At 51.1% G+C, this 283,134-nt stretch overlaps 8 protein-coding genes across 29 annotated transcripts in view; 1 reads left to right on the forward strand and 7 right to left on the reverse strand.

The window, feature by feature from the left end:
- Positions 1–6,333: 6,333 nt before the first annotated feature.
- NAV1 (neuron navigator 1) lies at positions 6,334–63,802 on the reverse strand. Of its 16 annotated transcripts, none has more exons than XM_050715354.1 (30): positions 63,368–63,802; positions 62,921–63,006; positions 58,970–59,749; positions 36,604–36,706; positions 33,189–33,554; positions 21,878–22,016; positions 21,401–21,698; positions 20,417–21,110; positions 19,853–20,305; positions 19,602–19,643; positions 19,257–19,405; positions 18,370–18,540; positions 17,872–17,924; positions 17,482–17,559; positions 17,158–17,241; positions 16,903–17,014; positions 16,252–16,373; positions 14,291–14,487; positions 14,043–14,205; positions 13,739–13,913; positions 13,441–13,538; positions 13,234–13,329; positions 12,930–13,089; positions 12,584–12,819; positions 12,339–12,508; positions 12,062–12,133; positions 11,576–11,772; positions 10,938–11,056; positions 10,525–10,722; positions 6,334–9,956 (listed from the first exon to the last, which is right to left on the reverse strand). In XM_050715354.1, the coding sequence occupies exons 1-30, from the start codon at positions 63,499–63,501 to the stop codon at positions 9,861–9,863; spliced, it is 5,841 nt and encodes a 1,946-aa protein (XP_050571311.1). In that variant the 5' UTR covers positions 63,502–63,802; the 3' UTR covers positions 6,334–9,860. The 16 variants fall into 16 exon arrangements, with proteins under 16 accessions (XP_050571311.1, XP_050571310.1, XP_035417359.1 ...); XM_050715353.1 differs by having other exon boundaries at positions 58,970–59,752; XM_035561466.2 differs by having other exon boundaries at positions 12,339–12,493; positions 58,970–59,755.
- A 7,679-nt stretch (positions 63,803–71,481) lies between these two features.
- RNPEP (arginyl aminopeptidase) lies at positions 71,482–80,142 on the forward strand. Its single transcript, XM_035561357.2, is given in 20 exon segments — positions 71,482–71,527; positions 73,946–73,989; positions 73,992–74,037; positions 74,040–74,179; positions 74,181–74,261; positions 74,263–74,358; positions 74,541–74,639; positions 74,641–74,682; positions 76,158–76,193; positions 76,195–76,307; positions 76,952–77,068; positions 77,180–77,207; positions 77,209–77,416; positions 77,919–78,032; positions 78,178–78,290; positions 78,552–78,660; positions 79,023–79,253; positions 79,611–79,664; positions 79,667–79,744; positions 79,867–80,142. Coding segments are annotated over 20 exon segments (1,962 nt in total). The 3' UTR covers positions 80,034–80,142.
- A 3,332-nt stretch (positions 80,143–83,474) lies between these two features.
- LZTR1 (leucine zipper like transcription regulator 1) lies at positions 83,475–121,463 on the reverse strand. The gene is made up of 20 exons (XM_050715351.1): positions 121,187–121,463; positions 121,020–121,082; positions 120,493–120,549; positions 119,756–119,835; positions 119,273–119,381; positions 117,838–117,921; positions 116,285–116,342; positions 115,546–115,685; positions 114,349–114,550; positions 97,922–98,032; positions 97,038–97,130; positions 95,958–96,053; positions 94,694–94,877; positions 92,709–92,878; positions 90,600–90,756; positions 89,689–89,815; positions 88,431–88,580; positions 88,121–88,226; positions 86,857–86,939; positions 83,475–83,910 (listed from the first exon to the last, which is right to left on the reverse strand). Exons 1-20 carry the CDS (start codon positions 121,360–121,362, stop codon positions 83,796–83,798), a joined length of 2,361 nt encoding a protein of 786 aa, XP_050571308.1. The 5' UTR covers positions 121,363–121,463; the 3' UTR covers positions 83,475–83,795.
- Positions 121,464–123,554: 2,091 nt separating this feature from the next.
- IPO9 (importin 9) lies at positions 123,555–157,594 on the reverse strand. The gene is made up of 24 exons (XM_035561645.1): positions 157,389–157,594; positions 151,326–151,387; positions 150,590–150,676; positions 149,422–149,623; positions 149,141–149,229; positions 148,771–148,857; positions 146,960–147,079; positions 142,438–142,538; positions 140,860–140,918; positions 140,203–140,354; positions 139,410–139,508; positions 139,164–139,270; positions 137,840–137,979; positions 137,396–137,555; positions 136,268–136,494; positions 135,895–136,043; positions 134,845–134,973; positions 133,265–133,540; positions 131,328–131,494; positions 129,107–129,240; positions 127,499–127,618; positions 126,904–127,005; positions 126,004–126,080; positions 123,555–125,422 (listed from the first exon to the last, which is right to left on the reverse strand). The coding sequence occupies exons 1-24, from the start codon at positions 157,591–157,593 to the stop codon at positions 125,312–125,314; spliced, it is 3,162 nt and encodes a 1,053-aa protein (XP_035417538.1). The 5' UTR covers position 157,594; the 3' UTR covers positions 123,555–125,311.
- Positions 157,595–162,788: 5,194 nt separating this feature from the next.
- On the reverse strand, positions 162,789–219,134 carry KDM5B (lysine demethylase 5B). Of its 3 annotated transcripts, none has more exons than XM_035561389.2 (27): positions 218,790–219,134; positions 205,523–205,600; positions 204,303–204,425; positions 203,264–203,434; positions 198,161–198,295; positions 194,270–194,363; positions 192,443–192,546; positions 190,792–190,950; positions 190,071–190,190; positions 189,640–189,798; positions 189,030–189,211; positions 186,030–186,192; positions 184,913–185,032; positions 183,079–183,273; positions 182,485–182,666; positions 181,760–181,884; positions 181,261–181,411; positions 178,505–178,619; positions 177,217–177,572; positions 176,725–176,863; positions 173,996–174,175; positions 172,990–173,148; positions 170,723–171,208; positions 168,334–168,445; positions 166,761–166,915; positions 165,845–166,171; positions 162,789–165,168 (listed from the first exon to the last, which is right to left on the reverse strand). In XM_035561389.2, exons 1-27 carry the CDS (start codon positions 218,925–218,927, stop codon positions 165,031–165,033), a joined length of 4,566 nt encoding a protein of 1,521 aa, XP_035417282.1. In that variant the 5' UTR covers positions 218,928–219,134; the 3' UTR covers positions 162,789–165,030. The 3 variants fall into 3 exon arrangements, with proteins under 3 accessions (XP_035417282.1, XP_035417283.1, XP_050571368.1); XM_035561390.2 differs by lacking the exon at positions 218,790–219,134 and adding an exon at positions 209,540–209,681 and having other exon boundaries at positions 164,297–165,168; XM_050715411.1 differs by lacking the exon at positions 190,792–190,950 and having other exon boundaries at positions 164,297–165,168.
- Positions 219,135–233,463: 14,329 nt separating this feature from the next.
- LOC118255434 (tubulin alpha-8 chain) lies at positions 233,464–243,571 on the reverse strand. 2 transcript variants are annotated; one of them, XM_035561611.1, is made up of 5 exons: positions 243,461–243,571; positions 239,436–239,658; positions 236,123–236,271; positions 234,066–234,746; positions 233,464–233,857 (listed from the first exon to the last, which is right to left on the reverse strand). In XM_035561611.1, the coding sequence occupies exons 1-5, from the start codon at positions 243,461–243,463 to the stop codon at positions 233,564–233,566; spliced, it is 1,350 nt and encodes a 449-aa protein (XP_035417504.1). In that variant the 5' UTR covers positions 243,464–243,571; the 3' UTR covers positions 233,464–233,563. The 2 variants fall into 2 exon arrangements, with proteins under 2 accessions (XP_035417504.1, XP_035417505.1); XM_035561612.2 differs by lacking the exon at positions 243,461–243,571 and adding an exon at positions 242,326–242,346.
- A 13,203-nt stretch (positions 243,572–256,774) lies between these two features.
- Positions 256,775–258,623, reverse strand: RABIF (RAB interacting factor). Its single transcript, XM_035561533.2, has 2 exons — positions 258,334–258,623; positions 256,775–257,797 (listed from the first exon to the last, which is right to left on the reverse strand). The coding sequence occupies exons 1-2, from the start codon at positions 258,562–258,564 to the stop codon at positions 257,558–257,560; spliced, it is 471 nt and encodes a 156-aa protein (XP_035417426.1). The 5' UTR covers positions 258,565–258,623; the 3' UTR covers positions 256,775–257,557.
- Positions 258,624–262,039: 3,416 nt separating this feature from the next.
- The window catches only part of KLHL12 (kelch like family member 12), a 23,722-nt gene continuing 2,627 nt past the window's right edge, over positions 262,040–283,134 (reverse strand). The window contains exons 3-12 of one of the 4 annotated variants that reach the window (XM_035561584.2): positions 279,554–279,707; positions 278,570–278,787; positions 275,474–275,623; positions 273,559–273,673; positions 271,079–271,185; positions 269,918–270,113; positions 268,564–268,722; positions 267,248–267,346; positions 263,955–264,141; positions 262,040–263,647 (exon numbers count right to left, since the gene is read on the reverse strand). In XM_035561584.2, the coding sequence (XP_035417477.2) occupies positions 263,521–263,647; positions 263,955–264,141; positions 267,248–267,346; positions 268,564–268,722; positions 269,918–270,113; positions 271,079–271,185; positions 273,559–273,673; positions 275,474–275,623; positions 278,570–278,787; positions 279,554–279,707 (1,512 nt within the window). In that variant the 3' untranslated portion in view covers positions 262,040–263,520. The remainder of the gene's footprint in view (positions 263,648–263,954; positions 264,142–267,247; positions 267,347–268,563; positions 268,723–269,917; positions 270,114–271,078; positions 271,186–273,558; positions 273,674–275,473; positions 275,624–278,569; positions 278,788–279,553; positions 279,708–283,134) is intronic. The other 3 variants (XM_050715412.1, XM_035561585.2, XM_035561586.2) reach the window with 3 other exon arrangements.

A 283,134-nucleotide genomic window follows, 5' to 3' on the forward strand; every position in this document is an offset into this window, starting at 1 on the left:
GGCATCATTTGCAGCCCCCGTGGGGTGAGGGCAGAGAGGTGATGATGACGGCATCGGTGGGGACACAGCACTGCAGCCCTGTGCAAGCCCACAGGGGTTTAATCGCAGCACAAAGCACCTCCAAGGCCAGGACACCAGGAACTCCCCCAGATAAACCCTGTTGTGCAGATGGACAAAAGCCACCGGGACAGCCAAGAGGCTCTGGGCAGCCAGCACAGCCCCATAAAGCACAGCCCCATAAAGCATGGCCCCCCAGATCCTCTTCTCCCCCCCAGACCTGCATCCCTGCGATGCCCGGGGTTATCTGGGGAACAAGAACCACGCCACGTGCTTTAGGGCTCACGACTGCACATCCCAGCAGAGGATATTCCCCTGGGATCCCCAGCTCCCGCTGTCCAGCACCCGCTGGCCCCCAGCACTGCTCCAGGCTCTCCAGCAGCACGAACCAGCAGCTGCGCCTGGCACGGCCGCACCACAGAGCTGCTTGCGGCACAGGGCAGCGGCTGGGTCAGGCTGCCCACAGCAAGGCAGGTTTCCATGCGGGGGAAGCAGCGGGCTCACGCCTGCACCCCAGGCACCAGCACAGTTCTCCCCGGGCTCCAGAAAGCCCCGGAGCACCCCTGGGGACGGAGCAGAGCCCCGCAGGGCAGCCGTGCGCTTGCGATTCCATGCACGGCGTTGAAATCCTATTCCCCCCCCCTTGAACTGTCCGCTCGAGGCCGATGGGAGCAGCGGCACAAGGACAGGGCCACCTGGGGGGTGCCCTGCCCCAGCAGCCTTGGGTCACGGCCGGGTCCCCAGGGACACCCCGTGTCCCACAGGGGGACGCCTGCCCCCCCCCCCCATGACCACATCTCGACCTCAGCAGACGCCGCCGTAGCTGGACCAGGTCCTGCAGCCCCAAGCCAGCCCAGCACACTGCGGCCACCCCTGCAGTCACCCACCTGCCCCACGGCTCCAGAGAGGCCCCAGAGCAGCCCCCCTGGCCCCCAGCAGCAGGACAACCTCCCCAACCGCCTCCATCTGCCCCAGCCCAGCACCAGGACTGCCCCAGCGCCTTCCTGCACCTCCTGCCACCGGCACCCAGGCTTCCTCCTGCCTCCTTTTAGCGATGCACCAGCCCAGAGCCCTTCTCTGCTGCGCCCTTACAGCACCACGAAGAGCAGAAGAGCAAGGAACACCTCGAATTACGCCTTCAAGCAAAGCACTCGAGCTTTTCTTAAGACGCACCAGGTGCAGAACACCCCAAAGGCACCAGGAGCCCCCTCCACGCAAGGCTGCAGATGCTGAACCACCTGCAGTCAGCAGTGACGGGTTTGGTGCAGAGCAGACGGCCAAGCACACGCAGGCTTCGGGGGCAGACCGCAGCAATCCGACACAGCCCAGCACAGCACCCTTGGCGCTGCTCCGCTCCCTCCGAGCAAGCCCAGCACAGGGGCTGCAGCGGGGGCAATGTGCCGGCAGAGCCACCCCGGGGGAATGGGGTCTCTGCCAGCCCCACCAGGACCCCGCAGCCAGACCCCAGTGGTGGTGATGCCCAGGGGTTCCCCCTCCAGGCACCGACACGGAGCAGTCGGCTCGGGGGGATTCGGATCCCGTGCCCCTGGAGCTGGGATGGGGGAGCTCAGGCATGGGGCCAGCGCCGTCCCCAGGCTGTCGGATTACGCCAGTGTAGGGCATCTCAGATTCCAGCCGCATGCTGCCTAATTTATGGTTTAATTAATAAATGAGGAATTATGCTGAGTTTATCCAATACTTCTGGACGTGCGATGTTATCAAAATCCCATTACAGATGAAGGAAGGCATGAAGAGCAAAATTAGCTTTGGCATCTGAAACATTTCAGTCGATGCGATAACACAATTATTAGGGCTAATAATCAAAGAGCACTTAGGGGAACGCCAGCTCCTGCGGGAGCTGAGCGCAGGGCAGCCGCAGCCCCAGCCTGGGGCGAGCTAGGGAACAGCAGGGTTTTCACCCGGGCGGGCAAATCCATCGGCAGCCAAGGGCAAAAGCACTTGGCCAGACTCCACTGAGCGGCGGCCAGCGGCTCTGGGCACGGGGACGAGGCGCAGCATCACCGCGCACAGCGGGCAGCACCGCGCTCCACTGCCGGCATTAGGGACAGCAAAAAAAAATTAAAGAGTTGAAAAACAGCAGGCACTCGGCTCCGTCTATTTGCTTTGGGCACTGATCCTGCTCGAGGACATCCCGCCTCCCGGCTCGCAGCTTCCCTGCGCAGCCAAGAGAAGGAGAAACTCGAGTAATAATTAGGAGCTGCAGTCATCAGGCTCCCGGGGCTGGGCCCTTGCCAGCAGCACCGCCAGCCCGCGGAGCGCCCGCTCCCACCCTGCTGGGGTGGGCAGGAGCCTGCCGCGCTCCGGTGGCCCTCGGTGACCGTCCTGCAGGGCTCCGTTAGCAGGGGAGCCACTCCCAGCAGCGGGCTGGTGGCCCTCAGTATTTTTACGTCCCCCCTCGTGCCGTGGCTCTGTGCGGTGCCGGGCGCCGCGGGGCAGAGGGGCGCAGAGCCAGGGCTGCCCCAGGAGATGCAGCGCAGCAGACACCAGCTCGCCGCCGCTGAGCACCGAGGGACCTGACCCTGCCCCGCGGGAGCTGGGGGCTTGGAGCTCCCCGCGAGGGGACCCCAACGCTTGCCCCAGGGGCCGTGGTGGGGCAAGGTCAGCCCCGCTCCTGTGCTTCGCCGCTTGTGAGGAGGGGACAGCGCGCGGCTCCCAGGGGGTTTGGGGGGTTTTATGGGATCGTGCCTTTCCTGAGCAGCACGGGTGATGTCCCGCTGCCACTGCCGGGCTCAATGACCTTGGGTGCATCACCTCTCTCAGCGCCCCACGCTCCCCCAGCACCGCAACCCAGCGAGCAACTCTGCTTCCCTCCAACACCTTCCGGCCACAAGCACTGACGTGCCGCCGAGGCGAGGACCCCGGCCACCCTGAGGGGGCCCGAGGGCCCCAGCAGCCCACGGCAGCGCGGCCGAGGCGCTGCGCTAGCGAGGAATAATGCAGCAGGCAGGAGACGACGCCTGCCGGTCGCCGCGCCGCCGTGCAGCATGCACAGGAGTGAAATATCTGCAGCAGCACCTGGGCGCACGAGCAGCCAGAGCCCTCGCGCGAGGCCTGAAGTTTGGCTGCTGCAGAGGGGCAGGGGGGAGCCTGGCAGCGCCCTGAGGCCGCCCTGCAGCGGGTGGCACCCTGCAGAGGGTGGCACCCCAGAGCGGGTGACATCCCAGAGCGGGTGACATCCCGGAGAGGGTGACATCCAGCAGCGGGTGACATCCCGCAGCAGCACCTGCCCAGCTCACCCGGAGGCCAGGCCAGTGCTGCACCACGCTGCACGCAGTGCAGAGGGGACCCGCAGAGGTGCCAAAGCCCCGGGGCACGGCTGAGGACCACGAGGCGACGCGTGACACAGGCGCGTCCCCCGCGCCACAGTCACCTTGCAAAACTGCCTTTCCCCTGCGCAATTGGCAGAGCTCTTTTGGGATCGCGCCCGGCCCTCTGAAAGTAGGCTGCAGGGGGGCACCAGAGGCAGGACGCGGGCGCAAAGGCTCGGTTCGGGTACCCCTGAGCTGGTGCCCCGGCACCGCTGCACCCCACCGGTGCGGGGGAACGCAGGAGATGCCCGGAGGCTGCTGCAGCCCCGGGAAGGGACCCGCTGGTGCTGGCTGCGGGCCAGGACGCGGTGCAGAGCCCCCCCCGGAGCGGCCGGCCCAGCACCGCACCGCGGCTGCAGCCCCCGGGGCGGCTCCGGGGTCGGGACCGGGAGCGGGACCCCCGAGGGCACCCGTGGGGACGCGGGGCTGGAGCATCGCGGGTGGCACCTCGGAGTCCTGGGGCACCCTGACCCAGCGCCGCGGCACCGAAACTCGGGGGGGGGATCCCGCACCTCCGGGGGTGTCCCGCATCCCGGGTGCGGGTCCCACATGCCGGGGGAGGGTGGTCCGCGTCCCAGGTGGGGGTCCCGCATCCCGAGGGGGGGCGTCCCGCATCCCCGGGTGGGGATCCCGCATCCCGGAGGGGGGTCTCGCATGCCGGGGGGGGTCCTTCACCCCGGGGGGGGGTTCCCGCATCCCCAGGGTCGTTCCCGCACCCCGGGGGTGGGGGGGGGGCCCTCCATCCACTCCCCCCCCCAGGCGGCACAGCCGGGCGCGCAGCACCCCAAGGGCAGCCCCGGGCACCGGGCAGCTCCCAGCCTCCTCCGTGTCCCCGGGGTGGTCCCGCCGCCCCCCCCCACCCCGCCATCACCGTGCGGCCAGCCCGGCCCCGACCCCCGCACCGCACCGCACCGCAGCCGTCCCGCACAGCCGCTGCGGCACCGGGGGCACCGGGGAGAAACTCGGGCGGGAGAGCACTTACCGGGGGCGGGGGGCGCGGGGCCGGCGGGTGCGGGGCCGGCGGGTGCGGGGCCGGCGGGTGCGGGCCGGGGGCGGTGGGTGCGGGACGGGCGCTGCGGCAGCCCCGGCCCCTCCGGGCTCGCGTGCGCTGGCTCCGCGTAGCCCCGCCCCCTGCCCGTTCGCCCCGCCCACTGTCTCTTTCGCCCCGCCCACTGCCCGCAGAAGCCCCCGCCCCCCTCGTCGCTAAGCCCCGCCCCTTTTCCGCTCACCCCCGCGCTCCGCAGGGGGCGGCTCCGCCCGGGTGGCGCCGGCGCTGGGAGTCCCCTATGGGGGGGGGTGCCTATGGGGGTGCCTATAGGGGGCTGGGCCTATATGGGGTGTGCTGGGCCTGTAGGGGTGGTGCTGTGCCTATGGGGGGTGCTGTGCCTATGGGGGGTGCTGTGCCTATGGGGGGTGCTGTGCCTATAGGGGGTGCTGTGCCTATGGGGGGTGCTGTGCCTATGGGGGGTGCTGTGCCTGTAGGGGGTGCTGTGCCTATAGGGGTGGTGCAGTGCCTATAGGGGTGGTGCTGTGCCTATGGGGGGTGCTGTGCCTATGGGGGGTGCTGTGCCTATAGGGGTGGTGCAGTGCCTATAGGGGTGGTGCTGTGCCTATGGGGGGTGCTGTGCCTATGGGGGGTGCTGTGCCTATAGGGGTGATGCTGTGCCTATAGGGGGTGCTGTGCCTATGGGGGAGGTGCTGTGCCTATAGGGGGTGCTGTGCCTGTAGGGGGTGCTGTGCCTATAGGGGTGGTGCTGTGCCTATGGGGGAGGTGCTGTGCCTGTAGGGGGTGCTGTGCCTATAGGGGGTGCTGTGCCTATAGGGGAGGTGCTGTGCCTATAGGGGGTGCTGTGCCTGTAGGGGGTGCTGTGCCTGTAGGGGTGGTGCTGTGCCTATGGGGGAGGTGCTGTGCCTATGGGGGAGGTGCTGTGCCTATAGGGGTGGTGCTGTGCCTATGGGGGGTGCTGTGCCTAGAGGGGGTGCTGTGCCTATGGGGGGTGCTGTGCCTATAGGGGGTGCTGTGCCTGTAGGGGGTGCTGTGCCTATGGGGGGTGCTGTGCCTGTAGGGGGTGCTGTGCCTATAGGGGGTGCTGTGCCTGTAGGGGTGGTGCAGTGCCCAGCTCTCTGGGCTGGGGTCAGGATCGCACCCAGCGGGGTCAGGATCGCACCCAGCGGGGTCAGGATCGCACCCAGCCGTTACCTCCCCTGCAGTCGCCCTCCCCTAACGAGCTCCGGCCCGTGGGAAGCGCCCTCTAACTCATCACCGGCCTGGGATGAACGGAGGGCTCCTGGAGCTGCTGTCCCTGCTCCAGCATCGCTCTCCGGGGTGGAAAACGGCTCTGAGCCGCCCCGGGGAGGACCGGGCCTCCTTTCCCCGCAGCTGGGGCTGTGCAGCCTCCCCTGGGGGGGCCGAGCACCGTGCTGCTGCTGGGGGGGACACCATCCCCCCCCCCCGTCCCCCTGTGCTGGTGATGGGTGGCCGGAATCCATGGCAGGAGCATCCGTCCCCATCGTGTCCCCATCGCGTCCCCATCGCGTCCCCTCGGATGGGGAGCTGGGGACCAGTCCCAGCAGGGTGGAAGGGGCCCAGCACAGACGCCCGCCTGCCGCGAGCCCCCTGCACACCCTGGCTAAGGTCTGCCTGTCCCCCCCCCCCCCCACCCAGGGGGATGCATCCCCCCCCCAGCATCCTGCAAATCTGCGAGGATTTTCCCCCCCAGGAGCATTTCTGCACACCCCAGGACTTCACAGGAGCGCAATCTTCTTCTGAAAGGGGTCCCCCTCCGACAAAACCGCTCCCAGCACCCGTCAAACCTGCCACGATTTCAAACCAGGGGCGTTTTTACAAAGCCCCCCCGGGGGGTTTTGCGGGGACAGGGGTAACCGTGCGGCGGTACGAATGGGCCCGTCCTTCCCACCCCGCGCAGGGACACAGGACGAGCAGCCAGGCGGTACAGGAGATAACTTTATTGAATCCAATGGTGTTAGACAGACGACCGAGAAGAGACATGCCGGTTGGTGCGGGCAGCGTGGGCAGCAGGAGCTGACTTGGTGCAGGGCTGGATTTGTTTCTGTCCTTCGTAACATCCTCAAGCCTTTTCCTGGCTTCCTTTTGGACTTGAAAATTTCTTTAAGTAAAAACAACGAATTGTGGAAAGAGTCCAGATAGTGTTTGTTCCCTCTGATTGTTCCCGCAGCTATGTACAACGTAGGGTTGGGTTCCAACATCAGGTATAAAATGGAGCGAGTTTACAAACTTCGAAGAGGCAAGGAAAAAGCAAAGACAGACAGGCGAGAGCAGTAGAAATCCGGACCAAAATCTTAAAGAGAAATTTAAAAAGTGCTATAAAACCCCTCGGCAGGAATACCATGCAGTTAAGAAACACAAAACCCAGTCAGTTACACAGATCATCTAAAACAGGAATTTGTCCATTTTCGTCTTTTATTTAATTAAAAAAAGGTCGTTGTTTTGTTTTTCTTTTTTAATAGAAAAAAGCTAAAATTGTAAGGTTCAGGCCACCGGGCAGCAGCAGCTCGAGGGGGCAGGAGGGGGAGGCGCCGGCAGCCGCCAGCTCCAGCCCCTCGGGAGGGCTCCTGGCGCTCCGAGGGGCCGCGGGTACCTTTGGGGTGACGACCACCCTCGGCACGGTGGGCTCCCTTAGGGACAACAGGCACCTTTGGGGGTGACGGGCACCCCTGGGGCTCCGGGGGATGCCTCAGTGCAATGGTCGGCCCCGTTGGGCCAGGCACCGGCAGCCCTGGGGGACGCTCGGTCCCCAGCGCCCCCGATGGCTGCCACGCTTGGGGACGGGGGGTGCGCGGTGTAAGCCAGGAGGAGCCATCGGGGCCTGTCCCCCTCAGCTGGGGAGCCCCAGGGAGAGCCCCCCACACACACACACCATCCTCGGGGCATCGCCCATCCCACAGCGCTGAGACGGGCTGATGCAGGGCTTGGGATTCCTCCTGGTGTACACCAAGGTTTGTCCCGCACCCCAGCACACAGCGGCTGAGGTTATGGGGCAGTGCCAGGCGGGGAAGGATGGGGCAAACCCACGGGAAAGGGGCTGGGGGCACCCAGGTGCATGGCCCCGGGTGAGCCGGTGATGGGGACGGTTGGTTTGATGGTTTGGTGGCTCCGTGGGGGTCAGGAAAGACAGCCCGACCCCGGACACCGTGCAAAGCAGGGGGGATGCATCGACCCCTTACACCACGGGGCTCCTCAAGGCACCCAGGAGGGCACCCAAAGGTGCTTCGTGCCCTGTCCTGCATCAGGCACCAGAGCCCCGAGGAGGGTGAGTGGGGCTGGAGGGGAGCGCGGGTCCCCAGCGCCGGCCTCGAGCGACTGCTGAGCCGGTGTCTTGTACAATCAGAAAAGAAGTCAGCACAGCACAGTTATCACAGAGTACAAAAAAACGGAAAGACGCGCAGGGCCGGGCCCCACCAACTCACGCAGGGCGTTCGACTACAGATCTATTTACAGCGAGAGTCCTTAGCCGACGGCGGCAACACAAGAGAAGGCAAACGAAAAGCCCTAGCGTCCAAGCCAGCGTGAGGAGGGACAGCCCTGTGCGGAGGGGCCGGGCTGGCCGGCCCCGGGGGGGGCCGGGGGGCTGCGAGGTGGCGGTGGGGAGGCTGTCGGACAGACGGAGAAGTGAGCACCATGGGGCGCGTGCGCCGCGGCCCGGATGCGCGGGGCGGCAAGGCGAGGCGCGCCGGGCGAGAGAGCACCAAGGGCAGCGGTGGTGGCCGCCGGCGAGCGGCACCGGGGGGGCCAGGCAGGGCCTGGGAGGAGATGGCCGCCTCGCAGGGTGGCGAGGTGTCCCCAAAGGCCACGCACGAGGAGGGGGTGGGAGCAGGACAGGGTGGACAGCGCGGCCCTAGGGCCACCTCTCCCCGAAAGGGGTCCGAGGAGGGGGGGTCCCAGGCGTCGTGCTCCCCTCGGCCCGGTGGTGGGACCATGGGGAGAGGGAGGGGGCTGCGGAGCCCAGCGGGGCCAGAGGCAGCAGCCCTGGAGCATCCTCAGGGATGTGCAAGTAAAGGGCATGAAGCCAGCGGCCCCGGCTGGACTGGGCTCACCCCAGTGCCGCCGTCCTGTCCCAGCCCGGCTGGCTTTAGGGACACAGTGAGAGGACACCGCCCCTGGGGCAGGCTGTGACGGTGCCAGCCCCAGCCCCGCGTGCCCCCTTCCCACACGGCGCAGGGATTAAGGCAGTGCGGCGGGAGCAGCGCCTGCGACATTGCACCTTGGGGCCAAGAGGACGCGTGGCCCCAGCTGGGTGTCCCCAGAGCACCGGTGCGGGGTACGGCGAGCCCACGCTGAGCAGGCGCTGCCAGGCCCGAGGGTGCAGGCTGACACCTGGGGGCCACCAAACCCCAACAGAGCCTGGGGGGGGATCTGGGGGCACGGGGACAACCCTGGGCACAGCCTGTCACCCTGTGCCACCCCACCAGGCAGCAGGGAGGGGACGGGGGGCAGTCTGTGCCCCCCAGCACAGCGGGGACAGGGCAGCAGCACCCTGCGTGCAGGGGTGGGGATGTCCCTTAGCATCCCGGCCGGGTGGGACACCTCGTCCCCAGGGCCGGACTCTGCCTTGTGCTTTTGGGGAGGGGGGCTGCCAGGCAAGGGGGTGCTCCGGGAGCATCCCGCTGCCACCGGCTGCCAGGTCCCGTCCCAGCCCAGGTGCGAGGCTGCAGGAGGTGGATTCAGGGACTGGAGGTTGTCCAGTGAGCACCAGTTTTGTAACGGAGGTGGTTGGAGTGGTGGAACCGACGGCTGCAAAAGAAAGCAAAAGGAAGGGGAGCTGCTCGCGGGGAAGTGAGGGGCACCGGGCCACGGGCAGGGAGAGAAAAGAAGAACAAGAACAAAAAAGGGACCAAAGCAAAGTCTGGACTCGGCCAAAGAAAAGGGAAGGAAGGGGTTGGGGGGGAATAAAATAAAATAACCAAAGCAGGGTTTATTGGGCTGTCCGGGTCACAGCGGCTGCCATGCAGGTTAAACAGGGAACGTACAAAGATAGCGGCGGAGCCGCGCTGCTCCTCGCTCAGAGCGAGGCGGGCGCTTCCCCCCGGCAGCGGTCCCTCGGCCGCGCGCTGGCCGGACAGAGGGACGCAGCCCAACTCCGGCCCAGGTGGCTCCCGCGGGGTCCCTGCCCCACGCAGGGGCCTTCCTGCGGCTCCGCGGAGCGGGGGCTTGGTCCCAGCGGGTCAGCCCGGCCCCGAAGCCCGAGCGTTTGCAACAGACAGAAAAACCAAGAAGAGAAACCAGGATCCTCCTACCCCCGGCCTGGGGAGGGGAAACGGCACCTCGCGCTCTCCCGCGGGTGAGCCGAGCTTCCCCACGCTCCGCGAAGGACGCGCGGAGCCCCAGTCCTCTCCGCTCGCTCACCAGCCCCAGCCCCGCGCTCCAGGCTACCAGAGGAGAAGGAGAGCAGCCCGGCGGCGGCTCCCCTGCGCCTGGGCCGGCATGTCCGTGCCTCACAGAGTCGACTGCAGGTCGGGATCCACCATGGTCTCGCGGTCCGGAGACTCGATGTAGTTGGCGGCTTCCTGGAGCTTCAGCAGCATGGCCATCTGCGGGGAGAGGCGCGTGGCACCCAGCCCGACGGGGACAGGGGGTCCTTGGCAAGGACCTCCAGCCCTCCTTGCCCTCCCAAACCGACCACACCCTAAGAAACTCTCCTAGAGGGGAGAGGAATGCCCAGAGATGTTGCAAATCCTTCCCCGTCACCAGGATCTGGACTCAAGGGATGCTTAAAGCTCTGCGTGCCGAAGCACCGGGGCCTGTCCCCCTGCACTGCAGCAGCTGGCAGCACCTGGGGCTGCCCGCTGGCCTCTGGCAGCCTCTCCCCATGACACACACGTGTGTGAGCCCCCTTCGTGTGTGCCTGCGTGGGGCTGGGATGGCTCCTGGAGCACGGGGCCATGCCTGCTCGCCGGCACTGCGGTGTGCCTCGCGGCGCAGCATTCCCCCTGGGGCCACCACCCGAGGCCCGCTGCTCCTTCCAGGAGCACAGAACGTTTCTGCCTCACAAGTTGGGGTTTTTACACCAAAAAGTAACCGGGAAAGCAATGCACAGCCCCGTCCTGTTCTCCTCCAACCAGCGCCACCCGGCCCCTTCCCGGCGCAGCGCGGCCATACCAGGGGGTCCGCGTCCAGGGAGCTGGGCGTCGTGTCCTTGACGGTGCGCTCCTCGGGAGGGGACACGGTGCTGTGGGGCCCGATGGTGGGCGGGGGCAGGTGGTACAGCTTGGACTGGTCCTGCTGCGCTGACGGCCAGGGCAGGGTGTCCCGCACCCACTCCACGGGGTCCTCCCAGGCCGCCTTCTGCCCGTGGACCTGCGGGCAGGGAGCGAGCGTCAGCCGCGGCTTCAGCACGCGCCAAAACTGGCAGCGATCAGGGTAGGGAGCAACAGGGGCGTCACCTGCACCCCAAACCCCTGCGCCTCCCCTCTCCCCACCCTGTTGTCTGCTGAGACAGGGCGTCCCCAAGTGCCACCAGTTCCAGGCCGAGCCCTGCTTTGTGTCCCCGTCTGCCAGGCAGCGCTGGGTACCTTGAGCCCATCTTTCGCTCCCTCCTGCAGGTAGGGGATGATGGAGTTGTTCCACAGGTCGATGAACCAAGTCCGGAAATCCTCAATTCCAATGGGGCAGGACAGGAAGAAGCAGGGACCTGCAGAGGAAGGCAGAGAGCAAAGATGGGTACTGGGTGCCCCAGCTCCCGCCCCCAGCCCCACGCCAGCCCAGTGGGGAGGCCGCACAGGAGACCCCCGTGCGCTTCACCCATCCTGGGAGCAGCGCCTGGGCAGTACCTGCCCAACAAACACGGGCAACAAGTAAGATCCCAGGCCAGGAATGGGGCTGCAAAGGTCAACCCAGCCCCAAAAGCGTGTGAGGCAATGCTACACCTGCCTGGGAAAACACAGCAAAACCGCACCCGAGGAAGGGCGCCAATAAGACCGGCAACCTTGGTCTAAACCACAGTGACAGCTCCCACAGGGCAGGGGGACAAACGCCACCCAAATGAGCAACGTTTGTGCCCATCACCTCCCAGCTTCTGTTTGTGTGGGGCTGGGGGACACGAGGCAGCGTCTTGGCTCCTCAGGCTCCTTTGGGACAGTTTTGCCCCAGTCCCATGGGGGCTCCCGCGGCTCCCGGCAGCGCGAGGCAGAAGAGGGAGGCCAGGCCGTACCGATGAGGAAGTCGGAGGTGCTGTGTTTCTCCAGGAAGGTGTGCAAGTGGTACCAGAGCTTGGGCACCCAGTCCAGCACGCGCAGCAGCTCCTCCTTGTTGGCGTTGACGTCCGTGTCCGACTCCAGCAGCTTCCGCCGCAGGTAGCGCACCAGGAAGCCGTTGGCTGGCTCCACGTTGTTGGAGAAGGTCAGCATCCTGGGGGGGGACCCGAGCGCTCAGGGCTGGGTCTCTCCACAAGAAGCCCAACTCCCCGGCACCCTCCCCAGGGTCCCTGCACCTTTAGGGGACCTCCTAGCACCCCTACGCTGCCTGTGCCCAGGGCTGGGGACTTCAGACCCTTGTGGGATGGCAGGGACAGGCCCGGGGCTCGGTCCTCGTCAGGGTCCCCAGTCACAGCATGCGTCCCTGGGACTGCCCGGGGGCAAGAGCGATGCCCCCTGGCCTCCCCAGCCCCACAGGGACGCTTGCCAGAGATGATCCATACCTAAAGCTGAGGTGGAGGCCGTGGTTTGGAGTCATCTTCACGGGCTGGTTGGTGGTCCCAATGATGTAGGGGCTGAGGGAGAGATGGAGAGAGACAGGAACCATGAGGAAAAGCACCCTGCATCGCTCCCACCCGCAGCAGAGCCGGTCTGAGCACAGCGAACACACAGGGCCGTGCAGCCAACTCTCCAGGAGCCCCAGGGATCGTGCTGAGAGCAGCGGGGAGCGTGCGCGTGCCCAGGAGGCCGTGCCGGAGGGGGACACCACGGGGCTCTCACCATTTGTGGTACTTGCAGGTGAGCGCGCCGTTGACGAGCTCGCTGATGGAGCCCGCCTCGCTGAGGTCGTCCAGGAGGATCACCAGCGGCACGTCCGCCGTGCCCGTCTCCCGGTCGATCTGGTTGGCCAGGTTGGAGAGGTACAGCTGCAGGTCCTGCAACCAACGGAGCTGGGCGTCACGCGTGGGACCACGGCGTCAGCACCAGTACCACCGGGGACGGTCTCAGCTGCTGCGCGCCCTCACCTTGCAGGACTGCTGGTGCATGTTGAAGGTGCTGACGATGCCCTCGGTGACGTCCCGGCCCGAGCGCTCCACCAGGTACTCGGCCAGGCGGTTGGTCAGGTAAGTCTTGCCCGTGCCGCTGGGTCCCGAGAGGATGAGCCGCCGGTGCTTCAGCAGGAGGCTGATGTAATGCTGCATCATGGGCTTGGGGATGAGCGTCTCGAACACCAGGCTGTCCACGCACTTCTCCTTCAAGCCTGCAGGCAGGGGGAGGGCTGAGGGTCCCGCTCGTGCCCTGTGCCACCATGAGACAGAGGGAGGACAGGACAGCAACGGAGCCCAGCCGGCGGCCTCTCTGCCCACTGACCTTTGAGCGTCACCACGATGCTGGTCATGCCCCGGCGGCACAGCGGCAGCTCCGGCGGCTCCGTGTCCAGGACCCGCTTGATGTGGCTGATGCTGTAGCCATAGACAGACTCGGTGCTGAGCCCCAGCGTGGAGGCAGGATCCATCTTGGTGATGTAATCCTGCGGGGACAAGGAGTGGGCTGTCAGGAGGCAAACAGTGCTCAGCAGCCGCATGAGCTCCTGGTAAGGACCAGGCCAGGGAGCGTCAGGAAGAGGGGAACAGTGACAAAGATGTTCTCAAAAGAGATGTCGGGATGCTCCTACCTTGAAGACCTGGCAGACAGCCTCATCCAGCATCTTCCAGTCCACCTTCCCGCTCACCTTGGTCCAGCCCAGGAAAAACTCCTGTTGTTTGAGGTCCTAGGAGCAGAGGTGTGCAGAGTGGGAGCACTGCATCCAGCCCCAGAGACACATCCCCTGCCCCTCATCCAGGACCACGGTGCTGGGGCACGTCGGGCTCCCCACGCTTACCCCCTTGATGATGTGCTGGGGCGGCATGCGCACCACGATCCTCAGCGTCAGCTCGTCTTTCTGGGTGCCGGCACTGACAGCATCCATGGGGGACACATCTGGGGACGGAGCAGAGTCAGGCTGTGCCAGCAGGGCGAGCAGAGCCACGGGGCCTGACCATGCCCAGTCTGAGCTGATCAGGACACAGGCAGCACAGCAGGTCCCCGTGCACAGCCGTCTCCCAGTGCAGGGCAGCACGCTCCCACCGTCTGTGCTGGGCACCCCCACACACGTCCATGTCCCTCCCTGTCACCCCTACCTGTGTCCGCCAGGCTGGGGCTGAAGGCATGGCCGAGGGCAAGGCCCAGCGAGCGCCGCGGCGAAGAGGAGGCCGAAGTGCTCGTGACGTGGCCGGGAAGGGATCCCGGCACTGCCGAGGGCCCCGGAGCCACTTTGAGCCGGTCGTTCTCGGCCTTCAGGAGATCCACCTCCAGCTGGGGGAGAACCGCGGGGCGGCCCAGGGTGAGCAGCTGGATGCCAGCAGCATCCCAGCACCAGCCTGGGGCTGTGGCACGGCTCCGGGGACACGAGGACCACAGGCCCCAAGGTGCAGCTGCCCTCACCTGCATGTTGTGCATGGTCTCCCGCAGCTGCTCCAGCTGGTGGGCCGAGTTGAGGGCCTCCAAGCGGATGTCCGTCAGCTTCATCTCCTTCTCCCACAGCTCTGACCGCAGCTCCGACACCTCCTTCTTCTCCGGCTCGCCCTCGCTGTGGGCCTGGAAGAGCCTGTGCCGGGGAGAGAGCGCGGCGTGCTCAGGGCTGGGGCAGACACCCCGAGACCCCTGCACCCAACCTTCCCTGCCCCACGTACTCAGCCGTGTCGATGCCCACGGAGGAGGACGTGGAGGACTTGATGGAGGGCGAGGCGGTCTCCGTGGAGCCGTGCTGCAGCTTGGGGGAGGACGGGGCAGACGAGTCCGGCGTGGCAATCTCCTCGATGTCCGAGTAGGACGAGGCCGACTTGGGCCCCTTCTTGATGCTGAAGGCCTTGTTGAAGGAGCTTCGCAGCTACAGGAGACAAAAATGCTTGTTACGGACGGCCAGACAGCGCAGCCTCGCAAATACAGGCCTGGCCCAGGCCCCACAGACAGTCTGAGCCGGGACCAGCAGCACCATAACCATCGCTGAGGCACCCGTGGCCCCCCACCACCACCCCAGGAGACACTGCTGTGACCAAACACCAAATGGCCCCACTAAGCAGGACCCGTGTCCTGGCCAGGCTCCCCCCCGACCTGCTCCCAAGCCAGCACCCACACGGGGCACTGGGGACCGCACCAGCACCCTGCTCCATCGGGAAGGGGCGACTCCATCCTCGCGGTCACCCCACCGCAACCACCCCAGCGAGCAGGGCTTTGGGAACAGAGCTGGGGCCTGGGGACGCACCCCAAGGCTCTCCTCTCCGTCCTTCTGGAGGGGTAGGGGGCCAAACGGCCTGCTGGAAGGGTGCGGGGGCTTGGCAGGCGTCCCGGCCGGGCATGCAGCATGCACACAGCGCACAGCACACACACAGCAGCAGGCGGGCGAGCGCGACGCCGGGGAGAGCTGACGGACACCGCACAGGGGCCAAACAGGGCCTGGGTCCTGCTTACGCAGCCCCACTGCCAGGACTCTGGAGCTCACGGCACGTCCCCTGGAGCGCCCAGGTCTGCTCCAAGTGGAGGCGGGGGGAAAAGAGGATGGAGAGCAGGCAGGATCTGGCCCATCTCCCATAGGCACTGCTGGGCAGGCTGGGCTGGGGCGTCCCCCAAAAGTGAAAATACCGCATTTCAGTTAAGATAAAAATAAATGATAAAAAAAAAGAACAAGCTGAGCATCTGGCTCTGCTGACAGCAGGAGAGCAGGGGAGCATTGGGACCTGCATGGGTCCCAAAGGGGACAGTGACTCAGCCCCATCGGCAGCTCTGGGGCCACCCCAGATGGGTGCCCAGCGTGGCAGCATCGCGCCATGGTGCCACAGGCCAGGCTGCAGCGGGGTCCCTGTCCCCTGTGTGGGGCTGCCCTCAGATCTGGCTACGAGTCAGGAAAACACCTGCTTGCCCTAGGCAAGAATGGGGGAAAAATCCATTCATGGGACCAGTCCCCATCCATGGGTCCGGTCCCCATCAGAGCCCTCTCTGCTGCCCAGGTGGTTCAGCCCCTCCGCATGGGTGCGTGTTTTGACCCTAACACCAAAAGGAAGCAGCCAAGGCGTGCGTGGCACAGGGCCCCGGGGCGGCCGTGCTAGGGATCAGTGCCAGTGGGACGGATGGGATGGTTTGGGTCACGAGCGCCGTGCCGTGAAATGGAGCAAGCGCCCTGGGCGGGCACGGCATGGGGTGGAGAGGACGGTGTAGGACTTACCTCATACACCTGGAAAAAAAGGGTTGAGGTCAGCATAGGGGGAAGAGAAACAGAACAAAGCAAGACTTAATCACGCGTCCAGCTCGGGGCTGCCTGGCCGGGTGTTTGCAGAGCCCCAGGCCCGCACCCCGTGCTGCCAGCGCCTGCGGGGGCTGAAGGGAGACGCGTGGGAGACACCACAAGGGAGCAGGCGTGCGGGACAAGGGCTGGAAAACTCCCAGGGGAGCTGGGGAAGTCCTGGCCCCAGTCAGCACAAGACAAATCCAGGGTGGCTGCACACTCCTCGGCAGTGCTGTCCCCAGGGGACAGAGGGAACCAAGACCGTGAGGCCAAGACGGACCAAGCAGGGCTGGCTCATGGAGCTGAGCCCGGCCAGACCCTGCCAGCGGCTCCCCACGCCCCCTCCTCCTGCCAACGGCCTGCCCAACCCACCCAGCTCTTCTTCTTCTTCTTCTTGGCGTCTGCGTCCTTGCTGCTGCCGATGCTGGAGTGGCTGGTGATGCTGTTGAGGCTGGAGATGCTGTCGGAGGAGTTCTGCCGCTTGATGCGCAGCTCTGGGGCCGGCGAGAGAAGCCAGGGAGTGGGGAGAGACCGGGAACGGAGCGATCAGCAAACTGTGCCCGTCCCAGTGCCACAGCCCCCCGCGAGCTCCTCCCAGCCCACCCTGCGATCCCTCCCTTCTCCCCTGGGCCCAGCCGAACCCCGCAGCTGTCAGAGCCTCCTGGTAAGGAGGATCCCGGGGGAACGAAGCCAAGATCAGCAGCCAGAAACACAGAAGTGGCAAAGAGCCCGACAAGGAGATGCCTGGGGGAGGACAAACATCCCATCCCCTACGCACCAGCACCGAGACGTGCCGTGCTGACAGCCCTGGCTGTGTGCAACCCAGGTTTCGGATGCTCAGGGGTCCCAGGCAGGGAAGGGCTGCGGCCCCAAACCCCAAACCCCTTGCAAGAGCCAGGGATGCCCCAGGGCCCTGTGTCAGCCCCGAGCAGGATTCAGGCAGGGCTGCAAACCCCGCAGCGGGGACTGATGAGTTCGTTGCTCCCCGGGGCCCGGCAGAAGGGCTGCAGCACCGTGCCGTACCTTTGGGCGCGACTTCGGTGCCATTCAGAGCGCCCTGGATCACGGCTTGGGCCTCCGAGTTCTTCTTCTTGAGGAAGTCGATGGTCTCCCGCAGGTCCAGCAACTCCGTGTCCTGCAGGAGCAGAGCCGGGAGCCGTGGAGCGTGTCCCGATGGTGCGGGGGACGCACCAAGAGCTCCCGGGGGCACCCTCGGGTCCACCCCACGTATCCCCCAGCCCCGCGAGCACTCTCCCGGTGCCTCCCCAAGGCACCCACCTTCTCCTCAGCAGTCTCAGCCAGGTGCCGCAGGCGGGACGTCATGCTCACCAGGCTCTGCTCAAAAGCTGCCACCAGGTTGGCCTGGGAGAGACGGAGAGATGGGTGAGCACCCGCGGCCCCGAGCCCGTCAGCATGGGACGCAGAGCTTGGAGAGGGGATTTCTCCTGGGGCCGGGGAGCCAGCGCCAGGGAGAGAGGTGGAGCCCAGAGCAGGGACCACCGCAGGCTGGCCTCGGGGTGCTCCCGAGGGAACCTGACTCTCCTGCGGGTGCGGGTGAGCACCAGCCCCACGCGTCCCCCGCGGGATCCCGCAGGGACTCACGTTAGCAGACAGCTGGGACGTCAGGGTGGCCACCTTCTCCTGCGAGGACTCCAGCTCGCGGCGCAGCTTGCGGATTTGCTGCGGGAAGAGAACAAAGGGGGTGAGAGGGGTCGGGCGCTCGCCCCGGCTGCGGCGGCAAGGTGGGGACCAGGCGGCAGCGATGGGCACGGGCTCACCTCGGACTGCATCTTCTCCTCAGCCTGGCAGCGCGAGGGCAGAGAGAGACAGACAGGCGGGCAGTCAGGAGGGTAGCGAGGCACGGCCAGGCTCAGCGCGGGGCGGAGGACATGCACAGAGCCCCCCCCGCACAGCTCAGCGCCCCCGTTCCCACCCGGGCCCCCCCAGCCCGCAGCCATGCACGAGGCGGTGCAGCCCGGCGGCGGCTCTTACGGAGGAGTAGGTGGAGGACGCGCTGGAGGCCAGGGACAGCACCGATCCGTGAACTGCAACAGAATAAAACCCGTCAGGAAGCTGAGCGCTCCTGGGGCCACAGGGGCTCTGCGGGGACCCGGGGGAGGCGGACACAGGGACGGTGGCTGTAGGGCACTGCTCGCTCCTCGACACTCAGCCGGCAGCCTCCGCGTCCTGGCAGGGCTGCGTGGGGAGCACCCTCGGCTCTGCCCGAGCCTGGGGCTCTGCCGCCCTGCCTGGGTCCCCTGCCCTGGTGCCAAGGACACCGGGCACCACTGGACACCCACCACGGCTCAAACCTGCCCACCAGCACCTGTGCGGGTCAGGAGGTCCACACGGGGCCGATGCCAGCGCAAAGGAGGTTGCCCCCCACAGCACTGATGTTGAGCCCCTCCAGCAGTGCCCAGAAATAGGGACGAGGATCCGGGGAGCCTCGCCGCCCCCCAGGGAGCCCCCTCAGCCCGGGCACGCTCTCACCGTCGTCCACAGGGTCCCGGAAAGAGCCCGAGCGGATCATGCCCTTGGGTTTGTCTGCCAGGGAGAGGGTGCTGCCCATCTGGGAGGTGCTGTACAGCTCAAAGGTGGAGTCGTGGGTGGGGATGCTGTTGGAGCGGGTGATCCGCGGGGTGGTGGCGGCAGTGGGGCTCACTGCAAGGAGAAGGAGGGGGAGAGGCAGGGTCAGAGCGGCACCGGCACGCAGCCGGGCCTGGGGACCGGGGTGGGGGGAAGAGGGGCTGGGAGTGGTCCGTGGAAGGCAGGATGGGGAAAGGAAGCAGGGATCGCGGTCCCAAAGCAGAGGCACGGGAGGAAAGCTAAAAAGCAGGTTTACACAGGGACCTGGACACCTGCACCCGAGGCAATGTCTTCTGGTGAGCACAGAGCTGAGAAAGAAATCCGTCACCCTGGGGCAAAGCTTGTGCCACCGTGCAGGAGCCCATCACCTCCGGGAGCAAGGGGGAAGCACCCCATCACCTTCTGCCAGCCCCAACCCCTCTGCCTGAGTCCCCAAACCCTCCAGGAACGTGTAGGACCCAGGAAGAACAGGGCAGGGCTTCACTTTGCTCTCTGGGCACCCCCAGAGGAGAGGAGAACTGCGGGCAGAGACCCAGTGGTGGGTTGGAGGCCCTGAAGCAGAGGTGATGTGCGTCCCTGGTCCCCCAGCCACGACCCAGAACCTTGGTGGGGCCAAAGGCACCGGATGCTGGGAACTGGGGCTGCTGGGGGTGTCGAGGAGAAAACCATCGACCCAGAGGCAGCCAGAGCCTCTGGAACAGAGCGATGGCCCAGCAGAGAGCCCAGGTGCTGGGGGACTGGGGGACCCAGGCTGGGACAAGCGGGACGGGGCCGGGGAGGGGGGCACTGACCGATGCTGGTGAGCGGGCCCTTCCCCACCAGCGCCATGGGCAGGGCAGGGGGCGAGGGCAGCTCCGTCTGGTCGTCCGACTCGGGGAGCCCGCCGATGGTGTGCGAGTGGCGCCGCTCCTTGGCCTCCTCCTGGGAGTGGAGCTGGTACCTGGAGCGGAGCAGAGAGCAGCACGGTGAGGTGGCGTGGGCACCGGCCCCCATCCTGCCCGCCCGCCCCGCGGCACGGCCCGGTGGGGGCTCAGCACCCCCAGCACAGGGGGCGCTGCCAGCCCCACGCCCCAGGTGCCCCCCCACACCCGTCCTCCCTCCCCAGCAACGTTCAAAAGCCATTTGGGCCTTTTTACCTCAGCCCTTTCTTGGGCAGCGTGTTCCTGTCGCGGTTGGAGCTGGAAGGGAAGGGAAGGGAAGATCAGCCACCTCCTGCACGGAGGGGAGGTGCCACAGCGCACCTAGGGGCTGAGCGACGGGATGGGGACGAGGCAGATTTTCCCCAGATATGAGCCCCCGAAGCAGGCAAAGGCCACGGTAGGATGGCGAGGAGGGGGCTCAGCCCATGGAGGTGCCCAGCAGCCCATCGCCCACCCTCAGGCCGTACCTGTCCAGATGTGCGAGCCGGGGGCTGCCGCTCCAGCCCAGCTCACCCGCCTCCTCCTCCTCCTCCTCCGCGCTGGCAGGGGGGACAGCAGCAGGGGTGGGGGCGGCGGTGCTGCCCCCCGAAAAGGCACTGGGCAGGCTCATGGGCATCTGCAGGGACTCCATGCTGCGGTGCAGGCCTGAGAGCTTGGGGTACATCCTGCCTTCCTTGGGGACGCTGAAGCCGCCCATGAGCTCCAGGCCCTGGGAGAAGCTGGCCGAGTTGATGTTGAGGATGGGGGCAGGACTGGGGCTGAAGCAGGGCGTCAGGTGCCCGCCGGTTGGGTGCAGGTCCTGGAGCTTGGCAGCGTGCGGGGGGTGCAGCTCGCTGGAGGAGGGCAAGTCCAGGCTGTTTGAGTTGACCTTGTCCAAGTTGGCCAGCGAGGGAGGCTTCACGTACGTCTTGGCAGCCGCTCTGGGGGAGAAAACGGATGAGGATGGCGGTGAGACCGCGCGCCGGGCACGGCTCGGTGCTGGGCACGGCCACACCAGGCTCCTGCTGCCTTCGGAGCAGGGAGGTTCATACCTGAGAGGCGTGGGGGGCAGCTCGGCCACCTTGGCCGCCGGCGGGAGGTTGGCCTGGGCTTTCGGGGTGCTCTCGGGCGAGCCGATGCTCTTCAGCGTCACGCACTCGGAGTCCAGCGCTACCGCCTTGGCCTTGGCCTTCTCCTTCTCCCGGTCCGTCTGGTTCACGGGGGCCGGCGCGCCACGGCCGGCGCCGATCTTGGACGGCTCCTTGAGCCGCGACACCGAGATGCTGCCCTGCTTGGTGCTGAGCAGGCTGGGATCGATGCTGCTGCTGACGGGCCGGTTGGCGCCGCGGCCGCCCGTCACGCTCATGGAGCTGGACTTGGCCGGCCGGGGAAGGCTGCGGTACTGGATGTTGGAGCGAGCCCCTGGGGCCAGGAAGCCGGGCTCGGCCGCGTTGGAGACATCCAGGCTTGTTTTCCTCCCGCTGACCGGCTTGACGGGGATGCCGGAGCTCTTCTGGATCTTGCCGAGCGTGGCCGAGCCCCCAGCTTGCATGACGGTGGCGGTGCCAGTGGCAGGAGCCGGCTTCTTATAGCCGAAGGAGCTGGAGGCCGAGGGGCGCGTGAGGCCTGACGGGGGCTTCTTGGCATCACCGATGCGGTCGCGGCCGGCGTCGGAGGAGGAGCGCTGCAGGCCTGTGTTCTTCACGGACAGTTTGCTCTTGTCGGTGGCTTTGGTCTCAGGTTTGCCTGGCAGGGAGGGAAGGAGGGGTTAAGAACCCAGGAGCAGCAGGGAGGGTTTGGGGGACGGGATATTTGGGTGCAGAACAGCTCACATCTGCCAGCAGCTTTGGAGATGAAGAAGCAGAGACGTGATGTAGAGGAAGAGGACAGGACACGCCACCGCCCGTAAGCCAGGATCCCCCCCACCCAGCCAGCCTCCAGCCCCGCGGGGTGTCCCACAGCCAGCCCACGGCTGATGTGCGCAGGGAAGGCACACGAAGATACCCAGAATCAGCCCCTGCCCAAACCGGCCTCACCTGCCACTTTGAGGGTGCTCTGGGCCGTGTGGGTGATAGGAGAGGTCACTGCCACCGGAGGGGTCTTGCCCTTCTTGAGGGAGCCCGGGGTGCCCAGGCTGACCGGCTTCTTCAGCTCGCCGCCCTTGGACCCCTCCTCGCAGCTCTCCGAGGGCTCCCGCCGCCACTTGGAGGAGCCGTGCTCCATCTTGAGGCTGCTGCTGTCGTAGTCCAGCTTCTTCGTCGCCTTGTCCTCGGCCTCGCCGTACCAGCTCAGCCCGCTCTCTGCCAGCGAGCGCTTCTCTGAGTCCGTGCGCAGCTGTGGGACGAGAGGAGTCAGGGGCAAAACCGGCACCCACCCCAGCCCCAGCGAGTGCCAGGGCACCGGACACCCATGGCTGCTCCCAGCCCCACCGAATCGCGGCCCCGTGGCACGTGCCATGCCTCGGGCAACCCCCCCTGCCCACCCTGCCGCGGGGCGGCACCGCGGGCACCTACCGCTATGGCCGAGTTCCTGCGCGAGGCCGTGGGGGTGGAGGGCAGGGAGTTGAGCGAGGAGCTGGCGTTGAACTCCTCCGAGCTGAGGTTGTCAGAGGCATCGCTGAGGCCGCTGCTGATGGAGCTGCTTTCATCCCAGCTGCAACAGCAAAGCCAGCGTGAGGCCCCCTGCCCAGCCATCCCCTGCCACCGCCACGTCTCCCTGCCACCCAAGGACGCCCCCCAGCCCCGTGCCACCCCCAGGGCCAAACCTCAGCTCCCGTTCGCCTGGCGGGGAGCCGACGCTTGGCAGCCGTGGCTGGCTCCAGCCCAGCCTCACTCAGGCTTCAAACCCCCACAATTTCCCCGTTCAGGCCCCCACGGAGGTGTTTTATGGACTGAAGGCACCTGTGCAGCGGGGGGGGACCAGCACCGGCACGGCAGGCAGCACCGCGGCCGGCACCGAGCTCCCCGTGACCAGCCCCACAGAGGGGGTCAGGAGGATTCCTGGAAAGGGCAGGGACCGGCCGGAACAACAAACTCATCCTCCCCACAGCCTCCACCCTTTCTCGGCCAGCTCCCACTCGCTGCTCCAGCGCCCGCGGGGGACATCGGCACCTCCGCAGCGCCCGGGCAGCTGCTCCGTGCCGGGGGCGCAGCGGAGCGTGCACGAGCCCATCTCCGGGGCTGTCACTCAGCGCGGGCAGCACCCGCGAGCACGGCCGCCTTCCAGCAGGATGAGCACGGCCCCTTTCAGGTCAGCGGCTCAGTAGGTCAGGGAGGCCCCCGCAGCCCCACATCGCCTGCCCCGGGCTGGGGGGGGGGGGGAGGGGGGGGACGGGGAGTGGAGCCGAGGGGACGCAGCCAGCCCTGGTCCCCAGCACTGGCACCGGAGCTGCAGCAGCCAGGGGAGCTGTGCAGCAGCGCCCAAGTGACATTAGGGTGACAGGACAGGCAGGGACGGCACCCGCTGAGCACCTCTGGCACCCGGGGTGCAGGGATGATGCCCAAACGCTGGGACGGAGCCACGTGGCAGCAGAGGCAGCACGTCCACAGGGGACCGGTGTCCTCAGCGCCCCGCGGCATCGCCTGGGCTGCTCCAGCACAGCACCGGGTGCCGGGCGGGGGGGCTGCAAACCGCTGCCCACGGCTGGGCCTCGCTGCCCGCTCCGGACAGCAGCAGGGCAGGGGAACCCCGCCAAAAGAGCGGCTCGGGGCTGGGGAAGCCGCACGTCCAAGCGGTGAGCCGTGCCAGGGACTGAGGGTGCTGGGGCTCACCGAGCTGGAAACGACGCAAAGGGTGAGGGAATCGGAACGCGACGGGGAAACGCGGGCAGGGTCCCATCGGGGTGCACGAGCGGGTGCTCGTCCCTCGCTCCTCCACACCCACCAGGCTGGGCACTGCCATGGTCCCTCCGCAGGAGGGGTCAGGATGAGGCTCCCCACCCCACGCAGCCCCGGGGGCAGAGCTGCTGTCAGGAACCAGAGGTTTACGGACGGGCGAGCAGAGCCCGGCCCCAGGGAAGGGGCCCCCATCGCATCTCGTGGGAGCCCAGAGCTGCTGGACACCCCGGCAGGGCGCGGGGAGCTCGTGCACCCCCAGCGTGCGTCTCTCAAACCCAGGGGACTGGCCAGGGACAGACGGACACAGCCCCCTGCATCCCTCCAGCACCGAGCCCTGCTGCCCAGGAAGGGATTTGATTACAACCACGTGCCCAGGAAGCGCCACGGAGCTGCCCGGCTCTGCACATCTCCCACCGCCAGCCCCTGCTGTGGGGATTTCTCACCGGGACAGAAATCCCCAGAGCTCGAGGCAAAGCTCCTCTCCCCTCCCACGTCAGCCCTCGGTGCTGCCCGGAGCCAGGCAGAGCTTTGGGGAGCTGCGCGCCCTGCGGCCACGTGGCTGCGACCAAACGCGGTTGGGTCTTTCCAGCTCGTGCCAGCCCAGCAGGGCTGACCCCAAAAGCTCTCCCAGCCTCGCAATGTGGCCCCAAGGGGCTGACGTACGCAGAGCCCCAGTGACATGGGCACAGGGCTTGGGGCTAACCCGCGGGGAGGTGGCCCCGGACCCTCCTCAGCAGCCCCATGAGGAAGGACCGCCGTGTACCCACGGGGGGGGAGCGCAGCTCGCTGCAGCGAGGGCCAGGAGCTGAAAACAGGCACGGAGCTGCCTCAGGATGGCAGACACGGAACGAATCTGTCCCGACGGGGGGCAGGGAGCGGGGTCGCAGAGCTGCGCGCGCACAGCCTGGTGGGGTGACAAGGGGGAAGGAGGGCACCGGTCCCAGCACCCCACTGCCCCACGGCACGCGGTACCCCCAGAGGTGTCAAGGTCCCCGGGCACCACCTCTCCAAATACCTCCCGGCGCTGCTGCTGCCTCTCTGCAGCATCGGGGACGTGCGGAGCTGAGCTGATGTGGGGCTGAGCCCCTTCTGTAGTAACCCACAGAGCACGAGGAGCCCACCCAGCCCGTCCCACGCGTCCACCCCACCACGAGAACCGCTCAGGGGCTGCCTCTGCTGCCTGCGTGGCCCCGTGCTGGGCTCCTGGTGCCCCTGCCAAGCCCCCAGCACCACCCCAGGACAGCCGGGGGGGGGCACAGGCCACATCCCAAAGGCACTCAGGCCACGGGGTGAGACCTGGGTGCCAGATGCCCACCCTGGGGTGCCTCGAGCTCTCTTGTAGTGTGCGTCGCTGGCACGCAAAGGGGTCCCCAAAACCAAGCACCGTACCTAAATGGGCCCCCACCACCCCCCTGGCAGAACAAGGAACTCAACTTGGGCAAACACAAGCTCCCGGTCCACGGCTGAGCCCAGGCAGCCCCACAGCGGCCCTAACGGGGGTCCTGCTGGCCAAGGTCACCCGAGCACCCCCCGCAAACCCCAAAGGGCGGCAGCCAAGCCCCGGCACCACGCTGAAACCAAACCTGCAAACCCTGCCTGGGGAGCCGGGGGGGGGGGGGGGGGGGGGGCGGATCCTGGGGGGACGCAGCACCGGAGGGAGGGCTGAGCCCCCAGACCCGGCCGGGGGGGGGGGGGGGGGGGGGCAGAGCAGCCAGCTCCACAGCATCTCCCCGTGCCGCAGCTCCGGGGCTGGGCTGCTCGGGACCGGCTGCTGCGGGCACCGCGCTCCCGGGGAGCGAAGCTCGGCCCCGCTTTGTGCTCCCCGCACCCTCCACCTTCCGCAGCCCCCCCCCGCTCCCTGCACCGAGCCCCCCCCCCGGCACCCCGGGGCCCCGCGCCCACCCCGGGGGGCTGCGAGCCGAGCCCGGGGGGGGTGGGGGGGGGCTCCCGAAGGATGCTCGGGGGGATCCCGGCACCGGCTCCGCGCGGCGGAGCCAAACGGGGCCAAACCGCGGGGACCCCCCGGGGCCGGTAACTGGGAGCTGGGGGGGGGGGGAGGGCGGGCGGGGCCGTGGCTCCCTCCCGCCCCCGGCGCGGCGGAGACAAAGCAGCGGCCGCGGTGCGGCCCCGGGGCTCGGGGCCCGGCAGACAAAGCCCCGGCCCCGGCCCCGGCCCCGGCCCCCGGGAGCCGCCCGCCCGCAATGCGCCCGCGGCCGCCCCGCGCCCGTCGGTGCCGGTGGCGGACCCGGTGGCGGACCCGGTGGCGGTGCCGGTCCCTACCTGGCGGCCAGGCGCGGGGCACGGCGCATTCTCCCGGCCCGCAGCATGCTGCCGCCCGGAGCAGCGGCCCCGCGGGAGGGGCGGCGGCAGCGGGCCCGCCCCGCCGCGTTAAAGCGGCAGCGGCCCCGGCCCGGCTCGGTTCGGGGACAAAAGGCACGCCCCCCGCCCCCCCCCCCCCCCCCAAAATAAATAAATAAATAAATAAATACGGGGTTGGGGTCTCACCCCCGCTCCAGCCCGAGCCCCCCGCATCGCTCCCCGCGGTGCCCACCGGCCTGCCCGCCCCCCACCCCCCCGATCCCCTCCCCGCGTCCCCGCATCCCTGCGCCTGGCCCCAGCCACCCCAGGGCCGCTTCTGGTGCCCCCAGCCCAGCCCCGGAGCTGCCCCCAGAGCTCCTGGGCTCTGCCCCGCACAGGGGGCGGCTGCTTCCAGCAGGCCTGGCTCTCGCAGCCCCCCACCCCCCCCACCCCCCCCCCCGCCTTGCACAACGGCTCGGTTCGCATCTTGGTTTTTCGTCGGGCAGCCGAGCGGGAGCTGCACCCCCCAGGCAGGGCGCACCCCGGGGACCCCCTCGGCCGCCCCTCTGCAGCGGCGCGGTGGGCAGAGAGGGTTAAGTGCGGCTCCGGCACAACAGCACCGGTCCCTGCGGGCTCGGAAATAAGTAATTCCTTCCTCGCCAGTCCTCGCACGGCAACGCCTCTTGGCTCCCTCCCGCTGCGCATCCCCGCTCGCTCGGCCGCCTTGTGCCTGCCCTGGCTCGGCGAGGCGAGGGGTTGCGGGGTGCTGCGGTGCCCGTCCCCAGGGGTCACCCCCTGCCGGCACCTGCTGTCCCCACGGTGGCTCTCGGACACGCGGCTGCTGGCCAGGAGGACGGAGGTTGCACCCCAAAACGCTGCAGCATCTCGCCATGGGGTCTGGCCCCGCGGTGAGGACACCGGGATGCGCTGCTGCGGGGCGCGTGCCAGCGGGGGCGGCGGCACGGCATCGGCACGGCATCGGCACGGCATCGGCACGGCATCGGCACGGCATCGGCACGGCCGGCACCGCTCCCCCGCGTCCCTCCAGCCTTGCACAACCGGGGCGCCGTCCCCTCCTGTCCCTCCCTCCTGGCCAGGAGCGTTCGGAGGAGCAGCTCTGGCCCAAATCCGGATTTGGGGCGTGTGGGGAGCCACCCTGGTCAGCCCGGGTACGCAGGACGAGGGGGGAGAATCGCTGCTGGTGGCTCCATGCGGTGCATCCCTGAGCGAGAGCACCACGGCCACGGCAGCATGGTGCTGCCTGCGGTGCCCCCAGAACCACACGGCCAGGCATGGACACAGGTCCTGCCCCTCACCCATCTCGCTCCTGTCACCGCACTGACACCCGTCCGCGTGCCAGCTGGCCCCGCTGCCACCAGCCTTGTGTGTGAGCCAGGGAAGCCACCAGGAGCCGGGTGACCCTGGAAGGACAGAGGGGACGCAGCGTGGCGCACCCCACGTTGTCCCCAGCCACCAGGTTTCGCCCGCCACCTGCCCCAGTTGTCCCCAGACGAGGACATCGAGCCCCTCTCGCTCCGTCCCGGCCCTTCTCCCTTGCTCTGCCACGGTTGTCGCAGTGGGGGAGGCATGGGGCACGCACAGCCCCCCCCCCGTTTCTGTAGGGCCAGGGCTCTGTGGGGTCTCCGTGCCCTACATCCATGGGTCGCTGGCACCAAGGGGGCTCTGAGGACGGCCACCGCTCTCTCCCGTCAGAGCCTCGCCCCTGTGCTCCCCGCTCCCAGCGGGACCGTTGGGAAAAGCAGGGGCAGCCTGGGCTCTTCGCTTCTCATTCACTTAATGGGGCAGAAAAAACAATTAGCTTCTTAACTCACTGGTGGGGGGGGGGTGTAAGGGGGCCCTCGTTACTGCCCAGCAGCTCTGGGCGCTTTCCTGGGAGCACGGCTTCGATGAAGGGTGCCCTTTTGGGTGCAGGGGACACAGCGGGGAACTGGGCCAGCCCTTTACCACCCCTGAAGCACCAGGAACCCCGGAGGCAGCGCGTCCCTACACGGGGATCTCCGGCTGCTTGGGGAGCGGGGAGACTCGAAGCCTTGCTCAGGGCCCGGGGGCGTCACGGCGGCCTCGTGCGGAGGTCGGAGAGTCCCCGCGCAGCACCGGGGTGGGGGAGCTGGCGTGACTCAGCCTGCTTGCGAAACTCCTGTTTTTCCTCTTGTCTGGACAAGCCCACGGCCTCGGACACCTCTCCCTGCAGGGGCCGGGCTCCTCGCACGGGGCAAGGCGGCACGTGGCGAGCGGCAAAGCCAAGGGGCAAAGGCAGCGCTCGCCTTCCCGGTCTGCAACAGATCCCGTCCCTGGTCCCCGGTGTCCCCCATGCGGGGAGGATCTGGCGGCGCCACCGCACACACCGTGTGCCCCATATACTCCCTGCACACCCCAATGCGGGGCAGCAAGAAAGCCAGGGCAGGCCTGAGAGCCCCTCCTCACCCTCTGCTCCTCGGGACTTGAACCAGGGCAGCGCACGGCGCAGCAAGTGCCCCAGCCGTGCCCGGCCCCGTTCCTGGGGTGACAGCCTGCTGGGGACGGGGCTGGAAGCCCCCCAGCCTCCCTGCTCCACTGCAGGGACATCCGCCAGCCCTGGGTTATCCCCGGCGTCCCCTGACACCGCTGGTCCCAGGAGCCCATTCCCAAAGCGCACCCGAGGTGGCTGCTCCCGGGGGGCCCCAGAGCCTGGGGGTCTGCACCGGGCGCCTCGAGCGAACCCGAAATAAGGAGGAAACTCGAACACGGAACCCCCAGCGCGGCACAGGGGAGCGCGCTTCGACGGTGGCAGTGCCCAGCAGGGGGCTGGGGCCCTTTTCTGGGCCTGTCCCCGGCTCGCCCCCATCCCGGCTGGAGGCAGGAACCCCGCGGAGCCCCGGCACGCGGCGCAGCCAATATTTATCCGACACCACTTCCCTGCTGCTCCCCCGCGGCCCGCGCCTCCCCGTCCGGGCCCCGAACACACGCAGGGCCACGTGCGGGGCCACGGCCGTGCCCCGCGGGACGTCCCCGCCGAGCGATGACTTCACGGGGCTCGCCGGGACGGCGGCGAGGGGTCAAGCTGGAGCTTGTGCCGAGCGCAGGCGTTTGAGGGAAGGGAGAAGAGCGCCCACGCCAAGCCCGCTCGGAGCAGGGGAGGAGGGCGGCCGCTCCCCCACCGCTCGCGGGGAGCCGAGCCAAACATCTGCTCCAGCCCCCGGGCTGCGCCGCGCTCAAGTAGCTGCGAGGAAGCCGGAGCCCGGCCAGCGCGGGCAGAGCCTGCTGGAGCGCGGCGGTGTCAGCGCGGGCGCAGCCGTCCCCAGGGATGCCGTGAGCAGCCCCGGCCCCTGCGGCACCCGGCTGCTGAGCGGCGGCATCACGGCGGCACGCGACGGTGCCCGGAGCTGTGCCAGGAGCTGCCCGCGTGTGCCGAGCCCCCCGCGCCGAGCCGCGCGCCGCCCCGCGGCCCCAGCGCCCAGGGTTGCTGCCACAGCTCCCTTCCGTGCCCGCAGCAGTACCCAGCTCGCAGGGAGGGGATGCTCGCACCACGGCAGCAGGATGCACAGCGCCACCTCCCCGCCCCCACAATAAACAAGGGCCAAAAGGACTCCCCCCGATCACAGCTGTCCCACCAGCGCTTCCCCGGGGCCGTGCACGCAGCACTGAAGCCACCAAGCTTTTGGGTGCCCAGTGCCAGAAATGTGCTTCCGCACCGTCGAAGCCCACCGAGCACAGCTCTACGCCAGGAGCCGGGTACACCCAGGGGGGAATAAGGGAAACCGAGGCACGGCCAGAGCCACACAGCAGGTCCCTTCAGCCCCACTCCCAGCGCCTCAGGGGGACGCCCGTACGCCGCTGAGCCCTCGGCAGCAGGCACAGGGCACAGCAGGTATGGCTCCGTGGTGTGGCGGAGCCCCCCGGGGACTTCTGGAGCATCCCAGGGCTCCGCCTTTTTGCTGTGCCAGCGTTGTGGGGAAGCGGTTGGGAACGGGCTGGATGACGAAGGATCTGGCAAAAGGAGGGCAGCGGAAAGCACTACGTCATGCGGGGCGCTCTCCAGCCCCGGAGACGTGACGGGGCGGCTCGGAGCGGGGCAGAGCTGACATGGAGCACGGCCCCGTCCTGCACGGGAGGGAGCCTGAGTCAGAGCCCCACCGCCTCGAAGCCCTGGCATTTTTGCTCCTGCCGTGCCAGGAGCTGCCGGAGGTGCTCAGACCAGGTCGCCGAGCACGCGTGCCGCCGGGGAGCAGCAGTGCAACCACGCAGCCACGCCACAGAGCTGCAGCGCTGGTGCTTGTGGCCACGAGTGGCTCCACGCGGATGGGGCCACGCCGCTTGGATGCAGGCAGGATGAAACCAGGCAGAACCCGACTTGAAAAACCCCGCCTGAGCGATCCGTGCCTCCTCCGCTTCCGCCTGATTCACACGCAGGTCCGCACACGAACGTGCCCAGCGCCGCTGCATCACCGCCCCCAAAATCGCAGGACCGCCACCAAGCTGCGGCACCCCGGGGGGCTCCAGAGCCCAGGAAATGTCCCCAGCCCGGCTGGGGGTGGGGAAAATAAAAGCATCACCTTCGGCGTGGCACCCACCCAGGGTCTCACATCGGGCAGGAGGCAGCCACCAGGCGCGCTGGGCGATGCCGCCTGCGGACGAGAACTGGCCGTGGGAGGGAGCTTTGTGTCTACCTGTGCCGGGGACACGGCCCGGCGGTTTGTGCTGCCCCTGCCTGCGCCTTGCCCAGGCCCCAAGGACCGGCAGGACAGGGCAGGAGAGCGGCACCAGCACACCAAACGCTGCTTTTAACCCGCTGTGCCCGCCGCACGCTCAGGCCCGTGGCCCGCACGGTGCCCGCAGCGGCACAAACACCTCCTCACCCTGCTGCCATCGCGCTTCCCCTTTGCCACCTTCCCCTGCAGCTCCGGCACCGGCGGGGTTCCCCCGGGGCTCTCCCCACCACCACCCTGCCGGGTCCCCACACCGCCCGCCCCGGCCACAGCTCCCCTACCTCGTGCCGCTCTCCCCCCGCCAGCCGCAGCGCCGCGTCTCCGAGGGGCTGTGTCACCGCGTCCCCGTCCCGGGGGATGTGACACGGCGTCCCCCGAGCGGGCTCTGACCTACTGCCCCACGAGGCTCGGTGCGCGCCGGCGCCGTGCGTGGAGGAGCTGCCCCGGCAGCCCGGGCCCGGGGGCTGCTGGCCCCATGTGCAGCGCGCGGCTCCTGCCCCGTGCATTAGCGGCACGGGGAGACGCGGCCCGGGGCAGCGCTGGGTTTCTAGGTCAGGCAGCCGAAGAGGCTGGGTGAGGGCTGCGAGGAGGCTGGGTGAGGGCTGCGCCTCGCTCGGGGACTGCGCCCTGCCGGCAAGGCTGCCCCTCACCCTGCCAGCCAGGGAGGAGGAATCACAGAATCATTTAGGGCGGAGAAGTCCTTCGGGATCACCAAGTCCCACCACCAACCTGACCTGCCGAGTCCCGTCACTAACCCGTGTGCCTCGGTGCCACGTCCACGTCTCTGAAATACCTCCAGGACTCCCCCACCTCCCTGGCAGCCGGTTCCGATGCCTGACCCACCTCTGCGTGAGGAAATTCTTCCCGACATCCAAGCTAATCCTGCCCTGGTGCACCTGAGGCCATCGCCTCGTGTGACCCGAGAACAGAGACCGGACCCCCTCTCTGCAGCCTCCTTTCAGGTGGGGTCTGCCCTCAGCCTCCTCCTCTCCAGCCTGAACACCCCCAGTCCCTCAGCTGCTCCTCACAGCTCTTGTTTTCCAGCCCCTTCACAGCCCGCAGCTCGTTTCTCCAGGAGAATACTGGGCAAAACAGCGTCAAATGCTGCACTGAAACCCAAGAATGCTGTGGAAAACTTAAAACACTACTGAAATCCAGGTAGATGACATCCGCAGCCTTTCCCGTACCGAAGCGGGCCAGGCCCCTGCTCCAACAGCATCAGCACCTGCTGCAGCAGCACCCGGCGTCCCCCAGCACCCGGCGCCCCCCAGCACCCGGCCAGGGACGTCCCCCGGGGACAGAGCCCATGTTCTGCCTCACTGCCCTGCTCCAGAGGACCCCCGAGCCCTGCCGTGGGGCCATGGGGGAAAGGGCACTGAAGGGCTGTGACTCGGTCACCGCACAGCCCCGGATGCCAGCAACATCCCCGTACTGTGACTGATCCCCAGTGGACGTCCCTGCGGGTAATGGGGTCCGGGGCTGCCCCAGAGGGGCTGGCTGCCCTCCTGCACCCCTCCCCGGAGAGGGGCACGCAGCACGGGGCACCCAGCCTGCCCCTGCACCCTGCAGAGGATTCCCTTCGGGGCACGCTCAGAGCATCCCGCTCAGGGCCCCACGCAGGGATGGGGACCGTGATGCAGTCACCTGCCCCGGCCGAGGACACCCTAAGGTTACCCCAAGGACACCCCCAGGTTACCCCCAAGGACACCCCAAGGTTGCACACACAGCTCCAGGACGAGCACGGAGGGTGAAGGGGAGCGGTGGAGCCCTTCACCCCACAGCCAGACCCGCAGCGAAGCCCCGCTTCGGCCCCAGCTACACCAGGCACTGCAAAGCCACCCGTCAGCCCAGCGGGTCCCCCAGCCGGTGACACGCCACCTCTGCCTGCCAGGTGACGGGGCACACGGGGGGGACCGCGCTCAGCCAGCACCGGGCACCGGCGCTCACAAGCACGGGGCAGCCCCCCGAGCCCCCCGAGGAGGGCTCTGACACCCCCAAGCCCACGGTCCCCGCGGCACAGCCAGGGTGACCCCCCCGGCCCCCCGCTCACCGCTGTCACACGCCTCCGAGCCACGTCTGGGCAGCGCTGCCCCAGCCCCAGGACGGGGGTGAAGCCGCGGGCTGCGCTCGGTTCCGCTAGGAGCTGACGTGACTACGGACACCCCACGAGGGCTGGAGCAGCACTGTCAGGAGGCCAAATACCTCCTCCTGCTCTGGGACAACTCAAACGCTGGCGTTATTTATTTTCTCATGCGCTGAAACAGGAAACCTCCAATATGCTGAAGCCCTGGACCCCCGCCAGCGCCAGGGGCACCTCGACAGCTCAGCGGGAGCGGGACGCGCCTGGAAAGAAAATGCAAGCCCTGGGCGTGCTGGGCTGCACTCGGCGGCAGGAGATGCCCCTGGCCCTGCGGGTGGAGGGACGCAGGACTACGGGGGGGCTCAGAGCGAGGGGACCCCGCTCCACGGTGCTCCCGGCCCCAATGACACCCCTTGACAATGACATCTCGGTGCCCTGCTCATGCTGGGGCGCTGAGACCCGAGCCAGCCTGTCCTACCTGTAGCACCACGTGCCACCGGCACTCCCAGCTGGGCACAGGACAGGGACAGCAGCTCAGATCCGCTGGTGTAAACTGGGAGAACCCTTCTGAAGGCAGCAGCATTGGCCTGCAGCCCCTCACCACCTGCTTTTCTCAGCCCCCTGCTCTGGGAACACCCAGGCAAGCCGGACACTTCCCGTACACCAGGAGAGCAGCACATCCCAGGTTGGGACTCGCTGGGGGGGGCTGCAAGGGCCACGCTGCAAGGGCTGCACCACGCTGCGCCAGCGCTGCAAGGGCCACGCACCCTTGATGGAGGAAAAGCACCTCCTGGATGCGGGGACGCGATGCAGCCTGGCAGGGAGCGGCGATCTCCGTGCTCCTCCACCCCAAGCCAAAAGGGAGGTGGCAAAACCTCCAGAAGAGCCCAGCCCGGGCACTTACCCCGTGGTGATGTCGTCGTCCTCCGTCAGGGTCTTCCCCATCAAATCGCTGTCGCTCATGTAGCCCGACTTCAGCTCCACGTCGTCGGTGTCCAGCGCCTCGACCAGCTCCAGGCGGGAGATGTGGCTCAGCTTGCTGGGGCTGCGCATGGGCATGGTGTGCGAGTAGTGCGCCCGCTCGCCGTGCATGTACCAGCTGGGGGTGCCCTCGGAGCGGCAGCTGCCCCCCACCGACGGCGCGTCCCCGGCCTGCAGGCGGGGGCTCGACTGCCCGTAGCGCCAGGAGAGCGGCGAGGAGCGGTTCGACAGGCTGGACACGCTGCGGGGGTTGGCTTCGTCGCTGTCGTAGCACGTCATCTCCAGCGAGCTGTGAGGATGGGGAGCCTGGGTTAGGGTCGGGGTCGGGGTTAGGGTTAGGCTCTGGCAGACCCCTGCCTCCGGGATTTCCCGTTTTGAGACGTGTGGGGTCTCTGCCAGCACCGAGCCTCAGGATCCCCCATGCAAACGGTCCAGAGGGACGGGAGCGACCCAGAGGCTCCATCGCTGCATCCCACCCACCTCTGCACCTCCATCGCCTCGGAGCAGGGGCTGGCAGCAAACACGAGAGGGGCAGCACCTCTGCGTGGCACCAGGGACCAGCCCAGCCTCACGCCAGCCCCCCGAGGGTCCTGCAGAACCCCATTAACAGGGAGCTGTCAGGGAAAGCCCAGCTGCGCTGCCCGTGCCAGCGTGCCTCTCTGCAGCCAGCCCAGAGCCGCGAGCGCAGCGGTGACGGGGAGCTCAGCTACTCCCCGCACCCCTCGGGGTGTATTTCGGGCAAACGGCGTGTCAGGGAGTGATGCTGAGGCTAAATTTAGACACCGAAAATGATTACTTCTTGGAGCAGCTCCTCGGGAACCCACAGCCCTCGACTTGGCTCCGCACGCTGCTCTCAGGGAGCTATTCCCGAGCCGCGACCACGCCGCGTTTGGATTGAGCGCCCCGGCAGGAGCACCGAAAGCCAAAGCCCGGCTGCAGGACGGAATTTAAAAGAGGGAACTGCATAAAAACTAGGAAGTTCGTTACAGCGGAACTGAAAGGGGCTGCTAAAAGGGTGCAGTTTCTGTGGGAAGCACAAAGGCTATTTAAAGATGTTCTGCCGGCAGCTCGCAGCAGCTGCAAACCACGTCTCCGAGCAGGGCGCAGAAAGCCCCGAGGAAGCTCCTGCGGCCCCGCGGCCGGGCGCAAGGGCTGTCAGAAGCACGGTGACGTCTTCCAGGAACAAAGCTGCGTCCTAGCACGGGGACAGGAAAGGGTCAAGGCTCCGCTGGATGAAAGAACCCAGCGAGGAGAAGAGGAGAAATGGCAGGAATATTTGTGGAAGGAATAAAATGGAGCGGCAAACCCTTCCCAGGCACGTGGGAGCAGGCAGAGAGCGTGCACCTAGAGGACACCCAGCTGCCAGAGTGCCCCAGGAAGAAAGCTGCGACAGATGGGGGCACTTTTACATCTGTGCTGGCCGTGGGGAGCTGAAGGGGTCCCCACGCCACGGCCCCAGTCCCCAGAGAACCTGCCTCTGGTGCTCCTGGAGGGAAGCGGTGGACCTCGCACCGCGGCCACATCCGCCCAGCACCACAGAGCCCGAAGCGGCTCCGGTTTTGAGGAGACCCGGGGCGCACCCAGAGGACCACAGGTAGCATCTGTATTGGGCACACTTGTGGAATTTGTTCCCGAGAGCAGAATTAGTGGGTCTGTGTGGTGGTGAAAAGCCGGGGAAGAGCTGGCCCGGCTTTGGGAAGTGCAGCCCGTCGGCGTGGTGGGGCTGCTGGAGGGATGCCTGCAGCACGCAGGTACGGGCTGCTGCAGGTCAGTGAGCTCTCCCACCAAATGTAGCTTCCAGATAAACTCAGCTGCCACGGGCTAAGAGGCAAAGCCCTCACGGGTGTAAGAACTCCTTACGGGACAGAAAGCAGGGGCAGGCTTCCCCGGGCTGCTCCCACCAGTTATCAGTGGTCAGTTTTCTCCGTGGCAGGGATGGGGCTGAGGCCTCAGCCGTGGGATGCATGCACAAATCATCAAGGAAAGGAGGTGACAGCGAAGAGACAAAACCCACCAGCAATACTCATTTAATCGCCCTTAATATCCTTGCCCTATTTCCCTAAGACAGGGGCTGACAGAGGATTTGCTAAGGAGCCGCTGAGCTGAGCAGCGCGCCAAGGAAGCAGCGGATAAAATTTGACACAGATGAATGCAAAGCAAATGCAAAGCAGCCCTGACTCGGCGCGAGCAGCGCCGGGCTGCAAGCGGGCTCTTACACCGAGCGAAGAGATTGCAGAGCTGTAATGGATAATTCCAGGAAATCGCCGGCTCAGGGAATATTGCCACGGCCCCCATGCAAATCCCAGTGCCCGAGCGCTCTGCTCCCTCCAGCTCAGAGATCTGGAAAGTGCGGTGAGGCTGATGAAGGTCTTGGCAAGCTTCTGGGTGACGAAGAGCTGAATAGAGCAGGCTTCTTCAGCCTGGACAAAGCTGGCTGGGGGGGGACGCAGGGGAGCTCTGTAGTTGCCAGTGGTAGGTGAGGGGGGTCAGGAAGCCCCTAGAAGGTCCAGCACGTTCTCGCCCCTTCCAACACAAAATCAAGCATCCAGCGAGGCCACGAGGTGGCAACAAACACCCAGTGAAGGACACACAGCTCCTCGCTTCCCGGCCTCGCCGACACCCGGCGCAGTCTCCCTGCAGAGCCCAGGCTTGTAACTGCGGGGCCGGGGCTGGGAGGGTGCCCTGGGGAGATGCCCCCCACCCCCCCACCCACTGCCAGGCACGGGGCTGGAGCTGCTGGGCAGAACCTGAGCGCATCCAGAGCAAAGCAGCAATCCTGCAGGGACCCCGGGGGGACACCGATGGCCCCAGACACGGGTCGGAGACACGAACGCAGGCGGGAACCCGGCTCCGTTTCGCCAGCCCAGCGGTGTCCCTGCCCACAGCTCCTCCATCCCCAAGCTGCACCCTCGGGGTGCTGTCACCCCAGCCTGGGTGCCAGCCTGGACACGGGAGGGTTCCTGGCACCTCCCCGCGTGCTGCCCAGGTGCTTGGCCAGCTCTATCCTCACCTCTACATACAGCAGGGAAACCGAGTCACAGGTAGGGGCAGGCACAGGAGATACTCTCCCTTCTTCTCGTCCTCACGGGGACAGCCGAGCACCGGGACCAGCCCTCACCTCCTGCTTTGGGGCCGGGGGCGATCGGCTTCCCCTCGGTGCCACCCGCTGCCCCTGTCCCATCCCCGCCGTCCCAGCACCCATGAGCCACGTCAGCCCCGGGGCGCTGCCGGAGCCAGGTGCCCAGGCCATGGGGCACAGCCAGCGCCCTCTCCCACCCGGGACCCCCAAGGGAAGGTGCTGGTTGTGGGGAGGGGGACGCGGGGTGCTGGGGCCTCACCTGTGAGACACCTGGGAGCCCCGCAGGCTGGACATGGTCTCCTCCAGGTTCTGCCGAAGGTCCAGCACATTCTGCACCGTCCTCTTCCTCTGGGACTCGGGGTCTGCGGAGGGACAAGGAGGTGGCTTTAAAGGGATGGAACACCTCTGAGCGTGGCTTTCCCAACCAAGGCCCTCCCCAGGTCCCACTCTGCCACCAGGAGGGGACAGGGCAGGGCTCCCGTGCTGGACCCAGGTGTCGGTGTCACCGCACATCCACTAAACGCCACCGCCCTGGGTGCTGTGGCCAGGAGCAGGGCAGAGGGAGCAGAAGCAGGGACACCGAGGCCTGAGCAGCCCCGGCACCCCCGGGCAGCAGGGCCAGGACCCTGCTGGGACAGGGACTTCTGCTCCAAAAACACCACGCTGGGAGCACGTTCACACGTGCACACACCCGCTAACGGACCTGCAGGTGTGCTCCCATGCCCACAAGTGTGCACACACACCTAGAGCCCCCATGCACGTGAACACACACACCCGTGTGCATGCACACGGACTGGGGGGGGGGGGGGGGGGGGGGGGGGGGCACTGCGCCCCTTCCATGGCAGCTGGTGCAGCCCTGGCAGCGCTGCTGGGCTCGGGGCACGGCTCCAGCCTCCCCGGGTCCCCAGCCCGCTCACGTGCGTCCCCGTCGGGTAACAGCCGTGCCAGCGCGGCTTTGATCCCCGATTTCAAGCCTTTTAGCCGTGGCCACGGCTTGCCATTGAACCGCAGCGACAGCTTAAAGGGCAGCGGGCGCGAGGGACGCTGGAGGCGGCTCCTCCTAACACGCCGTGGCACCCAGCGCTTCGGGATTTGCCACGGCACCGTGAGAGCTGCAGGGAGCTGGGGGACACCCCCAGCACACCCCCCGGCAAGCTCCCCACGACACCAAGGCCGCGCGTCCAGCACGCGAGCAGAGCCCGTGTCCCCTTGTCCCTGTCACACGCCAGCCACCTCCCCGGGCACCGCAGGCAGCGCCCAGGGGCTCGGCAGCGCTGCCCCATGCCGGGCTGCGCCCCCCGCCCCGCTGCGAAGCATCGCTGAGCTTCGTGTGGAAGGTGGTGACGAGCGCCAGCAGCCCCGATGAGACAGGTTAAACGAAGCAGGTTAAAGCCTGCGGCACCGAAGGGTGAGCACCGGCAGAGCTCCTGGCCGGGGCCGGGTACGCGGGGGCACCCAGCACCGCACACACACCTCATGGGAGAGCGGGGACGGGGATGGGGACGTGCGGGCAGCGAGGGCGCAGGGGTGCGGGGCTGGGTTCTGTGCACAGGGCACAGAGGAGGCAGGGCAGAAACCAGGGGGCCAAGGCCGCCAGTGCCAAACGTGCGATCTGTACGGCAATGGAAGATGACGGAGTCCGGTTTCCTTCCACCACGGCCCCGAGCTCAGCACCGCAGCAGCGGACAGGAGCGGCAGCCCCAGCTTTCCATCTGCTGCCCCCACCGCTGGCAGCGCTGCGTCCCCAGGGGCTGGGCAGGCCGGGACGCAGGAGCCACCTCGGTCCCCTGGGGCTCCCACCCCTGCCAGCTCAGCAGCGGCTCCCTCCCGAAAACGCTCGGCCGCCTCCCCCGCGGCCGTTCCCACTGGCCCTAAGCCAGCGTGGGGCTGGCGCTGCCTCCCGAGGAGCAGCCGCGCGAGCACCCGCTGCGTCCCCAGCCGCGCTGCGAGGCCGCGGGGTCCCAGTTTCGGGGTGCTGGCACGGACCCGGCTCCCCAGCTTCTCCCAGCCTGATCCCCGCTGGCTCCGGCCACCCCCCCCCGGCACAGTTCGCTCCCCTGGCCCGAATTTTTGGCCGGCCATCCAGGTCGCTCCAACCTCTGGAGATGCTGCGGGAAAAGCTGCAGCTTTCACCTGGGAGAGGGCCAAACTCCGGGAGCTGCTCCCCCACCTCTGCACACACCCCTGCCGGCACTGAGGTGCCGCAGCCTGTCCCCGCCGTGGCACCACCTGGCAGCGGGGTCCCTTTCCCAGGTGACCGGGGCTGGCCGAGCCGCTGCGTGCCGGAGCCGAGCCGAAACCGGAGCCGCCAGGAGAGGCTGGAGTGTGGGAACGGCGCGAGCGCGCTGGATTCCTCCCCTCATCGATTTAGCAAGCCTGCTGCAGCCAGATGTTTCCAGCTGCCGGCTCACGGAGCAGCGGGTCGGACAGACATCCCACCTCGGCCGGGCTCGCTTCCCCGGCAGTGACGTGTCCCGCCGTGTCCCCTGCTCGGCCGGGGCCGCGTGCTCAGGGCCGTTTCCTCCACCCCAGCTCTGGAGCACAGCCCCGCTGGCAGCCCCCGGCCGCTCTTTCAGGCTCCGTCCCACTGCAGCCCCTGTCTGAGCATCCCCTAAAGCCGCCGCGCCGAGGAGGTGACACCGCCACCGTCCCCAACCGCTGTGTCCTGCAGCCTGCAGCCACGCTTGCTGCAGCTCTCCTCGCCCCGCTGCAGCTCCATCCCTCGCCTGAGCGCCCGCAGCTCCCTCCAACGTCAGCGAGCAAAGTGCGGCTGATTCACAGGAGGGGAAACTGAGGCAGGAAGCCCGGATCCACCCCCCCAGCCGACCCAGCCGCCCTCCCGCCCGGCGTGCCGTGCCCGGCGCGGGGCTGCCGGCTTCCCCGCCCGCCCGACGGGGCGCCGCCGCGTCCTCGCGCTGCAGACGTGGCCAAGTACGTCAGGGGACGAGGAAATCATCAGCTCCCAGCGGCTCGTGACGGCTCCTTTCAAAGGAGCATGTGGCCGACACCTCCCGCTGGGGCCAGGCAGCTCCGCGGCCGTGGGACACGTGCGCCCCATGTGCCTTGGCAGGGAAACCCGGGGGGGGGGGTGCGCGCGCGCTGCCCGAGCGCTCGATCGCATCGTGCGCGCGCTCATGTGGGGGCCAAATGGCAGCGGGAGCCGTGCGGCCGCGGGAAGGTGCGTGTGTGTGTGTGTGTGTGTGTGCACACCCCTGTGACCGTGCAGACGTGCACGCACGAGGACGGCAGCAGCAGATGCAGTCATGCAGCCAGCCACACACAGGGGCAGCGTGCACCAGGGGTGCGCTTGCCGGGCTGGCACGGCACGCTGGTGCCGGCGTGACGCTCGCACGCGTGGATTTTCTTGCCCCCGACCCACCCCGAGCGGTCTCGTTCCAGAACAGACCGGGAACGGACTCCCGGTGACCCGGCGAGGTTTTACACGGCAAGCAGGAATTTCCTATAAAAGGCCTCGCAGCGCTCGTGAGTCATTCCGGTGGGCCCCTATTACACAGGAGCTGTAACAATTTTCCCCAGGCCGCGAAATGTTTTTACCCATTGCTCAATTCCTTCCAGTGCGCTGAAGACAACGCCAATAAACTCGGCAACAAAAGCCGCTCTCCGGGGGCAGCGAGGTGCCTGCAGCGCACCGGAGGCTCCCCGGCTCTGCAAACCCCCGAGCGGACGCGCGCTGCCTCGGGCCGTGCTCCCAGCTGCGCTTCGGGACGGACCGGGGCCGTGGGGAGCCTGCCCGAGCCCTCCTGCCCCTGCCCACGCTGCCTCCGGCCTCCAGCCCAGGCTTTTTTGCTGCGTTTTCCTTGCAAACCCTCTGCTCCGGCACCCAGACCCCGCCGCAGCCGGGGGGAGAGCCCAAGACCGGTGCAAGACCCAAACCTTCCCAGCCTGCAGCGTGCGCGTCGGTTCCCCCGGCACGGCCCGCTGACAGCGGAGGCTTTCCATCTGGAGGCAAATGGCTTTATCTTAGGTTTCTTGCTGCTCTGATTCACGCTCCTGGGCGGCTGGGCAGGGGGATGGTCACAACGTGCAACCCTTCTCCCCATGGTTTAATTAATTCTTCCTTCCCCCCACAGCCACCCAGCGGGCCAAATGAGCGGTGGGGATCGCTAACGGGACTCTGTGGGGTAACTGCCAGGTCCCCGGCGTTCGCATCCCCCACCGGCCTTGTTTTCTGGGCCAGCTCGAGCTCTTCCCACCACAGCCCCGCAGTCTGGTGTGACCTGAGCTCCCTGCGTGCTGTGGGACCCCAAAAACCTCCGGGCCACCCCTCTGCATCGGGACAGAGCGCAAGCCTGCTGCCTCCCCGTGTCAGAGCAGGCCAAGGGGAGGTGTGTGGGTGCTGTCCCCAGAAACCTGGATAAAGGCAGCCGCCCTGGGCTGGCGGAGCCAGGGATGCTCTTTGCTGGGGATGCAGAGGCACGGAGCCACCTGCTGATGGGGACAGCGTGCCCGATGCATGGCCCGAGCCTGCCGGTGAGCGCTGTCCCCTCCTGGGACACTGCGAGAGAAGAAGAGAGGCCAGGACCCCGCTTTGCAGAGCCACCCCGCGTCTCTTGCCAGGCTGGATCCTTCTGCACAAAAACGTGGCTCTCCAAAGGCAGCCGGGAAGGAAGCCCCATCCCCTACAACCACACACCATACCCATAACAGCAGCTGTCCCCATAACCAGGGCCGTCCCCATAACCGTGCCTGTCCCCATACCCACGGCAGCACCCACCACCGCGCCGCGCCGCCCCGCTCCCCCCCCAGAGCGGGCTGGTGCAGCCCCGCAGGGGCCGTCGGCTCCCCGCCGGCAGGCGAGAGCAGAAAATTAGCAGCAGCGCAGCGGTGACAGGCCAGGACTTCAGCCGAATCAGCACTTCTGGGGCGAGGGCTGCTGCTAAGCCTTGCGAATCGCTTCTCCTAATGAGGGCAGGGCTGGGAGACCTGGAGCCTGAACCCGGTCTGGCTCCAGCAAGCCAAGCTTTTAAAAGGGATTCAGACTTTCTCAGGCTAGAGCAGCCATAAATCTAGTTAATTGGGTCTCTCCCATACACTACTTTCCAAGTGAACCCGCTGGAGAGATCCAGTCTGGGCCTCCGGCCCATTTGCGGGTTTCTTTCAATGGATGCTGCGCTCGGCCCCGAAGCACCCCACCTGCGCGTCCAAATTGCAGCTCCTTCTTCTTTAACGACAGCTTCAAGCTGCTCGGCACGTCCCTCCTCCACGCCTCGCTCCGCGCCTCCACACCAGGAGCCAGCCCCCGGGGTGCCCAAAATCCCCCCGCCGGGGCGGGCCCTGCCCCGTGCCACAGCCGCTCTCACCCCGCGGCGGAGGAAGCGGGAGCAGCCCGACGCTCCCATCCCCGGCACTGCGGGTTCCAAAATAACACGGAGGAAACGCCGGCAGCCTGGGAGCAGGGCGGGACGGATGGCAGAGGGCAGGGGCTCGCCCCGATCTGCACGCCCAGGGGTGCCCCGAGGTGCTCGCTGGCTTCTGGAGAGCAAGCACAGGGGCGCGGGGCGCGCGGTGGCACCGTCTGCCCGCCCTGGGACGCAGACGCTGCGAGCGGTGCGTGCAGCTGGGGTCGGTCCCCAGCCCGCTGCCCTGCAGAGCAGGGTTAGTCCAGGCGTGCGTCGCTCCGTGCCTCAGTTTCCCCCCTCCCTGGATTCGCCGTCCCCTTGGGGCACCGCATTATTTCTGCCTGCGAGCGCCGGGCTGCCCCGCGCATCCCCTGGCTGGCAACGCTCAGCCCTGGGATTTGAGGTGCCCCGAGCCCCTCGCCGCTGCGACACGCCGCCTGTAGCAGCCACCAGCAGACGCTCGAGGGGATGCTGCAGACTTAAGCAAAAAGGGAGGAAAAAGGAACAGGACCAGGGGGACAAAAGAAAAGAAGAAAAACCTCGAAGCAGAAGGTGCGGGTGGGCCTGGGGGCCCCAGAGCAGCCGGCGGCAGCAGGTTCAAGCTCCCCACACGTCACGAGCCACGGGTCGGACATTGTGGAAATTCAAAATTCCAGATGGCTCTTTGGGCTTTTTTTTTTTTTTTTTTTTCGGTCTCATTTCCAAGGCAACAAGACTCGCTGTCATCTGCCAGTTGCCATAGCGATTTCACCTGATTCTGCTTCAGCAGCGCAGCGGAAGAGAAAGCCGGGCGAGCTGAGCTCTCTGCTGCCGCGGAGCCGCGAGCTGGTGCGCGTTCAAAGTTCCTGGGGAGAGCAAGAGATAAATGGGGCTTTATCCGCGGAGGCAATGGGCTGATTCACGGGATCAAAGGAAGGAACTGCGGGTTTCTATAGCACAAATCAGCCCTTCACTTAACTGCTTCGACGCCCTCCAGATGTGCCGCACATCTGGGGACGTCGCCGCGCCCCGCGCCGAGCTCTGCCTGGCGGAGGAGGGGGTTTGGTGCCGGGGGTCCCGCGCCCGCTTCTGGCTTGGTCTCATGGACCAAGCTGGGTTCCTGCAGAGATCCGAGAGCGGGGTGGAAGAAAAGTGGCCGAGGGCAGGTCCATTGCCCAGAGCCACCCGCTCTCGCAGCACAGCCCTGCCCCAGCAGCCCAGGCAGCAGCTCTGGGGGGCGCAGAGCACCCCCGGGCAGCCCCAGCAGCGAGCAGAGCCCCCTGAACCAGGATGCAGCACCCTCTGCCGCTGCAAGGACGAAGCCTGGCACCCTTTGGCCTCCCCAAATTCGGGGTTAAGCAGTACGCACCGCCGGGAGCTGCACGCAGCCGGCCACAGAGAGCGCTTGTTCGGCATCGGGCGCGCTCGTCCGCCGGCCACGTGCGCCGTCACCGCCTCAATGGCCCCGTTATCGCTGCGGGTGCTCCAAGACGCGGCCGTGCACCGAGCCTGGCTGCAGCACGGGGCTCGGAGTCGCTCCTCCAGACCCACGCTCACACCGGGGCCCCGCAGAGGCTTTACAAGCACCCACCTCCCTGCCCCAGGTGCCGGCACGGCCGGGCGGGCCCTGCCGCGAGCACCCGTGGAGAGAGCGAAGGACTCGGCAGCTCCCGGTCTGCGGTAGCCGCGCGCTGACTCGCGGTCATATGCCCCGGATCAGCAGATGTGACGATGCTCCAGGAGCCAGCCCGCCCTGCCTGAGGCTCCCTTCTGCCGTTTGCGTCCTCGCCGAGGACAACGAACCCCTTGAGCAGGGGCTGGAGGGCCGAGAGAGGACACTCGGTGCTGGCAGGACGCTCGCGGGTGGCGGCCACCCAGGAGAGCGGCGCTGCTGGCGGGCAGAGCCCCCGTGCCCATTCCTCCTTGCTCTCGCTGCCTGCCACGAGCCCGGGGCTGGCCGAAACGGGGTTTATCACCCCACGGGCCTGTCCCCTTCTCAGCCCACGTCCCCGTACCCAGGACTGAGGGGAAGGGCCCCGGCCGGGCAGCTCCTGGCTTGCGCTGGCTCCAATTCGCAGGGAGCAGCGCTCCAAGCGAGAGCACAGTCATTAGTGCAGCCAAACTCCCCGCTCCCGGCCAGAACACAGCCGTGCTTGGGGAAGCTTTATATTCAGAGACAAACAACTCACATTTGCTTTTTAACTGTTGGAATTGCACCCACTGGGACGGAGCGAACAGGGAGCCTTTTGTCCCCTTCTCCTTGTGACTGAGAGCTTTGTGCAGAGCAATGCGTTGCAAACACAATTCTCCGCGGCCTCAGCTGGGCTCTGCGGCTCTGGTAGACACTTGGTCTGTCCGTCCATCACCCGGCCAGCCAAGGAGCCCTCGTGCGTCTCCAGCAAGAATGCAAAATGTCCTCCCTCGCTCTCCAGCCAGCCGCAACCCGCAGATGTGCCCTGCCCAGCGCGTCTTCTCGCTGAGCTGCTTAGCAGAACCGCCACGACAGACCCAAGACGCAGGCGGCGCTGGGGAAGGCAGCAGCTCAAAAACCAAGCTCAGAAACCCAAACTGCACAGGGCCACGGGCGGCAGAGCTGCTCCTTTGGGTTACGGCCCAGTGGGAGCTAAGGCAAGCAGCCTGCCTTTGCAGGGAGCATCTCCGACCGTGAAAACTCCCAGCACAGCACGGTCGGAAGGACCAGGTCACTGCCGACTTCCAGGGGAGGTCCCAGCCACCGTCACCTCTTGGGGAGGGGGCTCCAGAGACCTCTTGCCACGGCAGAGCTCCTGAATTCAGAGCTCACCAAGTTGTCGCAGCCTCTGGTGCTGCCACCCTGGAGAAGAGGCAAGGGACGGCGTGCCTGGAGCAGGCCACGTCCTTGAGGCACCGGTGACGCCCATCCTGGTGTCCCCGGGACAGCCCCGGGGAGCGAACCCAGCCGACGTTAGCTGCAGGCTGCTTTGTGGCTCTATTGTTGCCACCCCCTCCAGGGGGAGGGAGATAACCCAGGCTATTTTTACTTCCATCTGGGGAATCGCTTCCCTCCGAAGTACGCTGCCACAATGCTAATTTTTAGGCTGATGATTAATTGATGTCAGGCTCATTAGGGGGCCAACGGCTCCCTCTTCCCCGGGAGCGCCAAGGACAAGGGGGACGTGTTTTGACAGATGTTGCTCGAGCCACGTGTGAGTGACGTCCTAACAACGGAGGAAAATAGGAGCCATTACCATGGAAAGCCCTGGAAATGGGAAGGGAAGTGCCTGCACGCGACCCCGCCGCCCTTCCCCGCGCACCCCCTAATCAGCCCTTCACGCTCTGCCCTGCGTTACCAGGGCTTTTCTCCCGGAGATAAACGGCCATTGTGCGCCCGCGGGGGTAACCGAACCCCCTGCCGGCAGCACCGCGGGGAGCGGGGAGCTCTTCTCGCCCCCAGCCTCGCAGGAGGGCCAGGTGCCAAATCCAGCCCGGCACCGGGAGCCGCAGCCTGCGGGCGCGCTGCTCGTGCTCCCCGCGGGGTGCCCGGGGGCCGCTCCTGCCAGGCACGGGGCACGATTCCCCCGCTGGAAATCGTGGCCGAGGACTGCGGCGCTCATCGCACGTTTTGGGGTCCTGCCCCGCGGCCTGGAGCCACTCACCCCGAGGCAAACCCGTGCACACTCCCCCGCGCCCGACGCGGCACAAAGCGGCGGTGGCAGATTTGCTAGAAGGAGGCACCGCGGGCCTGCCCGTGCTGCACCAAACCCCGCGCCCCCCTCCCAGCAGGAGCAGGCAGCCCCGGGGCCCTGCCCAGAGCGGGGCGCAGGCACCCCCGTACGGCAGCAGGGAGCCAGGGACTTGTGCTAATTGCTGCGCAGTGCCTCCAGCACCCCCGCGAAGGGAAGCGCGTGCATAAATTGTCTATTCTTAGCGCTGCCGCTTCCCCGCTGGGAGCGCAGCGGCAGCAGGACCTGCTCCGTCCGTCCTCCCGCTGCCTCCAGGCCTGCCCCACCTCTCGCAGCGCCCTCGGTGCCTCCCCGCTGCTCGGAAAAGCTTTTCTTAAGCAATGGTCGCGTTTTTCCTATCAAAGGGCGTTTGCAGAGAAGGGACAGGTTCTTCTTACCTCTTACAGAAGACCCGCCTTCCTTCTGGTGTGCCCCAAGAGGGAAGGGGGATTCTGTGCCACCGCTGCAGGAGATGCTGCCCGGTCCCTTCACGTCCTGCTCTCCTCCACCGACCCCAAAGCACGCAGAGCCCTGCCCAGGTGCCACGGCAGGGCTGGGGAAGGCATCGAGAAGCGCTCCTCATCTCACCTCCGCCATCTGCACGCAGATCTGTGGCCAGGGCTGCGCATGATGGCGAGGGGAACGACCCCACCATGCTTTAGGACTCAGTGCAAAGGGCAGTTGTTTTGCCACACGCGTCCAAGTTTTGCTGTGAACGGGCGGGGCAGGAAACCTGTTGGAAAAGGTGTCTGCACCGCCCTGAGGGGTTTCAGTCGAGCCGCTCAAGGGGAGGAACCCGGGCTCTGCAGCAGAGCACCAGGTCTGAGCAGCACCCGGGCAGGACGCGTCCCCTCCCAGCCCCCGGCACCACTCGGGGCCGTGCCAGCTCCCCATCGTGCACCGCTGAGTGCCACGCGGTGACGGGCCAGCAGAGGGAAGGTGACAGCACACGGGCTCGCCCAGGCACTCAGACATGGGACAGGAGAGTGGGCGCCCGGCCCGTGCCCCCGCACAAGCAGCAGTTCCCCAGGGGAACGTTCAAGCGTGCCGGGAGCGCCGAGCCACGCACCGCAGCGCGGACACTTTGGGACGCTCCCCGCCGAGCTGGACGGATCCCCACGCCAGCATCGCCCTCCCGGGGACGGCGTGGTGGGGGCTGTGGCCGGGATTTATCCCCATCCCCGCGTCCCACCTCCGCGCGGCAGCTGCCCTCTCCGCCGTGGGAATCGGCGCTGCGATGTGCTTCGAGCTCGGCTCTCCGAATTCGCTCCAGGGGCCTGTCCAAGCGCTGACGACACACAACCCGGAGCCACGGCTGCTGGAGGAAAAGCCGAGCCAGCGCTGCGTCGTGGGGAAAGCAGCAGCCAAAAGTCACTCAAACAAGGAAGTGATTTGTCTTTTTCTGGATACGCTTTCCTCCGACAATGAGCGCGGAGCAGGAAAGTCGCCTGTGATAATGTGCAGCGTGCCAACAAAGCGGCTATTGAATTGGTAAACGAGAGCACTCGCACCGGGAGCCTGACAGATAAAACAGAGCAGGGAAAAAGGATGAAGAAAGGAACGCCGTGTGACCCCCGAGCTCGATCCAAACCAGGCAACACATCCCACGGTTCTGAGGCTGAAATACACACAATGAGCTCCAGCGAGTAATTAATCCCTTCAGGAACACTGTAAGTGGTTGCAGACAGTTTACCAAGAGAAAAAAAAAATTGGAAAGTCATTGAAAAAATTACCGTTAAGTATTTTTTTCTGCTCCAGTATGAAACGCAGTGAGATCCAGAAGATCTCTGCCCAGTGAACCTTACAGGCGATGGATTTCAGCAATTTTTCTAACAACGCCTCACCTACCTGCCAAGCGTACCGCCCTGGGAAGGCAGCCTGAGGCCGGCCCGCTGAGGGCGGCCGCTCACCTCGGGCTCCCCGTGTCGTGGGACGCGGCAGGGGGAGATTTCGGCAGGGGATGAAGCCTGGGGAGGACGAAGCGTGGGCAGAAAGGTGTTACCGATGGCACCTCGCGGCTACCGGCACCGGCGCAAACCCTCCGAGGGCCGTTTGTGGGTCAGGAGCATGGCAGCGGTGCCGGGCAGTGCCAGGCAGCCCGCTGGTTTGTGAAGCAGGACGAGTGCTCCCGGCTGGTGAGGTTTGTGGCGCTCGCCCTGCAAGGCCCCATCGGCCACCTCCTCCTCTGCCTCCACCTCCCCTCTCCACCTGCGCGCCCGCTCTGCCTCCCGCTTCCATCACCGCAGCTTCACGCAGCCCGTCCTCCAGCTGGAGGACTTGGGTTTGGGCTGAATCTGGCCCCTTTCACTCAAAATCCCACCTCTGCCGAGCTCCGAGCTGCGGCACGTCCTCAGCCCTGCGCTGCGGGATCGGCCAGGGAGAGCATCCGCACGCAGCACTTGCCTTTTACTTCCATATTTCTTGGTATTTTTCAACCCAAAGCTTCTACCTGTAAAACCAAGGGTTTGCTGAAAAGAGCCTTAGGAAAGGTATTTTCTCCTCTTGATAAAATGAGGTAGAATTAGCTGGAATCTTACAGACACGCATCAACTTTCACTTCTCCTTGAAATCATTCTGAAAGCAGGCTTTTTTTCCCCACTCCTCTCCCTGTTCCCCTCCTTGTTCTCTCCTCACCATGTTTTAGTTTAAAAATTCTTCAGGCCAGGGAAAAATTCCAGGGCAGGAAAAGGAAAAAAAAAAAAAAAAAAAAAGCATAAAGCAACTGCGGCTTTCGCAGACCCAGCGCTCCAGACTTCCTTTCTTCATCCTGGGGAGTGAGAGACGCTCGGGAGGACGCAGGCGAGCACGGCGCAGGAGCCCAGCCATCTGCTCGGGGCTCGCGCGGCTCCCGGCACCTCGGCCAAGGGAAAACCACGGGGAGCCGAGGAAACCGCCCTGCTGAGACCCCAACGGCTCGAAACGGGGCCCTCACCCCGCCGGCCCCGTGCCGGTGTGTGTCCCAGGGGCGGCACTGAGTTGGGGAAGCAGCGAGCCGTCCCCAGGTGCCGTTACGCGGCTGCAAGGTCGCTCGGCACAGCGGCGCGCTGGGCGCGGCGGCTGCAAGGCTGAAGGCACGGAGCTGTGGAGGGATGGGGACGGATGGGGACGGATGGGGGCTGCACCCCGGCCGAGCCCCCTCGGCAGCACCACGGCCTCGGCTCGGCAGTTTTGGGGCCAGCCGCTGCACAGGGCGCGCGTAATGTCTGCTTACGAGCGAGAACGCTTCGCGAGGGGATGAAAAGCTATATGGAAATGCACGATCATTACCACGATCTCCTTGGAAACATCCCATCAGAGCAAGTTTGCCTTCCTCCTCCTCCTTCTCTCCCTCCCCATGCGCACGAATTCTGGCACCCCGCGCATCGCTTGGCGGTGCCTCAGCGCTGTGGGTCCAAAATGCAGGCGTCTGCTTTCTGAAGCCATTGTCTAGGATGTGCTATTGAGCTGCACACCATGGACGGGTTGGGATGGAAAACAGGCATCTCCCGCTACACAAAAAGGAGCTGGCAACCCAGATTTGACTTGCCTTTGAAGCTATAGAGAATCTAAACCAAACGGAATTTGCTTTATTCCCACAAAGGGAACACGAATCTTAGCAACAAAACAAATCAACGCCTCTGCCCCCTGAACTTAACGAGGAGCAAGCTGAGCGCGGAGCGAGGGGAGCGCTGCTTCACCCGCGGGTCGCGGCTGCGGCTCGGCCCGGCCGGCTTCGGAGAGCAGCAGGCGGCTCTCTGCGCGCTGCCACGCTCCGCCGGGGAATGCGAGGCTGGAAAAGCCGCTTCGCAAATCTCCCTTTGAATCGGAGCTCTGCGTTTGTTTCCTCCCCGGCTGCGTGCCCTCACATCTCGCGAGCGCTCCGGCCGCCTGTTCAAGGCAGGGAGATTTTTCGGGAACCCCCAGAGCTTCCCCACTTTTAGCACAATGACTGTTTGCCCAGGAAATCACCGCGGCAAGTTTATTACCCGCTCCTCGCTTTCCAAAGCGAGCGGGGCTGTGAAGCGCGCAGCAGTGCAAACGGCAGCGGAGCTGAGCCTCGGTCCTGCCTCCAGGTTTCTGTACTGTCCCCACGACTAATAAGCCAGCAGAGGCGACCTCCCACCGCAAGCACCGCCACCGCGCGCGCTCTCCTTGCCGAGGGTTTTCCAGGCGGCCCCGACGACGCGAGCCCCCGGGGCCCGCTCCCCCCGCGGCACTTCGCGGGCTCCGAGAAGATATTCCCTCGCTCATCCCCCACGCTGCTTTATGAGCGGGGCCGTTCCCTTCCCTTCGCAGGAACCGGCCACATGTTCTCCATCTGGGAACAGATGCCCATGAGCCAATAATCTCGACTTGGAAAAAGGACTGAAAATAGCACCAGATTTCTGAGCGCTCCGCAGACCGCGGCCGGATGATGGATATTAGTGCTCGAGCTCCGGCAGCACCGGGACGCTGCTTGGCGAACGCGCAGCAAAAAGGGCTCAGGCACGAAAAAAATGGAAAGGAGCTGGCTGGAGGTGCTGCTGCCCTCTGCCAGATGCTCCTGCCCTCAAGCAAGGAGCGTCGTGCTCCGCTGGTAAACCAGCCCCCAGCTGCTGCCCTCAGCCTGGAGCACCGGAGGACACAGACTCCGCGCCTCCCGCATCCCCAAATCCACCAGGGGACGTTCCGGTCCCTAAGGTGGAAGCCGGCAGCACCGGGTTTTGTTCCGGGTGTTGCTGTTCCCCTTGGGGCCGAGACGCTGCTGGCCTCCAGGTGCCCGAGTGCCACGGGAGCCTTCAGCCCCTCGCAGCAACCGCACTCCTCAGCAGGAGAGGAGGTACAGAAAATGATGCAGCCAGCCTCAAATCACCCCAGTGAGCTACGACAAAGGAATTTGCCAAACGACACAAGGGCTGGCGATCTGTAAGCCCCCAGCTATGCACAGCCCCAGGCGCACGAAGGCTCCAGGTCTGCGTCTGGGCGCCAGGCAAACGCGGGCGCTTCCCCTCCGCCAGCCGTCGCACGACGCGTCCTCCGGGCCCGGCAGGATTTTAACCCCACGCCAAGTCTGCGTGCGCGTTATTCCTGAGAACCCCCCCACCACCAGCAGCCAAATGCCACCACCGGGTCCTGGCACGCCGGCACCAGGCCCCCCACGCCCCTGCCCAGCCTCCACGGCCGCTCCCGCTCCCTGGAGGAGCTGGGGATTTGGGGTTTTACACCACCCCCGGCTCCACGGGAGGCTCGGGGCAGGCGAGGAGCGCAGGGAAGCGGCCTCCTTCCCCCCGGCGCCAGCTGGAGCAGCAGCGGGGAAGTCCCAGCCCGTCCCCGCCGCCTCCCAGCACCGGCTGCCTTCGGCCTCACCGTCACCGAGCCCCTCGCAGCGGGAGGCCGGGACAGGAAGCGAGCGTGCGAGTGCCAGCGGCCGCGAGCCGAGCGGCGGTGAGCTCTCGGGCCGCAGCTGCACAAACCCCAGCGGAGCCGGCGCTGGAGCGGGGCCACCTCCCCGGGAACGGGCACACGCCTCTTCCTGCTCACCGAGGTTAGCGGGGAGGCTTCCAGCAGGCGCTCCTGCTCTCTCCCCCCGGCTAGGATGGGGAGGAAGCTGGACTTCGTTATTTCCCCGCCGTGAGCGGCGGGAGTTTGGGGCTTTCTCGCAGTCGCTGATTTGGGGTGGTGGAAATCGGGAGGCCGCGGGCCAGGCGGCTGCAGAAAGGCAGCGCCGGTTCAGAGCCCCCCGAGCTGGAGAAGGCTCTGGAGGTGGGAGCAGGCGGCCACGAGGCCGGGTGTGCCCCCCCGGCACGGCCCCGGGAACCCGCCGGGAAGGGGCTCGCTCGCCCCGGCCAACGTCTGGCAGGATTTTTCTGCTCGCCTCCGGGAGCTGCTGCCCCACGGCCATCGGTGCGGATCACCCTCTACCTGTTCCTCCCCGTGTTCGCATCCCGCTTGGAAACACAGTGCTAAGCCAGGGATAAAAGGAACTGGAAAACACCCCGACAGCCTCTAACGCTCCCAGCCCGAGGGCTTCATTAAAGAGATGAGTTTTAATCATCCGCATCCCAGCCCGAAGTGCAGGTTCCTTCGCCCCGACCCAGGAGCACATCCCTCGCCGTGGGTGCCCGCGGCTCCCCGCGCACCGGGCTACGCAGAGGAGGGGATTGCTCGCCGGGGGGCCAGACTGTGCCCATGCCCTGGGGGGTCCCCACCATCACCCTGCCAGCACCAGCAGCCACCCCACGACCACCCTGGGTCCCAGGGCACCCGCCCCACTGACTGCAGCGTGCTGACAGCGCTCGATCGGCGCTAGAAAAAAAAAAAAAGCCCACCAGGGCAAAACTCCTCTCCGCCGCGATCTGGGCTGGCACGGGAGCAAGGCGTACCCTACAGCAGCGCGCGGGGAGGCCGGGAAGGCGACGGCGCGCATGGGCAGCAGGCGCGTGATTTTGAGAAGTGTCTAATCAGGGAGTTATTCTCAGCCCTCTGCTAGGCTGCAAGCTCGCACGTCTATAAATAGGCGGCAACGGAGCTGTACCTGAGTCGCTGCTTTGAAGGTGATTCACTGCTGCTCCACGAACCCGGAGAGGCGGGGGCAGCGCTGCCATCGGGGACGCTTGGGTCCTGCACAAAGAGCCCGGCAAAAGCTCGGCCCTACCCTGGCCGCGCTCCCAGCGCAGCCACCACTAAGGGCTGGGTCGGGCCGAGACCGCGCGCTCGGGAAGATGCCTCCTGAAGAAGCTCGTCCGGGTGCCTCCCCGCAGGGCCTCGCTGCCGGCTCTGTCACACCCGGGGACACGACCTGGCACAAGGCGTGCAGAGGTGGGACAGGAGAAAGCCCAGCTCGCAGCCACGTGGGTCGGCGCTCGACAGGGCTGCCCCACCAGGGGCAGCTGGCACTAGAAGTAAAGGTGACTGAGGCTTGCACACCGCGGGCACCGGCACCCGCAGCGCTGCTCTTCCCATCCTCCTGGGCCACCCGGGAAGGCCCACGGCCTCCGGCAGCTTCAGGGCAGGGCCAGCGCTCGGAGCAGAGGCTCCCACCCCATTGCCCAACCTCACCGGCCCACGGCGAGGAGCCCAGCCCCGGGGCCGCTTCCCCAGCGCCGCGAGCCAGGCTTGCAGCCCTCCGAGGGAACCGCGCCGCCACGCGCCGCCCTCCAGCTCCACACCAACAGCCAAGTCCTGGTCTCCTCCCGAAGGTCCCTCCTCTCCGGCTCACCATCACCACCACAAACACTGCCGCCTTCGCTCGCTTGCGCTGCCGCTGGGTGAGACACAGCGTGGGGGAAACTGGAGGTGACGGAGCACCTCCGCGTTCACACCTCCAGAAATTAAGTCCTGGATTTACCACAAATCCCGTAATTTCACGGGAATGCTTCGGGACAGACCCTCACGGGTGTGCTGGCTGCTGGGGGGGCTGAAAAGCGCTCACCTCCCGGTGAGTTGGGATGAGCCAGCGAGACTGACACGAAACCAAAGAGGGATGTGGGATGAGTAAGCATCCCCGGTGCCTACGCCAGGTAGGAGTGGGAAACCCGGCGCTGTCGCAGCTGCCGGGCGCGCTCGCGCGGTGCCGAAGGCAGAGGCACGTGTCCCGGGCACAGGGGACTCGCCCGCGTCTCACCGGGCACCGCTGCAGGCACCGGGCACCGGTGCAGCCCCTGCTCTGCCCGCACGGCACCTCCCGGGAGCCGAGGCACCGCGCTGCCAGCTCCCAGCTCCGAGGAGGAGACCCTGCCCCGCCGTGCTCCCCCGCGCCGCTTCCAGCAGCTCCTTCCAGGGGGAGATGAATCTCGGCCCTTCTCCCGAATTAAGAAAAAACGCGTTACGGCCTCGGTCGGAGAAGACAAACAGCAGCGTGAGGAACGGAAGAAACGCTCGAGCGAAACAAAATGTGGGAGAAGCAGATTAGAGGAAGGGCGAGCGAATCCGAGGGTGTGCCGGGCGCCGCTCTCCAGTGTCACACCCGCTCTGACACCGGCACATCTCCATTTGCACAGCTTCTAATCTCAGCCCTGCAATGCAGCATCCCCTGCCTTCCCAGCTCCCCTCCGCGCTCTGCGCCCGGCTGGGAGCTGCAATGCAGCAGCGTGGGGAAGCCCCCGCTCCCCTTCTCCCGCCCGGCAGCGGCGCCCCCAAGCCCCCCGCCTCCCCCAGGCCCTGTGCTCTGCCCTCCCGGAGCTTCCCTCCCCGCGCTCCCCCAGGAGAGCGCTCCGCGCGCCGGAGGAGGACGTGACTTCGCAGGAGAGGGATCGTGGCAGAACGGGGCCGTATCCGATCGCCCACGACCCCACTAGAGGCGCCCCCAAGACCCGAAGCCTGGCCGGGCTGAGGATGGAGCTGCCCTGACGGACGGAGCCGTCCCCGCTCCACCCAGCGGGGCCAGAGCCAGCGGCTTCGCTGCGGGGCTCTAACGGCAGCTGCCACCTGTGCCAGAAGCTGCACACGCGCACGGCCCGGGGGCCACCGCTGTCACCGTGCACTCCCGTCACCCGGTGCCACACACGCAGCGGCACAAAGCAGGCTGCAGAGGGGACGAGGGAACAATTCGGAGGATGTCACAGACCCAGGCAAGTGGTGTGACTGCAGCCTGGGCTCACGGCCCCAAAAAAACCCGCCTGCGTCCAGCGGGACCGCGGCTCAGCCCGGCACACGCACGCTGGCCTCGGCAGACGGCCGTCACTGGCGGGTCGCTCGCCGCCGAGGGCGCGCGCTCTGGCTCCGCGCGGACCTGGCACCAATCCCCCCGCCCGGGCAGCGGGCACGGGCACCAGCCAAGACCGCGGGCAGGGGAGGACCAGGGAAATTGCTCGCTGGCACCACGAGATGTGAAGCTACGCGGGAAAGGGCAGAGCGGGTGACGCCGAGGGACGGGACAGGGCGGAGGTGAGGGGACTCGTGCTGTCGGCACAGCCGAGTGCTGCAGCGCCAGACGCCAGAACCAGGGCAGGGACACGAAGCTGGGACACGGGACATCGGGAGGGGGCTCTACAGGAGGAGGCAGGGCTGGCAGCGGCTCTCCGAGGCCACCCAGCTGGGAGCACATTGCTCGCACAGCACCTGCACCTGGCAGCAGCCAGCAAACGGTGCCAGGAGCCACCAGCAGTTGCCCTGCGGGGACTGCAAGGCCTCGAGGGGACACGGCCCAGGTCCCAGCGTGGTCACATCCCACCAACAGACCCCAAATGGCCCTTCCTGGACGGGTCCTGCCGATCGATGCCGGGTGGCCGTTGGTCCCTCACACCAACCCCCTGGAACCATGTAAAGCTCTGCACTCATCCACGGATTTTCAGTGGTCAAGTGTCAGATTTGGGGGCAAAATGCAGCTGGTCACAGCCCCACGTGAACAGCATTTTTCAAGTTCTTTAGGGGAAGAATTCGTTTCACGAACATATTTCCAATAGTTCTGCCTTCACGTCCTTGCTCTGCTACTTTTCCATGGGAAACCTTGAAAGACAAATACGGATCTATTTATTTTCTTATAGCAAGGCGGGTGACGCGTGAGTGGAGACAGCGACGCGATGGCGCAGATCCCCCCCTTTCTCCTCACCCTGCCCCCAAACACAGGCAGAAGGAAATCAATTCCCACCCCAACAACCTCGTCACACGGGCGCTGTCCTGCCGGGGCACTAGGAGAGGCATAACGTCAGTGTAATAGCGGGATGAGAACAGCCGCGGTGCTTTACGAGGCAATAACCCACTCCTGGGGCTGTGAAGAGCCACTTGGTCTCTGACCTCCCGGTGTTCCCCCGCCAGCGAGCCAGGCTCGTGCTGCGCAGCGCTGCCATGTGCCCATCAGCGCTTAATTAACAGCGAGGAAAGCCGTGGGGCAGGGGCAGGAGAGCCGTGGGGCTGAGGAATCCCGTAGCATGCGCCTGGCCGGCAGGGACGCTCACCAGCAGGGGATCTACGTGGGAAGGGTCACCTTGGTGAGACCACCTCCACCTGAACGCGCTCGCACGGGACACGTCGGACACGAGCCAGGAGTTTCTGCGCTGCGGGTTTTCCACCGCCCACGTGCGACGTGAAGATCACCCCTTTCCAGGAGCCCATTTGTCTGCACCCCGGCTCTCCTCCTGCCCCACCAGCACGAGGAAGCCAGCCCTGCCCGCGAGTGCGGTCAGAGAGGCACCGCGGGCACGTGCTGCCCAGCGGGGACACCCCAGCGGGGACACCCCAGCGGGGACACCCCAGCGGGGCCGGGCGGCATCGCCCACCCACCTCCCACCCGAGGGCTGCGGGACCGAGATGCGTTACAGCTGCACCAGCCCCTGCAGAGCCTGGCAGGGCTACAAAGGCTCCTTCAGCGAAGCCTTCGGGGAACGCCGTCTCCCCGGGGATCGCACATGTCCATCTGGGCTCTGGCCCGCGCAGCAGCGGCCATTTGGGTACTCACGCCCATTAGTAGCCACTTAAGAGGCACCATATAGAGAGCAGGAGATGGCCAAGGAAATGGCTGCAGAAAGCAGCTGCAGGATCCTGGAGCTGCTCTGGGGACCTCTAGGTATGCGCGGCAATCACGCGGGGTCCCCACACCCCGGGGCGAGCTCACCCACAGCCCACCGTGGGCTCTCACCCGCTGCGCACGCCCGGGCTGGCACGGCGAGCTGCGCACCCCGAGCTGCGCACCCCGAGCTGCGCACCACGCTGGCCACGCTCCCTCCGTGCCCTTCCTCCTGTGGCCGGGCGCTGGTGCAATTAGCAAACCCGGCTACCACTCAGCTTTGATGAGAAGACTCGGCCTCTGCTCGGGATGAAATGTGTAATTTGGATGTTAGAAATAGCCTCTACAAAGCACATGTGGTTGCCGTGTCCCGGTGACCTCTTCCATCTTACGCAGGCTGCTCTGCTCTAAACGTGGTTACATCTCCACCGGCTCTACAAAGGCGCCGGTGCCATCAAACAGATGACACATCTGCAGCAACCAAAGGAGAGGTAGCGCTTGGCCACTGCTAAATAAATTGTATTTTTGGCCAGCGCCACACTTCAGCAGAGGCTGATGAGTGTTTCTGGCAGGATGAACGTGAAATGGAGATGAGAAGTCAGGTGTGGAAACCACGGGCGCAGAAAGGCTCCGCGAGCCGCCGTGTTCGGCGGAGCAGGGAGCTCCGGTTAGTCAGCGGCAGCGCCGGTTCCTCGGCACAGGTCAGCAGTTCAGACGAGATCTGCAGAGGTGGGAAGTCCCCGCGGCTCCCACGCCTTTCTTCCCAGGACAAACCAAGCTCCTGGGTCTTCTCGAGGCACTCCAGCAGGCACGGCAAAATGGCTCAGGCTGACGGCTCTCGTGCCAAAGGAGCCACGCAGAGCGGAGACGCCTTCTCTCCATCCCCGGCACCGCCGGTAGCCACCGAGCCCCCCTCCTGGCCTCGCCCACCAGCCCTCACACCCTGCTCTGAGCCGGGGGGGGGGTGGTCCTGTCCTGCCTGGGTTTGTGCCCACCACCAGGGGTTGGCCTGCAAAAGGAACTGGAGAGGGTTTCGCCCGCCCGGATCGCACCAGCAGACAAGCCAAGGGGTCAGGACCAGAAGCTCAGGGCGTGCCCGGGCTCACGCATCCCCAGCCACAGGTCCACCACTGGCACGTACGAGGTGACGGAGCAACCACCGGCACGCTGCTGGCACGCTGCCCCCCGCGCACCTCCAGCTCCTGTCACCGTGCCCACCCCTCGGGCTGCCAAGGACGGGCCGGGTCACTGGCGGCCGGGTTAAACAGCCGCGATTCAGCGGCACAGCTCCCACGAAGGCAAGAAGCTCAGCCTGCGGCCCCCCGCGAGGACACGGGGTGAAGCTCCTGACCGGTCAGCCCCAAACGCTGCCCCGCCTGGGGGTGGAGAACCAGCCCTCCCCGCTGTAGGAAGCCCAGGGGTCCGTGCGCGCTGATGAATGACCTATATTTCAGCAAACACGCCGAGCAAGGGGGGCACAAGGCAGATTTGGCAGTGTAGGGCCCTCACCAGACAACTGGCCAAGTCTTCAGATGGCAAGCACCGCCCGAGGGATGCTCAGCACCACTAAAATCGGCCCCACCACAGAGGCCGCGAACCACCCCAGGAACTTCCTCACCTTGTGCACAAGGAGTCGTTCCTACACGGGCTAGCCCTGAACCCTCAGGGAAGCTGCAGGAATTTTTCCTGGAGGTGCTGAGGAACCCCCCCCTGCGAGCACAGCACTACAAGAGGGACACCGAGATCCCCCAAGGCGTGCAAACACCAGCGGGTGGAGACCTGTTCAGGACAAATCCTCCTGCAACCCCTCTGCGCTCCCTGCCCCAATGGGACCTGGCGTTACCCCAGCATTAGGGGTGGGACTGAACATCCACGAGCCCAGCGATGGGACCACCACGGGACCCCAGCAGCAGACTGGCCTCATGCATCCCATCTCTGCGATCTGCCTGCCCCGCCTTGGCCTCGCTCCGTGGCTTTCCATGAGCTGCTGGCACAGCCCCAGCAAGCCCTGGCTCACCGGGCAGCGGCCACGGGACATTTTGGCAGCCAGGGCAGACCCCTGCCAGGGAGGGGAGCAGGCAGGGGACATCGGCACGGGAAGCTCCATGCCGGCGCAGCAGCACACGTGTGCCAGAGCCCCGTGCCACAGCTGGGGCCGTGGCATCCCGAGGGCTCCAAGGGAGAAGGAAGGCACTAGACACGCCAGGGCCCCCAGCCTGCCCCCACCAAATGCCGCAGCTCCAAACCCAGCTGGCTCAGGCGCTGTGAGCAGCCTCGCCATGGCCGCATGCAGCTCGTTTGCCATTTTTGCACGCCGGCTCGCCAGACCGAGCTGAGCTCTTCGCAGCTGCAAGTCCTCTGTGGTACGGCCACGGGGGAGAGAAAGCCGGGGGACCAGGACGCTGCCTCGCCTTCCTGGAGATCAGCCCACGTCCCCCGCGAGTAGCGGCCACGACGGGAACGCGAGGGCTGGGCACGCCTGCACCGAGAGCCAACGCAGCCGACGGAGGGGAGACAAGCCCGAGCTCCGACCCGAAGCGGGCGCGTTGGCTGCTCTGATGAAAACCTCATGTGATACCACACAAGGGACGAGCTCTCGACCACGCAGAGCCTTTCCCAGGCTCGGAGATCAAATGCATCGAGCGAGCGAGCCCAACGCAGCCGGGGGCTGAAAGCAGCTCACGCGCACCCCGCAGCAGGAGGACGGGGGGCACAAAGCAGCACCCAGTCCCCGGGGGGCCTCCGACTCGCCCACGGGCTGGGGCTCCCCACGCGTGCTGTCCCCAAGGTCAGCCCCTAGGACGGGGCAGGGGATGTGCAGCGGTGCTGGGAGGGCAACCTCGGGGTCTCGGGGCTGATTTAGAACCGGGATGTGGCCAAAAACACACCGGGGGACCCCAAGGCGGTGGGTGCCCACCTGAAGGCACGGGGCCACCCCACGCTGCACGGCTTCACGGGTGATGGCCGAGCCACGGGGAGAAGACCCCAGAGCCTGCCAGGAGCCAAATTTCCATTCCTTAACCCCACAAAAGCCATGACCGAATCCTCCCAGCCCCGCGTCACCCTGGTTCTGGGTGACCACCTCGGGGTGTGAGGAGCAGCGGGGGCCGGGCAGGGAGAGGGGCGTGAGGGAAGGAAGGAATGAAGGAAAGAAGGGGGTCATCGACGCGGGGCCGCACTCACCCAACATCTGGCTGAAGAGGAGCTGCTCCAGGTCTCCCAGCACCGTCACCACCAGCTCGGGGTCCACCTTCAGGTACGGCTTCTCCTCGGCGCCCGCCGCCGCAGGCCCCTTCCCGCCCAGCAGCTCGTCGTCGCACTTGCCACCGCCGCCGCCACCGCCGCCCGCCTCGGGGGCCTTGCTGAGGGGCTTCACCTCAGCGTAGGGCCCCCGGGGGATGCGGCTGGGCTTGCCGGCGGCCGGCGGCTTGGCGGGGCCGGCGGGGCGCGGCGGCAGCAGGGAGTGCTCGGAGCGGGACAGGCTGCGCGACATGGCGGGCGCCTCGCGGGCACGGGGACCACCGCCGCCACCGCCGCCACCGCCGCCACGGCCTCCTGCCGCCACCGTGGCCGCCGCCTTGGCCATGTCGTCGCTCCAGCGCGGCTCGTAGAGCTGCCGCTTCTTCTCGGCGTCGGTGAGGAAGGCCAGGTTGGTGAGCGACTTCTGCTTGCGCAGGTTGGAGCCGGCCGGCAGCCGCCCCTCGGCGCTGCTCGCCTTGAACACCCGCAGCTCCGCGCCCCGCGGCCCCGCCGCCGCCGCCGCCGCCGTCGTCGTCGTCGCCGCCGCCGCCGCTTTCGCCCGCTTCGGCATCACGGCGCCGCCGTCGGGGCCCCGCCGGTAGCCGCGGAGCTCCGCCGCCCCCTCGTCGCCCAGCTCCACGTCGGGAAGGCTCTTGAGGTTGCTCCCCAGCATCCCCGCGCTGCCACCATTTAACCCGCCGGCGGCTGCTGCTGCTGCTGCTGCTGCTGCTGCGGCACCGTGGACGCGGAGAAAGAGGGGAGGGAGGAGAAGGTGGGGGGAGAGAGAGAGAGAGAGAGAGAGAGAGAAGCGCCCTCAGCTGCCGCCCCACCGGCGGGGCGGGGCCGAACGGGCCGGGAGGAACGGAGCGGAGCGGGGAGGGGGCGGTGGGCGGGACGGGACGGGAGCGGAGCGGAGCCGCCCCACCTCGCCGCTCCGCCGCCCGCGGGCCGCTGCGAACCAGCGGAATGTCAGGGGCAAACAAAAAGGGCCCGCCCTCCTCCGAGCCCGCCTGGCGCGGGCAGGGGGCGGGGCCGCGCCGCGCGCGCGCCCGCGGAGGGGAGGGGAGGGGAGGGGGAGCCGCGGGGGCGCGCGCGGGGTAGGGCGGGGGGAGAGCGTGGGGGGATGGGGGGGGGGAAGGTGGCACCCATGGGTGCTGCGGGGGGGGGGGGGGGTTCCGGCAGCAGGACCCGCCCGCGCGCTCCCGCGGCTCCCCCAATCGGGAGCGCGCACGGGGAAGGGGGGGGGGGGGGCAAGGAGCTGGGGGGTGGGGGCGAGGCCGGGGGGGTCCCAGCACCCTGCGTGCAAAGCGCCCGCACCGCCCACGGCCGCCCCAGAAGGAGCCGAATTTCCCCGTTCCCACCCCAAAACGGGCGCTGGAAGGGCCCAGCGCGGCAGCGGGGCGGCCTCGGGGGTCGCCGCGGCCCCCAGAGCCAGCGCGGCACCGCCAAGGGGGTTGGGGGAACCAAGGGGCAAGAGGCAGCGGGGAGCGGGGTCTGGTTATCGTCATTTTTCATTAATTACCCGTCCCCGGGGAGGGGTGAATTAAGTCTGCGCGGTGACCTCACGCAGGCTGCCATGGCAACCGCCGGCAAATATCGCATTAGAGCGCGGCGCAGATAAGGGGCGGCACGGACGGGGGTGGCTCCCCCCAACCCGGGCACCGCCGCCGGCCTCGGGGGCTTTGGGGTTCAGCCCCGGGCCGCTGAGGGGCCCCGGGATCACCTGGCTGGATGGGAAAGCAAAAATGCCAAAATGGGTGGTTTGTAACCCAAAAAACCGCTGCTGGGATGGGACGGGTCACCCCCAAAGCCGCACTGGGGTTCGGGGGCAGTACAGCCTTTGCCAAGCCCCAGCTGCTGCTGTAGGGCCTGTGGCAGGGGCAAATTTGGGGAATCTGGGTCATTTTTGAGGGCGGGTGACTTGGTGGCCTCCCCCTGCCCTGCGTCCCCCGTGCTGCTTGACCCGCTGGGGCCCCAAAAGGCGCCGGGGACCCCGCAGGCACAGGACAGGGGACAGGATGGGGGGCGCGGCGCCCCTTGCCACGGTGCCGGCCACGCTCAGCCCTGACCCCAAACCTCCCCAGCGCGGGGCGAGCGGGCAGCCCCGCTCAGAGCCACCCACCGCAGCCCGCCCTGACATCCTGCCCTCGGACCCGGGCTCAGCACCAAGCCCCGCAGCCGATGCCCCCCCAGCCCTCCCGTTGCGAAGCCGTGCCGGGAGCGGGCGCCGCGGCTCTGACCGACTTCTGTCGGCTCGGATCAGCCGCAGCGGCTCCCGAGGCGCCTTGCCCCGCTCTCCTTCCCCTTCCCGCACGTCCCCGGAGCATCCCCATCCCGCCGTCCTCCGCTCGCTGCCCTGGCAACCGCCGCCCCAGCATCCCTTCGAGCAGCCACGCCGCACATGGCCGCCCCCCCAAAAACCCACCCCAAAGCAAGCACCGCAGAGCAGCGGGCTGCTCCCGATTTGGGGGGGGGGGGGGGGAGGGAGGGGAACCTCGCATCTGGGCTCAGCCACCACCACCCCAAAAAAAAAAAAAAAAAAAAAAAAAAGGGGGCTCGTGTCCCCCCGCTGCCCCTCTCGCCCCACGCGGCCGGCAAAGCGCAACCGGCGCCGGCGGTGAATGGTTCATTGAAAAACGCCGTGGTGAGCACGGACCCGACCACGCGGCAGGGAGGGTGAGGGTTTGTCCCCAGCGCCGCTCACGGCGGTGTCACCGGCAGCTGGGGACGCTCCGGGTGTTAAATCCCCGCCCGGCGGCCCCGCGGTGCCGGTGGGAGGTTGGCGGCGCGGGGAGCCGCCGGTGCCAGGGCCCCCCCCCCCCGGCCTGCGCGCTGGCTCTCGGCCGCCGCCTCGGAAATGGGTCATTCCTGGAGCTCGGTGGAAAACTAGAAAGAGGAGAGCGAGCCAAGAGGCAGCAGGGCCTTGGGAGGGGACGGCCACACCGAAACACGGGGGATGTGGGCGGCGGGGACAATCCTCGGGGCAGCCGGCTGCTCGGCACGCGGTGCTGGTGCGGGGAAGCGGGGCTCTGTGCTCGGGGGGAGCCTCTGCCCCACGGCAGCCCCACACGCGCGGGTGCAGCTCCACCAACTGGGGAAGGGTCACCCCCATCCCCTGCTTCTCTCCTCGCTTGTGGTTTCTGCCCCCCCCCCCCTCCTTGCAGCCACGAAGCCACCAGCACCCCGTGCTCGCCCCACGCCAGCCTGGCCCCGCAGCCCCAGCCCATGGCCCCCGGACGGTTCCCTCCTCCCCATCCCTCTCCCGTTCGCTCGCTACGTGCGGCGGTTTCGGGATGCTCCTGTGCTCGGCAGAGCCCTGGCCCCACGTCTGCACGTGCATTTCATCCGGCCCCACTCCCAGCCGCCGCCAGCTGCTCCCGGAGGCCCCGCACAAGGCATTAATAACGCAGACGATGGCCCCGGTGTCCCCCCCCCCCGGCCTCCCTGCGCCCCTTCCCCAGCTCCTGGCGGTTCTGGGGCTCCAGTCAGAGCCCGTCAGCACTGGCACACGCTGCCCGTGTCACCGAGGTGGGGTGGCATGAGCGGGGACGGAGGGACCGAGGGGGAAGGGACGGGGTTTGGCAAAGGCTGAGGTCCCCCCTGCCCTGACTTGCCCCCAGCAGCCCCCCAGCAGCCCCGAGCCAGCAAGCGAAGCCAAGCGCCCGCACAAGCAGAAGGGGAGCGGGGGCACCCAGCATCGCCCCCCCCACGAGTCCCAGGCCAGGCCCCATTTTTTGGGAGGGGGGGGACCCCAGCACGGCCCTGTGGTGGATGAGGATGAGCGAGGGACACGGGGCAGTGCTCCCACCCCTCCCCACATATGTGGGACATGCACAGCCCCTGGGCTGGGGGCACACAGGACCTCCCCCCCCCAGGAAACCCCCACAGACTCACTCAAGGCTCCAGGCTTGGGGTCGGGCCCCTTGGCAGGACTGGTGTCACACGGGGACGTGGCCCGCTCCTCCCCGTCCCCCTGCAGCCTGGGGACAGAGCGGGGTTAGGGTGAGCGAGCTGGGGTGCGGCCTCCTAGGGACCCCCGGGAGATGGGGACAGCCGGTGCCTGGGGCTCTCCAGGGACCCTGAGGACACCGGTCCCATGGTGGCGGGGGTCCCCAGGGTGTCACATCCCCTTCAGTTTTACTGAGCCTGCCCCACACCATTCATCAGGCTCCCATGGGTGCCCCCAGCACCCCAACCCAGAGGGAAGCCCCCAGCCCCCACTCACCGGGCCCCAACCCCACCATTCTGGCGAGGTTTCCCCGTAGCCCCCCCCATCCCCGTGCCCGCCTGCCTCCTCCCCATCCCCGTGCCCCCCGCCATGCCCCATCCCCAGGCACTCACCGGTACTGGAAGGGTGCCACGGTGGCCGTCACGGGCCGGCTGTGCGGGGAGGCCGAGGAGAAACTGATGGCCCCCGACCCGAAGACGGGCACCCTGCTCTGCGAGCCGGCGGGGGGCCCGTCCTCCGCCGCCATCTCAGGGGTCCCCCCCGGCCCCCGCACGGAGCAGCTCAGGGGACGGCGGCCCCCGGGTCCCCGCAGGCCGCTCTCCACGCCAGCCCCTCGGCTGCCCGCCACCCCCTTGCCCACCTCCGGCCACTTCCCGGGGGGCACCGGGGGTCTCTGCCCCCCACGGGGGGGGACGCTGGGGCTGGGGCCCTCGGCCGGCTCATGGCCGGCAGCTCTGGGCTTGGGCTTGAGGCTTTTGGGGCCGGAGGCCAGCCGCGGGGATGAGGCCTGGTGGGAGGCGGGAGGCCCCGGGGTGCTCTGGCGGGCCGGGGGGGCCGCAGCGGGCAGCTTGCTGGGGGGCACGGCGCGCGGCACTGGGATGGCGGAGCCGTAGTGGCCACGGCCAGCCGGGGTGAGGTTGGCCGTCCCATTCATCCCGGCGAGCAGGCTCCGGCGAGGTGCTGTGGAGGGAGAGGAGAGGGAGGGGGGTGAGCCATGGCACGGGTGATGTCTCCTCCCCATGTCCCCCCCCCAGGGACCCCGGTCTTTGCCAGCCCCTGTCCCTGCGTCCCCAGGCCCCTATGGCGGGGCCCTGCAGTGAGGCCGCACGGACACAGACCCGCAGGTAGGGGTTCCTCTCTTGGCCACCCAAAACCATCTCCTGGTCCCCCAAACCACTGGAGACCACCTCCCAGTCACCCACGATGACCTCCCAGTCATCCAGGACCACACTCCGGCCACCCGAGACCACCTCGTGGGCACCCGAGACCACCTTCCAGCTGGCACAGGGGCCAGCTCCGCCACACCGTTCCCCAGGCCTTGGACCTGGCCGCACAGCACCGCAACGGACTCACACACACGTGCCCACAGGACCCATCCCACAGCTGCTCCGTGCGGTGTCCGAGCCCCATTCCTGCCCTCCCCAGCCCCAACACCCCCCCACATGGTGCCACCTGCCCCATCCCTCCCTGCCCCTGCTCTCATCCTGCCCCACGGTGACACCCCAGACGCCGCCCCTGGTCTCTGTTCAGCCTGGGCATCTCCCCAGCTTTGCCACCACTGGTGACAGGGACGTTCTCACGGTGGCACCGTGTGGAGGAGCTCATCCCTCCCGCAGGCCTGGGGAGCTGCCGAGATGCCGGACTTCGGGCGCTTTGCGTGGGGAGGCAGAGCGGAGCCCGGGGGCAAAATCAGCCGGGGGCAAAATCAGCCGCGGAGCCAAGCTCCAGCTCCAGCCACCCCCACGGGTCCTGGGCACCCCTCTGCGCTGCAGCTCTCCAGGGAAAAATTATATATATATATATATTTTTTTTTTTTCAGGGATGAAGAGATTGGGAACATCTCTGGAAAGGTGGGGAGACGCTGGGGAGGGCACCCGGGTGCTGCTTGCCCCCGCGAAGGCTGCGTTTTGGGCCGGAGCGGCGAAAACAAGCGGGGCTTTGTGCGGGCGCCGCGCTGGGCGCTGGGTGCGAGCCGACGGAGCCGCTCTCCGTGCACACACAGGCCGCTCTGTTCGCGGCCCGGCCCGCAGCCTGGCTGCCTTTCAAGGCTGAGACGGGCTTCCCCGGAGCGTAAGGACTGCCTGCAGACATTTTGGCAGTCGCACCATCTCCGACACGGCCCTGGATCTGCCCGCGAAGTCCAACCCCAGCCCCGCTGATGGCATCGCTGCGGCTCGGGGCCGGCCGTGCCCTGCTCTGCCCCCCAGGGCTCAGCACCCAGCACCCAGCACCCAGCCTTTTGCAAAATGCCTTTTGCAGTGCCGGTGGGGTCGACCGTCCCTCCCCGGGGCCAGAGCTGGTGGCTCTCCACCCTCGGAGGCACAAGGCAGCCCTACACGAGCGGCTGAGCCACCGGCCCCACTCCATTTTTTGGCAATTTTCTCCCAACTTTGTCAATTTTTTCCCAGCCAGTAGAGTCGGTCCCAGCACAGTGATTTCCCTGAGCTCCTCTTTATCCAAGTCAGAGGCAAAAAGTTCCCCTAGATGTGGACAATCTTATCATCACCGACACCCCTGTGCATCAGCATCACGCAGCTCCACTTTGGAGCCTGGCACACTCCTGCTCTCAGGGCATTTAGCACCAGAGCTATAACCGGTTTTTAGAGATTTTTTTGATCTGTTTGCTCCAGCTGGATTTCCTTCATGTGGACACAGCTTCCACCTCTGTCCTCGGAGCCTGCTGGGAGGGCAGCACGAGGCTGCTTCTGCAGCCGAAGCCAAAGCTGCCGTGTTTGCCACACAAAAATCAATCCTCCTCCTGTTCTCACAGGCTCTGAGGTTTTATAGGGGCAGGCAGTGGCTGCGGGAGGAGGGCTTTGGAGCTGTCCCCTCCCATAGCCCGTGCCTTGGGGTGGGAGGGCACCCATCACTTTGCCCGGCTAACCACGGCGACCCCTTCCAGGCTTCACCCTGGTCCGGAGCTCCCCTGGGGATGGGGAGGGCTGGATGCGGCCCCTCTGCCCCGGGTAGCTCTGGCTGCCAGCCGGACCCCTGGCTGGGGGCAGGGATGTCCTCACCTGCAGAGCTGCCATGGGACAACCCAAAGCAGCCGGTACCCAGCCAGCCTCGGGAGCAGCCTCCTGCTGTAAGCGGCCTGCCGCAACCTCCCATTATTTTATGAGCAAACACAAATTAAAGTCACCCCTAGGAGATTCAGCACTTTCTTATACCAAGCAAATTATCAGCTTCCCTCTGACTTAGTTTCCAGCCGCCCAAGCGGGGCCGTTCGGGGACGCCGAGCCCCCTGTCCCGTGGGGCCGGTCCCCTCCGTGCGCCCCTGCTCCTCCCGCGGCCACGCTGCCCGGCTAAGCAGGTCACAGCCTGACCTAGATAGAGGCGTCTCCCCCCCACGGCAGGTCCTTTGCAATTAGCTGAAAAGGGAAGGGACTTTCTCCTAATGACAAGGAGCCGCCAGCGCTGCAGGCTCAGCCCCGCATTGGGGTTTGCCCCCCTGGGCAGTGATGGAGCACCCGAAATCTCAGGCAGGTTGGGATGCGCTCCCTGGGGGAGGACGCTCGTCCCAGCTACTGCGGGTCCAGAGCTCAGCACAGGGGTGCTGGGCTGGTGCCCACTGCCTCCAGCGCTGAGCTCCAGGTTTCCCGTAATTAGAGACTGTTACACCCAGAGACAATGTGGCTGCTGATCCTTTCGGACGAGGCAGCCCATGGAGAAAGGAGCAAAAAGAAACAGCCCTGGCTGAGCCGTGTCCTTCATCCCAGGACAAACGCGAACCAGCACATCCCCGAAGGCATCTCTTTCAAAGAGGCATCTGTTGTGCTCGGGGCTTGAGCTACTTGCTTGGAGCAGAGTCAAAGCACACCTCACACCTGCGGTTAGGGCAGGCAGGAATGAACACACGGACCCGGAGGCTCAGCCCCATTTCACGTCCCTCGCTTCACACATGTTGTGGGGCACGCGAGCGTCTCAGCCCCCTCGCAGCTGTGCTGGGATCAAACCCTTCCCCATGCCCGGGATGGCTGTGGCAGGGGTCTCAGCACGGGCACTCAGCAATGCAAAGAGACATTAAACCCTTCAGCCTCTGCTGGGCTCTCACTGCCACTCTGTGCCTCAGTTTCCCCACCCTGACACAGCTCCAGAGCAAACCCCACAGCCCTGGGGTGTCCCCAAGTTGTCCTGGCCTGTGCCCCGCGTTCACAGCCATTTGCGTCCACCCACGGCGTCCTCCAGTTTGCTCCCTCCGACGGGAAGCAGCGGCTGCCGCAGCGATTGTGCAGAGTTGCCACAAATCCCCCCAAATCCTCCCCGGTGGGCACGGGGAATCCTCTTGGGAGGACATTTGCAGCCCAGCTCAGACGGGCCAGGCTGCGGAGCCCAGCCGGCCGCGCTGGGGGTGGAGATGCCCCGTGCCCACAGGGCCCAGACCTCAAATCCTACAGCGTGGGAGCGACCGGGACCAGCCCCGTGCAGACCCTCCCGCCACGACGCTGCTGCCCCTCGAAGCCGCTCCCCACAGCCCCGGGCAGGATCCGGCCCCGAGCTGCCTCCGGGGATGGCGCTGCTCCAACGCAGCCTCCTCCCCGGCACGCTCAGGAAGGATGACAAAGAAAAGGCTCCTTGTGACACAAGGGACATAAAACTTTCCTAAGAGAAACAGAGGGGAGCAGGGAGAGAAAGGAGCCTTCAGAGGGGAACAAGCTGCCCATTCAGCCTCCAGCCCCCGCGCCGCGGCCGAGACCTGGCCTGCCCCCGGCCGGGTGTCACCGCGTGGGACATTGCCACCGCCCGCACTGCGGGGACCCGCGCTGCCCGCTCGCTGCCGGGGGTCTCGCTGCGCCGAGGGGCCGTACCCAGGGCTCGGTGCCACGGAGAGGGGGCTTCCGGCTCGAAAGCACGGCAGGGACCGGAGCGAGCAGAGCAGAGCGGTGCAAGCGGAGCCCCAGCAAGGCAGAGCTGGGGGTGGTCGGGGGTCAGCACAGCCCGAGCCCCCCCGGAGCCAGGATCTTGTGTGCAACAGCATCTCAGCGGGCAGCTTGTCTGGCATGGGCTTGGGCACGGGCATGGGCATGGGCACGGGCAGCAGGAGGGTGGGAGGGTGCCCGGGTGGCCCGAGCTCTGCCCGTCCTGGCCTCATCCCCACCCCACAATGCAGGGGGTTTGGGGCGGCTTTGCTGAGCTGGGGGAGCTGCCGAGGGGAGGGAAGAGCAGCGTGCGGGTGCAGGAGGAGGATGAAACCGGCTGGTGTTAGAGCAGAGCCGGCCGGGGAGCCGCAGCACTAAGCTGTCCTTTAGCCACGCCGTGGCAATCCCATTAGGCACTTAACCCACTTTAATAAAACCTTGCTGTTAGCGAAGTTTAGCTCTGCACAGACCGCAGCAGCCTCTGCCGCCGACAACCCGGTGCAGTGAGACCAAGCCCTGCCCAGGCTGGGCACAAATCCTGCGGGTGCTGAGCCCTGCCAGGCGCCCCGATACTGGAGGCCCCCTGTTTATGGCCTCCGGATACCGGAGGCTATTGGGGTCTCTGGGGACGTGTCCCCCGGCTGCTCCAGGCGATGCCAGCCCCTCGCAGGCCTTTAATTGGTGCCATTAACCCCAAAACTGCGACCCGCGGGTGTGACACCCCCCGAGCCCATGGGGGTGCCGGGGGGCGCAGATGTCCCTGTGCAGCCCCCGGCGGGGGGGGGGACACGGGGGCTGCCCCTGGCAGCGTGTCCGTGGGTCGCGATCGGCCTCGTGGGCGGGGGGTGTCGGAGGGGACAGGGGGGTGTCGAGGGGGGACAGGGGTTGGGGGGGTCAGGGGGGCTGCGGGAGCGCGGAGCCGGGAGCGCCGTGCCCGCTGCGCGTCCCCGCGGCCGTTCAGGAGGCGCCGGCGCTGGACAGCTCCGGGCCGGCCCCGCGGCACCGCCCCCCCCCCCCAAAAAAAAAATGGGGCTCCCCCCTCCACTCCCCCCCCCAAAACCACAGGGGGCTCCTCCCGAGAACCTCCCCCCCCCATGGCCACCGGTATCGGGGCTGCCGCTTCGCCAACCTGCGAGAGGCCAGGAGCTGCCCACAGCACCCGCTGCCTCCCCCCGACCCACCGGGTGCCTCAGCATCCAGCACCTCCTGGGGGCTCCGAACCCCCCTCCCCCAAAGAAAAGGTCTCCCTCGTGGTGTCCCCCCCAGGCCGGGGACCCCCACGCCGTGTCCCGGAGCCGTCGTGCAGCCAAGGCACACGCGATGCTCTTGGGGAGGGCCGAAAGCGAACAGCTGAGGATGGGGAGCGCGGCCTGGCCGGGCCGCATCCGGATCACCCTGTCTGGGTCCTGCTCCCCGGGGCCCATCGCAGCGTTTGGCCCCAGCCCCCGGGACCTGACGGGCTGCAGACCGGGCCCGGCTGCAGAGCCAGGAAGCTTCTTGCTCGCTCCTCGGGGTTTTGAGCAAGAGCAGATGTCGCAGCGCCTGCGTGCGTGTCCTCGCCGGGTCCAGCAACGCCGGGCGGAAACGGCCCCCCCCAGCGCTCAGCCCTGAAGCCTGGAGGCACCCGGCGCTTTTTGGCTTTGGGGGACCCGGCCTCGGGAAGCCGCAGCTGTGCGGAGAGCTGCTAAAGGCATCAACTCGGCCGTGCTTGCGTGCGTACGCGTGCGGTGGGACAGCTGCGCTCACCTCCCCGCCCCGGCACGGGCTGCGATTCCCTGGCGCTCGGCTCAGCTCCCCGGGCGCACCGCAGGCTGCGCTGGGCTAAGCCAAAGGTCGTTCGTCCCCCCAAGGCGGGCCAAGGATTTCAGAAGCGCTGCGGGGTGGGCGAGCTGCGTAATGCTGGGGAAGCAGCAGCGCAGGGGTCGGGGTGCCAGGTCCCCGAGGGCAGCTTTAATCCATCAGGGAACAGAGCCGGAGCTGGGCCGCCACCGCTGCGCTCTCCACAAAGCCCCCCCATGCCTTAAAGCTGCCGTTTGCACCCAGCGGCACCGCTCCGGGTGCTGAACAGAGCAAGGGGACGCTGTGCTGGGGCTCTGATTCCCAAATGGCCCCCCGTGAACCCCCTGCTCCCACCGAGCCCCTGGGCGTGCAGCGAGGCTGCGCCCCCTGCATCTCCAAGCACCTGATCCCCTGGGGGCCATTCCCACCGTGCGCAACGCTTATCGGGCTGGTGTTACCTGGGCACGTGGGATGGGATCTCCCACCATAACGCCCCCCTACCATAAACACGCAGCTCTCGCAGCAGGGATTTGCCCTGACCCCCCCCCCCCCATGTGCCCGGCGGCCCCACTGCGCGTTGCTCGGCCCCCAAACCCAGGCAGCCCTCACCCTGCCTGGGACGGGCTCCCCGGGACAGGCGGGCATCTGCAATGGAAAGCAAAAGCCCTGGGGAGCCCTTAATGGGATGAGTGGATTTTCCAGTGAGCTGCAAATCCGCAGGGGCCGCGAGTGCCACGCAAACACCTCATTACCCAGGTATTAACGTGGGTTTTCGCTGCGTTTGCTGTTTGGAGCGCAAGCAGCCAGGCTGCCCCCCCAGCTTCAAACCGATCACCGCGGTTGCTAGACTGTGGGTCCATTGCTCATGGAGGAGGATCAGCTTTCCTGGAGGAGAGCCTGAGCATCCCCTGAGCATCCCCTGAGCATCCTCTGAGCATCCCCCGAGCATCCTGCCTGCCCGCAGCGAGGAGAGCCGTGCTCCAGCTTCCTCCCTTTCCCCGTGGCATAGATGTCTCCCCTGGAAAGAGCCCAGAGAGGGAGAGGGGAGAGAAAAGCAAGGAAAACCGTGGGGAGGGATGGAGGAAGGGGTGGAGGAGAAGCCATGAGTCAATGCCCAGCCCCACGCCGAGGGAGTTTCCGCTGCCCTGCTGCCGGAGGTGACGCGGCCCAGCCGCATCCGCACCGTGGGGCTGTGCCCGGTGACAGCCGAGGATGAGGATGGAGACGACCACAGCCTCGCTGGGCTCTGCACCCCCGTGCCCCCACCCTGACGGCCCAGCCTCCTGCTGAGAGTGGCTGTGCTGGGTGCCCCGGGGTGCCCAGAGCCCCAAAACCCAGCCCCTGTGGCTCCCACGAGGCCACCACGGGGTTGTCCCCGCCTGGGTGGCCGCAGCAGGATGTGGCTTTGGTGGCAGCGCGTGGGAAAGCCCTGCCCAGCACGGCCCACTGCCCACCACCGGGGGCATGGGGGAAAGGCGGCCGGCACCAGGGAAAATCAGGGAATCGGGGAAATCACAGAATGGTTGGGTCAGAAGGGACCTTAAAGCCCACCTGCTTCCAGCCCCCTGCCATGGGCACAACGCCTCCCCCAGCCCCGGCTGCCCCCCAGCCCCATCCAGCTGCCAGCTCACGTCCAGTATTTCTGTCACCAACGTCCCCAAGCCGTTCTCTGCAGGGCCACCCCCAGCCCGTGTGGCATCACCCTGACCCCGGGGACGCCTGCAGCCCGAACCCACACCCAGCTCCCACCCCAAACCCGCCCTCTGCAGCACTGTGCAGACCGGCAGAGCCTCATTCCCACGTCCCAGAGGGAAGAGGATGCCAAGACGCCAGTGCCACCACCCCAGGGGGGCTCCTGGGCAACGAGCATGGTGGCTTGTCCCCACCTGCCCCCTCCTCACGCAATGCCTGGAGGTACCCTAGCCCCAGGTGCCTCCAGGGCAGCATCCAGGGTCCTGGATCCATCCCCTCCACGGCTGAACCCCGCCCTGGGGGCCACGCTGTAAATCACAGAGGGTGAAAGCCCCAATGGGTGCGCAGCATCCCCCCGTGGGGCTGCACCAAGGCTGTGAACCCAGGGGTTAATCCGGCTGTGCCCAAATTTCCATGCCCCTGAAGCCCTCGCTCAGGCAGCACAAAGCTCGTCAGGGGCCACTTGCTAATGAGCAGGGCTCAGGACCCTCCCTCAACCCCGGGGCCACTGGGGTGGGTTTGTGCCCCACCTGGGAGCATGCAAGGAGGACCCACGGGCTTTGCCAAGTTTGCTGCCAACCTGCAAGCTGTGCCTCAGCTTCCCCATGCGATGCCTGCAGAAATGCCGGGGCTGTCAGCCGAGCCACCGCCTGCACCCGCGTCCCACAACAGGTCCTGGCCCCCCAGGAATCATTTCTGAGCACACGCAGGGGCTGGCGCTTCCCAGGCCTGACCCCAGGAGCCTGGGGACTGATGCTGCTCCCCATGTGCCCTGGGTGGGAGGCAGGGGGAGAACGGGGACACCTGGCCCCGGTCCCACTCATCCCCTGCGGAGCCCAGCCCCACTGCAGCCCAGGGCCGGAAACACCTTTTTCCTGTCCGTGGGCAGGAAAAGCTCCCAGCTCAGATATTTATACCTCGCTGCCCCGCGGGGCCGGCCCCACCTCCCCGCAGCAGCCCTGGCCGCACCCCCAGCCCCGCTCCAGGCCCCACCACCCCCCGTCCTCATCCTCGCTCCCATTCCCTTCCTTGTCCCCATTCCTGTCCCCGTTCCCGTTTTTTATGGCTCCCTGCACACCGGGACTCACCTGGACCCCCCCCAGCACAGAGGACGAGGCCTGGATCCCACCCTGGGACCCAAACCACGGGGGGGACCCAGCCCCCAGCCTGCCCCCCCTACACCCCACACCGCAGGGCCATGTCGGATGGGGAGCGATGCCCGGGGGGAAACTGAGGCAGGGGCAGGGCTGGGGGGTGGCGAGCCAGGAGCAGGCTGCGAGCCCAGGGGCCGCATCGAGCCCAGGGCTCAGGAATTGGGGGCGATACCGGGCGAGCGAGGGGGGCAGCGGCGGGACTTCGCCCCCACACGCTGGGAATTTGGGTGCCCACGTCCTGCGTTGCTGCCCCTCTCCAAAACGCCCTGCAGGGGTGCGGGGCTGTTCGGACATCCGCCGGGAAGCCCTCCGAGCCGCAGCAGCGCTTCCCGGCACGCGTGGGCTCCTGGCTTCCCCCCCCAGCTGGGATTTTCCGAGGTGAGACCCCGGAGAGCGGCGAACGCGTGCCGTGGGCGTCCATGCCCAGGACGCTTCGCCTACCCCTGCGCAGGGCTCGCAACCCGTTTCGGAGGTGCGGAGCCGCACTCGGAGCCCGCCCGAACCCTGCGGGCCCCCCGGTGCTGAGCCGGGATCCTCCGGTGCCACCGGGAGCCGTCTGGCCGCAGCGGGGCCGGGGACACCGAGACCCAGCGCCACGAAGTCCCCGCTGCCCTCCGGCTGTCCCGGCCCCGTGCCTCAGTTTCCCCACTCGCTTCCTGCGGCTCCCCCGGGAGACCCCGAGCCGGGGACAGGCGACAGCGTGAGGGGGGCACCGGGACAACGGGAGGAAGGGACCCCCGGCACCGGCCGGGGCCGGGCTGAAGGAACGGGACCCCCGGGGGACCCTGCCCGACAGCCCCGTGTCCCCTGGGTGTTCCCATCCTGGGTTGTCCCCTCGGGGATGTCCCCCCCCGGGGTGTCCCCCCCCGGCCCCCCAGCACTCACCGCCGCCGCCCGGCCCGCTCAGCTCCCGGCTGCCGCCTCCCCAGCGGCAGCGGCGCGGACTCGAAGCGAGCGCGGGCCCGGGAGCGGCGGGGAGGAGCCGCGCAGGCCCCGGCCCCCCCCGGCCCGCCTGCAGGACGGCCCCGAGCACACGGGGGGGGGCGTGTGGGCAACGAGACGGAGGGGGGGCAGCACCACGGCGCGCCCACGAGAGCCCGCAACCCACGGGGTTTCCCCCCGCACGAATCCCCCTCCCACGGGGTCCCCCCCCCCCCCCCCCAACGGGACCCTCCGCTCCCCCAGGACCCCCTCCCCCCCCCCCGGGTCCCCCCCCCATGACCCCCGACCCCGACCCCCGCACCCTCAGAGACCCCCCGCTCCTCCCTCGCACCCCCCCCCTCCGAACTCCCCCCCGCCACCATCCAGACCCCCCGTCCCCCATGCCCTCCCCCCCACGAGTCCCCCCCCCTTTCATCGGAGCCCGCAGCCCCACATGATGCCCCCCCCCCGGGAGCTTCCCTCACCCATGTTCCCACCCCCCGTCCGCCCCCCGCCCCCTCCCGCCCCTCCCCGCCCTCCCCCCCCCGCCCCCCTCCCGCCGCAGCAGCCATGGCGGCGGAGCCGGCCCGGGACACGGCGACGGCAACGGGGGGGGCGCGGCGGCCCCCTTCTCGCTGCTCCACCTGCACCTGGAGCTGGGGTCGCCTTCGGCTCGGGGGGGGGCGCGGGGCGGCTGCGGGGGGCGGCGCGCTTGGAGCTGCGCTGCCTGCGTCCGGGGGGCCGGGCGCTGGTGCTGGACTCGCACCCGACGCTGGAGGTGCGGGGGGCGACCCTGCTGCCCGCCCCCCCCGGGGCCCGAGAGCGAGGCCGATGGCGGCGGAGGCCGGGAGCTGCCCTTCGAGAGCCTCCCGTTCGCCAGCCTACGGCTCGGCGCTGCGCCTCGCCCTGCCCCGGGAGCCGCGGCCCGGGCAGCTGCTGGCCGTGCGCATCGACTACGAGGCGGGCGAGGGGCCCGGGGTGAGCGGGGGGGCGAGGGGCCGGGGAGGGTCCGCAGAGGGGGCTCGGGGGGACGCGGGGACGGCTCCCACCCCGTCCCGAAGGCGCCCGGCGTGGGGCGAGCCGGGGACCGAGGTGGGCTCCGGGTGGCGAGTGGACGCCCGCCGCCCCCTCACCGCCGCGCTGTTCCCCCTGTGCTGCAGATGTCGTGGCTGGCCTCCTCCCAGACCGCCCAGAAGGAGAAGCCTTTCCTCTATACCTCTGGCTTCCCTGTGCTCAACAGGTCCTTCTTCCCCGGCTTCCCACACCCCGGGCACGAAGAGCACCTACTCGGCACGGGTCCAGGTAAAGCCCCGCCGCTCACAGCGCTGTCTCTTGTCTCTCGCCAGGTGTGCTGGCTCACCCCGAGCAGACAGCGGGGAAGCAGAAGCCCTTTATGTACACTCAAGGCCAGGCGTCCTGAATAGATCCTTTTTCCCTGGCTTTGACACTCCAGCAGTTAAATGCACATACTCGGCACGGTGCAGGTAAGCGGCTCCCCGGGAGGGGCGCGGGGCACAAACCCCACCGCCTTCCTGAAGCTCTCCTAGAGCAAAGCCCTCGCCGTGCTCCCGTCCGGAGGTGCTCGAGGGGCAGGAAGCCGCCGGCTTCCCGCAGGATGCCCCGGACGCGTTCGGGTGCTGCAGGACTGCTGCCCGGAGCCCGTTGCGGCCGCAGGTTCGAGACGATTTGGAGCATTACGCTCCAAATCCCCCCTGCAGGCCCCCAGCAGAGAAGGCAGTGACAAAATATTTAGCTTGTACTTTATTTTCCTCTACAAGTACGCCCGGCCCGAGTCGCTCCTCTCGCCTTTCCCCACCCTTCCCCAGCCACCGCTGAGGCCTCTGGTTTGTGCATGACAGCGGCGTGCGTGCCGGGCGATGTGCTGAAAGCTTTTGCCTCCGAGCAGGACGCTGCTAAAATGCTCTGTGCTTGATGCCAAAATGCCAGTGAGCAGCTGGGATTAGCTGGGTGCTTGAACCTCTCGGGTCTCCTCGTGGGGATGCAGCTGCCTGAGTAATTCCTCTGAATTGTTAACGTGGAAAACCCAGCTTGGTCCCCTAGCAGGCGGCAGGTGCCTTCCCCTTTTTGTTTAGCCCCAAACCAAGTCGCTCACACCCAGGTCCGTCCCCTCTCCTGGGGGAGCGCAGCCAGCAGCGGCGCTGCCGGGGGGTGAGGGATGCTGCTGGGGGCTGTAACGCTGATGGTACACCGAGGCCGTGGCATCGGCTGGTGATGCAGGAATTTATTTTTCTCCCCCTTGCTCTAAATTCTTCCCTGAAAGTTGGAGCAAAGCTCCCCTCCTGAAGGGTGAGCACAGGGCTCATGTGTTGGAAAACCCCGGTGCAGAGATCGGTGCCGCAGGAACCGTGCTCTCCCCAGCACCGCCAGGCTCGCCTCCTGCCTGTCCCGCAGCCGCCGGGCTGGCGGAGCCACTGCGGAGCTTACTGGGGCCTGATGAACCGGGATAACGAGCTGTTGTGCAAGGACGGGGAGGAGAGCTGCTTTCTGTAGGGCACGCGCTGATTCCTGCCCTTCCTGTTCTGCTCCCTGCTGCGCCCCTGCACCCTGCAGCAACAGGGCTCACTGTGTGCCTCTGTTGCTGTGTTGCTGTGCTCAGCCGCTTTGTCCCAAATGCTGTGGTGCAGAAGGGATGGTTGCGAGCAGCACGGCTGGCGGGGGTTTGGCGCTGGGGACACGTAGTGGGGTCCCCAGCCGGGCTGGATGACACCCTGCTTCGTGCAGCGCAGATCTGATGGACGTTTTGTCCATGTTTCCAGGTCCCCGAGGGCTTCACGGCGGTGATGAGCGCCACAAACCTGGGAGAAGCAGAAAGACAACACCTTCGTCTTCAAGATGGACCATCCCATCCCCTCCTACCTGATCGCCCTGGCTGTTGGGGACATCGTGTCTGCTGAAGTTGGCCCAAGGTAAGCGCCTGCAGAAGCAACCTGTGCATTAAGTCACGGCCGTGGGAGCCACCGCTTGCTGTGGAGCCCAGGAGGAGTCCCTGGGCAGCGCTTTGTGTCAGCCCTGTGCACGTGGGCAAGGGCAGCGCATGCCCACCGCCAAGCAAAGGTCCCACATCTCTTCCCCAGGCTGGTCGTTTGGAGCTCCCGGCTGCTCCAGCAGCCATATAAAAGCCCTTTGGCATTCGGACTAGGAAGAGATTGCAACAGTTGGACTCTCGTTAGCTTTGTTTACCACCAGGCTTTTATGTTGTCGCAGAATAAACACGTGCAGTTATTGTCTGATGAAGCAACAGGGTGAAAGTCCCCTCATGGTTAACGCTTCCTCTTGTTGGCACTGGCCAAGCACATGACTTGCAGGAGGTCTCCGCCTGCGCGGCGATTGTCCTGCAGGGTCCCCGGTGCTGCTCCTCCTGCTGCAGACACAATTGCACTGATCAAGGCAGGGTGGGGGGATCTCTTTGGGGGCACCTGCTCGGCTCTGGACGAGGCCCCGACTCAGAGGGGTCACTCAGTGGGGCCGAATGCCCCCCGAAGTCCCCGCTCCTCGGCGTCCAGAGGGACCCCCTTCCCTTGCTCGGTCTGAGCTCTGTTGGTCTCTGCAGGAGCCGTGTCTGGGCCGAGCCCTGCCTGATCGAGGCTGCTAAGAAGGAGTACGACGGGGTGATCGAGGAGTTCCTGGCCGTGGGCGAGAAACTCTTTGGACCCTATGTTTGGGGCAGGTAGGAGGGGCCCTGTTCCTTGGGGCAGGGGATGGAGCATCCCCCGGCCCCTGGGCCGCGGCTGCAGGCAGAGGTGTGCTCCGTACTGAGCCGCCGGCTCTTCCCTGCCAGGTACGACGTCCTGTTCATGCCGCCCTCGTTTCCCCTTCGGCGGGATGGAGAACCCCTGCATCACCTTCGTGACGCCCTGCCTGCTGGCCGGGGACCGTTCCCTGGTGGACGTCATCATCCACGAGATCTCCCACAGCTGGTTCGGCAACCTGGTCACCAACGCCACCTGGGGCGAGTTCTGGCTGAACGAGGGCTTCACCATGTACGCCCAGAGGCGCATTTCCACCGAGGTCTACGGTGCGTGGCCGTGCCCGGGGTCTGCAGGCAGCCGGGTTTTGGGGTCTGTGGAGGCTCTGCGCCTGCCTCCGAGAGCTGCACGTGGGACCAAGGCCCGTACCGCGTCCTGCAGGAGACGAGCAGCGCTCTGCCAAGCACCGGGGTTTCTTGTTAACAGCAACCAAACTCGTGTCAGGCGTGGATGGAGCCGCCACATCCCCGTAGCAGGGACGTGGGGCGCTGCCGGGCTGGGAGCAGCGATCTCGCCCAGCCTCACCTTTCCTTTGCCCTCCCAGCTCCTTGGCAGCGTGACCTCTGGCTAACCCAGGGCTGCGCTGCTGCGCTTCCCACCCAAACGCCTCCTTCCCCCAGCGACGGGGCTGGCCCGGCAGCTGCTCCCCCAGCCAGCAAGGCTCACTCCGCTTGCCCCTTGTAGCAGCACCCGTCACCCTCTCACCGCGTGGGGCAGGAACGCGAAGCGTGCGGGTCGGGGTCTCCAAACGCCTCCATTTGTCCCCGCCAGGTTCAGCCTACACCTGCCTGGAGGCCGCCACGGGCAGGGCCCTGCTGCGCCAGCACATGGACAACACCGGGGAGGACCATCCGCTCAACAAGCTCCGGGTGGTGATCGAGCCAGGTCCGTGGGAGCCCCCGTGGGTGGTGCTGGTGGTGCCCGAGGCTGCGCAGGGCTGTGCTCCGTGCGGAAAGCGTGAATCCGCGTGCGCCGCTCGTTTTGCAGAGCAGCAGGTCGGTTGTGAGCCGTTTCCCTTCTCCCCTGCCAGGCGTCAACCCGGACGACACGTACAACGAGACTCCCTACGAGAAGGGGTTCTGCTTCGTCAGCTACCTGGCGCATCTCGTGGGGGACCAGGGCAAGTTCGACGCCTTCCTGCAGGTAGGTGGAGGGACGGCGCGCCCGTGCTGGGGAGCTTGGAGCAAACTGGGGCTGGGCGACGTGAAATGCTGCGGTGGGAGGAAGGAACACGGGGAGCCGAGAAGGAAGGGCTGAGCTGGGTGGGTGAGGAGAGGGGGGAACAGAGGTGGTCCCAGGGGGGTGGCAAGGGTTGAGCGTGGCAGCAGATGGAGGGGGTGTTTGGGGATGTGCCGGGGGGAGGCAGCGAGCACGCATGGCAACCCACCCCGGCTGTCCCCACAGGCCTACGTGGAGCGGTTCAAGTTCCAGAGCATCACAGCAGATGATGCCCTCAATTTCTTCCTGGAATACTTCCCCGAGCTGAAGAAGCAAGGCGTGGACTCGCTCCCAGGTCAGTGGCGGCTGCCAGGCCCTGGGCACTGCTCTGCAGCACAGCCCTCGGCGGTCCCAGAGCCTTCTTCCACCTGAGCATGGAGAGCTGCTGAGCCTGGCTCTGAGGATGATGAGAGCTTGGCAAGAGCACTGCTGTGGTCTACTGCCTCCTCTCCGCTGGGCTTTCCTTCTGGCACTGGTCTCGCTGCAGACCACGTGTTGTGTTAAGTCCTGTGCTCAGCGGGGACGGGGCTCAGCCCTGCCCGGTGCCAAAGCCCGTGCCCGGTGTGAGCTTCGTGGGGCTGCCGCTGCTGAGGTGCAAACTGAGCCCTGCCCAGGTGGGCCCCCCCCCCCCAGCTCTCCCTCCCTGCCTCACCGCAGGCTTGGAGTTCGATCGCTGGCTGAACACGCCGGGCTGGCCGCCCTTCCTGCCCGACCTCTCCCCGGGGCAGCAGCTGATGAAGCCGGCGGACGAGCTGGCGGAGCTGTGGGCAGCCGACAGCTTGAATGTGGAGGCGATCGAAGCCGTGGACATCGCGGCCTGGAAGACGTACCAGCTGGTCTACTTCCTGGACCAGCTCCTGCAGAAGTCGCCCCTACCCGAAGGTGAGGGCCTGGCGCCCAGGGGAAACCCAGGGTGGCATCACACGTGGCCCAGGCTGTTGGCCGGGGATGTGAGGGCATCACCGGGACGTGTTGGTGCACATCAGTTGGGGATGTTCCCTGGGGACACGTGTGTGGTGGCAGCACAGAGCCCAGCCGCCCCCAGGCTGGCTCGGCCGTGGTGTCACCACCTGCGTTCGCCTCTCCTCGCCCCCGCTGCCGAGCGAGTGCTGCACCCGCACGGCCCTCACCCAGCCCTGGGGTGCCGGAGAGCCCGGGGCCGGGAGGATTCGCAGTGGGGCCAGGGCGAGCTCCGGGGCCCCGTGGGAGCAGAGGCGATCGCTCTCTCTCCCAGGCAATGTGGAGAGCTGAGCGCGATGTACCCGAAGATCTCCAAGGCCCAGAACGCCGAGCTGCGGCTGCGTGGTGCCAGATCATCCTCAAGAACAACCACGAGTCCGAGTACAGCAAGGTCAAGGACTTCCTCCACAGCCAGGTTTGTCCCCATCCCTCTGAGGGGACGAGGGTGACACCGGGGGGACGCAGGACCCCCTGGTCAGCCCCAGCCCTCCCCCTGCTGCGGTGGAGGTGGCTGGGGCCCGACCGCGTCTCTCTCCGGCAGGGAAGCAGAAGTACACCCTGCCCCTGTACCGCGCCATGTGGGGCGGCTCGGAGGCGGCCCGGGCGCTGGCCGTGGAAACCTTCTCGCCACGGCCGCCCAGCTCCACGTCAACGTCCAGAAACTACGTCAAGAAGATCCTGGGCTTGGAGGGGGCAGAGAAGGCGTGAGCGGAGAACGGGGTGCTCCTGCCCCTGCCCACCTGGGGCGCTTCCTCTGGGGCAAGCCCTCAGTGAGGTCTCACTGCACATATTTCCTTATTAAATTTTATAATTTTTACCTTTTTGTGCTTTAAGTATTTCCAGCAGTCCCTGTGCAGCTTCAGCATGAGTTTATGCTCCTCCTGGCCAGGACCCATCCCGAGGCCCCGGGGTTTACCTGGAGGGATGGGCCTGGCACAGAGGCCTCTGGTCCTCTGCTGGGGGCCCGGGGGGGTCCCTGCATTACCTTGGGACGCTGCCCCCCGCCCCGGCTTCAGCCCCACCCTGCCCCGTGCCCTGCAGAAAATGAGGTGGGACTTGTTCTCCTGCAGGGCTCCGTGTGGCTGCAGCTGTGAGCCCTGCCTTTCTCCGCCTGTCTCTTCTGGAGCTGGGGTCTGCGTCCCCGTGTAGGCTGTGCCTCCTCTCCCTGGGGGCTCAGTTTGGGGCTGGGGAGGGCAGGATGCGTCCCTGCTGTGCCACCTCTGCCCTGGGCAGAACAGGGCCCTGCCACGGGCCGGCAGCACGACAAACCCCACAGATTTGTGAGCAAACAGGGAACTTAGCGTGGGAGCTGCCATCCAGCCTCGGTGCAGGGATCAGGGATGGAGCCTGGCCCACGGACCTGCGGTGCAGGAGCAGCAGCTGGGTCAAGACCATCCCCTGAGCCTGGCCCTTAGATGCAGGGAGCGACTCTAACAGATTTCTGAGCAGCAGCGTAATGGCTGTGGGGGCTCCAGCCCAGGCGTAGCCTAATGGGCTTTTAGACAGAGGCGTTCCATCAGGAGAAGAACCGTCTGCTCTGGTGAGCAGCCAGGCGCTGACAGCAAACCGCATGGCAAGGGGCAGCGAACCCGAGCTGACACGTACACGGTGCTGCATGGAAGCGGCTCTGGGTGTTTTGCTGGGGTAACTCCCGCAGAGGCTGGACAACAATGATGCAAGTAAAACATGATTTAAGGGCTTTACAGCGCCAATGTGGCCTACATAGGGAGACTGCAGGAATAGGACAAGGAGCAAGCTCGAAAGCGATGTAGATGCTTGTCCCCACCAAGTGCAAGACCAAGAGCACGTTCCCTGAAGCCAAATTCCAACACAAAGCTGCCAAGGGCCACGCCAGCCACCATGAACCCGGGATCCTGCTGGCCACAAAGGCCCCCGAGGCCAGTGGCTGGACAGGGTGCGCTACGGTGGAGCTGGGGGAGCACTCGACTGCCTTAGGAAGCACAAACCCAGCCTTGCTGGAGCCCACCCTGCTCAAGTGCCTCGAGAAGCCAGCTGTTTGCTGCAGCTCCTGCAGGAGCTTCGTGCAGAGGACAGCCAGAGTGCACCCAAGGGGACGGCAGCACCGTTCCCTTTGGGCTGTGCACCCCCTGCTCCTGGGGGGAGGTCAGCCCGCGCCCCACGAGCAGCTCTGGCACCTCCTGGCCTCCTTCCCCCCTGCCCCAGGAGGGCACAGGCTCGGGCTGGGCAGCGCCAGCCTTGCCCGCCAGCAGCCCACGGCTCCTCTTTGTGCTGGCTGCAATTCCCAGCTCCTGCACACCAGCAGCCCAGAGGCAAAGCACAAAACGACAGAGCAGCTCCATTGCCTGCAGTTTTTCAGCCAATATACCCCACTGATGCAAGTCTGACCAAGCACTGAGGTCACTGGAGCATACACCCAGGCTAAGCCAAAACCACCTCTGAAACAAGACGCCTGCAGCGCCCAGCTCTGAGGGTACAGAGCGCACATTTCATCGCTGATGTGCTCAGAAATAAACTCCAAACCCCAAATCGTTGGAGAAAATAGTCAAAGGGGCTGGCTGAAGTTCACGATGAAGTCCACCTTCCTCACCAGGCTGTGCATCTTGGAAAATGGCTGTCCTCTAGTGGATTCAGCATTGCTGAAAATCACTTTTAGTATTATTACTTGTCGCTTATAACCTGCTCCATTAGCAACCCTGCTTTCCCAGGGAAAATGTAGATCATTGGCACAATTAACACAACCCCTGACAAGAGAACTCATTAGCTCTGAGGCATCTGGAAATAATCCCCCAGGCTGAAAAGACTCCTTGGCTCTCAGATATATCTGCCACCTCTGGTCGGACTCACCTGAGCAAAACAAGCCCTCAGCTGGGATCAAGTGGTCCACAAAGCAGTTCCCTTGGGATTAATTAAAAACTACAGCTTCTCCTCTGCACAGAGACCGCAATGCCCTCAGCATACCGGAAACACGTGTGCATGTAGGTGCTACAGGAACGTCGATCAGGAGCTCACACACCTCGCACTGGGCCCAGGAACTGACACCCTGAGTACAGCCACAAAGGGCTGCAGCTCCCAGGTGGGCTCCTCAGCTGCCTCCAGCTGCAGTCAGCTCTTGCCCTTTCAAGAAGCCCAGAAGAGCAGCACTACCTCTGGGCTGCCTTCTGCTTCGCACGCAATTTTTTTTTCTCAGTGCAGCAAGAAAGGGAGCGTAAACCCGCCCCGCGAAGCTCCTCCACCCAACCGCCAGCTACTGCTAACGCAACGTGGCTGGGCTTCGACCTGCTGTGCTGCTTCCTCCCGGTCCCGCTGGGTGGATGGGGATGGGAGTTTGTGGTCCCCAGGACCTCTACATGCTGCTGCGACGTAAGGGGGCAAGACAAGATGTTGATCCTCAGCCTCTGTCCCTCCCTCTTCTGGGCTGTCTCGGTGGCTCTCAGCAGGGCAGGGGAGCAGCTTGGTCCAGCAGACATTTAACCACCCGTTATGATGCCCTCCCAAGCTGCACAACTGAGGTAAAAGCTTCTCTGTCCCCCTCTGCAGTGCGCGAGAAGCGTCCTGCACGGCCGGGAGCTGCAGCAGGGAGGGAAGAGCAGCTGCATCTCTGAACTGGCTGGGAAGGGCGCGCTGCCATCACTCACCTTCCTGCAACGAAGACACTCAGCGTAAAATTAGTAACAAGCTGTAGCACAGACATTTATTTTTAACAAAGTGACCTTCATCAAGCTAAGAGTTCTTGTCGCTTAATTTTCTCCAAAATGAAAGCCCAAGTCAATCGTGTAATGCAGGGGAGATGATGTTAACTCTTTATTAATATACTGATATTGAAAGGCTTAGTGAGACAGGATTAATGGATTTGAGGGTCAGAAAGGAAAACGCTGTAATCTTCTAGTTTGACCTGCAGCAGAGCATAGCCTGGGCTTCCTGCAGCCCACCAATCCAGGCAGTTGCAAAAGGGCTTATCTTTTTAATCCATGCCATGGGGAGTCTCTGGAAAAGTCACTACAGTCTGGTCCAACAGTCAGCTTACACTGCTAACACCACGCTCTCTGTTTCCAGTTTTGTTATATCTGACTTCCACTTACAGCCCCGGGCTGTTTCAACTGAACTTCTTTAAATAGTATATTCTTTAAATACCGTGTTTCAAAATATTAATGACTCTCTATTTGTGGACTGCTTTTACTTTACAGTATATAGGCGCAATAACGGGCTTGATTCGGAACTTAGTTTATCCCCAAACTATGTGGAATTAATTAATTCCTTAATGGTTTCAATTTTACATTTGCGTAACAGAGACCAAAACCCTTCTCCATGAAGGTACAAACCAAGCAAATCCACAGGAGAGTAACTCAGCTGTCCACGCTCCTCTTGGCCGTCTGCTATATTGTTGTAGACACTATGAGCAGCTCAGTACGGAATGGTAAAAAAGAGAGTCAGCTGTAAAGTGTTAGATTTTTGAGAAAAAAATTGAAAAGTCCGATTTACCAAAGCATGTCATATGTCTGAGCCCAGCTCTGCACACTGCTTGTCTGATATGTGGTTAGCTAACGACTCTATGATGTCAAGAAGGAGTGGCTGACTTAGGGAGCGGAGGTTTGGCAACTTGGAGACTTCAAGGAAAGAAAAACAAAACAGAAGAACACAAAGAAATTAAAACCCTCCCCAATCACAGCTGATGTACCATCGTCTTCCCCCTGCCACCCCACATGAACACGCAGGTCAGGCAAGTCACGGCTGGGCGGCGTGCTGCGTGAAATTACAATTGTGGAGCTGGGAAGCAGAAAATGGCCCACGGGAGCTCAACTCGTGACTTCCTGCACTTTCATTCCACTTTCAGACTGCTGCATGGAGGGGGTGGGAATGGAGAACAGCAGAAATGCTGACCCAGCACGCCTCTCCAAGAAAGGAGAAATTACTATTCGTAATGACAATTCCGCTGTTACTGGATGCAGGACGAAGCACTCTCCTAAAAAGCAAACCTGGGCAGCAGCACAGCCTTGACTTCGAAGTCTGTGTGTGTTTCTACCGACCTCCAGATCAATCTGAACTTGACTGAGGACCTGATCTCTTCACTCCTCTGTGCTCCCAAGGAGAGGTGGTACTTAAAGCAGAAGCCCTGTTCAGTATCCACGCTGGTTTTGCTGGTATGCCTCCCACAGTCAGAGCGGGGCCCACTGCAGCACTAGCCAACCAAAACCTTTGCCACATCAAATATATGTGAACCTACAACATGTTGTAGGTTGTAGAGCACATCTTTATGCTCCTAGGCTGCTCAGAAGCTCAACTGCTATCAAAAGGGAGCTCTAGGCTTTCCTGTCCTCCACAACTTTCTAGAACCAAGCCAGCAATCCCTCCTTCTGCAGTTTATTAACACCCCTGTCCAGCCTTGAAAGCAGACTGCCTAAAAGCCTGTCCACTTATCCAACCCGTATTATCTGATCTAATAAAATAAATCACCTCACTTTAAAGGAGCTCATCTGTGATAAAGCATAAAGATATTCTGAGCATCTTCTGAAACCCTGGAAGGAAAACCACTGAGTGCACTTTCAGAAGGAGCTCAGGATAATACCTGCTTGAAATCACGTGCCCAAAATAAATGAGGGCAGGAGGACTGGGAGAGGAAAAAATACCCCGGTGACACTGCTGGGAATCCTGCTCTGTGTCAAGAGGCAACCACACTGCAGAAGAACAGATCAGAGCTGGTGTCGAAACACAAGCAACAATCAAACGCTTCAGAACAGCAGTTTTATTAGGGCTTTTGCACAGTGCTGACACACAAAAGCCTAAATACACAGTGTCCAAACTACTGAACCTCTGAGAACAGCTCTTCAATTGGTGTTCTTACTGCTGGGAAAACTCTTTAATGCTCTGAATCAAGAGCAACATTAACCAAGCTGGAAGAACGGGAGATCACAACGGCCATATACCCAGCCTGTCTAAGCCTTGATGACCCGCCAGCCAGGCTTGCACAGCAAGAACAAATCACCTTTCAGAGTCTGTGGCATGCAAGGGAGCAGAACAGCAAGCATTCCTGCCCAGCCACGCACACACAGTCACACAGCGCTGGGCCAAAAATCACACACTGGAGCCTCTCAGGCCAAGCACAAACATTGCATAAATAAGATTTCTTGCACATCTGCTTGACAGTCTTCCAGCCACATTTTGATGAAAACTGTCCTAACAGTCAACAGTTTAAATATAAAACATTTCCACATATTCTGGCTAGTGAAGATGAGTACAATTGAGTAACACCCTTTAGTTCAGATCTTTTTTTCTGAAATGTTGCAATATTCATTTCCCCCCAGGACATTCTGGTGAGAATCACTCCAACCTGTTTGTCCTCCTGTGGCCTCCACTGGGAAGGACCATGAGATTTCAGCTCGCGGGGACTACAGCACAGTGACCCCAAACCCGAGGAGCTGTCCCAACCACCTGTCTGTCCTGTAGCCTGCAGTGGGGCCATTCCCCACCCCATGCTGAAGTTGGGCCCCTCTGCAGGATCCACGAGGCCAGAAGAAAACGTGCAAGACAAAGCCAGGGGCTGTAACCTCGTGCTGAGGTCCCTCCACCAGGCGTGGGATTCCTGGATGCTGGCTCCACTCTCAAAGCTTCTTATACATTTTTAGTGATTTCTGAGTGTAAAACTCATTAAATTTGGGCAACTTAGGCATTTAATAAAGCACCCGAATACCTCCCTCTGACTATCCAATCTCTAGATACCAGCTGGACCTAGAGCTTTCCTTCCCTGTGGGCAGCAACAGGAGGACCGTGAGATTAAATATACCGAAGATAGAGAGCTCCTTGAATACTAGCTATGGCATTATTACCCGGAAGTATGTAGCATCCAGAAATCCCAATTCACAGTCCCTGTGATATACCTACCAGTTTCAACAATGTTAACAGTTGTGCAACAACTGGTGACATGCTGGGAAACTCTCACGGAGGGATCGTGTGTCATATGAGCAACAGGATGACAATACCCTTAATTCTCTCAAATGAGGACAGGAATATCAGCACATCAGGCTCATGACCTTTTCTATCCCCAGTGCATCATCCTGTGTGGTTTCCATGTTTTGATACATGGAAACCACAAAAAGCCCAGCCAGGACATGGTAATCTGCCTTTTGAGCACACGACAATATAACATCTATGACAGCGAGAATACTTCAACAGAAATACGAACACCACACTTGTAGCTACCAGTGAAAGAGAAAATCATGCATTCGATACATGACAAACTTATCTTGTTATACACACAGGAACCCAACGATGGCGTGGCACAAAATTAACAACTGGAACAAGCGGAAATGGAAGCAATTCTGTGCAACTTCTGTTTTGGAAGGTGTCTGCATTTCCAGACTAGATTGTTCTAGTCTTTTATTTATTTTTAATGTTAAAAGTGTGCCTAGCAGACTTGTCAGAGCCAAGGACATGCAGCCAGCTCTCAGCTGTCTCACATGAGGAAGAATGAAATGGATTCCTACATTAATGTGTCTTTAACCAACGCAGAGACAGAGGACAGCAGCTCTCAAAAGCCCCAGAAAAGATGCAACCAACCTTGGTGAACTGGTGAACAATGATGTGCAGACAGTGCCTCTTCATGTCCAGGGCCTGGGTCTTGTCAGCTGCCTCCAAAATCTACAGCAAAAGCAAAGGTAGGGTTTTCCTTCTGCATTGCTCAGACGTACGGTGCACAAGTACTGTTCTGACTCACAGGAGATAATTCCTCTGAGCTACAGAAACATCAATGTTTTTCATTACAAACCTGAATCTTTTCTAAACTAATCAGAAATAAGCCTTGGATTTAAAATGTGTGGAGTGCTCAGGAGATAATTAGCAGGAAACTGCAGGTCTGTTTCAGAGCCAGGTTCCCTGAAGTGCCCCAGTGAGACTGGCGTGGGCAAGAGCCAAGAGCAGTCAACGCAGGCTTTGATTCTGCTCATGTTGCAGAGGGTTCAGTTTTCTACCAAGCAAATGGCTTGCTTTTTGCCAAGTAAATGGCTTTTTCAAGGAGTATTTTTGTTGCCACTTCATCGCCAGATCCTGTCTAATAGAACAAGACTAACCTCACCTGCACACCACCGTTTGCTCCAGTACAAGTGTCTACTGAAAAAAGGATTTGGAGATGGCTGCTGAGCCTACAGTACATCGTAAAAAGCCCTTTAGAAGCTCTGTGGGATGAGGAGCTCAAAAGGAACACCCTGGTGGCCAGTCGAGCAATACCTCCTAACACTTCAGCACTAATGACCCCAGGAGCAGACAAGGAAACAAAGCTGCTGGAGGCTGCGTTCCTGCATTCACGTCAGTCGTTCAGGGCCGCTGTCCTCAGGAGGGGCTGCGCAGTCTCAGGGGATGCCACTTGGGAAATGACTCAGTGAACCTGGCACTGGGGGTACCAAACCCACAACAAGGGACGTGAATGAACCGACAGCGATTCCTGCAAGAAACTACCTCATGTCTACCGTGTCAGATGACCATACTGGCACAGGGTCCCGTTAACACGCTCGCACACTTGAATCACCTGCAGCGTGGACAGGCAGCAGGCAAGCACGTTATGAAGAAGACAAGCTGTTTATAGTCCTGCAGTGTATTCTGATCTTATATTTCGCACGCTTTCCTACACAAACATGGCCCTTATTCCAATGCATTCAACTCTTCCCTACAAAATCCTACAGTAGCTTTATCTTAAAAGGTACACACCTTTACAGCCTACAGCTTCAAGTAAATTTTTTTTTTTTCAAAAAAAGAATAAATCCTAGGCCCACGAGACCAGGCTCTTTGGCACTCTTGTACCATTAAAGTTAGTTGGGGACAATTACCTGGAGTACGTTCTCCACTGTAACATTCATTTCTAGGTTCTGCTTACAGTACGCTTGCAGTCTGTTGTTGGAGAAGCCGTAATAGTAAGGTGCAGCAAAGAGGTAGCTGTTAATCCCATTAAGGAAAAAAAAAAGGTAAAGCAGAGGTAACAGCACTGATTGTAAACGCAAATGCAATGACAGAAGTTAAAATGGTGTTCCCGCTGCTAATGCAGCCCTGACAATCCTCATCCTGAGCCTGGCAATGCAGAGCTGAGGCACTGTACATGCACTTTAGACAGATACGTAACTACTTCAGATTTAAGGATACAGGGAGTCTTCAGGAGGCATGTTTACTTCTCCATAATAAATATATCTAAGCATAGATTCAAATGCTTGTTTGCTGGGAACCATTTCACCTATAGAAATATTCACTTGCCCATCTTCTGGCATGAAGGAACGGAACATGGCTTCAAAGTAACTGGAAAAGGAAGTAAGACTAATGTAACACATTCTGCAGACAGGCAGTTTAACTCACTACTGTTCAAAGGCAGTTATGAAGCACTGCAGGTTCCAAAGAAGTAAATGCAGGTGATAACCTGGGCAAAAACATTGCTAAATCGTTGTTTCATATATGTCTGCCTGTAAGAGTACTCCAAACATAATCCCCATCATTTCCATCAACACTACCTGAATTTGTCTGTTTCTTGAAAATTAGGACACACAGTCCTTTGATTTTTGTCTAATTTGCATAAAACCCAGCAGAAAGCTTAAAGCATTATGGATTTCCTTGCTATCTCCAGGCTGTAACTGCCACTCATGCATCAGGGTTTCTTTTAAAGAGTTGTGAAATGTTGCTGGTAACATACTACGGTAACTAATACTGAATATTATTACTGGGACTGGAAAAAACTTGCGGCAGTATTTGAAGTAGAAATTTGATGTGAACACCTACTGTCTTGCAGGACATAAAGGTGAAGTTACACAGAACACACAAGGAAGGGACAAACCCACTTCTTCGAAACAATGCGGAGGGAGAACAGAATGCATCTTCAGAAGGGTGAACTACTTGCCTCTGCAGCAAAGTATAGGAACAATCTAGTCTCTGTTATGCACCATTTTTTTTTCTATGCTTATTCATACCCAGTCTTAAATATCAGCAGGTGAGAAAGAGATTCAAGTTTCACATGATTCAAATGGATGTTCACCATCAGAACTCTTTCTGAGCTCACTGGACATCTGTTGCTTTCCACTTCACTAAAACAGCCTTATGCTTTACACCATTTTTCCTTCTCGTGATTTTAAAGATTCTTTGTCCTGCAGTGCAGCTTCTTACACATTCTCTAGAGAGTCTCTACAATTTTAATTTCCTTCTATCTTCCCCTGCTGGGTATCAAATTGAAAAATATTTAATCACTGTTGCTTAAAGGCTTATTACACTTCTTGAGCAAAGCTACGTCTTATACTTGATGTGGATACAAAGTTCCTCCCTGTCTTATACAAAAAGCAAGCTGACCCACAGACTGCACAGCACTGAGTTTTACGCATACAATATTTTTTATAGTTTTAATGAACAGTGACTCACTCACCTGGAACGGGCTGCTAGGATTGCTTTGTGGGCTGGCCGTGGGTGGCCATCCAAGAGGAGGATGATATCACAGAATTCAATCCCAGCTCCTTCAAGGTAAGCCTTCATGTCCTGAATTAAAGAAGTTCCTGAAAGTCAACACAGTGAAATAGTTAAAAACATGATAGTTCCAGCTGACCAGGTGCTGTCAAACTAACATATGGCCAAGTCATAGCTCCAGGCCCTCTTTCCTTTGGGACCCTTGGGGTGAGCAGAACGCAGGCCCTTCCACATCATCTTGGAGCAAAATGAGTTTCATCCTTCCCTACCACAAGCCCTTACCTGCTGCCCATCCCAGAAACATACCCAGCAACTCTGCTTTCAAACTGGTGACAGCAAGCTTCTGCTCTTCTTGTCTTCCACTAACTCTTTTTTTCTTGGTTAATTTTTCCATGCTTTCTTTCTCTCTTTGTCTCTCATGGTAAAATCATCACTGGCTTAGTCCCAAAATCCTCTTCCTCACTCCTGCTTCTTCTTTGGCATAAACCTGTGAGAGGCCAATGCCTCCACTCAGCTCGGTTACCTTCTACTCCACTTAAACTGAAGGTCTACTGCCTTTTCTTTGAATCGTTTTTTTATATCTTTCCAATCCTTCTGCCTCTTCTCTCTCTGCACAGAATCAGGATATGTTAACGCAAGGAGAACAGGACTAAATTTAATATAACCTCCCATGTATTTTAACGGGGATAATGTTCTGATTGAAGCCCAATGGAGAAAGAACTGGCATGTCCTGTCTTAGTCTGGGAGACAGCCTAATATAGTTACACCAACTGAAGAGTCAGTGGTCTACTCCCAGGCCATTTCCTAGATTAAACAAACTGCTAGCAACTCAAAAACACCACAGCTAATAATTTTATAAGGTATAAAAGTTACCAATGTCAAGTGGCTGATCGGAATGTGTTCGAACAGGAGGTTGCTGCTTTCTCCGTACAATCTCCACTATGAGGGATGAAGAAAGATGTTCAAACTCCTTCATCATTATTACCTGATTAAAATGTGATTCTTTCACCACAAAGTTCAGGCAATGTTCCTTTAAAAAAAAAAAAATTACTGTTTTTTGCATTAAGACATCCTACAGCATCACAGAAATGTTACACTGGTAAACAGCCATCTTTTTCTTACAAGCCTCCACATGGATCCTGCAGCTGCAACTATCAAATCTCTTCCTCACTAAGTGACCATCTAGGCTCCCATTTAGAGACAAAATCTGGGACAATTCTAAGTATCTAGAAAAACCTGACTAAGAAATAATGAGGGGAAGATTAATTGAATCCCATCCAGCTGCTCTGAAGATTTCTAAAACAGGAATCTCGGGAGATGCCAAAAACCTCATGAAGCTAACTAAGGTTGGTTGCTATTTCATAATAATACATTATACAATTAGATACCAAAATTTAATTAGAAGACTGAAGAGATCTTAACTCTTAATACTATCCAGTATTAAGAATTACAAAGAGGTGCAAATAGCTTGAAGGATTTCCTTAGGAAATTGTGTAGATTTTGTCTTAACCTTTTCTATAAAGGTTGCAAAGTCTGAAAGAGATCTTGCAAGCTCTTGTATGTCAAACTTGCTAGAAAAAAGTCAATGTGGTAGAAAGAAGACAAATGAACCAGACCTAATGCTGAACAGTTAAAGGGACAAAAAAAAAAATGGTACTCCATTTGCCAGTGTGAACCAACGCTTTCCCTCAGGATATTTTCATAAGCAAAAAATATAATCTACACCAGCTCACCATACGGTGAGCACAAAATTAAGCCAAAGAGTAATTAGTAATTTCCAGTTTTTGCCATGTTATTTCAGCTGGAATCTACAGGGATCTGTCTAGGACCCATCTGTAAAATGTTTTAAATAATGACTAGGGTGCCAGAAAGAGCAGCCTTCTGCAGATGGCAGCTAGCCATGAGGAATAACAAGCGCTTGAGAAGACAGGATGCCAATTCAAGATGATCCTGACAAAGTGGAGCGATGTGGAAGAGCCCCTGCCACCCTGCTGCTAGCTAAGGCAGGTGGAGGTAGCTTGCTGATCTGACGTTATTGGCACCGGGTCCACCGATGCTGAGATACTCAGTTCTTGAGCTTCTGGGCACCTGATGGCACCACGGTCCTATGCACCAAAGGCTGTGCCAGCATCTACATAACTGCTGCTGACTCTGCTGCTGTTCTCCTGGATGCCTTTCCTTTGCCCAAATCCAGTGCAAAAAGAGTGCCTGAGGAAGTCCGGATGCATTCTGGCTTGTCTAGCCCCACTCCAGTTGTAATGGTCAGCTTTATGGCCAAGTGATGGGCACAGGCTGTCCAAATCGGCACTGCATGATCTTGCACTGACCCTTGGACTTCAGTGGAGGAACTTCTTTGCAGCTTTAAGCAGGATTGGCTCTGGCCACTTTTGGTGAGAACCAGACCATCACAGCAAAAGCATGGTCTGAAGCCTTGGGGTATCAACTCTGCCATGTGTTTCAGCAAGTGCCTAAAAGCCCTTGGTCCCACTAGATGGAGGTGGGGAATTGCCCACACTAATTTATTAATTTATTTAATTAATTATTAATTTATTAAGTAATTAAATTGCCCATAAAATACATTGCTTTTCAGAAGAATGTTTTCCAGATAAAAGCGTGAGAGCTGTGTTTAGTTTTTCATCAAACCAGGTGAAAGAACCTGTTAGCAGGCTCTGCATTAAACAGTGGGGCCAGAAAATGCACTGGTTCCATCTTGCTGCAGGGAGAGTGAAGTGAAATGAGCCAAAGTCACCCTGCCCTGTTTATCCTACAGGACAGATATGTAAAAATATCAGACACTTATTGAAAAAACCTACGTAATTGTCACGAGCTCCTGCAGTACAATCCACACTAGCATATACCCAAGCAACTGTAATTATAGGGAAGAACAGAATTTGCAAAGCTGACAGGTTTTGCAAAACATTAATTACATCAAGATTTTTTTTTAATTTCTTATCAGTTACTTTGTATGCAAAATGTGATTACCTTTAGTTGATCCAGCTGAAGCTTGTTAGCATTTTCACACACAATGAGCACATTCTGCAGATCTACAGATGCTTCAATATACTGAAGGCAGAGCTGTTCCAGTCGAGAGAGCTTGAAGTTTAAGGCTAGTTTGTACACATCCATAATAAGTAGCACGTCCTGCACATGACCTGAAATCACAACAGATAAAACGCCCTTTCATAACTCTAGAGAGTTCACAAAACAAAAAGAGACACCTTTCTCAAAGCATTTCTTTTGCATCAACCTGAGCATTCAAAACAGCAGAACAGGCAGCGATTGGTGAAGTATTTTTACAGAGAGAAAAATTCCATTGCTGCTTAGACTAAATCAGAAATTGGTACTAAAAAAAGAAATGAGTGGTCTTTCAAAATGGAGGCATGAAACAGCCACCCTGAAAGATTTTTTGGACAAGGATTTTGTGACAATCGGGAGCACAATTTTTCAAGACCCTCAAAAGTCTCTAAACACGCTGCCAAGCTCCTAAACTAGCAGTCAGTTTTTCCGAAGTGTTCAGTTACTGACAGTTCTGTTGAAGTCCTTGGTATTTATGCAGTGTTAGCAATCAGTTCCCTGATTTCAACAGGCCCTTACCACGGCACGCTGTATTTATGCACGTACAGATCTGAGGTTGCTCTAGAAGAGAGGGCTGAAGGCAGAGGGGCAGCAGGGACCCAAGCTGACCACTGCAACGGGGCCGCTGAGAAACCACCTCCAGGAATAATCCTCCACAGCCTTTGCCTTCCTCACAGGGGATCTCAGGCCATCTGCTGTAACTACTTTTTGATAGAGAAAAGCCTTCTTGCATGTTATTTGGCTTCCCAGTGTCTAATAAGGAAAATCCCATTTGATAGGCGTGCCAAGCGTGATTAGCTCAGCCTCCGAAGCGATCCCCCAAGGCACTAACCTCTGAACTATGGGGAGCAACTAGGAATATGTAAGTCAGGACAGGACCATTGGAGGATCCCAGCAGACCGGTAACACTGCAGAAAGGTAAGCACCAGGGAGAACATGTGATAGGCTGGGGAGAAGGGCAAGAGGCTGCCTAGCCTGTAACAAAGGGAAAAGTTCAGTGTGATAATCCCTTGTTTGGTCTGGTTCTGTCCTGCGATGAGCGTACTGAGGATTAGTGAACCAGCTGAGAGCAGGATCTGGCAATGTCAGCAGAAGCCAGTGAGAAGGTTCCCTCATCCCCATTAATTAGGCTCTGCAGGGAAACCTTTGGGACAATTGCATACAAATTAATATTTTACTGAGAATTACCCTTTCCAGAGTGGATTGAAGCTGAAGCAAAGCTCCAGTGTTAGGGTAGATGCACCTCAGTTTAAATGACTGTGCCACGTGGCTGCAGTTTCCCTAGCCCCTCCAGCTGGAGTTTCCTCTGGGAACTGTGCCACCTCCCAACAGACCTCATCACTAAAACAAGGCCGTGAGTTAGACTTGCTGTGCTGAAGCTGAGATCTCTGGCTATTACTTCCTGGCCTCCAACTGCTTATAACTCAGTGATCTTCAAAGAATGCATCTAATGGGCTTCTTGAGGCATTCCTTTGGGTCGGCATTTTGAAGAAATGATAGGTATTGGCTTGCTCTGCTTTTCAGTGCACCCTCAGTTTGCAATGAGCCAAAACAACAGCAGAGAAAGGAAATAACCACAGGATGCATGGTCCTCCCAGACAGCTTGTGGTAATGTTCAAAACACCATGAATTTGTTTTTTTGTTTTTTTTTTTCTTCCATCTTTTGGAAAGATCACTAACCAAACTTTCCTTGATGTTTGAAGATAATCAGGAAAAAACAGAAGCACTGGTTAGCATGCTTTGATAGAAATTTGCAATATATATATAACTTTTTAGCTCAGGTAGGTCATTAAGTGCTTTCGTTTTATCCACAAATACTTGATTCTGCTCCATATCAAAATGAATGTTCGCTCCTCAGTTGCTAGCATCTTGTTCTTATCCTGCTGTCCTACCTTTGCGAGGGTATTTTATTTTGTCCGTATACAGAAACTGCATGAGCACCTCGAAGGGCTGCGCTTCAGCCTCTCGGATGGGCACTTCCAGCAGTGGCTGCAGGCGACACAATTTGACATTCCCACCAATCCCATCCTTCTGACACGTTGGATGTCCCTCGTCTTCAATATCTTGCTTTGATTTCTAATAAGACAGAAAAAACACTGAAACATGGCAACGGTACTGTGTCAGCCAGCACACTTTACTAGCGAACCAAAGGAAAGATTTTTCTCATCACTGCATAATTTTCAAGACTCAAGACCTCATTATCTTCAAGATTATCTCCAAGATATAAATTAATTCATACACATCAGGGACTTACTGTTTGTTCCATGCCACGTGACAAACACAGATGAGAACAAATGTGAGCTCCTGGATAAAGCTCAAAAGCAGGACCTCGGAAAAACGGAATGAATTGCACTGAGCTCACACCTGCCCCGAGCAGGAACAGCATCTCTCCTTGCAAAGGAAGAAGGAAGATGCAGGACCAAGTTCCTCAGATCCCTGCCTTGCAAAGTCAGAGCTCAAGTGCTGCACAAGAGTATTTTAAGCCAGTCTCTTACTTTTAAGTTTCACTGTGACTACCTTTTCCATTGAAAATGAAGGGCTGTGGGGTGGCTAAGCAATTAACAAAGGGGCAATGAGGCATCCATGTCTTATTGTAGGTAGTGTGCTACCAGTTGCTCAAGAACAACAAAAAGTTTTCTGCTGAGAAGTTGTAAGTAACATTAACAGACAATGCCCCATACACACCAGACCGACTCCAGAAAAATCACAAAGCAGTAAGGTAAAAGAAACAGAGCCACACTCAAAACCTTAATCCTGCCATCCCTCTAATCTGTCTAATCTTGTAGGCCATCTCCAATTCCATGCAACCTTTACCCACCCCAGAATGAGGGGTATGTGTGTCTCCTTAGGCACATCCCACAAGATAAGATCTTAGCTAGGAGAGCTCCCAGGAACCACAGCACCAAATCCAGATAACTGGATTAACTTTGGCTACTCCATGTTATGCTCCTTGCCTACCCTGAAGCACATCCAGTAGCCTACGTTAATACTAATTATCCTCTTTATTTTACTGGCCCAACAGCACCTTAGCATCAGATGCTGCTTTGCTCCTACATCTGTCTCAGCAGGCATTATTTTTTTCCTAATAACCTTATTTCCAAAATTGGGCGGAATAAGTACTACCTCGCCACAAGACGACTGTTCTGAAATACTCACTTGTTTCAACCTCTCCCTCGCCTGTATGATTTTCTTTTTCAACCACTTGCAGCGAGCTGTAACAATTGCAGTATGTCCTCGGACCCGTTCTTCCTTCTGCCAAAGGGAGAGGAAGAACACACATTAAACTTTAATTCCCAAATCCCATGGTGGTGGCAGATGGCAGCAGTAGCAGAAACCTGGGCTGTACTCCAGGTTACCATACATTTAGTTTAGGTTAGAATGAAAGACAACCCTGCATCTGCTCTTCACATCCAGATGAAATTCAACACCTACATTCCCTAAAGGCTAAGCAATGGCAAACACCGCTTGGAAAGAGTCTTTGTTACATTGACTGAGTGGAAGCTGTTGTATAGTTTCAGTGACATGGACCTTTCTTCTTATCATTACATCTGATTTCACTTTAAATTTTTCTTTTCAAAACAACGGTATGCTTGTTTGCTATTGTTCTTCATAATCTATTTAAACTGTTCTTCAGAGTATCTGATCTCTGTAAAGTCTTTTATAACTTTTTACCAAAAAAAATAATGCAGATGAGTTCAGATTTCTCAAGTTTTTCTTTGAAAAACACATTCTTTTTACAATTTAATAATTGTTTTCATTACTAGAGAATGAACAACCTTCCTCTGTGCAGCTTTTTCTCATTCTATTTTATTTCAGTAATTAAAAATGACTCCTGAAGCGATATCTGGATCTGCAAACAACTGCCTTGCTCTTTCCAGGGAATAGTTGTGACCTCAGAGTACAGAGGTCGTTAGTATCACTTTCAGACTGCAATTACATGTAACGTGCTCTGATAAATTCAAGTTATGTCTCAGTGACCCAAGGGTTTTCTTAGTTTAAAGGTTTCTTCTCCTTTGCAGTGTTATAAATTTACCTAGATTAGTGCGATTTACTAAACCAGAAAGACATCACTTACACCAGCGACACTGCTCTTAAAAACTACATCACCAGAGATTTTGGCACAATCATTGCACAATTTGCTTTTTCCCAGCAAACATGCTACACACACAGTCACACCCCTCTTGGGACCCCCTCTTCCTGTCAAATCCAATACCATTTTCACTAAAATCTACTCACCTCTCCCAAAACAAACTCCAAGTCACTGAACTGCCTGTTTTCCCATAGCCTTCCGTAATCTTCATGTAGAGTGCATTTTGGGTAACAGGAAAACTAAAAAACAAAAACACCACAAAATACATTTTTGTCTCTTTCAATTAAATATATCCAGAAAGACTGTGGATGCTTACTACCACTGTATTTTCTTACTAACTTGACCTCAACACAGTATATAAGGCTACAAAATATCAAGCAAACCACATGCAAAGGCTTCCTCTAGGCTGAGAGCAATGAAAGGTAACAGGGTAGCTTACAAGAAATGTGTCTCATCGTGGTTTGCAGATTTCTGGATTTGGGGGGCTAGGAGTCTCACCTGCTTCCAGAACTTGTCTGAGTCCTACGCAAAAAAAAATAAACTTTCTATTGGTGGGGGGCATTGATCTGGTGTGAGTATTGCAAAATGAAAAGTTTTAAATTCCCACATTCACTGGGGTCTGCTGTAACAAGACAAAACTTCAATACCGAATGTTCCGACTTAAGAACCCTGAACCAGGCAGTATGTGGAGAACAGCAGTCAATTTTCAGAAACATCCTCACAAATCCTCTCTGATACTCACTATTTGTCAGAATAAGTTGTCATGACCTAAGACTTTAGAAGGCACTGGAGAGCTTAGCCTTACCAAAAAGTCTGTTCAGAAGATTTTAGAGATACACCTTAATTTTTGACAGCTGATCTGAAAATGCAAAGGCTTCCTGTAGGAAGGATGTGAAAGGGGAGCCAAGAAGCTCGCAGTGAGCCAAACCAGAGACTCCTCTGTGTCGGGAGATGGAAGCAGGACTCACGCAGAAACGATGTGAACATTCGGTCTGTTTACCAGTGAGTTACCTGCAACCTGTACATTTACCTGGAACCTGTACATTTCTCCACTTCTAATGTTGTTGTCCACCGTCCCGCCAAAGATGTACATAGCATCTGAGATAACAGCTGCAGCATGGAAAAGTCGCCCACTGGGTAACTAGGGAAAGAAAAGGACAAAATACGTGAGTGAATAAATAAAAACATCCTTTTTTCTCCCAAGAAAAAGGGCCTGTAAGTGATCAACAGAGAGAAGGGAAAAAAATCTTCGTAGCCTAAAGCAACATGACCGCTTGCATTCTAAGACTGACATTTCTTTTATTTTAAGATCGTTTCCTTGAACACACTTGCCAGTCACATTTAGAAACATCTGTTCATTACACCTTCCAGCAGAACTGTACATATGCAGGGCTCTCCATATCACAACTGTTACGAAATACATCACTTACCAAAAACTATGACTCAAAGCTAAGTTTTACATAGGAAAATCAAACACGCTTCTAGAGACAAACAGATTCGGAAAACGTGTTCTATAGATAAATTTAGAGCTTATTCTGGGCATTGTCTGGAACTGAAAAGGTAAGTGTGCCCCTTCCCTGCAGCCCACCGAGGCAAAGCCACCCAGCGGTGGCCCAGCCTCCCTTCCGCAAGGAGCCTGGCCACCACTAGCCAGACCCCCAGGAAGCAAAGCCACCCCACACTGCCCCAGCTGCTCGTAGGACCGAGGGACTGAGGGATCACACCGCCTCATCCAACACATGCTTCACCCCATAGATTTCTGAAGTGGGAAGGAGTCCCTGCAAGTCAAACCTGCAGTGGTCCTCTTACCATGTTTTTCTTTCCTATTTCTTCTGAGGTTACACAAATGGTACTGGGCGAACCAGCACATCTCACTGAGATATCTATATAAAGTCTTTGAGTGGCGATAGTAACTTTTTTTCCCTAGTTTGATCAGGCTTGTTATGTTTTCCAGGCAGCAAATCTCATTAAATCTTTGCCTACTAAGTAAAAAGCCCTCTGGTATGAGAAATCTTCTCTTCTTGTACATATTTATAGACACCACTCAAGTAAACTCAAACATGAAACAATATTATGTTTATCTGGAGAGGCATATTTTCCATGAAGCCATGCTGACTGGCATTTTTCATTACCACCAAATTATCCCTTTCACCACAGCGTCACACAATGGTCTCATTCAGCTTGCTGCTCACCAGAATTTGCATGACTTTTTCTTTTCTTCAAACTACAGCTTGCAGGGATCCAATCCCCCATACGGCAACTAGAACCTGTATTTTTAATTCTCAGGTGTACAGCCACGGTTTTGCTCGCTTTATGTTTGTCTGCACCAGTTCAGCAAGCCATCTAGATTGCTCTGGATAAACAAGATACCTTCTGTCTCCAGCATATGTCATGGATACATCATTAAAGAACATTTGAACTTAGTGCTAAAAAATACTGCTACGGGAAGATTACTGAATAATATTGGTCTACTGGTAAATTCCTGCTGGGCACCCATTTGATATGTCTCCAGAAGAGGATGGTAGTGCTGCAAATATAGTCTGTTTTCTACAGCCAGCATTCACTCATACTAGTAATCTCATTTTTCAGTCAGTACATCTTATTTAATTAATCAAACATATTATATTAGGTTAAAAAGACATCAGTGAGTTTATCAACCAAAGCTCCAATCTCGTTCCAAAATATGAACTCTGCTTGCCAAGACCTATTTTTACAAAACCAGATGAGCTGCCATGAGTTATATTGTATTATCTTTCTTGAAACTGGCTCTCCAATCAAAAAACAAACAAACAAAAACAACAACAAACAAACGAACAAAAAAAACCCCCCACACAACAAAAATCAACTGTCAGAGATCAAATGCAGGCCACCTGGCTCGTACTTATACAGGTCATTTTCCCTGCCTTTTTTTTTCCTCAAATAAATGATACTTTAGCTTTGTTTTTAATCTAAATAATTCTTTAATACCAAAGGATTTGCTTCTAAAAAGTCAGCCATTACGTTTAAAAACCACTTACTTTTTTTTCCAGACAAAAAAAACACTATAGCATTTTCACAATCGGTACCAGAAAGGAAACATGAATCATTTGAGTATTTAATCAAGTAACACTTCACTTGCTAGTCATATCATATTTAACTCAAACAATCTGTAAGGAACACTATAATGATGACTTTTCTTTTGTAATGGTTGGTACCAGAGCGGTCAAGTAAGCAGAGCCTTGCCATTTACTAATTAACTTAAGCAATCAACACAAGCCTATTTTTTTAATACGCATGTTGCATTTTTAAACCGAGTACTAAGAGAAATGTACATATTGTAGGATAACCCAGAAAAAGGAAGGCCATACACAGTTCATCAAAACATTCTGCAGCCGAGGGGCTCGGGATATTTGCTTTGCTGAATCGGACGAGCAGAATTCGAGCCAGCCCAGAACTTCGCGCTGTGCCTGCAGCCCTGCTGAGCGCCCAATGCCACGGCCACGAACTCCCAGGACCGAGGCTCTGGCCACAGAAAATCAGATGCGGCAGGTAGTTACCTTCCTACATTTCAGTGCGTGTCATCAACAATTTGGAACAACTTAACTGGGGTTATGCTGGACGTTCCATCACGGGGAATTCTCAGATCTAAAAAGCCCGTTTTTCTAAAATCTGAACGTACCTCACCCAGGAATTACTGACGGAGCTCAGATGATGTGCGTGGCACAGCCCAGGTGACTGCATCCTAGTCTCACCTACAAGGAAAGCAGCTCCTACACCAGAGACCTGGCGTTCCCAGTCATCCAGGATGACAGAAAACATCACCTGCCCAACCTCAGAGGTGAGAGGAGGGCTCAGGCACCGCTGGAAAACAGGGGCCATGGAGAAGAATCCTCGGGCTCTGCAGTCTCAGGGCTGGGTGCTCACGTCCTCCTGCACGCAGGGCACTAACCCAACATCCTTCCTTCCATTCCAGGAATGGAAAAGTAGTGAGGAGAAAATATTCAGAACAAAACGAATAAAAGCAGAAAGGTTCAAAGAGCTCAGGAGAGTGAACAGCTGGAGAGAGGCACGCCGGGCTGCATGCTCCCCAGTCCAATGCCAGACGCCAAAACATCCTGCCCTATCTTCAATCTTTTACTGGGAGACCTCCCAAGCTGACAGAATCAGCTGCTGAATGTGTTCAAGCCAAGTACAGTTTAAACAGAACAGGTATGAAATAATAACTGTTTTGCTAGCTGGGATGGCCAGAAAGCCTCCCAGCATGGGACTCTGTGGAGAAAAGAAGATGAGAGAATTTACAATATCTGAAACAGAGCCACAAAAGCTACGTGCCACGTTCGATGCTGGGATCCTGGAGTTGTGTGGCCTTATTTTAAGCAGCAGAGATAACAGCCATCACTCTGCTCACCGTCCACAGACTGTGTTTCACAGACCGTGCACAGGAGAAACCACGCAAGTTGTCCTCCCTGGGGCTGAGAGCCCGGCTGTAATTCAGGTAGTGCGTAACCTACTCAATCTGAGCTTCTTTTATGCAGGTATTTTTATACTTGGGTTTTCCTCAGTACTGAAAGAAGTCTCATCCCTTGTACTAATGCACACAGTCAAATCTGATTTGGTAAAAAAACAACAACAAAAAAAACACCAAGAAGGTCATTTCATGCAAAGGTGGGACGAGAATCAGAGTGTCTAATGGAGGAAACCTGTCTAAGACTGTGAAGGCCAGCACCGAGCATGACAGGGTTGCACCTACCGGACCACAATCCCTTGTCTGAGCCTGAATGAGAGTACAGAATTGCCGATTTTCAACACGCAATCACTCTCCTACAAGTAACTGGGTAGGCAGAAAAAGGTGTATTGTGTTTCTTCCTGTTAAAGCTAGTACTTGTGCTGCATCTTCTTTGCTGTGATTTAAGCATCAATGTCACCAACTCTTGTTCGTCTCACTAGAAACACAGAAAAGAGCTTTCCTCTGCTTTCTGCAGCAACTGTTCATGCATTTCAAAATACGTGCTTCACCTCGCAGCTCTCCCTCACTAGGCGTCTCCAGCTCTTTCAGCTTTTTGCTGGGGTCACGTTCGCTGACTGCTCTTACTGCTTTGCTAGGGATGCTCCTGATGGTCCACATATCTGAACATACATCTGCGCAAATAAAGGTGTGGTGTACTCGAACTGCCTCAGACAACAAAACTATCACTCAAATATATGGTTAGCAACTCCTTGCTCACAACAACATAAGCCAAAGTTACGGTTAGGAATGGCTGCTTTCAGAGGAACTAAGTCAGTGTAAAGAAAATCAGAAGTTAAGCTTTTGTCTTGCAGTGCAACGCATTCATCCTAATCTTCTTTTATGAGTCAACTGTCCCCAAACACGCTTGTGACATAAGAATGTGTTGGTTATTCTCATTTTGGTGTTGGGAAAAAAGCTCAAAAACTTCCCAGTGTCATCCATGCTGGTCTACCCTTTGAACCTTGCCCATCAGCTCCCACCTGGCTCATCACCCGTTCCAAGGCAAAGCTCCAGGCGCTCCCTCGCATGGAGCACAACCCTCTCTCCTCACCTTCCCAGCCCACCGTTCTGGTCGCATGAGCTATCTCACCATGTCCAACGAGGTCTGCAACTGCATGGCCTTTTAATTCCTCCTGTTTCTAAAGCCACGTTTGTGTAAAGGTAGCTGAGATGGGCTGCTTTCACAAGGACAGAGCCAGAACTTTCCCAGTCGTGTTGTCCACCAGATGCTTCCTCACTGTCTCCCATGCCTTCACTTTCATCAGATTATGACAACCCTTCCCTGAGGTAGCTTTGTGTAAATATTCCAGATAACAATGTTGAGAATTGCACTCAGGATTATGATGATAAAAGAGGCACAACACCTTACAGCTAGGCCTGGGTAAGGTATGCTTAATGACAAAGGTACACCAGTACACCCACCGGTAAAGCCCTCCTGGTATGACAACAGCTGCTACCTGAAACCAGCACGCTAAAAATACAACTTGAGTCTGGCAGGCTAGATAATTTATGCAAACTATAGTTTTTATTTGTAGTAACTGTGATTTCAGTACGGGTTTCTTAAGGGAGTTTCAGTAAGGGAGTTGCTGGTGGAACTTGGTTCACACCTGAATCCAGGCGGCTGTCGTCCCTCTTGCTCAGAGCACACACCAGACTGCTAAAACCGCAGGTGCGTTGCCAGTCTGAATATATTTGTCACCTCTAGGTTCCATACTTATCTCTCAATCAGCGTGATCTCCTTACTTTATTAGCAGTGCCTGACAGAAAGAATTTTAGATTCAATCCTGACAGCTCTCAAGATCCGGGCTGGCACCACTCCCCATGACACACTGCCCTGCTTCATCCGTCGAAGTGTTTTCCCTATTTAAGGTTAATGGGATTTGCAATCTGAGGTTCCTTTCAAGCTGGAATCTTTGCTTTCAAGAGCAGATCTCATCAGTCACCCTTTCTTCCCTTCCAGTATACCTCCCCATGCTGCTGCCATGATTTAAACCATCATTTTCAAAATGCAAGTATTTCAGAACTTTTTTTTTTTTTTTGGGGGGGGGGGGGGGGGCATTTCTTGCACTCAGAACTCATTTCAATACCCAGTCTAGACAGCACAAATTGAGAGCTTGTCCTGTGGCACTCCTCGGGGTTCTGATTTGACTTACAAAGCTGTGCATTAGTTCTGCTTCCCTCTGTGCTAGAGCCTAGCAATCATTCAAATAGTTGAGATTAGAGCCCTGAGCATCAACTCTGCTGCTGATTCCACATACTTTAAAATAAACTTAATTAAACCTGTGCAAACCTCTACATAAACTCATTGGTTTCAATTTTAACCTCACCAGGAATACATTCAGCTTTACTTAAAGTCCTTAACGAATTAAGTTGAATCAATGTAAAAGTAGAATTAAATCAAATGAATAGTTTTCACTCAGGGGTCTATAACAGTTTTCTATAAGCAATTTAGAACTCATGTGCAGAGTTGAAGCTTAAGTGGTTCTTAGATTACAGCTTAAGGTGAAAAGTCTCCAGATAAATTCAAGGAGAAAAAAAAAGGAGTGGAGGAGAGAAAGTATATATAAGACCGAAATTTATTTCTCTCTCCTGGAATAGAATTTAATTTGCTTTTTTTTTTTTTTTTCCCCACTTCTGTATGTTTCTTTATTCACCTCTGAGTCTGCTGTGGGTGGCTGCTTAACTGTTGTTATGCTGAAATCTAAACCAAATACATGCCGAGATTTTTTTAAACCACGTTCTTCTGAGGGCAAGGAAGGAGCTTCTGGGGCAGATACTCTCTCAGCCACTTCTGCATGGGAAACCTGGTTATGAGATTTAAAAATGGTAACATGTAAAAGTATAGATGGGAGGCATGAGAGACTGGACACTGAGCAGAAGTCCCCCTGCAGCTGAAGCTCCAAAAGATCATGCCCATATATCCAGAACATCCAGAATCGGTCCAGAGAAGCATCAGAGTCTTGTTTGCAGCCTACCACTGTGACTGAACAATTCGACAGATTAGCCATGTAGTTTGCTTATGCTTTTTGCAACAACAGATGTACACAGCAATTAAAACCTTAAGCATTAATTCCTTTTTGTCTGCCCTCTTCCTCCACTGGCTCTTCGTGAAAAGCTAAGGATTTTCTTTATTGCAATCAGGAAGAATTCAGATCATGAACAAAGATGGCAGAGAGGCAATATCTCAGATATTCCCATAGTCGGAGACCGATTTCCCAAATTTGGCTTGATCAAAAAATGGCACAGACGGAGCACCACAAAGAGACAACCTGGACCTCAAGTCAAAGCTAGCTAACGTGTTGGGAAGAGGACACAGTAAAACTTTTTCTACAGCTAGCAACAGCCAAGCTTGCCTGTTACGCCACACGTTGGCTGCTCCTTGCAGCCAAGCGCTCAGCCGGCCCTACTCGTGGTCCAAACGCAGCTCCTCGGTACTTCTGTCAAGAAATCTGGGTTAGTTACAAAAGTTTCTATGAATCTCTTCCAAACTTTGTCATGGTAAGATTCCTTCTCTTGGCCGTGAAGAGTACATTAGCTATATATACTGTTATTGCAGGCTGGGAGTATCTGTGTTGCTTCCAGTGTTTATCTCGCATCGCCTATTCATTTCTGAAAGCATTTCTAACATTTTCCATCCTTTTTCAGAGTGAAATTTCAACACTATGGGCAATATTAGGAAATAGCTAAAATCAGATCCACTGCAGCCACATTTCAAGGCTCTTCTTTCTCATTCTCTCAGCTTCTCAAACGCCATCCTGTATTTATAGGATGCATTTCTAATTGTGTAACTTCTGTCCTCGCCCCCATATGCGAAAGAGCACTTATTAAACAAGCTGATCGTTGCGCTGAACTCCAAAGCCCACATCTCTTTCGCAGCCTAGGGTCATCGATGAGTATCCAGTACCACTAACAACTCTAAGCCAAAATGAAATAAAAAGACCTAAAGCCATCAACAAGCAAATCTGGTGAACCAACATAAAGATAAAAAAATAAATAAAAATCTTTTTTTCCTCTGAAACTGGAAGAAAACCATAAGCTCCAACAAGTCCAAATAGGAAGTCATTACTAGTAGCTGATTACACTCAAGAGATGCTTCTGCACTATCATACTAGGCAGCAGCATAAAATGCTCAAACAGATGGGCAGACAGAGCTTTGGATGTTTATTAAGTTCAAGGGGATTTCGGGACTAAAAATATTTTCACATGCTGAGTGCAGAAAATCTATAAACTTTCCAGGCAAAACTGGAACAGAACCATTTTATAGTGAATTTCAATAGGTCAGAGCTCTGCAAATGTGCAAGGAAGTAGAATGCAACTGCTGAATTGCTTTGTTGTGCCCTTCCTTAGAAAGTCATTCCTTTCTAAGGAACAGAAGTTATTCCTTTCTAAGAATAAGGCAATGGACTCATCTGTCCTAGACAACGATGGCTTATGGGACTAGACAGTAAACAAAGTGCTGTTTACAATCCACGAAGTACCTATCGCTTTTAAAACCCTTGCAAGATGTTAACCTAGGAACACAGCTTGGGTAAAGGCTTCTTTCGCCTTTAAGCAGGGTCAGTCAGCTAACCACAGGCTGGTCAACCCCAACTTCAGTCCCGAGAAGGTTATGGGGCAAACCCTCCTGGAAGCTACTTCCACCACATGAAGGAGATGACTGGGAACGGTCAGCAAGGATTTACCAAATAACTCTTTCCTAACTAATCTGATTATCTTCTGCAAAATGCTGACTGGCTTGACAGGTTAGAGGAGGGCACCACATTCTCAGCACACCTGTAGCCGACATCAAATTGTCTGCAGTGGTTGAAATGCTCGAGGCTGCTTTTCAGGAGGACTTATCTAGGGTGGAAAAATGGGCTGATGGTTGTCTCATGAAGTTCAACTAAGGCAAATGCAAAGTCCCGTCCCTGGGACAGAATAATTCATTGCAATGATACAGCCTGGGGACTGTCTGGCTGGAAAGCAACTTTGCAGGAAAAACCTGGCAGTCCTGGTACAGAACAAGCTTAACAGGAGTGAGCAGTGTTCTCCTGCAGGGAGGCCAACAGCATCCTCAGCTGTATCAGCAGACATTTAGCCAGCAGGCTGAGGAAAGTCATCTTCCCTCCTGTGTTCAGCAGTTACGAGATGTCATCTGAAGTACTCTGCCCAATTTTGGGCTCTCCAGTACAAAAAAGGCACTGACCTACTGGAACAAGTCTAGTGCAAGGCTAACGAGGTGATGGGGCTGAAGCGCATGATGCGTGAAGGCTTGTTCTCTAAAGAGAAGAAAATTTGAAGGAGATATCTTACTGTCTGAAAGTACTGACAGGAGGAGTGCAGAGGAGACACTCCTCTGCGAGGTGCCCAGTGGAAAGACAGCAGGCAACGGACATAAGTTAGAGCATGGGAAATTCTGACTTGGTATAAAGGGAAGACACCTATTACCATGATGGTGGACAAACACTGCAACAGGAGCAGGAAGAGGCCGTTCTTAGAGCAGGAAGATCGCTGTTCTTAGAAACACACAGAACTCCACTGGGCAAGGTCCCAGGCGACCTGCCCTAAGCGAACGTGCTGGAAACAGGAGGTTAGACTCGAGAACTCCAGAGGTCCCTTCCAACCAACCTGCTTTTGTGATTTTAAGATTCCCTCCCATTCTTTAACATACTCCAGGTATGAAACTCTAGCTAAGCTCCTGTTATGATGGAAATTTAATTTATGTCTAAGATGGAAATTTAGCTTTTCCTTTCCCCTCTTATTTTCCTGACTGTACCATACAAGAACACGAGGAATTAAAACTCTATCACGGATACCTAGAAAGGGCCTCATTAATGGCTGTTTCCATTCCTCTGTCCCAACCAGGGTCAACAATACATATTTCATTCCTCAGAGAGGTTCATTTAACCAGTTCTTAAAGATTTCCAGCAGCAGCTTTCTAAAAACTTCTCATGAAATCTTCAACACTGCAATTCTGTTAGTAAGTTGAAAAATTTTGTCTGCAACCTAAAAGTTGAAGACCATGATGAAGAAACTGAAACACAGGATAAAGCACTAGATACAAAAACAAAGTCATAAATATGAGTAAGCTTGGTGTGATATCAGCTCTTCCAGAGATTTTGTAGTTGTGGTTGTGGTAAGTAATAGGGGACGGGACAGTGCACATGATTTGATATTCCACTCAGCTGAAAATGAGATTTTTTCCACTTGATATTCACTAGAGAATACAGCATGGAAACTGAGAGCTTAGTTCTTTAACAATAACATTCAAACACACACCGCTATCACTGCAAAGGTTGGAATATAAGCCAATCTGTAATTTACTTGAAGATTACTCTACTAATACTAAACTCATTTTCTTTTAAAATAATTTCTATACATACGTTGCAAAATTGAGAAAGTAGTCTTAACGTATAAATCATCAGAGAGGATTAGGCACAGTTTAAAGAGCAAGCGTTGCCGAATCCAATGAACACGTCTCAAAGGCCCGCATACTGCAATCTAGCAGCAGATTACAAAGATCAAGTGACCAAACACTTGCTTCTTTTTGGAACCCTGATGTGTATTCAAAGATCAAATTACTGTAATTGTACTTCTGGGATCTCAGTTTGACTTCTTGTATAAAACAACCTACAAGACTTCCTTGAAGCAGCACTGAAGCCTTTCTTTTAGGAAAACTTTCTCTTTAGAAAATATCACAGCCTGTTTTAGAAGTAGTGAAGAATGTACCAAAGAACTCTGATAAAATGTTCCAACGAATCATTACTCTCATTCTTCGCTGTACCTGTAAACTTTTATTTTCTTCTCTTTTTTTTAGACTGAATATTTCCAGTTTCAACTTGAAGCCACTGGATCTTGCCTTATATTTTACCAATAGATTAAAAAACCTCTAGTTTCCCAAGTAGGCCAGTGAAGAATTAATTTCCTAAACTTTCCCTATAAAGACTATGCTTCACAGCTGTTTTACTATGCTTCCCAGATTGTAATCATTTTCAGATTTCTTCTCTGAACAACCGCCTTGATCTGTAAACACAAGATGGTAAGATATACTGGAAGATTTATCTAAGAAACACAAGAGTAATGTATTTATGTTACTAAATGATGCTACGCTGTGTCAGCTGGTAGAGCCAAGAATATCATTAGCACTTCCAGCCATTTTACATTACAGGGAGCTTGTCTCAGCTACCCACAATGACTAAAGTTTTTAAGTCATTGTTTCCTAGGATACTGTTACAGGAAACAGTTAAGCATAGACCACATATCCTGTTCTTAGATATGTTTCTTTACAGACATACTGAAATATGTCGTTTGTCTGTGCCTACCTTAACAAGAAATCCAAATCACTGGGTGGCCTCTTACTTTAATCATTAAAACTCCAGACAGTTAGAAAATACCAGGGGGAAGCTGTGATTTCCTGTTTTCTTTCAAGGTCATTGACAAAAGTTTTAAATAGTGCGACAACAAGAAGGGGTCTCTAAGGGACCTAAGCAGAATCACATGCAGAGTAACCACTCCTCATCCAAAACCTTAGTTAAAATCTTTCACTTATCCAGCCTTATATCCCTTTAACGTGAGTCATGTTAATACTGCATTGTTCTAGTTTCTTCCTGGGAAGTGAGCTACAGAAGTATATGCCTTCTGCCTATCATCCACATAAGCCTGAATTTTTCTTTCTCTGGGATAATTGTGTAAGAGCATGTCATAAACATCACTCAGAAAGGATATCAATGTAGACTTGACAAAAAGAAATCAAGGTGCATAACCATCTTAACTATAGTCTAATAACCATTTTTTAAAATAAATCACATCTTTTTCTAGATGTCTCTCTAGTTTACTGAGCACAAACTTGAAAAGGTCACTGGTATGACAATTTTGATTTTTAAAAAAGTATTTTCTAAACAGGATGCAGCCCCGAACACTACATTTTATTTACTATCATACAAAGCATCAGTCTTCTCTTGAGACTGTGAAATGCCAAATTTTATCTCTAATAGCAGCATATGATACCCTGGCAACTACGCTCACCACATCTGAAAGCAATGAGATCTTGTCAGGGGCCTCATTGCAGGAATTCAGAGTTTTGTTCACATAATAATGTTTCTTTTGCCTGAAGATACCTCAGCGGGTGTAACTGATCTCTGCACAGGGAGACTGTGGCAGACTCATCCACGGCAGGATGAGTAAGTACTTTTAATCCTTCTTAGCTGCCCACAAACCGTATCACAGTAATCCATCTGAAGAACTCCAGAACTGTGCCTCAAAGTAAGCCAGAGAAGGTTACCAACACATTAACCTCCTTTTTTGTTTATTAAAAAAAAAAAGTAAATCAAATAATAGAGCTTTGAAAGTCAGAACTGTATGGTGCTCTTGGCTTTGAAAGGCCTAATTGTGAAACTAAAATGTTCCACAAGCCAAGCATTAAGAAATTTCTCTTTTAACTTTAGGAAAGGCAGGCTGCTTGCTAGTACCTGCAGTCACTGGGGAGTCAATGGCAATTAGCCTGGTACGAGGGGAGCAACCCATACGCATTTTAACCTCACCTTCCTAACACTTCGTGACGAAGCAGAATTTTCTTCCTGTTCCTACAACAGGACCTTGTCCTCTACAATGCAGGTGGCTGTTTCCAAACACCATTTTTGATTCTGTGTGACTGCACTCACAAAAGTGCCGATGTGCTTCCCTGCCAGACCTCAAGCTCCCTGCCGTTGCCTGCAATATGCTCCTCTGCTCTAGTACGAACCGTGGCTGCTGCGTGCGTGCGTGTGCATCTGTCTGCTGGGAGGCCACTGCCTCTTCCCTCCTGCTGCCTGCCGATTTTTTGTGCTCTTCCAAGCTTCGCTAGAAAGGGAAGGGTATTTTGGGTTCAGTAGAAAAAATCAAGCGCAACAAAGAAATAGGAAAATCTATTTAAATTATTTTTAAATTCTCTGATAGCCCTATATAAAGGAAATCCAGCACCTCAAGAAGCTTGAGCAATGTTATACAGACAAGAAAGGACACAGACCTGATATTCCTCCAGCTGCCTTAGAAAAGAAGAACCACCAACTGTGAAAATCATCTAACAGAGAAAAGATGGAGAATAGCTCTGCATGCTCTGTAAAATACATATGTACATATATTACAGTACCAAGAAAAGGCCTGAGGAAATATGGATTGCAACTGTGCAGCTCAGAAAGCATGTCTTGCCACTCACTATGATTTCCTAAAGCGTAACAGAGGAGTTCCTGGTTTAGTTTTGAACTGCTGATCTCTTTTCAATTTAGGACCCTCTCTTCTGTTTTTTAAGTCATTTTCCAATCCTCCATGCCACAGCAAAGCACTGTCAACAATTCTGGGAGACCTGAGCATAGAACTAAAACAGGTCCACTGCCAGACTCATTTCCAGTCTTTGCTCTACCCGTTTAGAGAAAATGCAGAAAATGCAAGACTGTCTCAGTGCACCTACAGCACCTGATACGTGATAGCTGCCTGTCCTCAAGAACTGCTTCAACGTCCTTCATGGCACTATCCCTGTTAATAGCAAAATTGTGCTGCCTTCGCAAGGGCAAAAGCCTCGAGATTCCTGTCTTATTTTACATGTCACCTTCCACGTTGCCCTTACCAGGGTAGCAGGGACAAATGCCATTTCCACCTGACAGCCAACAGTTCATTTCTGTTATTGGCTTAGGTCTGAAAAGTCCAGATCACCAGGATCAGTCTGAAAAGCTTCTCAGAGCTGGCTCTGCATCTTAGTTCAGAGAACAAAGACAGAAAGGCAGCAGTGTCTGATATTCATGATGAACAAGAGTTAAGATCATTTGCAAACCACTTTAAAAATCACTACTCAATTAATAGATAAATCAATGCCATTCCCTCTTATTTTGAGCTCTGGAGACTTTACCCACTCAGTGCTAAAAGTCCAAAAGAAGAAAGAATAATGGAAATGCATCACATCAATCTACAGAAGAGGTGAAATTCAATTTTTCATATGAAAGTTAACCTGCTTACATACTTGCTCTAGCTGTGGCACTATTAAGCAAAGTTGTAATGCAGCACTTCTAAGACCATGTAACATCTTACAGAAAAAATACATAGAACCACAGAATCATTAAGGTTGGAGAAGTCCTCCAAGATCATCTGGTCCAACCACCCCCTACCACCACTGTCACCCACTGAACCGTGTCCCCAAGCACCACGTCCAACCTCTCCTTGAACACCCCCAGGGACAGGGACTCCACCACCTCCCTGGGCAACCCGTCCCAGCGCCTGACTGCTCTTTCTGAGCAGAAATGTCTCCTCATTTCCCGCCTGAACCTCCCCTGGCACAGCTTGAGGCCATTCCCTCTGGTCCTATCCCTGGTTATGTGTGAGAAGAGGCCGACCCCCAGCTCCCCACACCTTCCTCTCAGGGAGCTGCAGAGAGCAATGAGGTCTGCCCTGAGCCTCCTCTTCCCCAGCCCAAACACCCCCAGTGCCCTCAGCTGCTCCTCACAGGACTTGTGTCCCAGGCCCTTCACCAGCCTCGGAGCCCTTCTCTGGACACGCTGCAGGGCCTCGATGTCCTTCTAGGACTGAGGGGCCCAAAGCTGAACACAGCACTCGAGGTGTGGCCTCACCAGAGCAGAGTACAGGGGGACAATCACCTCCCTGGCGCTGCTGGCTGACTATTCCTGACACAAACGAGGATGCCGTTGGCCTTCTTGGCCACCTGGGCACACTGCTGGATCATGTTCAGCTGAGCATCGACCAGCACCCCCAGATCATTTTCCTCTGCACAGCTTTCCAGCCACCCTGCCACAAGACTGTAGCGCTGCATGGGGTTGTTGTGGCCAAAGTGCACGACCCGACAATTAGCCATGTTAAATTTCATCCCACTGGCCTCTGCCCATTGACAGATCCCGTCAAGGTCTGCACCTTATCTCTTTCCAAAAAAACCCTAAATGTAAAACTAAGGTTAACCCTAATAAGGACCCTAAAAAACACATATGGCGCCAGTTTCTCCCATCAAAAAGTGCTCCCAACGGAAGCCTTCGGGTACACCTCAGCTCCCTTGGGGAGCCTTTACGGTTGGGAGCACTGGCACCTTACGTGTTTTTTAGGGTCCTATGTAGGGTTACTGCAGGGCCTTCCTACCCTCCCGCAGATCGACACTTCCCCTAGCTTGGTGTCACCTGCAAACCTACTGAGGGTGCACTGAATTCCCCCATCCAAGTCATCCATAAAGATATTAAAGAGGATGGACCCCAACACTGTCCCCAATGCCATACAATCCATCCACCAAAAAAAAAATCAACTGTTTCAAAGGCCAAGATAGATTATGCTACTGTACACTAACAGAGGTCACCATCATCTCACATAGAAGCAGAAATAAAGTGTTGGGATAACATTGCATTCATTGTCTTCTATTTAATGGGATCTTTTTCAACGTAATGGGATTCATTCTGTTCACAAATATGGATGAGAAAGGAAATTTCAAGTTCAAAGAGTGTCCTGGGAGTAGTATGGTACGAGAGATTTACTGCCACTGTCAAAAGTCTTTACCAAAAGCCTATATAAACTTCAGGAAAATAATTCCAAGAAGTGATGTACTTATCATTCCAGAATGCATAAAATTATTTAGAACTTATTTAAAATGTCAAAAGTCTCTCAGATCTTGCAGTTAATCAGTCTTTTTAGAAAATTTACAATCACGTTTCAACAGTGCTTCATTGTCACTTCCTACTTCTGTGAAATTAGTCTCTGGACACCGTAGCTGCAGAAGAACCTTCAAAAGGTAACACACAAAACTAGCACAGACACCTGCCTGGGAGTAGAGACAGCCCATGAATAGAGTTTTGAAATACGGAGTGCCATATTCATTTTAGTAGGGCCTAAATCAGGCAATAGTGCCGTTTTACAACACTGCCAGCAGTTCTGCTCCTGAAAGTGATAAGCATGGTACTGTGAGGAACCAATATTTGAGGAAGCCTTGTCTGTCAAATAATAAAGGTGGTAGGCACAGAATGTTATCTACCTTCCCAAAGGTGGTCACATCTTTAAAAAATGGGGATGCCTTTTTACTGATGTCACGTTAAAATAAATCAGCTTCATAAAGCATAAAATAGGCTACCTTGAAATACTTTAGTCAAATAATTTTTCAAAATCAGGCCCACATCCATTGTTAATTTACAAGCGGTGTGTAAATGGGATTTTCCTATTCATGAAATGCTGAATTATGTATCTTTGTAAACAACTAAAATACAGTGCGGCAGTCAAAGATGTAAGCACCTCTGTCATACCAATTCTGGCAAAATTAGTAAATCTGCATTTGGTCCTAATCCATGTAATATTCATCCCTTTACGGTATAACCTTAATCTCCACAGTTCTGTAGAGAGCACACAAGCATCTAGGCATTTCTTCACAACCCATCAGCTAATACAAATACCCTAAACCTACTGCTAAATCAGCTGAAATATTTTAAATTGGCTTAAAGCCAATTGGCTTAAAGCAAATTCTATTAAAATGACCAAATACAGTCAACATAGCCGTTCCAACTCCAGGAAATACGTATATTAGTAGAGGCTTCAAAAAAACTATTTTTCTTTTGCATGCTGGGAAAGAGATGATTAGAGGCCACCCCATTTGCTAATATCACGCACTCAGCACTTCAGCTCTGCAGTGCCAGGTTATCTCAGAGACGAGCATTTATCAGTGTGCTATGAAAAAAGATGGACATTTTATCGCATAATCACTACCAGTCCACAGGGTGAGATTACTCTTAATCTTTGTCAGCCTGACTCACAACTTGAATTACAAGTCTTTTACGGTATTTCTTTAAACAGCAGTAAGCAAAGTTTTTAACATGACTGCAGAGTTAGAGCAAATCTGACTAACTTTCACAGGCTGCTATCCATAATCCTTCAGCTGCTTAACCATTAGTGGGAAGGAACTACTATTATTTAACTAAAAGCCTCTGTGCTTGTCAAAAACATGTCCGTAAACTGTCAGCAAAACCAAATGCCGAACGTTTTACCTCACTGTCTGGGCTGGGTTGGATAACCTCCCAGGTCTGAGAGTCCACGTCATAGCAGTGAAGTTCGTTGGGCAGCGTGTTGTCTGCAGCACCACCAAACACGTAGAGATGCCTGTCAAATGCCACCATTGTGTGGCCGTACCGCCGCTGTGGAGGAGGAGGGGAGCCCCGCAGCAAGTGCTCGGTAGGAATTCGTGTCCAGCTGAAACACCAAACATGAAACAGAGTGCGTCTTTCACATTTCTCTTCAAAGTCAGCTTCTCACTCTCACTCAGATTATACAAATTAAGAAGAGAAGCCCATTAGAGTTGTTACTGAACCCACACAACTACAGGCAACTGCAAACCCCTTAAACTTCTCAGAGACCTGCATCAGCTCCATGTTGCTAAACAGCTGAGAATGTCATAAAGACAACACGTCTCCTTAACCTAGACATGTTTATGTAAACCCCAGCAGCTCGAAGACCACAACTTGGGAAGGAATTAGTGATCTACTGTCACACATTTTAACAGCTAACCCTTCCAAGTAAACGGCAGCATTCTGATTATGTAGCACGTTTCGGCAAGGCATTGCTTATTCATGATGATAGCACTACTTCAGCCAAGGATTTGAGGCAGCTGGCTGTTGTTTCACTTGTGGTTCCTCATCAGCCAGTTCCACTGGTAACCAGACAGACCAGGTTTCCAGAACAGACCCTAAGATCTGCATGCCCACCTTACGGCATTCTTCTCTCACCGGAGGGGTCACATTTTCAGAGCAACAGTCAGCACTCCAAGCAAGTCACACTAAATGTCTCAAACTGAATACTCAAGATGTTAAAAGATACTGTGCTTTCACATTTCCTAACGATTCTAGTGTGAACTGGTATTTTACAGGACCTCTGTCTGTTTTTAATCAAGTATTCATAACAACTTTTAGGAAGAAAATACTTGGCATTTGATTCAGAATAAACTGAGATACATGCTTCTTTCTTAAAGCATATCTACCAAACTTTCTGTTCATTTGCTGAAAAAGCCCTAGCCAAAGCACATGGCAAAATACAAAGTCTCATTAAAACAGACCATATTTTATTTAATCTATCCTTGCTGGTCATAAGATGTAGTATTCCTCCTCAATAGCTTCAAGTACATGCATTCCTCAGCTTAAGTAGTCAAGGATTATGTGGATTTTGTGCAGCTTAACTGCAAAAAAACTTACATTTTTTCCTTGAATTCAAACTGGAAGAGATTATTGGTAATCTTTGCTCCACTCTGGCCAGAGAAAACAAACATCTTGTCTTTGCAAACAGCCACAGGAAAATTACAGCATGAAGGAGGGATCTCACCACTTTGTTCAATCTGAAAGATAATGAAGTACAAAATAAACAAACAGAACATTTTGTAGAGCAAAGCTACACATGTGGAGTACGCTTGTAGGAACGCGCAGGGCATCCGCACATAAGAGTACACGGTAGCAACGTTTGCAGACAATCAAGTCCCCATAAATTTGGCAATAGGTAATCAATTAATGCTGTGTTTACAGGTCTGCACAGACTAATTTTACCACGGATAAAAAAAGATGGGAGGCCGTATTTCTAAAGCCTCTGTCACTGCGAGGATGGGGATTCTCTCTGATCTTGACAGGCACCCAGCAAAGATTCCTGTTGATGGCAGTGGTTAAAGTGGGAAACACAGTCCTTTTTTAGAGGGGACATAGCAAAGCCAGCCCGGGCAGTCGAGGTCCAGCTCACGGATTCACAAGCAGAAATCATACGTTCATACATCGTTGGTGTTTTCCAAATACACAAACAAAATCAAACTTGAACTGCTGTTAAGCTGTGTGACAAATACATTCTGAAGAGAGAGCAATGCAATCTGGTATAGGAAATTTAAATTAATTGTGTGTGAAAACCAAAAAAGAAAAGTTATTTGCGTTATTTCAAATTAAAGCTTCTTACCTCTTCCCAACATGTTAGCTCTCTATCCTGTAGGCCAATTGTCCACATATCATTTAACCTGTGTTACAACACAAAAAAGTCGGACTGGAAACACTTTATGCTTTGCTATTTTTAGCTCATAGAATTGAAAAGACAAAGATTATATTTTATCAGCATTCCTTCTCCTGAACAGGAAGAATCTCCTGCTAGCAGAAAAAAAAATAATACAAACCTAAATTTCTAACTCTATATTTTATACCACCACCAGAGCCTGCTTTAGCATCTTTCTGGTTACATATACACAACAGTTAACACAACAACTCTGCTTGGAGCTTAAGGATTAGAATTTAATCTTCGGGATTTTTACAGAAATACCCGTTATTATCGTGCTTTCTTTCACCCATTCCTGCTAACTCCTGATACTGACCACAGTAATTATTTATGCGGCTGAATCCTACTCCAAACACATAAAAGAGGATGAAGTGAGTAACGTGACACATCAGAGGCTACTACACATCTGACTATGATTTTCCCAGTACAAGTAATTTGCAGACGACTACAAATGCTTCTTTTGTTCAGAGTTGCCTGGAGGCTCATGTTCCACAAAAAGACATTGTTAGCATGATCTTGGTAAATTAGATAGCTCCTCTCACCCAATCTCTCCTTCCAGCTACCCAGGGCCCATGGGGAACTTCCTAAATTGGAACAGAACAATTCCACAGTCATGCATCTTTCTCCAATTCTTCCTCCAGAAACAAAGCAAAGATCCCAGCTGCTTCTTCACATTAATGTCGGTTCCGGTGGAGACTGAGAAGCTTTTTTACAGATTCTCCTCAGAAGAGGCACCCAGCAACTTGAGGCATCTCCTAGTGTGTGCCAATCTATGTGTGTTCTCATGGTGCAGATATCGTGCATCAACATAAAAAACTTCCCATCTTCACCAAGACAAAAAAAAAAATAAAATCACACGTTCAGAACTGACTCTTCCCTGATGGACTGACAGCACATGTGGAGAGCTGGAATCTGGAACAAAGCACCAGGCTCTCCCTAACTTCTCAGTACCACTCCTTTTCAGTCATTTCTCATCTAACATCTCATCTGCCTTCAATCTAAATAATCTTGATATTTCAGCGCAATATCCCACCAAGGGTATCACGTATTTTCAAAGAAAAAGCTCACATAGTTTTCTCGGTTGTGTTATACGACTTCATAGAAAACCCAGGGTTTGTTCTGTCAGTTTTCAGCAACATCAGGAGGCCTGTAGCGGGTATCTTCTAAGAAATGCTCATTTGCCAAATTTCAAAGACCATTTAGCATCTTTGCAACCAAGCAAGCTGTCAAACCATACATCCACAGCCATTCTGAGTCACCAGCTTTTTAGCTTTTAAACATATACTTAATTCAACACGTACTGGTGAACTGCAAAAATCTAACGCTTCAACAACAGTGAGGTTTAGCAAAGCTCCCATTATTGTTAAAAGCACTCGGTATAGGAAAATGTCTCTACAGATGTGAAAAGCCAGTGACTGGGATTTTACACAAGCGACCAAGGAGAGAGCGATCCCTCCACATACCGTGCATTGCCATCGTATCCCGCAAAGATCCACAGCTTATCACTGTACACTGTTGCACCGTGAGCTGACCTCGCAACCGGTAACCTACAATTGAGAAAAAAAAAGGCTTAATTACCTACAGAAGTGCTATAAGAAGGATCTGCATGATAGGCAAAATGCACAGGTAACAAGAATAAAGCCCCCTACACAAACTGCCTCAGCCAGGAAATTGCTTCTGTCATACATCCTCAAAACACAAAGCAAGCTTCTGATGGGTACATTTTAGAACATTATTCTCTCCTTCCATCACTAAACTACCTCAACGCATCCAGGGAAAAAAAATAAACCAACAAATTGCTTGTTATGCTCCAAATACTCTGAAGTATTTTATCTAAGGTAGCAAAGCAGTGGGACGATTAATAGCACTATCATTATAGCAAAGTGGAAAACTACAAATGTTATAAAAATCCCATGCAGGTTTTCATGCACTAAGAGGATGGAACACGTAAGTGAAATCATGGACAGGGTTCAAAAGACTACTGGGGACGGCATAGCGCAGGCATTCCTGAAATACAGAGCCCATGATAAAAGATCAGTCATGTGATTTCTCCTTCCTAATTTGAATTGCTTTTTCTAAATCAGCCAACTTCAGCTGTGGGTAAGCAGAAGGACATTTGAATTCATAAAATATAAATAAGAATTACTCTCTGAAATGTCCGAAGTTGCTAGAAGAACCAGAAAGAGAAATTACTAATGTAGTCTACCTTCTAAAATGTAACATATACTCATGAGCAGTGAGCAACAGTAACTCAAGAACAGAGTGTGTGTGCCTCATCCATTTCTGCAAGTTACACTAGAGCCACGAAACAACCTGAAATGTGCATAGCCAACTTGAAGAAATAACGAGTTACCGTATTTAATTTTCCCTTGGAAAATTGTATCTTGGGAACCTCCATCCACCAGATGCAAACACATATCAACTCATTCATCTGCTTCTGAATTTGTTTGTGTGAACACGCATCACCTTAATGCACTTCAAGTAAGTATGCTCCAAGAAAGTCAAATTTCAATAAGAAAGGAATGTGTACATTTAACTACAAATACGCTTCAATTTGTTTTATGACAAAAACAAATTGAAGCCATATGGAATCAACAAATTTCGTGCTATCCATGAAAAAGAGAATTTAAAAGAAATCGTTTCCTTTGCTCCCATCCCTTCTGACTCAGAAATGAAACGTGAAGAATGGTTTTGTCAAATTTCCAATCTTGTACACTCTGGAATGTAGGCCTTCAGAACAAAAGATAAAGTCTTCAAGAAACTTTAATTAAGAAAGCAAGAAAGAAACAGTCTTATAGCCTTAATACTAACATTGTAACTAATTCTGTGTGCCATTTTAATGGTTGCTGAGTGATGCTCAGAATCTTGAAGCGTAGGATAATAATGTCGCTTCCTTACCTTCCTTCAGTCTTCCACTCCGTCCATTGTCCAGTTGCAAACTTATATTCAAAGAGATCATTTTTATTCTTCAGATTGGAATTGGAATAAATGTCTCCAGTATAGCCACCTGAGCAACAACAATTCCATTAGACTCAAACCCAATACAGCACGTATGCTTAGAGTCAGCATATGAGAAGAAAACTTAAGTTTAGACAACACAGAGAGAAGCTATTTAACTACTGGACTACTGCAGATGGGAGACTTCTCCATCGCTCTTAGCCCTACAGAAACACCATGGCAGTGAGCTTCAAGTTTGCATTGCTTTGGACAAAGAAGCAAAAGTATTTCAAAGCTAAAGCTGAAATCACAGCCAGCCGTGGAAAAATACTAGGTTTTCTACTGAATAAGATTCTTTGAGGCTTCCTAAAAATATATCGTTTTTAAAATACCAACACATTTATCATTCCAAACATGCATAACTGTAATCTGCCACTGTCTTACCAAACACAAACATGCTGCTCCCATAGACCACAGCTGAGTGGTGATACCGTGGTGCTGGCGGGGTCCCCGTGGTAAAAGCCCTGCACAACATTTAGAACAGCAGCAATCAAACACCCTTGTCATGCTTCAAGCACTCAAAGTTATTATGCAGACTCAACGGGAAATATAACTGTTAAAAGTTAATCTACTGTTCTTGACTATTTTCACTGGTTTTGGTTTCTTAAATTATATTACCTAGGATTTCATAACAGGCTAAGCACCGCAAGCAGAGACAGCATAACGAACATGAAATCTGTTTGGCGGAGATATCAAGTAAGGCCCAGGTAAGACAACACAGATCGCACAGTCCAGAACGAGGGAGCAAAGCAAAAGCATCCATGAGCCCCCATCTGCACCTCTCATTGCCCGAGGGGCTGCAGCAGCCCAGTCCCTCTGCCCACGTGCCCTTCTGGCACTCTCAAACTGCACGAACGGTGCCAGCCCACGGCTCCAAGCATCACTGCATTGCCCAGCATCCCCTGGCAGGAGCTGGGTGCATTTGACAGCCTCCCTGAAGGCTGTCACACACCAGACCAAGGGGCTTGTGAAGGCCCAACTGCAACCGCACCGGGGCGGGGGGAAGACGCTTCCTCCTGGATGATCTGTGTAGAGCCCCAGCTTTTTACACCCAGACCAGGGGTGCAGAGAAAGGAAGTCATCTTCCCCACCCCTGCGGGCAGCTGTGCAGGGCGACCCACCTGCACCACGAGCAATCCTTCACGTCGAAGCGCAGCAGGTCGTTCAGCATCGTCTTCCTGTGGGAAGGAACCAGGGAAGAAGGAACTCAGCGGGCTACAGTTCTGCTTAGGGCAGGACCCAGACCCCCAAACCCCTTCCCCTCAAGCCAGGACCCCCCAGACCTCTTCCCCTCAGGCCAGGACCCCTCAAACCTCTTCACCTCAGACCCACGTCCCCCAAACACCTTCCCCTCAAGCCAGGACCCCAAAAGCCCCTTCCCCTCAGGTCAGGACCCCCCAAACCCCTTCCCCTCACGTCAGGACGCCCCAAGCCCTTTCCCCTCAGGTCAGACCCCATCCCCAAGCCCCTTCTCCTCAGGTCAGACCTCACCCCCAAGCCCCTTCCCCTCAGACCCAAGCCCCCCAAGCCCCTTCCCCTCAGACCCAAGCCCCCCAAGCCCTTTCCCCTCAGGTCAGACCCCACCCCCAAGCCCCTTCCCCTCAGACCCAGGCCCCGCCCCTCGGCCCCCCACCCCCCTCGGCCTCACCCGTTGTCCCCGCCGAAGACGTAGATGGCGTCCCGGTAGGCCACCACGGTGTGCTTGCTGCGCCTGCGGGCAGCACACAGCAGCGGTCAGGGGCCGCGGGGACCCGGACCCGGACCCGGACCCCGACCCCGACACCCCCCCCCCGCCCGCCGCCCCCCGCCGCTCACCGGGCCCCCACGAACTCGTCGCAGGGCGGGAGGCGGCGCCAGCGGTGCACGGTCTCGAAGGGCCCGAAGTTGAGGGTGAGGTACTCCACGCTGTCCGAGCAGCTGTGGTCGAAGTCCACGCTCGGAGCCACCTTAGAGCGCCCCGCGACACCCGCCGGGGCCCCCGCCGCCGCCATGGCCCGTAGCAACCGGCGGGGCCTCCCCACCGGACTACAACTCCCGGCGTGCCCCGCGGCTACTACTACTCGCCGCTCGGCTGCAGGATCACCGCCGGACTACAGCCCCCAGCATGCCCCGCTCCGTGGGAGGGGAGGGGGCGGCTCGGCGGCAGCTTGCGGCGCTGCGGCACCGAAGGTCGCGCGTTCGAGTCCCAGGTCCGGCGGCAGCGCAGGGTGCGGGCAGAGGCCCTGCGGACTGCCTGTGGAGGAGCCCCCGCGGCCCCGGGCAGCGGCCACAAGGGAGGGGCCGGGCTCTGGGGCGTCGGGGTCGGGGTCCGGGTCGGGTCCGGGCCCAGCCGCCCCCAGCAGGAGAGCCCCAGGCCCCAGCTGCCCCCTGGTGGCGGGTCCTGCCCCCGCAGCCTGAGGGGAGCCCGGGGCTGGCCCAGGTGCCCGGTGCCCGCTCCCTGTACAAGCAGAAGCGAGGCGCGTTTGTACATTAAAAGCTTTTATTCATTAATACAAAAAAAAAATACCAAGAACAATACTCATGAGTACGCATAAAGTCTCATTCCAGAGTCATACCTGATCTATTAACTATTTAAATTATTTTCTGTGGCTACCAGAGCTTCATGCTACTCTAGCAAAATAAAACCCCAACCAGAGGCTGGCGGCCATGCTGGGGCAGCCACAGTCCCGTCCTTCATTTTACCCAACGCACCTCATAGCACAGCCTTAGTAACCTTTGGTGACTATGGGTTCAGTTTCTTCTCAACAACAGACAACGAATACGATGGGTGTTGCACACCTCGACACCAGGCCTTAGATGCATTTCCACAGCATCCAGCATCTTTCAGCCTGAGCAACCTCCTCGAGGCACACCGGCTCCGATCGGCTTCAAAGCTGACAGCCTCCAGCAAGCACTTTGTGGGTGAAGATACATCGTGTATCAGTCAGTTTTGTTAGGAGGAAGGAGAAAGCAGGACAAAGGCGTGTGGGACCACACAGGGTTCCTTCAAACCCCCTGCCGAGCACTGGGTGCTCTCGCACCCTATTTGGCCTCTCTGTGAAAAGCTCAAGGCAGTACTTCTTGCCAAAAAAAGCATCCTGCACACCACAGTATGCTGTGGAGCTACGCCATCCCTGTGCCCACCATGCACAGATGGGCACAGGACCACCTCCAAGCTTGGTCTCCAGCCCCAGACCTTATCAGAGCTCCTGTACAGTAGCACCGTGCCTGCTCAGGCTGCGGGAAGGGTGCGTGCACGTGAGCCAATGCTACAGGCAGGGGAGTGCACAGCACTAGTCCCCAACACTTATCCCCAGGTCCCTCCCATCTCACTGGATGCACTCATGGAAAAAGCCATCAACATCTGCAAATCAAAGAGCAGCTTCTAACCAACACTCAGGAGCTCTAGCAGGAACTGTACAAGACACTTATTTAACTCTTGGGACCTTGCAATCACCAAGAAATCCTTGGATTCCTCAGTTCAAGTATGAGGAATGGTATCAGTTACACAAGGCTGCTCCCATTTTTCAAACTTACTTAAACCTGCCACCCAACTTAACGTGCCTGAAGGATGACTGAAGCCAGCACCACCAAGGCACGCACCCGTCAACATCACCCGAAAGCACACAAACCCCACCAGCACCTCTCCCCAAGCCTGACCAGACCTGAACAAGACCCATTTACTACTAACATCCTAAGACACACCCCGATGCTTTCAAACATTTGGTATTCACTTACCTCAAAGGATGGATAGATGGATAGATGACTGTTATGATCCCTGCTGTCAACGTATGGGCCAAACTATAGCTTTTTCATTCTATAACTTGAAATGGAGTTTAGATTTTGTCTTTACTTCTGCTCTGCTGACTTACACACAGTTTTGATGCAGCACAGGCTTGTTCTGGTGTGCAGGGGGGAATGTCAACTACTAGATGGTCCCACCTGTTCCCAGGGCTGGGACCAGTCACTCTGAGAACACTCACTTGATCCTTCCCAACAGCTATCAGGATATACCACTGCAGCCATCTACGTCCAGTTGGGTTTCCTCAAGACTGTTTAGTTTAATGTGTTGGCCCCTTTCAGTGAAAGCTACGAGACACACAAACGTCTCAAACAAAATTCCTAATTGACTTTAAATATATATATATATATATATATATATATATATTTAAGTAGAAGACAGAGCCACAACATTCCCAGCAAAGGGAAGGCCATAGCACAAAGTTTAATCGTATATCCTTATACACCAGAGAATCCACAGGGAAGAAAGATACTGCAACACAACTGCTTGGAAACTTTTGATCAGAGCTTACACCTTATTAGACACAGGCTAATCCAGACAAAGCCACACATGCACAAAAACCAGCCTCAGGTTCTGCTTCTCATAGAGCTATTCATACAAAAAAACTATTGAGGACTCAAGGTTGAGCCAGACCTGCAGGTCTACAGCAAACTGTGGCGATTCCCCCTATTTCTGCCTCTTCTCAGGCACAACAAGAGGGATCTGAGTGGGAGAAGGGAGCAATATCCGCTTTACAATTTGGGGTTATTTTGCCACAGATGCTAAACAGGTTGTGCCATCTTTATCTGTTAAGAAGTTAATTTATTATCCCCTCCTGGTAAAAAACGTGAAAAGCTATATTCTAAACTAGATCAGTAAGATACATAATTACTCCATCTCTTTGGATGTTTTCAGATACAACTTCAAAGCATATTATTCCACAAAGGAACAGCAAGTACCTTTCTTAAGAAAGGAAACTCTATAATGGGTCAGCCTTTTTCTTTTAAGGAGAAGAAGATGTATCCATTACAGGACTCCCTTTCTGTTTAGATGACTCCTGTGAAATACCCTAACATCCTCCAGGCGGCACATACAGAAAGTTTCCTAAGGAGAAATATGTCTAAAAAAAGTGACTTCAGGAAACATGTGCAATTTCCTTTTAAATCTGTTTTATAAGAAGGATACCAATGTACATTTTAATAGTTTTATTTTCATTTTCCCCAAGAGGGAACCAAAGGCAGAGAGGTGTTGTGAGATACATCACGCTGTTCTTATGGGTAAATCAATTTGCAAATGTTATTTTACCACTCTATAAAAATACACACAGGAGTGTGAAGGAAGCAAAGTAGTTCAGAGTGGCTGTCATGGAGCAAATATCTTAAATACAATCATTTTTCTTGCCCTAAAAGTCGTGGCTCCTTGTGTTCCATAAAACCGAAGTCTTTAGTAGCCACATGCCACAGGAACAGAAATTTAAGTGGTAGCTTCCTTTGAGCATGTGCACACAAAAGCATTAGTAAAGAACTGCTCCCATGGGACTAGACAGTAGATGTGAGCAACAAAGCCCCATCCACAGCAGGAAAGAAGATATGCATCTAGTTTTATTGTCTCAGCTTCCCATCCAAACTCCTGTAAACTGGTTCCATACCATTCAGGCATCTCTGATAAGAGTCTATAGTTCTATAAAAAGAAGTCGCACTGTAAGATCGAGATATTTACCCTGTATGTGTTATGTGAGCGCGAAGAGGAACAACCTTCCAATTTCTCAAGATACATCCAAGCAATCTGTAAGTGACCCAATTCCTTTCTCTGTCCAGCTGTGCTGTGTGAAACTCAGTTAAGTGCCTCTTCACGGGTAGAGACAGTTTGCTTTTAAAAATATTAAGGACACATTTCTAATTATTTTTTAAGAACTTCCTGGAAAGTTACTGTGGAAAATGAAAGTGCTCCCATGGTGAGACCAACGTGCAAAGCTCTATAGACTTCCATCTTTGCTGCTTTCTTAGTATTCCTTCCCTTAGCAGATTCGTTAAGATGAGGCTCTACACGTCGCAATGAGGCCCATCATCCACCTGTGACAAGCAGGTAGACACTGGAAAATGTTTTATGTTTAATCATAAAACGTGGAATAAGCCAAAAAATATGGTTCAGATATGATCGGTATGGTCTCTTGAGCGGGTTTATATACCAATGGCCTGTAACACTCGCTTTTCGTTCTCATTGAGATGGTCTGAAAACATTGCATAGCAGGGCTGCTGTGCAAACTGACACAGGAAGTCAGTGAGATAGGCCTGAAAGGGAGACAGAAAGATCCAGTTAGCATCACTTCACTTCGGAAATTCTGCTTCTTTCAAGCATCCAAAGATAAACGCGAACACGCACCAAACATGACAAGGAGACTGCAGGGAACAAAGAAGCAATGCAGAAGGGAGCGAGGTGGCAGAGGGGAAAGGCCAACAAACAGCTTCCAGGCGGTGGTAAAAAGCAGGAGCAAAGTATGGCACAGGGCCTGTGACTGGATGGCAGCATCTCCAAGGGGAATATGAAACTCTGTAATATCCAATCTACTTTTGATTTCAGCAAATAGCTGTGATGCTCATGGGTAGAAAAGTCGCACCTCCCTCTATTAAAGAAGTTTTGCTCATTTCCTTTTCCAAGTTATAGGTACAATATGAAAAAATAGCTCCAGGCATTCTTTGGATACTCAGCACTTTCCAAAGTAATCTCAATGAACTGACTACATTTGGGACAACCATCATTAATTGGTGTTTCCACTGGTGTTTTGCAGTTTTGTTAGAGTACAACATAAAAATAAATAAATTCACAAGGAATGACAGGAATCTGATTTAAAAAAAAAAATCTAGAGCATCACCTGGAGATCTATTTGGTAAAGAGGGTCCTTTAACGCATCTGGATCATCCTCTTCATCATCTTCATAGTAATCCTCATCTGTCAGAGGCAAATCAGCAGGTTTTAACAACAAACAGAACAAAATATCTCAGGAAGTGTTCTACTGGACTACTGTTGAAATCCAAAGGTCCACAAAGAAATAGCTTCGGCACTGCTGCATAAACTATTTTGTATCCAGAATATTTGCTCCTTAAGTTCACATGGTTAGAAAAAGAAAATACACCCCAGAACAAGAAGGGTCGCAGTGGGAGTCCCAAGGAATGCAGACGTGAGATGAGCATACACAAGATACTAGACAAGCAAGTTTGTTAGTTACGTGCACTATTAATCTTAAGCCTTGATCTTATGCCAGGGTGACACATTTCCAGTTTTGTGCTAATGCAAGAAGTCTCCCTTATTGTATCAGCCTGTAAGGTTCTCCCCTAAGAGTATATGCAAACTGGGGAAGAGAGGAAAGGAGATACTATACACGCTCTGTCTGCTTTATGCTGCAATTATTTCTCAAGATCACTCCACAGGCAAGTTCGTCCACTGCTACGACACTCTCATTCCATCTCCATCTCCAGCACCAATCCGCTTCTCCATCTTTGAGCACCAATATTCTCTTCAGAAAGAAATACCTGCACGAACCTCACAACAATGCAAAGCCTACACAGCATCCAAACTCCCATGTGAAAAATAAAGTCATATAATCAATGTGTTGTTCAAAGACATGTCCCTCTCCCACAGAAAAAAAAAATCCACCTTTTTCAAAGTCCCGGTGTATTTCCTCCCCCTTGCCTGCTATCAAGGAAAGAAAACTAACTAGAACATCAGCAACTCTATTTTATCTTTGAGTAACAACCTTGAAGTTGTTACTTACCATACTTGTTTGTGGAAAGAATATCTGATAAGAACTGTCCTGCTAAGCTTTCATCTTCATCCTCATCTTCTTCCTGATCCTCCCACATATCATTTGAATCATCTGTTTAAAAATAAAAAAATAAATAAATCTAGAAATAAACAAAATCCAAGGTGCCCAATCTGTAAATCACTATACAGGGACTGTATAGGTTTTAGGCAAACATCCCTGCTTTAGTAGGTGGGCAAAGGGAAAAGGCTGCAACCACTGTCATCTCTTTGGAATGGCTGACTCAAAAATTGGAGCTAAGCAAAAAGCAGCAGCAAGAATGTATCCCCAAACAGGGAGGAAGAAAAGAAAACTGGATATATCAAGCACGGATAATTTTAGTGGGATATGGTCAGATCCCATCTTCCAGATAAAGTGACCCAAAATAATTTCCAGGTGTAAGAATACACAATAGTGACTGATCTTATCTTTTGGATTACTATTTAAACCTTTGTAATTACAGGTATAATATTTACTATTGTCAGCTTCTTATTACTGTAAATGCTTCTGAAGAGATTAAAAAGCAGATTTAAGCCATGCAAAGAGGAAAAACAACCCCATGTTTTACCTTGACTCCAATCTGCAGTTGTCTGTCTTGATGCATTTGCTTCCATCGCGTTAGAAAGTTCATTTATTATTAATTTTAAGATTTTTACTAACAAAGGAATGTTTGTCCAGCGTTCAGGATCTATAAGAGAAGAAAAGTACACATCCTCACTGCTTTTCATAAAAACCAGTTAAAAAAAACAAGCCTTTTTTGGTGATGTTATTGTGTTTTTTGTTGTTGTTTTTAATTTTACCATACATTTAAAATGCTCACAGACAAGCAAAACTTCCAGTTTGTTTTTCCTTTTTGTTTGTTTGTTTTTGAGGAAAACAAGACAGACAAAAGAAACAAAACCCAAACATTCCTTCCCATTCCTTTTGTATACCTTCAGAGGCTTCCAGAAGTCTCAACTGCAATATGAAATCCTGCATATTTTGAACGAAGAAAACGCATGGTTAAAATCTTCACAGTTGAATGAGTTTGTGAAGTCTACTCAATGAAATCATAGTTACAGATGACTTCATTAAGCATTCTTCTCTGAAGTTATTGTTGCGGGGCTAGGAGTGCTTTCAAGTAAATGAGCTGTGCTGCACTCCCGCTTACCCTTTCTGAGAAGCTGCAGGCTCCCACCTTTTCTCACCAGGGTTTCTGCTGGGTTTAATTATGACATAGGGATAGCTAAACAGTATTTTTGTCCTTAATTACAAAAGTAAAGATCCTATCAAATAAAGGAACTGGGAGCACTAATTTTAACTTGGTTCTCAAACACTAGCAATTACCATTCTATCTGATCAGACAATATTTGAGTTTGCTGGTTTGTATTTTTTTTCAAGCAAAGAGTAATAACATAGCAGGTGTTTTGTAACTGCTGCTCACCTCTAAAATGCCTAGTGCTTTCCCTATTCATTTCCCTAGTTGTCAACTTAGTTATTTTGGAAGTATAACTGCATCACCACGTTCGTCCCGAGCGTACGGCAACTGAAGGCTTGAAGAGCACTGACTGCGAGATGGGCTGCCAGTAATGTGTGCGAGCACTACACAGCAAGCTGCAGAACCAAGCTCTCCCTCCCCAGAGAAAACTGCCCAGCACTCTCTCTGATTTAATGTATGCATCTTTCTCTAAACAGTAACCTTTGATCAAAGATCTTAGGCGCAACCAATTAAGTAAGACAAGTCTTATGCAGGAGACTGGTCGAGCTTTCCTTAAAAGTGATCTCTAACTTGCTGACATCATTGCAAGTATTTGTTAGTTTGTCTCATGAAAAAAAATCACTTTTTTTTTTTTTTTAATCTTTACGGTCACTAAACAATTTTTCCTCTGAGAGAAGCTACTAAGCATCATGAAATTATCAGTTTATCTCATTAGATGGAACAGGATGATGCAGAACAGCAGCAAATAACTCTCCAACCCGTAATCACCTCAGCCACTTAGATTAAGTCAGAAACATCAGGAGTCTTCCAGATCAGTCTCTCAAGTAATAGATACATTAAGCACAGGATGTATGGATTAGTTCTAAAAACAAATCTCCCACAGCTCTGTGTGATCTCGAAGATCTATTTTAAGGCCATTCGTAGCCTCCACTAACATTAAAAAAAAAAAATGTTAAGAACAGCAGAGTAATTACTTACTTTTGGCTGATTTTGATCGTGTCCGTATTCCCTCATCCATATTAAATATTTCTTCTCCCTTTACCCTAATGTCCTGAAGTCGCTTGTCATCTGTGTTGATGCCATACTGAAGGAGTTTACACAGTGCTACAGAGCTAGGGAGTAAGGAATAAGAAAATTACGGATCAGAATTTGTCTGAACTGCCTGGCTTACGCAGTGAATTGTCAACAGGAAACAAATCTCCAGAGCAGGCATTCAGCTGCCCCCTTTTCCGTCTTTCACCAAGAACAAGCATTATGTAATTTTCCTATTTGTCCTGCTTTATGTCAGTATCCAAAACTGGACTCACCTCCTGACCTGCACGGCAAGCCAAAACCTAACAAAGCTTTGGATTAAACCCTGCCAACAGTGCGTACACACATACAATTTTTTTTCAGTTCAGAAGGGCCACGAGGTTAAGCACATCCCTGAAACATTGCGTGCACATGAAGAATGAATTACGAGGTAAGCAGTTGGCAACAAGTATTCATTTCACTGATCCACAGCTACAAACATCTCTGTTGCTCTCCTCTAGCGCCAAAGCCCTTTATACTTCTGGTCCTTCGCAGCTCAGCTACTCCCAAACCTCCCAGTTCTGCTCCCTCAGTGCCCTCACATATCCTTTCCACCTCTGCTGCTCAGATTTCTGCTCCTGACCTACAGCTGCTTTCAAACCTTCTCCAGGCCCAGGCTGTTTTCGAGCCATATTGAGGATATTTGACCACAGGCTAAGGCTGTCAATTTATACACCCAGCACTCTCAAACCTCTCTCTTGGCTTCACAAGTCTAACACGGATGTTTCAGAGCTCTACACAACTCGTTCTCTTCATGCTCTCACTTCACACCCTTTTTCTCTCCCCACACCATGGCTCCAACTTCCCACACAGCTGGTTTGGACCCAGACCTTACATGCCACCTCTGACTTGCCCAGTGTTTTCCCATCTTTTTTTTTTTTAATACAAGTTAGAGCAAAGAGCCACTTCTTCAACCCACCACTCTCAGGGATGGAGACTGATGCACCCAGATTTATACAGTGTAAGCTATTCCTATTTTCCTTTCACTAATTTCAATTTGCTTGTGTCCAAATTGCAGGGTTTCCTGCAGGAGGAACTTCTTTTCTTCATTACTCAGAAAACACCTACCATTTTCTAACGCATCAGGAGCTCCACTGTAAATAACCCCAAATCAGGGTTTAATACAGTGCACACACCTGCCAAATCATCTGGACACAAATCGCTCTAACCTCAGACAATACGGAGACAGCATTGTACAACAGAGTTTAACCTTGTTCTCCCTGTCAGCTTCAGCTTTGGCTATTCCCCACGGCCAAAAGCAGCTCCAGAGGACCCTGCAGACAGCCCTGCTCTCCCTCGGAGTGGGGATAAACCACAACTCTTAGGGACGAAACAGACCACACGTGACTGAAAACAGCACGCGATATCCTTCTCATCAGACTGTCTCCTATTCTGCATGATCATTCACACGCTTATATTTTGAAGATGCTTTTTCTTATTGCTTATTCCACAGTCTGTTGGGCTGCCTTATGACAATAACACTCCAGCACATAGCAAGATGTGAGTTAGCAGCTGGTGTGACCCCCTAACAGTGGTCTGTTGGGCTTCTCACTTCCAGAAAGTCAAAGGCATCAGCTGTGGCAAAATTTAAATACCGAGCATTTTGTGCTTTGGAATATTGCACTCAGCCTCCACTGGAACACTAGCGTGCTCCTGCAGGGAAAAGGAGAGAAAACTGTGTTGCGGTTTGTTTCTTTATTGACTTTTTAAGAGCTCATTAAATCACCAGATTATTTTAGGAAACCCTCTACAATACCCTGAGCCTCTACCATGGTCTACAAAAGGGATTTCATGGCCTGAAACTATTCTCATCCCATTCACACAAGTTCAACATTAAAAGCAGTCCTGTGCTTACAATAGACACCCCCTTCCCGTTGGGATCACGCTGTTCCTGTACAGAAACACCAGGCAACGAGAGAAGCACTCAGAGGAAGAGCAGGGATTGCTCCAGTTACCACAGCTCTCCTGAGCCAAACTGACAGGGCAGGAAAAAAATTCCTTCTGCCCAACGCCGACACACTAATCCGAGCCTGCAGCAGCTCCCCTGTCCCTCGCACCCAGAGCATTAATTGCAGTGGGATGATCACTAAGCTAACGTCAGTGCATGGATCCTTACAAAACGCCCTACCTGACTTTGCCTTCGTACTGCCCGTAGAACAAGTGCTGCCGGCTCATCCATTCGGCCATCACAAACTCCAAGGCAGGCTTGCCGGTCGGTCCGGGGAGACTGCACAGGAACTCTAGGAGTGGTTCCAGTTGGGAGTGAACCAAGTGAGCAAACACCATAATTAAGGACTGCAAGGGAAAAGGGGAAACATTAGCTGTACATAATTTAACAGCTGAAAATGTTTTTATCAAATATTCAAGTAACTGAGTGCCCTGCAGGAATGGAGACCGTGCTCACCAGCCCCGAGAGGTAAAGGAAGTACAACCATCTGCGAGGCACCCAGATGTGCTGCAAAGCAGGCAAGAATACTATTACCAGCAACAGCGATATTTAACTCCACAAAACACACTACAGGAATGAATTTACTCACGGCCATGCCCTCAACCAGCAAACCTTCCTAAAGCAAAGACTAAAAACTTAAAAAAAATAAAAAATAAAAAATCAGAGGTTGCAGGCTTCTGACTAGCAAAAATATCACAAGCCAACACGCAGATACTGCAGGTGCCCTGGTCTGCTTGCTGGACCACATGCTGTACACATGGTCCTATACACACAGAGCTCAAAATCTATGCATGTATAACACAAATGTCCCATCATCGAGCTAAGATCCACAGCAAGAACCCATAGGCTCTTTCCCTTTCACCCAGGGTATTCCACCCCCACAGAAGACCACCCTTCTCTCACATCATCACATCAGAATGCAGAAGCACTTCTCCTATTTTGGATGCACTTTGAACACAAATTTTTGGGATAGAACTGCAAGGTTTAGAAAGGTATGACAAGACATAGTTTTACAGTTCATCTCCTAAAGACCAGGAATAGAATTCATATGCTGCATATGTATCTAAATGTCAGTCTCAAAGTCTGACGGCACCTCTACAGGCTTCCTCAGGGAAAAGCTGCCCCACTCCGAAGACCCATCTCAAGATAGGGGAGAGATTTAGCATCATGAGAGGCTTGTTTCTCTTCCCCAGGTACAGGGGCTTCATGTAACTAGTTCAGATTTAAGCTTCTGTATCTTTTAAATCCCAAAATGGACAAAGTGAGAGCCTTTCTGAACAGTTATGAACAAACAATGTTTCCCAGGGGGAAAAAAAAATCAAGGCTTTAAGATAAAACCTGTGCTGACATCTGAATGACCTTCCTGCTTTGCCATGTGCTGGCTTGAAAAATGCACATATAAAAATCAGAGATGCACCCAAGATAAAAGCGTTAGAGCAGATGAGCCTCAGCCAAGTGCTTCACCGAGGGCAAAGGTGGGATCTTGCCAAAAGGCAAGAGCCTGCAACAGGGCCAGCAAAATGCCTTCCCACAGCTGCGGCTTGGAAATCAGGGCAGGCATCACTAGATGTTCCACATTAAGGGCACAGACAAGAAAGACAGGATGAATAATAAAGACTACTGGCATAAAAATGTTCTATAAAACTGTGCGACTAAGAGTAAATCAAGCCTAGAAGTGATCATGAGGCTCCTGTCTGGCCTGATGCAGGCCAACTACACCTTCCATCACCAAAAGTCCACCTTGTCTCAACTCCAAGGTATTCATTCATCCTCGGAAAAAAGCACAGAAACACATGAAAACATGCCTTTGCCACAACATCCCTACTTCAAGTTCTAAAGGTTTCTTCTAAAGGTTCGCTGCTTGCAAGCACAAGGTCATGAGAGACTATTTAAGGTGCATTAAAGTTTACCCAACAAGAACCCAACTTACCAAGTAATCTGGACATCTCTGTATGAATAAAGCAGGCATTTCCCTGACTGCTTCAGGGGATGTGCAGAACCTCCAATTGCACTACCACAAATAATCAGGTACACAATTTAAAAAAAAAAAAACAAAAAACTGATAATTTCTGCTTCCAACACTTCTAATTATTTTCCTGTGTGCCTGGCCTGCTCACCTGCATTACACTGAGCGTCTCCGCTTGTTGCATTTTGCTCAGGATAGCTCTCAGGATCTGGTCCAGGTTCTCTCCCAGCTCACTTCCTGCTTTGGAAATTAAAGTGGAGACCAGCCTGCCCACAAAGGCAGCAGTGAATTCTGACGTCCTTGGATCTAGAAGCTGGCTCACCACCTGCATCACATACCACAATCCGTTGTGGCCTTGCTCATCATGCCACTGCGCAATTTGCTCCAGCGCCACCGAGACGTATGCACGCAGACACTCGCCGCCATTCTAAACAAGAAAGTTATTGTGTTAGGATTTGCCTCTCTAGCTGTGCGGAAGGGGAACATGGGAAGACATCTCCTTTTACCACTCCCCAAAACCCCCTTAGACAAGATGAAAACAATGGGCAAACTGGTGGCACTGTGAAAGATTGTCTCTTGTGTACAATAAAATGACTGCCTGTATCTCAAAATTATTTAAAAATTATTTCAAAATATTTCAGTTCATTATGAAGACAGACATTCTTCATCTACCCAAACATCAAGAGGATCACCTAGCAAATACAAAGTCAACCTGAAATTGTTATATTTTTGTGTTGGTCTTGTTATTCAGAGAAGTTCCAAGAGATTCTAACAAGTGAGAGATGAAGACAGTAAAGTATAGCATGAACAAAACAAACCAGCAGCCAAGCTGCAATTTTAAAAAAATCTTCTCAAAATGAAGATCCAGCACAGCAACCAGTACACTGGTCTCCACCTTCTTCTTGTTGGTCTCTAATCTATTCTTGCTGGTATGTTATTTAGGGAAAGCCATTGCAATGGTCCATGTTCACATGACAAAGGGTATCTTGCACTAAAAAATCCCTGTGTAAGGAAACGAAATTATCTTTGTTATTTAGAAGCCAGCTAGTAGACAGAACGAGAAGGCACTCTGCACTTTTAGCTTCAGAAGTTGTGTGTTTTTTTCTTGCTTGCCTAATCACCAGGTAACAGCAGAGCTGTTACAGCAGAGCCAACAAGCACAGCTCAGGTAAGCACTACCACTGTGAGATGAATCCTTACTCTCCCTCCATTCAATACGTGGCTCAACCAAGAAGAAGTTTGCCCTCTCCTTCCCATCTTTTTCCACCTATGTGAGTACAGGAGAAAACTGCTAGAAGCAAGGTGCAGAAGAAGGTCTTTTGCTTCCCCATGCCTGAGAGTGTTCCTGAAGACTGCCTCTGCCATTCCTAGGTGTCATGAATGTTATTACGGAGGAATGTGAAAAGCAGTAAGTTTTTTAAGTTTTAGGGCTCCTCCAGAGCCCTAAAATAGGAGAAAAAAAAAATCAAGGCTGCTGCTCTACTCACTCTGATCCTCCAAATTAAGGAATGATTGGTAAAAGTCATTGCAAGTACCCAAACAGCAATGCTTTAATAACAAACTGCAGGTGGTGGCCTACAGATAAATTGTAGGCAGCTCCTGAGGAGCTGCCAAAATAGCCATGGGCAAGCAAAGCCTGGGCTCCCTTGAAGGTTTTGCCAACTGTCTTATTTGGTCACCTCTCTTGAACTCGCCTAGCCCTGCTGTTCTTACCACTCCCTGCAGTGTTACCTGCATGGTAGCATTGTCATCTGTGTTCAGGCTGCACTGAGCCACTGCAGGGAATGCTTGGCAGATCAGGAGCTGGGACAGAGGAGGTTTTGTGTTCCTCACAACTGTGGTCAATATATCAATAGAAGTCTGAAAGGAAAACACAAACAAAAGCACTGTTACAACAGAAGCCACAGTATGTGAAGTCAGCATTGGTCAGCACTGCAAGCACCGAAGTCATAAACAGGAGAGATGTGACCCAGTACTACCATCGCAGCCTGACTTGACAAACCAGTTATTTATTTTAAAATCACAGGATCCTGGAGTCATGCACCCACAGTCCCAGTATCTGACACAGACGCATGATGCTATGCACTGTAGAAGTTCTTAAGGCAATTCAAACATTAAAAAGCAGTTTAAAACAACTTAATATGGGAAACAGTTCCACAGGGATGTACAGTATCCTGATATACAGTGATCAGTACAGCCAGAGAACTGTTCTAGCTGACTTGATCAATTTTGCTTATATCGATTTAAATTTAATTACCTACTAGTGATCGTTACAGTAATACCACTCAATAGGCAGATTATAAACATACGATAAAGGTATTTATGGGCTTACTTCCATACAATTATTCTATACAGTCAATGCTTAACCTTTTATAAGTGGACTTTTTACAGAAGTGACAAACCTGTATAGTTTATCTCCAGCAATTTATACAATCAGAAAAGGTCTCAGAAAAAAAAAGGTAAGGAGTAGTTACACATCCTGCTGGAGAACATTCCACCAAAAAGGAAAGACTGTCACTGGTGAAACAAGACTATGGCGAAACAAAACAACTCAGCATATGCTGCAGATTGGAATAAGTCCATAGCAACAGTTTACTTTTGGAAACATCTCCCCCCACCTGCAGTTTGCCTTCTCTCCACAAAGAAACCTCTACCAAGCACTGAAGTCATTGTTCGAAAGCACTTTAAAAGTAGCCTTCCTGCTCTGCAGACCAGCCATCCTGTATGTTAAAGAACAGGGAATCATCTCCAGCTAAGACCATGTACCGCTATAGCACTTACTGCACAAAGCCCTGCTGGGATCTTGTCAGCAGGGGCCTGCATGATGCTGACAAGAGTTGGTATTAGCCTCATCTGCATTGGACCCTGGCAGGCTTCTATCTGAGCTAGCTCCTTAAAGATATCTTGGGCAAGAGAAGCAACAACTGGATCTGGAGAGAGAAAGCACCATTTACTAAAACATACTAACAAAGACATCTCAATTTTTGCTACTGCTATTTCAAATCTGCATAGCAGAAAGTTTCTCTTCTAGCTTTACAATATAAATCATAATTGAATGAACGTTGATTCATTATGTTTTCAGCACAGTGATAATCCTGGCCAGGATCCACTAGCAAAAACAACCGTACTTTGAAAATGTAATTTAAATGCATACCATTACTGTACTTCAAAAAGATTGCAATTGTGAAGGGGCAGATTTTGTTCTCCACGCTTGCTGTAAATGCTGGGTCTACTGTACAGACAATGCACAGCGTCTCCATCACAAGGTTGAGGACCTCCGAACTGAACTGAGTTGCCAAGTGGATCAGTCCATCAAGAATGCTAGGAAGGAAAGGCTGCAACACGTGGGTGCTCTCAGAGATCTTCAGCTGGTCACAGTAGCTAGACAAGATACATAAAAACGTGCAGAATATATTAAAGTGATTTATACATTTAACACTGGATTACACATATGAATGGATATTTCACCCCACCCATTCCTTTTCCTTAAAATCATAGAATCATAAAGGTTGGAAAAGCCCTCCAAGACCACCCGGTCCAACCATCTCCCTACCACCAATGTCACCCACTACAGCACGTCCCTTATGCTGACTCCTCTAGGACTTTTCCCCTTCAGTCTACTACTTCCTTGATCTCCCAGCTATATTTCTTCCTCCTCATTCCATCCCTGATGGTTCACCTCTAGGAAAAAAAGTAACCTCAGCAAGAATGTCACTGCTTACGCAGTGTTTAATTACCATGTTCTACAAGCGAGCTAGGAAAGATGAAACAATTTCAGCAATAACAAAATGTCCGTATCATTTCAGTGCAAACAGAAGACACGTTGGTTGGGGGTAGGGTTGTGTGTGTGTGTGTTTTTAAAAACTAATTTTCAATTTTTGCTTTAGAGCCAGTAGAACAGGAGGTTTTATAACTTCTTTACAAAAACAGGATGGAAAAAAGCAAACGTTCCTTATTGCCCTGATTTGCTCCACAAGGACAAATTATGTTATTCAGCCATTTTGTGCCTGCATAGGACTAACCTGGACTTCATTTATACGGTTGTTATCACTCCCTAGTTCTGCTTCTCTTTGGAACTGTATCCATTTTAACATTTTACTGTAGCTAACTTAGAATCTCAATTTCTTATTCCTCATCAGAGTTAGTCTACTTTGAACCTGCTCATTTACACTTTTTAATCTCATATTCATTCCACGTTACATTTTTTTAAATGTTAAATTTTAAAATACCACGTTTATAAGCGTAATTTATACCACTTCGGAGCTTCTTCGCATTTGCTTACCCCCAGATAGCTCTGACTGCAGAGATTCGGACAGAAGGCGGCTGGGTTTCGTGCAGACCGCTGACAGTAGCTTGCAGGAACTGCTGGATTAGTTCTGGAGACATCGCCACTGTGAAACGGCTGGCAGCCCAAAGAGCACGGCCCAAGAGAAAAGGAGACACTAAAAGAAAACCAACCAAACAAAAACAAAACAGTGGTTTTAGCGTAAGTTTAATGAGTTTAAAATTACAACAGTGGTTCACATTTAAATGACTTACATTAGACTTTGTAGCATGTATGCATCTAGAAGACACAATGTATGCCTTTTCAACACATACAATGTGCACAACTGCACTCACACCACCACATGCACACAGCAACCTAATTCACCAGACACTTCCATTTGTAAGAGATTTCCAAGGCACTCAGCAGTTACTTGACTAATGGCCAGGGCCGCCCACATACCTGAAAGGTTGAGGTCTGCAAGAACCACGTTTGTCAGGAAGCCGTGCATATCAAAATGTATCCGACCATTCTTCACACTGTCAGTAATAATAGACTTCACAGAGCCCAGGGCAAGCATACAAGCTTCATGTATCTTCCACCTGTAAAGGAATTCAGATGTTTTTAGGCTTTCCCCACACCATCATCTCAATAAATATATAAAAAATCTGACGGAAAAAACATTCATTTTTTGGTCTAAGCTACCACAACTATTTTCTTGATCCTGAAGAAGAGAACTTAAAGAGACTCTGGAACAAATGAATGTTCACAAAACTCTACAAGCTGAGGGCTTGGAAACTAACCCAAGATGGGCAGCATTCTCAATTACTTTCTACATTTTTGTTTCAATAAACGTTACTTCTTGTACCACTTCTCCTCCCATTTAAAAAAATAGGAAGGAAATGAGAATTTGCTATGAAGTCTTCAGTCTCCAGCTGTGTCTTGCTTGATTATTTTATGTGCAGAAGCACTACGATACCCAGTACTTCAATGATTTTAAGAAGTTTATTTTTAAATTACATTTTGTTAATTAGGAGGAAACAGGGTTATGGGCAAATAACACTCCTCCTTGGTTTTGTTTATGAAGTAAATAACCTCCTTTACAATTTATCACATTCAAGGCAGACAGGGACTCAATGTCTGACTGCTCAGGCATTCAGTTGGTGCTCACTATACAGACTGGCTATTCAGACACTGATCTTCAGATCAACACAAACACTGAACTAATGCACTGTAAAACCAGGAGAGAACAGTTACGGAACAGCAATCAGGTACCCTTTCAACTGAGTGTTTTCCTATCCCCAAGTAACATTAAAAATCGTGACTTTAAAGTTCTCAAATTGAACACACGTATTTGCATATAGCACCTAAATCTCCTCTTTATATCACTTAAAAAAAAAAAAAAAAAGATATGCCTGAAATTCTGAGCCCATTTAACTGAACAGAAAGTGAAGGTACTGTCAACATCTCTTCAGATCACATATAATCAATAACAGCTTCCAATGACATGTTTCAAGAAACTGTCAGGGACCTGGAGGGAGGGAGCCTGGGACACACAGCTTGTGTTAGGAGTGGATGAAAGTCTGCCACATGAAGAGTTCTGCATCTGGTCTGAGAGCTGCTGTACTTTCTTTTTCTTGTTCTAATCAGAAGTTCTCAAATGAAATCCTTGCCCATCAGCAGTAATGCCACAAAAAGAAAATGTGATTGACTTATGCTGCACTCAGCACTCCAAAACAGCCTGCCACTTTTACCACTGTCATTCCCTGCCGCCCCATCTCCTTACCAGTGCTCAGCACCATTGTTTTTAGCCTGCTCAGCTTCCTGCAAATGCCTTGTAGCTGCTGCAGCCAAAGCAGTTGCACTTTCATTCTGGAAATCAGCAGCCACAGCCTGCACAGAAAGAAATAATAATGTTTAATTGCACAGACTTTAAGAAGTTGGACTTTTCTCCAAATGCCCCACATAAAGCTAAATTTATTATTTATTATTGTTATTTCGGTTGCTTCTAAATGTGGAACACCTTTCATACCAGCAACAGATCTTGTGCAGCAATCCTCACTGTATATGAAAAAGTATCATCATCTTCATCCTCCACAAACTGTTGTGGATTTGCAGTCCAAACTTTTATCTGGAACAGAAAGGAGACAAGGACAGGGTGGATAACAAATTCAGAAAAACAAGTGTAAAAGATAGCTTTTCTGTTCCCAGTAACCTAATTTTTGCCAAAACTACTTTCAGAATTTCTCTGTCATTTTCTATAGCTGATTTTTCTCACATTCTATCAGAGAAACCTTTGAAAAGAGGAGGCCTGCTCTGTTCTGCGTTCACCTTGCTCTACTGCTTCTCATTTGAAATCAGAATTTGACAAACTAATGACTGACCTCGAATCAATGTTACACGGCTTTATTTATAGATGAGGAATGGGAGAAGCAGATGAATCTTTAACAGAGTGCCTCTTTTTATGCATGCCTGCCTAAACAAGAGAAACAGAGGATGGCTCGCAGGCTTGGGAGGCCAGAAGGCACAAAGAATTTCAGTAAACACTATTTTATGCTACTCACACAATCCCTTCACTATCACAGAAACCTGGCTATCCCTTTCAGCATAATAACCCTCATTTTCACAGCATATTCCTTCATCTGCTGTCCACATTATACTCTATAGGAACATCTGGATGCTACTGCCCTAATTCCTGGCACAGTAAATTGACAGAACAGCTTATTAGATTACAGCAGCTTCCATTCACTGAAACACTTCCTAGGACATGAACTGTTCTAAATCTCTTATCTCATTTGCTTCCTACACAAGAAAAACATGCTCACCTGCTCCTCTGTGATCTGCATGTAAAGGAGGATGTAATAGATCAGCTCTGGCAAAGCCTTCTTCACCGTGCTCTTAAATTTGTTGTTTTCCAACAAGGCATGAACAAATTCAAATATGCTGAACACTAGATTTTCAAATCCCAATACTTCACCTGAACAAAGTGAAAAAAGCAACACGACTGAATATGCCAACATACAGAAAGGTAAAAATGGGTGTCAAATATAATTACAGACTGTTAAGCTGTCTGGCGGGGTGATGTTTATTCTTACTCCTGTACTAGCAAGGACAGCAGCAGCCCCAGGAGGATGTCTGACCTCATCACTTTCTGCTCTTTTCCCACATCACTGCACACCCCTCATTAAAAATGATCAAGCCCAACCTAAAACCTGTTTGGTTTTCTTTTGTCCCATCACTTTTACCTCAAAATTGCTGTAAGCCTCACTCCTTAAGTCATTAGAAACCTTAAATTATGCAGCTTCATTGATCACAGTCAAATGAAACTTGGAAAGAAGTGATGGACAGTGTCGTAACAGCATAAATGTACATTATCACAAACTCCTAAGGTGTTTCTGCAACTGTTTTGGCAACAGTAGTATTTAGGTAAGTTCATTCCTCTTCAGAAGAGAGCTCAGAAGTGCAGTTGAACAAGTTCTTACCATCGGAATCCACCGGATCCTCCACCTCCTCTGTATAATTTACTTCTGTTCTCACATAAGTAGATGGAGTTAAGCAAACATGCACGTTTCTGAGGAGCTGCATCTACTTAGGAATTAAAATTCCCATTAACTGAGATGTTTTCTTTCTTAAAAAACATTGACTTGCACATAGTCTTGTGCTTCAAATGGAAGACAAGCCACAGGAGTTCCTGACTTTGTCCACTGCCCAGCTTCAGAGACCATTTCTCCATCACTTGACAGCGTCCCCAAGATAATTTGATACACGTAAACCAAATCCTCCAAGGTAACCCAAAACTTCACCTATATTTAAACTTTTCCAGAATGGAACCACTCAGACTCAACCTTCCCAGGGGACAAGGAGCCAATTCTAGACTTCAGTGCTGCCGAGGGTGAGGAGCCACGCCGTGCTCCCACGCGCTGCCTAGTGCTGGCTCTGCTGCTGCGCTGGGAGGTGGCAGAAAACTAACCTGGGGGCGGAGAGGAAGGAGGATTCTTCTGGGATAGTGAGCCGATAGATCCAACACATGCCAGAGCAAACACAAGGGAAGGAAGGACAAGACTCCCCTTTTGCAAACAAAAACTATTTTGTCAGCTCAGCTGCCAGCAGAACTGCAGTGGGAGTCAGGACTGGAGGTGAAGAAATACATTATCAGCAATTTAACAACCAGCTCCTTGTGTTTTAACAGGTGTCTTTAAAAAAAAAATGCAGTAGGATTGTGAAACAAAAGACTGTCCAGGCAACTTTGGTATGAAAAGGTCTAGATCTGTGATCTCTAGGAGAACAGCCATGCTTATTAGATTACAGAGGAAAAACGCAGTCAACCCTTGTGTTATTACTGCAACACAGCGCCCAGTCCTGGTGCCAATTCAAAAAGCTCACAGAAAGCTACAAGAAGGCTCAGTATTTTACAATTTACTGCCTCGCTATAAAAAGCTAAACCAGCAACTTCTGGATTAACAACAGGGAAAGATTTGACTTGTCGGTTTGCAAGTCCTGGGAAAACTACCAACAGAATACCTCTTTAACATAGCAGATTGTGCAGCAAAGTAATGACTAAGTGATAACATTCAAAATGCAAATCAAATTCAACTTCTGCAGCAAGCATAACCACTCATTCGTACTGCTGCAGCAAGGGATACTGTAGATTCTCCTTTCAAGTCTTTACATCGTGACTAGACATAGCATCATAGAGCAGCTTGGGTTGGAAGGGCCCTTAAAGACCACCCAGTTCCAACCCCCTGCTATGGGCAGGGATGCCACCCACTAGATCAGGTTGCCCGGGGCCTCATCCAACCTGGGACATCTTTTTAAGAAGGCAATTTTCAGTGAATAGTACCAGAAATAATGCAGATGGGCCACAGTTCTACAGCCAGAGTACTCTTGGTGCTCACTTCATTCATCAGAGTTGATGTAAGCCAAAAGAAACTTTATGGAGCCTACTGAAGTAACAGATATCCAGTAAATCTATCCAACAGACTCGTAGTTCTGGTCCTCGTGGCGTAGGAGACAGTTTGTCTTGGTCTAATCGAGTTAAAACCATTCACTGCAAAGGATATAAGGCGGCGCTTTCCGTAAGGGTATTCCAGACGATGGGCAGGATCTGCTGCATCGACGAAACCATGTGCTTCGGGTAGTTCTTCACTAGTGCCGTCACAGCCTGGAACGAAAGAAAAGCATCAATCAGAAGGGAAACCAGGTATGACCATCAAAACACTCAGCTCACAGGCTGCACTTTCATTAACAACTGAGACAATCCAAAGCCTTGCTGCCACCAAGGCCTCCTCCTGTCACTCCTGACCATGCAGTCCCACCTCGTGCACAAACTCTGACAAACAGACCTCTCTTCTTATTTGCTCTTCTGCAGGGAATCGAAGGGATGATACGAGATGTACAACTCTGGAAACGAAGACAATGCAATAACTGGGTGATAAGATCTGTAATACTACAGACTCCAATCGAAGTATGCCACTGTCTGAACACAACTGCCATCTGGAAGCTATCTTGTCCCAGAAAAGGAACTCGACTACCAAGTAACACCAGACCCCTGCCTATTCCCCCCATGCAAGCAAGCTACCTGTTTGCACATCCAGGCAACAGGTACGATGGAAACCCCCCAGATCGGTTCTCACCCATTTCAACCTGCAGACACATGTGACTACCAGCCCAACACACCTATCCCAGGGGACGCTTAGCTGCCCTACAGCAGATTGTGCCTGGGGGGTTTCACGAAGCTGACCACGCTGATTTAGGGGAGCCCTTTCACTAACGCTTGCCAAAAAGTTTTTGGATCCTTTGGGAGTCACTGAACTCCTACTTCACCTAGCATACGCTGTCTCTTCCCACAGGTGTGCAGCTCCTGTTATTTTGTATTAGTTACAGAAGAGTCCCTCCCAAACTGCCTGACACTACAAGACATATGGGTGTTTGTTTCTGCTTACCTGACATTAAACTCAACAGTTTTTCTAGTTTGTTTTTTTTTTTTGTAGCATTGGGTACATTAATGGAGATAAGGTGGAGGCTGCTGATGGGCCGTGTCCCTCAGGGGTCTGTCCTGGAACCGGTGTTGTTTAATATCTTTATCAACAACACAGACAGTGGGACCAAGTGCACCCTCAGTGAATTTGCAGATGACACCAAGCTGAGTGGTGCAGTCCATACACCAGAAGGAAGGGATGCCATCCAAAGGGACCTGGGCAGGCTGGAGAAGTGGGCCCACGTGAACCTAATGAGGTTCAACAAGTCCAGGTGCGAGGTGCTGCACCTGGGCTGGGGCAATCCCGGACGTGAGGACAGGCTGGGAGAACTCACTGAGAGCAGCCCTGGGGAGAAGTTACAGCCAAGCCAGGCAGTAACTGGCTGCACCCACACCTGCAGCCAGAGTCACTGCAGGGACTCAGACATCACCACGGGGGTGCAGTAAGGCAGCTCCTTAACCCCTTTCAGCCACTCTGCCAGCCAACAGCCAGCTTTATCTCGACTAATTGTTCAGCATCTCTTTAAAATCACCTCTAATAGCTCTGCATTAAAGCCCTTTCTTTTGCTTGCTTCAAATCCCACTTGCTTCTTTAGACAGAATCCAGCACACTGCAGAGAAGGAATCCCAAACGCGTGGATAAAAGCTTAACACACACTCGCCAGCAGCAGGAGAGCTGAATGTTCAGCTCAAGTGCAGCAGGTGCACTTAATGTCCTTTGCTCATAAGCTGAAGAAATTTGCCTCCAAACAATTGACTACAACTTTGTCTTCCATGTAAGAACAAACAAGTTGTGATTAATTAGTTTTTGTACCTAATTACCTGTTCAAACAGCAGAAGCGTGAGCATGACTTTTCATACCCAACAGGTGTCAAAGGAGCAAATTTTACACATAAGCAGCACTACAGCAAGGTTGTCAGATGCTTTAGACCGTTGGTTAATTGGTGCTCTTGATATAATCACTGCATACCAAATAAATCATATCTGTATTCCCATGTTACGAAATTTGCCTCAACTCTATTACTTGCCATGTTTAATTATGCTGTTTCTCTCAAAACAATCAGCAGTGGCATGTTCAACAACAACATTGGAACTGGGATGCAAGGATCATGGAGCTGCAGATCCTCGAGCCTCAGAGACAGCAATTTAATTCATGCTAAAATACCAAACAACAAAGCAATGAACTACACTACGGGTATTTTATTCTGGTTGAAAATACTTTTGTTCTGGACAATCCTTCTACACATCCTACAAGGGTTAAAGGCACTTTCCTGCTGATAACTTGTTCTAAACCCATGACTACACTTGGAAAGATTTGGGACAAATTAACAAACAGTGGTCTCACCCCGATGCGATCCAACCTACTTAACTTTCTTAAACTGGATAACTGCCCTAGGGGATCAGGCAGATGTGTACACTTCAGCATAATTCAGAAAAGTTTTTGACACCGTCCTGCATAATGTTCTTAGATGGAAAGTACATTTTAGGTCAGCGCTGCCTCTGAGTTCCCCTGAGATTTCCATGCACCTTGGAGTACACGGCTCTCAAGAGACTGGAAAGAAAAAAAATCTTCCTGTCATTTGCTTCCTAGCACTTACACTGAGGGGAGTTAAAAAAAAGACTGAGTTTGCATCTGGTTGAAAATTTATTACCAAAAAAAGTCTCGATTCCCTCTCCCATCGCATCTGCATTTCAAGGGGTTCCTATAATGATCTCATCTGTAGAGCTGGCTTAACTGATCTCTTGAGGTCTCTCACTTCTGCACTACAATGACTATAAAATACACTTTCCTAGAAGGAAAGGCAATTTATTGGTCTTACACTTGAATCCCCTTTTGCCTTAGAAAATTGGTATCATTAGCTTAGAAACCCTAAGTGACAAAATCATGAATTGCCCTGAGCCAACAGCCAGGATACTCATCTCCTCACAAAAAGCCTGCTACAAACCACTTGTCAGCAGACAATCTCCGAAATTTACTGTTTAAATTTGTACTGATTTTCTGCTGCCATCAATACCACTCGGCACGAGAACAGTGTATTCAGATCCAAGTCCTGCACCTGTATCCAACAACGGCCAAAAGCCGATGCCCACACACAATTAAGGAACAGAGCAAGAACATGATGACATTTTCTCAAATACTTTCCCAGCCTGCCACATCTTACAAGAGATTCCTGCTGTATGTCAGTGCAGGCAAAGTAGAAATAGCTCCAGTTTCTGCAAGCAATTATGTAAATAACAAAAAAGGCTCCAGCCTGATGCAGAATGTATGAAAGTAACGTGAACAGAAGGACTGGTCTACGTTTACAGTGAAACTACCAACCACAACTGCTTTCAGTGTAGGCTGAAAACTTGCTCTACTACTAAAAATCCAAATGCAAGTATCTGGAATCAGAGATTCACACATTCTTGAGCCGGAGCCTGTTCAGAGGTTACGCTGCAGAGTATCCCAGCGCATTCCCTTTATGTTAGCTTTGCTGTTTTGCACAGCCAACGGAGACAGCAGCATGAAACATGCACTTCTCACAACGAAGGAAAAACCACCACAAGAGACACTCTCAACAAAACCTGCCAACATCCCAGCCCAAGCTCCCTTCCATTTGGTGCTGCACAGTGAGGAACGTGTTCCTCCTGTTTCCAGTCTACAAAACCTGCAACCTTACTGAGGAAAGGCAACAGGAGGGGAAGCGATAGGATGCTGTACCAGGGGACATGTGCCTTTAACAGGACTACGAAAACAAGTTCCACAACACAGAACTTAATAGCTGCTAGTTTGTATAATACGATAGTATCCTTCTGCAGCTCCCAGCACTTATTTTCATGGCTCCAGTGTAAAGCTAATAATTATGAAAAACGTGATGCTTGTTTTCAGTAACTCTTCCTTATTTTTTCTTCAGGAATGTGGCTGAATGGGCTTAGGTGCTGAGCAGCACCTTCATAAACCTGTACCCTGTGACCCAAGCAACTTACCCCAGCACATGTGCAAGTAAATGAAAACCTAGATTTGATTCTGCAACTTCTGTTTCTGAGCTCCTCTTTTCTCTCCCACGTTGCAGGCAGCAGACCCTACAAGTCCAGTGCTCCCCCAGCAGCTGAAGGGCTCACCATGCCTACACTGGCACTCTCATCCCCAGGCACCAAGCTATACACACAGAGCTCTGCAACCCAGTTTCCTTTCTCTTGTAAGGAAACTGAGAGAATACAAAGACTTTCCAACTCCATTTTGCAGAGACAATTTAATATTAAAGAATAGGCAAGTTCTAGAAAAGCACCTACACAAAACAAGCTCCCAAAGCCTCATTGCAGCAGAATTCTGCAGCTGGTTTAGGAAGGACAGAACTGTAACCACTGAGCAGCGTCCGAACACAATGCATGCAAGGTGTCTCAGATCAGTAAACAACAAAGACTTATGGATCTCAGAGGCATCTACACTACAGGCAGAATTATTTCAACGTTGTATGGCACTGGGAGCCAAAACAAAAACCTTCATATTTCCTAAGACAAGCAGTACCAGAAGAGGTGACGCACACTCAAGTTTCTCTGTTTTCCGGCACACCTGACAGTGTATTTGTATTTGATTGTTATTGAATCAGTCTTAACTGACTTACCTTTAAGACTTCCATCTTAAATCCACTGTCTGATGTGGGTCCATCAGGCATTTGCAGGGCCTGAACGAAAGCCTCCGTGAACTGCTGCACCACAGGAAAAATCAGGACTTTGGCCGCACCCTGGTAAAAATCAGTGCAAGCACAGGTCATTTCGAGGTACAGATCTCCCCCGTCTGACAAGGAAAGCACCAGAAATAAGAGAAATTGTGTTTTTCTGCTACAAACCCAGAGGGACTCAGGACAACTGCAGAACGCAGTTACAATGCCACTTGTTTCGGATGTCACTGGCTCTCTCCTCGTGCTGGGAACTGATCTCAGCTGAATCCCACCTTCAAAACCACGCGGCCCAGACTGCTGCAAAGCACACACCTGCATCGAAGCCATTCGCCTCAGACTCCAAACAGAGACCCAGACAAGCCAGCCAGGAGTCTCAGGAGCAGTGCACGTCCTCCCGACGCAGGCACCTCCGCCTGATTAGACAAATCACGCCCTGCACCCTCCTGCCCAGACCCCTCGACCACAAAGGAGACCCGGGGTGACCAGCTCACGCACAATTAATGCTGAGCCCTGAGGACAGCATTTATCTCTCTTTTGAGCCACCCTCCCACAAACCAAACAAGCTCTTGCTGAGCTGAGTACCAACAGCTGGCCTCAAGATTACTGGGATGATTCTCCCTAGGAAAATGCAGGAAGTATTTTTCCAGATGTCAAAGCACTCCTTGGCCAAGCAAGTAATAGTGGACAAAAATATTTTTATTGAGAATTTTCATTATAACTCCTTATCTAAGGCATTTAAGATGAATGTTTAAATTAACTACAAAATACCACTTTAGCAATTTATACAAGGATTATCTCTCCTTGTATGTGTCTCAAAAGTGACCTGAAAAAAAAATTTTTGTATATAATGTAAAGGACGCTTTTAGCCCCCCCCTAGAATAAGACAGTGGGGAGCTAAAAAACACTGCTGCCTTTTGGATACTGGTACCAGCGACAATATGGTGTTGGGTAAGTAACCTTGCCAGTGCAGCAGAGATACGCTGTAATTATCAGAACTTCCCAAAAGTCCGGACTGAATTCCTCCCTGTGCAAACAGGAAGGAAACAGCAGAGAGAGACACTCAGCATGGACTCAGAAAACCAGATGCTAGAATAAGTTGTTCCCATCTCCAAAAAGTTGGAAAGAGTTATTCAGCGCCTGGGGAGTGCTGGAAAACCCACCGGTCAGAGGCCATTTAAAAAAACAGATGTACTCAGCTAGACAGGAGATCCACATGTGTATAAAGCTGCTTGACCATGTAGTGTTTTTTATCTTAACTGCTATCCTAAAATTTTTGTTTGGTTTCCAACGCCCCTTTGGGAACAAAGAGCTGATGTATGTTGAAGCAATCGATTAAGTAGCAGAGCTTGTAACCAATGCCTAATCCGAGGGCCAAAAAACCAGCTATCAAAACCCAGACTGCCCAGGTGGGGAGGTTAGTTAGGACACACAGTCCACCTGGCAACTGGGATTTCCAAACAAAGGGATGATGCACCATCTCCTCCTCACACTGACTCCCCTTCTCTGAGCTCTTACGTGCTTATCTGTTGATCTGTCACAAGTTACACTTAGTTATGGAAACCAAGTCACAGTTTCAAGGCATGCATGTAGATGAGGGAGCGAGCCACTTTACATGTATTAAATTACACCCTCTCCCCCAAAATTACAGTTGATGGCATCTAATTCTCCCGGGGTTTCATTTTCATATTAACAATTATTTAAAGCCTTGCTCAGTTTGAATTCAATATATGTTGCAGGGGATGTTACACTCTTGCCTTTTCCAGCTCCTCCATGTTACAGATCATGTGGGCACAGGTGGTAAATATCTCCACTGCACGTGACCTTGTGCGAATACCATATACCTAGAAAAAAATGTAAGTAGATCAGGAACATGAGATATGTTAGTTTTAAGTTATCCTTTAGTTTTCTTCTTTTAATTGTATTTATTTTTTGCTTTTATTCTCTTTTATTACTAGCTTCGGAAGTTCTATTGAAACGTTAGCTCTCATGAATTACCACATTATTGAGAGAACTCTTTAAGTCTCTTACTGTGCTATAGTTTAACCATTAAACCTGGTATTTCTGTGCTCCAAGAAATGTTCCCACGAACACAATTCAGTACCAACTTAATGGTGAAGATCATACCTCAGCCATTGTGAAAATTTTGTACATCTCTGGAAGAATAACAGGAGCAACATGCGGCATCTGTGTGTCTGTCACTTCTCGTGTAAACTCTAGGAGGTGGAAAAACAGAAATAAGTTCTTGTAGGAAAACAAATTTGTAGCAACAAAACGGAGAATTTCTGGGAAACACTAAACACATTGGAAACATTGATTTATACTTGACTGGATCAGTTTTGTCTGGCCTACATAATGGTAATCCCTAATGGCCAGCAGAAAAATCTCATGCTCTCACATACCCGTACCTGTAAGTACTCTCATGGCTCCGTGCACTGCATTCACATCCCCACTAACCAGCATCTCCATCAAGAGGTTGAACAGCTCGGGCCAGGCTTCAGGCCAGTCCCAATGGGCGATTGCTGACACTGCATAGGCAACGCTCGAGCGCACTTTGCTGATCGATTCTCTCAGCCCGTTGGGTAGGAGCTCCCTAATTGCAACTTTTGCCTGTAGAAAATAACATTAGTTAGCAAAACACATCCTCAAACGTAAGGGAATTTGAAAATATATAGACTCGTATATAGACCATATCCTGATGCTGATTCAATGTCAGCTTTACAAAACCAACGCTCATGAGATAACAAAAGTTTACACTGTATTTTTTTTTAATGGAAAACTGCAGGGCGTGTTGTGAAGTAGCACTCTCTTCATGCAGAGCACTCGGCCAAGCATACAGTAAACAGCCTTTCCCAGCTCCCAGTTGCAATTAGATGGGATGTAGATACGGGTGGAAGACATCCAGGGTTAGTTAAGACAATTGGCAGTTCTGATGTCAGGGACTATGTTTGCTTACTTTGGAAGATTTGGTAAAGTAGAACTGATCACCCAACCCTGAAGGGACAGAAGAAATCAAGCCAGCACTTCTGGGGCATAATTCACAGGATCTGTTTCAAGGAACCATCTCTGGATGGGATGAATCACACCCTAGATGTGAAGGATGGTCTAGCCAACAGTCAAAGGGCTGGAAACTTTGACCATTTTAGCTATTACATACTTCTACTGAACAGATTTTGAAGGAAACCCAGCAGACCTTTGAACTGAAATTTGTCATGGGAAAGCAGCCTGTAAGTCCCAAGCTGGAAAACACAGGATCCAGCAAATACCTGAAAAAAGACTGCCAGAATTACTACTTTTAAAACTTTCAAAGCAGGTTTCCTTTAGTTTTGCTCTCAGAATGACAGAAACATTATGGTTGAACTTCTCTTACACAAATCAGCCCAAGCATCCTTAGTCTAGCATGGTTTCAAGCGACTGAAAACACATTTTTGAAGTGGAAAATGTCAGAAAACCTTAACTGAAGCCATTAATCTCTTGTAACACACAAGGGCAATGACACTTTTAAAGCCAACTACAGAGTTAATATTCTTGATGGATAAAACATCTTGAAGCAGACAATGTGGAGTCAAATCTTACCCTTTCTGTGGTCTCTGGAGGTCTGAACTTTTCTGACTGAGAACACCAATGAGTTTCCACATACTGTTTCAAAATGACAGACGCTAGCTGTATTAGAAGAGAAGTCACAAGTCAGTAACAAATCTTGCAACCACGGCCAGGATCACCCCTGCCCCATTTGCTCAGCCTTCCATCCCACGTGCTGCTTTCGGAGGGGTGACAGCCCTTGCCAAAATGCAAAAATCTTTGTGAAATGGAGAAAAAGCCCCCTGCAGTAAGATGAACCGACGGTTGTTTCTTGCACAATGATGGCCTGTACAGTACTAACACAATAAGACAACTTTATTTTCTCACCCCTAAGGAGGCACGAGATATGGCCACGTGGTAAGTACAGAAATACAGAGCCCAAACCTCTTTTTCAAGGAGGAAAACACCTGCACAAAAACCGCTGCGAAGACAGGCTGCACTTCTGCTTGCTGATGCCTGCTGTCCACCTAGCAGGCTCCCCAAGTGCCCACACCCAGCACGCTGCCATCCCAGCACCAGGTTTACCAAGTCCAAAAAGCACTAATTTCAAAAAAGGAAAGCTTACAACATCTGGATATATTGAAAGTGTCAATTCTGCAGGAATTTAATCGTAAATGGAGAATGACGATGGAAAACTACCTTCAATTCTCCACCTGGAAACGCTGTAGGACATTCTGCAAACCAAGGAAGTTACCAGTGAACTGATTTTTCCAGTTTTGGGTAAACTTACCTGACGGATGGCCAGGGCACCCTGAGGATCCACAGTCAGTTCTGCTAAATGAACACCGAACTCTGCGATATTAAAAAGAAAAAAGGTTGTATCGTAGCTTTTATTCCCACACAGCAAAACTCATCAGGATTTTTGGAGAAAGACATAATACCAATTGACTGACTCATATGTGGGAAGGAGAAGACAATTCCAAAGTACAGCTTCTCAAATGAATCACCAACATTAATTCTCCCTTGCGTTCTCTGCACAAACTCCATTTATTTTCTCAGCATCTCATTTCTTTCTCTCAAGGGCAAAAATTTTGCAAGCCAGGTTAGTAACAAGCAAATGATTTAGAACCTTTAAAAAACACCTTATCTACAACAAAACATCATTAGGCACGTCCCCACACGGGGGATGCAGGGATGGGGTCCAGGAGGGAGCAAGAAGCAAGCGGCCAGCCAGCGGTCCCCCCTCGGCCACCCGGAGCGGGGGCATCGCTGCAGCTGTCCCACGGGGACAAACCTGCACCAGCAGCACCCCTGCGGTGGCCAGCAGCAGGATCCAGGGCTGCAGGAACTCTGCCACTAAGGTTTTTTGTCCGAAAAACGCACGAGCTGCTTGTGGTGCCCAAGCGAGTTCTACACCAAAGGCAAAACTGAAATGCTCGCACCAATTCTGTCCATGAGGAGATAAAGAAAATAACTAAGAGCAGCTGTTGGTATGGTAAATCCACATGCCTCAATAAATGTCCTTTAAATTGCAACTTCAAGCTCTGGGATAACTGTACTAAATACTTCGTTTAATTTCATTCGCCTACTTAAGAAACGCATTTGTGAGGTTTCAGTTCCAGAAACTGGGGAGCAGAAGGGATGTCCCATGGTCCAGCCAGCACCACCGGACTCCCACGGACAGGATTAAATGTGCTTAAAGCATCCTGGCAAAAACGTATTGAAAAATATTCTCAAAGAGTTCTGCAGCCTTCGTTAGTGACATATCCAAGTGGTCAAACGTGGTCATCTACGGTCCTCCTAATATCCACCTCACTTGCTTTTCTGGCCTGGGAGAGAATTGCCCCTCACCTTCCCGTGCTTACACCAAACAAACCCAGTTCCTTCAACCTTTCTTTACAGATCATGCGTTTGAAAAAAAAAAAAAAAAGAAAAGAAAAAAAAAAACCTTTTATCCTAGCTGCAAAAGCAGGGAGACCCATTCTGAGATGTACTTGACGTAACACTCCTCTCAACCACAGCAGTAATTATTTGTCTAGGAGCCTGAGATATTCCAGACCCGAACACAGCACTGAATTTCAGGCACATTTTAAACGGTGTAAGTGAACTAAGAAGCCGGAATAAATACCATGGCTTCACACAGTTGCAAAGCAAAACAGTCACACTAATGAAATCTTTCAGTCTGTCATTTTCCAATCTGCACATACACATTTGAGTTTTTTCCTTTATGTACGTTAGTCTGCACTCAATTTACAGCATGCTGTTTCAGCGACTTCAGGCCACCTCTCCCGTTTTCCAAGTCCTTTCTAACTGCTGTCCAAGCAGATCCCACTGCCATCAGCGGTAACCTGCAGGTGTGCTCGTACAGCAGCGACCACGAGCTCTGCCTTAAAATCCCCTCGGGCGGGACAATAAGCCATCACCAACCTCCCTACGCACGAATTTTCCACCACCGGCGCATCTTAAGGTACCTCAGACCGGTGTGTTCTTCATGGATAGTAACAAAGGCTGAGGCTAATCGCCTCGCAAATCTTACCAAACTCTTATCATCCCCCGTGGCAGTTTCCTTAAGCAATAAGCCGTCTCTTCCATCAAACAAAGCAGATGGATTTATCAAGAACATATCATATAAAACAGTACGAACCGCGCAGCACCTAGTTAGCCAGCTGCTTAACGAGCTGTTCCAAGAATCCCTCTAGGAACTTAAATTACACCGAGGGCTGTATAGCTCACTGGCTCCTCAGTTTTCAAAGAATTGGTTCATTATTGGGTTTTTCCAGTTGACTGGGAACTTTCTGTCTCTGTCAAGGGTAAGTGCAATTGAAATGCATCTCTTCCTAAGTGCTTCCCCCACTTATGTGCTGTGGATCTGACACATCAGAAACATGAAGTCTTCCTCCTAAGTCTGTAAAACCAAAAGATTAGAAACTTGTAATGAAAGGCCCGATATAGGGAACATTTAGCAAACCCAGTTCCTCCCAGCTCCTCTCCATCAACCTTGCTATTAACAAATGCTCCTGGAGCTGCCGGGGCTCAAGGAGCGTTTGGACACCGCTCTTGGACAAAGGGTTTGGGTTTTGGAGCCAGGAGTTGGACCTGATGATCCTGGTGGGTCCCTTCCAGCTCGGGACCTTCTAGATGCCCGTGACCCGTGACCACACGCCCAGCCCCAGGCTGCTTCGGGGCAGCCCCGAGCCAGGCTGCAGCAGGGCCATGCTGGCACAGGGCAGACCCCGACACCCATGGGGAGGGCTGAATGTCAGGAACACCAGCTTCCTTCTACTTCTTTTGGATTATTTCCATCTGATGCTCCCTCGGCTTTGTCACAAGTCACAAATAATTGCTCCTCGCCCTCTCTGCCGCTTACGATTTTATAGCCTCCATCTCTGCTCTCTCCCAGGCAGAAAAGCCAATTTACTCGCTCCATCTCAGAACAGCTTTTCCACGCTTCTGACCGTCTCCGTGCCACGCTTCCCGTGCCTGCTTTATCCCTCCCAAGAGCGGCAGGGCCGCAGCGCACGCAGGCTGCAGAAGCACGAGGGATTTACGCCGTGCTTTGTTCTCCGTTCCCTCCTTTCCGGTCCATTTGCCTTTGGGAGCAGGGCAGAGCAGTGAATGGATATTTCCAGGAATCTCTCCATGCTAACAACCGCATCTCTTCTCCAAGCAGCAGTCGTTAGCACAGCCCGTTGCTTTTTAAGGCATCGCTGGGGCTGCCTCCTCCTCTTCCTCATTCATCAGCACCACCTTACACCTCCTGTTTGCACGCCCCACCACTCAACTCCCTCCTGTGAAATCCTTCTGTGGTTTTTGCCACTGATTTTCACGCCAGCCAAACCGAACAGCTCGGTACCACCAGCAACTTCGTCACACCGCTGCTCGCTCTTCTGCGCACCGTTAGGGATGTGCTGAGCAGCACAGCTCTGTGCGGGACTTCTGATCCTCTCCATGCGGTGCAGAACACAACCAGGCTCTTCTGCCTCTTGTCTTCAAGCAGTTATTAACTGTTAATCAGTTATTAGCTCAAGAGCTGTCCGCAGCAGCTTAGTTTCTTTACAAAGTTTCAGTAAGGGAATTTCCTAAAAGCTTTCTTGCAGTCCCAGGACTCCTTCAAGCAGCTCTTCCATTACACACAGATCGGCTCTGCCACAACAATCACATGTACCCAGCTCTACCCATTCCAGCTCCTGACTTATTTTAAGTCCTGGAGGCAGCACTGAGGCTGTCCTGGCTCCCCTGCGGCAGCCCAACGCTCGCCCCGCTGCCCCTTAATGGAAGCTGCCCCGCACCTACCAGCTTACGTTATCTGGTGCCTTCCACAACAAGTTTCACAGCGTGGCTGCAGCAGGGTAATTCAGTGCTGGAGTCCCTGTAAAACTCTCGCAGATGCATCCTGCAGCACTTGCTGTTGAAAGCAAACCGGTAATGAAATCGCTTCCAGCCGTGCTCCAACGGGGCGTGGGTTCTCCAGTGGGGCTCATGTACAGAGGCCCTCCCGGACAGCACGCGAAGTCAACTCCAACACCTGGAATTCAGCTCTTCCTCGCCCCTACGCACCTTGAACGCACCCTTCCACACTTCTATCACTGGGGGGGCACAAAAACTCCTTGAAATGCTTGCTGCTTCAATTGCATTTGAAAGCACAAGTATTTCATGTCTTTTACAAGTGTTTCCTCAATCGTTTTTTGGCCTGTCTCCATTCATTTTTAATCAAAAGTGCCAACACCTATGTCCTTTCCTATTACCCTTGTTTTTACTTTCAGCATCTTCTTTAGCCTGCTTGATGACAGCATGGTTCTGGTTTCTTTAAAGTACTTCTGACCCACATAATCTATACTTCTTTCCCTCACTAACCTGCTGTTGGCAAGCCCTGCGCTCCAGGACCTGACTAGGAAATGCTCTGAGCGACCTGTTCTGATATTGCTGGTGCTGCTTTCATCAGGAGAGCTGGACTGGAGACCTCCTGAGGTCTCGTCATCCACATCATTCTGTGCTTCCTTGGTTACTCCTCTCTTGTCATAGTCAAGCAGCGTCGGAGGAATAAGCTATGTTTTCCATGCAAAAGCCAGGAGGAGGAGCAGAACTCACTCCCATTTATTGCTTTCTTGTTCTGGGTGGGGGACAAAACTGGTGTCACCTGCAAACTGCACGAGCGCGTCCTCAGTAGCCTTCTCCAGGTCACAGGTAAAGCTGTTAAACAGAATAAGCCCCGCAGTAAAGCCACATGGTTCTGGGAGTTGAAAGCAGAGAAGTGTTGGGACATCCACAACCTCTCTGGGCTACCATCCCTGGAGCTGCTCAAGGCCAGGTTGTACGAGGCCCTGGGCAACCCGATCTAATGGGTGGCATCTCTGTCCATGGCAGGGGTGTTGGAAGTGGGTGGTCTTTAAGGTCCCTTCCAACCTGGAACATTCTAAAATTCTATGACAAGGATATTTGCAAAGCTGTGGAAAAGAGAAGGCAAAGATAACTCCATTCCTCTTACCCTAAACGGTACCAACCAGATGTAGTCCTGTTGTGTTCCTGGGCATCCTATGGGATATTAGGGGCATCCGTCACCTACAGCCCGCAAAAAGTAGCGTTTTCTGGAAATCTGTTACTCAAACCATTACACAAACTTGCTTTGATTTCTTGTGGTAATATTCAGACTGTTAGGAAAAAAGAAAGCTGCCACTGAAGAGCATGCTGACTACAAGTTCGCAGCACTTCAAACTCATACTACTGCACTGCCACCTTTAAAGCTCCACCAGCTGCGATGGCAACAAACAAATTTCCTTGTAATGCATCAAGGAAGACTCGACCTGAGAGTGTTACAACAAATGATAAGGGACTGTAAAAGTAGATACGTTTTTATCAAACAATTTGCCTTCCTTTCATCGCCCTGGTTTCACCCAGGGCAATCACAACACTGTTCTGGAGCCAGGCACACCCTTACGTCTTCCTTCTCTTTACCATAAACTGCCTTTGATAACGCGTCTGAGCTCAAGTTCAGGAGCAAAAAGAGTTTAAAGCGCTTCCCAGAACACCTCCGGAATGGCAAAATCAGACAGGAGGTAAGGCAAAGCGTGCAGGAGGGAGCAGGAACAAGCGACCTGCTGAGGAGCCGGGCCAAGGGCTCGAGCCAGGGCTGCAGCACCGTGCCCTCACCGCCTGCAGGACTCCTTGCAGATCTTCCAGGGGCTTCGACAGATTTCAGTCCTTTGGGTCGGGTCACCAAATTTGAGCTGACACGAAATAACCCGTGAACACCAACAGCATTTTAAGCGTGGCTTGCGTGCGGCAAAAGCCTCGAGCGCACGACCTGCCTCGACGACTCCACCAAAAGCCAAACGAGCAGGGGCTGTCGGGCACTGGGCCTCCTGCTCGTGTCAGCTCCAACCCGGAGAGCCACAGGCCGGCCCCAGCGCCCCCTCAGCGCCCCTCGGGGGGCCCGGAGCACCCGGGCTTGCAGCGGGGACCGGGCAGGGCCACAGGCCCGCAGCCCCCCGGCAGCGAGAGCGGCAGCAAGGGAGCCCAGGGCACCGGTACCCAAAGAGGCGCCAAGTCCGGGCACCCAGGGGTGAGGGTCCCCCTTTCCTTCTCCCCCCTAAGCCCCCCCCCACGGGGGTCCCACGGGTCCCGGCATCCCGGGGGCTCCCCGTTCCCTCCTCCCCCCCTCGGTGCCCTGGCTCCAGGCACCCCGGGGGCTCCCCCTTCCCCTCGCCCCCCCCCCGAGCTCCCGGCTCGGCAGGAGGCGGGGCGGCCGCGGGAGCTCCGCTACGGGCGGGCGGCGCTTCCCGCAGGGCCCCCGCGGCCCAGGCCCGGCCCCTCCCTCCCCGCAGCGCCGCTCCCGGTGCCGCCGCCCCGCACTCACCCTCCGTCACCTCCAGCACCTTCACCTGCTCCTCGGCGGCGGCGCGCACCGCCTGCACCGGGCACAGGATCCCGGTCAGCGTCTCCACCAGCGCCTCCTTCAGGCCCTGCGCCACCGGGCCCGGCGCGCTCCCTCCTCCTCCGCCGCCGCCGCCGTTGCCGCCGCCGCCGCCCCCCGGCCCGCCCGCCGCCGCCGCGCCCGCCATCGCCCCCGCTCCGCTCCGCCGCCGCCGCGCGCCAAACGCACGCACGGCGCGCGCGCACCCCGCCGGGATGGCGGCGAGGCCCCGGCGCCGCCCACAGCGCCCCCGGGCGGCGCGGAGGGAAAATGGCGGCGGCGCCGCCTCGGTGGGAAGGGAGGGCGGGGCCGGCTCGGTGAGGCGCTGTGGGGAGGCCCCGGCCCGGAGCGGGGAGGAACGATCGTGGAATGTAGTCTTTAATGGTCACAGAATCATCGGGGGTGGAAAAGCCCTCCAGGATCACCTGGTCCAACCACCCCCTGCCACCACTGTCACCCACTGAACCCTGTCCCCAAGCACCACGTCCAACCTCTCCTTGAACACCCCCAGGGACGGGGACTCCACCACCTCCCTGGGCCCTGGGCAACCCGTCCCAACGCCTGACTGCTCTTTCTGAGCAGAAATGTCTCCTCATTTCCCACCTGAACCTCCCCTGGCACAAGTTGAGGCCATTCCTGCTAGTCCTATCCCTGGTTATGTGCGAGAAGAGGCCGACCCCCAGCTCCCCACACTCCTCTCTCAGGGAGTTGCAGAGAGCAGTAAGGTCTCCCCCTGAGCCTCCTCTTCTCCAGACCAAACGCCCCCAGTTCCCTCAGCTGCTCTTCACAGGACTTGTGTCCCAGGCCCTTCACCAGCCTCGGAGCCCTTCTCTGGACACACTCCAGGGCAACAACTTTACAAAGCATTACAATACCAAAACACAGTATTAACACATGCAAAATGGACACGTTGCTCAAGGGACAGCACTTGGGGCCACGTTGGCGCTCAACTGGCCCCGGCGCTGCACCCAGCACCCAGGGGAGTTCTCTGGTTGTGAAGGGGCTACCATAGGGAGCACTGGGCTACTAGCCTTAGCCAGGTGCTGTTTAATAGTCAAGCCACCTGTCACTTCCACGCAAGTCCCTATTCCCCTAGCTGCCTTTTCCCATGACGCAGCGCCCTTTTTGTGTATTTTGTTACATGCCAAGCCAGCCTTGCTGGCCTCTTCTAAGCTGAAGTCCATGCCATTGGGATAACGCTTCCAGTCACGTTCTTTCATATTTTGAAATGTTCTCATCCAGAAAGCTGCGTTTGTGTAGATCACGTAATGGTTGCAGCTTGAGTTCAAGATTTCCTCTAGGAGGAGAAGCAGCAGCCTGATGAACAAGGGAAACACAGGCGCTGCACCCAGCAGGCTCCCGCAGGCATCATCCCCCTGAGCACAAATTTCAGTTCAGGTTGGAATTTTGTGCAGGGCAGACCTCGGCTGTAGGGCTCATGCCTAGAGGCAGAGAACAAGGCTCCTGTTTTAACATGTTAGCACACCGCACTGTGTACACACCCACCCCTGCCCCTCCTAGGGCCAGGACAGTTGGTGATACGGCAGATAAGGATTTTTCCTCTGTTGTTCAAAATGCTGCTTCTGCTGGAGGAACAAGTACATATTTAAACACGGTATAACCTTGGCTAGGCTAGGATAAACTGTTCATCTTTGCACTGTCCCAGTAGTTTGGTTTAGTGGAAAGCACAGTGCTGCACCAAAACCAGCAAGACAGGCCAGGAATATTTCACCTGACAAGCCCCTGCCCCCCGACAAGGGCTGGCTGATGTCAGAACCAACAAACAATGGGCCTGCACGTGTATTTGTCATTTTTGTCTCCTTGTAGCAGCCAGAGCTGCTGCTTCTGTATTTTAACATTTTGCAGAAAACAAGGCCACAGTTTAGAGACAAAAGCAGTATCCCCAAGTAATGCCTGTCTAGCCCATCATCCTTCCTTTCCGCTCAAGTGACAGTACAGCAGCACTGAATGCTCCAACTTGTCCTTCTGTACTGGTAGAAATTACATTTATTTGAGTCTTCCAGGCTTTTTCAGGTTTGAATTCCCATCTGTTTTGTACATTGCATGGTCTCTTCACACGTTTTCTGCACAGATGCTTCCTGCAAAGCCAGCAAACTGAGCTCACCTTTCAAACGCCATGTATTTCGTGTCAAGACCAAATGGGTTTGAACATTCATCTTTTCTTTTGACATGCTTCAGGGAAGGAAGTTCAGTCACCAGAAAAAGATGATACCCTTAGCATGAAAAGGTATTTTGTGATGAACTCCTTGTTTCCTCCTGTGATGCTTTGACTCCGAGGTTACTGCAGGGCAAGGTGCACAAGTCTTCACGTTCCTCCCTGCAAGGAAGACTTCACAGAAAGACGTGTAGCTGATATGGTTATGGTTGTAATAAGCAAAAATACTTCAAGAAAAATCAGGACCAGCACGAGGGACTGGCACAGCATCAGCCTGAACAAGAACAAGGGCATTACATGGTATGCATCCCCCTTTGTTTAAAATTTAACTTCAGGGAGCAACAAGAAACCCCCCAAACCCAACAGATACTGAAGCAGACCAAACACCTGCCATGTATTCTCTGACATCGGGTTGTCCTTTAACAAGCCCTGCATGATGGAGGTGCTCACTGAGCAAATTGTGTGCATTGTAGACAAAAAGCTACTGATTTTACTATTTACAATGTTTATATATTTTAGATGCCCAGCTCACACCAGGAGGCAATCACACACACAAAAACTAGCCCAACATTGTGATGACACAGCCAGGTACCTTTAAAAAATGTTACTGCAAGCAGTAGGAATACCAAGCTTTTCAGAACTTGAAGGACTGGGGTGCGTAAAGTACTTTCATTAAGCTGCATCTCTTAATTTCAGGTATGTCAGTATTTCTTTCCAACTGTCTTTCAGCATACATTCTTCTCAGCATTTGAATTTTGGACCCGGTATCATAACATCATATACACTTTTGTTTGTTCATAAAGTATTTCCTCCTTCTACCTAACATTTTTTTACTGGAATCCACTGATGATGCCAAATTCAATTTTTGTCTGTCTTAAATAGAAGTCACATGTGGAACCCGTAGTATTAATCTAGCAATGACTGTTTTATCACCTCTTTCAGACAGTTTTTATTGATGGTCTTCTTGCCTTCAGAGACTGACATGTTTACATCCTAGAGGAGAACTCTCAATACGTAGCTTGTTCACTTCTGAAGAAAGAATAAAGCCATTTTTCGAGGCTGCACACCTTAACCCTTCTCTTAGAAGAGCACATTTATAGCTAGATTCATAGAAGAGTCATCTCAGCTTCGTAATTTTGCTTCCAGGTAGCAGCTGCCTGCACATATATTCTAGAGCCCTTCCCTTCCTAAATCATGTGTGGGAAGTGTAGTCATGTCCTACTTACCTATTTCTCCTACCGCAGGTACAGCAGCCTGACCTTTTTGTCTGCCCTGGAATGGATCTAGCCTTCAGCTGAAGTCCCTTCCTCTAACTCCCTTTTCTCTAAAGTGCGCTAATGCCTAAACAATCCTCCATGCATCACAGGCAGCTGTAACACAAAACAGCTTTTGTGTCACGCTATAAAATTAACTGCATTTGTTCCTGCATCGTTCACATGAATATATGCATATTTACTCAGTATTAGATCCCCTCCATCCCCTTTCCTGTTAACAAGTCACTGCTGAAGTCCCACAATGCACAAAGAAGGTATTTCAGGTCTGTTTTTCCTCTCCTGGTGCTATTCAATATATAAAACAACTCCACAGCTGTAAAGGAAATGTTCCCCCTCCCTGAATCTATTGTTTGTACTCCCTAATTTCCCCAGCTGTATATGAAATATTGGGATCTGATGTGTTGTCCCTAAGAAATTACATCCTTTTCTATATTTGAAACTCACTTTAACCCCTAAGTTGTTTTACTTTTCCTTTCTTCTCAACTTAAAGAAGAGGTCTCAGCACAGACCATCATCTAGAATGCAACTGGGAAGGACAGAACTGGGTTGTTTCAATCGTTTAATACAGGAAAAAACATATACCAAACCCTTGGTATAAATGCTCTTTTCTCCCAATGCATTTGATTACTCAGATTTTTGTTTTTGCTGGTGGCCAGCAGGGCTGACCACTGATCACATCAATAGTGAAATTCCAGCAGCAGTTTCTGCCTGTGGAATACAAACGTGTATGCATTATCTGGGTGTGAGCAGCAAAAACGGCCGGCACGTTAGGCGGTGTAAGTGAAGTGCTTGAAGAAAACCAGCACCACTTCTGGCACCTTCATTTAGCGAGTGCTGACACAAGACAACTGCCTAACATCTCTTTTGCCACCTCCAGAAGAATAGAGATCCACGGCTGCCAATCCATGCAGTCACCGAGCCACCGCTGTGAAGCAGAGCACACAGTGACCAGCCTGGTGACCACTTTCCCATCTTCCTCCCATCACAGAATGGTTTGGGTTGGAAGGGACCTTAAAGATAATCCAATTCCAATCCCCTTTGCCATAGGCAGGGACGCCACCCACCAGGCCAAGGCCCCAACCAGCCTGGCTTTGAGCAACACGAGGGATGCGGCATCCACAACTTTTCTTGGCAACCTGTTCCAGTGCCTCACCACCCTTACAGTGAAGGATTTCCTCCTAATGTCTAATCTAAATCTATCCTCTTCTAATTTAAGGCCATTCCCCCTTTTCCTATCATTATCTACCCGACCCAAGAGTCCTTCTCCATCCTTTTTATAGGTCTCCTTTAAGTACTGAAAGGCCCCAATGAGGTCACCCCAGAGCCTTCTCTTCTCCGGGCTGAACAGCCCCAGCTCTCTCAGCCTTTCTTCATAGGAGAGGTGCTCCTGCCCTCTGATCATCTTTGCAGCTCTCCTCTGGACTCGCTCTAACAGTCCCGCATCCTTCCTGTGCTGGGGGCCCCAAACCTGGATGCAGGACTCCAGGTAGGGCCTCACAAGGGCAGCCTACTTTTCAGTGCTTCACAGCTCTCAGTGATTCAAGGCATCTCCAACGTCTGCTGGAGTCACAAAGACTCTAAATCCCACTTTCGCATCCTAAACAGCCCACCAGGGCCAAAGAGTGGCCCACAGGCAGCTCTGCTCTTGTGGGCTAACGATGGGGTGGGGGTCGGAGCACTGCCAAGTCCATTGCATTCATTGAGCCTGATGAGAAATTTTGTAGTCAGAACCATCAATAAAATCACAACTTTTTCTTGGTTCTTAATCGCATCGTATTTCTTATGGCACTTCTTTTTAAACAGCCATCTCTTTAATGGAAATAAAAATAAAAGGAATACCATGAGAGAAAACTTGGTAACATTTTCAGCTACATCAGAACACTGTGCAAGCTCCTTCAAGTTTGTTCATCTACCTGCTTTAAAAGGATGACACTACAGATCAGTTCTTTTTCCACAGCTTGGATTGTTATCTTGGCATTGCACAAAGATTTCTTCCAACCAAAATCACAAAACATTCTTTTAACAATTACAGTAAATAATGAAGTCATAACGGGAAAGTATACACACATTTAACTGATGTAAGTGTGGTCAGGCTGACTGCCTCTGCCCATTTTAGACAAATCATCTATGATTTGATGCAGAAGAATCTAGAACAGTTAAAAATCAACGTGAGACAAGAAAGCATAACTAAAGGAGTAAAACAAACAAACAAATCAACAAAAGGCATCTCCCCAAAACCCAAGCTAACAAACAAACAGAAAACAACTAGGAAATCTAATTCCTACAGAGTTCTCTCTCACACATCCCCCACGTCGTTGTCAGCCACACACTGCTCAAGGGCTTTGCACTGTGCCCAAAACCTGCACATTGTTACTGCAGGGGAAAGGTCTAAAAATGGTAGAAAAATGTTTACCAGCCATTTCCTCTTGATGAGGAACTGAGGGAATACCAACGCTGCCACATTTCTGGTGATGACAGGATGTCCTAAAGAGAGTGCTCTCTCTGATAGAAAGATCTCCTAGACCTCCCATCTTCTAGGGCCTGTAAGTTTCACCCTTGGCAGACAATTAGCCCCAACACTGGCACCAGTCCATTCCCAAAGGAGCAATTATATTCTGCATTAGCAATCGCTCTCCAATAAGCCTCAGGTGCTTCAAATTCAAAGCTCGTGGGCTCAGAAAAATAACTTATTCTCAGAGGTCTTTTGTCCCCTCTGAGGCAGAACTGTTGCTACTGCTGCTCTTTCCCTGTGCTCCTGACTCCACTTGCTTTTTGTCCCTTTCCTGTGCCTCTCCTCTCCCTCCAGGCCTGGGGGAGCTCTGGGCATAGTGCACTTGGTTATTTTATTCCTTTCGTCTCCTTCTTACTGCCTGCCATCAGCTGCACCGTCCCCTTCTTCCCCCACATTAAGGTCCTCAAACACAGCCTTTGACGGAATCATAACCTGTCCAGAAATTTCCTCATTCCTCAGGTTTTTAGCCCAAACACAAGCAGAAGCAGCTGAAAGGAATGAGAGAGCACTCTGTGGACTGCCAACAAGTGCGCTGCCGGGCCAGCTGCAATACGTGCTGCAGGGAGAGTCCTTCCTGCAGGAGGCAGCTGCACCAGGCCGGCAGAAGGAGCTGCCCCGCACCTTTGCCGCCTGAGTCAACTGCCCACTCCTTCACCTGCCAAACTGCAGTCGTGACCCTCTGTTCACCCGACCTGTAAATAACCACAGTTTTGGAGAAGCTTTGAAAAGACTTGAAAAACTTTTTTTTTTTTCGATGTAAGAACCTGAGTATAAAAGGTAAGAAAATACCATTGCATTTTTTTCCTTTAAGAGGGAATTCTCTTGAATATAAGAACCCATTGACAAAGATCTATCCAGAGGGAAATGAAACTGCATTTCAAGCTCTCTAAAAACACCAACATTTAATTTTATAACATAACCAGGGGTTTATTCCACAATATAAACTGCAACATTTGATACAAGCTACCCAAAAAAGGAGAAAGCCAAAATACAGCTGTGGCAATTACTTTACAGAGCTTTTTTTTTTTTTTTTCTCTCCTGTCTTCTACATCACTGGGCCGTCAGTGACACTAGGATCTAACATTTGCTTTCTGTACATCAACCAATGCTAAAAGCAACACGCTGTTCAGAATTGTCATTCCAGTCACTGAAACCAGACATAGAAGTTATTGCTCAGATAAATAAACCTAGTCTACGAAAAACAAAGTGGAAAAAAACCTAAAGTCTCCAAAGAGTTAACAGAGTAAACAGGGATTTCCTCAAAAGAGGATTTATTGGAAAATCCATGGTGCAGGTTTTTTTGCACCTAAACCAAGCTGAATTAAATATGCCGGTAAATCCCAGAGAGGTAATTTAATGCTGTACAATAAAAGGTGCATGTTTCAAATGCCTTCCAAATTGGTGGGAACCCCTGCTAAACAGTCAGCTTCTCAAACCTCAACAACCACAAAGATCAAGGGAAAAATACAAAAGTGTCAAAAATTGTTTTGAGTTCTGGAAAATGATCCCATGAGGATAGAAGTAGCACCATTTGCAATCTGGTTCTTAAACCAGCCCCTGTGGCTTTATTGGAAAACTCTGATAACCTTCTTTACTCAAGTTCTGAATGGTTTATGGGGAGTTTTACTTCCGATACTGAGAGTCCTTCCCAGTGCAGCTGATGCAGATGTAGTCCTCCTTCTCTGCCATTTCTGGAGAGATGCCCACGCACACCTGGTGGAACCACTGGTTGCAGCTGCCATCGCACTGGACCCAATCCACCTAATGGAGAACAGATACACCGGGGTTCAGAGAAGGACCAAACAAATACTCAGAGCATTCACTAGTTATTTTTCAGCTCTTAATCTATTTAAATGAGTACAGAACATACCATTCTACAATTGGCTACTGCTGGATATTCTAACTTGTGCTCACCACTTGCTGGACTGCTGCAGTCCAGCTCCTCTGAAGCTGAAAGAAGGGCACACTTCTCTTATCCCTCCTGTTGTTTTCCCACCTATAGCAAGTTTATGGGTGATAACTGGCAGTCCCAAGCATCTGGCAATGTCCCTCTCCTCCATTTTTCAGTACGGATAGACCTATGCAGAGCTTTAAGACACTGTCCCTATCCATAGGAAATGCAATCCACAAAGTCTTTCTACACCCATATTTCAAGAGCACCAGTGAATGTGGTGTCTGCATATCCCCATCTCCTTCTTCCAAAACTCCATGCAGATGTTTTGATGTCCACCCACCTTCCCCATTTCTAGTTATTCTTGGAGAAGGTGGAAAGGATCATTACTAAAGGTGTCCAGCAACAGCAGACAATGCCTCTGGATTTCTAAGTGCCTCATGCTCTCTTTGTAAACAGCATTTCTGTAGACAAAACATTTTCAGTGCAGCTGAATGTTCCAGATCCCAGCATTCAGGACACCACAGCGGGTTTGTCTTTACTGACCTCATCTCCCTCAGGCTGGAGACAGTTCACAGCAGGGCAGATGGCATCCTCATCCTCAGAGTCCTCCTGCTCAGAGAATGACATATCTGAGGGAAACAAGTGGCTTTCACTGGAACGCTGCATCTCGAAGAGTCGCTCACGCTCTCTCTCCAGTTTGTTAGTGCAGAGATCCCTTGAGTGATTCAGTTTCAGTTTCTTCTTTTTGGGTGTTCTCATTTTTTTTACCCTTGCTCTCTTCTCATCACAGAAGCTCTCTCTCTCAAAACGCCGCTTTAGTTTTCTTTCCATGTAACTAATTCCATCCTTTTTTCCCCGGCAACACTCATTCTGTTGGGAAGATATTTTGACAAGCTGTTAAGTATACAACTAACATACGTTCTTCTGTTGTTCTATACCCTGCGTTTAGGAGCAGTCTTAAGTAAAAGTGTTCAGTGTTTGACAAGAGGGCTGCCTTTTCAGCTGAAGTGTGATGTGTAAGGGGGAGTGGGGGGTGGGGGGGCAAAGGTTAGGGTCACACTCAAGTGACAGAAGTTTATGGAAAAAGAACTCTCATTTCCTGAGTCCATGGCTTCAGAGGCAGTTAAGGTCTCACACAGGTCTAACACAAGACAAGCATCGCAGTTCAAATTAGGATAGATGTACTTAAAATACAGAGAGTGACTGTAAAATCCAGATTCAAATAGCAGAAATGCATTAGACCACAAATTACATTCAATTGTTTGTACAAATTTGTTACTGACTTCTTGACCCCTTTAGAGCAAGCAAAATGTGTGTTCATGGAAGTAGACGCGCGCACACACGCAAACCTCATTGTAAAGCTTTTATGTTCAGGCAGACAAATGTTTTTTTCCCAGCTTTGGGACTACACCTCTACTCCAAAGTGACCCCAATCTCATTGCTGTCTTGAGACACTTGCCTTCTCATTTGTCGGTCCAACTGATGACTTCTGCTCTGTCTGCAAAGCAGGGCTTTGCTTTGTGAATAGGATCTGGTACAGCTCCTGTATTTCAGGCAGAGAAACCTGTAGCAGCTGGGCTTCCATCATCAGCTCATCCAGCTCTGTGCTAATGACTATTATGAAAGAGAGAAAAGAAAAGGAATTCTTCCATGTCAGCACTGATAAGAAATGCACAGATAATGAAAATTCTTCTCCGGTAGCACATAAAAAAAAAAACTGAAAGACTTTTTTTTTTTATCTGCAACTCTACAGATTAACTCTTTATCTGTTCCCTCTTCACTGCTCATTTTTAACAGCAGGGTTAAAAAGAGATAAAGACATCCACAGAAGTTACTGAACAGTACAGTGACTCAGTACCCTTCCATGCTTCCATTTCTTGCTGGTTCTAGGGTAAAACACTGCCATTGTTCTTGGCAATTTCCACTTCCTCTGTAGATACAAGAAGTGTAATGATCCCACTACAAAACAAGCGGATGAGATGAACAAACTGAGTGGAATTTGTAAGTGAAGCCAAGAGGGGAGAAGAAGAAAAGCTGAGAAGATGAACCTTGCAACTGATTCCTGCTGTACAGCCACCATCTACTACTGCAATGAAGCTCACAAAACCTGCATTAGGCTTTTGAAATAGACACAGCTAGGATACATCAAAATCACTGTCTATTTAATAACTCTTTAATACAGTATGCCAGAAAACTCAAATAAGGCCTGTACAGTTAAACTTGGTAGCCAAAGGACTGCTCTGCTTGATTTTACATTAAACTGAAGTAAATATTTTGTGTAGTATTAGTACAGATTAAGCTGCACTGACTTGAAAATGTGAAGGTAAGGCTAGACCTGGGTCCCTACAGCATGATGCATCAAGAGAAAAAACTATAATCAGCTTCTTGCAGTCCTACAATGATGTCACTTCTACCATGTCTGGGTTAGTCCAAAATACACAAAGTCTGAGCTAGGAAGTGTGCAGAACTGTACTGAACAGCACAGTGCCTGGAAAACACCTGCAGCCACGACAGCTAAGGAAACACTCAAGAAGTCTCTGTGGCTGTGACAGCCGTGCTGCAAGCAAACGTATGTGGACCTGTGTCCTACGGAATAAGTATCCTGTTGTCTCCAGCACTACTTCCCTATGCCTATGTTTTTCCTATCCAGTTCCTACGATTTCAATTGTCTTTTTCTTCCCAAATCCTCTCCCATCCACTTCCATATCCTGCAACCCGCTTGGCTGGCCTCAGCTCACTGTGCGCTTCTGTGCATGCGGGAAGGGGCCAGCTGTCTGCTGATGCCTCTTCTCCTACCATGCCACATCTTCTCGTTACACACATGGGAAATCTGTACCAAGAATTCACCCCTCTACCAACATGGGACATGAAGTTCCAAAGCTCCTGAGGGGATAGAGAAGCAGACACGGCTGCTCAATTCTGTGCCTCCCTGCCATAGCCAACTCCTATTGACCAGGACACTCTCTCTTCTCCATCAAACACATGAAAAAAATAAATAAAATAAAATAAATATCAAAGTGAAGATTACAAACCATGAAGTGGGATGCATTGCTGTCCTGTAGAAAATGGAGAATGTAAATATATGGTTCTGTTATCCCAGTCATGAGGCATGGAGAATGACATAGCTCCAATTGTTTGCGAAACCTAGAAAGAAACAAAACATAACATAATGCATAGATACTTTCAATACACATTTAGCTTTGAAGTGTCAAATAGCTGCAAAAATCAGAATTTGTTTCTCTTACAATTCCTTAAGATTTGTATTCCTGCAAACTGGTCCATCTGTTACACCTAAATCCTTCATCCTAAACCTGGAAATAGGCAAGAGCAACTTTATTGTCAGAATTCTTAGCTGTGAATTGTAATTTCCACAAGATCAGAATCTAGACCTACTGCATGTAACAGCATGCTCTGCCCGTGGAGCAGAGACAACACAGTCACTGTAGGAATAAATCACCAACTTGTGGAAGCAAGATCTTCAGCTCTAAAGTTGTAAATATTATCCTTTCTTTTGTTCATAATACAGAAGTCATTTCTCACAGAAAGTGATCTGTTACAATCTAACAAGATACCAAACTGTTTTGAAGAACTTTTCGTTACGTCAACACATGCAGAAGACAAGCCAATGGTAAAGCTAAAAGGGCCATTCAGGCTGCTCCATGGCAGTTGTTCCCCTAACCTGCCACGCTACTTCCAGATGTCTCACCTGATGGCTCCCAAACAATCAATTACCTCACTGCCCAAGTGTCTGGGCCCCTTTCAAAATCTGGCTAAACTCCTCAACTGCTCACAACTGTTTTTCAAATGAATTTCTCAAACTCAGTTAAATGCTCCACCTTCTTCACTTTGGCCAGTGCCAAAGAAACCCAACTCCAGTGGTTACTGCTACAAGCACCTCTGGGGAACAAGTGTTGCATTACCCTGGACAGCAGGGAAAACAATTGTTACGGGACAAGAGAGCAGTGCTGAGAAACTTGATTCAGAGAAGAAAAACCTCAAGTCCATTGAGACTGAGGCTTTGGCTCAGAGCTTGTACTGAGCTGGCTCTGGAGGGCACCTGTGAAGTGCCCTCAGCACTGCTGGCTCCAAGAAGGGACCTGAGCTGACGCTGGGGCCAGATGCCCTTCACCAAGCCTCCCAAGACGTTCTGATTTGGGAAATGCAGTCACAAGACTAGCTCTCCTGTAGTTACCTTGACCTAGCAGGTTTTCTAACTTGAGCTCCAGACCACACAACAATGGTTATGTTGCTTTCAGCTACGAGGCAGTGCTAGTTGTGTTCCACGCTGAGCTAATAAAGCTACGTTAATAAAATTAGCCCGTTTTCTATTTCTGCCCCAAACATTGGTAACATGCCCACAGTGTTGCCCAGCTTTATCAACTATAAAAGTTGGTCTAGTAAAATATACTTTTTATACTCTAAATTACCAGAGAAATTTTCTTGGGTGCCTAAAAATAGCTTTGATTTCTAAAGTTAGGCTTGTCTGTTTGAAAAATGTGGTCAACACAGGCAACTTGTTATCACAGCGTTACGTGAGAAGCAGCCTCAACATCTCCTTGAGCACGTGTGGCATTTTATATGGAACTGAGCATGGAAACACCGACACAGACCATCTTCAGCAGGGTTCAACTAGCAAAAGTAACATTTCTCAGTAAAAACATGAGAGCAACAGTGCATTTAACTTCAAGGTATTTTATATTCTTTAGGCTGCACAGGTCTTTTATTTCGCTTTTTTTTTTCTGCATTTATTATCTCAAGAAAGCTAGAAAGCTTAACCCACTTTCCTTGCCCTTTTTGCTGAAAGATCTCTTTACTGGAGGCAGCTTCTGACTCCCTCGAGATCACACCTAAAACACTTACTGCAGCTTAACTCGGGGTACTATTAGCCAAGATTCCGCTTGGGAGTTCTAGCATAAGTGATAAGGAGAAGGAGCAGCAGCGGATGAAGACATCCTGCTGAAAACAACCTTATCTGAGTTCTAAGCTTGTTACAAACTGGAAGGTTGGTGCCTCTGCTACTAATTCTCAACGTTAAGATTATATGCAAATACTTGTAAGAAAAGACTAATTGAATACTGAGAGCTCTTAGAAACAATAGCTTCAGCTTCTGTCGTTAATGGTGTCATCTTAAATCAAAGAAGCAGAGAAAAGGAGAAGGAAAAATAGGCCCTTTAGGAGTAATTGTTCTTAGGACTCCAGCAGAAAAAGAACACCAAGCTGTTGCTGGAGGACACGCACATCCTGGCTCACTGTCAAGACAGAAGACTAATTCCTTGTATCTGTAACGGAACACACAAACAATCTGTCTCGCCAGGATTTGTGAGCAGATAAAACATTCCCAAAAAACAGAGAGGTGTTTAAGACTGTTCTTGCTGACCACATACCACCCACAGCCAGGAAACCCTGAAGCACTCGTCTTACCTTATTTGTCTCTGGCAAATGGCCTGCTGTGGCTTGCCATCTGTTGTACAACAATCCTGAGCCAACTTTGTCTTGTATAAGTTTTAGATTCCCTGAATATAACATTTGTTGTGCTCTGTGCTGCCAGTTCACAGTTCTCTCTATCATATACCGTAAGGCATCGCCCTCAGGAAGCCTCACACGGATACGCTGCAAGGAGGCCAGCAACGGCAAGATTTTTTCTAGAGGTGGTTTTTCTGATCGATGACAGTGTGGACAGAGCCATACACGAGGTCCCTGCAAAATGTTGGGCACCGAAACACAGCTGGTATGGAAGAACCCTCTGCAGAGCTCACACTGAATCATCGGAGCAGCCGGCTCCTTCTGGCATAGACAGACTTTCATTTCTGCATCCTCTTCATTAGACAGCACCTTCACTTCATTTGCTGCTCGGAGAGACCGCAGTGCTTCCATCTCCTTTAACCGGGCTTCCCCGAGCGTAGCCATCTAAAAGGGAGTTCAGAGAAAGGGATGTAATTTCTAAAGAAACCTTACTTACTAGAAGTGGGGAGACCTCGGCACAATCACACTCTTAAAGATATGCTGGTGACAATTTCAGATGTTTAAAAAGCTCCTCATCCCTTGGGACTCCCTTCAAAGCTTTCAGTGTTTGAAGCAAAGCAGTTACAAGGATACATACTGATGCAATTTCAGTTTGCTTTCATTTTCTCATCAGGCCCAGAAATATAAAGCTTATTCCCTTGCAAAAATAACATCCTAACTCCCTTCCTCTTTGTTCTAAATCCTTCGTGTTTGTTACTACAAAAATATTACCTTCATTAAAGCAGAATAAGTTCTGACAAGCGCAGATTTGGTTTGCAAGTGCTTCTCTACGAACATGTCTCTCAAATACGTAGTGTGATTCTGTGTAATCTTAAAGAACGCCTGAGCAGTTTCCAGAAGTATAAATGTATCTCTGATATGGCACAGAGCCATATCCTGACCTGTGTGCTTAGTCTTTAGTCTGTGCGCTTTCCCTTTTTTATATTTACTTATGAACCTTTTTTTTCTTCCCATGAATCTTTAGCATTATCTGCTATTAAGGATAGCAATATAATAAGTTTAAAAAGGCTATTAGTTGCAGCTGCAACTAATGAATTCTCTACAACGTTATTACGCACTAAATATATACAGGAAAATAGGCAGGCTCACAGGCATATAAACATATACAAAACACATTATTATTTCACACATCATGGCTTTGAAATGTGATGACTAGTGAAATTAACCTACGCAAACATTAGAAAACTGTGTTCAGAATGTCCAGGATTTGTGCACAGCACAGTACATTGCTGAGGGTACTGAGTGCTGCAGCTACAGCGCTGGGATGGTATCCCAACCATTCTGAAAAAAGCCTCCACTATAATAAGTTCCCCTCATACATCAGAAGCAAAACCTGACTTGCCAAATGAATGCATTTTCCTGGGTGAAGTCCAGTGCGTATTCTCTTTCAATAACACAACAGTCTGTGAGAGATTATCAAGTCAAAGAGAAGGAGGAGGTATGATTTAAAGGACCCAAGCTTTTCTCCTTCAAGCACTCCTAGGAGGGACTCAGTCTGTAAGTCTGGGTTTTCAAACATGGGAGGCCAAAACATTAAGAACCAAACATTTGGGTTTCAAGTAGTTGCCATAGGTTAAAACTGAATTGTGCCACACAAAGACAATTATATTCAAACCGTACCAAATTAGTACTGCTCTCACACAGGCCTCCTTCATTAACCACCATCTGACTGTGGTGGAAGCTCTGAAATATAGGTCTTTTGGGATGAAGCACTTTACCACCAGCAACCAGATTTGCTCCATGCAAAACTAGTATTTTACTGACTCCATAATACAAGAGGTTTTCTTTAATTAATGTTCATGTTTGTTTTAATTGTAAATGTGTTGTCTTACTGATTTTTTTTTTGAGAGGACCAGGCTTCGGAAAACCTATCTTTAACAAGGTTTTGTTATGGATGGGGAAAATACGTCCCAATTTTTGACCTTTCTGTGCTTTGTCAGGACATGTGCATTGCCTTGCAAGCTGTAAAGCTACTGCATGCACGGCAACAACACACACAACTAAGCAATTCTGGGAAGTCTGAAACAAGTACGAACTCCTAGAAGTTCTTCTGAAGAACAGCAGAGCAAGCAGAAAGGAGTGAAAGGCAACACTCCTGCACGTGAGGCAAACACAAAGGTTCAAAGAACTTACAAGAAACTGCATTTAAAAAAAAAGTCACATACCGCAGATGCGGTGTCTTTGCTCTCAGAAAGAGCTCTTTCTAAGTCGCTCAAGCTCTCTAGCTTAGTGCTTTTCTTCTTTCCGCTTGGCACTGGCTCCTTCAGCTTCTTCTGCTTTCTTTTAAGATTCAATATTCCAATATCACACCGGGGACATAACACCTAGTGAACAGGAAAGCAGTATTGTCTGCAACATTTTTAATGCATTCATCTGGCCTTCACACAACCACATACAACAGGGATTCCTGCATTTTTTTTCCATCAAAGATTTGGGAGACTAGGGTGAGGTTATCTGGAAAACAGGGAGAGCTGGAAGGTTAAAAAGTCAATTTTATACAATGGGCAGACTGCAAACACCTGGATGTTTAACTCAGCCTGCTGGTACATGAGGCAGCTGAACAGCTTCCATGTGATTTAAGCTGGAAGCCCTGCAACACCGCAGGGGGCTTCACAAGCTGTGTCTCATTCCCCAGCCAGTCCTAATGGAGGAAGGTTGGGGTGGCAGAGGGGTTCAGTATAGGCTAAAAAGTGTGGATTGCTCAAGAACTGCAGATGTTGACATACATGCAGCAACAGATGCAGAGGGCCAGCTAAAGCACCTACAACTTCAGCCTTACCACAGCCCAGCCAAAAAGCCCTGCAGTCATCACAGCTGTGGCGGACAAATGAGATACAGATCTACACTCCAGCTGCTGCAGCCTGACACACTGAAGTAAGTTCAGCGACACAAATTTGCAGTCTTCCTATACTCTTATTGGAAATGTTACTGTGGAACAGGATTCTCATATCACCCACTTATTAATAAGAATATAGAAAGTAAAGCTAAATCTTAACCATTTTCAAAGTTTAAAATTAACATGAAAAGCACAGATCAATGAAATAACTTTAAGATAGGTCACATAATCCTAAAACTTAGTATTTACTGCTATTTGATGAGTTAATACCACAACTCAGATGTGCTTTTGCTGTCATATGAATGGTGGTCTAATCCAGAGCTGAGATCTCTTACCTCCAGAAGAGAGTAAGGGGAGTTCTCGCACAGAAATGTGTTAGCTGCACACTCCTTCCATGCCTGAACTTCTGACACCAAGGACTCGAGCCTCAGCAGATAGTCCAGGTGCACTGGAATAGATCGACCTCTTGTGACGAGTTCCACTAACGTGTCCAGTACCGGCACACGACCTCCAACCTGTCAGATTATAAACGAGGAAACGCTTGATGTATAGAAGACATAGTACGAATCACAATAAATTATTTAAATTCACTGAAGGTAGAGAATTTATTGCTTAGACACTTTCATCACTTTCGTGCCCATTATTTCAACATTTGAGCTGCTCATACTCTAGCCGTTAAGTACACAGCCAAAACTAATAGAAGTTAAAAAAAACTTACCAAATAACAGTTAAAAAAGACTGCCAACAATATAGCCAAGCCCCCAATCTAACAATCTGCATTCCCAGTAGAAAATCAAATTAATTTCAAAACGGACCCAGAAGGCAAATCCAAGCCACTCCTCATTATGCCAAGAGCAAGGAAGAATTTCAAATAGCCAATTTGCCACTTGAGAGTGACCTCTGCTCATTCACGTGGCAACTGATGCTTAAGGCAACAGAGTTCCAAGTTCAGCAGTAAAGCAGGACAGAGAGGTAATTTCTAAAATAGGCAGTGATTTGGGACTTGAGACCCATTCATCCAGAACAACCCTGACATCTCTAGCAGCAAACCTCAAACAACAGATACTAAGAGCTGTCGGCAAGTCACAGTGACCTTAGGCATTTACACAAGACTCAGACTGTGCAAAAATTCTTGGCACACACAAAAACATTTTTCCATATTCAGTAGGCAGAATTTCAGAATCTAAAGTATGACATTAACAAATGCCCCCCAAAAAATCTACTACTTAAGATAACCCTCAAAAGTTAGTGAATTTTGAATACAAACTTTGTTCCTTCACAAATTTAAAGCCTAAGAAAATACTTTTTTAAATAAAAATTTCTTGACTCATTTAAAATCCCAACTCAAGACAGATTGGCCTGAGAAAATTATTGCCAGGTTAGAGCTCACTTTATGAAGAAAACATTACAACAAACGAAAACTTAAGAAATTATTTGGCAATTTATGTCAAAATGTGACATCACTGCAGTCACAGACCAACCCTTTCATCATCTGTACACCAGCCCCTTGCACCAGTACTTGTGAGGTTTGAGACATGAACCACTTCAAAGAGATGGTCCAGCCTACAATTATTCACTTGGGCTTGAATGAGCAGTGTCTGGCTGCAGGAACAACAGTGCTAACATGAGAAAGGAAGTGGGCAGTGAGAAGGAAGGAGAGTTAAGCTGTCACTGAACTGTAAATAAGCAAAAAAACTGAAAACACATGACAGGAAATTGGATCCTCAAAGAAAACTGTCTGAAAGGTCAAAAAGGTCTTCAAGTGAGAAGTCCCAGAAGCCAAAGTAAAAACTTGTATAGATCTTTCTCTTTAGAGGACACTTTTTTTGCTCACTCGAAGACTTATTTCAGAGCGCAAACATGAAAACAGAAATCACACAAGGCTGGAAGGAGCTTCAAAAATGAAAAGGGATAGAAGAAACAGGGAAGGAGGAAGAAGCCAACTAACTTCCATTTCCAATTTCTGACAGAACTATGTAAAATTACATGTACTTTAATCTATGAAATCAAAAGCTGACCATAAGCAATAGAACAAGAAACAGCTTTGAGACTGACCACGCTTAATGAGGCCATACCTCTCAACCCTAAGATATGTGAAATGCCACTACGATACAGCTGCAGAAACAGCAATGAATTCTACAGGGCCTCAGAAGAGGCAATTCTACCACCAGCATCAGAATCTCTATAGCATCAGGTCTTGCTGAGATGTCACTCGCAGTACAGTACAGTTTGGAGCATGCTCCAGATAGGTGCATTCAAAAATGGAGAAAATAAAGGGCCCGGACAGTTGCCTGATCAGGATTATTTCTGGATCAGGAGATGCAAGTTTTTTAGAAGATGCTACAGGAAAATGATTTGTTCAACCAAGCAAACAGAGGCTGTTGAAAGAGTTTTAAATACTTTAGGGAATCTGTTTATTCAAGAGTCAACAAGCTGAACTTTGATAGTGTCACGAGCTCCATACTATGTGTTATATGAGTACTGTAAGATTATGAACATCTTTCACACTGTAGCTGTTCTTTAGCTTGCTGACGTTATTGAAAGCATGCTCTGAAATTAAGATGCATTCCTTTAAGTTAGGGCGGTGGTTGGGGAGTCTTTGCAAAATGACTTCTACTAGCATACAAACCAGTTAACCTTATTTAGTAAGGGTGATCTTCGTAAGAATACCGGTGTTTTTCTGTCATCTGCAGAACAGTACACACAAATTGGATTACCAAGTAGTACGAGCATTGTTACCAGTGACTGTGCAAAACTTACCTTAAATAAAGTACCATAATGCTGTATCCTTTTAAGTTGACATTTTTGTTAATAGCTCCTTTACAGATTTTATTGTGGTCAATTTATTGCAGAGGTGCATGAATACAGATCAGGTCCAGAAACAGAACTAGAAGTAACAGCACTCATCAGAGCATAACTGCTCCACATTTAAGGCAACAAGTTATACATTAGGCATTCATAATTCTGCAGGATACTGAAGCACGAAGCACACACAACACGCAGTGTGTTAACATGACAGCAGTTACTATCAATCCCCAAAAAGCTAACAGCTCATTTTACGTACCTGTAAAGATTCCACTTCCTGCAGCCAGTCTTTGGCCTTCTGCACTGCATCTTTCAGTGCAACACCATTTGGGAGATAGGCTGGGATCTCCTCTATTTCTTTCAGTGCTGCTACAAGACTGCTCAGTGACTGCCGTGGTCTAGGTATACAAAACAGCTCAGAATGTAAAATACTGCAATACACTTCAGGTATACATCTGGACACATATCCTTCTTCAACCTCACTGACACTGAGGGGAGGGAAAATCTTAAAACCCTTCCTTTGTGCCAAAAGGAGGACTTGCCCAATGATATTGGAGCACCAAAAACACTGCAAGCCAACACCAACATTTAAAATCACTCAGTCACTCGTCTACCACCTCTGTCCCTTTCCCTTCAGGATTTATGCCTTTATGTTGTGTACTGTATGAATCCCTTCAGACATAAAGCCAACTATGTCCATCTTAAATAGCTTATGGAACTACAAAATGCATCAGTAAGATTTAGCTTCTACCTGGCCTTTATCAGATTTCTGGCTTTGTCATCCCAGTGTTCAGATACAGTAAGGAGCTCTTGCAGCTTTGCCATTGCTTTCTCAACCGCTGGGTAGGGAGCCAGTCCAACACCTGAGTCTATAAGACGTCTCATATCATCTAGAGTAAGAGAGTTTTGGTCTGAGGAAGCGAGTTGCACATCCTCGAGCCACCGTGCCTGTTCCAGACGTATCCGCAGCTCAGCAAGCTGGGGTAAATCAACATCAAAATCAAAGCTGACATCTAACAGCTCCTGGAGTTCTGCAGCACAAGGCATTTCTTCAGAAAGGAGTTTTTGGCTTTGCTGTTGAAAAGCTTCTACACGATCAAGAAGATCCTGAAATATATAAATTCAACATCAAAACAGAAGAAAATGCACTGCCAAATCTCTTAAACATTTAAGTGTAAGCTTAAACATTAACTGAAAGTTTCCTGACAAGCATCGCATTGCCAAGCACACAACACGCCCAGCAAATTATTATGACATTTGGAACACTTAGTGTGTCTTCAACACATAGTATATATCAGCATCTCCTCAAAAATAATGTCTCCACTAGCTTGAGGATCATAATGCAAGCGAATTCCACTCAAAACTCCTTCAAACTAAGGGACAGGTGTCAAACTCAGAAGAAGCGAAAGGCTCCAAAGGGAAATTAAGTGTTCCATCAGTGCTATTTTCTGGCTTTGTTCTGGGATGAAGAAGAAGGCTGAAGAATATCAGCATTAAGATTAAGAAGGATGCCAGATGTCTGTTTGGGTGTCTGGTATTTCAGAAATTCTACTGTTTAAATAATTAGGTAACTTCACAGAGTTATGGTGCTATTAAAAAATAACTGTAAATAGCACTATGTGTTACCTGAATCACGTATTCTAGACCTGATAAAGCTTCAAAAACCACAGTCATAAAGCTGGGTTGAACTGGTTATCCAGACTTGTGTTCAGATTCAACAAACAGCTACATGATACTGTCTGGTCCCTCAACCCTGCGTCTACGGACATTCAAGAGATGGTTCAGAAGTGGGCCACTGCATCTGCTGGTTCTGAGTCTCAGATAAGCAAAGCGACTCTTCTTTAAGACAGGAACCACATCTGCCTAGAATTTATGTCCATTTCCTTGGATTGCCCCCTCAGTGGGATATGCAGTATTTTGGCAAATTCTGAAAATCAAATCTTGAAGCGCTTTAGCACTGATCATCTTGTGAGCAAATAATCAGCACTAGCTGATAAACATGGAAGATGTGTTCATTCCCCCAGAATTTTCCAGGTTACCTTCAGTAATGGTGTCTGACTGAGGACGCAGGGCAGAGCATACAGCTGCCTTACAAACAAACGGAGCTCGTTCACAGTCAGCTGATTTTGAGATTTCCCTCCTCCAGAGCGATACCTGCAAATACACACAATAACATTTGTTGTATGCCACTAAAACCAAACCTAAACTTCTCAAAAATCTGCTTATAATTTCTTGTAAATTGAACTTTACTCATAGGCAATGTAATAATTAAAAGGCACCCAAGCAGCCCAGGGCTTACATACATGGGAAAACTTAAGTTGGCAATAGCAGAATAAACTATTGTTGAAAGCACTCTTTCATATTAAACAGTATTGTGGAACGACTCCTCAGCCTTGGAAGAGCACTAGTTATTACGGAATAAACTTAAGACTTTTTTCCAGAACACAAAGCAATTGTGGGTAAACTATTCAGTTATGTTGCAATAGCTATTGTAGTAAGCTCTCCCCATGCACATACCAAAAGAGAACAAATCCCAATTTTGAATGGGTTTTGTATTCACAGGTTGTGTAGGCACTTCTGAAAAATCCTCTTTAAGCTGAAATCATCATTTTCATTTTTATCTGAATGCCTTGTATCAAATGAGCGGCTTATAAATGTTACCAAATTAGCTAGTATTAAAAACCTCTCTAAACTCAAGCCAATATTAACTGGGTCTGAGTATCCTGAACAGAAAAGGAAATAAATGTCTTACAATGCTGGCTCCATTTAATCCACAATGTGTCATTTAAATTAAAGAGGAAAACAACCTCCCAGCAGGATATGCCACTGGAATGTGAATGTTATAAAATAAATTTTAGTTTATCACTCTGTGTTAAAAATAGGTATTTCTAAAGGGTATGCAAGATAATATTGGGAGTTCCAAAATCCGTATTAGGCTGAACATGAGGAAATAAAAATGAATTCAAAGCCTCAGGTGCAACACAGCTATTTTAAGGTCTACAGTATTTTACTATTTTTGTGGAAGTTCTGCAGTATCTTCCAGGAAAATGCAGAAGTTTTTCAAGCAATCTATGTTTATGTATGCATACGCACACACCCCTACACTGCAGTATTGTCACAAGATGTTTTTTATAACCAGAAAATACATGAACTAAAAAAGGTATTCACAGAAGAAAAGCCCATGGTCATCCAGGGTTATTGAGCATAAAGATGTACAAGGTCTCTAAACTCCCGGAGTCTCTACTATGCAGAAAAGGTGCCAGGAGGCCTGGTGAAGGAACGAGATGGATAGTGAGAGCATCCCTTTGTACTTGCCCTGCTGTCACACTTCTCCCTTCCAGTATCATCTATAGGCTAGTGCCAGACAAGAATGCTGGCACTACACAACTGCACTGTCTTTTGGCCTGATTCCGATAGCTGTAGAGGGAATGATTTTCCAAACGGTATCTATTACGGCTGTTTAATCACCTATTACCTTAAGAATCAAAGGAAATAGGGAAGTACAGCCCATCTACATTTCTTCAGGTACTACAGACACAGAAGGTGAGCAAGAGTCACAGGATTTACTCTCAGAGAATGTTGTAGTACTTTTCTGCTGCTGTGACAGGGAATTCATCCTCTTGTGTTTGCAAGACAGTAGAGGTGAATTTGTATGAAGTCTCTACTACAAAGAAGTAAGCAAGGATGACTAGAAAGGGAAAGTGCAGCTACAAAAGTCATGTCTTAACAGTAGTTGAATATTTTGCTGCCAAAGTCCTTAAGAAGTCAGCCTTTAAAGTACTGCATGAACAGAGTGACAAGCTACAAGATTCCCGCTGAGGGAGGCAACATGCAGAAACCACACACATGGGGTTATGCTAAGACGAAGAGAAGCTACACTGATAAACACCACATTGTTCAAAACAGCAGAGAGGTGAAAACTTCCCAGGTGGGCCAAAAGAGAAACACCCTGAAGTACTTCATGTTATTACATTATTGGACTTGTGCAATATTGTCCTAGACATAGGTAAAAAAGTTTTTGTTAGAAACTTGTCATCCTGTGAGGCTAGATGTAGGTCAGGGTGGAGAACCTGCAACAGAAGATGGTAATCTCTGATTTCTGAGACAACAGCTGGTAAATCAATACAGTCACAATAGATTTGATGCAGTCAGGAGATCTGGCCTTGTCGTATACTGAATCTTCTGACTCCTTTTAACTCATTTCAGGCATGGAAAGTGCTAGCAAGACCAGGCAGACAGACATCCAGTCCACAAGGACTGTATTACCCAAACACTGCCCTGTCTTTAAATTCCTTGAACAAATAACATGTCTAGAAGATTTAACATAAGTGTTGCCAAAGAAAGAACAAGTATTTTTCAAGAACTCTAATACAACAGCCCCACTACATCAGCTCAGGAAGTGAGGATAATTTATTTTTCTATGAGGCGTAGAGTGTAATGAATATAATGACACATGCGCCACTGACAGTTTTTCAGTTCTCACTGCACAAAGGGACTGTATCATGTTGGGAGTTGCTCTGTCTAGAAATATCACGCCATTTTTTCCCTTTCAGGGAACAACTGAAAGAATTTACTGCCCAGATGCTCAACAGAGGGGAAGAAGAGAGAGGAAGCTCAGGATGTTCAACTCATTGCATGGCAGAAAGGTGAGTCTCCCCTGTAAAAGATAGCTCTCTTAAGAACAAAAAAAAATTGCTTTAATTTTTAAGTCTTACAGAACACTGGCATCTATCAGTCGCCACTGTCATCTATCTCTGATGACTCAATTTTGTTGCAAACATGTAACAACATTTACCTGGTTTGTCTTTTGCCATTAAGAAGCTGTTGCGCAACTGAGGCACATTTGTCTGCATCCTGTGTAACTAGTCTGAGGTGTCGCAGTAGGTCATTATCTGGAAACTTTTTCATTTCTGATTCTTCTATCAAAGCCTTAAAACTGACGAGACCTTTTGGGAAAGATACTAAGTTAACATAAGATACTAAAGATACTAAGATAATTAAGTTTGTGAAGGATTTTAAATGGTAAGGCTGAATAATACAACACATTAAATATATTTCTATTTCAACTTCAGTTAAATTTCATGTGAAAAAGAAAAGTGATTTATAATCTTCTCACATAGGGACGGCTTAGCATAATTTCTGAAACTATAACAGCTGAAGTATTTACTTTAAAGCAAAATTATATACAATTTCTTTCATAGTCATAAGGCAAAATTTGCTAATGTTCAAGAATTAAAAACTTTAAAATTAGCCTTTTAAAATCACGTTTTGCAAACAAAAGGTAAGATTCTTACTTCTTTTATTGTTAATTTTTGCCTCCAAAGCTTCATTAACATTGGAAGCCCATTCGTTGTATGATTCTGCACGCATCTTTAATGCGTTCATCATTGGATAGAGCTCCTCCAGAGTGTAGCGGTACCTAGAAGTAACACAGAATTCAAACTCTTGAGCAAAAACTGGGGAGGAACACGAGGATGGGAGGGAGAGGCATCAAGATATGCTGGCCCATACAACACAGATACAATCTACCATGCACTAAGGTTCGTACAGGACCCACGACCACACCATGTTCCACCTAAGACAACTTAAATCATACAATTACTTCAAAAAGCGCACAAGCTACATTCACGTGGGACAAAGATGCAACAAATATCAGGAAAAAAAAATGTGACAGCAGGAAGGAAAGCCAACAACAAAAAAAGATTACTCTGCAAGGACTGGAAGTAATATAGGGGACAATGACACTGTTGCTATAAATAAAAAAAGCAAACTAATTTATCCAGTAATTTTTGCCCTTATAGAACAAGAGCAGAATGCTGAGAAGAAAATGTCTTTGTGTATGAGCACAAAAAAGGCACTTTGTTTTGGGGGCACTCTATTTGCAAAGGACTGTGAGAAGCAGAATACTGAGACTAGCACCATTGACAAAACGGCACAGGCACTGGATTGTTAGTCTGCAATATCTACATGTATAATGAATATCTCCAGAACCCAATGTTATTTGCTATCTAAAGCTTACCCCAGTTTATATTTGTAGGTGGGACAGGAACAAAGATCCTCTACATGATACAAGCATACCAGTAATCCAGGTTTACATGGACAATAAACAGCAGACATGAAACAAGTGGTTTTACACTTTAAGCACTGTCGCTCATCATCAGGAAACAACTCAAAAGCCACTCTCTCCGAGTCAGTCACTCCCTGCAAAAGAGCACGTTACATCACTTCAAAGTCTAACAAACAGGTGATTATTCCAAACTAAAACATTAGAGGCTAAATTTATCAAAGGAATAATAAAGTTTAGAAATAAGATATTAAAACCAGGCAGGCAAAGATCTTGGTTAATGAAAAATCAGCTATTCTGACAACATTACTAAGAGAATAAACATACTTTAAAAAAAGAAGCCTGAACGATATTAAAGGGCAGATGATAAAACAAGGTTCATGGTAAATGGTTCTTTTTCTAAACATTCCTCTGAAAGCAAGTGCTACTACTCAGGTAAGTACTATGTGGCTTTAAACCACTGACAACACAGTGAAGTACGAGAATGTATTGTGCACCACTATTTCAAATGTTCCTTCATTCATTGTAATATTATTTCCAACAACTCACCAGTTTCTGAACCTTCTCGCGCAGCATCTTCTCATCATCAATCATAATAGCCATGTCTTTTTGAACAGTAGATGCTACCACAACATCAAGAAATTCTGCTTTGGAAGCCATTTTACATATCATCTCATCATGAGAAAACACACAGTAACGGTGCAGCAGACGATAATGTTCTACACATTGGCGACCCAATGGCAGCTGCATTGAAAAATCATTAAAAAAAAAGAATTCTTTGTGAAAATTACATTAAGATACTGACTTTTTATCTTGCTAACCAAAACCAACTAGATTAGAGGTCAAGACAAATCCTTCCAGCAGCAATACTTATAATTCTGAATGTAAAATAAAAGAGAAGTCAGGACCCCCACTGATTTCTTGTAAACCAGAACTGCTTACAACTCCTTCACAGCAGACATTGTGAATGCAAGTTGTTTGGCTAGGCTCAAGGGGAGAACACACCATCTGGAAGAGACCATAACAAGGGGCAACTAAATCATTACATCACAGTAGGCTCAGAAAGACGCAAGTTAAAAATGCATGGTGGCTGGGGCACCATGGAGGATGCAAGGCAAGCTGGACTCTTAGTCTCATACCATTCGTCTGTTTTACAGAAGACATCAACTGTACTTCAGCACGGGAAATCACTGACTCCACAAACAATTAAAGTCCCTAATTAACCCCAGACAGACTTAACAATTCATTAAAAGCTGGGCAGGTTACTCATTGCTTTAATTTAAGACTCTCTGCTGACCCAGGTAATGCTGATGCTAAGGTTACGTGCTAGTCCCATATGAAATTCTCAGGAGAGCAAGAGGGAAAAATGAAACCAAACCAAATATTATAAAAATGCAGTCACTGTGCTGCAGAAAGGTTTCTTTCAGTTTCAGTCATCTACTTTTAAGTCTCTTTTTTTGTTGTTTGGTTGGTTTTAAATATAGCAACATTTTTAGACAGGTCACATTTACAAATAGCTAAGACCACTTGGCGGGGCGGTGGTAGATCGTTAACAGGATTCATCTGAAATACCAGTGGTTTCAATGGGCCATTATGAAATCAGGCAAGGACACACTGAGTCTGAGAAATCTGACGAGAAGGAGAAATAACAACTTGTAATGTCTTTGGAGGAACTCTCCTTCATTCATTCTCATTAAAAAAATTAATAAATTACTATGACCTAATAATTGCAACGTGTACCTATATCTGTTTCAATGAGTTGAATGAAAATTAGAGAAGGATTACATACCATTACTTTATTCCTTGTACATCAGAACTTTCTGTTCCCTTCTCATTAGGTAATCTTTCCTGAAAACATATACTACCTCTCCTATCCAACTGGACATACTCACATCAGTTGTGATTTTTCTGTGTATTTCTCCACCCCCCCACGAGAGCTATCAAAGTCTTCAACTGTTCTTAACGTGGGGTTGTGTGCGCCATCCAATTTAACCAACAAATTTAAAATAGAAGAATCTAGAAATAAGTGCAAGTCAGCTTTGTTTTTCAGCTGTACAAAGGATAAGAAAGGAATTTAGAGATGAAAAAAGAGTAGTTTCAAGCAGCACTGGTGCACTTCATGTTGCAGGCATACACAAAACCTTACCGATCTGCTGCTACCTCAGCCCTAACTTACAATTTCAGACTGAACTTTCAGAACCAGAGAGAGCCCACAGCTCACTATGTTAAAGTACCTTTAGCAAAACATTATGTTTCCAGTAACAGGCTCGTTATGATTTGTGGACTAGATCTATTCATCAGCAGTAAAATATTAGGAGGTGGACATCAGCTAGGAACAATTTTGGAACTGCACACTTTATGAAATACTGTTTTTGGAACATACCCAATCAACAGTGCAGAAGTTCACAGCTTCAGCAAAATTGAAACCCTGATTGAAGCCACTGTGATAAGCTCTTGGAAAAGTGATCACAAACTCTCCAGCACACTGATTGGTTCGATAAACCTACGAGAAAAGACAGACAACCATTAGGTCAAAACTGAACAGAACTGAATGTTGAGAATATAGATTTCCAGTTCCCAGTTACTTCTATGGTAACTTCATATAGCTTTCAAACCCAAGAATTACAACTGGCATTCAGTAACACACAAAACCCCAGAAAGCAAAGGGATTTCATTCAGCCATACTCGCACTCTGAGCGATTTTACATCAGCTGTCTGCCTTTTGCGCTTTTAGCTCGGTTGACAGTTACACTGGTAAAGCACAGGTGAGACTCTCTTCAACATGAAGCTGAAAGGGAAGAGGAATTTGGAACATACTCAGAAGTTTATACACTGCTGTAAATCTAATACTTCTGGTGATAGACAACCGGCATGAGAGCAGGTGGATCATCTTCCTGCATCTTTAAATTTTGAACTCTATCAAATCACAGCAGACACTGTAAATTGTGCCGCTTTTTCCACATTTTCCTTTAAGTCCCAAGGTCAGCTAGTCAAAAGCTAATTAAGTTGTAAAGGGACATAATTCCCATGAAAAGTCTAATATGGAATATGATGAAAACTGATGAAAAATGTTTTTAAATAACTGAGAACTTAACCAGAAAAAATAAGAGGATGTGGATGACACACAAAGGAAGAACAGGTTTTGGCCACTTGCCAGAAACTATGCCCAAAAAAATGGGTCTGATTAAAAAGACATACGAAGAGCTCCTGTCATTGTTTCAAAGGTCATGACTACGCTTTCCATCTGAGATACAGAAATGGAAATACACTAAGGTGGATCTCCAGAGAAGAGTTTGCCAAGCAATTCCAAAAGCAATGATTCCATTGCCCATCTGTTCATACTAGCACATTACACTAGACAAGGAAGATACAACACACATGGAAACTACCACAACATCTCTGTAATAAAAGTGGTTTCAATTATCAACTTTGAAGTAGAATTCAGAGCAAATGAAAGAGGGTTGGGTTTGGGGGAGTAGCACAGGAGTCCAACAACATACAGGCACTCCGTGGGCCATCAAAGTATTCGGGTTCATTATGGTGACAAGTTGGTGCAAGAGATCTGGCTGAGATTCAAATAGCTCTGGAGCAAGCTTCTTCATTACATCCTCCAGCTGTTCTGCTGCATAACCTGGGGCTCCATACCACGTTTTAGGCTCCCCCCTGCAAGATTATTAAAAAAAGTTAAATATAAACAATCTTGTAAGATACATTTTCAGTCTCCTGCTTTAAACACACCATGTCAAAAGAAGAGTATATCACCAGGAAGGAATGTAAAGAATATGCACTTTCCTGAATCTTCACTTTTTATGCAGGTCCCTTCTCCAAACCTAAGTTTTTAGCTGCCTACATTTCTGAGTGCATACTTTAAATATTCAGGGGGTGGGGTGGAAGGGCAACACATGACTGAAGAAGTCCTCAGTGAAGTTCTGTCGATTCCAGCACAACTTCAAAATCTAAGCTGTTTGTATTTTACTACGAACACAAATTCCCTGTTGGATCTAACAGCCAAGGCCATTTCTTTCTGTCTCGGTCATAATTGCCATAAAAGCAACATATAGCAGTAGAAATTAAGGTTCCATATTATGTAACTGTAAGAGAAGCAAAAGACATCAAGAAAAAAAATCCATATCCAGAGTAGGAACAAAGAACCTTTAGCAACAGTTTAAACCAGTGCAAGCCAGTTGAGAAAATTAAGGTAACGCAGACGTTTTCCAACAAATGTTGTTTCAGGTTTACAATGAAGCTGGCTCACTTCAGAGATGAAAATGCCTCCCAAACCCTTATAAAGGAAGATGTTAGAAAAGGTATTTAGAAATGAAAACAGATGAATCACTTTCACCCAAGACTACTAAAGAGCTGGCAAAGTAAAGCTGACCCAACACTTTTTCCCTTCTTTTCCTCCGATAAATCATAAAACAACTGGGAGAATTCCAGAAGAAAAGAGTAAAAGATGATGACTCAAGAAGCATATTCCTTATATCTAGGAATTTATTCCTATACTCAAAACAGCACCTCTATCGTGGTGAAGAGAACAGCAAGTGGAAGGGACTGTGGAAGTAAAACTATATTAATATCACTAGGAGTGGCTTAAGTAGAGTCTTTAATACAAAAGTGACTAAATGATTACACAGCCCCAGACTTGACCATCACATTGGAACAATTCCATGAGTTCAGAGAGAGCAGTCACAGATCCAACTAAAACCTGTCCTATGTAAACCCAATGCTGGATATGTGTCAGTGTCAAGGAATGGATGACAGACAGTTATGAGCTGTTCTAAACCTGGAGCAAGATACTGGGACCAGGGGTTTCTGGACTCAAAGAGAACAGATAGTGGAGAAACATAAAACTCTAAACTATGTATAAGGTTTCAGTCTTATCAAGGCAGCAAGCTGAGGAATGGATAAAGGCAACAGTTCTTTCTGCACTGCTACCAGAGAGCTCCACATTCCTGCCTTTAGTATTATTGGCATCAATGCTGACAATGCTTCTTCTGATTCATATCATTTATATATTTGCAAGCATTGTTAGAAGCAATTTTTTTTCTTCTCGTTTTATCCATTTCAAGAACTAACACAGGATTTACAGCCACGTAGGAAAACTCTTTCCTTCAACCTTGAACGTCTGCTACTGTAACCTGGTTCACTTGGGACTATCTACTAAAATGTACTAGGAACCAAGCTACTTCAATGCACACGAGAATGCTGAAGATGGATGTCCCATCCCCTGTACTTTGCAAGAATGAGTCCTGTCTTCTGAAATCTTTTCAGAGTTTGGAGCATAGTCTCTGCAGTGGCAGGTCATTACAACTTACTTCTCTGGGCAAGAACACTATTAACCCCAACTACACGTTGTTCTCAAGTAGGCTAAAAGGAACAACAACAAAAAACAGACATAAGCTTGTAAGTTGAAGGGACATACAGAAGAATATCTGCAAAGGAAAAGAGAAGACATCAAAAGACATTCATGTTAGTGTCTGTGAACGTATGTACATGTGTGCACATATACATGCATACACCTACGTGTATGTCTGGCCTTGACTGCAAACACCAATGTAATTTAGCACAAGTTATCCAGAAAGCAACACTACTTCAGCACCCCAGCAAGCTCTCCTAGAAGAAATAAAGTTTCTATTTGATCCAAAAATCCTCCTCTCCTTCCCATAGCTTTTAGCCTGACAGAAGTTCCAAACAAAAAAAAAAGTGACAAATGACAATGAAGAACATTTTTACAATGTGATCTTGATCGCTCAGTTACTTAATCTCTTTCACAAATTGATTTTAATACTGCCAAATACTAAGAAAGGAAGCCATTTAAGTCACTGACTACTCAGAGTGTGCTACATTAGAAGCTATTTCAAGGAGCAGCAATTGAATAACAGACCAAAAAGATGACCTACTGAATAGTGGCTGGGATGTGGTTTTACCATTCTGATGGAATACATAAGGAAAAAAAAAAAAAAAGGAAAAGAGCTTGACAGGTTTCAGGTAAAGTGACAATTCTGAATAATTCAAACTCTAGAAAAGCTGTTAAAAGGTGAGAAGTTTAAGAAGTTCAACCTATTTAGAATATCAAAGAAATGGCAAAGATCTGTCCTGATTACAATTGACAAGTGTTCGCTTGATGAGAGGATTTATGATAAAAATCTAAGAGACAAAAAGTATGCAGGAGCCTAGGACTGTTAGTTGAAGCTACATGGTTTTTAAAACAACTTGCATGATTTTTAGTTTCACACTGAGCATAATAAAACATCTGATGAAGTATCTGCTGCATCTCTCATGGATTTTTTTTAAAACTGGGAATGGATGTCTCTTTCCAAAATATGACCTCTTGTTCAAATGCAGGAATCATTGTGTCAAATTTAAGCCTGTTATTACAGAATTGTAAGGTTTATTCCAGTCTGAACTCTATGAATCTGGTTTTAGTCCATTAATTAAAAAGGGGAAGGGTGAATAAAAGGGAGATTGCTTCTCAGGCTGAGTTGATCCCTCTCACTCACCAATGCAGATAGTTAATCGAATAGCTCCAATGATCTTCAATATGCCAACAAAATGAAGAAAAGCACATTCCTACATATAGCCAAGGTAATTTCATTCCACATATGTCTGCAGTGATGTGAGCAAGAACAGACTGCTCCATCACAGGCATGTTGTTTAAATTCCAGCCACTATCAAGGTATTCCTGAAAATTGAACAGAACAGTCACAAGTTTAAACAACATGAAGTGGAAAAAAAAAAGGTGAAACTGCCAAAAGATCAATAGAAGAAAAGCACCTTTCCCAATTGAAAATTTTAAGAAACAGGTCAATGAATCATAAAACAAAACCTCTATTGTCTTCACTCTTTCCCAAAACCTTATCTGACCTATGTTAGATTGAGATTAACAAAATAATAATCTAAAAATTATTTATTAACTTCTAATATAAACCCATGGCTTTTTAACATAAAAATAAATTATTTCTTCAAAACTGATGTAATTCTCTTCCTCAAATACTATGCCAGATACACAAAACACTTTGCAGACCAGTTCCATTATGCTGGTTTGAACCAAAGAGACCTATTTAATGAAGAGATGATACAAACATACCCAGTGAACTAATGAAGACCTACCTCTTCTTCCGGTCTCACTTTAAATTTCCCATCTCTAACTGGGAAGCCACTGCCAAACTCCTTTGAAGCAATATCAGCTCCATATTCCACCGTAACATCCTCTTCAATGGTACTAACAAGTCTCCAGAATTCCTTTTCAACCAGCTCAGTGGGGACCATCTAAGTATGAGAAAAAGAAAAGTATAAACGTACAAGGACTATGTACTCAGGAATCAGTATATTAAGGGGCCATGCATAACATCTAGCTCAGGTAGGAACCTCCATTAACTTAACATGTTTCATGTCAAAATTGCTTCAGCAAAACAAAAAAAATGCAACAGAAATGGGCTTGCACCCTGGACACGTTGCTTCTTTCCACCCTCCCCCGTAAGTTACATAAGCACTGAAAATGAAATCTACGTTATGGCATTAGGATAAATACATGAACATACATGTACTGGCATGTTAAAATAGTCTGACTTGAATGCATCTGCCATTTCTCCAAAGGTGCGCAGCGTATAGTCTCTTGCTGCTTGTTCAAAACCGAACGCTTCTTGAGGCTTATTACACTCCTGCAATTAAAAAGATAGTTACTTTTGTATGTATTAATATGATGATCTGCACTCAGATTTTACACAGGTGGGTTAGTATTACCCCATTTAGCAGGGGCAGGAAGGCACACCAAAATGAAATGACTTCCCCAAGTCACACAGCCAGAGGACAAGTCAGAAAGCACACACAGAGTGCCCTGACTCCATGCTCTCTGCTTGATTCACCAAACTACAGTATGTATTGGTAAATCTCCACAAACACCAATGAATTAATATGCCAATGTCATAATTTCTCCTTCCTTTAATACAGCTAAGCAAAAAAGATGCAGAAAACTCCATACTGAAACACCCAGTGAGATTCCAATTTTAAATACAAAGGGAAGGCACCAATTAAAATCCAAACTATTCTTTGGAATTTCAGCAATGCTAGTGCAGATCAAGTTTTGGCTCCACAGTATTAAGTGATAGCTTTGCAATTTGAAGCAATCCCAGTCTTCATTTTAGTTTTGTCCTTGATCACCTTGTTTGCACAACTAAATAATAACAAATGGTATTTTCAGTCCCTGGGGCCACATCTAAAACAGACGATTTTCAACCTATCTTTTACAGTTTGTCAAATTACCTGAGCCAAACACTGGGGGCACCTCCAGTCCCCTTTGGGAACATCATGAAGGGGTGGAATTAAACAAAAAGTATGGTAACTGTCATCACAGCCATCACACAACAGGAGACGGTCCTCATCGTTACCACTGCCACATAAGAGACATACATACAAATCCACCTGTAACAAGAAATTGCCAGAGTGGGAATTTGAGCACTTAAGGTAACTCATGGTAAAAGAGCAGTTTGGTAACTAAGTCATGCGTGACATTTGCCAAAGCTTATTTATTTTCTCTCTGAAATGGAAGCGAGAAAAGCAAACAAAATTTTTATGTCTTTGTAATTTATATAACCCCTTTGAAATTTAAGGAAGGACTACAGAAGTTGTAAGCTCTTCCATGTAGCTTTTTTCAAATGATGGAAAAGTTGATTCACCAGCCAGGATAGTTTCAAATCAGCAGTATGTGGATTTGACAAGAACATTTTAACATCTGTTGGTGGCTCACATATCCTTTTTCTTGTTGCTGTCATGCGTAACGCGTGCACAGACGTTTCAGCCTCCTCTGAGACCGACTGTCTTGAGCCTCGGAAGAGAAAAGGGGTTCCTCTTGCTGGGAATGTTCCTGCTTTTCCTCAGAGATACTAGCCAAGACCTTCCTTTTTCTTCGGAAAGGTACTGGCTTCCAAGCAAAGGTATGTGCTTTTGGAGAGGAGGGCACAGTTGTAAAAGAAGTCTGATGGAAGTTTCACACAGCAGCTGCAGAGCCCCAAGAAAAAGGTGCAGGCACACCAAACGCGTGGGAAGAGCTGTCTTCTACCCGTACTATGTTATACCTTCATTAGCAACAGACTGGAAGGCTCCTTTCAAATATGGAATAGAGCTAATGGGGACAAGCCAAGCCTGTTGCCTGAGTTCATAAAAAAAAATAAATAAAAAAGCACCTCCTGTTTCACCCAGCCCATCCCCTTTTTTGGGGAGTCAGGCTTCTAGCACTTGCACGTTTCATTTTCAGGTGTCTTAATTACAGGTGTGGATTAAACAATGAATACTTTTTTGGTTTTGAAAGAACCCAAGCAGTAGCATAGACAGAAAAAAATCTCAGTATTATCTTCTCACAGGCAAGCTAATACTATCGCTTTGCTGCCTCTTTTGTTGTTGTTTGGTTTTAGTTTAATTTAGGGGTGGTTGTACATGGAAGGCTGGAGTAGGAAATTATTTTTATGAAACATTTTAACAAAAAAGCTTCCAAGTTTGTAGTGAAATTGTGAGCAAGTGGCAGGTCTGTTGGAGAGCTGGGTGCAAAAGCTCGCATTTAAACTCCCTTTGAGATTACAGAGAGAGATCAGTTCACAGAAGAACAAGTTCTATTTTGACTCTTCTTTCAAAGTTATTTTGAGGCTGTACCTTGGAGACAGAAAACAAGTTACTTGAGTTATAGATAGTGAAGCTTATCTCTCCTGTTATTTTCAGGTTTGCAGCAGCCTGAAGCTTTACAAGTGTCTACACTCCAGCAGGCACAGGCACTGCTTTGTTTCAACCAAAGAAATACAGAAAGAATACAACGGAGTCCTTACTGCGATTTAAGTGACATGAAAATTTCACTATATACCCTAAAGAAACTCAGAAACACCTGCAATCAATATGAAGCATCAGGAATGCAGGGCATACTCACAGCATTAGTAGGTTTTTTGGATCGGGCTTTGGATTTGTCTTTCTCTGGCTCCCCAGCATGTTCTCTCTTCTCAGGAAGTTTCACTGAACTATACATTTCCTTTTCTGGTGCAATAGGAGAAAAATAAGGCTATTACAAAATGTTTTAACACTTAACATCACTGGTTATTACTTATTTTGTTTGCTATTATTTGTTAAGATTGCCACTCTATGTTATTTTTTGAAATTACTTTTGTCCTATACACACTTTGGGAGCACCTCTCTTTCAAAGGGAATTTGCCATTACTTAAGGTTGTACTAAGAACACTGATGGTGCAGGCAAGTTCATAAACTGTTTTAACCTCTCATGTGCGGAGATGGTCACAGATCCCTGATTTTATGATGGTAATGAAACATTAATACAAATTGTTTCAGTTAAATTAAGGCAAGATTTGAACACCTGCAATGCCTACATAAGCCAGCACTATCGGAAGATCTGAACATGCCATCACAACCTAGAAATGACTAGAGCAGACACATTTTAGAGCGGGTGTTTTAAACACTTTGCAAGTCTATTTATCTTCAAAACTGAAATTTTTGTTTACACGTGGCGTTATCAAATGTGGTTGAGTAACTCCATCATTTTTATGGCAGCATATTAACACAGAGACATTAAACACTTCAACTTCTTGTGATGATCTTCACACTTCAGTTTCTTGCAGTGGTAGCTTTCACGACAGCATATCATCAAAGATGACCACACAGCAAAAGTGGCCCTGAGAAAGAAGCATTTCCTCTACATTCTTACACTCCTACCTAATTTGGGCATGCTTCTCCTCAAGCCTTCATTCCTGACATTTTGAACTAACAAAAAGCAAATGCATGTTCACTTCTATACAGCAGAGTTTGGAGAATCCTGGGGCTCTGGTGTTGAAGACAAGGGGGTAATGGAAGTTCTAAGCTAAACCTACAAGTGAGCTAGAGACCTTTCCACTGGGATATGAGACAATCCAAAAACATTTCTTGAAGTCCAACAGCTAGCAAATATATTATAAAGAAGAATGTCTACATGTATCAGAAAAACTGCCTACAGCTTTTTTGTTCTAAAGTAAAAAAGATTAATGCCTAGACTTGTTAAGAAAAAAAATATTAAATAAGAAGACCACAATCCACACACAAATTCTTGAAAGCAAAGATTGTGAATGAAACAAGTATGACTCATAGCTGCTTAATGTCAATCATTAATTAAAATTGCTTGCATATTTGCTTTGTTAAATTAATTATCAACAAACTTATTCTCCCATTTGATGGCATTAAACATTTCTTCTCAGTCTGAAATTATTTCTTAATGACAGATAACAACAGATTCAGGACTATTGACAGAAGCAATTAAAATGGTAATATAGGAATTTTATGGTTAGGTTCACAACATAGTATCTTTCATCTTTGTGAGTTTCAATTCCTTATTTCAAATTCTTTCCTAAAAGTTTCTGAAATCTGATACCTTCCTAAATGAGTTTCCTGTATTTAAAGCTAACAGGTTAATGCTACAGGCGATTTAAAATTCAAAACAGAAATATGGCTTAAATTTCACTTCTGCTTGCTCTGTAATAAGACACTGAAGATTAAAAAGTACAATCTATCATCTTCAAGAAAACGATTCACAAAACGAAAAGATTTGAAAGTCATAAAATGACTTTTACAACAAATTCCATTTTGTTTTATTTATTTTACGTATTTTATTTAAACACTCTTGAATTGCTTCAACTGGTGAATTCAAATTTGGTCTTGAAATAAGTTATTACAAAGTAACAGAACTTGCATTCCCTTTGTTTCACTCGCCACTCACCATTTTCACACTTTGGAGGTGCACATCCCATTCTGCGTCTCAGATTATGAGTTCTGGCCTCTGAAGGTTCAGATTCAGTTTTCATATTGGTTGCCTTTAAAAAAAACAATAATAAATAATTAAAAACCGCAGTAAGATCCTTAAATAGAACACTGGGCTTTACATTTTTATTTGTGAAACTGCTCACTGCCATACAAACTCCTGGCTACTTGCCCAAGTACAGACCTACAGCTTTGGAATGAACTGGCCTGCAGGAAACACCAGAAGCTCCCAGACCGCTGGCCACTGCACGTGATGCTCCAGGAAAGGCTGCACACCCGAAGAGATCTGAATATTGTTCTGCAAGTCTCTAAGCTGAGTAACTTTGGTGTCAGACCCTTGCAAAGCTTTGAAGTATGTCTTTTAATGCTTTCAAAGCCAAGGAAAAAACGAAAAAAAAGACAATCTTTACTTCCAATTTCAAAAAATATATGTATTTCTGGATACAAATCTTAATGCCAAGTGAAGACAGCAAAGATTCAGAGAACCAGCTGATGGGAGACAAATGTTTTTGGTCATAAAGGTATAATGGAGGTCCTCAAACCTGCAACCTGACTTCTAGGGAAAAGCCAGGCGGGCAGAAGTCAGACAAAGACTTTAAGGACTGTGCTTACACTCCCTTACACTCCCTATTTTATACTTGTAAATGAATAAATCTAAAAAGGTAACCTGAATTTCTTCAATGCTTTATAATTTAAGAAAATAAAATTAAAAAATTAGACTTCAGAAAAAATAACACAGGGAACAACCTGCAGAGACTTAAAAGGAAAGTCTACAAAAAGCCTGTGGCAATAATGGCACCATAATCTGTTTAATTCCATCTCACGGGAACTCAATAAATAGCAAAGGAGCAACAAACTACTTTGGGCTTTTATAAGATTTGATCTTGCTCTTCAGAAGCAGTATACTCCAGTCTTCTAAGCTGGGAACTTGGTGTATTGTGGAGCTTTCAACACAGAATCATGTTTCCACTTAATTCTTTATTTCTTCTCTGAAGTTTTGACACAGAGAGAACAATTCTCAAATCCCTCAGCATAAAGATGGGTTTCTCCAATATTGTATTTTTTAAGCCTAGTTTCTTAAGGAAATGAGGTCGTGCAACTTGGTCCTCACACCAGTCAGTCTGTTGTCTGCCCCTCCTTGACTCCCAAATAATGCATGGATTTGTCAGCCTAGCTCTAAAAGCATGACTTCCATCGCTATCAGGTGCTTTTTTATTTTGTTAAAAAAGTAGACGTGGTTTTGACACTGTTTCCCCATCACTTTGTGTTTAATCTGTCCAAACTCCTGTCTCTATGAGAACAAGCAGAGGTTCTATTGCTTAAAATATACCCCAAAAATAAATAAATAAATAAATAAATGATAATATTTTAAAGCATGAAATAATCTGAGTTGGAAGGGGCCCACAAGGATCATCAAGTCCACCTTCTGGCTTCACAGAGGACCACCCAAAAATCAAACCCTGTGTCTGACAGTGTTGTCCAAGTGCTCCTTGAACTCAGGCAGGCTTGGTACTGTGACCACGTCCCCTGGGGAGCCTGTTCCAGTGCCTGACCACCTCTCGGTGAAGAACCTTCTCCTGATCTCCTAACTGCCTCAGGGCAGCTTCCTGCTATTCCCTCGTGTCCCATCCTGGCACTGGGCATCCAAGAGAAGTGATGGGCATCCACCCCTCTACTCCCCCTCCTCACAAAGCTGCAGACCACAATCAGGCCACCCCTTGGCCTTCTCTTCTTCTGGCTGAACAAACCAAGTGTTTCCCCAAGTGTACTCTGCAACCAGGTCAGCACAAAAATCAACTGGTTTAGCTTAAATGAAGCATACAAGGAATTTCATACAAGAGCTTGGGTTGGAAGGGAACTTTAAAGATCATCCAAGTCTAAACCCCCTCACATCTTTCACTAGATCAGGTAGCCCAAAGCCCTTTCCAACCTGACTCTGAACACTTCCAATGATGGGGTAAGCACAACTTCTCTGGCACAACCTGTTCCACTGTCTCACCACCCTCAATGTAAAAAACATCTTCGTGATCTATCTAAATCTAACCTCTTTCAGTTTAGAACCACTGACCCTAGGCCTGTCCCTGCAGACCCTGGTAAAAAGCCTGTCTTTCATCTAGGCTCCTTTTATATATTTAAAGACCGCAGTACGGTCTCCCCGCAGCCTTCTCTTCTCCAGGCTGAACAACCCCGACTCCCTCAGCGTGGCTCCATAGCAGAGGCTCCAGCCTCTGATGCTCCTCTAGACCCTCTCCAACAGGTCCCCACTGCAGCAGAGTAGCTAACCAATGCAGCTAACTTTGCACTGAAATGGATCAGAAAAACACATCTGTTAACACATCTTAACTTTTGGAAATTGTCTTAAAACACTACAACTCCTTCCAAAGTGAGTCAGTGCATGCTGCTTAATCCAGCCTTAGCTCTGTTTCAACTTTATATTTTATCAAACATTTTCTTTCCATAAAAATCTGGTGTATGTCATCCAGTAACAATCAGGGAAACAGCAGAGAGGGTAGCCTTCAATTTTGGCTAGGTATGAGCAGTTAGTTTCCACAGACATGACAAAGACATGCATTCTTTGTTAGTCAGTGTCATCTGACACCACTGACAGCTAGAATTTTAGTATATATTTCCCATACTTCTTTTTATCTTTAAAAACACTTAAGAATGAACACCTTTCAACCCCAGGCAGATACTTCAAATGGAAAGTTTCAGCTCAAACTGCTGAGGTTTTCTCAGAATTATAAACCTACTCATAATAGGCTACGTGAGTGGAAAAGCTTTAGAAAACCTTAATTGTAACTTAGAAAAAAATATAAGCAGAATTTGCAACAACTAAGCTGTACTGCTTGGTAGTAATAAGAACCACAATTAGAACAATAGGAGTTTAATAGAGAGACTGAAACTAACTGGATTAGAAACAGAGTCAATCGTGACCTTCCTAACTCATGATGTCACCACTACTAAGACAGTCTCCTGGGAATGAGCCTTTTCAACTGCTCAAACAAAAGAAATAGTAAGCTCTGTGAAGGCAGTAACATCAGCCTGGAAAGACTGAAATCACAGGAGAACAACGAAGGAAACACAACAATCTTCTGAAATACATCTTTCATGGGAAAACTCATTGCATATACATTTTATGTTTAGCCAAATAAGTATTATTTCTTAAGCACATAAGATTAATCTTGTTACAACCTATACTGACTTAACATTATGCGATTTTCTCCTCAGATTGCATGGAGAAAGTATCTCAAACTGATGGAAATCACGGGGTCAAAAATTAAGGAAAACAATGCTAATGCCATAAAGAAAATGGTCTCTAATCTAAATTCTGTCTTCAACTCACAAAAGGTTAACAGAAACCTCTCAACACATTACAAGAATAACTGCTGTTTACTGACTGTCTTCTGAGGAAATGATGAAGATCAAAGCTGCAAAAGACAAGCTTCGTTTCTAGAATTTATCACTTGTGTCTTAATCTACAAACCCCGTATTATTTATAATTATGCTACAATAATATTTTATCATACACACTCATAACTAGTATGCAAGTGGAACAACTTCGTTAGAAGAGCCCCTCAGTACTCCCAACCTTAACATTTTCTTTTCTTTTTAAAGTATCAAACAAGTCTTACTATTTATAGTTCATACATTTATAAGTATTTAGGCATGTTTTAACAAAGATAAACAGCTATTTACTATTTATGTATTTGGTGACCTGATAGAAATAAAACGCATGCAACTTAACTAAAACCTGTTGTGCCATTACACTGTTAGGTCAACTATCTCTGGATTACAACTTCAAGCTCAGACACCGCAGAGCACTTACCCATATAAAGACAGATTATCTCACCTCTGCTCTTAGGCGTTTTGCTCGACGAGCAGGTGGACAAGTTTCAGACGGCTGAACAGACTGTCTCTGTGGAATATCATGGGGCTTATATTCCTTGTCCTTTGTGTCACTAGCAAGATCTGGTTTCTGCAAACACTGAAGAGACACAATTTGATTACTTAATTTCTGCCTCCACTTCTAATACAAACTGCATAGAACAATTTCCTGGCTAATGTGAAAGAATGCAGACAGGACTTTAATATTTACTGTGACGAGTTAATAAAGACAGTATTTATGACAATTTAAATGTTACCATTTTATACAAGTCACAAAATCTCTTTTTCCTGCCCTTTTACTATGTGCAGTACCCTTAATAAAGGCTCTTAAATAGAAGCTGAAGTCATCCTTTAAATTTTACGAGCACCAAGCATTTCTCTTCCAGAACACTGTTCACCAAAACAGTAATTGCAACAGAACAGTATAAAAAGCAGGCAAACTTCCATCAGAAGATTTTCTAGTTTCCTCCCATGCCTGCCTGTCCAGCAGCCCATACAGTGTGCAATGAAGGTCCTATTCACCTTTACTTCACTGCATTTACACAGTCTTTCATAGAGCAACACAACCAGCAAGTCTAGCCCTCCTAATCCCGGGCTGCTCATAAAACCAGCCAAGCGGGAAGTTGTGAATTGTAGGAACAAAGCATTCTACGCTTGGTATTTCTTGGAAGGCCAACCTAGTTGAGGGATATCCGAGCAGGACTACGCAGTGCCCCGGGTGGGACATTTAACATTTGGAAATTTCATTCTCAGCGAGTGAAACAACATGTCAAAGTGTCAAAATCATTTGGGGAACCAAGTTATAGTCTCCTGCAATGCTGTAGTATGTTATTAGCTCTTTCTAAAATTCAAACATTTCACTGTGGGACTAATACCAATTCTTCTAATAGATGATGCTTTTGCAGATGGTATCAACCACATACAGGAAACTTGTGGTGCCCTCACATTGCATTACTGTAACGCTAACATACAGAGTAATACAACAGTAAGTTACAGCCTAGACATCCCTCTCAACTGAAACAGAACTTTGTCTGAAGAACACTAGAGAAGATACGTTCTTTGTATATTTTTGAGAGAACAGGACTGCTGGGTGAATTATGAGCAGAAGGGAAGAAGAGATGCAAGAATAGATTAAGTTCTTTCAAGTAATTTCTATCAAAAGCTGAAAATTGGGCATACATTTGGCAAATAATAATTAGTACAGCTCTAAGTTTGTCAAGGCACAGAGCCCTCAATAACAGGAGACAAGACATAACACATTTTTATGAGTAAACAACAAACCCTAAAGAAAGGAAGAATCTTATGTTGTTAGAAAATATCCCACACAAATTGCCGGGATACAATTGCCCCAGTTCTGTTCATCTGTTCCCAACAGAAACATTTTGTCAACAACTGAGAAAACAGGATAGGAACTGCAAGAGAACCGTTACAGTGGCATAAGGACCGATTCTCTGTAGACAACACAAAAATCAGACTTTCAGAAACAAATCACAGTCGGAAGTGGGAGGGAAGAGCGGTATTTCAGAAGACAAGTCCATGTTTTAAGAAATACACGACTGACAAAAGGGAAACATCAGCCAAGGGCAGCAGAATATCATAAACTATCATGCAGTTAAAGTCCACAACTCTTCTCAGGGAAGCCTCTGAATTCCTGTTTTACAGCACAGACTTTGTTAGCTATAGATTTATTCTTTCAAAGCAAATGCGTGAGAACTTCAACACCGAATACACGCAGAAAACCACCTAACACTGCAGCTTAAACACAAAAGCAGCACACGTCCTGGCTGCGGCTCAAAGGCAGGTATGTTCCTGTGCTGAGTACTTAGAGGCCCCACAGAGCATTGCAGCTAATTCTTCAGAAGATCTTGCTCCCTTAAGGCTCGGACTGAAAGAAGATGATGTGAATTATTTCACCTTAACATCAGTGGGAAAAAGTCACAAATAATTGCTAAGGAGAAAAAAAGACCAGCAGACAAGACAACCAAACAGGAGAAATATGAAAACGAGTGACCAGAAAAGTAAAGGAGACCAAAGTCCCACAGAACACTGACACATTTAATGGCTTTTGTAAATTCTGGTTCCTTGAATTATGCGCTCATGTGAAACCTGAACCTTTCACAAAAAAAGAAGTTTGTACTCCTTCTGGTAACAGAGGACATATGATCCTTGAAAGCAAATATCTAGAAGGCAAACAGCTTTTCCTAAACAAAACAGTAATGAAACCTGGAAAGAAAAACAACAAAGAGCAGAACTTGCCTCGTTTCACTGGAGTGTCCAAGAAAAAAAAAAAAAAAGAGCACTACTCACTGAAAAAAAAAAAAAAGCCCAGAAGACATTTCCTAAATACTAAGCTTTCAATAACTACTTAAGTAGAAACATTTCCCAGAGCCTCAGTAACCTGAAGGCAAAGCAGCAGTATAAAATGACTGTTAGTTAACATTTTCAATTGTACCTACAATAACTAGGGGCTTAAGTCCTGACTTAAGAATAAGAATTCCTCTGAAGCTATGTCACTCCTTGACTGACCCGATTAACTGCAAGCACGTCTTTAACAAAGGCTACTAACTGCTATTTCTTCAGTGCTTTCCTCTCCCAGCCAGCAGAGCCTTTCTGGAAAGGTTAAACTTCTTTCTACAATTACTTACCATAAGCTGATCCTACAAACCATCAGCCAGCTTGTGATCATGATCCCATTATATTCTGAGAAGATGGTTCCAAACACAATCCTTGAACTCCAAATGGTGGCACAGAGTAAGTTACAAACCCATGAGCTGAACCAATTGAAGAGCAGCTCCTTCACCAGGCAGGCAAAGGGCGCAGCTGGAATGTTCACAAGACCTCCAGGACGTCCAAAGGTGGAAAAAATGTAGGGATTCAATCCCTCCCCTACAGTTTTACACGTTTACGAAGTAGTCATTTGCATGAGCTGATCACCCAGCCTCCTTGTACTTGCAGAATACCACTGGTCTACCCCACTACATATCCACTTTAAGAGAAGCAGCACACTCCAGAGTTGCTTATTTCTCTCCAATGGCAATAAAAGGTCCCAAAGAACTACCTCACACAGATCTATCTTTATTAGAGGCATACACATACAAAATTTTGGACTGATCAACTGCACTCTGAACATTAAATCTTAGTTTGGAAAAGAGAACAGACTGAGAAAACAAACACACTATCTCTTGTCCCCCAAATTGTAACTGCATTTTAAATAATGCAAACAGTTAGGCAACACTGCACAGTTTTGACACAAGATTCTGGATACTCAGTTCACGTAGTCTCATACTGATAATTGATGCAGCTAGGAATATAAATGAGAATATAAGATAGTACATCCCAGAATGCCAGCAGGTCTACTGCAATTTCTCTGGAACTACATCCAAGACCTACCTAGTCAAATATAATCAAGGTAAGAATGAAATAAATTTACCCCTGTGAAGAGCTTTTCTGAGTATTAGAAAAAAGCCAATTTCTGGTGTTTGACTGAACAATAGCTTTAGTAAAAACATGCTACTAGTTCAATACTAAACAACTCCAGATAGTTTCATTACCTTTTTATAGATAAATATTTCCAGATGAGTTATTGGTCAAAATACCTTATGAAGGCAGTTTAACATACATCTAACCCACAAATAATTAATGTTATACTCAGATCTGGACAAGATTTAAGTTATGGCACAGCCAAGAGGGGAAATAACATCCTTCCATATTTCCCCACACACAAACACAGGAAAAAAAATATTGCAAATACTACCAATTAAAAAGAAAAATTAGTGAGTATAAGCACTAATCTGTTGGATGATGATCCTAGCAGCATGGAAAGCTTCTCTTGAAAGGCTTGTTGAAGTATCACAAGAAGAAAGCACACATCTGAAACTGACAGCTGTCAAACCCAATAGCTGTATCTTCTCCCGCCCCCCCCAAAAAAAAACACAGATGCTTAGAGTCTCAGTAAATCACTGAACAGACATAAAATAAAATGGATACCTCCACAAGAAGCATCTAGGAAAGCACCACTTACTGTGAACACATGGAAGAAAGCCAAACAGAATCTCATCTGAGATTCATCCTAAAAAATGAATTGCAAAACAAACTCAGTTGGAAGACAACATTATCAGAAAGAAAAAAAAAATCTGAGTGGAAAATGAGCTAAAAAGAAGACTTCTGTGGATTCTCTCAGTTCACTAAAAATATACATCATTCCCACATGTAGGAGGGGAATATTTTAACAGATTTTATGGGGGGAGTTAAAAAAAAAAAAAACAAAGTTAAACATACCAACATAGCTTTTCCAGAACCAAATGATGCACTAAACACATCAGTTTGGAAGAAAAATATCAGGTGTCTATTGCAAGAGAGAGCTTGGAAAGTTACATTTAAGAAGAAGCATGACCTCATCAAATGAGATCACAAGCAGTCATCTGAGAATGCTTTTCTGTTCTGAAAGGGTCTGCTACGGAGAAAACCATGAACTGAAACATCAACTGTACGCCAGACACTTGCATGGGGAACCTACATTTCTATGAAAGTGTAGCACCATGTGAACTGCTTTATAACCTTTATTTAGATCTCTTTCCCTGTGTAATTGCATCTCAAAAATATGAAACCAAAGATAGGTGTCACAAAACACACCACTTTGGAAAAACAACAACTCAAGAATTAAAGGTTTCCAGAACGAAAATGCAAAGTTTTCAATGACATGCTTCCAGAAAACAGTATTACTTTCCATTGCTTCGCATGAACATGTCTGAGGCAAGGCAAAATATTTTTGTCACAGCAATTTCCCTAGCATGTTATCACGAGGCTGCTCTAAACTGTAGATAGAAAATACAGAAACACAGACTTCAAACCAGTCAATTATAGATTACCTTTAAGAATCCAGCTTAGCAGTGATTTTAAAAAAATATTTTTGATTAAAAGTTTGTCTATGGTTTTCTAAATTGCTTACCATCACCTACATGCCATAAAACATAAAATGCAGTCTCTGGAAATATGCCATCAAAAAATAAAAAATAAACAGACTGGCAGCTAAATTAATTGGACTTCAGTTAGCTACAAAATAGCTTACCAATAGGCTAGCTCCAGACTGGAATAAGTTGTAAGGATAGAGAATACGCTCATAGTGCGCACGGATGTGCGAACCCACTGCTTTGCCAGGAGCAAATCCCATTCTAGTGGCTATTTTGGTCCATTTTCTCTCCTTGCAAACTACATCAAATCCTCCTTCTTCTGCAACTAGCTAAAAAGAGAAAACAGAATGATTATAAACTTAATACTAAGATGAGCAGCGTTAGCAGCATTTAAGGAAAGCATTGCTAGTTTAAAGAAGATAAAGACAACACAATTTCTATTTTAAAAGAGAAAAGTATAGATTTTTTTAAAAAACACGTGACAATTGTTCAAAAAAAAAAATGTTCAAAAAAGCTGTAACTGGAACATATAACCTAATCAGGACACGTAAATGTCTTTACTTTACAAACAAGTCAGCATCTGTATGTGATGACCAAACAGCAATTCAGCCTACTTCTGAGAATTTTTCTGGATGCAATTTGCCATTCCTCTACTTTGTATTCCAACAGACTTTCTAGTGGAGTACAACCAGTTCTTCTCACTGGAACGTCTACTGTGAAATAGGCTCAAAACTAATCGAACACTACCCTAAATGTAAAGGAGCACAGAGAATATACCCTTGAGGGTCAGTGAATCCCATCCCTTGCTATCACAATACATAATCTCCTCCACAAGTTCAACAAGCCTCATCCTAAAAGTAACTGGATATTGTTCTCTCATATTCCTAATGGAAAAGCCTTTTCTCACTGCCGTCATGGTTCAGAAGCTTCTTCCAGTTAAGTTTATTCTTGACCAATTTGTATTCAAGTTCAACTTTGAAGAAGAGTTGGAAATTAAATTTAATCTCCCTGCTCATACGAAAGCTTCCACAATTATTACATTTCCTATTATTTTGTCACATTAGCTAGGTTAGGTTGGATAAAGTTTCCATCTTAGATATACCCCCAAATCTATCGTGAACAGTTATGATACCATCCCAAAACTGTGGTAATACAACAACTTCTTAGGAAGAGTTTTCTCCACTGTAACGCTCTTACTCTATTAAGCTGAAATAAATCCAAGATCTTCCTCTCCACATGTGGAATTTTCAGCGTACATCCCTGAAGTTCCCAAAACTTTGCAATCTGGTCCAGGAAATTCAGCTTTACACGGGTTTGGGCCTGAAAAACAAAAAGTGAACGGCATGCTAAACGCAGATAAAGCTTCTGTTTCCCATGGTTTATAAAGTTGCGGCCCCTATTGCATGCCTGCCTTTTCCCTCTGCAAGTGTAATTTTGCATTTTTTCCTTCATGTCATATCAGGAAAAAAAAAAAAATCTGTACAAATATCATCTGTCTTTCCTGAAGTCACTTATTAACTTTTTGTAATGCATTTAGAAAAGTACTGAGAACAGACAAGCAGCAAGTTATTACTGCTAGAAGAACTACCTAAATCCTGGTAACGCAGGTACTTTATTACAGGTTGCTTTTGTTAGACTGCATTTGGATCATTTTTATGAAGGAAGTAAACCAGTTATTGCAAGGAAAGCCAACTACTCCGTTTGTAGAGCACTTCACACAGTAAAGTTGGGCTCTAATTGAACACTTGCTGTGTTAGAGTAGTAGCTTAAATTTTGCCACATTTCAATTTCATCACATTTTTCTGTGCTTAAGGTAGAAAATAGCCATGTCTATACACACCAGATTGTTCTTAAGCTCCAGAGAGAGCTCTAAGCCAGTCTGTGTCCATATACATCTCTTGCTTCCCTTGCACCTGAAGCCAACATTTGAGCTCTTACCCTGGCATTTAACATAATCACGAGGTCTTTGAAAAGCAAGCATCCTCTGCTCATGAGGAAAATCAGCAGGCAAAGAGTCACCATCGTTCCAGTTCTTACCAGCAGTGAGCCAACCAGGACTCGCTGCCACTCCCTTCTTCTAGTCTGAATTATGAAAGCAGTGAATCAAAGTGCTTGTGAACAGCAGATTTTGCACCAACTGAATCCAGATTTTGCAATTGTTTCTTCCAAATGGCTTGTTATTTTTTTTTTGTTCCTTCAGCGAGCATTAACTTTACTTTTTATGGTTGGTATGTTTTCATGTAAATTCTGAAACACATGGATTTCTGCGTGCTAATTCAAAACTGATGTTCAGATGTACTGAATGCTGTGAACTGAAGTCAAACAGAGCTCACGGACAATCAACTGGAAAAAAAAGGTGGGGGGGAAGAACATGTAAACACTCTGGAGCAGAAGCAATGTTTAGTTTTACAGCTTACCTCTAGTTCATTAAGCCTCTGGATCCTCGGAGTGAAGTGAAGCTTATCAACATCACATGCAAATGGAGGCTGCCAGTCCTGGGAAAAAAAAAAAAAAGTGCTTCATCAACAGACCAGAAAAATAAATGAAACTTCTTTGTACTCTATTCAAAAGCCAGGTAAACCCGAAGCATGGAGAGGTCTTTGTGGTTTCCAAGCCCTCCCCAGCACCGCAGAGCACAGCACCATCCACTGGGACCACAGCTCTCAGCTGCGCAGCCCCTGCCGACAGCCATCTCCTCCCTCTGCCTCTGTGAGGCTGACCCTTCTTTCCAAAATGCATCATTTTGAACAAGGCTAGCCAGGGAAACACGCAGCATCAACCCCCAGCCAGTTTCACTGTCCAGCATTTAAATATGTCACTGTGCCTTTCAAGTAGACAGGCACTGAAATGGCGAAATAAATGGCATTTTGAAACCGAAAACCTGTCCTCGAAGAGCCCTCAGTCGCTCGCTGAGCCAGTCCCCCTCCTGCACACACTGGGCGGCAGCAGTGGGGCTTGGGCTGTTTGCCCCATTACTGCAAAGGCCCCACTCCAAAATGGGAACCACGGGCAGCTGAGGGTTTTGTCCATCCGACACAGAGGAGCGCTGCCTTCTTGCAAGTCAACCCCCCCAGTGCTTTAGACGGGAGTGACAAACACACAGTTACAATCCTGAGATAGAGCAACAGATTCATATGGTTAGCACAAAAACCATCGAGTAACCATCGAGGAGTTTCATGAACCACGATCCAAAACACAACGCCTGCCCTTACGAGGAAGACCAGCATTTGGTATTGGGCATTACACGCTCCCGAAGGACAACGCAGCAGCTAGCTCTTGTAACCGGTGGGCTCAGGAACAACCAGCAGCTGCACTACAGAGCAGAAAAAGTTTCTTAATTCCTTGTCTGCAAACATTCAGGAACAACTGGAATCTGATCAATTAGAAATGATTATTACTACTTAAACAAAATACCTGCAACTGCTAGCGTTATTTATACCTATGACTATAAAGCAATTTTATCTTTTACATCTCTGACATCTATTGCGTGCAGTTGGTTTGGCAACACAGAGCTTCGCTGAACTAAATTAAATTTGATTTGAACTTGACAGTAATTTATTACATATAAAGCTATCTTATTATCACTAATTACAGAATGAAGATAACGTGCACAAGAGCTACTGATAGCAGAGGAAGACAAGAGAGCTGTCTACCAGGAAAGACAACAGCGCTTCCTCAATGCCTGCAGACTCAGACAACAAAAATAAAACCAGTCACAAGCACAATATTTGTTACTTTAGCAGAAGTGCTTAATAGGAAAACTAGTGTCAAAAATAACCATGAGGGACAGGCAAGGGAATTATCTTATGTACAAACAAGCAGGCTGAATTTGTACCATGACAATCTCATGCTGTCACTCCAAGCAAAGCCCAGAGCAGAAGCAACTCGAGGGAAGGGATGCAAGAGCCGCAGTGTACGGAAAACCTGAGCGCGAAGGCCACTAACATATGCGTTTTATCACGCATACGCCAAACCTCAAAATTGGTAATGAGAAGTTTTCTGATCCTACAAGGCGTTTTCAGCACATCAAGACTTGGCAAGGTTGAAATTAAGACTTGAACTGGAAGTTAGATGACAACAGTGGGTCAGGATGGCAAATTACCGAGAGGACAGTCAATTCCCAACCGTACGTGCTTCTCCATCGTTTCTGTTCCGTTAACCACAGGACTAAGACCAGTTTCCAGTGTCACGAAGTTCATAAACAACTACATAAAATTAACCCCATTTTTATCGGTTCTGTTTTATTTCCCAGACCACCAAAGCATGAAAATCCCCAGTCTGACAGAGGAAAGGCAGGACGTTCTTTTGTGATGTTCTGACACTCGATGAAGCATTTCTTGCCACCAAACTGCAAGAGACACAACTGGGAACGTTCGGAGCAAGACTGGAATGAAGTGCTGTACTTCAACACAGCAAATCTGTCTTTCAAGCTGGTTACGCGAGCGCAGTTAGACACAGCTCTGGGGCTTGCTCTGTGCGTGAAGACAGAGCGACAGAAGGCCGGCAGCCAGACCAGAAGAGGACAATCGGTGGTAACGTCACAAAACACCCATGGGACATTCTGGAGAATGAATCGCCTAAGGGAGAGCTCTAAGATCCTAAGAGCTTTGCTCGGGCTGAGAGAGTAAGGGCAAACAAAGAAACCTTGTCAACTGACTGCTTAGCTAAGCCAGGGCTTCCTGCTGCTGGGTCATCCACAACCCAGAAAAGGAATCTGCAGAGGCCAAAGAGCAGGAAACGGGAATGAAAAGAGTAAGAGCGAGAATTCGGATCGTGCAGGGCAACGACACCACCTACGGCACTGTTACTGGGCCCAGCACGGCTTCAGGGCTATTGCTGCCACATAAAGGCAGCCAACAGTGCAAAGAGCAGCACCAAGACCTCTGGCTAGGCCACACGGCTTCTGGCAGTCTGCTGGCTCTAGGAAAACCCAGCAGAAAGCTGCGTGCCACTGGGACACAACAGGAGGAGCGGGATTCCCACCTGATCCTACAGGTTTCAGCTGATGGTAGGACGCCAGGCTCCGCAGGACATGCACAGACCTAAGACCCACAGCTGGAAAGGTGCCTGTCTTCAGACAGGACAGAAGCAAGCTTCTCCTCTCCAATTACGAAAGCAAATGAAGTTGACGTGCATTATCTAACAGAACATCTCACTGATAACATGGCATACAGAAACAACCTATTCCAGAGCTAGCTAATTAGCTGCACACATCTCCTACTTATTACTGACTGGGGTACATTTTGGGAACTTCTTCCCTTTTTGCCAAAGACACCTGCTCCAGCAACGAACTAGCTGTCTATTTTCTTGGGGAAATTCACGTGACTCCAGACAACACCGACTTCCCTAACAGTATTTTCCACACCTTTTACTTTTTAGGCTTCACAACACTGCAATGAACGATGCGCAGAGCAGAACGCTGCGGTGGCACGTCAGCTGCTTTACCAAGAGGAGCTCCAAACTTCATCCACCCGATACACGGCTCCCAGTCCAGCAGGCAGATGGGTCCGTCAACACAAATTTAACAGCCGTAAAAGAGTGTAACTTTTAGCAAGGAGAAAGTCCCTGCAACAACTCCTGCTGAGATACGGTAAATTGGCTTACTGAGAGGTAACATGGGATTTACTCTGGCTCACTGTAAAGCTCTTGACTTTTTTTTTTTTAAGCAGGAAGAGCTGAGGGAAATACAGGCTAAGAATTACACAGCAGGTCACACTGGTTATTATGAAAAGACTCCTCTGACTTCAGAACCACAGCACCGCACATCTCATTTATCGCAAAACCCGTTTCACACGACATTAGTCTGAGCTAAAGATACACAGCAAGCATCGCTTGGAGAAATTACAGCAGGAGTAATAAACAGGCAATCCTGACCATCACCGATTCACTTTCAAGTCACAAACAGCCCAATTTGGAGCATCTCAACTGAACTAGAAGTTGGTATAACCCATGAAAACAGTATTTCGCATCTTATGTTCCAGCATATGGCAATTGCCTCAATTCCTAAACAAGATTCTTATAACTCTTCTTTAATAACTACATTATTTACTCAACAAAAAACTCGCATGCAATTTGTAACACGATTTACTAAGATAAACGCGACTTTCATTAAAAGCGGAGCTACAAGGCGTAGCTTTGGAAAGAAAAGCACCTCTGAAATGCAGCAGCACCACAAGAGGGAGCTTCTTCGTGGCGAGGCTCGTTCTGCCAGGCTGCTGATCTGCACGCCAAGCTCTGCTGAAGACAACTGCCCACACAAACCAGCTCTACAGGCCCGCGTCCCTTAAGCCAGTTGCTGGAAAGTCTGTAAAACTTGCCTTTTGCATCCAGACTGAATGTGCAAGGTCCTCAAAAGCAACTGGTCTGGATCCCCTCCCATCCCCCGTTTTTTATTTAAAACAACAAAAACGTTTAAAAAGGTCGATTTGACTTACTTTCAACAACCACCCTAAGCACTAAGGTTAAGGATACACAACAAACAACAGAAAGGAAGAACTGAATTTCCTAGAAAATCAGGAGTTTTTACAGTGCCCGGACTCTTCATCTGAAATGACTCCATGGCTTTCTACTGTCCGTAGATGACTGTAAGAAGCCTGCAATAAAGATGAGCAAAATTATTTGCCTATGTTAGCTTGCATTTGTTAACCAGCTCTAGGCAGAATAAACCTGAACAAATCCATGCAAAAAATGACACTGATATCAAAATCTGAAACTCTTCTATAAACTTTATAGGCAAATGTAACTATGCAGAAGGCATACTCTCGGGATCACATTAATATTTAAAGTACTAACGCAAACTACAAATGCTTACGAGAACTATTTCTATACTCTTCCTTCCAGATTCGCTGTTACAGGGATAACAAGCTTCATGTAACTACGGCTGGTAAATCTTGCACCTCATCCCGATTCACTAATTCAAATTTAACACCCCAATTCTCCAAATTCAAGCAAATGAGATTACCACTGTCATGGGCAAGCTGTTCTACAACTTTGTTAGCTTCAATATTTCTTTTTTCCCCCATCCCCATCTCAGTTTTTTCCATCAAAAATCTTGTTTGCTTACTATCCAAGAAGCTACTCTTGATCACTTCTTGGAAGCAATGTTCAAAATACTCTTCAATGAACAAATCGTATCTTTTTGCATCTCTTTACAGAATCAGCTTTCTAGTGCTGCAAATAATGATCTTCCCCTGGATTATTTCTGAAGCATCTCCTATTTTTTTCAACACCTTTTGAAAATCACAAGTAGCATTTTAGTTGCAATCTCTCCAATATCAGGAAAAAAAAAAAAGACGCGTCACTTTCATTATTTTGCTAGACAATGTCTCATAGTAAGATCCAAAAGAATACCTTAGCAATTCTTGCCATAGAAACACGAATTCATTCAGTTAACTACAGCAATTCCCTGCTTCCCAGGATGCCCACCCTGTACGCCTGACCTACATTCTTTGTTCCCCGATCTATGATCTTGCCTTTACAAAGGTGTGACATGAACGTTGGCTCCGAGAGGAAAGGAGCAGACTGGGTGACTCAGGAGGTCCTTTTAGTCTCATGTTTTTATGGATGTATTAAAAACACATTCAAAAGACACTCAGATCATCAGAGAACCTATGCAAAACTGGTCTGCACCACCATTTATCATCCCAGCAGTGTCAGTGGGGTCATCCACAAAGCTTGCTTTGGAAGGGGAACTAATCCCTCTCTGACCCTGTTAAAAGGCTAACATTAGTTGATAACTCCAATCACCAGCTAACCTACTTGGTGATGATGTGGTCCTCGCTCTGTCATTTGGAGTGAAGGTGATTTTTCCAATAAAAACACTGACTTTCTCCCTGCTGATAAAGGGTCTTGGGTGCAGTAGCATACCTTACATGCAGAACTCTTCAGTAAGATGAGCTTGTTGGAGTATTTCTTATAGTGGATGGAACTGGGCTCTGTTACATACCACAAATTAACAAAGGAAAACAAACAAAAACATGAATGCTTCCTAATAGAGAACTGCTGCCAAAAAGATGAGCTTGCAATGGGGATCACCTCTCCAGACCCAAGTGTTTCTTGTGCCAGCTCCAAACTTGGAGAGAAATAGAAGACCAGGTTAACTGCATGATTCTCAAGTGTCAGAGCTGGCTGCTCCTTGGGACACAAGGGTAGTGGACAGAAACTACAGTGGGGTTTGAACATCAGGACAAAACGGGCACCAGGGGTTGCATAAAGGAGGTGCCAGTCTGTAGAGGTGACTGTACACGAGGAACAGATGCAGGGGTGCTGGCAGCACCAGACAAGAGCGAGTACAACCAACAAAGCACAGACTCACGGAAAGCAGCACCGCACAAAGCTGGAGGCGCACAGGAGGCTACAACAGCCTCAGCGGCACTGAATCCAAGATCCCTGATCCGCTGCAGAGGTCACTGCTGCAGCACAGCCCCAGACCTCTGCCGGAGATCTGGGGACTCCGTGAGCGTGGTCAAATGAGTACAGCCTGGGACAGGTCAGACAGGAGCTTTATTGCCTATGAATGGTGAGAGAACACTTGGGCAGCACCTCTGCGCCCTGCTCCCCCATTTTTTAGGAAGTGATTATGGAGACTCAACCTAAATGCTGGTTCAGAAAAAAAAAAGTGGGGGGAAAACAACCATTTCAATGTCAACAAAGCTTGGGCTCCATCTCTGGGAAGGATGGACCCTTAAGTAGCTTGCTAAGTGCCACCATTCTGAGGAGGAATCAGGCAGTGAATAGGGACAATATGGAGAGCGCCTTGGTGGAGCCTATAGGAGCGGCACACCCAGTATTGTCTTCACTGGAGGTGGGGAGCTGGAAGCAGTCACAGACTATTAGCTTTTAACTGAAATGAATGTGCTTTTAGTTAGGATAAACTTCCCAGCCAAACCTCTCAAGTCTTAAATATTCATAACTCTACCACCACACCTCGCAGAGAGCATCCAGCAGTGCGGGGGCCAGGCTCAGCTGCCAGTGCTGAAGGGCGTCAGGCCCCAAGAGCTCCACCACTCTTCCCTCAAGGCCTGAAGGCTGTGGATGGTCTCATTTTTTTGGTCTGGTCCTGCTGCTACCTCCCGAACGTGTCCAGCCGGTGAGTGGCACAACCACGGTGCTGTTCGTGGAGCTCTCCCATCCCAGCACTTTGGAGCCGCAACCAGCAGCTTCCAAACCCAGTTTTTAATCCCAGTTTAACTCGGATTATGGGAGGATCTGAAGGCACAGCAGGCACCCAACACACCTACAGACAAGCAAGAGCCAACTCCAGCACCGGCACCCAGCTGATGATGGCTCCAGCTCCGAGCAGACAGAGGCTCTCCTGCTCAGTAGAGGCCTACCATGACAAAACTCGCCTTTCAGGCTCTCCCTTCAGATTATTTTCACTTGCAAAGCACCTACTTCCACTGAAGACCATTGCTTAGGCTCATGTAAGGAAGGCTGGCAGGTTTTATGAACCCAGAGGTTCTCCCCAGCTTTTCAAGGCCTTCAGCCTGGCCTCCTGCATGCACACCCACCAGCCCTCCGCCCTGCAGGCCCCAGGAACGACCCAGAAATTTGGGTCTGAGGGAAGGAACATCCTGCTGGACATAATAAACGTGTTCTGCTCACAGACAGCATTAGTTTCATGGCTGGGGAGGGGGCTGCTTTTAGCTTGAAGCTCTAATTTCAGCTTTTAGCTCACTGACGCTGTTTATGTCTCTCACGTTAAACAAACAAACAGAAAACCAACAAAAACTCCCCAAACCCTCCACTGCTGCCTCACATTTAGTTCCAGACTAAATCGTTTCATCTGAAATCTTCTATGAGCTAAGACAGAGCGTCTGAACTCCATGCTGGAAGGGACTGATTCGAGGCAAGGATATTCTCTCATCATTCCTCAAGTACACTCCATTTTTTCAGCATTTCTGAAGTACAGAAAACATACCACTGGTTATGCTGCACAGAACAGTTGTCATTAGTAATATGTTGTTTTTTTCGTATTTCCCTGATAATTAAAGCTCGGGGACACTGATAAAAAAGCTGCTCTGGATTTACCTTATTTCACAGTACAACCCCTGGATTGCACATAGCAAATTCTTCACATAAAGACCTCCTGAAGAGCTTCAGTGGCAGATCTAATTTTCTTCACCAGAATTTGACAGCCTGTAAACAGGACCCTCAGCACCGAAACACCCCATCCAGAAAACACCCATTCTTGATCTGAATGTGTCAGAAGGTGGCAAACTCATCGTTTCCCTTATTTTTTTTCCCTAACAGCCGATCACCTTCCCTGTTAAAAATGCATGTCCTGTTACCCAACTCGAGTGAACCTGGCTCCGGCTCCACAGGAACCAGTGGCTTGCAGGCGCTTCTCAACCCGACTGCCACGCCATGCTGTACCTATCATTTTCTCCCTATGAAGCTTGCTTATGTATTGTAATTATCTGTTTTCTTTTTGATAAAATAAACAGACCGAGCCTCTGCGCATTATCAAATCAGAGGGATCACCACCATCAGCTTCCTGTTTAGGGCAAACCAGAGCGATTCTCTGCATTAACTCCTGGTGTAGCTGTGCTGCTTTGCATCTCCCTCAACAAAGGTGTGCCAAAAGTTAACTGCGTTTAGTCCATAGCTTAAAGGAAATTGCTTTATTTCTCCATAAAAATAAATAAATAAAATCAAGGAGGAATGTGGGAAGCAGGAGGGACTTTAAATCCAGACCAGCTCCCACAGCAGGCTGGCCACACAGCTGAACGAGCAGCTTAAATCAACACCGTTCCTGAAAACGTGCCCCGGAACAACAGCTTCAGTTCTTAGAAGCCCCGTGCCTTCAGCTCACACCGCTCGAGCCATGGTACGGTGACATTTTTCAAATTCATTCTTCCGTGCGCAGAACTTTCTCGACACTTCTCCACACCCGCTCTAATTGTCAGATCTCTTTAAATTTCTCAGATGAATGCAGTACTCTAAATGCGGCATTCTTCTCAGAACCATGCTACTATAGAGGTAAAATCATCTTCCTATTCTTTACCAGGAAATTCAAGAGCTGCGTTCGCTGATTTACCCAAAGCAGCTCTTCTAACATCAGACCCGTTTCCACAAGGATTCAATTATTTTTCTGCAATCCCCCCTCCTCTAAGGCTGGTCCAGGCTCCTTTGTTCCTAAAGGTAAAACCTCACATGGAGTCCTACTCAAGTGGTTATTGTTTCGTACCTTCCCGTGTTTATTAGGCAATCGGGATCACCCTATAACACTGAGGCACCTACCATAAACCTGCGATCTATATGCAATAATTTCTTTTGTTCTTCTAGACCCTTTATGAAAATTACATACTGTTGGCTCGAGGTTCTGAAAGACCATTAGAAACCTATCCTTCATTATAATTTCTCATTAATAGCTGAAATAATTTGTGATTCCTTCAGCGTGGTATCAATTTTGCAGAATAACAATTATTGTAATTAGAATACTGAAACATGCTCAATTATAGTTTATAGATCTCAGATCATGACAACACAACCAATTTAACCGAACACATAGTCGAATGGAAAACAATAAAACTAATTTGACAACACCATGCAATCGTATTTCATGGTATCACCTTTTGAGTTCCTGTTCAGGACTGTTATCAGCCATTCTTCCACCCTGGAGGGAGATGCAGTTAACAACTCTTGCACCCATAAAGAACTTAAACCGACAAAGAAGTTAATTCCTCTGGAAAGTTTCCCAGTGTTCCAGTATTTATTGGAAATTTGAGTCGATAATTCAGAGAACTCCAGTGCCAATTCCTTCAAGATTTCAGTAACACTAACACAGATAATTTTAAAATATTTTGTTCTACCAGGGCAGACTTAAGGTTACTTGGAAGCCTTAACTGCGCTTCTCCATATTCACATTACTCAAAGCAATGACATTTAGACTGAATGTTAATGTTTGGCTATCGGAAAACTAGTGTTTCTAGCATGTTTTACAGAATTTTATATTTTGAAACTGATGCATATGGCAAGTGACGCTTAAGTAATTGTTATCTGTTATTTCTTCACTGCTGCAAAGCAGCTACACAACCAACTGGAAAGAGGAGTCCATTCTTAAGTCGAATTTGGAGCAGGAACAGTATGGTATGTTACCTTTTATTCTTGAAGCTATGCTGCGAATTCGAGGGAACGCTTACTTTCATGAATTAATATTAAAAAGCTACCGATTTCAAACAGCAGTGATACCATTCTCAAACAATGCATTTTAGAGGGGCACTTAAATGAAATGAAGTAGAGCTATCACAAAGTCTTCCAGAATGTAGAGCCAGCACTTGACATGCTGATTTTTGGAATAAGCCACTGTTCCAGCTTACCATTTAAAAAGGACAACATGGTAAAGGATGTTTTCAGTTCACAGAAGAAAATCCAACTGCAACACAGCATGTGAAGGACTGCAAACAAGCTGTACGCCATCCAGTTTTCTGCTTCTAGCTTTGCATCTTCAGTTCAGCAGCACAGAGTCAAACATATTTTTAATTTAGGTAGCACATTAACTACTTGAAACAACCACCGCTAGTAAAGCCTTGTATCCGACTGACACAGCTGCCAGCAGGACCGTCCCCTCATGCTCAAGGTCGTCAACAAGAAGCCTTCAACTTGCTTTTCCATGTCATGCAACACAGTGTCAGGGAACACAGTTACCGTTGTGTCCTCAAGACAGCGATTTCAAGTCCAAACCAGTTAGCGTGGCATTGCAGTGTCCCACAGTCCTCCAAGTAAGAGCCAAACTAAGCCATCGGTGACGACTGGAATGAAGAGGAAGAAAGCTGCTTTTGAGCACTCAAGGGGAAACTCTGAAATTCTAGCACTGCTGTGCAGGAATTATACCTGCTGTTAGGTCCCTGGACACACTCTCATCCCGAGAACTGGCAATGAGCACCTAGAACCTGCTATCTTCCACCCTGATGTCTAACAGTATGCCAGGTGCCTTGATAACCCCCTCGCAGAACAGTTCACTGTCCTCCAAATCTTCAGCATGGGAAAAGCCACCACCGATGTGTTTTCCCAGGCATATCTGGTGCCCAGATAATGCTAGAAGAAAGGTGCCAGAGAAGATATTCCCTGTCCTTCAGAGACCACAAAGTTCTTCTCTTTGTGCTCCAGGGCTGAAATATCAAAGCTATCTTAGGAGCAATGACTCTTTCATAAACTTGTGAAGCTATGACTGGACGTCACCAGTTCCATATAACATTATTCCATACTGCAGTTCAGACAGAAAAGCACAATAATTATCCAGCAGAGTTTAAGCTAACACAATGCAAACCCAGGGATCAAATTCCGAGCCTTTTTCTGTCCTGGATCCTGGACAGTTGACAGTGCTGCATACCTGCTGTACAGCAGCCCCAGCAGGTAACTGGACCAAGAACACAGGCAAAAGCTTCACTTGGATGCAGGAAGATTGCCAAATGTCAGCCATCCCTGAACAACACATTTGGTTAGAACGTACACAATTTTGTGAAAAGATCAGTATAATTTGTAGCTTACAATATTATAAGCCCCCTGATTATACTGAATATTCATTGCACCTCCTGCTTCCAGGGGGAAGGCCAGGAACTACGTCAACTTCAAGGCTCTCTCTGGTAGATTTGGAAGGGCTCCCTCTATGCTTCAGGCCAGTGAACGATCAACTGCACTTGCACAAGTCTCCCAAGTCATTATCTAGGGTAGATAAGAGCTGTAGTAGCTAAGCTCTCATGAAAGCCAGGCCTCATATAACTATTAGGTGTTGTTCCGCCTTCAGCAGCTCCGACTATTTTCATCCTACTTCTAAATACGTTCAGTGAAACATATGAACATAAATACAGACAGATCTTAGCGTTTCAGTAAGTGGAGATGAGAGTATGCCGAGAATGCAGCTGTAATAACTAATTTATTCCTTAGGAGAGCTATTCATTTATGACTCTCTAACAGATAATGTAGCTCACAGGAAGCTTTATGATAGGGCTTTGACTTTTTTATACAAACAGATGAGAAACATCGATGAGATTTTTAAAACAAATCACAAAGGAAAAAAGCCTCCATAAAATTTCTGTTCTGCTCAGAGTTGCTGAAATACTGCTGACAATATGTTCTCCAAAAAGATTATTCTACTCAAAAAGATTACATAAGTTCAGTGTTGACGGTATAATGAAAACCATCTTATCCCCTTAACTATGTCAGCACTGCCTGAAAAGGGGCACTGGTATATTCTACCTAGATCTAAATTCAAGAGCGTTCTCACATAGTTCATACAAATGCAAACCCCCACTGTTCTCCCAGAAAACGGAAACATCTTCCTCTCCGAGATCCGCATCATTCGATTCGGCACAAACATTTCTATCACCTCAGACAGTAATGCAGCAAGTTACTTCACTTTATTTTAATTCGGGAGGAAAAGGATGGTTACCAACAGGAGTCCCAGCAACGATCAAAACACAAAACCGAGAAGAGCATGTGTTTCTGAACATTATTTTCTTTGAGCTCCAAGCATCACTCACAAAACTAAAGTCTGCAGAAATGTTTTGTCAGCTTCACCTCTCGCTGGATGAGATTTAAGGCTCTCAGTTACTGTTTAACATCCTAGTTGTTGCCGTCACGTAAACTACCTCAAGCCAGCTGCATCACCCCGGACTTGCACCACCCTCCACTTAGAGAAAGAGCAATTCACCCAAAATAAGATGATTCACACGTGCCTGTTAATTAGATTTTTACTCTAAGAAGCCCCTCTCCTCACTAGTGCGATTGTTTATCCCTGTAAAAGAACTAACAATTATGACTACACAAACTATGGTGCTAAGGTCTTTAACAGTATTTCTCAGTAAATCGGGTCGTCTAACAAAAGGAAATCAGAGTTCACACCACAATTGTGAGCACCGTTACACCAACAGTCGAGGTGATGATGATGAAGATGAAGGCTCATTACTCTTCCCACTGTGTATTGCATTCTAAAATGGTGGCCATGTCTGTCTAGGCTTCAGCTAGCAAAGACACCACTCAAACTCCGGGCTGCGGAGTTGGACGTTGCTCAACTTGAGGAAATAGTTACCTGGATCAAATAAAACTGAGCCGGACCCCAGCCAGGGCCGGGGCCGGGCCCCGGGGGGCCGTGTGCGGGCGAGGAGAGGAGCGGAGCGGTGTCCCCAGCCCTCCACCACCACAATGCCAACATGGAGGGCAACACCCAAGCAGCTGCCTCCTCCAGGGCTCTGCACGGGGGCTGCTCGCCCCCAGCAACGGCTCCGGGACAGCGGCTGGGGCCCCACTGGAACTTTTTTTGGGGGGGGGCCGAGCAACTGGGGACAGGCAGGAGAGGAGCGGCTCGGCCTTCCCGAGCCGGAGGGGAGCCGCGGCGGGGCCGGCTCAGCCTCCCCCCGGCTCCAGCCACTTTCCTGCCGGGCACCTCCAACACTTGGGAGCCACTTGGCGGCGGGGGGCGGCCGCGGAGAGGGGGGCGGCCGGGCCCCCCTTCCAGCCCCGGGGACGGCCAAACTTCTCACCGGAGGAGGAAGAAGAGGAACAGGAGGAGGAGGAAGGGGGGGGGAGCGGCCCCACCTGCCCGGGGGGCACCTGCGGGCCCCAGGGGAGGGCAGGGGGCCCCGCACCGCCGCCCCGCAGCACGGGGCAGGGCCGCCGGGTGCCGGTGCGAGCCGTGCCGCCACACAAAGGCCGTTCCCCCGGCGGCGCCATGCGGGCACTCACCGGCGGCGGCCGCACCTTGCAGATGCCGGTCTGCTCGGCGATGGGCCGGATCTTGTGGATGAAGGCGAAGGGGTCGGCGAACTCCTCCCAGCTGGGCTCGAAGACGGGGCACTCGGGCGGGGGCAGGAACTCAGCCATGGCCCGGCCCGGGCCTCGCCGCCACCACGGCCACCACCACCACCAGCACCGAACAATCCTCCGCCAGCCGCCGCCTCCAACGGGACGTGCGCGTCCTGCGCCGGGAGGAGGCGGGGGTGCGGGGTAAAGGGGAGGGGTGCTGGGGGGGGGGGTTAACAGGGGTGGGGGGGGCAAGACGGCAGAGAACGAGAGAAAAAGAGTCCGCCCCGGGCTGGGCGGAGGGGGAGGGAGCGAGGGAGGGGGTGGAGGCCGCCCCGCCCCGTCACGCGCCTTTGTGAGGGGGCGCCCGGTCCGGGCTGGGGCCGGTTGAGGGGTTGGGGGCCGGGGGGGCGAAGATTCTAGACCCTCCCCCGGGGGTTAGGGGCCCGCTGCGAGCACTGAGGGGGGGGGGAACGGGCGGCACCGAACCCTCAGCGGCGCCTCCCCGGGACCCCACGGGTGCTGCTGGGGGGTGGGGGGGGGAAGCCCCGGCCCCGCTCACAAAATGTCCGCCCCGCCGCCTTTGTGCGCGGTCCCCCCCCCCCCGGCCCTTTCACCCCCCCCCCGTTCCGAGCCGCTCCCCTCCAGCACCGCTGGTTCGGGGAGGCCTCGGGACCCCGCGCTCCCCCAGTCCCAGCCCAGGGCCGCTCTTTGTGGGGCCCCACGGCCGGGCCCCGCCGCGCTCTGTTTACATGCGCGGAGGGATCCGCCACAGCTGACAGCGGCCGCCGCCGGCCGGCGCTTCTTTTTTTAAAGAGCCTCTCCGCGGCCCGCCGTTGGCTGCGCCGCCGCGACGTCAGCGGCGGGGCGGGGCCTCGGCGGGCCGCGCGGACGCATTGTCTGCGGGCACGGCCCCGGGGCGGCCGCGGCCGGGCCCCGCTCCCGTCACCGACCTCCCTCGCCGCTCGCGGTGCCGCTCGCGGCCCGGCTCCCTTTGTTCCGCGGCCCCGTTGTCCCCCGCCCGCCCCCGGTGTGGGGGGGGGGCGGGGGGCAGGCCGCGGGGAGCCGCCCCTCAGGGAGCCCGGTGAGCTCCCCCCCTCCTCCCCCCCCGCGGCGGCGGGTGCCGCACGTAGCGCACGTGCGTGGCCGGCTCTGTCACGCCCCCTCCCCGCGTGGCCACGCCCCCGCGGTGACTCCGCCTCCATCTCCTCAGGAGGCCCCGCCCCTTCTCAACTCCTCTCAGGGGCGCTCGGTCGCCGTCCTGCCCCCCCCCACCCCGAGCTCGGCCCTCCTGTTCGCTGTCCGGGAGCTTCTTAGGGCCCCCGCGGCACGGCACCGGCAGCAGAGCCCTTCCATGCCTCCATGATTCGGGTTATAACTCACCTCAGCCCGTCCTGCCGCACCAAACCCAGCACAGCCCCGTGGGGAGCCCTCAGCCCAGGCCCATGCCGCCATTTCCTAACGTGAGGTGCTGCTCGCGGCCTCGCCTGGTGCAGACGAAGCACGGCAGTGCCTTTTCTCCCCCCGCTGCCTAAAGCTGCCTTTGTGGCTCAGAAATGCCAATTTCCGCTCATCTATGGAAACTTGGCTGTTGCGCACAGACACACTCAAGCTGTAACTTCTATAAAACTTCAGCTACTGACCTAAAATGTTGCCCCTTTGAATAAAACTGACCTGGTATCATCAAAAACCCATGCAAAAACACTTTTATTAATATAGCAGTTAAGAAACTCAAATACACCTGAGCTGGAAACAGGACCTGAAAGCACAGAAGCAGCCAGGTGGTCATTCAGGAAGGAATCCAAGGCCCTGGGTAGCTTAATAATTTCAAAGCTGATACCATTTGCAAACAGAGCCTGAACTTTCACCCTATCAATTCCCTATCATTCAGCTGTTCCCCTACCACAAGAATTTAATTCATGAAATTATTTAGAGGAAAGAGGAAGTTGTAAGCTATCTAAACTTCTGCTTACCTTTCAAATAAATAGGAAACTAAGTACAGAGGATTCACTCCTACAGTTTAGAATGAAAAGATTTATTCTCCTCACCTAGAAAGAAGAAGAACGATGACTGCTTTCATAAAGGGCAGACTGAAAGGCAAAGGGAGGGATCCTCTGCCCCAGGCCACTATCACGGAAGCCCACCTGGCTGGAGGCTTGTGGGCAAAGCAGAGCTGAGCAGGACTGAAAGGACAACCAGCCCTGCCCCACTACAGACATGTCTTGGGCAGAAGGCCGCAGAGAACATGACACAACAAGTTAGCAGCTTTAAGCCCCTGCAGCACAGGCCCCCTGTCCCAAGTGCGATGGGACCAGAAGCTGTGCTCTGGCCAGGCCCAGGCTGGAGCAGAGCACAGGATCGGCAGCGGGGCACAGCACTAAGAGCTGAGCTCTTTTCAAAGTCTTGCTCTTGCACAGACAAGCTCGTCCCGTGAGTCACACCTTGATCTGGCTTTTGGTAGACAGCCAGGCTCAGGTTCTCAGAGCCCAGGAGACACCCCAGTTGTTGGAAGAACCTCAGATTTTCATGAGCTCTAGGATGACGTTCCTCCAAGTTCCTTGGTTAAATTTTATCCACAGCTTAGAGAAGTCAGTGAACCCACTTCCTTGTACAAAAGCAGAGCAACAATGAGAAGTCTTAAACCGTATACATGAGATACACCATAGCCGTTTTATACTTTCCTGTTAATACTTTCATTTTACACCAAGGGAACCTCCAGTACAAGCCACCTAAGAGCAGTCTGGGGAGAAAACTAAGCTGCTTCATCACCTTGGAACACCTGCTCTGCACCACATCCAGAACTCTAGGGTCTCTGGCACAGAGGAAAAAGCTTTGAGCAACATTACTTTTGTGACTGTGGGTCTGAGTTTCTCAGGAGTCTTAAGGATGTTTAAACAACAATGGTTTCTGATGTACAGAAAATAGTCTTTTTGGTAATGACTCCCCAAGTACTTGTTCTGTCAGCTGGAAGGACCATGTTTAAAAGGATTATTTCTGCTGATAAAATCAAGTACAAAGGTCTCCTGTGGGACTGATGAAAAAAAAAAACATTCAGGTGCTTTACCTTGGAAGTTACTACAGGGGAAGAAAAAACATTTACTACAAAGATCTTAAGTTGATCAGAGGAGGGATATGAGTTATCAAGAGATAACCCAAGGATAAAAAGCAGATTTCTTGATGGGAAGGTGAGGTGGCAGAAGTCTGGATAGGAAGGTAGCAGTTGCTTAAGTAGTAAGCCCTGGAGGGTCTCTATACCCCATCAGCCATCTTACTTGTCATTCCACCTTACTACCTGCTGATGCAAGTGCTCCATCAACATAAACATGTCCTTCTGCACACTGCCTTCTCTTGTACCCTGCTTCCGCTAGGACATTTGCAGTGTTTGTTGTATCTGGTGGGTTAATGTAGCACAGTCTGACTTTAAATCAGTGGTCCTGGTTCTGTGATGAATTCCCCAAGTATTACCTCCAGCTCAAAGTTTCCAGGCACATGCTACAGAGCTGCTAATTCCTGCACTAAGAAGGGGCAGTCATGAAGGGGAGCTGCTAGGGAGAAGCAGGACCTCAGCCAGGAGAGAACACCTTTCATCCCAGCAGCCTGGACCCTGCTCAGTTTAATCCTGTAGCACAGCAAGAGCAACTACAGCCAGCTCTCCCAGCACCTGCTGAGCACTGGTTGCACTGGCCTAGGACAGTGGGAATACTGGGAACTGAGATGAGCTTTAGGAAAGACTGCGCGCTGGGCCTCCGAGCAGACATAGACCTGCAACTCTGGGCACTGAAAAAGACTAGAACTGCTCCCAGCGGCTCAGAAACTAGCAAAACTCATAAAAGAATGCTAATATTACACAAGTTTCGCTCCAGGGCTACCTCGAAGCAAGCTGGAGCAGATCCTGGCCATGAGAGTCCAAGGCATAATTTTATGCTCCCAGGTCTAGAGAGGCTGAGTGCCACACAGGGAGTCTGCAGTCAGGTTTTTTTCCTAAGTCATAGATAAGTGAAACTCCATTGAAGTCAAAGCACTCATTTCATCAGAGAGTTTAGCCTAATTAAAATACTACATGTTCACAGTACAGGGCAGGGAGGGAAATATGCTGAGCCTCTCAGCTCTTTAAGAAAATAGATTCCTGGGAACAAACATATTTAGCAAGCAGAATGTATAACAGATCAAACCAAACCAGTTTTTCCTGGGCCAACCAGAAGCTTGTATGAACCTGCAGAGTGGTTTGAATTTCATCATCAAGGCTAGAAAAGGGTTTTAAATTTGAGAAAGCCAGCTGCTCCCAGGGATGCTGATGCACGTCACTCCTCAGAAAAGCATCAAGCTACTGAAATCTCAGGATCCTGATTAGAAATATGGAAGGTTCTGGATATGAGATTATGGAAGTTTCGTAAACTCAGTTTGCAGATTGTAGACGTTGTACTGACTGCTGCTTCGGTGCTAGGGACCCAAACTCTTTGCCTTGTGTTTTGTCCTGGCTGAGTCTCAACAGAAGCATTCTCTAATGCAGAAGAGTTAGGTACTTTGTTAGCAACTTTTACTACAAGCATGGAGAAATATCAGTATCAGCATCTAGATGTCTGAGTACTTTCTTGCTTTTCTTCCAGAAGATGTGCTCCATACCTGTAGCCTATTTTGGGCTGGCTGACAACATGCAGGCTTCATATCTGTACCATGCCTTCTGCACTCTGGAGAAGCCTAACGAGCACCACAAGCTCTTAACTCTTCAGGCTGCAGGCTGAACATGTCAGCTACAGGAAACCATGCAGAGGGGCCACACTGAAGGGGCGGGCAGGAAATCTGAGCCTCTTTTGTGGGCTAGAATTGAGCTGGCTGGCCAAGGACGGAAGTCCCACAGCTGCACGCAGCTCCTGGTGGGGACTATGTCAACAGACAGGTAAAAACAGCTGGTTAGCATGTGGAAGCCAAATACAAACGCTCAAGTATGGAAAGTTGTGCACAGTTGTGCAACTGCCTTCAACGTTACTTTTATTAATAATTCTGAAAGTCCCATACCCTATCATTAGCTTCTATTAAAGGCTGAGTGAAGTCTTACTCCAAATCCACAGCGAGGCTCCCATGGGCACAGGGATAAGCGAGCCGCAGCCGTAGGAAGTGCTGCAGAGGCAGAGCTGAGGTGCTGTTTCACACGCCTCTCCTCGCTCTCGGGCAGCTGCTGACTCACGCTCAAATTACAGTTGTACCTGCTTGCTCCTCGGTGTGCTAATAGCACACAGCAGTGTGGGACGCAATCTGCTCCCAGGCAGGACGTGCAGAGGGTGGGACGATTCTGGTTCAGTGCGGAGGCTGACAAGGGACCAGTCATCCACGGAGCGCTTGGACAGTCAGCGAGGGTGAGGCCCAACTCATTATCTTACAGCTGGTGTCTAAACTAGGTCAGAATAATCTCACCCTAAAAACCCCTTGCGCTGACAAGTTCAGGTCTAGACCTCAGTGCTCGGGGAAATGAATCTACCTATGGAGTCCCTTCAGTACGATGGGGTAACTGGAGAAATACAACTTGCCACAATGCACAAAGCTACAAAGCTCAAATCTTTCTTAGAAAGAAGAATTTTTCAAAAGTTAAGGTGCAGCTTCATCACCCCCAGCCCCTTGGCTGCTGTGAAACAGAAAGTGCTATCACAACTGTTCCCTGAAGTGTCTGAATTCAGCTGTGGTTTCTGTGTGGGTTAAGGGGAAGCAGCACTAAAAAAAACTGCTCTGAAGAGACCGTACCGACTGTACCTTCTGCCACTCTTGCACAGCCCGCTATCACAACGGGCAGACGCGTTGTACCACCGCTGATAAGCCCACTGCCCTCCTCCCCACCTCTCAGTGACACTACACAGGCCCTGGCAAGGACGGAAGCTGGTCTTACAGAAAGTGTTTAATTAACAAAGCTTGTTCCTACTCAAGCTTCCTTTCTCAGCTACAGCTGAAATCCCCCACGATTAGCTAGATCTGCTCCAGGACTCACTTGTTTTTAGACAAAAGGTAACATTAAAGCAGCAGTAAGGAGCAAGAATGTAAGATTTGAGGGATCCTTGTGCCCAGGTAACCTACAACTGCACTCAGGATGGATTGACACGCCTAGCTCAAGTACACAGAGGCCCAAGCCCTCAAAAAGCCCAAACTCCAATCCAGGTTTCAAACAGCAAATACACACAAAGTCATCTAAGCCCTGGTGGCTCATTTAAATGCATTAAAAATTAGTCTAAGGCTGGACAGACAAATCAGAACATAAGACGGGGTTTTAAGAGAGTCTTCACTGATAAAGAGACCTGGAAAAACTGCTTATAGAGGAGATTTAGACATTGAGAAATGGCTGCAGAGCTACATGAATTAAGGCCGAGAAAGTATTTCAGATAATACTGATCACATACAAGATGACAGTGTTAGCAAAGCAAAGGTGGTACGCAGCCACATGAATCACAACCGGGCGGACGGCTACAGAATCTGGTAGATGGCACGTAGGTTTAAAGCCAGCTGGGGAGCCAGAAGGCATTCAAAGGAGAAAGGATGTGATTAAATAACCTGGCAATGGAAAGAATTTAGGAGCTCTACAGGCAATAAACTACTAAAATAAACAGAAATCAGACCCCCAGAACGCAGCAAGTTCTGGGGGCTTTTCACGTGGCTTTTCCCAAAATCAAGTTCCCTGAAAGGCCTGGCTTACTGCATTGATCTGTGCAACCATACACACCTGACAAAGACAGACAAATTTCAATATACGCAACTGATGAGCATCTTCTGCAAGGAAGTACAGGACTGAACAAGAAAATAAGCTTCCCAGTGACCACAAGTACAACAGTAAGGACTGCTCCTGATCTGCCAGCACCTACAATTAGCAAAAAATAGGTGCTTTAGAGAAGTGTTCTGAAATAGGCTTGTATTTAATACATCTGATCAACAATAAACAAGGTCTAAATCAATATGCAGACAAGCTGCCCCACTCAGCGTCATCCGGCAAGTTTAACACATGCAGATACACGCAGTAGACATTAAATGCTTGTAGCACTGCAGATAATGAAGCCAGTGCACATATGCCGCGATATACGAAGCTGGAACTTAAACGATGTTGATAACTGTAATAGCAGTGAACAAGAAACAGACTTAGTGAGAAAACAAGGAGGAAGATAAACACTAAACAGCAGAAAGAATACGACAAGAAACGGAAGCATTTTGCATAGAAGGGCCAGAAACTGTTGCCTGAATGAGAGAAGCCATGGAAGAGGAAACCCTCCATTTCTGGGTGCCATATGTGCTCGCTGCAAGGCATTAACACCATTTTCAAAAGCATTTGTGGACAATGGCAGAAGCTGTTCTGTAACATGCTGAGACGTGACTGGGACACTTCCACTGATGCATGCACGTGATTCTGCATTCCACAGAAACACTCCATAAGTCGTGAAGAACAAAGGCAGAAACCATTTTGCAGCAGTCAGCACCAAACAATGGTTGAGCCTAGGGTTCGTTGAGCCTGTGGTTCGACTGCAGCTGAAGCAGGCCCATGGCACCCCATGCCTCCCTTATGCCAGCTCTGGCCCTCAGCTGATCCTGTGCTGAGCCATCTTAGCTCATGAAGCTAAGAGAAAGCTTCACCCTTTTCCCTTCCCCAAGAAGGTGAGTTTTCTTGCCCATTTAACACAAAACGGTGCCAGAACCAGTGCAAGAGCAGAGAGAGGATTGTAGGGGTGATGAAAGAGGGAGTACTGGGACAGTGGTAGCAGTTTAGACCAGCTTAGATTGTCCCAGAACAGCAGACACAGACATTCAAACAAAACTGAAAGTAGCTCTGCATGCAACATAGCTTTGACAGCTAGTGCAGAATTGCACAAGATCACCTCCAGAACTGCTGGAAAACAATGCCAGACAATGTTACATTAGCATCTCTTTGAAACAATGCATACCTGCAGCGTTCAGCCAAGGCAGGTTCCACAAAATGGATTTTGAAATAACTGAAAAGCCACAGATCTCCACTCTGAATACAGCCAACTGAAAAGCAGTTTTTGCAAGTGGTGATGATGTAAGACTATGAAATACATTTGACAGTTGTAGCCATAGAGCTCTGACAAAAAGTAATGTGGAGATGCTTAAGGTCTTGGCAGTCTTCTTGAACCCTGCTTGGAATTTATCCCTCACATGAAGCATTACGAACCACTTGCACAGCATCCGCCTGTGAAAAAGGAATTTGAACAAACACAAGAGCCAGGAACCTTTAAAGGCCATTATCTTAAAGAAATTCACAGGTGACAGAAATAGAACAATAAGCACAGGTTGAGAAAGTTTGAGCCATCCTGGACAGAGGGATTCTTTTCATCCCAACTCAGGTCTCTGGAAGTAAAATGCACAGTTCTGGAGTAAAAGGGCTTAGACCTTCAACAAGCACATGGTGAGGAAGTTTGTGCGATTCTATCATTAGTATTAGAATAGACAGGAAAAGCCCTCTGTTGGTTTTATCTTCTTCCTGAACTACCTGATACTGTAAAAGAATCCTAGCAGGCCTAGCACTGACCACAGGTGACTCACGTCCAGGTCTAATATTTGGAAGAACGAACCTTACCCAAACATAAGGCATACTGTTTGGCCACAAGTATCTCCTTCACTCATCTCTGTTCAGTGAACTGCCTGACTAGCAAGGCTCACAGATGGATGCTCAAGTAGCAATATGCACATAGAGACTAGCAATAGCATCTCATCATTTCAATGCTAAAATATTTACAGAAAAAACACACTCATGAACAGGCACGCAGCGCAGTGTAATAGCAGTTAAACATCCATCACTTCCAAGAGCTAACAGGGCTGAAGTGGGAGAAATGCCTAAACAGTATAAATGCAACACATTTGGGACAGGCTTTCTGGTGCTCTGATTGTATCCATATGCACAAAATCTCAAGCCTGTAAAGTTATCTTGAAGTTTTTATTTTAACTTCTCCATGACCATCTGATCTCCAGTCCTGTTCTTACAACGTGAATTCTTAACTATTCCCGCCTAAAATCAGAACTCCTCCTACTTTTTTCTTCCCTCAGCCTCAAAAACTGCTCCATTTTACAGTCAACATAACAGGCGACTGAAATCTTGCACGTACTGGACCAAAACTGAGAACACCAGCACACTTACTGGTATCATGTAGGAAGCCTGAGGCAGACCTTACAATAGAACTGAGCTCACGTAGTGGGTTAGGTGCTTACCTTCGTTTTAAAAAGATGCGCTTTCTTTGAGTAATTCCTTTAAGGCTTTAAAGTTTTCCTACGTATTTCTACTGCTTTAAATATTAGAAAATTAGGAAATATTATAAAAATAAAGAACATTTTCCCAAGTATTTCTAAAATGTTTTCTAGATCATCTTAGTGTTTACAGATGTTTTCTAGAGAGCGTTTGAAAAGAGGAATTTAGCTTTTTATGTCCAAGTACTCCAAGCTCTTGACAGATCAAGGAAACTAAAACAATGCTGCAGAGGAACTGTGAAGGTACCATGGCTCACTCAACATAAAAATCCAACATCGAGCACTGAAGAGTCCATCCAGTCAGATTAGACAGGCACTCGAAACATACTTTTTCATGCTCCTGAAAAATGACTGGAAATGTTACACATCATTGAGGAAACCAGAGACTACCACAAGAACTGGATGTCTTTTCAACAAGTCGCATGTTTTATGTCACATGAAGCTGGCCACAGAAAGCATGGTCTTCACAAAACTAGTGGGTATGCATGTGGCATCAGGAAGATGAAGAACCTGGGGTTTAACAGACTCAACTCACTGCAAAGCTCCACAAAAGGCACCACTCTTTTTATGGCTCTCCTTTGTATGACTCTTGCCCTTCCACCCTTTTATTTAGTCTCCTGGTAGTTCCCAGGCCCTTGTCAGCCAGCACCTACATTACCTTCAGAGCACTCTTATTTCTTCCACCTTATAACACTCATTCCTTCTCTTCGTTAAGAGTTGAAACTACAAGCCTCTAAACCCCTTGCCCAACTTTTAGAAGAAATCTGTAGATCAAAGTCTTTACACAGTCTGGAAGTTGCATAATTCAGAGTGATACAGAGAAGGGATCAATCATCATCGCTTTGCCAATACACACAAAACACGGAAAATTCCTACAGCATTTCTATGGGAGTCCTGCAATAGGACGAAAAATTGTTCAGCTCTTTACTGCCAAATTCATTTATAAGCCCAGTCTATGACTTCTGAGTTCAAACATAAACCATCTTCTCTTTTGAATGAGTTCCTTATAATTAGGATGTAAGAATCTGTGAGATCAGGAATCACCTAATCCAGTTCCTTATTCCTGACAGGAGCCTCAATTACACTTCCTCTGTACTTTCCCAACCTCTGGTAATGCACACTGCCTACATAAGACGCGGTATCTGTTTAATCGCCTGATTTTTCTTCCCAAACTTTTAAGACTTGCAAAAGAAACATGAGCTCAACAGCACAAAGACACGGCCTGAGAAGTAACTTGAATCTTATGTTGTTGCAGCACTTCTGTGAAAAGCTGCCCTGTTACATTAAAATAGCTCTGCGTTATAATTAGAGACAACTGAAGTTTTGCCTCTGCGAAGCATCTCCTACATAATGGAAAACTTGACCTTGTACAAAGGCAAACAGTTTGATTTGGCAGAAACAGGCTTTTAAAAAGTTAGAAGAGAATGGCATAGGGCAGCACATAAGCAGCACTGTGTATCAGATGTCAAGACCTGTCTGCTGCTGCATACAAGCAGATTTGGCTGAGAAGTACAGCGCTGAGCACAGAATCACATCCTCCTTGCTCGTCCGGCAGAATTTGGAGGGTAAGCAGCATGTCAGCAGAAGGCCTAACAAGACTGAAGGCTGCAGGCTTGGGACAATGCAATCAAAAACTTTATCTACATTTACAACAGCGCATTAGCAAAATAATGAATTGACTTTGCTGTTCTAGCTTTTTCATAAGTTTCCATAAGAAGTGACTAAACTGCCAATGAGATATTGTTGTATGACTCCTCACTATTACGTAGCAAGGCAGGCACAAAGCAAAGCCAGAAAATCCTTAATACCAAGGCTTAATACCACTGCCACCACTTTTTTCAGACAATGCTTACTTACCAACTAATTCTCCGAAGAGCTACGCTTTCCTAAAAAGTTGGTTCTATTCACCAACAGTCTTATAGGGTAGATGTTATCCAAGTGGTCTCAAAGTATCTGAAGTACAAAAGCACTTCCTGAACATGATTTGAAGAAAAATCTGCTCTGTAGGAAATGGTGCCAAGCATGTGCACTTGTATGCTTATTACCTATACTGGCCACAAAGCTAAAATGTGGAAAGAATTTCATATAACAACACTGTGGCATACCTACTATAGAAATGAGAAATACATGTAATTTCTATATTATATATATAACTAGCCCATTAAAAGCTATTCATATTGCTTATTCAGAGGACAGAGTGGGTGGAAGTCAGATTCTGTTGCACTGCATTCCATTGGAATGGCACCAGAACCATCTCAGAGCACATCTTACAGATACAACCAGCAATTTAGCGAAGTACACAGCAATACACCATGGGTTCCAGCTCATTTCCTCCTCCTCCTCCACTTAATGAGTCATAAAGTTATTTTATATCAGGTGATAGCTATTAATTGCCAATCTCAATAATGGAAGAAAGCTGTGTCACCACAGGTAGAGATATATTTAGCTACCAGGAGGTAATGCCTGCACTTCTGCCAGTGCAAACAGGCACAGAACTAGTTTCAAAGCAGAAGAATGGGGATGGTTCTTACCAATGAAGGCATGCATGAGAAGTTCAGATTTAAAGAAAGGTTGTCACTTCCTTGTCACTTTGAAAACCTTAGCTTCTGAAAGCTTCAGGTACTCAGTCTTACTCAGATTTTAATTCAGTATAGGATCTCCTCTACACTTTCAGGAAACAAATGAACCACCCATTCATTAATTCTACCATGCAGCTAGCAATTATAGCATGTTTAAGGATTTCAGCAGCTAGTTGAAGCAAGATCAGTTTTAGCAGGATTTTCCTGCTGTAACTACCTTGGCTTCCTATCTGAGAAAAACACTATCTTATCTTAGCTCACTGTGCATATGCCTACGCTGCGAGTTAACTGCTCACTAGCTAATGAAACAGCATGTTTCTTAATACTGGTACAAAGAAAAATTGAGTATGATGGAGGATGAGACTCTGCATTTTTAGCATGAGTCCAATGTATAACAGGTGACAAGCATCTCTTGTTAAACCTACCACTGGCAGCTTTTCAGCTTGCTATTTTCTCAAAGCTGCATTACCTATCTTTAAAAATTGAAAGCATAATGCATCTCAAATCTAATGACTGCACTGAGTGAGATTCCGTAGTCAGTCCAGGGTTTTCAAAGAACTCAGCATTTGGTATGCAGAATCCTTTGTACAAGAATGCTAAGAAGTCTAAGAAGTGCTGTCCTGCACAAACTCATCTTTGCACAGGTACATTGTACAAAGGACATTTTGACACTGGGGGCCAATTCCCATGACATCAGCAGCATCCTACAGGGTAATCCGTGCGTGTAATAGACCACAACAAACCAAACAGCAGGAAACAGAGCATGCAGGCGTCACATAATGAAAAGAAAAATCCCAAACAGAAAAACCAAATCATTGCTAAAACCTGTACTAAAGCCCTGTTCAGAAATCCACTCCAACACATGCTGGTACACAAGTTTTAAACGCAACCATGATGCTGGCACTAGCAACTCCATGGCATTCATGATCTACTTTAGTATGAGATTCCACACCAAAGACCTAGACATCTGTAAGGCATGAAGCAGCCTCCCTACATACTATGCTTGTGGTATTTCCATCACATTAAAAATCTGAATACATGCAAGCAAATGAAGTCAATCTGACTTGCAATGAATGTGACTGCCTCTTGGGCTATGCCTAGCACATTTGCTTAATCAGCTCCTAAGCAGGAAAATAAGTTAGTCGAGAAGACTTGAAGCATTCTACAGTTGGTCCATGTCTACCCTGGAACTAAAACAAGCAAAAACAAATGAGAAACTCACTGAAACCCGAGACATGATCAGCTATGCTGAATGACCAGAGATACGATTTATACAACACTTGTAGAAGATCATGGCTGAGAAGACAGTCTGAGCAGTTGATCTAAGTTATAAAGCAGGTTATAAAGCCTGAGGTTGCCCCCATCTATATAAAACTAACTTCCACCCACCCCTAAATTAGACGAATTTCACATCAGATGAATTGATTTAACCCAGCGGCTGCAAGAACACAAGCAGCATGGTAACTCGCAACAACTTAGGCTCGCTGTCTGAGCAAATGAGCAGCCCTTGCAGACCAGGCTATTCTGCTAGGGCTTCAGTCTACAGAAGTGGCCTCTAAGTCTAAACTAAAAGTGATACCCCCACTGAGTAGAGCAAGCACACCCAAGTCACAGCAAAAACTGAGGTCAGGGAAAAATCCCCGTTCTGTGAGTTCATGTCAAATATTGCAGCATTATCTAAGTACTGTAGGTTTCCCATACAGAAGGAAGTTAAGGCATTTTTCTTACCACAGCCAAGACTCTTGCTAAGCAGGTATGCTCACCTTAATCAACTAAGACAGGCTTCAAGGCTTGGCCTGAATCATGTTCAACAGTTAAATCAGAAGGAATACAAATAAGGTTGAACTAGGACTAGGAGGAATTCATCTCAAATGCCAGTCTCTTGGGGTCAGACTTTGGTACCATGTAACAATGATAATCAAGCATCACATTTGACTATTCCACCTTTGATACTTTGGTTGGAGAAATTTTTCGGAATCATCCATCTAAGGCAGAAATGGAAACAGGTTATTTGGCTTGTGGATCACTACTTGTGTTCCCAGTCCCCCACCCAGATCATGCTGAAGGTTTCACAGAAGCTGTCCACATTCGAAGATAACCCGATTAGCCAAATCCTCCTGTGTTACATCAGACATGTGAATTACCATTCTTCTGCTTTCCATATAAGCCGAACCAATGAACTGATTTCTGAAAAAGAATCACTTAAGGGAAAACTGGTGTTTAACCCCAGCCAGCTAGCTCAGATTTTTGCTCTGAACTGAGCTTCAGCCACAAGGCTCGCTCCACAGAAAGCCAACAGGCAGGGACTGCATCATTGTGGGAGGACAAAACAGCACCAGGGCAATCACCACAGGTCCTGACAGAAGCGACAGGTTTCTCATGCTACTGCACTCCCAAAAGGGCATCTCCTTCCCCCTTCAGCATACTGCATCTCAATTACCCATACATGCCAAATCTATGTATAGGAGAAAAAAATTAAGTAGCCTTTGTCCTTAGAGGTGTTGCACCTTTTCTTAAGGTTAAGTAATACAAGGTTAGTTCCTGTTACCTTGTATTGTGACAGCAGCTTTAGAACCTTGAAAAAAAAAGAGTAGCTAACTTCAAATCTTCCACCAAAAGCTTGAGCATGTTCTAGTCTTGAATTCTGGGGGCAAATATGCACTATTAGCTCTTTAAATAGCAATGCCTTAAGGAAAATAACTCCTCTAACTCTAGAATGATTACTTTATTCAGCTATCTTTCTCAGAAAGAAATTTTATCTCAGACTATTTGCATATGGTTAATGAAGGTACATAGTGTTTGGACACTACTGAATGTCTTAAAGAAGTTTATTCCAATCATCAGACATGATTTACACTGCTACTAAAAAGGCAGTAAATGGCAGAGACTTGCAATTCACTTTTGTTGTATTTAATATTCTTCACCTTCATCTTCTCCATCCATCGAGTCTGTGCCCACTTCTTCGTAATCTTTTTCAAGTGCAGCCAAATCTTCCCGAGCCTCTGAAAATTCCCCTTCCTCCATCCCTTCTCCAACATACCAGTGAACAAAGGCACGTTTGGCATACATCAGATCAAACTTGTGGTCTAGACGAGCCCATGCCTCAGCAATGGCTGTAGTGTTGCTCAGCATGCACACTGCCCGCTGGACTTTGGCTAGGTCACCACCAGGAACCACTGTTGGTGGCTGGTAATTGATGCCAACCTATGGGAAAAGCAGAAGAAACCATGAGTTGCCTTCTAGGATTTGACGTTGACTATAGTCAAAGTCAGAAAGCAGCTCTGTACAAGAACACAAGCCTCCATTTATTAAAGTCAGGTACCTACAGAAGATTTTAATGAGAAAATACACTTTGTACGCCCATTACAGTGAACAACAAGTCCAAGAGATTCATGATGCAACTGAGACTTGCCTTAAAACCAGTAGGGCACCAGTCCACGAACTGGATTGTGCGCTTGGTTTTGATAGCAGCAATAGCAGCATTGACATCCTTGGGGACAACATCCCCACGGTACAGCATACAGCAGGCCATGTACTTGCCATGGCGAGGGTCACACTTCACCATCTGATTGGATGGCTCAAAGCACGCGTTGGTGATCTCGGACACAGAGAGTTGCTCATGATAGGCTTTCTCTGCTGAAATAATTGGGGAGTATGTTACCAACGGGAAGTGGATGCGAGGGTAAGGCACCAAGTTAGTTTGAAATTCAGTAAGATCCACATTTAAGGCACCATCGAATCTGAGGGAAGCAGTAATGGAAGACACTATCTGGCCAATGAGGCGATTGAGATTGGTGTAGGTCGGGCGTTCAATGTCCAGATTCCTACGGCAAATGTCATAGATGGCCTCATTGTCAACCATAAAGGCACAGTCGGAATGCTCCAGGGTGGTGTGGGTAGTCAGGATGGAGTTGTACGGCTCAACAACAGCTGTTGAGACCTGTGGCGCAGGGTAGATGGCAAATTCCAATTTTGATTTTTTCCCATAGTCAACTGATAGGCGTTCCATCAACAGGGAAGTAAAACCTGAGCCAGTGCCTCCCCCAAAACTGTGGAAAATCAGGAAACCCTGCAAGCCAGTGCATTGATCAGACTGAAAGAGAAAATACATATGTTATAGCGATTGTATACATATTAAGAATCCCAAAACAAGCCTACTTCAAAAACTCATGAAAGATAACAATTCTTACACGTGCCAACTGATCAAGCTTCAGGAAACTAATATTTAATTCATCCATCATTTATCAAGGAATTATCCCATAGAAAAACATTCCAAACTTGTATTCTTAGCTGTTTTAAACCACCTACATGCTGGAAGACAGCCCTTCCACTTGAAATTACTACCTCAAAGCTTTCTCTACCCCCGTTCTCATGCCAAGGCAGTTAACAATTAAACAAAGCAATATTCAAAGAGCTATAGATCGTCTACCCCTTATGCTGATTTGATATTCTCTCTCTGCATACAGTGTAGGATACCCCATCTTAGAACTACTGCTATAGTCCTGCACAAGCTGCAAGCACGCAGCTCAGTTCAGGGAGATGACCTGTCAAGAAGTATTATGCTGCCATTCCAGTTTAGTCTTCTCAGATGAAGCAGCTAGACTGCCTCATCCTGAGAAAAAGAGTGCCACATGATGCTTACCTGAATTCCCAGGACTGGCAGGGAATTAAAACAGCTTGTAAGAGGAAGTTATAACCATATTTCTCAGGTCAAAGTACAGCCTGCTACAGTTTTAGCTTTAGAGCCTGTGGCAGCCAAGTGTTGATAGTATCAGCTTTGATCCACAAAAGGTGTGTTTTCTACTAACTCATTTAGCATTCCATATTAAAGCACCAGAGGTAAAGTCCGGATTTTTTTTTTTTTAAACACAATGAGAACACCTTGCCTTTGTGACACAGATTTGGCAAAGTATATACTAACTGCCCTAAAAAGGGAACTCTAACCCTAGCTGATGGCTTCATGATCTGCCACATGATCAAAGTACTAGGAAGCCTGAACCATCACAACCTCCTGGGATTTATTCCCTTTTCTACTGCTGTTACCATAAAATTGAATCAGAAATTTTAACAGGAGGAAATGCAAACAAAAGTCTAAACCACATAAGCAAACACACCTACTTAAGCTTCCTTGCAAGAGCTCCAGCCAGAGACCAATCCTTTTCCAGCAGAAACTATGCAAATCAGAATCATCTCTGTCCTGGCTTTCTGAAGTTAACACGAAGCTAAAAAAACTTTGGATATCTCATCAATATTTTAGGTCATCTGGAAGCCCTATCTGATAGAAGTAATCCAAACATCCTCTAAGAATAAAAACGGATGCAGAGTAAGTCCACAGCTTCTCCTACCATTGAACAAATTAAAGCACAGCTTACAGGCCTATGTATTTTGACAATTTCCAAAACCTAATTTCCAAACCCTGTAAAACAAGATAAAGAAACTTGTTTAAGAGCCTCCAGTGAAATGTCTTACCAGTTTCCTGATACGTTCCAGGACTAGGTCAATTATCTCTTTCCCAACAGTGTAATGACCTCGAGCATAGTTGTTTGCAGCATCTTCTTTACCAGATATCAGTTGTTCAGGATGAAAGAGTTGCCTGTATGTCCCATTCCTAACTTCATCTGAGGAGACAAGATACACATTTTTGTAAGTTAACTTTCTATGTAGGTCAGTTTTTTCAAACACCTGGATACCTACGTATTTTCAAAGTCTGGATACCTACTTCTGAAGGCATCCAGACTAAAATACCTTAGCCTATATAGGTAGATAAAAAGCAGCTTGTTTTCTATTAGAAGGCGATACCAAATACATAGTACAGTCTAAGTGCTAAATACCCGAGAAAAATGAAATTACTGCTTCGGAAACTGCCCTCTTTTCACAAAAAGTTTAGGTTTTTGACCTGCCAGAACAATTTGTAACTGAACTATGCCAGCAGAATCAGTCTACTGTAGTTTAAGACTCAGTTCAAGGCCCACTCCACAAATTAACATCTGAAATACTGCTTTTCCTCTGTATTTTCCAAGTCCTCCAGAAGCAGCTTTCTGCAGCCATGGGCAGTCAGAGCCTACACTGCTTGCCTATCGCCTCGTTTCCTTTAACTGCACTTTCTGCCAGGGGTAGAAGAGAGTGTTCAAATGGAACAGATGTTCCTGTACAGATATTCAGTTGTTCAAATATTACTAGAGCAAATGTAAACTCCAGCATGAATGGCTGCTATAAAGAAACCATATGAATGAACACAGAACACCCCCCACCCCCCGTGTCCAACCTCCCTCCCTTTCCCAGCTACAGATCCGGAGAACAATTCCGAGTTACGATCTCTACTTGCGATCAGAAATATGCACTTATATCTAGCAGGCTGAAGCTCTGTCCTACCACAAAGCTAACGGCACTCTGCATAGCTTTGTCTCTGGTTTAGCTCAAGCCATTCTTGAGCTATACTGTAATGCAGCACTCCACACTTCAGTTAAAATCAGGTGGAAAGCCAAGAGCTTTATTAACTACAGATGAAGTTGCCTGTGCACATATATTCTTTTTAAGTTGAAAATAAGTACACAAGACTTAAAGCTGTGTAGAATTCAAGATTTATATACACACTTATTATTTGAGTCAATTTAGACTGACGGGCTACCACTGTAGGTTGCAGTCCCATACTCCAAAGTATTTCCATGACTGCACCAGAACAAAAAAATTCAGAGAATTCTATTATTCGAAACACAGATGTTCGTAAGACTTCCTGCTTTACCTTTCTAAGCTGAGAAACAAGGGTAAAAGGGAAAAATATAGAACCTCAGGAGAAACATAACTGGTGGGGGCAACACGAGTCAAGATGGTTCTGGGGGAGTAACAGCCTGAAGAGTTAAGAGGAATAGTCATGGGACTGTGAAAGCATGCTGGAAGGAAGAACTTGGAGTAGAATGGACAGCTGAAGCAAGTTTTCCCTGGACATGCTGACCTCCATGTTTATGTCTCACTGGGGCAGATTTAGACTCTTCCATTCCTAGGCATGTTTCTGCTGCCCTGTTTCTTGGTGGGAAGCTTTGACAGTATTTTCACTTGCTAAACAGAGCTGATGCACATGGACAGCAGTCATGCTGCTTTCACTGAGGGCAGCATTGTTATGAAGCTCCAGAAATCCCCGGCGTACACACATGGCAGCTACAGAGCTGCTGCACGCACAGTAGATGTTTTCTCAAGCAGGGCACAGGGGCACGCTGCATGCAAAGAACCACGCTAGCCCTGCCCATGAAGTTAGATCTATAGTTTTCAAATAAGCAGGGCAGGAATAAGGAAAGCAGGCTAGTCACCAAAAGCAAACAATGCAACATTTGCAACAAAAAGCCCCAACTTTTCTAGTATTACCAAGCATTTCATAAGACAGCCTTTTGCCAATCTCCCATACTACATTTACATCATTAGCAAGCACTGGAACACTGCCATTTGCAATTTGTCTCAAGACTCACCAGCTCTTTCCCCAGAGGCAAGGCAAGAACTTTGCCACCTGCTCTCCTCCACCTCATTTCTCAGCCTTTCCTGGTTCCTTAGAGCCACCACCTGGCCAGCAGCAGAGGAAGCAACAACCATGGGGCTCAAGAAAACAGAATATCTGACCTACAACGGCTCCTGGGAATAATACAGCATAGGGCCAGAACGTGCTTTGACTCAGTGGACACGGCCCTAAGGGCTGTGGCTTAGTGATGGAACTCAGCGGTTCGGGTTTACGCTTGGACACGATGACCTTGAAGGCCTTCTCCAAGCTAGGTAACTCTGTTCCAAAGCTCAGTCTGGCACTCCCAGCCTTGACTTGCTCAGCCTTTTGCTCTCCCGCAGAATTCATCCCACTGTATTGCCACAGTGGTTTGTAGTGTGGTAATTCACCCACAAAGAACCCTGAATTTGCGTATCCAGGAGTAGCCCAAGCCTATTCACCCACCTCCCCTTCCCAACTCTTCCTACGTATTACAGAAAACAGATGAACACAGCAACTGCACAAGCACAGGCAATGCAGACCTCCTCTGAGAGCCTGAAATCACCACCTAGGGCGAGACAGCCAAAGCTGACTCCGGCAGAATTAATTCATGCACACGGATTGGCAAGAGCAAGAACACCACTGGTGTCTCAGGGAAGGGGCCTTGTGAACCGGGGGAGCAGCCAATGCCACCGAATGGGGAATTGGTCAGGGGCAGATGCGTGGGCTGAACGTTAAGAGCCAGTACTGTCAGAGCATGGCTACAACTGATCTCCAGGACAGGAGTTGCTTGTTAGTCCAAGATTAGGCTGCAGGAAGTTGTAGTGTATACTTGGAGGTCCCTGACTTTAGGCTAACAATTGAGATGCACTACTGCAAGCGCTACACAAGCTAGAAGATTGTTTTGGGAAAGCACAGGAATCGCTCCAACGTACAAGAAATCTACTTCGTGATGTCTATCAACTTTCTAACAGGTTGCTGTTGCCTACTGTACACACCACACCATATGGTTTCAAGAGGCTGTAACTAGTACCTTCTATAGCAAACGCATGTGGCATATTCAGAATTCCACAGGCTAGCAGAAGACAGTGTTTAATTCTTTAGGGCCCCAGAGCACCCATTATTTGCCACAGTCTCAATGAACACAAAGCCGAGCATTTCCCATTACTAGGCAGATGTAGAGAAGCTTTGCACAGTAAAAATTTAAAGCCCCAAAGTCACAAGACTAGGGAAATGGGTCCCTCAGGCAAAAACATCCAAGTTAAATTCAATCTACCAGCATGCTCTACAGACCCTAGCACAGAACGCTGTATTTACCTATTACTGCTGGTTCGAGGTCCACAAACACAGCCCGAGGGACGTGTTTTCCTGCACCAGTCTCACTGAAGAAGGTATTGAAGGAATCATCGCCGCCGCCGATGGTTTTGTCGCTCGGCATGGTACCGTTGGGCTGGATGCCATGCTCCAGGCAGTAGAGCTCCCAGCAGGCATTTCCGATCTGCACACCAGCTTGACCAACATGGACTGAGATGCACTCACGCTGCGGGGAGGAAAACATTGGATCACTCTACAGAAACAGCAGTTTCCTTGTTTAGAAAACGTTCGCGCACACAGCTTGAACTCCCACACTGCAAAGCTGTTAAAACCTTGGCCTTATTGTCTTGGTGTTAGGGCCATTTGGCACAAAGTCTGGCAGGACAAAAAAAGCTTCTTTCAGCCACCATCTACCTCCACCTCGAAAGGGCCCTTCTGGACATTGTCATTCCTACAGACTGATTTCTCTTGGTTCATCCTATCCTCAAAGAGACAAGAAGAGTTTGATCAACTCTTCCAAATCCTTCAGCCAACTTCTCTTCATAACAGATACTGATTTAGAAAAACTGATGACTACAGCTGGTGTTGTTTTCTTTTTTGCCTACACGTCCAGAAAACCATCCCAACACTCCAAGCCCCATAAACACTGCCACCAGAGGGAGCAAAACCTTCTGCAGGACCCAGGGCCATTTTGGTACATCCATACACGAAATCAAAAATCTCTTGATCACTTTAGGACAATTCCCCATTCACAAGGAAGTCTTTGCCTATCCAAACCCCTACCATCACGCTGTAAATGCGAAACATTAGGGCTCATATTGCATCGCTGCATGCAAAATAATGAACTCCTTAGCACTGAACAGTACTCTACTCCACTGAACCTCATTAAAGCTGTGTACAAAACAGTTTGTGTCAGCAGGAAGAACAATTCATACCCATTTACAGATTCCCAAGTTGCCTTTGATGTCCAGAGCACAGTGCCAGCTTCCTTATATTTCACCATAGAGCTTTGAATATTAAAAGCCAAACCACAACTGAACTATCTCCAGACTCCTGGTCCGTAGCATTTTATAGTAACTTCTGGCTTTGAGTTAGAGTCAAACACATTCTTCTGAGTATAGAACAGTTTTGAGTAAGTCGCATTTTACCACGTTCACACCCTACAACTGGGTGATACAATTAGTCTCCAAAAACTCCAGGATAAGCAGGATCTAGAACTGCCTAGTTCACAGGACTAACGTAGGGAAGTAGCAGCATTTTTTAATTTCCTTGGGAACACCAAGAAATTAGTCTTTATTTGCTAAAAACACCACCTGTTCTCAACTACAGCACTGAGAAGCCAAGAACAATTTCAGCTCTCCAACCTAAGCTGTCCATTCAGATATACAGCGCCCAGAGCAATCCACAGCCTCTGCAACCAGCCGTGCTCAGAGCTGCTGCCATCCTGCTCCTCTCCAAGGCTGTTGCTTCATCTGTCTCCAGGAGAAAGCACTGGGTTTGGCAAGGTACTGGAACAGCAGAGGACAGCCAACCCACACACTGTAAATAGGGCAGCTTCAGTACACAGCCAGCAAGGCTGCGCTGTCCCAGAGAAGCCAGGCCACATCCAGCTCCCAGGGAAGCGGGCCAGCCTGCAACTCTTTTCCATTGAGAGGAAAAAGTACAATATTAACCCCATCAATGTGCAGCCTCACCTGCAACCATGTCCTACCAGTGAGGTACACTCCTAACAAAACTCCTAAGCAGCTGGAGGTCACTGAAAGGAAGTGCGTAGGGACTAGCCTGCCCAAAAAGGTGAAAGCATGGAGGATGCCAAAATAAGGACGGGCTTTCCAGCATCAAATGAACTAATATCACTTCTTGAAACTACACAAAAAATGACAATTTATATTTAAAAAAAGTCTTGGAACGTACAGCCTGGACAACACAGCCCCAGTTCAGGTCCTGCAGGTGTCATCTTAAACATATGCATGTTTACTTTGATCAAGTACAAAGTTCAGCACTCGGGGCAGAGTGAGCCCCATGCCTCAGTACAAACAAAGAAACAGATAACTGCGAAGCTGCCCTGATGAAGAGATCCTGGGGGTCACCACAGGAACCATCCTGGACGTTCAGCAAGGCATCCTTATCCTGAACGAGGCAAGCAATGTACCAGGCTTCCGAAGGGGAGACACGCTGCAAGAGAATCCTTCCTCTTCCCTCCCCTGCAGGAGGCTTCAGGTCAGTGTTAGGAGGATGCTGGAAAATTTGGGCTGGGTGTTAGGAAAAGCTTCACCTGCAGGGTGGTGCAGCCCTGGAACAGGTCACCAGAGAGGCAGGAAGAGATCTGCATCCTTGGAGGGTTTCAAAGTCTGGATTGACAAAAATCGGTCACGCAAACCTGACCTGGCACTAGTTTTGGCCCTGCTTTGGGAGCTCTCTTCAACTGCTTTTCTGTAATTTTACCAAGTACCTTTATATAGTAGGTGGCTATTTAGTGAAACAAGAATTACTATTAGGCACTGATGTCTAAGAGTCTGCATATTCCCTTCCCACCAAGAACACTAACCAACAGAACAAACCCTGAGCCTGGGAAGTGCAGTGTCCAAGACCTAAAGAGAGGCAACAGACAACTGTCATTACAGCTTTCGGCCTTCACACATCACCACAGTGTCATGTTAATAAGGTTTAACTACGTACTACACACAGTACTGTTAAATGCCGTATTCAAGCCACAAGTCAGGACACAGAACGCTGAAGGAATTAAGACTACAGACCCTCCCACACCTTCCACTTCCATACACTATTTTCAAGCACAGACTCAGTTTCACTGAAGTTTCCCACAGAACCTGGGCAGTTCTGCACCCAACCCAAACCTCCCAAGCCCCTATTTGCCTCTGCCTCCTTTCGTTACATGATCTGCTCCAGCTTAAGAGTGTTGGCTTGTCTTCTGTAACTGCCTTTTCTGTAGCTGCAGACTATTAAATATTCCCATGCTGTACTCTTTGCCAGACTGCAGAAGCCCAGCTCTCTCCAGCTGTCCTTGTGGATCATGCTCTAGGCCCCTTACACTCTCCAGCACAGTACTTCAGGCACAGCTTCATCTGTGTAGAGGGAAAGCAAAGTTTCATGAAAACGGCTGTACTGGCTTAGACCAAGTTCAACAACATAGCCAGGAACGTGGTTTCCCAAGTATGAAGCTCATCTCTCACCACTGGTGTTACCCGTGATAACTGCACCCCCTGCGAAGGTGGGGGGCTGCAGTCACGCTGACACTGCTTCAGCTAAAAACGTGACCACGAACAGCTCCCAGGGGAGGGTAAGAACACGGCAAGGACATCACCTCTCACCCCCCCAGTGCTCTCATAGTGTTTAACCACTGTCAACTCAACAGGCATTTTCTGTGCATCCATGAGGACGTGGAAGCGGTCTGTCACGTTTCTTAAACCCGCACATCATCACGTTTCTTAAATCCTCTCCTGCACGAGGGCTTTGCCATGCAGGCAAGGTCTTCGTGCTTGCCCCGAAGCCCCCGCTCCTTGCCCTGGAAGGCAGGGCGCTGCCCCCACCCCTTGCCACCCCCCCACCTTTCAGCCCCCCCCTCCGTACCCCCAAGCGGTGCCTCCCACGGGCGCTCCGCTCCAGCTTCGTTACCCGGCCGAGCCCCGGAGGAATTAAACCCCCCCCCCCCCGCTGCCCCTTCCCTCACCGCCGGGACGAGACGAGCGGGGCTCCGGGTGCCAGCGGCCCCCAGAGGGGGAGCCCTCCGGCACCTCTCCCCCCCCGGGCACCTCCCTCCCCGCTGTTTACCCCCTGCGGGCGCCTCAGCTCCTCTCAGCGGACCCCGCACCAACAGCCCCGGGGGGGCGCGGGGCCCCGCCGCCGCCATGTTCTCGGCGGAGCCGCCTCCATTTTGGGACGCCTCCAGTTGTTACGCTCCGCGCCCGCCGTCAGGAGCAGGGCTCGCCCGGCCTCCCCTGACCCCTTCCCCTGTCCCCGTCTCAGCGCTTGGAGCCGAGCCGGCCGCCGCCTCCCCCCGCCCCGCTCACCATGGCTCCTCGGGCCGGCAGCGCTGGGGGCAGCAGACGCGCAACGGGTCTGGGCAGCGCCGCGAATGCAGGCGCCCTGCCCCGGCCCGCCCTATATAAAGGAGGGGCGGGGCTGCTGGCTCCCTCCGTCCTGCTCATTGGCTACGCCTCGCCCGGAGGCGTCGCCCGCTCGCAGCGCTATTGGGTGGCTGCGCTTGGAGACTGTCCGCTCTCCCAATCGGCGCCGGGCGGCGGCGGAGCGGGCCGCGCAATTGGAGCGCAGATATGAATTTCAGCTTCTTGCGCGAGCTATTGGTTGGTTCGTAAAGAGGGGCGGGGAGGGGGGCGGGGCTCAGCCTTCCCGCCAACGGAGGGCAGCGCCCATTTTTTCTCCTCAGGATGGGGGGGCCGCGGCTTCCTCATGGCTCCGGGCCGGGGAGCTCCGCGCTGGCCTCCGGTCAGAGCCCGCCCGTGTCTGGCCAAAGCGGCCAGGCAAAGGGCTTGGTGCTTGGGTCACCCCAAACCAGGCAGGCCCTGAGGGAGCTCTGCTCTGGTGGTGCAAGTTACCGGGCTACACCGTGCTTGGCTAATGATCACCAGAAGCAATAGTCACACAACGAGAAGGACTTAAGTCCAAAGAACCTGATCCAGAAAAAACCCTAATAAAATCATTGCATTTCATGTTGAAATAAATATGTTGAGTAAATGCTCCAATTTAAACCAAGTGCTAAGACGGTGTAAAAACCCTGTGGTGTGTCCCAATATTAATAATAAAATTAATATAAATATTAATATAATATTTAACATTTATATTAACAGAAATACTGATGACATCACCAAACTTACTTTTTGGGTGGAAAGTGGCAGCTACATGGCACGCATGGGAAGCTTCATAACCGGAGCGCCATGGGAAGCACAGCATCAATTTCAGGAAATTGCTTCTCCCCCTGCTGAGCTAAGCTTTTGAGGGCAGGATACATATTTGAAACAATTTTAAGCAATAACAAAGAAGTAGATTGTGTTTTCCTCTTCCTGTGTAGCTCTCCACTCCTGTGAGCAGCTGCAACAGAAGGGGCACAATGGTTGCTTAACACCTGAAGGGAGCCTGATGCAGTTGTGTCAGCTCACCAGGGCCTATAGGTAGCTGGACAAAGTGACGGAAATTGGTAAATCCCCTCAGTACTACTGAGCTCAAGAGGTTGATAACTAAAACCCGTTAAGGATGCTTCTATCGCTGTCTCTGAAGTCACTGTGATCATTCCAGCACAGGGTGTGGAAATGAAACCTGAGAGGGTACAAACTCAGAATTACTGAAAGAAAAGACAGGCAGAAGGCCTCCAGGAAGCAAGGATCAGAAAGAGAGAGAAGGACAGAGAGGTGGAGGGAGGGGGGAAGGCAGAAGTAATATTGATATATTTGTTTTTCCAAAGAATTATGCCAAATGTGAGTAGCTGGCTGAAAAACAGCTAAAATATGACAGTCCTAGGCTGCTTGTATTTAGAGAATTTGGCTGCCTCCACACAAGGGGAAGGTTGATGAGGGTTTGGGGGATGGTGGGGAGCAATCACACATACGAGTACGTATATGTTCAGCAGGATCTACTTTCTCCTGCTCAATAACCATACTGTGAGTATGGAATGGAAACCTTTTTGGAACTGTTAGCTGGATGGTGAGGGCTGTTGACATCAGATGAATACATACAGTTTTGCAATTAGTTTATTTTTAAAATGTCTTCTGTGCTTTTAAGTAATCTAGTCCTCAACAAGCACAAACTATGTGCTTAGTGTTATCAGGTTGGTATATATTTGAATAATCCAATCAACATTAAACTTCTAATAAACCCCCATTCCAGCTGAGCTCTTATAATATGCTCCAGTTGGCTCTGAGACCTGAGAGGACTTGTCTTTCTGTTTTTTTCATTTTCTTTGTTTTATGCTAATTGCTTAGCCTCATTTCATTGAGGTATAATCTTGGCTGCAACGTGCCTTTAGCTTAGTCAGTATCCTTAGTGAAGCTGTTTGGTAGAGAAGAATAGGACAGTCCTCAGAGTCACAAAATCACAGAGTGGTGGAGGTGGGAAGGGCCCCCTGGGTCCCTCCAGTCCCCCCTGCCCCAGCAGGGCCACCCCGAGCAGGGTGCCCAGGGCCACGTCCAGGCAGTTTTGGAGCTCCCCAAGGAGGAGACCCCACAGCTTCGGGGCAGCCTGTGCCAGGGCTGCGGCCCCCCCAGCACAGCCGTGCTGCTGGGGGTCAGCGGGAGCCTCCTGGGCTCCAGGTTGTGCCCAGAGCCTCTGGGCCTGGGCCTGGGCACCGCTGACAAGAGCCTGGCTCCGTCCCCTCGTCCCCTCCCTGCAGGAACGTGTAGACTTTGGGGAGCTGCCCCTGAGCCTCCTCCCCTCCAGGCTGAGCAGCCCCAGCTCCCAGCCTCCGCTCACAGCAGCGATGCTCCAGCCCCTCAGCACCTTCACCACCAGGCTGCCCAGGTCTCTCCCGCACTGGGGAGCCCAGCACTGGTCCCAGCGCTGCAGGTGCTGAGCAGAGGGGCAGGATCAGCTCCCTCGCCCTGCTAGCAGTGCTTTGCCTGATGCAGCCCAGGACACCATCGGCTTTCTCTGCAGCGAGGGCACAGTGCTGGCTCAATGCCCTAGCTGTCTGAGACATGCAGAACAGAAATCTGCAGTCACCAGTGTTCACACTCAAATGGGAAGGATCACACCTGAAGTGCAAGGCTGTCTTCTGGGACTGCCCTTCCTCCCAGTGATCATACAACATCCCATGAGCTATTACAGCAATTGCTAATGGAAGATAAAAGATGACAATAGCGACAATATTTCAGTTTCTTTAGTCTCTCTTTTTTAAAAAAAAAAAAAAAAAGAAAAGTTACATCTTATTTTTTTCTCGTCCTGCCATCTGTTGTGCTTTTCTCAATGCTTCTCCTGAAAGATAAAAAAGAAAACAGACCAAACTTTATTTCATGATACCACATATTGCAACTGTATTTTAAATATTTCAGTGTTGTTTTTTTTTTTCCTTCTCCTTTAAGCTTACCATTTTAGGCATCAGGTGAGTCTGTGAAAATGTCTTGCTTTCATTCAAAAAATACATTTGGTTCTGGCCTTTCAGATTTCTAAGAAAATCTTCAACCTGTGAGCAAAGTTTGAGCTCGGCTCTAAAATGTACAGACAAGAAGTTTCCACAATGATTTTTTTTTTTTTTTAAACTTCATGAATTATAAAATGCTCTGACCTGAAATAACACTCACACTACTCTAACTGTCCTTTCAACTCTGCCAATGCAGGTTAGCAATGGGGCCAGCCTCTGAATTGTCAATGGCACACAATCACACTGTGGTGTTTTATTCTCCTTTATAAATGTCACAGGACCATAAAACCAGAATGGTCAGACACCTTGCAAAAGCAGGATATGAAAACGGTCTCACTGAGTGAGTGCAGCGAGTGCTCTTCTCAGCTTAGTTCACAAGTAAAATTGGACTCAGGCCAGGCTGGGGTATTACAGTATGCCTTGGTCCAGCTTAAACGGAGGTTTTCACATACTTAACTGCTCTACTAATTAGCTGGTCTGATTTGTCTTAACAGCTCTGGGAAATGGATTTGGCACAGAGCTCAGCTCTGTAAAGCAGCATTATCCCCGATAATCTGGACTTACCAGGACTGCCCCAGCTGCACAAAGTGTTTCTTAACTTCAGTGAGAAAATCAGGTTTTGGTGCTATTTTGACAAATTGCATACAGCCACTCGGGCACCTGAAATCTGCTCTGTTGTACTGCATGAACTGCAATAAGGCTTCAGTCCCTGGGCTCCAGCGGCATAAAAGGGGCATTGAGACAGTGGGACCAGGCAGCTGGCAGCTTGTGCTGAGTTTGCCTTGGTGTGCCTTGCCATAGCTGCACTGACGAGAAATAACGCAGCCCTACAGAAGGTGGTGTTGCTGGATGCCTGGAAAAACATTTCCATGGGACTGAAATGCATTGGATTTAGTCTGACTAAATGTTAATGTAAAGTCCTAGGGGCTATCATGTATCCACAACTTCTTGAATACATTCTTTTTTTTTTTTCTTTTTTTTTTTTTTTTCTGCTGGATATTATTTCTGAGTGCGGTGTGAGAATTTTTTATATTTCTCCAGGATTTCTCCACGTCTGGTAACGCTATCAAGGCCCATAGAGCACAGACTTTGGCTGTGTACCATATTTTCAGTGAATATGACACTTCCAGAAAATGCCAGAGTGCTGTGTACTTGTGACAAAGTCTCAGCAGCTCCACAGTGGGTCTGGGGCTTCTTAGATGAACCATCTTTGAATGTACAACCATGCAGCTCTTACTTTCTGTTCTTTCTGAGAAATGTTGGACAACTGATGCATGCACCAGTGAAATCCTTGACAAAAATGTGATAGCCTTACCCCCGTACCTGTCTGCTAAATGTCAGTGCCAGGTTTGAGATGATCTGGGATTTTCATGCACTATTTTCCAGCACTCTAATTGGCAACAGTGAAATGCTGCAGGGTCTCGACTCCTCATTCCCAGTTCACAGAAAACCCTTGGTGTCCTGCACTGTTACAGGATCGGGTATTTTTTGGGGCTGGCGAGGAGTTCCTTCCAAATCACTTCGCAGGGATCTTGACGTATTTTGCTTTTCTTTTAATCTTCATTTGCAACACGGGGTGCAGCTCCCTTGGGGTCATCCGATCCGGGAGCGTGCCTGACCTCTGGAGGGAGGCCGGCCGCCCTGCCTGGGGCCGCTCGCCGAGCAGTTTTATGGGGCCTCCGACTTTATGGGGCCTCCGACTGCACGGCTGACCTTTGGCTGCTGCCGAACACGGCTCTGCGAGGCTGGGGAGGGACGAGGTTCCTGACACCGAGCAAAGCAGCGCCTTTGTTAGCCCTTTGGAGAGGTGGAAGACGAAGAGGGCTAAACAGGGCATTTGTTCTTTTTTTCTCTCCGTAGACTTGCAGGGAATGGCAGATAAGGGAAGTCCGGCTAGCAAGAAGGGGGGAAAGCAGTGCTTCCTGCACGGTGCTATGAGATTTTTCGTTGGTTTAATACTTGCTGCAGTCAGGTCCTGCTTAGCCTAACTCACCTGCCCACTCAGGCCCAGGCACTGCGTACGGACCCCGCTGTCGGTAGCTGCACGAGCAGACAGCACCGTGGCCTTTCCTGCCTGACTGCACTGATGTGAACTAAATGAAGCAGGCAAATCAAGAAAAGATAGCCGGAATGGGAAGCTCTGTTTCGCTAAATCAGCTTCAAATCGCAAACCACTGCAGCTCTATCTGCAGATCTCTCCTTGCCCCCGTGGCCAAGGTACAAAGGGGCCTCGCCGCAGCAGAAGGTGCACACGCAGGAGATTTCCAGTGCCTGTGCAAGCTGAACGTCAACGAGCCCTGCTGGAAGGGAAGGCAAACCCTGCGCTGCCACGGCTGCGGGGTAGGGCCCTACAGAGGGACTGCCTGGGCAAGTGGGGTGCACCCGAGCACCTGGGGTGCTCAGGTCCCGGAGAGACACTGCAAATGTTGTGGCAAATCAGCTCATATCGCGGGGCTTTGATTGCAGTGTGGAATGTTTATCCCATCACACGTACCTAGGCATTTTGTCTCAAGTGCTGCGCATTGCAAGCAGAAAGGAAAGGCTTGGGGAAGACGCACAACACGTGGAAACGCTTGTTCCACTGATCTCAGGCCAAACCTCCACGGGAGGACATGGATTCTCCATGAGGGTTTCGGGAATGTGTGCCAAGAAATATCTTTCATTTAGAGCGGAAAAATATCCAACTAGATGGAGCTGAATTAATTTCTGACCTAAACACTCCCCGTTCCAGATGGGCTGGAGATCCGTAGATATGGGGCTGATGACAGAACACGTAGCTGCAGTGGGTCGGACGAGGTAAGCAATTGTTCCTCTCCTGAACGCTGAACGTGTTCGGTAGGCATATCTCTAATTATATGATTACAGCCTGCTTATAGCCGGTCCTCTCCCTTGCAGGGAGTGTCAAAACAAGTGGAAGGATGTGCTTGAGTTGCCAAATTGGAACCCCAAAGGGCTGGGCTCTCCTTTTGTTTTGCGAGATTTCCTACGTGATAGTCAGCAGAACTGCAACAGAACGCGTGTACACGGGAGATTAATATTGCACTGGCAAGTTTAATATCAGCATTCTCTACCTTGATCATTTGACTTTGTAACCTTAATGGGCTATTAATGTAGCTTCTTTGCAGGTAATCCTTAAATAAGTTCCTGTTTTAATGGCCTTAAATACATTCCCTATTTTTAAATATTTCATTATTTGCTCTTCCAACTGTTTTAATCCTGCTCGTGCAAGCATGGACTTTGCTACCTGCCCTATTTTTTGTTTTCCACAAGTCCACATTGCAGGGGCTGAATCCCTGCTTGTTTTAAATGCTGCTTCAGCTCTGCCTTTCACAGGGTAATTCTTGCCTACCTGCCTGGGGTAACAAACCTCCAGCAGACATCTGTAGGAGCTGAAACAGTTTCTCTGTCAAGCCCAGTTATTTATTTATTTATTTTACACTTAAAGGCCTTCAGAATTACTCACCTAATTGCAATGCCATCTCTGTATGGAGAGTTTTGTGCTGCTGTGCTTGGTTTTGGTACCCCTCCATCTCAAATTATGCCAGACTTTGGTATTGCCTGTCTTGGTTAAATGTATGGGCCCAGGTTCTGTTAGTTACCTGGATGTAAACTGACTCTAGCCTATAATTTATTTTTCATTCCCCATCACTAACTTTTGATTAAGATACTGAAAATAAACCTTGTGTTGCTGCAACTTCAGGCCTTTTTTTTTTTTTCTTTTTAGAGGGGGTAACTGAAATCACTCATTAGACCCGACCTCTCTCTCTCTAGTTAACCTTCTTCCCCCAGTCAAACAGTAACCTTGCCTCCCAACTCATTTGTATTTCTAGTGTTTGGACGTTCTCATCTGTACTGATGCCATGCTGCATGGTTCTTTCGACCAAGCAACACCTCAGCTGGTGCTGCAGTTGGCCGACACGGCAAACAGCTCCCATTGCAGCCCAGAGCTGCCAGTGGCAGCACAGGCTGGGTGAAGCGACACAGATCTGAGTCTGTTCCTCCATCTTAAGTGCACTCAGGGCTGTTTTAAAGAGAATCCATTGGGTTCGTGACCAGGTAGGAACAGAAGCTCCGTGGCCTGTCTCAGATCCGAGATGTGGTGAACTCACGGTGACACCAACCAGCTGCAGAGGAGCATCGGAACAGAGCTGGGCATTCGTTTCCCCACGCACCTTGAAGATTTAAGTGCACTGACTGCGCCAGAGAGCTCCGGGTGGCACAGTAGCCTGCTGAGGGTATGCACACGAGGCACAGCCGGGACCCCACTGCAACCAGTGCACCCAGTCCAGCACTGCATCAGCCTTGTGAGCAGCTGCCTGCGGCGACAACCAGGCTTCGCTGACAGCTGTTACAACACCAGTTAAGCATTAGTTTAGCTACAGCAGCAGCACGATAAATCTGCTTGGAAAGGCAGGGGGTGCCAAGAAACGGATGCCAAGAAATAGAGCGAGAGGTTCCCAGCTGACAGGAGCTGCGCTTTGTGCTGTGCTGCTCCAAGTGCTGCGATGGGCACGGTGGCTTCACCTCTCCCAAAGTCGGGAGCTGGGGCTCAGGCACAGGCCAGCTGCACGCAGACATTGCCTTTTGGCACTAGCGTATAGGGTTTTCGATATAAATCCCCAAATCCCAGCAGGCCTCTGGAGAGAAGGGATGGGACCAGATCCCTCTGAACGGTGCTGGCATCGTGGGGGCCTTGCACAGCATCAGCCCCAGGGGGACCTGGGGCTGCCGAGGGATCGAGCCTCCAAACTGCCTGCTGACACCTGCAGCTGTATCTCTCCCAGCTGTTCCTCACCAAGGGAGGTTCCTTCACCAGCCTGAAGCCACTTTCCCCAAACATCTTTTCTTCTCTGGAGCCAAGTTGTGTGTTTGCTGGCTCCTGGCGCTTCTGTCCCCGTAGCCTTTTTGGTGCTAGTCCCTTGGATCCGTCACAGCTTGACAGAGACCAGAGTCCTTCTGCCCGTGTCAGAGAACAGGAGCCACAGACTGCTCCCTCCCCAGGAAAGCACGAGGCAGCTCTTGGAGCCACGTCTTCATGTGCCATTGCCAGAGATTCCAAAGTAACCAGAGGCTCTGCAACGAGCTGTGGTCTGGCTGTTTGCCATGGAAAGAGCATGCTCTTAATAATGTTCCAGGCAGCGTGCAGAGCCAGCTGCTCCAGGAGGAGACAGATACCTGCATTGACATGGCTTTGCTTGTTTTCCCTTGCTCTAAGGGCATCTCTTCCAGCTGCGCTTGAACAATTGCAGGGGGTTGCTCCTGGCAGCACGCACACGAGCGCTTTGCCTCTGCACGCACAGGGATTAAGGCAAGCAACTGTCTCCCTTCCTCCAGGGGAATTCAGAGCCTCCTGGAAGATAAGGAACATGAAAGCGGGAACAGAAACACAGCTGAGTATACACACACTCCCTGCTGCTTCCCCAGTGAGAAGCGGGGATAAACACACCCGTGCGGGAGCGCTGCTAGCACGGCCGCTCGTCCCAGGGCCTGCGGCTCCCCTTGCTGCCACAAATGGCTCTGAAAGACTTTTCAAGGACAGACGTTGCCTGCAGTTCTGACCTGTCCTGCCAGACCAACACCCACCGGGAAGGCAAGAGGCTGGAAAAAACACAGCTCCGGCTCTCACTGCTTTGGCCTCCTCTGGCGGCTGAGCTGCGGCTGCATCGGTCAGAACTTGCCCCGCTTTCAGGCCCAGCTCATTTATGGGACGGGAGCCTGCCTCGAGCTGTTCCCCTCCACCCCAGCCAACACATCTGAGAGACTCCTGCCAAGGAGGGAAGGGTTGCCGTCTGTTTCTCCATGCAGCAGCCATATCGGAATGGTTCATATTGAACCGAAGACAAAACTGAAGCCCCCAGAAAGTGACCGTGATGTGTGATCGAGGGATAGATCCTCTGCCTCGAGCTGTTACCCCCCCCCCCCCCCCCCCCATTTAGCACCCTCTGAGCTTCAGACGTGCAGTATTTAAAAATCAGGTTTCAGCAGCCCATAGAGCTGACTGTGCCGTTCCAGATGACGCATTAGAAAGATGCGGGAACCAAATTCTCCAAGGGGCTTCCTGCATCCCCTCTTAGGAGATGGAAACATGATCTGAGCAACCCAGAAACCTGTTCAACTCCTCCTCTGCGATTCATTTAGGGACCAAAGCACTTCATTTTTATGCCCTGCATGGCCTTTAAAGCAAGACACGTTTTCGGGTGCCCATGCATTTCACCCAAAGCACACCTATGAGAAGACAACCTTGGCTTCTTTCACCCAGCTGGGGGCTGCAGCCCCCCCGCTCAGTGATCTGCGCTGCCAGGCCACCGCCTCCCCACTCTCTACCCTCTCCGACACAAAAAGGTCCAGCAGCACTTGTGAGAAAGCTGCACTTTAAGAACCCGGCCGAGGTGCAGCTCAGCACAAAAGTATCATTTATGCTGAGACGCACGACAGAAATTGGTTAAAGGAGCATAAAGCTGGCTTTTATGAAAATCTTGCTCTCTTTGCACTTTTGTGGTAAGTTCCACTCGTCTGTTGTGGTTTCTTTCCATGGCCCCCAGCAACTGCAAAATACTTGGTGGTTTGGTGTTCCTTTGATTCTAGGCTTTGGCCATTATTAACCTGGCTTTGCAGGAGACAGGGAAGCATTTCCCTGCACTATTTGTTTACGGACCCTGCAGCTATTTCCTATTATTTCCTATCCTCCTACTTTTCTTGTTCTTGCCAGGGAGTGAATTGTCAGGCACGTAAAACAACACGCAGAGACTTTTTATAATACGTTTCAGATATCCCACTTCTCCTAAACACTCACACGTTGTAAAAACTGCCCATGCTGATATGGCAGCGTCTGTCACGCAGCGTAACAGAGCTCTGCGGCTCTGAGGAAATAAGCAAGGCAAGACGAGTGGGAGATGTAATTCCAGAGCTCTGTCTCCTAGTAAACCTGGCCCTGTTTTTGTCATTCCACAGCCCTTTCCTCAACTCTGCTGAGCTCCTTGATGTGCTACATGCTGGCAGGAGGTTCCAGATGCACTGAGCTGCAGAAATTGCAGAGATCCTACCTTAAGCCCTCCTGGCTGCCTACACGATGACAAACTGAATGTCAGAGGTCTAGAACTGCAAAGTCCCCCTCCAAGTTATTTCTTAACAGCCCGCGTTGTCTTCCTTGCTCTGCCAAGGATTTCTTCTGTTAAGAGATGAGGACTCGTGGAGACGCCCTGGTGTTGTCAGGCCCAGAAACCAAGACCTTTTTGCTGACCTGCAGAGCTAGCGAAAGAAGGGGGCCTCGATTTCCAGTCCCTGCTCCGAGCACCACTTGCATACTTCCATGAAATGCACCTTAAAGAGGGAAAGGTGTGAACGCAACCTCTCACCAAGGGGTGACTTGCAGCAGTTACCAGAGACAGATTTCACAGCCTCCTGCTGCCCAGCATAGGAAGACCCTCGTCTCGTGAGTGAAGTCTGTGCAGCTATTTACATAGAAGAATCCATTTCCAGATTAATTTAAAAGCAATCTTCACGTGGAAATAAGGGTTTCTGCTCTATCTTGTTGATGATAAAGATGGGCTGCAAGATGCGTGTTAACAGGTTTTACGTAAGCATTTCCTGTACCTGAAGTCTGGCTCTCGTCCTTTTTTTCTTTCCTAGAAATTCCTGCAGGCCACTGGAAAACAGTTTTGCAACATGCTAGATAAACAGTGAAAAGATTATATATGTGGGGCTAAATTTTTGTTAGTTCCTGCTAACACAAGGACTGTTCAGCACTACACTAGATGCTCCCAAATCTGATGTTGCTGCCTATTGCACGCAAGCAATCCCCCTCGAGGCAAGATTTGCTGACTGCAGACGTTCTTCCTCTACAGCTCAGTTAATATCACAGTGGAACTGCCCAGTCTGAAATTCCACGCAATGCTGCTTTTCCCCCCCCTTTTTTTTTTTTTTTTTTGTGGGGGGGGGGGGTTACTCTGGGTGATGGGCTCCTGCAAAGCCCTGCTGCATGGCTGCACCTTTGTTGGGAGGAGGTCCCTGCCTGCGCTGCGTGGACTTCAGGGCTGCATCCCACAGCTTCTCCGTGCTGCAGGAAGCCAGGATCCTACCTGAGACTGAAAGATCCCAAGAACTCGTGATGCAAGTTTCCTAGAGTGAATTCCCAGCGCGTTGCACGTTTCCTCTTAGCATTTCCGCAATCTCCAAAATCTTTCTACGTGATCCTAACTAGGAAAAAAATCAGCAGGAACCACAAACCTGGGGCCCCTGGAGGATGCAGCCACTCGGCGCACCTCTCACGCTGCGAGGCTGGAGGAGTTTCCTTTCCCATCTCTGAGCGTCACTGCAGTGGATTCGAATCCCTGCCACGCTGATTTGAAGGCTTTGACCTCAGATCTCCCAGCTCTTCAGGAAGCATTCTACCGCTGGGAAAGGCTGCTTTGAGCTTTCCTGTGTATTCAATGTGAAACTGTTGAGAGAACTACTGCAAAGGCAGCCCCATTCAGACAAAGCAGTGACCTCTACCACTCCTGCTTGGGCCATCCTCATAGAAGAGAAGCCCAAAAGTGCTGTGAATCACCCCAGAACTGCTGCACCTCAGAATGCCCCGAGAGCAGCCGGCACTGTCTCAGAAACAGCAGCATCCTCCACAGCGTTGGGGCAAATATTTAACGCTGATTAGCACTTCAGCTTTGCAAATTTAATGTCAGTGAAAGTCAGTCGTTGAATCCCACTACTGAAATAAATCTCCTTCACTTCTAAAGACGTTGCTATTGATATTATTTAAAAAACAAAACAAAAAAAAACCACCACAACACCCACACTGTTCAAATATGCAAAACTTACCAAAGATTGGATTGTCTACAAGACAGAGGCATCTTCTTTATTTATTGTTTCCTCTACTGCTGTCACATTGTCTGCTTCTGTTTTCTTCCCAGGTCACCAGTAAAGCTGCCTCCACCTCTGCTCCACCCCAGTGCCACCCACTGATGGTTGCCAATATCAGGATTTCACACACGTTTTTTGAGAGGTGTCATTTACTCAGCATTAGCTGATATCCCCAAGCCTGTCCTGCACAGTGATGTCTTAAAAACGAAACTACTGCACAGTACATTTTATATTGCAGTAACATAGACCAGAATCTAGCTATTATAGGTCAAAACACATCCCTAGTAAACAAACCAAGTGACAAAGTGACATTGAAGTGATGCGATCCCACTATTTCTTTGTGCCTGTGCAGAACCCACATGAAGCTCTCCTGCCCTTCTCGGTTACATTTCCTCAATGAAGCTGTTCAGCTACAGAGCTTAGGGCTAAACAAGCAGAAGGGCACGAAGAAAGCAGCACAGTTTTCATGTTGCACGTGCCTGTGACACATTTAGCAAGGGCACAAGACTCACTTTCTACCCCAGCGAGAGCCTTAATCACCAGATTACAAAGGTATACTCTCCCTCCCACTGATGGCCCACAGCTGAAGTTCGTAACAGAGCAGCCCCAGAACAGCCAACGTCTCGGTTGCTTTCCCTTTATATTAAGGCAGAGTCTTCAAACCTGAAAAGTGCAGGCGCTCGAGCACTGGAAAAGAAAGGACTCGTTTCTCCCTCACCTGCTGTCATCAACCCAGACCAGGATGCCTTTTGGGATAATCTACCTGAGGCTGTGCCTGCCTTAGGCTCCTGCCACCAAAATGGTTTCAGGAGAGAGAAGTGAGGCAAAAGCCTCTCCCACAGCCATAAGGAGCAACATTTTTAATCTTTACCTATGACGGATCTTGATTTGGTGGTGAACAAAGAACTTCATCGCCCCAGCACAATGCCAGCTGCATCAGTACCCCAAGTGTTTACTAGCACAGCATGCTGATACACCTGCTGCAGCAAGACGTTCTCTGGAGATGTGCCTCAATACAACCACTGTAAAGCTGCTCCGTTATTCATACAAGAGTTTGCAAACCGAGTACAAACTGGACCGTGACTGCCAAAAGACTGAGAACTGTGCCTGCTGCAGGCTCCTTCAGTCTTCAGTCAGCTTTGTGCCCATCTTTTAAAAGAGAGAGGCCAGCACTGGATGCAATATCCCAGCACTGCTCTCGCCAGCTGCTTTTACAGAAGAGGAATCGTCTCCTGACATTTCTGGTTAACATGCACACAGCTGTTTTGACATTCTTCAGCACTGAGACACTCGGTCATCAGACGCTGCTTGTCCAATGATTCAAATCCTTTTCAGGATGGAATCTCTTCACTCTTCCTTCCTGGACATACCAGCGAGCTCTAGCTGTATCTTATTTTATTTCCAAGTACTCAGTTAATATAATCACGTTAGTTAAAATGCCTTACACACGCTTTAGGTGCCATATACTCTTACAGGTTACAGTTGTCAAGTAGGATGAGGTTTTAGAGAACCTAAACGTTAAGGTTTGGGGCAGGGTACATCTCTGAAAATCAACAGAAGATACAGCCTAAAACCCTACAATTGCTTTGGCTGCAGTTTAGACAATTTATGCGGCCACCATGATTCAACACAGCAGTCCTCTTCTCCTCTTGCCCTTGTGCCAGCATCCGTGTTTATAAGACTGTGTCACAAACCAATCAGCCTGAAAGACACCCTACCACATGGAAACAGCTGCCACACGAGGAAGAAGTGACAGAGAGCAGCCAAGAAGGCCTGGGACCGCTTCTAGCAACAGTGGCAGATCAAGCTACTTGGTGAAACTGTCACAGTGAGCTGTCCCTGCGGGTCACGGGTGACCTCCCACCAGCGACACCCTCCCCACGTGGGCTCTGGTGAGGAGCCAGCTGTGCCGATGCTGCGTTTCTTGGTTAGTTTATGGATCAGTGCCCCGGGCCGGGGCAGCCAGCAGGGCTGTAAGTCAATAAAGCCGTGGCGTAGCCAGGCTGTGGTCAGTCAGGCGCAGCGTGGCCAAGCCGTGTTCACCCAGCTGGGCTTCAGTTCAGCCCCTCGAGCTGTCCGGTAGCAGGGCGGCTGGGCTGCAGGGCTTCCTGGCAGCCAGTGCTCATCACCCCCGTCCCCAGCCCAGGCCGCGTCGCCGCTGTCACTCGTGTGCCACGCGCTCCAGTGCCACGTAGAAGCTGTCCTTGTCGTCCAGGCAGTGCCAGCCGATGGGCCCCGCCTCGCAGTCGGCGCACACCAGGAACTTGACGTTGCCCACGTCGCGGGTAAAGCCCACGTTCTCAAAGGAGAACATGTCGCGCACCAGCCAGTGCTCCTGCACCACATCCCCGCCGCTCGCTGCCGCCGCCACCGCCTTCTTCCTCATGGCGGGCAGGAGGAGCTGGGGGGAACACGGCATCACCGCCCTGCCTGCGGGGGCACCACCGATTCTCTGCCCCCAGCCTCCCCCCACCTCTCTGCCCCCCTATTCCCCCTTCCTACCTCCCTCTGCCCCCCACCTCTCCTTCTACATCCCCTACTTCTCTGCCCTCCATCTCTGTCCCCGCACCTCTCTGCCTCCCCCCAACCTCTCTGCCCCCCATTCCCCTTCTCTGTCCCTCCCCTCTCCCTCTGCCCACCCATACCCCCCCTCTGCCCCCCAAGCCTCTTTCTGCCTCCCTCCACCTCGCTGCCCCCCATTCCTCCTCTGTGCCCCCCACATTCCCTCTGTGCCCCCCAGCCTCCCTCAGCCACCCCCCGCTCCCTTTTCCCCCTTTTGCTCCCCCTTCCTCCTCTCTTCCTGTACTCCCCCACCTCTCTGCCCCATTCCCCCTCTGCCCCCCAAGCCTCTTTCTGCCTCCCCCCACCTCACTGCCCCCCTGTCCCTCCTCTCTGCCCCCTCCCCTCTCCCTGTGCCCCCTCCCCCCATCCCCTCACCTCCCGCCGAGCGAAGGTGGCGGCGCCGGGCAGCAGCACCCTGGAGCCGCAGCGCTGGCACAGCACCGCCTTCAGGTTCCGGCCCTGCGGGCACACCAGCTCGGCCGAGCCCGGCGCGGCGGGAGGAGAAGGAGAAGAAGGGGCAGGAGGGGAAGGAGCGGCAGGGGCAGCGGCAGGAGGGGACGGAGGCGCCGCCGCCGCCGGCTCCATCCCGGCGCAGGCCGCCGCCATGGCCGCGCAGGCGCGCTGGGGCCGCCACCGCCCTGAGGAGCGGAGCTGGGCAGTGACGTGAGGCAGCGCCGTGCGCATGCGCTGTGCGGGAGCGGCGCTGAGGGGCTACCCGTCATGTCGGCCCCCCCCCCCCCCCTCAGGTCACCCCCCCTCAGATCATCGCCTCCCGGATCTCCCCCCCACACATCACCTCAGATCACCCCCCTCAGATCACCCCCCCACATCACCCCTCTCACATCACTCCCCCCTCAGCCCGTGTGGCCGCACCCAGAATCACAGAATCATCTAGGTTGGAAGAGACCTCCAAGATCACCGAGTCCAACCTCTGCCCTAACACTAACAAGTCCCCCACTAAACCATATCACTGAGCTCTAAATCTAAACGTCTCTTAAAGACCTCCAGGGATGGTGACTCGACCACTTCCCTGGGCAGCCCATTCCAACGCCTAACAGCCCTTTCGATAAAGAAGTTCTTCCTAACATCCAACCTAAATCTCCCCTGGCGCAACTTTAGCCCATTCCCCCTCGTCCTGTCACCAGGCATGTGGGAGAATAGACCAACCCCCACCTTGCTACAGCCTCCTTTAAGGTACCCGTAGAGTGCGATAAGGTCTCCCCTGAGCCTCCTCTTCTCCAGGCTGAACAATCCCAGCTCCCTCAGCCGCTCCTCGTAAGACTTGTTCTCCAGACCCCTCACCAGCTTTATTGCCCTTCTCTGGACTCTCTTGAGCACCTCGATGTCCACCCGGGGCGCTGTGCCCAGTGCTGGGCTCCCCAGGACACGAGGGACACGGAGCGAGTCCTGAGGAGGGTGCTGAGGTGACCAGGGCCTGGGGCACCCCGGTACAGGCAGAGAGACCTGGGGCTGCTCAGCCTGGAGGAGAGAAGGCTGAGGGGAGACCCATCCGTGTGTATAAATGTCTGAGGGCAGGGTGTTGGCAGGATGGAGCCAGTCTCTGCGGTTGTGCCCAGCGACAGGATGAGAGGCAGTGGGCACAAACTGAAGCCCAGGAGGTTCCGGCTCAATATGAGGGGCACCTCTGTGCTGTGAGGTGACAGCACTGGGACAGGATGCCCAGAGGCTGTGGGGTCTCCTTCCCTGGAAATATCCAAAACCTGCCTGGCTGCCATCCTGCGCAGCGTGCTCGGTGTGACCCTGCTGGGCAGGGGGCTGGACCAGGTGATCCCCAGACCCCTTCCCACCTCGGCCATTCTGTGACTCTGTGAGGTGGACAGAGACGTTCCTACGTGAAGTGGGGCAGTTTCATAAGCTGGCAGCGACCAGTTGGCAGCCAAAATCTGTTTGTTTGCTGGCCAGCTGGGCCCTGCAGGGACAGGCAGGGCCTGACTTGTGGTGTCTGGGAAGGACGGAGGGCAGGCGGTTCCTGCGGGGCTGCCGCGGGTGTTTGCTCTGACCCCATTTCTGAGAGCCTGGGCTGAGCTCGCTCCAGGACAATGCAGCTCACGGAGGCACAGAGGGAACTGATCCAGTGGGGAAAGAGGGGGGAAGAGCGCACTGGAAGGGGCAAGGTGCTGACATTCAGAGCACAATGGTTTCCAGGACAAGAAGCTGGAGTTCGTTCAGCCTGACCCTGACCAGACAGCAGGAGGCTGTGCCAGGGACTCCAGGCAGCTGTGCAGGAGGAGCCCAGGTCCTGAGGCCCAAGTGACTTCAGCTCACCTGTTACCAAGCTTGAGGCCCTGTGGGTTTGTGCTGATCTCAGGACCAGCTGGGGGCCTGCTGTTAGCACTGCTGGAAAAAGGGAAGTGGCCCAGTTGATTGGAGCCACTGCTTTGTCCGGGGTACCACACAGAAGAGCCCCGGTTCCAGCTTTTTCCTGACTGTATCATAAACATGCACCATTCTCTTGCTGCCTCCTGAATGGCTGCGCCTGAGAACTTTCAGGAGGAGCCAGAAAGGGAACAGATGTTCAAGGTACTAAACAGGACACAGGATTTCATCAGAAATCCAGCTGATGAAAGGCTCCAGCTTGGGCAATCCCAGAGCCTTGGCTGCTGCATTATTGACTGCAGCTCCACTCTCTGCCAGAAGCTGGAAAGTGAGCGTCGCTGTTTGACACAAACCCATCATACTGTGGATCCTGTGGGTATTTGTGAGGCTGAGCATGGGCATCGGAGCTCCTGAGCCATCTCTGGGCTTGCAGGGCTGAGAGGAGGGCGGAGGCAATAAAGGTGCCGTGAAGCTCACCAACACCTGCTGTAAGCAGCCCCAAGGCTCAAAAAGCAAGTCCTGCAAACCACCCGCAGAAAGATCTGCAGTTGGAGCAGACAGCTTTGCTGTCACTGGTCTGCAAGGATCAAACCCAGCTCCTTTCCAAGCAGATTTTGATCTGTTCCGTTTTTCCTTCAGTGACAGCCTGTGAGTTTTCTCACCTCCAGCTATGCCCAGATGCAGACCATTTTGCACATTTATATTGTTCATTACCTACTTGGAAACATCAATTCCTCTTCAAACCCTTCAGTACATCCTGTTCCAGAAAGGCAGTGATGGGGTCTGCTGGCCACTGTGAGTAAGGCCACGTCCTGCCGTGACTGAGGTCGGAGGCTGGCAGTTCGGTCTGCTGAGCTTCAGCAGAACCACTCACTGAGCACGCTTGCTAGCACTGGTCTCTTCTGGAGCTGAATCCCCCCAAAAGGCATTTGCAGGAAAGCAAGACTGTCTGGGGAAGGAAAACAGCTCCAGACAGCTCCAGGTGCAATACTGGAGCCACACGGTAGCCTGAAAAATCCCCTCTATGTGCCTCTCTGCCAGCAGCAGAGGTGAATGGGATGCAGACCCTGATCTTGTAAAATCAGGGAGTACTTCCTTGTCCATACTCCACTCTCACAAGTGGGAACTTTAATCTTTTTGGTTCCTTGTGTATTTCCAGCTGCCAAAAGAGTTACAGGGGAATTTAGCCCAAGGCAGGTCAGCCAGGAGGAGCTATTTAAAAATCTCAAATAACAGGTGAGGTGTTGGGTTGGGGACCAGAACATTCAGAGCCATCAAAGGCTGCTGGGGCAGGACACAGCAGTTTGTCTTAAAATCAACAGAAGGCTTGTAGAGAGAAACCAGGAGAGCAGTTTGCAGCTACGCCATTGACAGCTGAATTAATACTGCGCTCCATTCATCCCACTCTTCCACGGTGGACAAAGGAGCAGTTATTTTTCGCAACTGCAGACTCTGTTACAACAGTATTATCACAGGGTGTTTTCCACATCTCTGCTGCCACTCTTCGCAAGCACCTCTTGCAACAAATTAATTCTCAGTTAGCAAGTCCTCCCAGGCCCCACTGGCTTTTGCACTGCGGATCCCAAGGGGATGGAGCTCTTGCTCTTTAATGCCACTCAGAGACCTAAGCAGCAGGGGCAGAAGCACGGCTGAAGGTGGCTGCCTGGTCTAACCAGAGTTTTATACAAATCCTCAATGTGGGGATCAGGCAAATGTCTTGAGGGCAGAGAACAGAAGCTAAGCTCCCACTGGCTCAGGAAATATTTTATTCTTTCTGTTTTCATTAAAAAATAAACATAGGAAACAAAACCACAGAACACTTGTGTAATAGAAACAAACGCAGAAGGTCAGAGCGTTGGCTGAAAGTGCATAATTAAGTCATGCTACCACATCCCTGATCCCACCCTGTCCCCTAAGCAAGGAGTCAGCAGTAAGCTCAACGAGCAGCACTACACAGAGCCCAGGCACTGCAGGGGCCAAGCTGACGGCAGAGGAGAGCCCGCGCTGCCAGAAACACAGCAAGGCAGGAGACATGCTGGGGAGAGTGCTCCAGGGAGCCAGTGGTGAAACGCTCACCTGGGGCTCGTGGGGCAGGCAAAGGACAGCTGGTGTAAGAGGATGCGGAGTTAGGAGGCAGGGGAGAGCTGAGAACACAGGGGCAAAATGGAATCCTGGATGTCACTCCAAACCGTGCCTGGAAGCAGAAAAATCCTGGATAAAAGGAAAACCAACACAATGAATTCGACTACAAGGCTGACGTGGGTGCGCTGGACAGACACCTGTCCAGGGAAGAACCCCAGTCGCTCGCCAGCAAGGTCGACGTAGACAGTAGCAATTGCGTCCCTACACTCAGGGCCTCAGCCTCCTCTACAAGGTGACCTCCCTGCAGGGGTAGGAGCAAAGGCACTGCCTTTCACAGCCAGGCTCCTGCTGCCAGAAAACGCAGCTTTTTGCAGCTGGACCTGTCAAGCTTTTCAAGGGAAACGTGATGTGGTGAACCTCGGTGAGCCCCTCGCTTGGAGCACAAATGCTGCAGATCTGCCTCTACGCTAGGCAATGAGTTTCTCCCCCCTGCCCTTTGCCCCCAGCAGCCTCAGGCTTTTGGGTCTCAGTAGTTGACAGCTTTAATCTGCGACTCCTTGTGTGCAGACCTGGGAGGAACCTGCGGATGCAGCTCCAGTGCAGGACCCCCTTACACATGCTCACTCAATTTGGCTCTGCACAGATACGTGCTTGAGGAGCAAATTAAAAACATTCAGTATGTACAAGATGATTTGAAGCTGGAACATAAGAGCAGCTGGATTCCACCCGCACGCATCCATGTGGCTGAGAGCAACCAGAGGACCCGCACGGTCCTGCAGTGGCCGAAGAGACCCCCAGTTGTATGCAGATGTCCTTGGATGCATTCACCACGCCGGCTGATGCCAATGCTGGGGGCACCCCGGCTCTGCTGATAGAATTAGCCACAGGAACAGCAGAGAATGCAGCTTCTCCTGACCCACTTCACCACCTTTCTCCAGCTTCACGCAGAGCCCCCGATTTCAAATGACTGCTGAGATAACACGTTTATGCACATGCTCTAGTCAAAGCAGCACAGAAAGCTGCTGTTCTGGTGCCTACTTCCACAGCATCCACACCTCTCAAAAACAGTCACTGCAAATCACTTGGGACTCTTCTTCCAGCAGAGACTTTTTAGGATGTTCTTCTTTGTAAGCTCCCTCCATATCACTTCTCCCGAAGGACACAGACTCCAGCATCACACCGCTGCATCCCCAGGGAGGTCACCACTTCCCAGTTGTCGATGATGGGATCATAGCACTCAATGCTGCTCAGCAGGGAGTTGCCATCGTACCTGCAAGGACAGAAAGTTACAGGTGAGGGATGCTGCTGCAGGAAGAGGCTGAGGTGTTCACAGTCCTTTCTGGGAGGCTGGACAGTTACATACGGCAGGGACAGCCTGAAACAAAACCATTATATTAGGTTCTCTTTTGCTATCTGCTGCCACTCTCCTGCCTGTCTTGGCCCTGAACCATCACACTGCCTATGTGGGCTGGGAGAGGCCACCTGAAATTGTGGCAGCAGGTCGCGTCACCTCAAGTCACTCGCACCTCTTCCAGCAAGCAGAGCATCTTCCTCTCCAGCCCAGGGCTGTCTCTTACCCAGCGATTGCATACAGCCTTCCCCGCAGCACGGTGGCCCCGACATAGCAGCGGGGAGTTGTCATGCTTGTTACGGTTGTCCAGGAATCAGTGCGAATATTATAGGCTTCCACGGAAGAGAGATGTGCTGTCCCATCGAACCCACCAACTACATAAATATGGTCATTCAGCAGAGCCACTCCAGCCCCTGGGGAGAGAGAGGAGGATGGAACAGTTACAGTCACGAGTGACACTGTCGGCACTGTGCCCAGGGCTTGCTGTCAACAAGGCTGAACTAGGTCAGTTCTTCCTCTTCAGAGGGTATGTTCTTATGCGTGTATCTATCAATAAATATTTATTTATTTATTTATGTATAAATACAAAAGAGAATAAATATCTAATGTATCACTGAAGAGCTGCCATCGCCCAGTATTTTTTGTTGTCTCCAAAATGATACACGGAAACCTCTACCTACCCACTGCTGCTGAATCTCCAGCGTAAGGGGGACTGAGCAGCACTGCAGCCAGGGCAGCAGGAGCAAGGTGAGACGTCCACCCTGGCTGAAGGACACCGCGAGCCCTGCGCAGGCTGGCACAAGCCATGTGGGCAGCTGGCTGGAACTCTGCTGTGGGGGGTCACCACAAAGCTGGGTTTCTCTGCTGTTCCTGGCTCCCTGGTGTCACCCAGCCCCTGGCTGCAGCCAGGACAATGCCACCGCTCCACGTGACGCTGGAGGAGGGATTTCTTTCACACTGCTTCTCTGGGAGGCAGGGAAATGAAAACTGGTGTCTGCTGCACAGTCACAGAGGCTCGAGTGGCTGAAGCATGTCAGAGCTGCTGTTCTCACCTGCCCCAGTAAAAGCGACCAGTGATACAGCTGACCTGACTTGGGATTTGTGACAACAGCAGCAGATTTGCCCTGCCAGCCTCAGCTCGCAGACTGCAGCCCCTCTCAGATAGAAGCACCAAAGAACACAAGATAAGTCAGATAAACGTGTGCTCCATGGCCTTGTGTGCTCTCGCCAACAGCTGCTGCTGTTCTGAGCTGCGTCTCCAGAGCTGAGTAAACCCCGTCAGGATGTTACCAGCAACATGTAGCTATTGCACTGACAAGTATCCCTAAGGAAACGTTCCAGCTACCCTACAGCTCCTGGGAACTGGTCTGTTTCTTCTACAAACAAGGTGTAAGAGACTTTCTGTTCCACCACACGCAACCTCCCTCCCACCATCTGTCCTTGCTGAGAGCACCAATTCAGCTGGGAAGGGGCAGACTGCCCCCAAGGGTTCTCTGAGAGCTTCACTGGGGGAAACTTTAGCTGAGAAGGGACCAGACCAAGGTTTAGCCAGGGAAGTCAGGTCTAGCAGTGCAACACAGCCAAGGTTTCTGAGGGGTATCCATCTCTTAGGACCTATTCATCTCCAGAATAGGTCCTAAGAGATGAGGAGAAACAAGGGGAGACAATTCTTTGTAAATAAAGGCAAGACTACTTTTAGTCCTGTCTCCCTTGGAACTCAAAGACCTGCACTCAGACAGATCTAGGAAAGTGTCAAAGCCCTGAAGCAAAGGAGGTCCTACAGGGTCCAAGGTCGCCAGGATGGATGGACTGGAACTGGTACCAGGGTGGAAGTTGTAAGTGCAACCGGTATCTAAGCTACTAGTAGGGGCGTTAGTACCACAGAGTGACAGAAAAAAAAACTGTGCCCAACAGCGTTTTGGCGCACATCCCTGCTTCAGATCGCTGTGCTCCCAGTCACGGCACTGAGGAAGGAATGTGGCTGGTATGAAGAGCCTCACAGTGTTCCTGCTTGCTTGTGGCACTGAAGTTGTCTGCTCTGTGGGCTGAGGCACTGCTATCAAAAGCCTCCAAGTCTTGTGGGAAACTGGCATGGACCTGGGAAAAGACTTCTTATAAATGGCCTTCCCTTTGAACTCTTTGCTTTTGGTTTTGCCAGAAGACATCTTCTGTGGTGCACACAACGGACCGCTTGGAAAAAGGCATCCCATTCTTACGCTTTCTGGAGATCCGTGAATAGGTCTTGCATGTTTCCTCTGATGTAGGAAAAGCCATAGATTTATCACGCATTGGTATGTGGGATCTTCCTGGGTGTGGAAAGCAATCAACTTCTAAATGAAATCCATTCTTGGCATATGGGAAATACTTTCCAACCCAAACTTAACAGGAATGGCTCTGTCACAGGAGTAAATATTTAAAGCCTGGGGTTTTGGTGAATGCACTGCAGGCACAAGAAAGCCTGAATGTTTTTAGAACAGAGAACAGTTTTAATTGAGTAACCAGCTCTTGTCTCTAAACAAGAATACTACAGCAGAGAACAAAGAGAAACAAGGCTGCCTAGGCTAATTGTAAAGGACATTTATTGGAATTATTAGAGAAAAAGCAACTTCAAAAGTGTTTTGAAAGACTGCCTGTAAGCAGAACTACTCCATCAAGAACCACAAAGCTGTGGAGCACCGAGCTTCCTTCCCTGCCACGTGCAGCTCAGCAAGGCCACGGCTGCTCTCGAGCACTGCCATGAGGTTTGGGGCAGGCCTGAGGCGCAGTGCAGTGGCCTGGGGCCAGCACTGGAGCACACAGGGAGAAGAGAGCTGCACTTCTCCTTTGAGAAATGAGTAACAGCTGAGACAGTAAATCACTCCAAAATGAGGCTTTAAACTTTATTTTTCTCCTAGCTGCCAAACTTAAAGCTCAGAGAGGACTCCAAGCAGGATGGAGAAACTGCAAGTTGGTGGGGATAACTGAAGTGTGGCTGCACGATGTTTCAAGTCATCATTAGCTGAGCAGTTTAACACTGCCCGAGTAGCACTGGCCTCTGCCCTCCCGCTGCCCCAGGAGCTGAGGCCCAGCACTTCACAAAGTGCAGGGCAGGTGAAAGAGGGCTTGCTGAGCACCCCTGCCTTTGCAGTGCCCTGTGCGGTTGACGAGCACTGACTTAGCAAACTGTCCCATTATCTTACACAGAATTGTTACATCGCTTGTTCCTTTGCCAGCTTTTCTCCAAGCCATGCACCGTTCCTAGTTAGGGCAGTCACACAAGACTTCCTCTCCCTACAACCTATAAAACCACAGGCACATTCCTTTATTCACATCTTAGCATGGGATGCAGACATCAGGCATGTGAGAACTAATCCTTCTGTTGGGGAGCTAAGCCAGCACGTCCTAAAACAGTCCCTGCTCAAAGCCAATCCACCCACTGACACCAGCCAACATCCTGAAGAGCAGCAGAACAAGTCAGCAGTGACGGCTTCCTCAGCGCAGCACAACACACTGTAACCTCAAGGCTCTGTGGGCTCTTACCTGAGCGCTTAGTGGCCATTGGTGTGACATTTGTCCAGTGTCCAGTGTGGGGATCGTACCTCTCTACGGAATTCAGAATGTTCAGCCCATCATAGCCACCTGAAACAGAAGAGAGGAGCAAACCATGGGTCTGAGTTCTGGAAAATGTTTTCTGTGTAGGGAGCAGTAATATGCCTGGTTCATCCTTGGCATGGCACTGCCCTGCGACCAGCACAACTCCCAACACGCTGGGGCAGGCAGAACACAGAGGATCTCTGCAGCTTGTAGTGCCAGACCTGAGCCAGCTTGGAGCAAGCTCTGCCCTGCACCGCACGGGGCAGCGCTGGTGGAGTATTGCCGCTCCAAACCACTGCAGCCAGCTTAGTGCTGCACTGCAGAGCCACCTCCAAGCCCGATGCCAACATTCCTGCTGTCCCACTGAAGCAGATGTACAGCTTCCAGACCTGGTGCTGGCTCAGGGTCTGTGTGCTGCTGCCTGCAGCCTCCAGCTCACACTAGGAGGCCGCGCAGACATACGCTGGGATGCCTTGAAGAAGAAAGCATGAAAGGCTGGAAGAGCAGGTTCACAAGACAATACCAAAAAATTGTGTTGTGCTGCTTCAGCAAAGGAGCAATGTGCTGGCATCTGCATTGGGGGACAGCATGGGGACGAGGAATTTGGGAGAGAGAAGTGAAACCCATAAACCAGTGTCTGATAATCAAGACTCCCCAAGAACAACAGGACTGCAACTGGTGAGGGCAGAAAACAGTGCTGGGCCTGCCTTTTTTGGTGCCTTGAAAGAGGCATCATGTCCAGAACAAGCTTATTAATGTCTTTAGAATGATTTGGGTATCTGAAACTCAGGGGTCTCTGAAAATGAAACAAGTGCTGCAGAAAGGAGCTAGAACACATACAGCCTAAGATACATTTCCAGAGTGCTACAGCCAGCATTGCTTCGTGTGGAGCAGACGACCTGTGGCTACCTGCTTCATCTCTAGGGCATTTCAGCCACTGCCCTGGTCCTGCAAACCTCAGCTGCCACTGCTCACCCCCACGCTTCAGCGGTCCCTCAAATGTAGGCTGACTGTGACCAATTTGCTTCTAACAGCATTTAGTGTCGCTGTGTGGCAGATCCAGCCTTAGCTCTGGTGATAGTAGTGGTGAGAACAGGCTGCGCCAGCTGACAGCACCGTGCAGTGCTCAGTTCGGTGAAATTAAACCTTCTGGGTGTCTCTTCTAACCTGGACGTGACATAACTGGTGCAGAAAGGATCCGCACTGCCATTTTTGCTAAAAGCACATATTTGCTGAATGCCTTGAGGTCCTCAGGTACCTACCGAGGCAATAGATAACTCCGTTAGCTACGACAAGCCCCGCTCCTTCCCGTGCTGTCTGCATGTCTCCCAGCATACTCCACTGATCGATGTTGGGGTCGTATCGTTCCATGCTGGTGTGACGTCGGCTTCCGTCGAACCCACCGGAAACGTAGATCATGTCTGCAACATTAGAGAGAGGCTGGACTCACCGCATCGAGGATCAAACACGCACATGGAGCAAGAAGGCCCTCACAGATGGAGCAAACCTACAACGCGGACTGCAAAATGCAGGAACAACTACAGAGCTTGGCACATTCAGAGCCAAGACAAATGCAGCCTCCTCACCCTGGCTCGCTGCATTAGCCTGCTCACAGACCCAACAAACCAAACAAACACAAAACCCATCTGGCTTAAATCTGCTTCTTGGTGATGGATTAAAGAAAACATACATGCCCCAGCTATTTTTTTTTTCATCCTGCAGAACATACAGAAAAAGTGCCATGCCCAAACCCTGCCACCATTAACACCAGCTCGGCACCGCCCCAGAGTACATGATTATAGGGTAGCAAACACATGGGTAGCAAACAGAGAGGATCCAAAAGACATCAAGACCAGCTCCTTATGCTGGAGAACCTAATGCACACGATGCTTCACAAATCTGTCAAGTGTCATCTTCAAACCAGCCACGTTTTTTACAGAAGTTTCATCAGAACAGATACAGTAAGAATTTGAAATGTAATGCATGTTATTTAACCAATGTTATTAAGAAGATAACCACTACTTTAATAGCTATAAAACTTCCTCTCATTTCCACACAAATTCTTTATGGCCTGTTTATAACCACTCGCTCTTATTCAATTCTTATATAGCACATTTTCTACTTATGCCAAGTAATACATAGAGAGAATATATGTATATTATAGAGAAATAATATACGAGTATGTCCTGTGTAAACAGGCTGAAGTGTTCTGGTTTGCTCCATAAGGCAGTTTCTTTCTTCCAGGTATGTCCTAAGAATCCCTCTCTGCACGTGCTCCACTTTCAGCCTCTCTCCAGTGATGGATTGTTATTGCTGTACTCTGTGTCCTGTGCTCAGCACTACACGACACTGTCACCACCCCGAGAGCTTCCCACTCCATAACCCTTCCTTGAGCTGCCATCCCTCAATGCACAGACACATGCCTGAAGAATGGAGACAGAACTCCTCTCGGGATACGTGCACAAGAAGTTTTCCATTTCTCCATCCAAATGAGATGCCAGACTTTCAGACTCTCAGAGCCACCGGCTCTGCGTGTGCCAGCTCAGGGCATTTCAGGACGACCAGAGGACAGGAATGACAGAGAACTGCCCTGCCAGTGCAGCGACCTGGACGTACCTCCCAGGGTCGTGGCTCCTGCTAGGCCTCGCCGCACGTTCATCGGAGCTACAGAGTACCAGATACCATCCTCATCTGATGTGTAATCCAAGCACTCCACAGAGCTGAGGCGCGAGCGGCCGTCATACCCCCCAATCACATAGATCCGATCGTGCAGGGACACCGTAGCAACGTAGCGCCTCTTACGGGTAATGCTCTAAAAGGGCAAAGACAATAAACGGTCAAGGAGAGGAAATAACACCAACATATGTAGAACAACTGCGGTTCTTCCATCCTGTCTCACTGCTCTTTTGGAAAATGGCCAAAGAGACAAATGGCACTATGGATTTCAAGGATACAGCCCTGGTTAAAATGCATAAATTGCATCTGACTTCCTCCGCTTCTACTCTTGCTGCCCAGGTCTCTTTGTGCTAAAATATTTTGCATTAAAATGTCAACTTATCCTTTGTCTCTACTGAATCTTTGATGCATCTTGGAGGTTTGCGTTCCTCCCACCGGCTCCCTGCCGAGACTGTCAAGGGGAAGATGTGGAGACTGTGATCTGATGGAAATATCCAAAGCTTTTGGCCTCCAAAAAAGAACAGAATTTTGGAGAAGGTGATGTAAGTTCTTCCGTGATTACAGATACTAAAGTAGAGGCAGTTCTCCACCATTTCACACTGATAAAGCCAATTTTAAATTTCGGTAGAAATAGTCCCCAATGCAGAAGCTCTGTCTTCCTAAATATATCCTCCTTTGCTCAGAAACAATGCAAGCAAGATCATGCAGCCTGCCTGAAAGCAGGACTGATTATACTACTCCTATTGACATTTCAATTACCATCACTAAACTTCAGAGCTTAACACCCCCCTAAGATCAAAAATGCCTCTCATAAGTTCTCACTCCCACAACAAAGATGTGGGTCTCTGAAGGCTCATCTCATTAGAAATATGACAGCAAGCTCTCATAAAAAGCTTACTTAGTAAATCTTCAAATGTGAAGCAGTTTTGGCATTCACTGTGTAAACCTCAGCAACCCTAATGAATTTCTGTCATAAATTCTAAGCAGAATGCAGAGGAACCCGAAGAGGAATTTTATTTAGAGGGTGGTATACGGTCCTATGGTGAGTGTTTGATGACAGCAATCTGTAGAGCCCAATGATAGTCAAAACTGGTCCCTTACGGGCAAGAAACTCCACTCCTGAGTCTTCGGGTCATATTTCTCCACAACATCAATAGGTGACTGCTGGCTGCCAAAGCCGCCGATCACAAGCAGGACTTCATTAGCTCCTAGAGCAAAGAGGGAGAGCAAAGTCAGGTCAGTCCCTTCACAACCAAAGGGTCACCTCAACGCAATCATCTGAGTAAACACTGAGCCTTCCTTGGTGCAAGAAGCAGCCTCTAAATCACCGTTTTTTTTTTAATCACTGTTCTGAAGCAGGCACCTAATGCAGGTAACAGTCACCTGGGTCCCCTCTCGTGTCAGTGGGTAGGAAGAGAGAAACCCTTCCAGGGTGCACGGCCATAAGACTAACCTGGGTGCTAGAAGCTGTCCACTGGTGGGCAGTTCCTCCCCATGTCAGATGGACTCTGAGAACACAAGTTGGCTTGTTTATGTCTTCTTCTGTATTCTCTCCCATGTTTATTTTGTAAACGTCTTACTCCCAAGAAAGCTGAAGGAGGATGGCTGCTTGCCTCCACCCTCCTCACAAAGAATGGCATTCTCTCCTCATTTACAAGTGACATCCAGACCAGATGGCACCTTTTTTTTCACCATTTCTACAAGAAGTAAAAGTTAGGCTCACTGAAGCCTGAAAAAATAATGCAATATTTTCCCAAGAATTCTCTCTTACATCTTACTGTATTTTATTTCAAAGTTGCCTTCCCTTTACCTCCTGTTCTCTCAAAGGGTCCCTGATTTTTTCTTATTTTCTCCTTGACAGAAAAATAAGACTTGTGATCTGGAGAGTTCTAATTTCTAATTTAATTCTGATTTCCCTTATAACAATTGCCTTGAAGGCAGGGTTTCTATCATAGTTTTAGAAACAGATGAGCATCCCTGCATCTGTTGGACCATTTCTGTAATAGGGAATTTTATTAGAGTTCAGAGCTATCCAGCTTTTCGCTGCAGAAAGGCTGAACATTGAGCAACAAAGATTTAGCAAGACCTTGTCCATCCCAAAGCAAAACAATTGCCACTTCAGATGAAGGAGAATAACAAAATGTAACTGGGAAGGATTCAGAAAAAAGCTCCAAAGACAAATTGGAACTTAGAAAGTTTCCTGTGCATTATGACAGTTAATGGCACGATCAGTTCAGTTTATCCAACAGAAAGTTAATAGGCAACCTGATGACCATTTATAAATGACAGATGATGAGAGCACTCCTGACAGCAGATGGTATTGAATCGGTTTAAAAAAAAAAGTTGGAGTGAATCTGAAGATGAACCTTTGAAACAAGGTGCAAACTCTTTGCCAATATAAGTAATGAAAGAATTCTGTGACGTTTCCTTTATCAGCTCAAGTGTTCCAACCAAGAACAAAATGCAATGCCCCTTTCTAAAACAGCAGGCAAAGCTGAAATGGATGTCACTGAAATTGATGGAGGATGTTCCCGGAAAAAAAGAAGACATGCTGTGGCCTGGACTATGCTGGAGGTCAAACCACATCATAACAATAATGCCTTCAGGCCAAAAACCTAATCAATCTCTCTCTGAAAAACCTAATTTGCCCTCCTCCTTTAGTATTTAAGCTGTTTTCCATCCCCTAAAACAGCGTTAATACCAAGAAATGGCCACAAAGCTTTTTCTCAGGGTCCCTCTCCACAAGCAGCAGCACAGGAGAGCACCCAGGGAGGGCTGCGTGAGGGAAGAGGTGTCAGCGCTGGCACCAAGGGCAGTGCTCTGCGAGTGCAGCTGGGGTAAAGGCAGTCCAGAGTGAGCCTAGAGACATGAGGAAGGGAGTCAGGTGAGGAAGGGCCATTGTTAGGAAGAAGCCAGAAAATACTTTTTCTTCTCCTGGGGGTAATTCCTACTGTTTGTGTTACTCCCAAGTGCTTCCAGCCTTAAGCCAACCACTTCTCCCAAACGACTCAGCGACAGTGCTTGGTAGGAGGCACTGAAATAGCAGCTGAAATCAACTTTATTTTTTTTTTTTTTTTTGTCCTAAGAGGTTAAGGTGAAAATGAGGTTAAGAAAAATGTACCTCTGAAAGGAACGAGGCACCTCTCTGTCTTCCTCCTTGTGCCTTCCCCCCGCAGATTCCCTGTTGAAAGCTAACCTTCACTCTAATACAGTTGTTTCTTTTTATCTCTGACACTGATAACTGCCTTTTTAGATAGGAAGAAACTCTTCCCATACTTCTTGGACAGCTGCGTTCTGAGACAAACGTGTCTGGAAGCACCAACAATTCAGGAAACCGTTTTTGTGGTGACAGCAGAGGCCTTGGATTAAAGGCCAACTAGTCCCTGCACTGCCGCTAAGTAACTGTGCTATGAAAACATACTTTTGTCCCGTGCTCGCCTTTCTTTACCACTGGGGACTGTGTATCAAGAAGTTACTGCTGCAAAGCTCTTCTGCACAATTACAAGGCGCTGTACAGCACCTGTAGCACAGTACCTGCCAATTCCCCAGACCTCCTCGGTGACCTTCCCCTTGCTGCTCACCTAGACGTGCTCTTGTCCTGGGTCCCTGCATCTGACTCCGGAGCTCAGGCCGAAGATGAAATTTCTTAGCTTCATCGACGAGGTCTCTGCACTGCAGACTGCATCGTATAAAAGGCTGAGGAAAAACATGAGTCACTGGTACACGTGAGGTATTTTAAGATCCCTACTGAGAACTGTCCTGAAGCCAGCTCTGGTCAATTCAGACAGCATTAAAATGACCTGTGGGCAGGCTGCTGCTAGTAGTGTCATGGTGCAAATGCTGCATGCAAGGAAAGGCAAAGACAACGCAAAACTAGACTGCAGCTGGAAAGGTATGGCTCGTTTCTCATGCAAAGTCTGGCACTGCAGGTTCCATGGCAAAAATACTTACATTGGAAAACTAAGGGAAATCCACTTCTGCTACATGTAAGCCAGCAGAAATACATTTGTGAAGGGGGACTGGCAGGGACTGAAATCAGTTTGGCTGGATCTGCCCCACATCATCAACTCAACATGCACCTGCCATTGAAGACGAAACAAGGAGCAAAGCACAAACTAAGCAGTTTTGCTGGGTCTGTTAGCTCGATCCCTATACACATGGGACACTGAGCTACAAAGCGACTACAGAAGCAGAGAAGGTCTCCTTTAAAAGAAGCTGGGGGTGCTGCACCCAAGGACAGTCATATCCTCCGTGAGTAACACGGAGTGCCGTTCCCCTCCCCTGAATGTTCAGTGTTCAGTTCCCTTTGGGTGTTTTGCGCTGCAATGAGCCAAGATTTATTTTTACAATTTGTTTGTGCTTGTGCAAGAAGACCAGGGCGTTCAGGGCAGATGATGCTGCACCAAGCCAACCCTCTCCCCTCCACACTGTACCAAGACGATGATGTCCCACCATCATCACGTCTCACCTCCAGTCTAGAGGTGCCATCCTGGGCAGTAAGAAGGTTGGGCCCCTTTACACACAATATGTTAGCCTGCTTTTGGAACAGACTTAATTGTTCTGGTACCAGTCCCTCTTGTGTTAGCTTCAATTTCAGTTTAAGGTGGACCATAACAATCTGACTAAGCACATTTTAGCCCTGGCACAACTTAACTGCATACTTGCTGACCCTATTTAAGAACACCTGCAGAAGGCAGCCATTGTCACATCAGAAATGAATGTTGCTAGATCAGCCACTTTCATATGTAACCATGTCTTCACTCTGCATTCAGCACCTGATGGGTGACAAAGGCTAGTAGCCACCGATGAGCTCACGTCACCATCAGACAAGGACACTGGTTTGAACCTTCTCTGCACCTTCCTGTCAAACCTTGCACTGGGTCAGCATCACTCATTTGGAATTGAACTTCCACTGCAAAAGCTTAATGATCTCCTGTAGTCATCCACATTTTGGTTTGCCTCTGCAATGCTCCAGCCACACAAAGGATTACATCTGGCTCTCAGCCGTGTGTTGACCCTGGACCTACCGTGCCGCTGCTCTCCTCAGTCAAGGGCATCTGCACCTGGAACAACTCCTGATGAGGCCCTCTCCAGCCATTTCCTCCCTAGCATCCCATGCCAGCAGCCTGTCTCCACCTACAGGAGACCCACTAGGGCTTAGGAATGGAAGACAGAAAGCTCACTATAGAAGGCAACAGATGAGAACAGAAAGGTGGTGCCTATCAGGAGACAACTGAGTAATTCCTCTGGATGGGACTCCCTCCCAGCTGAAAGCAGGATGCTGTAACTGTTGGCACAGCAAACTACTTCCGAGGAAAACAGTGGGCACTGCAGCTGAACGGGGACACCTCCATAGGTTCAGCATCAAAAAGCACTGGTAGAGAGAGCAACTTCTAACACGCTGTTAGGACAGCAGGACTCTGACCAGGGAGCACGCAGCCACACACAGATACTGGCTCCCAGCTGTTCTGTGCCCCGGACCCGGGCTGCCGATACCTCGGTGTCGATGACATCGGTGATGTAGCGGGGGGTGAGAAGCGGCATGCGCACATACTGCAGCAGCTCCGGCAGCGATGCTTCCCGTTCTTTTTTCGAGTGCTTCACCCAGTTTATAACTGCCTCAAAAACAGGCTCTTCAGAGTCCACCTGCAAAGAGGAGACACACACCGATCAGACCGCAGGGCAATTCAGCAACTGCCCGTGGAACAGACAACTTTTAGACTGTTGATGCTGCTCAGAGCCAGCAAGAGAGCAGGACACCTCACGTTAGAGTCTGTTATGGAAATTCCTGTGAGCAGCATTTACAAGCACTGATTATAAGCCCTTATTTTCTCTTCCTTAAAACTGCATTTGGTTTTTCCTTATAGCTGAGATCAGCAACTGACAGTACAAGTACCAGAAATGCACTACGGTACGCAGCAGAGCCAGGTGGGACCTGGCCCACAAGCGCTGAGAGAGCCCAGACAAAGACTGTAACTGCCAGGGATTCCCACTCTGAGCAGAGGTCACTGTCCTGCAGGCTGCAAAGTACCATCATAAAGGTGATCAGAATCACGTCTCTTTTTTAGAGAAAAGTGCCTCACCTTAACCCCTGCAGCCCAGTGCCCACACACCGCCCTGCTCATACCCTAATCATAATACTGGGTATATCTGAGGTCTTTTACTTCAATTTACATTTAAGAAACTACAAATGACTCGATTTCAGAGTGGAGAAGGTGTGAACTCTGCTGTTCTGACTCTAACTTATTTCTCCTTCCACTTAGGACCCCCACATGCCAGTGCTTACACCACTTCCAGAGCTTACACTGTCTAAGCCAACTAAATTTGGCACTTTTAGAAAACCTCAGGTGCTTCAGACAGCTTTACAAATACAGCAGCTCCAGTGCACGCTGAGCACGCCGGTGCAAGATTAATCTGATAATGAAAAGATAAATAACTGTAAAGAGACCTATTATATATTATTTGGGCTTGATTTTCTTTTTGCAGGTCTTCAGATTGTCCAATTTAAAAGCAAGTGAGACATGAATTTATTATGATCATCATTATTATGATCAACTAATATGAAGATAAAAGGAGACCTGTAACAACAAGACTGAGTCTTCCCACCAATATAGGACTAGTACACTTTGAAGTTCATTTTGCAGCTATTTGTTGAAGAATGTTCTGAAGCAGGGAGCCATAGAGGTTAATTATGTAAGGCAATTCTTCCATGTCATTGATTTATATTTGTAACACTGCAATTAGAAATGGCCTCTTTATTTCTGAATTACAGGGCGAGAACAATTAGAGCTCACAAAAGGAAAGCAGGGTACTTCACTGGTTCCAATTTTCCCCACCTCCTCCAAAAATGCAGTAATCAACACATCGTTTTATTCCTTCCTTAAGTGACTGTCCTCTGATACATCTAACAGTTTTGTTGTATGTTAAATCATGCCTGGTTGTTTGATATATGATGGGTTACACTAAATAGAACATCACAGTGAAAACCTCCCACCCTAAAAGAAGACCTGCTTCTCCAAAAGCCAGGGGACTTTGCAGCTGGTGCCTTCTCAGTACCCTCCGATACAACATTCTTGCTCCTGAACACATTACCCCTGTCCAGAGCAGCAAAGAGATTTGCTCTGTTCACTTTCTCAAGGTATTACAATAAATTCACGCCTCACCATGTGTGTGCAAAGCCTGAATCATAACTTATAAGAAAGATGGGTAGAGACTTCTTACTAGGGCCTGCAGTGACAGGTCAAGAGGTCACGGTTTTAAACTAAAAGAGGGTAGATTTAGATTAGATACAAGGAAGCAATTCTTCACAACGAGGGTGGTGGGGAACTGGAACAGGTTGCCCAGAGAAGTTGCAGATGTCCCATCCCTGGAACTGTTCAAGGTCAGGTTGGATGGGACTTTGGGCAGCCTGGTCTAGTGAAAAATGGCAGGGGGTTGGACTGGGTGATCTTTAAAGGTCCCTTCCAACCCAAGCCGTTCTATGACTATTTCCTCTTGAGTATCCAGAAGTGTTATGTCAATACTCACCACAACCTGCATAAGCTCAGACCTTCACAGCATTGAAGCTGCTGCTTGTTAAATACCAAACACGCTCAGCCTTTTTCCACTGCTGATCACTGCCTACACCAGGGTTTTTCACTGCTATCTTGCATGTTCTTTCCCAAGCAGGTTTATCAACAAGAGGCTAACAGCTTGGCAGAAGGCCACCTTCACAGCAGACTTTCAAAGCATACATTAAGATTTCTCCTCTGGCTAGCCCTGCACTTGCTTTTCAGGAACCCTACCAGAGGTATCACTTACATGGGTTTGTTTCTAAGAGCTTGTGTTACTGCAAACTCTGGATAATGATTTAATCACTTCTTTTAGAACTGAAGCAAACATCAACTCTCACTGAAATCCATCTTAATTAAATAAACCAGTGCCCTCGCTATTATCAAAGAATTTTCACCTTATTTCCATTCTCAAGAAATCACATTCACAGAAAACTTGGGAAAAAAAAGTATTTGACAGGTTCCAGCCAAGTAGTAAATCCTCCAGAAACCAACCCCGAGGGAACAGAATCTGTACCAGAAATCACAGGCAATAAAATCTTCATGTAACTCCCTGAAGAATCTGACTACCCTGCACCATCATGCATTCTGCTCCTTGTAAAGCAGAGGACACCCGAATGCCTGGCATGACACATGCATTCCTTGTGCTGCTGAGTAGCATGCAAAGGTCTACAAATAGAAGTTAATGTCTTGCGGGTATTTCTGAAATGTAGGCATTGAGACAACTTGTCTTTGTAACCTCCGAATGCTCCTCCAGGGAAATGAGGAGAAAAGGGATCAAGAACTCTGCAGAGGTAACCAACTGTGATTGTCTTACTTGCAGGAAATGTTTGCCTGACAACAAATTCGTACACAGAAGTTGCATGTTACTCATCAGTTTGAGGTTACAAGGCTGAAAAGTTAGAAGAACCTTTTTGGAAACGAAATTCCAGAACTCAGGAACTGTGTGCAAAATCCACCCTAGAAGTGTGGACTTAACTCCAACTGGTTTCAATGCTTTACTTTAACGCTTTGCAGGGTAACGGTACTTTTCAGGTTTTACCTGAATTTCATCACACTTGATGAGCTTTTCAACCTCTTCTTGATTTAAGAGGATAAACTCTTCATGCTGAACCACCTCTGGAAAATGTTTCTGGCTGAAGACCTCTGCAGCTTGCATTAGATCAACACAATTGTGTGTCTCAGCAAAATCCCGAATGCCCAAACAATTTGATGGATCCAGCTGGCTTTCTAGAAACTCACAGCAAGCTTGTTTCACACCTACGGAAAATTGGAGGGGTGAATGAGCACTGCATGCTTACTATCAATCCTCTGCTTTGGAAAGGGCTTCAGAAAAGAAAGTTCTAAACAATAATGAAAAACCAACTCAAAAACAAGCTCGAAATACACACACATGCAAACACTTCTGAGGAAAATGGTAACACTAAGCGGGAGAGCAATTGTTTGGGCTGTTTCAATCTCTGTCTATTCTATTTGCACATTAAAAAAATCCAATACTAGGAACTGACTCGAATGTGACTTGTACCCAGCTTCATGGACTATAAGCCAAGAAGGTATATGCTAGTGGATATGGCCACCAGATTTTTTTTTAAGGCTTTCTCCAATGTTTTTTTGATAGTTGCCTTGGATAGCTCCATAGGCGCACATCAACCAGGTTGTTATGATCCAGACACATCGCAATGGCAAGGCCAAGTGATATCAAGGATTTGCTTATTATTATACTGAATTCTTCCTGGGTATTCTCATGCAGATATAAAGTAGCCCAAACCATGGAAAAATAATGTTTTATGATCTTTTTTTCCAGTCAAGTCAGTTCCTCTACCAATGAGACCAGTGTGCAAAAGATAATAGAAGAAGTTTGACACAAACTGTATGGTTTCAAGGCAGAAGGGCTCAGGCCTGGAATGAACACACTGCTTATAGATTTCATGCCTCCCACAATCTGCCTTCCATTTACAGAAGGTCAGACAAACCAGATCTCTGAGCAGCAGCAATTGTGCAGTTTGTGCTGATACTTAGCAATTACCTTTTAGCTGAAGCAGGCACGCTGCTGGGAGCAATTCTTGGACGTTTTCTACTGTCACGTGAACAGTTTCTGTATACACAAAATCTAGCAGGATTTCCATGGTGGAAGCTGTCAGTCCCTGGATATCTACATAGGGTTTATCCTTCTCCGAGAGCTGTAAATTAGAAAGGAGACAATGGATTACTTTTCAGTAATTTGGTCAAAAAGGCAACAGTGCTCAGCGGTTTTTAAAGATGCAATTCATCAAAGAGGTTTCAACAGAAATTTGTCTTTTCTTGTGCTCACTGAAAGAATAAGGGAAAGGAGGAAATTTCCCTAGAGGATGCACATACAGGGTGAGTAAGAAAAAGCAAAGTTTATTACACATATGGAGGACAGTCAAGCTGCATTTTAAAATGAGCAAATTGAGACTGAGCAGAAATTAGTTAACATACACAAATGGCACGTGGAAACTCTATCCTTCATGAGAAACTCCAAGCTTTACTAGAAGGAACAGTTCAGGGGGTTCCTTTCTGGGCTGGATGTGTATGACATGCTGCAGCTTACATGGCATCCCCACCTTACTTCTCTGCTCTAAAATCGATCCAAATAAAAAGCTTTCTTAACTTCAATTCCTGATCCATCCTGTTAGCTTATGGTGAGAGTCTCTATAAAGAATGACCAGCTCAAAAAATTCAGTTAAAGGTTGAAATACTGAAGTTAAAAGTTACATTTAAAGTATGTAAAATGATGGTACTTAAACAATCCTGACTTTGTCTCCTTGCTATTTTATCATCTCTAAGATGCATCATTTTGGAATAATTACTTTTTCTAAGGAATGTTACTGTTGGGAACAGCAAATTCTGAGAATCCACCCAATTTGCACCTCTATGGGTGCAGAACTGAGATTATATTTTCACAGAGCATCAGCTGTTAGTGGTTTAATGCAGCCATTAGGAAGCTGCTGGCACAGCATCTGATGATTCACGAACAATGGGCTGGCAGGTGGAATTACTAATCACATCCGCACATAGCTGTGAGCTCTTGTCAGCATGAATGGACCTCAACAGAAGGATGTCTCCATGCAGCACACTGCAAAACTCATTTTTTCTTCCCTGAGGATTCTGAAGAAGTAGTCAGTATCAGTGCAAGCACAATTCAGATGAAAGCCCTTGACGTTTCTTGCTAAGAATGAGACTGAAGCTGGTTATGGACAGAGTGAGTGGAGACTCAGTGAAGAGAAAGCATGATCAAAGCATCCTCACTTGACTTGGAATTGGCCACAGCTGGGGAAAAATGCCATGATACACGATTAGAGAAAATAAGAGCAGTCAGACATACTCCTACAGAGGCAGCTGATGACACAGCGACAGAAGAGAAGTCTCTGCTGAGACTGATCCACTTCTACAATGCAGGGACCATGGAATAGAAGCGAAACATGGGGGGTAATGGTGATACTCAAAGTAATTTGAAGGAGAGGCCTTTCAAGTCTGTTGACACATTGAAGAAACTTCATGGCATCCAGAATCAGACAGGAAGAGGAAATTACCTTGTTTGACCTGCTGTGCGACAGGCGTTGCATTTAGAAGTCAAACTGAGTTCATGACATGCGTTAGACAAACCATTCCCCCAAACAAGACCAAGATGTTTTGTGCAATAGATAAAGGACACAGGTGTCACAGAGATCAGAGCTGATCGGACAGGATATTCCTACGATTCCAACAAGCAAATGGAGAGGTAAGCTGCACCTGCCCGTGTCCATACATGCTGTGTACTTAGAAGAAAGAGGATAAGAAGTTAAAGACTAGAATGGCACCAGACCTACTGGTAAGGGATTGCACCGAGTGAGGTAGATGCTGTAGACAGCTGTTCTTCACAGACTGGCCTGAAGCTGGTAAAGATGCTCCTGTCCCCACAACCAATATTCAATAATCAACCATGCACATCCTCTCTGCATACTGTTGACCACAACACTAACCACGGGGACAACACTAACATTACAGAGATGATGAGCTCTGGCTCTGCTTATATGCAACTTCTGCTTCACTATACTACCACCTTGTTATTTGGCTCACAGTTGATTCACGTGCTAAGATTATTTGGATGGGAGAAAACATTTAAAATGACTTCACACAACGTACGCGATGTATAACTTGGGATCCTTGAATCATACCTTAAAAAAAGGATCCCAGAGCAGAAACAGAAGTTATTTTCAGAATAAGAAGAGAATTTCTCTATGTTCTAGGGAAAACAAAACAAAAAAGCCCAAGCCTTCAAATTTCTAGAGCATACTCTAAGAGAAGACGGACTAGTTTCTTTCTGAGGTGGAGCCAACAATCAGCTGTTAACACGCCCTGGAAGACGTTAACGTGTCCAAACAAAGGCAGAAATCCCAGTGCAAAACTAGGGTGCAAGGGAGCATTTCCTGAAACTGCTCTTCAGTTTTCACTATAAGGAAGAGCCTCGTAGGTAAAACCGGTGGGCCTTTCAGTTTGCCCACACTACTCAACACAGAGATGGGGAAAGGTGTTGTCAAAGGCCAGGGGTTCAACAGGTGATTGGTGGCTTCCCCTCCTTCTGGAAAACAGAAAGAAATTTATATTAAGGTTGAGAACTTTGGAAAGAAAACATTAAAGTCAGAAGTGAGAGAAGGAAGAAACTAGAGGCACGTGGACTGGCAAACAGTTTTCTACGAAGATCATCTCTGACGACAACCTCAGTGCTCCGCTGGCCGTGCACATACAACACCATGAGTGGTACAGGGCATGACCCAGGGACCAGTTCTGAGCAAAGCCCATCGTAGCCCAACCCTGACAAAAGCCACGCGTTGCAGCTCGCCAAGTAGTCCCCACGTTTGCTGGAGATGAGTGATCAAACGCAAAGGAAGCCCTTGCAGAGGCTGTTGGCACATTTTGCAATCCGGCATTTTGAGTTCCCTGAAGTTACAGCCAAGGCCAAAACACTCTGTACCCACAAGTGTTTGGATGGCAACCAAGTGCTGTCCTATTACACTCACCAACATACTTGTCATTAACGCACATAGGAAGTAGGGCCACTTTGAGGCTTACCAAGCTGTCATTTCCTGGAAAGAACGTTCTCCCACAAACACACAGTAATTGCCTGTGTCACTTGGCAGGTTTGTCATTTTGGGGTTTCCATACGAAAAAGCCAATTTGGATAGAGACTAAGCAAAGGAAGTAAAACCCTTAAAGCAGCAGCAATGTGAGGGCATGAGAGAGAGAGCAATCATGCCCATTGGGCGCTGGATGTACTTATCTTTCTAGGAAGAATCGTATCTATGAATTAAGGTCACCACAATGTTAGAGTTAAAATGAGAGTATAAAAGAGCAAGGAGAGACAATCTCAGCTCAGATCCAAAGTGCACCGATCCTCAGCCTTCCTTAGCAGCCACAAGAATGTTCTGCAGCACACAGAGCACCTGGATCTCCGTAGACTGTGTAGATGAAGTCAAAGGCACCGACAAGAACATAGGGGAAAACACAAAGAGAGAGGACAGTGCTATTACGCTGCATATGCTGAAGCTGTCGATAAACAGATCTTCGGCCTCCAGGGACTGAATTTGCTTTGTGCACTTTCTTTTA

This window comes from Cygnus atratus, chromosome 24 (assembly GCF_013377495.2).
Source record: "Cygnus atratus isolate AKBS03 ecotype Queensland, Australia chromosome 24, CAtr_DNAZoo_HiC_assembly, whole genome shotgun sequence".
NCBI lineage: Eukaryota > Metazoa > Chordata > Aves > Anseriformes > Anatidae > Cygnus > Cygnus atratus.

Coding starts and splice junctions, on each gene's coding strand:
- RABIF (XM_035561533.2), bottom strand. CDS start 258,564: ATGGCGGCGGCCTGCGCCGGGATGGAGCCGGCGGCGGCGGCGCCTCCG. Junction 257,798..258,333: donor CCACCTTCGCTCGGCGGGAG/GTGAGGGGATGG, acceptor TGTTCCCCCCAG/CTCCTCCTGCCCGCCATGAG.
- KDM5B (XM_035561389.2), bottom strand. CDS start 218,927: ATGGCTGAGTTCCTGCCCCCGCCCGAGTGCCCCGTCTTCGAGCCCAGC. Junction 189,212..189,639: donor AAGTGAGACCGGAAGAAGAG/GTAGGTCTTCAT, acceptor TTCAATTTTCAG/GAATACCTTGATAGTGGCTG. Junction 178,620..181,260: donor AATGGCAAAAGACAAACCAG/GTAAATGTTGTT, acceptor GTGTATTTGCAG/GTATCGCTCTGGAGGAGGGA.
- NAV1 (XM_050715352.1), bottom strand. CDS start 63,501: ATGGCGGCGGAGGACGGGCCCCCCGCCGGCTCGCAGAGCAGGGTGCCC. Junction 13,539..13,738: donor CCCCAGCCTGGCGGACACAG/GTAGGGGTGACA, acceptor CTCCGTCCCCAG/ATGTGTCCCCCATGGATGCT. Junction 13,330..13,440: donor CCCAGCACATCATCAAGGGG/GTAAGCGTGGGG, acceptor CTCTGCTCCTAG/GACCTCAAACAACAGGAGTT.
- LOC118255434 (XM_035561611.1), bottom strand. Junction 234,747..236,122: donor TGGAACGTATCAGGAAACTG/GTAAGACATTTC, acceptor TTTCTCTTTCAG/TCTGATCAATGCACTGGCTT. Junction 233,858..234,065: donor GGTGCCCTACTGGTTTTAAG/GCAAGTCTCAGT, acceptor CTTTTCCCATAG/GTTGGCATCAATTACCAGCC.
- IPO9 (XM_035561645.1), bottom strand. CDS start 157,593: ATGGCGGGCGCGGCGGCGGCGGGCGGGCCGGGGGGCGGCGGCGGCGGC. Junction 127,006..127,498: donor AACTGCAGATTGGAGTCAAG/GTAAAACATGGG, acceptor ATTTTTAAACAG/ATGATTCAAATGATATGTGG. Junction 126,081..126,903: donor TCTTTCCACAAACAAGTATG/GTAAGTAACAAC, acceptor TGCCTCTGACAG/ATGAGGATTACTATGAAGAT.
- LZTR1 (XM_050715351.1), bottom strand. CDS start 121,362: ATGGCGGCGGCGGGGGCCCCGGCGGGTGTCGCGGGGCGCTCTAAGGTG. Junction 119,836..120,492: donor AAGGATTGCTCGTGGTGCAG/GTGGGTCGCCCT, acceptor AATGTTGTGCAG/GGCTTTTACCACGGGGACCC. Junction 119,382..119,755: donor GAGCAGCATGTTTGTGTTTG/GTAAGACAGTGG, acceptor GTTGTTGCTCAG/GTGGCTATACTGGAGACATT.